Source organism: Condylostylus longicornis, unplaced genomic scaffold (genome assembly GCF_029603195.1).
Source record: "Condylostylus longicornis isolate FDR11 unplaced genomic scaffold, ASM2960319v2 ptg000031l, whole genome shotgun sequence".
Lineage (NCBI taxonomy): Eukaryota > Metazoa > Arthropoda > Insecta > Diptera > Dolichopodidae > Condylostylus > Condylostylus longicornis.
This window is the reverse complement of record NW_026578000.1, coordinates 1,723,927-2,012,284: the sequence shown is the minus strand read 5'-3', so window position 1 is coordinate 2,012,284 and position 288,358 is coordinate 1,723,927. Positions and strand designations below refer to the sequence as shown.

General features: G+C 26.8%; 14 protein-coding genes across 15 annotated transcripts; 8 read left to right on the top strand and 6 right to left on the bottom strand.

The window, feature by feature from the left end:
• Positions 1 to 46,549: 46,549 nt before the first annotated feature.
• Positions 46,550 to 175,667, top strand: LOC129608261 (ras-GEF domain-containing family member 1B). Its single transcript, XM_055519652.1, has 11 exons — positions 46,550 to 47,029; positions 120,880 to 121,008; positions 122,635 to 122,748; positions 123,288 to 123,484; positions 123,798 to 123,915; positions 124,039 to 124,173; positions 135,144 to 135,281; positions 144,179 to 144,322; positions 159,503 to 159,987; positions 161,954 to 162,117; positions 175,377 to 175,667. The coding sequence occupies exons 1-11, from the start codon at positions 46,829 to 46,831 to the stop codon at positions 175,445 to 175,447; spliced, it is 1,896 nt and encodes a 631-aa protein (XP_055375627.1). The 5' UTR covers positions 46,550 to 46,828; the 3' UTR covers positions 175,448 to 175,667.
• A 1,434-nt stretch (positions 175,668 to 177,101) lies between these two features.
• On the bottom strand, positions 177,102 to 178,933 carry LOC129608476 (protein SCO1 homolog, mitochondrial). The gene is made up of 4 exons (XM_055519978.1): positions 178,880 to 178,933; positions 178,312 to 178,823; positions 177,530 to 177,738; positions 177,102 to 177,471 (listed from the first exon to the last, which is right to left on the bottom strand). The coding sequence occupies exons 2-4, from the start codon at positions 178,763 to 178,765 to the stop codon at positions 177,319 to 177,321; spliced, it is 816 nt and encodes a 271-aa protein (XP_055375953.1). The 5' UTR covers positions 178,766 to 178,823; positions 178,880 to 178,933; the 3' UTR covers positions 177,102 to 177,318.
• Positions 178,934 to 183,799: 4,866 nt separating this feature from the next.
• On the bottom strand, positions 183,800 to 188,737 carry LOC129608255 (striatin-3). Of its 2 annotated transcripts, none has more exons than XM_055519644.1 (7): positions 188,622 to 188,737; positions 187,019 to 187,666; positions 186,520 to 186,949; positions 186,223 to 186,441; positions 185,498 to 185,551; positions 184,818 to 185,363; positions 183,800 to 184,758 (listed from the first exon to the last, which is right to left on the bottom strand). In XM_055519644.1, the coding sequence occupies exons 2-7, from the start codon at positions 187,313 to 187,315 to the stop codon at positions 184,160 to 184,162; spliced, it is 2,145 nt and encodes a 714-aa protein (XP_055375619.1). In that variant the 5' UTR covers positions 187,316 to 187,666; positions 188,622 to 188,737; the 3' UTR covers positions 183,800 to 184,159. The 2 variants fall into 2 exon arrangements, with proteins under 2 accessions (XP_055375619.1, XP_055375621.1); XM_055519646.1 differs by having other exon boundaries at positions 185,498 to 185,548.
• A 445-nt stretch (positions 188,738 to 189,182) lies between these two features.
• LOC129608508 (BOS complex subunit TMEM147) lies at positions 189,183 to 190,359 on the top strand. Its single transcript, XM_055520038.1, has 4 exons — positions 189,183 to 189,411; positions 189,470 to 189,608; positions 189,686 to 189,808; positions 189,926 to 190,359. The coding sequence occupies exons 1-4, from the start codon at positions 189,335 to 189,337 to the stop codon at positions 190,271 to 190,273; spliced, it is 687 nt and encodes a 228-aa protein (XP_055376013.1). The 5' UTR covers positions 189,183 to 189,334; the 3' UTR covers positions 190,274 to 190,359.
• A 3,201-nt stretch (positions 190,360 to 193,560) lies between these two features.
• Positions 193,561 to 194,757, top strand: LOC129608509 (DNA-directed RNA polymerases I and III subunit RPAC1). The gene is made up of 2 exons (XM_055520039.1): positions 193,561 to 193,833; positions 193,891 to 194,757. The coding sequence occupies exons 1-2, from the start codon at positions 193,706 to 193,708 to the stop codon at positions 194,744 to 194,746; spliced, it is 984 nt and encodes a 327-aa protein (XP_055376014.1). The 5' UTR covers positions 193,561 to 193,705; the 3' UTR covers positions 194,747 to 194,757.
• A 284-nt stretch (positions 194,758 to 195,041) lies between these two features.
• On the bottom strand, positions 195,042 to 197,421 carry LOC129608332 (GATA zinc finger domain-containing protein 14). The gene is made up of 2 exons (XM_055519790.1): positions 197,251 to 197,421; positions 195,042 to 197,150 (listed from the first exon to the last, which is right to left on the bottom strand). The coding sequence occupies exon 2, from the start codon at positions 197,071 to 197,073 to the stop codon at positions 195,691 to 195,693; it is 1,383 nt and encodes a 460-aa protein (XP_055375765.1). The 5' UTR covers positions 197,074 to 197,150; positions 197,251 to 197,421; the 3' UTR covers positions 195,042 to 195,690.
• A 373-nt stretch (positions 197,422 to 197,794) lies between these two features.
• Positions 197,795 to 202,854, top strand: LOC129608208 (leucine-rich PPR motif-containing protein, mitochondrial). Its single transcript, XM_055519564.1, has 7 exons — positions 197,795 to 198,010; positions 198,385 to 198,910; positions 198,975 to 199,971; positions 200,038 to 200,757; positions 200,810 to 201,394; positions 201,462 to 202,139; positions 202,201 to 202,854. Exons 1-7 carry the CDS (start codon positions 197,874 to 197,876, stop codon positions 202,731 to 202,733), a joined length of 4,176 nt encoding a protein of 1,391 aa, XP_055375539.1. The 5' UTR covers positions 197,795 to 197,873; the 3' UTR covers positions 202,734 to 202,854.
• A 117-nt stretch (positions 202,855 to 202,971) lies between these two features.
• On the bottom strand, positions 202,972 to 204,008 carry LOC129608512 (barrier-to-autointegration factor). The gene is made up of 2 exons (XM_055520045.1): positions 203,763 to 204,008; positions 202,972 to 203,441 (listed from the first exon to the last, which is right to left on the bottom strand). Exons 1-2 carry the CDS (start codon positions 203,886 to 203,888, stop codon positions 203,295 to 203,297), a joined length of 273 nt encoding a protein of 90 aa, XP_055376020.1. The 5' UTR covers positions 203,889 to 204,008; the 3' UTR covers positions 202,972 to 203,294.
• A 1,032-nt stretch (positions 204,009 to 205,040) lies between these two features.
• On the top strand, positions 205,041 to 206,325 carry LOC129608267 (probable ribosome production factor 1). Its single transcript, XM_055519661.1, has one exon. It carries the CDS (start codon positions 205,166 to 205,168, stop codon positions 206,264 to 206,266), a length of 1,101 nt encoding a protein of 366 aa, XP_055375636.1. The 5' UTR covers positions 205,041 to 205,165; the 3' UTR covers positions 206,267 to 206,325.
• Positions 206,319 to 208,109, bottom strand: LOC129608266 (cyclin-L1). The gene has a single exon (XM_055519660.1). The coding sequence runs from the start codon at positions 207,946 to 207,948 to the stop codon at positions 206,602 to 206,604; it is 1,347 nt and encodes a 448-aa protein (XP_055375635.1). The 5' UTR covers positions 207,949 to 208,109; the 3' UTR covers positions 206,319 to 206,601.
• A 457-nt stretch (positions 208,110 to 208,566) lies between these two features.
• On the top strand, positions 208,567 to 210,566 carry LOC129608358 (syntaxin-5). The gene is made up of 2 exons (XM_055519837.1): positions 208,567 to 209,483; positions 209,541 to 210,566. Exons 1-2 carry the CDS (start codon positions 208,901 to 208,903, stop codon positions 210,278 to 210,280), a joined length of 1,323 nt encoding a protein of 440 aa, XP_055375812.1. The 5' UTR covers positions 208,567 to 208,900; the 3' UTR covers positions 210,281 to 210,566.
• A 59,845-nt stretch (positions 210,567 to 270,411) lies between these two features.
• LOC129608521 (lipase 1-like) lies at positions 270,412 to 272,438 on the top strand. Its single transcript, XM_055520073.1, has 5 exons — positions 270,412 to 270,578; positions 270,912 to 271,089; positions 271,181 to 271,542; positions 271,642 to 271,800; positions 271,875 to 272,438. Exons 1-5 carry the CDS (start codon positions 270,438 to 270,440, stop codon positions 272,268 to 272,270), a joined length of 1,236 nt encoding a protein of 411 aa, XP_055376048.1. The 5' UTR covers positions 270,412 to 270,437; the 3' UTR covers positions 272,271 to 272,438.
• Positions 272,439 to 279,199: 6,761 nt separating this feature from the next.
• Positions 279,200 to 281,060, top strand: LOC129608351 (lipase 3-like). Its single transcript, XM_055519827.1, has 2 exons — positions 279,200 to 279,713; positions 279,817 to 281,060. Exons 1-2 carry the CDS (start codon positions 279,350 to 279,352, stop codon positions 280,749 to 280,751), a joined length of 1,299 nt encoding a protein of 432 aa, XP_055375802.1. The 5' UTR covers positions 279,200 to 279,349; the 3' UTR covers positions 280,752 to 281,060.
• Positions 281,061 to 285,226: 4,166 nt separating this feature from the next.
• On the bottom strand, positions 285,227 to 286,698 carry LOC129608513 (lipase 1-like). The gene is made up of 2 exons (XM_055520046.1): positions 286,335 to 286,698; positions 285,227 to 286,186 (listed from the first exon to the last, which is right to left on the bottom strand). The coding sequence occupies exons 1-2, from the start codon at positions 286,654 to 286,656 to the stop codon at positions 285,249 to 285,251; spliced, it is 1,260 nt and encodes a 419-aa protein (XP_055376021.1). The 5' UTR covers positions 286,657 to 286,698; the 3' UTR covers positions 285,227 to 285,248.
• Between the last annotated feature and the right edge of the window lie 1,660 nt (positions 286,699 to 288,358).

The window sequence follows — 288,358 nt, the reverse complement described above, 5'->3', positions numbered from 1 at the left end:
ATTTTTTTTTTCCCACTTTTTATTTAAGTGGCATCAAAAGTAAAACAAAAACAGCAGAATAAATGAAAACATCTTTGAATTTCATTTGAAAACATTACCTATGAACAAAAAATAGAAAATCTAAAAGAAAAAATTTAGTTATGTAAATGAAATTTTTATTCTTCCCTTAGAATACAACAAAATTCCACAAAAAACACAAATTTCTTGAAATTGTATAGAAGAAAGTATTGTGATCATAGAGATCAACAAAACGATATTAACAAGTCAAGTGTATCTTCTTCTTTTTAGGCTTAAAATTTATTTATAAATTAATAGACCTTGACAGCTTGTCTTTTTCGTTTTTTTTTATTCTATCATTTCTATACAGCTACTACTTACTGTTTAGTGAGATAAAAAAGAGAAAGATTTTTGTGAAATGACGATTAAGGAATAAATTTGTTTATAGGAAGTTGTTAAGGATTTTATTGAGTCACTTTAATCTGATCTTATCAAAAATTGAATGATTTATACGAAATTCTATGAATACAATGATTTTTGGGTTTATATTATTCTTAAGGATAATGTACGAGTGTTTTTTTTCTTTTTATATATTCTTAGGTAGATTTGTGTAAAATTATGTCAGGAAATATTATTAGGAATGTTGAGATTTTCACTTAAAAATAATGTTATTTTCATTCATGTATAAATGAATAAGTTAGTCATTTTTTTTTCTCTTGTGTTACTATTAAAGTCTTCAAATTCAAAAGTGTTAAAATTGAAATTCAGGAAATGGAAGAAAAAATATTCCATCATTCGGATTTGATTTTGAACTTTCCAATAGTTTAATAAAAATAGTTAATCTTTTAAAAACCTCAAATACCAAAGTTAAACCGTTTATGTGCCACTAAACACTCCAAATTATTTCAGGATGTGCCTTTTAATTTTCTCTTTCTGTTATAAAATTTTCAAGATTTTTAGTCATTAGAATCAATTTGTGCCCACATGATAGTTCAAACAAGAAAGAACGATATTTCGGTTAGCAAACTTTTCTAATTTTCAAAATGAGTCAAAAGTGCTTCAATACTTTTAGTTTTAATTACAATTTCAATGAGTCTAGAACCTCAATGTATTTTTATTCCAAATAGTAATGAAATAAATTAAATATTTTTATTTAAAACCTCATAACTATTACATTGTAAAATTGAATAATTTCATGGTTAAATACTATTTAAACACAGTAAAAGATTTAAAGTAAATATAAATTTCCATTACAACCACAAAGTATGAAAAATTTCGAATTTAAAAAAAATACTATGAATTTTCTATTTGCAATAGAAAAACCTATATACATACATGTACATTATATATTTATCGATTCTACAAAAGTAGAATGTAGAACAAAAATTTTTCAATAATATGGTGAATATGTTAAAATATATAACAATGTATGACACTTTAAAAACCTATTGTATTCGTTTTTGCCCCATATTTTATAAATATGATACCCCTTAAGTTATTTATACAATATTTCTAAATGTCTATAATTCATATACACATATAAAAGTTATATTTATATATTGCATATATATACAAACAAAGGTTCATCTTCGTTCAAAGTATTTAATTTTGAAAAAAAAAAATATCTATTATGTAAACAATAGATGAAACCGCTTTCAGTGGGCTTAAAATTAATTGCAATATTTAAGCTCAAATATAATATAGAAAGAAAATTAAAATTAATAAATTTTATGAAATTAAATTTTTGTATAAGAAAAAATTTAAAAATACGCAAAGGTATGGCAAAATTCAATATAAACTAAAGATGACCAAGCAGATCCGGCTCTGACTTTTTCGACGTCCAACACGGCTTCCAAAAAATGCGTCCTCCGTTTTTAAAGAAATGAACAGTATACAATAAACATTACACATTGCGCATAATAATTGTGCCCCTGTTTTCCTGCGCCCATTGCATACGATTACTTTGCATGTATAGTAGATCCGGCCCTGTGACCAAGTTATAAACGTACAATACAAATACAGCAACCCCTCACCCAACGATATATGTAAATTTTAGTTTTCCCACCTATTTGGTTATTCTTACCTTGGTTATCCTCACTCGTTCTATGTACAAAATCTCGCTTAAAGAAAAATTTATTTCCATTACTTTTAAGAAAACGAACGCATGAACTGTCATTAACCGCATATTTTCATTGACGGACAACAACGCTGTCGATCATTTGTAATGTTTCTTGTATGTTAATTACTATTCGACAACACTTTTGCATATTGTTGGAATTTTTAATTTGTATTTAATTTGGTTGATTGGCGCTACAACTTACTTGGATTAGTTTACTATTTCTAGTATGTCTATCAAAGTTTGGAGATATTCAAAATATTTTGCAAAACTTTAAACGCGTTTTCTGGCTAAACTAGAAGAGATAGAGCGATTTTAAGTGTTTTTTGTGATCACTGGGAGTTCACAGATTCCGCCAATATATGATAATAGGCTGTAGCAAAAATATTTTTGGAGATATTTAAAAAAATATTTTTTATTATATGATCATATTACAAATGATCTCATCAACCAACTCTTTAGCTATTTAAAAGTATACCAGATCTGTTAACTACGGTTAATTTATTATTAACTGTAAATTAAAACAATTCTCTTAAGCCTTATGAACCGTTATAATGGATATGGAGTACATACTAAGGATTTGTGTCCATACAAAAGATTTTTCCGTTTTAGTGATCTTATGATATTCAGTCAACATATTAAAAAACCTAAAAGAAATTTTCACAATTTAAAATCAATTTTCTATTCTATTTGCCTTTTTATCTATACGTATTCCAATAGAATTTAAAAAAAATGATCGAAAACGCCCCTCGCGTAGTTATTTCGAGAATTTGTACACAATTTTAAATAAAATTTCAATAAATCATCATTGTCATCAATATTATTTATCATTTCTATATAATCATTATCATCATAAACGATAATAGAAAAAGTCAATAAAAATATTCGACTAAAAATAAAAAATAGGATGAAATTGTGAATTTTAAAGAAAAAGCCACAGTTTTGAAATATTTATGGAAGGCAATCAAGCACACATTTTTATTTTTGGAGCGTGATTGAATCAATAATATCAATAAAACTACATACATTTTATTATGTATATGTATTCAAATATTTATGTATATACAATTGAAGTACAACTGTGCATGTGTTGGTATGAATGTAGGCTATTCAAATTCGGAAAATTACCTACCTACCTCATCATAAATGCGGTTTTCTATATTAAAAATATATTGATTGAATTAAAATATTCACATTTAATATTTTACAATTTTTGGATGTTTGTAAATTGAAAATAAATTTAAATATTTATAAATCACATTGAAAAATCAATATGCCTTTAATGTGTAAATATGTACGAATGTACATATCGAAAAATCATATCTCTGTCTTTTTGGCTTTAATAAGTTACGTAATATAAATTTTAATGTTAAATATTTTTTTATATAAAGTAAATATTTCCGATACTGTGTTTAAAATTTTTCGCAAATGAGAATGGTTATGTCATCTACATACCGCTGTATCTCCATTCCGGAGCACGTACCAAAAATAATTAATAACAATCGATGACGACAGAGACAAAAAGATCGCACGCTGTGCAGACATACCTCTTTAGCGTAAGAGCAATATCTAGTCGGTTAATGTCTGTTATATGTGATTAAAGTACTTTCTTCTTCTTCTATCATCTCTAACGCGAGGGTAATAAATCTAAATGATCAGACTGACTGTTTGGCTCGAAAGATTACTAATAAGAATGGTGTTATACAGTGGATAAATAACATGCTTGACCGGCGATTTATATAATTTAAAGGGTCCAATGACCGATATCACTTTGCTGCTAGTTATGACGGCAGCCATGATTCTCTACCCTTCAAAACTTGACGGAGATGGCATTGGACAGTCCATTAATATCCTTGTAAAAGGTTTTCTAAGACATCCTTCTGTCATTTTAGTGGCATTCAGTAGGTGATTTCACAAAATTTTCCCACACCTCTGATGTATTTGCCTTGCTTAAGAACTAAAGTGGCTCTCTCAACCTGGAAAGTCGCCCTTTATTCAGAACATGATCCATTGTATGGATCCTTAACAACTTTGCGCAGTTCCGTAGTGGAAAATTCTATGCCATCAATGTCGCCGGCAAATTGAACAGTTTGTACCCATCCTTCCATGAGAAGCTCCTTATATTTAATTTAGTTTGCTTTTCTTTGTGTCCTGCATTTTTCTGTTTACCGGATAAAAACTAAAGTAGTAAGCAATGATAGAAGTCCGAACAAATAAATACAAAATTAATTTTTCTATTTATATTTATAAATAAAAATTTTAATTAGCCATTTAGATTGTTCATAATTCTTTTTAATTGCTTCTGTTCAAAATTCTTCTTTTTCTTTTGTATTTTAATAACACTTATAAATATGCATTCCAAATTCGACAAAACATAAGTATAAAAATTAAAAAAGAAACATAAGTACATTTAAAAAATTAAACTAAATAATAAAAATAGTTATTCAACCACTTTAGAGTTTAAATAGTTTTAAACTTTAGTTTTTCTTTGATTTTCAAAATTCTATTATGTTAATCATTTAAATTTGAAAAAAAAAATCAAATTCCTATAAAATTTAAAATTAAAAATTCAAGAATGAAAAATTTTTTAAATTGAACAACTTTTTTAGATTTATCAACTATTTTATAAGATTGCTTCATCATTATCATCATATTGTGCTACAGCCCGCGGTGGGCGCTGACCCTTAGTACAATCATCTTCCAAAGATTTCCGTCGGCTGTACAGCTTCTTCAGTTAGTAACGTCCACTTTCCTCAAGTTCTATATTATCATTTCATCTGAGCCTAGGTTTGCCCATGCTGCGGGTGTGAATAAGTGTAGCCCTCAATATTTAATTTGGTAGTCTTTCTTCCGGCATTCTATACACATGCCCAACCCATTTGATTATTTGACTTTCGACAAAGCGTACAATATCTTAGATTGTAATCACCCCTAATTAGATTCAGTAGTCCTGTGTTTGATCTTATGTAGTAATTTACAGTATCATCCTGCTTGACTCCATAAATTTTCCTTCGAATTTTTCTTTCAAATATGCGTCACAAATTTTCATCTGTCATGGTGAATGTTCATACCACTCCACCATAGATTACGACAGGTCTAATAACGTTTTGTATATTTGGAGTTTGCAGGTTCTAGTAAGTAGCTTGGATTTAAACAATTTTTCATAAGCCTAGTAACATTTATTTACGGATAAGTAGATTACTTACTATTACAAATTTTAAAATTTTATTATTTAAAATTTACAATAATTAACAAAGAAATTGCATTGAAAGGAAGGCTCAATCTCGTACCAATAAGAATGTAACATGAATTGGATGAATCAAATATTCTAGTTCAGCTAATGAAACATGTCATAAAACACCTGCATGATACTTCCAATGATTACAGTTGACCTACTGAAACGATCTGATGGTATAGAAAAAGGGTAAGACACCACTTAATAGATTGACCACTCCAACCATGTTTACGGTTTTTTATAATGAAAAGTTATTAGAAAAAATTAGCTGTTAATATGAAGTTCCGTTTATTCAGTCATTTTCATTTTTCATATTTCAAGCTTATAATGAATCACAAATTAACCCCAGTTTGTTAGCTGGTGTTAATTTTCAATTTAATTCTCTTGATTGACAATGAATTATAATTATTACAATGATTATTATAAATTCATTGTAAAATTTTAATCACTTTTTTAATAATTTGTAACAAGGATTATTATAAATATATAAAACTTTCATTTATATTAAGGTCACCATGGGGGCAATAATATAAAAATAATTTTCGAAAGTTTTTAAATTATTATCAAAAACTCTTTAAAGAAAAACTCATTGAACTGAAAAATATTTGCTTATATTTATAATAAATAAAAAATTTATAAAACGAAAACTTTTAAATACAAACAACATTCCAGGGGAAAAAAAATAAATTGAAATAAAAAAAATTAAATCTCCTAAAGATATGCAATTGAATTAAAAAAAAATTTCATTTTAATTTTCATTCCCACAATATAATTTGCAAATTTTTTAAGGATTTAATAAAAAAAAATATTATTTGATTTAAAAATTTTCAAATTTTTTCTTAATAAACCTCAACAATAACTCAATGAGGTTATTAGTAAACCTAAAGTGATTTTATTTTTAAATTCTATCGGGAGCATAATATGTAGAACTCAATTAATTCTTGGAATTTAATTCATTCGAAGTATTTTATTGTGTGTATATGTGTGTGTTATATGTTAGAATGTGATGTTTCTGTTCTTATGTTGAAAAATAGTTGAATTGCTTAAATTTTAAAATAAGTTTTATAAATGAAATTTTACAAATTTATGATCCAATTTATGTTACATTCAAAAGTTTTTAATTTAAGAATTTCATATTTATGCTTATTGAATTAAATATTTTTAAATTTGAAGAAATATTTCAAAGAAATATGGTAAAGTTTAAGACTGCAAGTTGAGGAGCCTCTGGGTTGCCTACCTGAACATTCAATGTGGCGGAAACTTCGATTAACGTTTGAAGAGAACTCACAGGAAAAAAAAATTTTTAGGCTTTACAAGATTGCAGACGACGAGATGTAGATTTACCCAGATGTTTTTTGTTCTTCGCATGACAATCGAATTTAAATGTACAATTTCAAAATTTTATAGAATTTAAGGCCTTTCTTTCCTATTATATTAAATTATTAAATATTACATACATAAGTAATCAGAAATTAACACTAAACATCCTTTACACAGTGTTCATCCTTTTAACGTACCTTATGTCATGAAAAATTTCCCCCTTTACTTTAGCTAGCAGATCAAAATATTTTATGAATATCTTAAAAATTTAATTATATGAATTTCATTTAAAATTTTTATAAAATTTTAGCTGTTACCTAAATTGTTTTATGAGAAATTTGTTCACACATAACCTTTATTCTAATAATTTTTTTTTCTTTTGTTATCACCGTACATCAACAGAACACCATTTTTCTTGCTGCTACATACAAAATTTCTAATGTTTACCATATATAAACATTATTAAATTTTCATATTGCTCTTCATCTACATTATATATTAAGTATCTATAAACAATCCACTTAATATTCTGCTTTAACCTAAATATGTTTAGCTGTACTGGGTATCTAAATAGAAACACGTAACACTAACACATATTATGAAAAAAAAAATCAAGAATCCTTGAAAATAATTTTATATGTATAATTTACTTGTTGGAAAATTTTTGAAAAACCGCACAATATGTTAACAAAAACCTTAAGGTGAACAACATAATATAAATTTTAAAATGTTTATTACAAAATGTTAACAAAAACTGAAATATTGCATACCAACAGGCAGGCACTTGAACTGACTTTAATAACAATTTAATTTAGAGATGAAAAATCATAAATTTTCTAATATTTTCACCATTTTTAACATTTCGATTTCGAAAATAAATTTTTTTTTTCCTCGATATACCCAACATACATAGTTAGAAAGAATAATAATAATGAAGAAATAACAAAAATAAAAAAAAAATACAACCACATGTCCTTCCGCATATTTTCATTTTCAAATATTGCCTTTTATTATATTTCTCACACCCAATATCACTCATATGGATATTGTATTCTTGTATGTTTATTTGAACATATATGAATTTATACATGTGTATATATTACATGATTAATTATCTTTTATGTAATATTTTTATTGTTCTGTGGTTAATTTTCCATAAATTTTGTATTTTCTCTGATATATTCTTGATGTTTTTTTCCTCAACTTCTTCATATACAATGAAATGAATATTTGTGAGCGCGTATGTTAGAATAAGAATTCTGTGGCAATGAGAAATTAACATTGAAATTAAATTAAGAAAATTAAGAGTAACATATATAATTGATAAATCATAGAAATTTGGGTCACAATTCAATTCAAATATTAATAATACACTCCTGTATTCAGGAAACCCGATTGACGAACACGGAGTGGGCATAATTTTTATAGATAAATTGCTCAAAAGCAGCTTATTGACATGGAAGCCTGCCCCAAATAGAATGATGTCAGCAAAATTCAACTCCAAAATAAAGAAAATCGCTATAACACAGGGTTACGCTCCTACCAAAACCGCAACGACAGTTGAAGATGAGTTCTGCAAACATTTAATATCGGTACTGAGCTCCATCCTTTAAACTGATATTCTTATAACAATGGGGGACTTTAATTGCGAAGGTTGGTCACGTAAAAACAGGGCACTGGCGCACGAAATAACAATGGATAAAGACTGAGAGGCATTACCGAACAACACGACCTAATTATAACGGTTATGATATTCCAACATAAAGAAATACATAAATATACGTGGGTATCTCCGAATGGCAGAACGAAAAATCAGAGAGGTCAGACATATATATGTCTTACAGATAGATAAATTCAGTAATGGATGTATAAGCTTGGAGTAGATGTTCAGAGCGATCAGTTGTTCTAACTGCTGACATATAAGTCAAATTAACAGCCAAAACAGATAAGAACGGTAACATGAGAGTAGACATGAGTAGATGAGGCAATTTGACACCCACAAGCTAAAAAAGGGAAATTTCTATATTACATACAACGGGAGCTCAACAGATGTAAGGTTAGAAATCAAAAATAACGCAAAGTCTCTATCGTCAAGCCAATAAAAAAATCTTGGGAACCATCAACAAAAAAATCTCAAAGATTTGAAAAAGGACTAAGATTTTGAGGAAGCCGTAATTTTTGTTGTAATAAAATCGGATTATAAGTCTTAAACACTACACAATAGTCTGATAAACTGAATTAATTGATTTCGTACATTTTCCCTATTTTGTACACAACTTGTTTATAGGAAGTACAATTATATTGATTTCTTAATACTCCATAATTACCACAGAATTTCAAAAATTTGGCAATAATACAAAGAAAAAATTTTTTACCATACATAACAATTTTTGGTAAGCACACATATTTTGTTTTCTTTTTGTTATTTTATTTTTTTTTTCTAATGTATAAAATATATGGGAATTCTTTCAAGTAGGAGGAAAAATTAGAAATCTTTTATTTAATATTATTAAAAACATGAAAAGCCAAAAAAAAACCTGATTTCTTATTTCATGAAATATATAATATGTGTCTCACAGAAATAAATCCGAAAAAATGACTACATTAAGCAAAATTTCAATTTCTGTAGTAGGCAGAAACATTTTGGGCGGCTACAATTTTATAAATAATTATTATTACTACTATTATTGTTATTATTATTGTCAAGCCCATAACAACAATTTAAGTAAGTTGATAAATTTGCAAATACGAGAACACCTATTTTTTCCAAAAAAAAACAATACAAAACTCTCATCTAATATTATTGTTGGTTGTCTTTACCATGCTTATATATAATATCAACATCTTACAACAAGTTCTGCTTCTGTACATTAATTAAAACAATAAATTCGGTTTCACGAGCGCAGAAGAATGAATTGAATAAATTTTTACAAAATACTAGTATAAAATTCAGGTTGATTATTAAATTTCGGTTGCATAGGTAGTACTCGTAGATTTATGATATTATAAATCAATAAAAATTTAAAGCAATAGTTTTGTTAAATTAAACATATTCCAATATTTTTCAAGAAAACTTTTTGCCACCGGGTAAAAAGGCGGAATACACAATTAGGGGTTCTTAATATTAAAAGTTTTAAAAGAATCTATGAAAATAATTCTATTAAATGTATGCAGTATTTTAATAAATGTTGCGTATAAATTACACAGCAGAAGAAGTAATAAAGCGACTCGGTACTCAAATTCGCAATCAGATCACATATTGTTCGTGAACGGAATAAATCGGATAACTGAAATATTCTTTTCGAAGGAGATGAAAGTAAATACTGGTAAATCACACAAGTACGGTGGAAAACACAGGAGAGAAGTTCATAAAAGCATGCAGATATACAAATCAAACAAGGACTGCCTACTGAACACGGACAAAGGTAACGCCGCTACTTGGCTCTTTAAATTAATTATTTGACCAGTTTTAACAAAACAAAAAATAAAAAGAAAAAACAAATATAAATAAATAATCAAATTCCAAATTAAGCCAGGTATAATATTCCTAATTTTAATAGATTTTAATTTTTATTGTTTGTTGTCTTAATTAGAAGAAAATCAGCTTTGATAAAGTGCGTATGTAGCGCACGAAATATATTAGCAAAAAAAATAAAAAAAGTATTTAATTCCGAATAAAAGGAAGTTTTCTTTTCATACCAATAAAAAAAGAAGACGGTGGATGAGTTGAAACTCGACGGTCTCTCAGACTCACAAGTAACTAAATTACATCCAGTGGCTATAGTTTCGCTCTGCTGATATTATTTGGGTAATCTAGAGAACATTGGATGTGTATTACTATACAATTACTACTATGCTTCCAAACGAAAAATGAACAATTTTTTAACAATACCAGAAAACGATTAAGGATTCAGGATCAATTTAATATAAATTAAAAAAATACAATCTATATAAATATTATAGGCAAGATTATAAAATAATTACGTATATCAGGGTGTATCTGTGCCTTACATAACAATTTAAAAAAATTCTTTGTTAGAAAAAATTACTAATCTTTCAAAATCTAATTATAAAAGTAAAAAAAAAATAAATTAAAATTTTTTTAAGTTTTAAATTTTCAAATATCCTCAAAAGACTTTTGGAATTAAAAAAAAAACTCTCTTGAGTTTTTTTTTAAATTTTATTTGTCTGGAAAGTTTAAAAATAATTTTTTTTTTAAATAACTCTAAAAAATCAGAATTTGTGTATCATATTAAAAATAATGAAAAATTGTAGACTCAAAAATTTTGTCTTCCTTGTTTTAAAATAAATTATAGGAAAAATAAACATGTATGCCAGTGTATCTACATACATAACGTACATGGGATATTTTTTAGAACAATATTCTTAGTGTTTTAAAAATATAAACTCGTGTTTGTCTCTCATGTGACTTGAGTAGCATTTTGTATGTATGTGTATACAAAATAGGAAATGCCTCCTGAGGACTATTTAAAATATTTTTGTTTTTTAATAATTTTTCTCATGATTTCAAATTTTGTATGTATAAAATTTTATTTAAGTAAATACACACATGTACATAATTTATTCACAACACAATAAAATAAAAAAATCAGAAATGAGGAAAATTAAGACAAAGTTTATATGTTAAGTTTAAATTTAATGAGAAAAATATTTTTCTAAATTTTTTAAATTCGAAATATAAAAAATGAGTTCATATTAATCATAAAATAATGATAACAGAGTAATAATATTGTTCTATATAAGTGAGATAATAATTTTATATAAGAGTAAGAATTTAGAACCTAGCGTATAAGAGTTCAGTTTCAGTAATAATGCTCAATATTTTTATCTTAATTAAATTTTCCAAAGAGAGTTATAGAACAAAATTATATTATTTGCGTAATTGAGTTTTTTTAAAAAGTTATTATTAGTTTTATCCTGGCCGACCGTCCACCCTTGCATCTGTTTACAAAACTTCCCATTTGAAGCTAAGACCTTTGAAATAGAAAACTCAAATTTTATATACAAATACTACAAAGATGTAAAACCGATCTGTCTAAAATAGAAACCCTTCTCGCCCCTAAACTTATCTATCAATTTTGTATTGAATTCGGAAACTGCAAGCTTTTCCAAATATTTTTAAAAGTCAAAAACTAATGTTAAATATTTTTTCACCGAAAATTTAATTATTAATTTTAAGTAACGCAATTATTCATCGAATTCGACTATTTATGTTTACGCTTCTTTTAAATTTTGTTCTTTCGCCTAAAAGTATGCAATGTTTTTTTTTATTTCATATTATAGTTTATGTCATGAAGTAGGCATGTTGTTACTTAAAATAGTATTTTCCAGTTCAAAGGAAAAGTAAAAATTTATAAACCGGTATTGTGATCCAAATTTTTAATTAGAAAACTTAATTTTTGTTTTCCTTTCAAATTTTACAATTTAATATTGTAAAATAAAAAAAGAAAATCTCAATTTATATTTTCATTTTAATTTCATATTCATATATTGGTTTTTTGTGTCATACAATTAGAATACTGTTCTACATGAACGAGTTTTCAAACTCCTGACTACTTGTATATTTTTACATAAATCTGCAGAAACTCGAAAGCAATACAAATATTTTTTTTTCAGTTTGAAATTGTTAAAGAAATCAAAATTGTTTCAAATGACTTAAAGCACCAGCATATAGAAAATTTTTTTCAACACCATCACAAAAAAAAAAATATATAAACTGATCACCGTATAGTGAAATTTTTTCCTTCTTTTAATTAAATGAAAACAAAATACTAAAAAAAAAACGACCCAAGACCTGACAAAAAATAAAATTAAATTTCATATCAGTTAAAAATGATCTCGTATCAAAGAAGAATAAGAAGAAAAAAGAAAACTGTCATGATAGCAACTTCAATTTTCACAGTAAACGGGTCATTTTCTTTCCATCATAACCATTTTTGTTTTTGGTTCATACTCATATTATATGGACAGAAATTTAAGTGGCAAAGAATATTGGCTGATTCAAAAAATACAATTTAAAATAAGAGAGAAAACAAAAATATTCATCATCATATCCTTGTATCCTTCCGTCGTTTTATACAGAAAATGTATGAAAGAACATTGTGCTCATACATAAGGAAACAAATCTGGTAAAAAAATTTTTATAATATAAGCTAATCAAAAATCAAAGACGAAAAGTTTTGAAAGGACAAATTCTAAAAAATCAAGAACACAAAAATATAAAAAGGAAATAGAAATCGTTTAGTTAAAATTTTCAGTCAGCAGAAATTAAATTTTCCCTTATTCTTCTTTCTTTTTTTTTTCAATTCTCCCTTTTTCTAAGATTAAGGTTTCTGATGACAAAAATTTTAATTAGTTACATGATGGAACATTATGATGGTATATTTTTATTTAGTATACTTGATATAACGGTGGATTTCTATTATATGTATAATGAATGGATGTGAATTGTCAGAGAGACGAGAGAAAATCAAAATAGATTTTTGTATGTTTGAATCTTAAAAACAGTCTATAAAATGGAATAATCACAATTTGCACTTCCATTTTTGTTACTATGACGGTATTGCATACAATAGGGAAAGTATGGTTTTAATACTAAATTTAACACGATATGCATTTGGTTTTTAATGCTCTATTCCATATTGAAGAAGGAATTTTAAGATTAATTTCAGTGTAACTTTAATTCAGTAATGACCGAGTTTGCGGAAGCTTTGTATCTGAATATATTTGAGGATTAAAGAAATTAATAAGGTACAGTGTCGATTTCTAGCAAAAGAACCGAATTTTTTTAAAAACATAATGACAACCTTACGAATTGATAGATTTTTCAAGGAAATCAGAGGTCTTTAACATTTTGAATTTAATTGGAGCGATAAACTATACCTGTTCTAGCACTATTAATTGTATTACTCTCTAGTACTTTGAATCTACATTGAATCGGCACAAACTTACTTATTTTCTTAAAATTAAAAAAAAAATATGAACTAAAATATTTTCATAAAATATTTGTTAAATTTGTAAATATACATATGTGTATGTAGATCTTTTAAAATATACACAAAATATACGATTGTTTATGTGCTGACCACATCAGATTTCAGATTTCCGATATTTTTTGCAAAATTACATCCAATTTACTTTTATTTTTATTTCAGTAATCTAATAACGTAATTGTATAGATAGTAAAATTGTAGTGGAAATTATCTTATGATGTTGGACATTGAAAAGAAATAGAAATAATATTAAAGGAGGAAAAATTTTATATAGTTTAATAATATTTTTCCATTCCGGAATTATTTATTTGGCGTCGGAGATAAGAATGGCTATTCTGTTAGCTGTTATTATTCTAAAAAAAAATTTCGTATTCCATATATGTGGGAATGATGATAAGCAATTCATGTTTGCTTAGAAATAAGCTTAAACCTTTCGGAAATGTCTAAGAAAGCTTAACAATATATAAAGTGTTATATTGTTATACTGTTATAATTAAATTATTATATACGTAATTTTAAATGTTAAGAGCCCAAAAGTAAAAAAAAAAATTTGTAATTGATTTCAATTAAAAAACAAGAACGAACTTATTGTAATATTATAATCGAAGTATAAAGAGTTGGCATTGATTCCGCTAATGAAAGTGAATAATTTAAATGTTTTCAATGGAAATGATTTCTAACCCATAAAAACTTGAAAAATTCATTTATTTTTATATATAATATAAATTTTTTACTTAACAATTCAATTAACTTATATAATAATCAATCATCATAAAATAGACTTTTCCATATTCATGTCTTTATACACATAAATAATTATATGTATAACAGATGATGGCTTAAATGAAATCATTATACATATTAACATTAATACGATGTAATTATAATATCAATAAACAAATATAAAAAAAAAAATATATATATATATAATGCCTATATATCAATATATATATATATATATAATCATAAAATATGTATATATATCAATATAACAATTTAATAATTTTACATTTTATCAGATTCGAATTACTTTCGGATACATAAATATTGGCTTAGTGTGTGGTTTATTCCTCAATTTCATATATGGGTTTATGTATGTATGTGTCTATATTAAATTTGATATGAAAAAAAGTTTAGGATTTAATTCATTTTCTTTCTCTTTCTCTCTCAATAATAAATTTAATTTCAAAACATACAAAATTTTTCCAGTAAATGTATAATATAATATTTACATTAAAGATACCACGTGCACTATATACGTGCATATACTGGTATATACACTATAACATACATCCTTTAACTGTATATACATATATTTATAATCTATATTTGGTGTAATTTTGATTTATATCAATTGTGTCAGTGTTATTTAAATCTATATAAATCACAAGTTGCTAAAAGCCATATATTGTTGCTTTTTTTCATATATACCCACACATATACTGTTGTATTCTTTAGTTATATATCTTACATATATATGAAGAAATAATTGCCATTATTTACAAATGAACAAAAGAAAACAAGAATCAAAAAATAAAAAGAAAAACCAAAATAACTGACCAAAGCTTTTTCTATTAAAAGCAAAAAAAAAAATTTAAGGATTCATTTTTTCTAATATTATATAAAAAGAGTAACATAAAATACGTATGTTGACTATGAACACAGGGTATTGAGCCAAATAAATGAACGTAAATATTAATCAGTTGATTGGCATATTTGCAGGCGACAGAGACTTGCTTCAATTTATCTTTTTTTTCCGTTTTCACTCCTAGGAGGAGCATAGGGCTAGTGCATGATATCATGCCCCAGTTTCATAGCGTCATAGAGTTAACTAAGTAGGTGACTAGTCGCCATATTTTTATTTATACTAAATATTTAAGTTTATTAATATTTACTGTTAATTTTTCTTAGTTTTTAATATCGAATATTTTGAATATTTGTAAATTACTTGTATAATATTTATTAGTTATATAATATTGAATATAATTTTTAAAAGTGACCTGACCGGGGTTTGAACTCGAGACTCTTCGGTTAAAGGACCGGTGTCATATGCGTCACTGCATCAATGGTCAGGTTCAATTAATAATTTATACAAATTGCATTCCAAACAGACGTGTTTTCAACAATTTTACGATTCCTCGATTAAATTGCGTTCCAGACAGACGTATTTTCCTTAATTTTATGATTTCTCGAATAAATTTCTTTTTAGACAAACATATTTTACATAATTTTACGAATAATTTACGTTCCTGTCTGGTGCATGTTCACATTTTAACAATTTGCTAAAAAATTACATTTTAGACAGTTAAACACTTGTACGGCGCAATTCACTCTGTACAATACGAATTACTTAATCATTTGTTAATACTAGAGGAAAAAAATTGTAGGATACCATACATATGTACATATATAAATAAATAAAATAATATAAATGCAGACATACAACTGTTTTGAAATACCTAAACAAATAGTAAAAGGGATAAAATAAAAGGAAGAAGAATAAAGGAACATTTATTTTATAACTTACACATTGTATGCATGTAAGAAGGAGATCTACAATTACATACTATTACAGATGTGTGTATACATACATAATATAGATATTATGTCCAAATATGTTCGTAAATATATTTCATATTTATTATGGTCATAACAGCTCTTGATATGTTGTAGATTTCTATAATTTTTTTTTGTCTCTTCATCTTTCTTCATTGATTTGTAGTCTCCACAAAACATATGTTCATATAAAATAAATATCCTTTTTCTTTTCCTTCTTTTTACATTGCTTTCTTATGATATAGGATTAAAATATAAAATGGAACTCAAATTTCTCATTTAGTTAAAGCATCTAGGCCAATTGGCTATAAGTTCTTTATGATATATACAATTTTTACAATCTGAATTTTGGTAGCTTAAAAATATCTAATATTCCAAAAATTACATATGAACACAAAGTCAACAATATGAATATCTATATGTATATACAGAAATGTACTGGTAACAGACTTAGAATATATATGCAATAGAAACATAGTATGTGTAAAAGTTCAGTATATATTGGGTGTGATACATGCAAACTTTTTCTGATAACCAAGAAGTTTTTGATACCAACAAAAAAAAAAAAAATTAGATTCGTGCCGGTTACTAAGTAAAAAGGATATTAAAAAAGATAGTTTATATAAGATATGAATTGTTGGGTGTTAATTTTTTTTTGAAAAACAAGGGTCATATGTTAAACAAAAGAGCAAAAAAAATAAAAAATAGACCTGAACAGCTATAAACATTTATTTTAGGTACATAAATTATTTTAACAATTTTCATATCTATGCTTAGCACACATACCCTTAAAATATAGTTGTATATACGATAATAAATATGTATTTACGATATTGAATTCACGATCTATTATATATCGATTATAAAAAATATTTTGTTTAAACATATTGAAGAAATAAGAAATGTTTTAGAAAGTAGCAAGAAAATTTTGCACCGATTACGCAAATTCATGGAATTAACTGGTCAAAATTGGAATTTTTTCAAAATTTTTGGTGCCTATAATTTAAATGGTAAGGAAACTAGGTGTTAATTTTGTTCTAAAGAAATAATTTTCTCAGTAAAATCTTCATATTTCTTTATGAAATTTCACCATTATATTCCTAATTTTTGTAAACAGGCAAACGGTCGCGAACCGTAATTATAACAAATGGACACATTGTCAATGAAATCTCGGGAATAATAGGAAAAAATTTGAATATATGAAACGTGTCGTATGCTTATGATTCAAATATTAATCTGATTTCAAAAAACAATAATCAAATAGAAACGGAAAAGTTAATTTTAGGTAGCAAAACCACGGTGATGTCACAATAAAATTATAATAAATTACAATTGTTTTTTAATTCATTTCACATAAATAATATAACAAAATAGCTATGTAATTGTTAATAATTTATGGATCTAATCTCATTCAGTTGAATTTATAAAGTTAACCAGTCTGTTAAACATAATCTTTCACATCTTAAAGAGGAAGTCAATAATATAAATGCAACTGTTGTTATGTGGGTTAATTACTATTTAGGCAATGAATTGAATTTTATTACTTTTAAAACATCCCGTTCCACCGTCCACCCCCAAAACTTTACCTTCCTTGCTTTTGTCCAGAATCAGTGGATCCCCAGAGATCACAAAAAACACTTAGAATCGCTCTATCTCTTCTAGTTTAGTCAGAAAACGTGTTTAAAGTTTTCCAAAAGATTTTTTAAATATCTCCAAAAATATTTTTGCTACAGCCTATTATCATATATTGGCAAAATCTGGGGATCCCCAGTGATCACAAAAAACACTTAGAATCGCTCTATCTCTTCTAGTTTAGTCAGAAAACGCGTTTAAAGTTTTGCAAAAGATTTTTTAAATATCTCCAAAAATATTTTTGCTACAGCCTATTATCATATATTGGCAGAATCTGGGGATCCCCAGTGATCACAAAAAACATTTAGAATCGCTCTATCTCTTCTAGTTTAGCCAGAAAACGCGTTTAAAGTTATGCAAAAGATTTTTTAAATATCTCCAAAAATATTTTTGCTACAGCCTATTATCATATATTGGCAGAATCTGGGGATCCCCAGTGATCACAAAAAACACTTAGAATCGCTCTATCTCTTCTAGTTTAGTCAGAAAACGCGTTTAAAGTTTTGCAAAAGATTTTTTAAATATCTCCAAAAATATTTTTGCTACAGCCTATTATCCTATATTGGCAGAATCTGTGGGTCCCCAGTGATCACAAAAAACATTTAGAATCGCTCTATCTCTTCTAGTTTAGCCAGAAAACGCGTTTAAAGTTATGCAAAAGATTTTTTAAATATCTCCAAAAATATTTTTGCTACAGCTTATTATCATATATTGGCAGAATCTGTGGATCCCCAGTGATCACAAAAAACACTTAGAATCGCTCTATCTCTTCTAGTTTAGTCAGAAAACGCGTTTAAAGTTTTGCAAAAGATTTTTTAAATATCTCCAAAAATATTTTTGCTACAGCCTATTATCATATATTGGCAGAATCTGGGGATCCCCAGTGATCACAAAAAACACTTAGAATCGCTCTATCTCTTCTAGTTTAGTCAGAAAACGCGTTTAAAGTTTTGCAAAAGATTTTTTAAATATCTCCAAAAATATTTTTGCTACAGCCTATTATCATATATTGGCAGAATCTGGGGATCCCCAGTGATCACAAAAAACACTTAGAATCGCTCTATCTCTTCTAGTTTAGCCAGAAAACGCGTTTAAAGTTATGCAAAAGATTTTTTAAATATCTCCAAAAATATTTTTGCTACAGCCTATTATTATATATTGGGAGAATCTGTGGGTCCCCAGTGATCACAAAAAACATTTAGAATCGCTCTATCTCTTCTAGTTTAGTCAGAAAACGCGTTTAAAGTTTTACAAAAGATTTTTTTAATATCTCCAAAAATATTTTTGCTACAGCCTATTATCATATATTGGCAGAATCTGTGGATCCCCAGTGATCACAAAAAACACTTAGAATCGCTCTATCTCTTCTAGTTTAGCCAGAAAACACGTTTAAAGTTTTGCAAAAGATTTTTTTAAATAAGTCCAAAAATATTTTTGCTACAGCCTATTATCATATATTGGCAGAATCTGGGGATCCCCAGTGATCACAAAAAACACTTAGAATCGCTCTATCTCTTCTAGTTAAGCCAGAAAACGCGTTTAAAGTTATGCAAAAGATTTTTTAAATATCTCCAAAAATATTTTTGCTACAGCCTATTATCATATATTGGCAGAATCTGTGGATCCCCAGTGATCACAAAAAACACTTAGAATCGCTCTATCTCTTCTAGTTTAGCCAGAAAACACGTTTAAAGTTTTGCAAAAGATTTTTTTAAATAAGTCCAAAAATATTTTTGCTACAGCCTATTATCATATATTGGCAGAATCTGGGGATCCCCAGTGATCACAAAAAACACTTAGAATCGCTCTATCTCTTCTAGTTAAGCCAGAAAACGCGTTTAAAGTTATGCAAAAGATTTTTTAAATATCTCCAAAAATATTTTTGCTACAGCCTATTATCATATATTGGCAGAATCTGTGGATCCCCAGTGATCACAAAAAACACTTAGAATCGCTCTATCTCTTTATCGCTCTAGTTTAGTCAGAAAACGCGTTTAAAGTTTTGCAAAAGATTTTTTAAATATCTCCAAAAATATTTTTGCTACAGCCTATTATCATATATTGGCAGAATCTGGGGATCCCCAGTGATCACAAAAAACACTTAGAATCGCTCTATCTCTTCTAGTTTAGCCAGAAAACGCGTTTAAAGTTATGCAAAAGATTTTTTAAATATCTCCAAAAATATTTTTGCTACAGCCTATTATCATATATTGGCAGAATCTGGGGATCCCCAGTGATCACAAAAAACACTTAGAATCGCTCTATCTCTTCTAGTTTAGTCAGAAAACGCGTTTAAAATTATGCAAAAGATTTTTTAAATATCTCCAAAAATATTTTTGCTACAGCCTATTATCATATATTGGCAGAATCTGTGGATCCCCAGTGATCACAAAAAACACTTAGAATCGCTCTATCTCTTCTAGTTTAGTCAGAAAACGCGTTTAAAGTTTTGCAAAAGATTTTTTAAATATCTCCAAAAATATTTTTGCTACAGCCTATTATCATATATTGGCAGAATCTGGGGATCCCCAGTGATCACAAAAAACACTTAGAATCGCTCTATCTCTTCTAGTTTAGTCAGAAAACGCGTTTAAAGTTATGCAAAAGATTTTTTAAATATCTCCAAAAATATTTTTGCTACAGCCTATTATCATATATTGGCAGAATCTGTGGATCCCCAGTGATCACAAAAAACACTTAAAATCGCTCTATCTCTTCTAGTTTAGTCAGAAAACGCGTTTAAAGTTTTGCAAAAGATTTTTTAAATATCTCCAAAAATATTTTTGCTACAGCCTATTATCATATATTGGCAGAATCTGGGGATCCCCAGTGATCACAAAAAACACTTAGAATCGCTCTATCTCTTCTAGTTTAGTCAGAAAACGCGTTTAAAGTTATGCAAAAGATTTTTTAAATATCTCCAAAAATATTTTTGCTACAGCCTATTATCATATATTGGCAGAATCTGTGGATCCCCAGTGATCACAAAAAACACTTAGAATCGCTCTATCTCTTCTAGTTTAGTCAGAAAACGCGTTTAAAGTTTTGCAAAAGATTTTTTAAATATCTCCAAAAATATTTTTGCTACAGCCTATTATTATATATTGCGAGAATCTGTGGATTCTCAGTGATCACAAAAAACACTTAGAATCGCTCTATCTCTTCTAGTTTAGCCAGAAAACGCGTTTAAAGTTTTGCAAAAGATTTTTTTAAATATCTCCAAAAATATTTTTGCTATAGGCTTGTAATTTGCAGAATCTGTGGATTCCCAGTGATCACAAAAAACGCTTAGAATCGCTCAATCAAAAAAAAAAAAAACCTAGCAAAATTAAATATTATTAAAGATTACATGACAAAAAATTACAAGGATACAAAAAATGTTAAAGTAAATAAAGTTTTTCATATACATATATATGTATATATAATTAAACCCTAACATAGGGGACCCATAAATAAAATCGAGTGTTATGATAATCTAAAAAGTTTATTTCAATTTTTTATTTATTCGAAATATTTTTTTTCTTTTGTCTTAAGGATATTTGAAGATCAAATTTTTAGGATAACAAAACCATAATAGCCTCAGCCACCCACCATCCCTCCACCCTTTTTATTATATTATTAACATTATTATTATTGTAAGTATAAATAAACAAAATTTTTCTCTTCATTATTTTGGCAACAAGTTTACATTTCATTTTATTACAAAATTACATTAGAAAAGAAAAAGAGCACAGAGAACCAACCGAAATACTCTTTGAGAATTTTATTATTTTTTAGTTTTTGATACAAAATAAACAGTTATAAACAAAAATAATTGGTTTCTTATATTTTTTTAATTTTTTGTATTCTCATTCGTAGCCATATAAAATTTATATTTTATTAAATATTTCTTTTGCATCTCATATTAATAGAGATATGTATGAAAGATTTGAAAAAATAATCTTTTACAGTGGAGAATGCATATAAGTAACACATTTAAGAATGAATCTCGCTTTGAAGCAATTGAAAATTTTACTCCAATGTCTTTTAAATATATACGTTTCGATGAAAATTAATGTAGACGCATAAATACAAAATGTTAAATGCAATTATTTTTCGAAAAGAAAAAAAATCATTGTAAATACAATCCGTGTTCGACTGTAACTAAAATTTTTTATAATATATACATTTTGTATTTCATTGAAATAATTCAAAATTTTTAATAACCAAAAGTATTTTGCTAAAAAGAGGAAAACTTAAAATATTTTTAATTAAAACTTTGCTTTATTAATAGCTACTTGAATTTCTGAAATAATATTTATTTTAATTTAAAATAATATCATATTAAATATGTACATTTCTAATATACATACATACGAACCTACGTACATAGTATTCTAAATAATTATTTGAAAGAAATTAAACTTTTAAAAGAGTAAGAAATATGAGATGTGAAAGTAGAACTTTAACAAGGATATTGAAGTTCAAAAATTAAAAAAAAAATTTTTTGTTTATGTGTTAGAGAAATCTCTATTAAATTTATTTTCTAATTTAAACTCAGTAATAATTGTGAAATTTAATCTAATTTAAACTTAATTATAAAATACAGAATATAAGAATTGGTCAGAGACAGTCTTTTTCTTCTGAGATTTGGTCTACTTTACAATTTGCTTCCATTCCACTCTATTTTCCGCTTTTCTTTTCCATTCGCGAACTCCTAGTGTTTGCAAATCCCTTTCTAATCCGAAGACCGAGTCTGTGGTCTGCCATTATTAAGTAGAGGAAGGTACTTAACAATGGTTTATACTCAAAGATTCGCTTTTGTTTGCGGTCAAAGATAGTAAAAAATTGGAAATTGTATTTAACAGTTAGTAACAGGCAGTTGCAAAGATTGTGCACGGCAGTTTCAACAACGTCTCCACAAAAATCAGCACAAGGGAGAAATTTTTTAAATTAACATTATTTTCTCACACAAACTATACACAACCAATTTCCAGCAATTTGGTATCAATTTTTAAAAATTTATATAATATATTGTACAAGTTCTTTATTATTTTTTTAAGCAGAGCCCTATAGCATCAATTACTTTTTACTTTATTTTAATCATAAAATCACAAAATATACAAAGTTCCTGTTATACCAAAAGTTATAACACTATTACTAAAAAAAAATAACTTTTTAAAATGTGAAATTAAAAGAAAAAGCAAAAGTGATTAGTGCAATTGGGTCCAGATTTTTTTTTATTTGCATTGCACACAAAATTTATTATCGTATGTGTTATTTTAACCTAAATGTATGCAATTTTTTGTGATATTAATTTTTATAGGATGTGCGGTTTATAAGACCTTATTAGTACATAAAATATTACGTTCTACACGTTGTATAGAAATTTCAACTATGAAAACCAAAATAATAGAATTTTATTATTTTTACTTCATGCATATAATATAGAAATTCTCATTCGAATTATTTGCCACTCAGCCATACTTCTTTAAGAGACTGTATTTAATGCAAACCAAAATATTTTCTGTTTACATTTGACTATATAATTATTATATATATTTGTATATTTAATATTTTATTTATAAAGTTTCAAAAATAAATAATTTCCAAAAGATAAAATAAAAACCACAAAGCAAAAAAAATTAAAAAAGCAAAAAACGAAATGGACAAAACCTTTTTTTCTTTTTTTGAAACTCAAACAAAAATTAAATGAAGAAAAATAGAAAACAATCAACTTATGTCAAAGTTCTAAATGATTCAATGAATTTAAGTATATGATTAAAATATTTTTATATGAGAAAATTTGCAAAATCATACCAACCCGAAAAAAATAGAGAACTTCATTAAAAATCATCCTATACATTCAAATGTCTACTATAATATATTAGACGTAAAGCATATTGAATGCATACAAAAACATATTACACTCGTATTTGTACGTATGTATATAAATGTTGTAACAATATAAATGTTTTGGTTCTTAGAATTTTTGATATAAGCTCTCGAAACTTCTGCTTCATTTACCCATATTGTTTCAATTTTATAAATCGTCGTCTCAGAGTGTACGAAATATTAGAGTTCCATCAAAAGCTGTACGAAATATTAGAGTTCCATCAAAATATTTCGAAACTGGGGGAAACCTACCATTTCTGTATTCTATATCGATAAATGGTTTTATTAGCTTTACTTTAATACGAATTTTTTTAGGCTCGACTGCAGGGTATAAGATTTACTTGAAGTTTTCTCCTTGAAATTACTTGAAATCATTTTACTCTATAAACCATTTTTGTACTAAATTTTATAAACCCATACACGTACGCCATGCTGACCTTTTCAAATTTTTAAAAAATTTTTAACTAGTGTTTTTCCGACAAAAAGTGAAATATAGAGAGAAATTTTGTAGTAAACATTTGTAGGGCGAATTCAAGACAAATTTTAATGAAAATTTTATAGCCATTTTATTGAATAATTACAGGGAATTAGAGATACCGTCAAAATAATGGTAGTAACCGAATAAAAATGAATGAATAAAAGTTAAATGAATTAGAATGAATTAAGAATGTATTCCACTATAGTATGTTTGTAATTTTGTATACCAAGCGTTCTGGTCAGATTGTTGTTTCAATTTTAATTTTCTCTAAATAAATTAAAATATTCACTTATGAAAACTTCTTTTTCTAATTTTGAGGTATTAGTGGGTCCGACCCCTTGGGACAACATATTGTTAAAATGCATATCTGTTAAGTTCGCATTAAATTTTAAATCTGAATAGTTTAAATTTGAAATTTTTTGATATGTCAAATACAGTCATGGCAAATATGGTATACCCGCTATGTGATAAGATAGAATCAATTATAGCAGAGCAAATTAAAAGTGGAGTGATTTGCATAAAAATTTGCACCCCATAAATACATACTTTTTATATGTACTACATGATTAATAGTTAAACAAAAACTCAAAAGATTAAATAGGGTTCAATTCTTAAGGGAACCTTGTTTTGTAAATTATTATTCCCATAGTGAAAATTTTTACTCTAATTGGTTTAGTCCACTAAACTTTTTTTTTTTGTATTTTTTCATTATGATTCAAAAAAAAAAAAAATAGAGAAAAAAAAAATGAAAATTTTTTTATAAACCAAAGTGAAACCAGACAATTTTTTAAATTTTTTTTTTTTCTTCCATCGGTTTTGTTGTCTTGAAAATAAACTTCTTATTCCCTTGAAATTTATTATTTCAATTTTTATAATTCTCATGTTTAAATAAAGACTTGAAAGCGATGACTTTAATTGAAACTTTTTTTTCCCTCACGCTCTCTCCCTCAATAGTTTTATGTCTGAAAATTATAAAAGAAATTTTTTAACTATATTAAGTATTAAGCATAGTAAAAAAATTTTTTTTTTTTCTGTTAAAAACTCAAAAATCTGGGAAAAAAGAAGGATTTTTAATAGCCTAATAAAAGTTATTAAAACCATAGTAAAAGTATTTTTTTTTTCGTTCATTTTGTATTTTTTCATAGTTTTCCTTTTTAAAGTTTCTTTTTTAAAAAGCCAAGAAAAAAAAATTTTTTTTTCGTAAAGCAGGAAGGAAACTTTTCTTGCGGTTATAAAATATATAAAAGAGTCTATCGTGTTTATAATAAAGTCTTGTATATAAAATAAAAAAAAATCAAGATAAAAGATAAAATTTTTCTGATAAATTACAAATATATAATTATATATATACATGCAAGTAGAAATACCTAATATATACAGGGTTCTTGTATACATGCTATTGTATAGACCCTCATTAGTAAATAAAACTTTTGTATGAAGACAATGTTCACAGTTCAACAGATTCAGAGTTCCGTGGGCTTAAAATAAATCTCGACTGATTTTTTAATTTTTGAAATTTTAAGTATGACTCCGTGGCTATGTGACACAGGCGAATTATTAAATATGATTTGAAAACTGCATAATTAGAGCTTCCTCATGAATATTTACATTAGTTATAATCTGTTTAGATTTCGGGATTACATAATTTTAAAGTTCGGTAAACTTGTAACTTTAAATTTTCATTTTAAAAAAACGTTAATTTTCTTGATGACGTAACATTGTAGCTTTCTCCAAATTCAATACAGCTGCCAACCTTGTCAACAAAGCTTCAATTTAGTATAACAGTCATTATGCTACTTAATTTGTTTTAGAGCTGTGAAGAAAAATAGAGTACTGAAAATGCTATTTTATATCAAATTCTCTCCTTCCGTGACTTAGGCAAAATTTAGAACAACCATTCAAAATGATGTCTCTCTTCTGTTATGCAAATGTTTAACTTAACAACCAAAACTTCTTACATTTGGCAAAATTAATGACCCGGAAAATATTATATGGTGCCTTGCATTTATACAAAGCGTGCTGCTATATATGGTATATATATTGTATATAGCAGTGAACTTTGATACAAGACACCCACCCTGTATATATGTTTAAAGAAAAGGAAGAAATTTTAAAAATAGTTGTTTTTTTTTTTTTTTAATTTTCTTTTATTTTCACATATTTCTAACGTTAATTACTTTTATTACCTCAAAATGGAAGAAAAAATAAAGTAATTTCTTGTTAATTGGCCTTTTCATAACTATACGTACATTATGTATATAAAATTGTAGGTATACCATCGTACGTTCATATTATATGGTAAACATTAGAACATATTCTGAGTTCATATGGAATAATGAAGTAAAATGGATTTAATTTTTAAAATATATAGAAACTTATGGAATATTAAAAAATTGTGTTGTTAATCTCACCAGAACAATAAATGTAACTCTTAATTTATACAACATCTTTATTGTTATCATCATTACATTACTGCTCACACGGAAATGACGGCGTTTGATTACCTTTAATTTTGATTTCATCCGCCTTTTCAATACTCGGCTGATGCTGATGATGATAAAATGCCGCCATATTTTTCTCACTTAAATGAATGAATATTGTACTCATTTTTATAATATTTCATAGGAATCCTATGGTTCACATAATATACAATTAATATTGTTTATTGAAATTAAATTGCTTTACTTAATCAAAATCTATGTAATTCCCAGTTATTAAATGAAATATTTGATATTTATCAAAAATGTCATTACTCATTATATTTCAGATAGTTGAAGAGGAATACTGTTTTACACGTATAATTAATATAGGTTATTTTCTGTTACTAAATTATGCTTGAATTATAAAGTTAATAATAAATTTACCGAGAGAAATACTTAGACACTGTAATTCAGATATTAAAGTATTTATTCTAAAAAAGAGGATATGGTTGATCAAATCAACCATATCCTCTTTTTTAAGAGGATATGGTTGATTTGATATGGAGAGGATATGGTTGCAGAATTTTTTATAAGAAAGACCAGCGCCAGTATACTGCTTTTAAATTAAGACATTTTGAAATTAATGGAAAGGAGATGAAAAATAATTAAGGTTAATTGAAAATTAAACACTCTTTAAAAAGGGTATACTTTAAATAGAATTTATTAAAAATTTAAAATCAAGTAAAATTATTTTTAAAAAAAATTTCTACTTTAATTATTACAAATCCCAATCTTTCTTAATTTTTTCTTTTTTTCTAAATCTTTTGCATCTTTCTAATTTGTATAAGTAAAATTATGCGTAAAATATAAAATTTACACCTTTTCTTTTTATTCTTTTTATATTATTACAAAAATTTCTTTCAATTCTTTACTTTCGTCGCACTCTTCTTTGATCTTTAAAGCAAGGCTACAATGCTATTCACATTTAAAAAAAAAAAAGACAAGAACAAAAATGTGTCAAAATTTTCTTTACCTTTGTCTTGGACTTTCTTTTATTAATTTTTTATTTTTTTTTTCTTTCTCGCAATTATCCTGTTAACAATTTAAGAGCATTAAAAGCTTTTCCATTATATTATTAATATTATTTTAATTAATTTATTAAAGTAAAATGGAAATACTATAAAAAATCGACGAAAGAACAATAATAGTATAAAAAATTTCCCGCCTGAAAAACAAAGAAAATAATTATTCTGGTCAAAAAGTTCTGCTTAAGGCCAAAAATAAAGAAAGGCATATAAAAATATACTTTAATCCCAAAAAATTAATTTTATGTAAATTTTTACTTGTTTTTGTTTTTTTTTTTACTCCTTGTTCTACTCTTTATTTCTACTTCCAGATTTTCTGTTAAACAAAGAAAAATTAATCTTGAAATCTCGCAACAAGAAAAGAATAAAAAGTTTTTCCCTGTAAAATCTTAATTCTTTCCGATCATAATTTTTTTTTAAGAAACAGAGTAGAAAAATCAATGAAATTTTGTAATAATAATATTTGAAGAAGCTTAAATGCTGTTAAATTAAACAGGATAGTAAATTAAAATTAATATTGAAAAGCTGAAATTCTAGAAGTTGGAAAACTTAAATTCTCGTATTTCCACCCTTATAAGAATGAACCAAGAAATTCGTTTAAAATCCTCTACGCGTACATTCAAAGGGTTTCTCATAGCAAATAACCACAAAAAAAAGAATAATACTGTGCTTGCTAACATTTTTTTTTTTTCTCAAAATGAAGGGTGAAAAATCTCGAAAGACACTGCCAGACGAAAAGCAGTAGTGTGGAACTTTAATCACTAAAAAACACCCTCCTCAAAATAAACTATAAAACGACTAACCATTAATTTTGCTCTAACTTTTTTGATTATTTACAAGCTTTTGATCTGGCACAATAGTGTACTAAGTACTCATTGTTCCAGATAAAAAACTTTAAACTAACTCGAGAAGTCTCGTACGTTTAAGTCTCCTAACAAAGTTTTAATTGTCAACCAATCGAGCCGCCTCGATGTTGACATGATTGGATAAACGCATTTTATGATTGGCTGCTTGCTTTTTAATTTCATCTGTGACACTTAGGATCGTGAGATCCCTGTGTATATCGGCATTACGGACATACCAAGGGGCGTTTACAATGTCCCGTAATACCCTATTTTGAAATCTTTGTATAGATTGGATACGAGTCTGCGCAGCGCAGCCCCACAACTGAATACCGTAAGCCCAGACAGGCTTAAATATTTGATTATATATCAAAACTTTGTTGTATATTGTCTCCTCCCCAAAAGCCATTCAAACTTTCTGTATTCCTCCTCTAGTTGACATCTCTTTTTCTTTATGTGCTCCTTCCATCTGAGCTTCGCGTCCAACGTCGTTCCCAAATACTTCGTCGTGTTTGCGGACGGAATCAAGACGCCATTTATTTGAACCGAAAATGAATTGTCAATTTTCCTATTAGTGAAATTTACATGTACTGATTTCACCTCGTTAAGTTTTATATTCCACTTTCTAGTCCATTTTGAGATCTCATAACTGGCCCTCTGCAATTTTTGTGTAGAAACATTTTCATTTCGTCCAATTGCGATAACTGCTGTATCGTCAGCAAATGTAGCTGTTGTCACTCCTTCCGATTCAGGAATATCACACGTGTATAGCAAGTATAATATCGGGCCCAATATACTCCCCTGTGGTACCCCCGACTTGATATCCCTAAGCGAAGAGTACTCCTCTTCCTGTTTAACTCGAAATACCCTATTAATCAGGTAAGATTCGAGCAGGTCAACATACTGCCTTGGTAGTAATCGCCTAAGTTTTTTTATTAATCCACAATGCCAAACCTTATCGAAGGCCTGGACTACGTCCAAAAATATGATAGAACATACTGCTTTTGCTTCCAGTGAATTTTCTATTAGGTCAGTTATTCTATGAATCTGATCTATGGTTGAGTGGTTGCGGCGAAAACAAAAGTGATGATTCGGGATTAACCTTTTACTTTCAATTATAGGCTGGAGTTTTCTCAATACAAGTTTCTCTAGTAGTTTTGAAATCATTGGCAACAAAGAGATTGGTCTATAAGAAGTCGCCCTGTCTATATGTTTGCCAGGTTTGGGCAGCATGATCATCTCTGCAACTTTCCAAATTTCAGGCACGTAATTGAACCTTATACACGCATTTATTAGGCGCGTAAGCATCGTTATACCCCTTTTGGGTAATTCTTTCAAAATATCGGCCATTATTAGGTCAAATCCTGGGGCCTTCCTAGGTTTAAGAGCCCTAATTTCTTCTATAACATCTCTTTTCCTGACAATTGGAATAGTCGCGCTATCCCCATCAATAGCAGATTCCTCATTTTCATACACGCTCCGGCTGTCATGCGGGCAGAATATATCGGCCAAATGATCCGCAAACGCATTTGCCTTGTCCTTGTCAGTTTTTGCCCACGTTCCATCTTTGTTTTTAATAGGAGCGAGATATTTGATAGGTTGCTTAATTTTCTTTGTTAAGTGGTTTTCTCACACGCCGTCAAATTTTGAACATAATCAGCAACCAAATCCTCTTATTTTCTCTATTATTTTAAATGTATTTTCTAATACAGCGTCTTAGTTGCTGCGATTCATGATTATATCTGGTTTTATCAACAGGATCACGCGTTTGCTGCCACCTTTTTCTCTCCCGCCTACTTTTGCTAGTATATGTGGGGGATAGTTAATGCCCCCCCCTCCTAATAAAGTTAATTTTGAAACTACTCCAAGCCGCATTTTGAATAATTTTAGTAAGTTTTCGGCCTCTTCATCCATGTGCTGGGTCGTTCTTATTCTTTTCCTTAGATCTATTTGTCGTTCAATCTCTAAGCCAAATCTTGAGCAATCTGTAGTTCCATTTGTCAGCGCAGGTTTCGCTCTTTTCATAACTATATTTTTCTTAAGTACAAGAATAACCACCGAATGATCGGAGTCAAGATCGTAGTTATCATGTACCTCGATGAAATTTTTCGCAATCCGTTTCGTTACGAAGAAATCTATTAAATCTGGACACTTATTAACATCGGTAGGCCAATACGTTGGCTTCGCAGTAGAGTGGAAAAGGCACCCCGTGCCGCCAATTGCTGTCCTAAGTTCTCTTCCTCTAGTTGAAGTATGCCTTGAACCCCAATCAGTGTGCTTGGCGTTAAAGTCACCCCCCAATATAAATCTATCGCCTAGGTCTGTCAGAACGCATTGAAACATTTTTGCCGTAATTTTAAATCTAGGGTGACAATATAATGCAGCCACTCTAAATTTCTGCTTAGTCGAAGTGATCTGAACCGCTGTCATTTGCATTCCCTCGGTTTGCATCTGGTGCAGATCGCAATGCACCACATTTTCTTTTATTATTATCGCCGTTCCGCCTTTCGCTATATTTCCAGCTTGCTAACATGAGCAGAAATCTTTAATAAAACTATTCGTTTTCTTGGCTCATTTGGACAATTTCTTAGTGCTATTCATTATTTCGACATCAATATCGATCGTCATTTGTAGGTTATTGCTGTATTGCAGGGTATTGAATACTTAAAATAATGTTCAAACCAGAGTCTGAAAGAGCATTAACCAAAAGCAGCTATCAGTTTTAGAAGGTACTAAATTGAAAGTTGAGATAAATATTTTTATACAAAATGAAAATTAAAATGATGATTGAATTAATCATCATCTTAATTAAATTGAATAGATTTTATGTAATATAGCTACATAATTATTGTATAAAAGTTATTTTATTAGGTTATTATAAATAACCTTAAAATTTAAGATCAAAATTATACGTAATATAAAATAATATCCAAATTCAATAAATATATAAATTTTTTTCTAAAATTACACAAATGACCGATATCATTGCTTTAAATCTAATTTAATACACTTATATGTATATAAATAGAATAATATATTATATAAATAGAAAATATCCTTGCTAGAAATTTTATAATATTCTCATTCTCTACAGTTTTTCTTAAAATGTACTACACATTAAATTATAAAGATTCCCAGAGTATATCAATTTTAAATGATTATTTAGGAATTTTATGGAACATTAAATTCTAATGAATTTTTATGAAAAGGACTTCAAACAAAATATAAAAAGGATAATTACATTACGCATATATATATTATATATATATGTATACAATATAGAAACTTTTCTCTTTAATTTTATTTCTACATTATAATTAAAGTTTTTTTTAGATTACCTTGTTCTTTTCCCAAGAATATTTTAGTATTACCTAGTATGTTAACTTTTCATTAACAGAACAGATTTACTGAATTTGTAATTCAATATCTCAATTACTGAATCACTTTTCATTAATAAAATTCGAATACAATTAAAATTTATTACAGTTTATAGTCAAAATAATATCATTTATACAATATCTAAAAATCTATATATGAATAAATCGGATAATCTATGGAATTTCATTGAAATTTTAACTAATTTTCAAAAAAAAACAAAAAAAAATTATTTAATCCTTTATATGAATAAGAATTTATAAAATTATTATTTAATCATACACTTAATAAACTCATTCAGAATTTGTTTTTTAATATTTTTTCTCTGATTTTTGAAGTTAAATTACATTATTATTATTATTATTTCGAAATATATAAAATATGAAAATGATATAATGGTATATAGGAAATTATAAGCTTCAATTATATACAAAAAAAGCATTAAAAAACATATTTTATATTCATAATTACATAAGAACATATTAAACATTTGTTTGTATGTGTATGTATAGGAATGAATAAAATTATTATTATTAATATGTAATTTGTTATATCCCTATATTTATAATTGCTACAACATTTACTATCATGATAAGTAAAAAAGAAATTAAATTCGGATTAACTGCATGGTTTTTAAATTAGCACATTTCTTTCCTCTGACCCGATTGGTTTTTCTAAAAATTAATTTAATAAAAGAAATTTAATATGATCAGCACATAACCGAACGCAATGGTTTAGTATAGTCTGGTTTAGTGAAAGTGTTAAAGAAGATTATGACAATGAGTTTTAAACACTTTCATTACAACTTCAAGAACACTAGTAAGCTTTTAGATAACATTCGAAATCCCCTAAAAAATTCGTCAGTTAGTTTCGATAACAAATATTATATTCCAAAAATTTTCATCTATTAGTTCCATATGTACTTATTTTATGGTAATTATGGCAAAAATTGTAAAATTGGCCCTTAGTTTGGTTTCCGAACTGTAGTCTTTCACCCCAAATAACACCCCATATTTAAATATCAAGAAAGTGGTTGATAATTTCACTTTATATACGGAAACAAGTAAAATCGGCCTACAAAAAAGTTCAGACATCTATCCGACATCTATCTAAAAATAGTTTATTTACGCCTCCCATTTATGGAGAAGTGTTTATACGGTGAGACCGGTTTATACACAATGTGGTCGGTAAAAAAAAAATTGTAATATCATAATTTTTCCCCTCATTGCACATCTGTAGATGAGAACATTGGGCGTCTTAAAAATGAACACCTAGGCTTAAAGTTTTCGGCATTTTTATAGAAATGTTATGACATTCTATTTTAAAGTATGTAGAAATTTTGTAATCAGACTGACGATCAAACAAAATAAAACTAATATACACGTTTATTTCTCAATTTAATTGAAAATTTTTGACTAAAAATGAAGCCATATAATAATGACTATGTAGCCCTTTTTATAATGAATTTTATTAGAGTGCTTTATACTAATTCTTTCTTTTCTTTTTTTTTTGCTTTTAATGCTACTGAAGGATGTGGTAGTGATGATGTGCGGTTTTTTACTTTAAAAAATTATTTAAAATATTATTACTTTAACTATAAACATACATGTATATACATATACGAGTATGTAAATATATATTTGATGTTTTATAGGATTAAAGAGTGTAAATATAGAGAAAGTAGGGAAATCTTTTAAAATATAATTAATTTTAATTTCCGCATATAAAATATAGACTAAATTACATTCAACCATTGACTGTTTCATTCATATGAGTATTTTGTGATATATGAGTGTACAGGATGATTCAATTTCTTACATATATGACTACTATTTTAAAAATTTACACAATATAATTCATTAATTTTAGATTTCAATATTCAGTATGGCATTTTTGTCTCGTTTGCATTTACAATACTTTCCCGCAAGGTAGCGGTCAATTTATTTATAAACAAACAAATTGCTCCCTTATTGAACCGGGATCATCAATTACACCCAAAATAAATTCTTTCGGTATAGTCAGTTGTGATGAATTCAAATTTTGTTCTTTAAGCAAAAACCGAATTAATCCAAACTCTTCTAAAAAGAAGATTAATAAATGGATATCGCAACATTTCTCTTATTAATACTTAGCTTATAGTGTCTCCCATTGAGAAATGCAATTTCAAATTTTCTCTTGAGGAGGTTATAGCGGCATGCGAACAGTGTTGCGTCGAAAACTCGATACCTCTTTTTTTTTCTATGATTATGAAATTTAATAAAAATTCTAAATATTTTATTACACAAAAGAAAGCTATGGATGATTTGTAGCACAGCATTTGCAGACGCTAAGTCAACACTCAATTTTTTTGCATTGAGTCGTTCCCTGGACTACTTCAACCATACGTTCTGCCGTTATTTAAATAAATAACAAATTAAGAAACTTGGTAAGAAATAAATGTTGCAATGTTTATATATTCAGTATTATTTGTTGATGAAAATAAAAGGAAAGGGTATAAATCTCTTAGTTATTGAGCAGGTGTTCCATACAGCAAGTTTCTTCAGAATATAAATAGTCTTATTTCAGAATATAAAAAGTCTGTTTTAATATTCACTTAATAGCTCTTAAATAATTCAATTTTCAGACACGATTTAATTTTTATTTAATTTCGTCTTTAAAGCATCACATTTTCTCTCATCATAAAACCAATTTTATAAAACACATACCCATATTTCTACATTCAACATTCTTGTACACACATTATACAAAAATTTATAACCATTCATTAAAATAAAAATTTAGAGTTTTTATATAGCACATTTTATATTTTTTATATTAAAGCTCTTGAAAATTTTTCACATATCCTTGTTGAAATATAATTATTCCTTTTTGAAAGAACCAGAAAAAAAAAAGAATTGTTATTAAGTCATTTTAATCTATGACTAACATACATTAAAATTTATTGAAATATCATTTTATATAATGCTAAACAAATACATACATAATACATATGTTCTTGTATATAGCGAAATGTACTGTACTTGATATCTAATTTTTCTAAAAAAAGAAAAATATTTAATTTAAATTCCTGTAGGCTATTATTAAAGCATTAAATTATTTAAATGAAGGAATATTTAAAAATAAAAGGAATGTGTTAATTTAACAAAAAAAAAATTAATGATAAATAAAATTCATAGAATAAAAATTGTCCTTTAGAAAAGAATTCCACTAAAAATTTTATACGTACATTTTAAATTTGTTAAAATAAAATTAAAATTATAGAAAATTTATAATACAAGATTTTCACAATCTGTATATGTATATGTATGTCTATACTTTGTTTATATTATACTTTGTGTCGACGTCTATTTTAAATTCAATTGAATAACCCACATAAATTGCGACGGGTTAGAGCGTAATAAAAAATTGTACAGTATTAGAGCAGATGTAGTTAATATTAAAATTTGTTGGTATTAAATATTTTCTTCAAGTACAAGAAATAATTTTTAATTATACATTTTCCATTCATGAATTTTTTCTTAGTACTTCAAGAGTATTTATTATTGTTATTAACTTTTATAATATTGTAAACTGAATTTGCAGACTTGCTTCTCATCCCTACCATCAAAACTAATATTGACATTCAAAAAAAATAAACCATGAAATAATAAATGAAATTTTAATATTTACTTATCTATATAAAAATTTAGATTGAGCTCAGCTACCTCTACCCTAGACACCGCTATATATATATCATTGTAACTCTTTCCTATCCAAAATACGGTTTACTATTTCCAGTAGAACATTTCTTTTTCAAGTTTTCTTGAATTTTTTTCCGTGCACGGGGCCGTGAGCAATATTAGCTATGCGTCCGAGGGCTCCATTACAATCGTTCAGCGGCCTTTTAGGCATGCGGCAGTACTGGAAACTGACAGACATGCGGCGTAGAGAGTTGACTGTGTTTATCTTCTGCTTTCATTCGCAAAGAACTTTGGCACTTCGTTTCTATCAAGGTAAATCTGGTCGTGGTTTACCTTGATACATTGCGAAGGTGGTCGCAATGAACGAATTTGTTTTTAATGGGTGCCGAGCAATGTGATATCATGTGGGTGTATCAGCATTTTCAGGGACAGTAAGGCAATATAAGGACGTTGGAGACGAAGACATCTTCAACAGAGGAAGTGAACAGTAACACGTGGTGAACGACATGCGCTGCGACCATACCATAAAGTTTGGGGAATATGTCAAGAGGATGAAACTCACTAACAACCTCTGAAGTAGCTGCTGCGACCAGTAGGAGACGGTTGCTCATCTTCTGCGCTTTTACCTTGCTTTGGTACAGGAAGGCGAAGGTTCCATATGTCGCATCACTCGAGTTGGTTCCAGTTAGTGTGCGAATAGGGAGATCCTTCGGTATCACAACGAGCCTACTTGGCCTAAGTGTATTCATTGATAGCGGCATCAATGAATACCGTACCAAGCCAATCCGATCAGTATGTAACTAAATACAATTGTAATCCTTATAAAAAATAAATATATTAGCTTTACAATTTCGGTATAGTTACAAAAATATACAACGTCTAACAGTTAGTTTTGAAAATCAAAATACAACTTATACATATAATTTCAGTGACTTTACAAGTTGGATTTTACAAATTTTAAGTCATCATATTTCCCTAGAGCTTATAAATACATACTTATACATATTAATACCTAAAATGATTATATTTTTCTAAAGCTGTTCTAAATAATCAAATATAAAGAACACTTGTACGAATATTGTACAAATAAGAACACTACAGTTGGTCATTTCTAATGCTAATAATTTTTTATTCTATAGAAAATTTCAAGAATTCTAATAATTTAAGAAAAGAAAATTAAACATTTTGTATGCAACTTATGATTTCAAATACAAAAAACAAATAGAAAATTAAATATAAATATAAAAAGAAAAAACAATTTAAGTTTAGTAAACATTAAAAGAAAACCAATTATTCTTTAGAGAAATAACATGCACATGTCATGTATATACATACATACAAATTATATAAATTGCACACTTTCACAGTTTTCGTCCTTGAATCAATTTTATTTTGACAAAGAAAGGAAAAAAAATAATATATTTTTCTATATTAATATACAACTGACTGGTGTACGTAAAAGACTGACTGGCGTACGTAGAATAAGAAGTTTAAACAAATCGGAAAAAAGAAATATACAATATTATTAACATTTCTTAGAATTTTATTTTAACTCCTTAAGACTTGTTTATTTTAAATTCCAATCAGAAATATTTTATTCACATATACATACATATACATATAATAGTATATACAAGTACGTTATGTACGTGTGTTTACTTTAAATTAAATTGTTAGAAATTGAGATTTTCGGAAAAAAATAAAGAAAAATATATTAAAAGAAAAACAACCACATACGCACAGCTTGATACCACAATTTCTTTGTCGGAGCACTTTTTTGTAGGTACATATGTAGAAGCATTATAACCATGTTATATGTATTGGAAATGATTTTTCAAAAAAATTTAAATTGAAGATTTTAAATAAATAATTTCACGGAATAACCAACCCTACATTGATTTAAAAACAAACAAAAAATTGATGTGGTCAACCCATAACTGATCGAAATAGTTGAAATAAACTCAGAAATAAAATTTCATCAAAATAAATTCAGCGAAACTTGAGATACATGAGTGCATCCAGACCACCCAATTGAAATTCGATATTAGAAGAATATGGATGTCTTATTATCGGAGAGTGCACTGATGTGAAGTTCTAGACTGAGACAACCCGTGGTACCAGATTATACACTAGCTAACCCAAGTCTTGCAAAAGTTGATTCAAAGCTATGATAGTAACTTAACGTTTGCTAATCACTATTACTATATGATTGGTAAAATGGGTTTAATGTTGGAAATTATTAAATGCTGGGTAAGAGAGCTTAATGATCTTTAGATTTCAAAGTCCCTGAATTCATTTCTTGTTTTTCCTCATCTGGAATATGCTGCACAAGTTTGATCATCTCATTACAAAATTCAGATTGAGTCAGCGCTGCGCCATCTTCCTTCGGAGGATCCTATTATTCTCTTTTATATATGAAGAAACTGAAACTAATTAACTTATCGATATTAAGCAATAGATGTGATGACGCGGATGTAATCTTTATCTTTCAACGTATGAAAGCTGATACAGTTTCTCCCGACATTTTTAATAGAATCATCGTTGACATCTAATATCTAATATTAGATTCTAATCATGTAGTAATCTAATATTAGATTAGATCTCAGTCTCCTAAGCTTTTGTTAGAACTAATTAAGGCAAATTTAAGCCTGTCATATGTATTTAGGAACAATTTTCCACTTTTTTATTTCTTTATAGGTAGTTTAGTGTTGCCGCTTATCTTATGCTTGTAGATTGTAGATTTTTAATGGAACGAAGTGAGGCAAGAGGATTTCCCTCGGATGTTTGAAACATTTTAATTTACCCGGCTCATCATTTAATTCCATTTTCTTCTATAAACAAATTTTTTTTGTACCCCAAGAAGTATGCAATTTTTTTTTAATTTTAGTTAAATCGTTTCCATTGAACTCAAATCCAAAATAGCTACCTATTTCCAATTCTTTCAAAATTAATTATAAAGTTTTCAATGAATATTAAATACTTAAAACAATAACTGATGATATTGAAGACATTTTGTAGAAATTTAACCTAGTTATTAACCTAAAAACATTAAATACATACTCTTTTCAACATTTTACTATAATAAATTCTAATATTCCAAGTATTTTATTTTAATAACAATAGTTAAAAGTGTTATAATTGTAATAATTTAAATATTTATTATGTGTCATAACCATGGAAAATGTACGTAAAATGAAAATTACATAAAAATGTAAAACTTTTAAACTTTGAAACACCATTATCCTCAAAATATTAAAATTAACTCTCTATATAACAGAGGAAAAAAAATTATGCATTATTTTTTTATTGTGTATTTTTTTCTTTTTAACTTTTTTTTTCGAAGTTTTATTAAATACTCGAAAAAAACTTATAAAACGTGCACGTGATATGTGAAACTGTAATACGCCGTGTATAACTCTTCTAAATTAAAGCATTCTACATGCATAATGTTATACTTGATATGTTTAAACTACGTATATGAAATTTGCTGAAATGCAATATAATGGTGTAAGCAGGTTGTGGTGATATGCAACTCAACAACTCTGTATATTAAAAGAAAAAGTTTTTTCTTGTATTTTTTGTATTTGTTATTGAAGCGCTCAAAGCAGTCAAGTGAAACATGCATTTCATTTTTAATATTCTGTTTTAAATATGTTATGGTGCTATCGTGTATATGATTTGGTTTTTAATTTAAAAAGCATAATGAATCAGTTGTAATGTTTACGCGTTTTAATTTAGAAAGGAATAAGGAAATAACAAGCGTGGCACAATGACAAACTTAAGACTTTTACAAATAATTTGTTCAAAAGTTCGCAGAACAGGTCTCGGATGTCTTAATCGAAGGAGCGAGTCAAAGAAGAAAATTTAAAAAATTTTCTGCTCGAACTAGATTCGAACAAGTGATTTTCTACTTTCTTAAATTAAATCAGCTACTGAGATATAAAAAAATTTACGTTCCACAGTAATTATAATTAGATATTCTAAATTAGTTTTTAATTTCTTTTATTACAGGTATGGCTCTGAAATAAATGAAAGGAGTCCGACAAACGTGCTCTGAATAAAATTTTGTATTTAAAAATAAAATAGAACTATCATAATTTGTGTTTTCAATGAAGAGGAAGACAAGATTTTGTATAATGTGTACCTATTGTGCTATGATTTTTTAAAGCTGTGGTGAAACTTTAAAATTTATTATTATTCCTGAAAATAAGTAAATTAGCAGAGCCGGATTTTGGTTCCGAATTGGATTCAAATTCAAGAAGAAGCTAGTTTCACAATTTTCGCCATGAACACACTAAAAAAACATTAAAAGCCGCCGAGTTTGAGCCGCAAAAAAAATAATAATTTTAAAAAAAAACAAAAATTGGGATCAGAATCTGATCGAATCGAATCGATATTAGAAGATTTTTTGACTGAAATTGTTGCCTAATTTCCATTATGGCAATAATTGCTATCAACATTAATGAATCTTGTAACCTTATTTAAAGACAACAGACAAACAAATTGAGAGTTATATTTATATATAACAAACCTTGAACTAAGAGTAATATGATTCTAATGAAATTGGTCAAAAGTTTCGGTACAAATATAATAAATTTTGAGAACATAATACAAATTAGGTAATTGGATATTTTTTTCTAAAATATCAAAATGAATGGCAATAGTTTTTATTAAATCGGATCTTGTAACAAAAAAGTTAATCCCATCGATTTTTTCGATTTCTTCTAATATCCTTAAGTTGAAGGAAGTGTAATTAATAAATTTTCATTTTAGTTTTAAAGTTGGGATAAATTAAGTTATACGAGAATAATCAAAAGTTTCTTAATTCACTTTTATTTTTTTTACTTGAGTTTGGCAAGTTTTTCCCCAAGAAAATTGTTTCTATAAAACAAAACGCAAACAAGAAAAAAAAGTAATAAAAATTTTGGAATTTGGTAAGAAGTAAATGTACACAATGTTCTTGTATCATACATGTGAAGTGCATACGAGGGAGTTAAACTTTTTTTTTATATATTTAATTTACTCTGTGTTCGCTAATGTGCAAATTAAAAAACTCTGTAAGTGTTGTATGAAAAAATTTTTTGTGTGTACACAAAATATGCTTTATTAATAATTTGTTTTTTTTTGTGAAAAATTTAAATTATGTTTTTGAATGTTGCACAAAAACTACCATAATAAATAAAATTTTGTGCAAAAAAAAATTTTTGTTCTTTTAAAATTCAATTTTCAAATAAAAATTTATTTTTTTTTTTTATAATTTTACAATTTGCTGTTATATAATTAGGATAATGCAATTACAGTTACATTATAATTGGTTTTTTAAAAAAATAAGCTTTCACATAATTGCATTTTCATGTTATGTAAAATTTTTTATTACAAATTTTGAAATTTGCAAATTTTTATGAAATTTTCCCCATATAAAATTTTTTTTTTTTAAATATGAACAGTTTATCATTCGAAATATTGTTTTGAAGTGGGAGTCCAAACATTTCTAAAAGATTTTTTTATTGCCAGATAATATTTAATGTTTATTATTTCAATTTGTGCAACACCATCAATTGCTAGAATAGGGATTAGGTTCAATTCGCTCTTAGTTTTTTTTAAATTCGACCGACATAATTTTTTTATCAACATCAGCTGGAATAATAATAGAAATCGACGCTCTGGTATATAAAGTGTAATATAAATTTAATATAAAACTTACCGTAAAAGGGGCCAACAGCTGAAACTGAGTTTCGGTATTTGTTCGTCCCTTCGCTCGACTGTCTGCCATTTCTGTTTGCCATTTGCATTTTTCGTCAACTTCACCGTCTCCATACAAGTTCATTTGTTCTGCTGTTTTCTCTCTGTTCATATATTTACATTCTCTTCTAACAATTGGTCCAATTCTAGGTTTGCATATCTGCTCTTCCGTTTATCTATTCATTTACCCACCTACCCATGGAAAAACACATCATTTAATGCTTTCTGTACCTCCTTCTGTTTACGTTCTCATTTGACTATCGGTCTGATTAAATCTGTCTTTCGTACGATATCTCGTCTGTTCGACTGTTTTTTCATTTATAGTTTTCCGTTTATCCGTTTTTCTGCTTTCTGCTTTGACAACCTTTCTGCTTCTAATTTGGTGAATTTGCTCTTCCGTTTGTGTTTCCGTTTTCTCGCCTGCCGGTCTGTTTTTTCACTTAAATTCATCAGAATTATATATTAAAGGTTTTCTGTTGCCTTTCTCGAAAAATCAGTGATCAAAACGTTTGTAGTTTTCAATTTTGCTCAACATATAAAACATATGTTCTATATACAACTTTCTTTAATAAAAACGGATAATATTGAGATGAATGCTACTTCCATTTTGCCAGAACTTTTTAATATACTCAAAGTACTTTAATCTGCAAATAAACACTTTAAGATCCTGATTTATCCACACCAAAATATCAAAAACAAACAATATTTTATTAAATTACATAAGAAAAAATAAACTAATTTCATGTTGAACATATTTTTTTTTTGTTTTGCTTCCATCGAATAATAAACGCCAACACCACTTTAAATATGGTACTAAATCTACTAATTTTTATAATTTCTTACGAAAATAAACCCTCTAGTTACAACTACATCAAAAAATATTGAAAAAGAAAAAGTAACAGAATGAAAATAAGACATAAAAAAGATAAAATTACACTACAGCTTGAGGCTATAAATAAAAATTTAACATCTCATTACCATGACGTAAACTATAGAATATTTTAAAAATCTAAATATAAAAACGAATAAAAAAAATAGGGAGGAAGAAGAAATAACAAAAAAAAAATACTAAAATATCCTCGTCATTTTTTTTTTTTCAAAATTTAATTGTAAATTTTCTGTCTTCATATTTTATATTTTATCCTTCTGAAAAATACCAAAAGGATAACAAATAGAACCGAAAACTGAAAGAAGGAAAAACAAAAACACAGAAAAGCTTTTATATTTTTGCTTCCACTCAATTTTAAAATTTTGTTATTACATCACAAGTCCACAATGTTTACACTTTGGGTACTATAATTATTTTTCATGAAAATAATATTTATTACATAAAAAATTATAAGATGTTAATTAGAAACATCTTTAAAAATTACACAGAAAAAAAAAATGATTGTATAACAATTAATATAAGTCCTTAAAAGTTTTAATATTGCAATGACAATTTAGACCTTGACTCGATGCTTTTTCGAAAAAAATGCCGACAAATGCAGTCATACGAAGGATCATTTTAGAGCTCTTAGCGAAATCTAGGAGTAAAAATTTACTAGGAATAGGAGACATGTAACATGACGATGTAAGGTTTTTGCTCTCTGATTATATAAATAAGCAAAAATGTTTCAGTTTGTCTAAATCGACTAAATTATACCCTGCATCTGGAACATTTCAATATAAAAAATGAGTTCCTGTCGAGCCATTCTTGGACACACGACAAAATTGGACACACGACTACAAGGTTTCATGAATTTGACTTTATTATTTTTGCCAATATTCAACATTTAGGTTTATATGGCAGTTACCTGAACTCATTAAAATTTTCAGAATAAATGTAAAATTTAATTGGACAAACGTTTATAAACTCCATAACTTCATGCAAGTGCAGGGTGTAAAAAATATCATCAATTCAAGATATCAATTTTATTCTGAATGAACTATTCATTTTTATAGTCTAAGCCAAATAATATTCCCCCACCAACTATTCTTAAAAATAAAAGTAAGAAAAAAATGCTTTAATCAAACTGCTATTTTTGTTTCTTCTTTTGTTCTTTAGTCTTACACTAGAATCCTTATCTATCATATTCCTTTTTTTTTTATTTTGCTATTTAATATTTTTCATTTTTTTTTTATTTTCGTAACACATTTGATTTTCTCTTCATCTTACACTCTCACATACTTTTATAATATTAGTATTATACAATTCTTCGCATTTACTATATTTTTTTTTCTTTTTTTTTTATTTCAGGAAAAACAACAGGATGATAAGAATGATCGTTTCTAGACGTTACATGAATCGCAATCATCTTGAAAAATATTTAATAAAAGTAAAGATCCTTTTTCAACTAAATACTATTGTTATATGTACTTCTATTAGTAAAAACAAGGAAAGAAAGAAAGAGAAAAAAAAAATTGGAATTTTTCTTTATATTTTCGTTTCCAACTGAAATATATATATTGAGTATACAAACGCAACTATGTGCTTGTATACAGTTATATAGTGTGTTTCAGAAAGGTATGCAATACTATTATATATCGTTGGTTAGAAGATCGAAAAAGTAGCTTTTATTTTGCCGGAGAGAACACCAAATGTAAGTGATTTGAAAGACAAAGCGATTTTAAGAAAATATGGAAGAGTGTTTGCTTGCTCCCATCATCCGATCAAAGAAAGATTCAAACAAAATATTTTTAAAAGAGCTCGTGACGGGGGATGGGAGCTTTCAAAAAAGACTACTAAAATTTTGAAATTTTTTTTTATAGCTGTGCCACTCCAAGGCATCGAGATCTAACAACAACACCCAAAACAAAAGTTTTATAAATTTTCGACGTTCTAACCATTACCAACCTTTCTAAATCACCCTGTATAACATACAAGTATTATAAGTTGTTAAAATTTTGCATACAAAAGTGTTATCATCATCATTCATACCATGTTATTACTCCGAAAACAAGAAAAAAAAATATAATTGCAATAATAAAAAAAAAGCTCAACGCAATGCAAGAAGGAACCATGGCTCTTTTATCATTTAAAAAAATAAAATAAAAAATAAAAACAAAATTTAACTGAAATAGTTTTGCTATTTTCTCAATTCTCGTATATAAGGACTATAAGTACAGCACAGACACACACAATAGAAAATAAGGAAATGAAAAAGAAAATAAGAAATAATAAAGCCAATAAAAAAAAACATAATCTTAAAGTTAAAATGAAAACAAAAAACAAATTGTCTACTAAAAAAAGTAACAAAAACCACTCATCAAGGAAATGAAATACTAAACACATGAATAATAATAGTAAAAAAATACCAATAATAAACGTGGCTTGTTTTCACAAGAAATAGATCTAAAGGATCTATTCAAGTCCTTTTCGAAAGTGTGCTAGAATATTTTCTTGATTGCCCAACAATTTTTTCACAAAATAGCACATTTCTTAATGTTTAATGAAAACGATATTTTATTAAAAAAATTAATTATATTTTGGCAGCAAAATATTGCCTACTTTTAGGAGGAATTTGCAAATTTTGATTTTAAAATGAAGTTTTTCAAGGTCAGAAATATAGATGATCAAAAATTTATTTCTTGCAAAATTTAAGTTTAAAAATCTGAGAAATAAGGAAAACGAATAATTGCCCCAAAATCAAAAGAATTTATCGGACAGCTACCCCAGAATTAAAAGATCAATATAAATGATTGTAATTACATAAAAAATATTTTCTGAACAGAATACAAAATATTAAGGAAAGAGTGGAATTAACAATTGAAAAGTCAAGTTTTCCGAATTTTAAAAAATTTTTCATAATTTATTCTGAACAAGCTCTCCAAAACTTAAATTTTTCTTGATTCAACTAGAAAAACTTGAAGGAACATAAGCAATAAATACAGAACAAAATTTTTTCCTACAAAAATACAAATTGCTAATAATTTTAACAGATCACATTTTAAAAAAAAAAAAATTTTAAGGGCATTGTTTTAGAAACGTCCTAAAAACAAAAGAGGCTAAAATTTCTTAGTTAATAACACTTCCGCTTACAATAATGCTTTTATTTTCATTTCTCTTTTCTATTTCATTGCGATTCCTTGCTATATTTAAATTTCAGGAACGTCTGCTGCTCCCCGCATCATTTTAATAAATACTTGAGAGAAATGAACCTAGAATATTATAAAAAAAAAAAATTAAATATGACAAAGAATTTCTTTATAGTTAGCATAACATTTCAAATTCAATTTCAATTTTAATTTTATTTTTTATTCCAATTCTTCTTTCTTAAAAAAAAAATGTCTTGAAATTACACAAGAACACTAATATAGAATAGTATGCAAAGAAAACCTGATATAGGACCAAAGAAAAATTTCACTTTTCTATATTTTATCCGATTATTATTATTATTTTTTTCATTCTTTTTAAAATAATTTTCATGACATAGAATTGTGGTGTTTGTGGTCTATTTTTTTTTTTCCTCAAACAAAACGAAACAAAAATACCAAATATTAATGTTGTTAACAAGGCTAACAAGGATTATTATAATAAAATTATAGTTGAAGACAAAATAAGAGAAAATTATTGTAAAACATTAAAAAACAAGAATTAAGAAAAAAATTTTAATTCTCTTCATTAACAATATTATTTTTTTTTCTATATTTTTTCCTTAAGGATTCATCTAGAGGACAATAATAATAATAATAATTGTTGTGCCAGGAAGTTTAACTACATATAGAAGAGAAAGCAGTACAATAAAAATTTAATTTAGTTTTTGTTTTTTTTTACAAAATTCAAATAATTTTTATGGTTATGTAATACCAGCATATGAAGGACGAACTGAACAACAGACATATGGAATGAGCAGTGTAATAATAATGAAAAAATTACTTAAACTAACAGAAGAATTTTTAATTAATTAAAATGTCTGAAAAACTTAATAAATTTAATTGTAACATTGTAATTGAAAAATAATTGTAAATTATAAAAGAGTAAAAAAAAAATTCCATAATTTTTCAACGAAAATAAAAAAAAATTACTAATATCAGAAAACATCATTAAATTTTAATAATACTTACCAAAATTGTATAAATTAAAAAACTATTTATAAAATATAGAGATAAAGAATTCGATAAATAAATAAAAATCTAGTATTTAATAATTGAAATGTTTTCCATAATGAGCAACAATTCAAAATCAAAAATTTAGACAAAAAACAAAAAAATATTTAAAATTTAAAAAAATGTGAAAAATTATTAAAAATTTAAAATTTTCTTATAATTTTTTTCGTTCTTCAAAATAAATTCCATAAATAAATAATAATGTTAATATAGTAAAAAAATTTTAATAATAAGTATCGTAATTATTAATTAATTAATAATAATAAAATTTATAATTTAATATAATAATTATATTATAGCTATACTAATAATTAATATAGGAGAAAAATATTTTTTGAAATAATGAAAATTTGTGATAAAAAAATCTCGTGACGTATGGCGATGTATTATTACGCTAGTAAAATATCCGCGATTGCATGTGGTACAAGATGTAAACAAAGTGTATTACAAAAATCAAGAGGACAACGTGATCGTGATAAAATTCTATATGAGCAATCATCAATAATAAAAGGTTTTAGTACCAGTATGAAAGATATAAGTAGTGAAGAAAAAATTGAAATTAGTTTTACACAAGAGGTAAGTACAATAAACAATTATTTTTTTGATTTAATTTTAATTATAAAATAATTATGTATGTATTATAAAATTTTCTTATGCAATACGCAAATAGTAGTGATCATAAAAAATCACTTGGAATCACTCTATCTCTTTTAGTTTTCCCAGAGAAGTGAAGAGTGAATGCAAAAAAAAACGCACTTATTTGTTTATCGATTTCAACATGTTCGGTCTACAATGCGTTAACTGATGATAAATATTACATAAACCACTACCTTACGTTGCGTTACGTATGGGGCGAATTTAATCAGCACCTCGACCATACAGGTCTTTTGTTTATCCCCCCACCAGATCATTAGAACTCAAGGTTAAGGCTTCCGATAAATTTTAACAGATCCGTCATGCACAACGATTTATGTGAATTCTAGTCCTAGGCCTCGATAGAGAGGGCCAAGCCATCACACTCAAATAGGCCATGAGTGTAGTCCTCCGTGCCACGGTCACAGAATCTACATCGCTATGTATTTGATCTGCCAATTTTGTGTAAATATGAGTTAAAGGGCACATGCCCAATGACAGAACACGATAGAACTCTCAGTGAAGAGTAGCTTTGCCTTACAATGTCTGGAATGCCCGCGATCCGTCGACCAAAGAAGTTTTTGGATCGCGACAACCCCGCACGGGAGCGCCACAGCTCCAAAGCATGCCTTTCCACCCAGACAGACCTGGCCAGACATCTCATAGAATTAGCCATGCTCGGACCAGGCCCAATGAAGGAAGCATATGCCCCCAACTTCTCCAGATAATCGGCCTCCTCATTTCTTTTTAATCCTGTATGGCCAGGAACCCACATAAGAGTGACTTTGTTATTCACACTCAGTTTTTCCAGATTGTTGAAGCAACTCCAGACTAGCTTTGAATTAAAATTTGATGATTTCAGTACCGCCAAAACAGCCCGGGAGAATTCCTTTTGATGTCGCGAGAGAATATAGATATTATAGTGGCGCTTTTCTACGTCACACTAGCCGATTTATGAACACGCGGAAAAGATAGGACTTTCTTTTAATCCCTTATGTCGCAGATACCGGTAGTAAAGAAGAGACGCTAATTTATTACCACTGTGAATAGAGCAAGATTAATCTCGTTCTGTGAAGTGAGCATTGCTGGACTTAATATTAATTCTAGCAAAAGTATAAGTTTCTCACTCGTTCATTAAAGAGGCGAGATGACTCTAATGGCCGATTGGTATCTGAAAACATAATGACGTTCTGGTTTTTCAGAAAGAGTGATAACAAAATGGTACATTTGTGCTAACTGTAGCGTCGTGTATCCAACCAAGCAACCTACTTCCTTGAAGACAAAATCACATCAATTTACTAACTGGCAGATGATCAAAGCATTTTTCTACTTTTCTTAAATACTTATTTTCTTAAATATTTAATATGAATTTGCAAAATAGGAAAACAAGGTAACACCAACGTTAAATTAAAACGTATTATTTTCTAAACTTTAAACCGCAACGTGTATTTCATGCTTAACTTAATGCTCACCACCCAAATTAGGTTATTCTACAGAAAAAATCATACCGAAAACCAGCTTCCTCGCATAATCTAAAAAAAAAAAAATAATTTTTCCTAAAAATCAACTTCACTTGTCTTTCCTTCCGAAATCTTTGTTATTTGAATTTGAGCAAAAAATATAATATTCCAGAATGTTCTCAACACTTGAAAATTCTGATATTTCCAATGAATTTTTCCCACAAGTTTCTTCCTATATTTCCGATGAAAGCGATTTGTTGCCACAAGAACAAAAACAGAAGTCACTCCTTTTAATATTTTTACATTTCTATTTTGAACACTTCACAACCCGTCTAGCACATTTTATATTTTTCTCTTTCTTTTTTTTTCTTATTTTTTTTTTTTGGTATAAATATTTTGGTCGAAAATAACGCGCGTAATGCATTTTGCTGTTGAATTATGAGAGAAAAATAAATATTTTTTTTATACTTTTTATAAAATTTAAATTTCCTTTTTTTTTGACAATTTGTCTAAAATGTGTTTGTGTTGTTTTTTTATTTTTCAAAGTTTTAATATTAGTAATACCAGTTTAACTTTAAAAAATATTTTGATAAAATTATAAACTTTAAGACTTACTTGCTTGTAAATAACATATAGTAAATAAGTCGAAATTTTACACACCTATACACATAATTATATTGTATCAGTGACCCTATTCCAGTGACCAGATTAATGGCAATAATCAGAATTTTTTGTACTGACAAAAAATATTTTCCAATTAACACTTTTTTTATGTCACTTATAATTGATAAAAAAAAAAGCTCCCTTAAATGTCATATAACTTCTGTCACTTTATTCCTAAAGCGAAATGACTTGACTTTATAATTTGATAAGATTTAGCCTGAATTTTTATAAATTGAATATTATGCGACTCTCAAAGGTATATGTAATTAATCAATTTCAGTCGAAAAGTACGAATTTTTTTTTTTTTTTGAAATGTCAAGAAGTGGTAACATTATTTGTGATAGCTAGAATAAGACAATTGCTTTGTCATAATCACTTGATAATACAACTCTTCTAATAAGATCGAATTATTTGACTTAACGATAATTATCCATCAACAGAACATTTTCACTTTCACATCCCAATCATACACTTGCTCAGTTACTCTTTTAAAAATAATAGAGAAATAACTGAGAAATAGTTTCATTCAGTTTTCCGAGAGATAGTTTTAATATTTTTGTAATGAAATCAAACGTCAAATTCTTTTTACTCACATTTTATAAATTCCACTCCATTATGAGAAAGTAAACATTTCAAATTACAAAAAAAAATTACTCCCGATTACTTCTCTTATATTAGTTTTGAGTAAGAAGAAAAAGAGAACGTATTGAAGATGTAAAAGAATGTTTTAAAAGTATTGTTGATTTTAACGCTATTTATTAACTATTGTTTCCGTGATTGAGGTGAGAAAACAACTAGTTTACCTAAACAAAATTCCAATTTTTCTGATATTTTTGTAATTTTTAATAAAGATTAAACTTCTCTATCTATATTTTTATATTTCAATAGCTCAAATTAACAAACAATGTTTCTATAAAAGGACAACTTTGGGGTTCTTATATGTTCAATAAAAATTATCATTAAAAGTAATAATTATTTTAATAGTTACTCACAAAAGTTTGATTTATAGTGAAATTTCTCAAAAGTAAAATATGGTACTTCAATAAAGCAACATAAAATTAAATTCACAGAAAACAAAAACTTATTTCAAAAGTAAAAAATTGTGTCCTCTTTTATTGTACACAAACATAAAGTTTTTAAATAATAAAATTATAATTAAATTTTATATACCATTTTAAAATTAATATCCTTTAGACTGGTTTTGTTTTTCTGTTCGACAAATTAATATCCTTGTTTCCATATAATGTAAACCTTTTTAAAATATTTTTGTACTCTTAATACATTACGTAATTATATTGTCCTTTTATAATTTTGTATATATTATTCCTTCTTGTATTCCTCTGTGAATTTTCTGAATACTTTTTATATTCTGAAATATCTCTGGAAAAAAAAACTACATTATCAGAACATTTTAATTACAAATACGTACGATATTGGACAAAAATCCCTTTGTACAATTAGCTATAAAGAGTTGGCTATCCTCAAAATTTTGATTTTTTCTTTTTTTTCGTATTCTCATATTTGTTCAAAAAACAAAATGAATAAGAAGAATAACATTATTAAAACAACTACTGCAACAAAAAAAAAACAGCAAGAACATTGGGTGGGAAAAAAAAGGATACGAATGAAATCGGTTAAAACTAGGGAAAAAAAAAGGAAAATTTCCAAAAAAAAAAAATAAAAAAAAACACAAAAATTCTGACAGGAACAGATCTTGAAAACATATTCTGATGAAGGCAGCTGGAGCAGCAGTGGTAGCAGCATTCCACTATAAGTATATACGTATCTACAATTGTATACAAACAAAAAATTCAAAGAAATGAAATGAGATTTCATTTCAGAAATTTAAATAAGCTAAAAAGCAACCAATAAAATTCTTTTTAAATGACAAAAACAACAATAGTCGTATGGTTGGATAAAATGAAAGAGAAAAAAAAACAAAATAAAATGAAAGAGAAAACATAAATTTTTTTTATGTTTTTGTCTTCAACCCTCGCTTGTTTTTTTTTTTATGTTTTTCTTTGCTCCATTTTGGGTTTTATTTGTCAAGTTTCATGTCAAATAATAATAATAAAAAAAAAAGTGTAATAAAATTATAAGGAAAAGAGGATAACCAAAAGAAAACAATAAAAGAACGGAAAAAAAACGAAGGTTTCCGTTTCTTTTTTTTTTCTCTTCAAATATTTTACTAAGATTAAGAAGGTTTAAAGGCGCTCTAAAAGATGATCCTGATGCTGATTATGATACTGATGACGATGATGGATACTATATGACAAAATCGGTTTTATGTCTTATTTTTTATTTGTTCCTTTCTTTTTTGTGTTTTTGTATTTTGAATGCGTTTGATTCTTCTCCGTTTTTTCTTTTTAGTTTTTGATTTCAGCTTGCTCTGTTTTAAAAGATTTTGATGAGAACGTGATAAAATTTCTGAACGAAAGTTAAAATTCTGTTAAAGAAATTAAAAGATAAGAAGGGTGTTTAAGAATATATTACGGAAATTAAATCAAAATCAAATAATATGCGTCATTTAACTCTTTTTCTTGCTTTGTTTTTTTTTTCTTTGATAAAAATTTAAATAATAGAAAAAAAAGGAGGAGGAGGAAGAGGAAGAGGAGGAAGAGTAAGAGAAGAAGATAATCAAACGATATAGGGATGACATTTTTCTTTATGTTTTTAATTTGTATTAAGGATTAAGAACCCAAAATAAAATATTATTATTCATTAAAGAGTAATTTTTGTTTTTTTTTTTTTGGAGGATTATAAAGAATTTTTAATTTCTCTTGTAAATATAATGTTTTTTTTTTTGTTTTAAAACGATATAATAAATTTGATTTAACTTAGTTAAATATAATCAAAGATTATTATGTATACAATGGCATTGCATAAATTTAGGAGTACTTTTATTATTAATTTCATTAATTTTGATATTATTAATTTTTATTTACCTTTAGATTTACATAAAATTTTATGTAAAATTCACTAAAAAGATAAAGTAAACTGCTGAATATTTTAAAAATTAAGCAACAATTTTGAAATATTTAAAAAAAAAATATTATTAAATTTAGAATATATTTAGGCGCATATGTGCACGAGTATATATTCGAATTGGGTATCAATAAATTTTAACGAAAAATGATGCTGCAAAATTTATTTGAAAGAAGTGAGAATTTCATTATTACAACATTTTTATAATCTTCAATCAAAATGAATTAATTTATTAATACATTATTAATTTTCACACTAGAAATTTTGCCAATAACTACATGTGTTCCGAATAGTTTTAAAGTATGAAATGGGAAAATGAATCGGTCAAATCCATAAAGGCAATGTGAGGAAAAACCAGAAGAAATATAGAGATTCAATACCAATACTTGGAAAGTCAGAGAACTGTGCTTTCGATTGCGTGATATACCATCATTATGCAATTAATAGTTATTGAGAAATGATTAATGAATTTATTTAAATTAATGATAAAACGAGAATAAATATTGTTGATGGTATTAACTTTGTGATACATGTACGAATTAATAATTTTAAACGTTGGAGATAATTGACATACAGTTTCATACAACCTCCTTTGCTTTTATTTTATGTTCAACCTGTGCTAATTTATACATATTGTGATAGTGACCATATAAACCCATAAAATCTTAAAAAGTTTTACTAAAAATGATGACGATATCACAAAATTTTTGTTTGTTCAAAAATTCAATATTGTAGCTTTAATAGTTTCTGGACTATAAGCAAACAACTTATGAAATTGTATGGCATTTTTATGAAATTTCAATGACTTTTATCGAACATATCAACCATAACAACATATTCGCTCGTGTAAATTTTCAAAACTATGCGCTGATTAATTTTTGATATATGGCCAAATAAATTTTGAAGTTATATACCAACTACCCGAAACAGTACCTCGATCATATTCAATTTAAATAGGATTCTGGCATTTACTATAATAAATCTTTTGTGTAAATTTGGTAAACTTAACTGAATTAATTTTAAAGTTGGCATCGGGACGGACGGGCTAACATAATTAAATCGACTCGCAATTCAACGCTGATGAAAAACATATACTTGAGTCTCTATCTCAGACCATTATTTCTTAATGTTACAAACACTATACTTCTTAACGTACGGGTATCATAAATTGATAAAATATTTGAGTGACATTTCTGTAGCTAAATCAAAGAATACGACAAGATGTCGGACGGCTACCAAAATGCGCAAAACTTCCCTTATTCAGCAATGTTTCATAATTAAAAATTATTATAACAAATTCCAATTTTTTAAATCTAATAAAAAATTTAAAAATATTCATAAATTCCTTTAATACAATTACTAAAATATTTTGCTTTAAGATAATAAAAATAATTTATTTTTAGAATAAAATCAAACTATTCAAAGAGATAATCAAAGATTGTATAACATGCTAAAAAGAATTTTAAAATTATTATTCAAAATTCAATCTATTTTTTAAGAATATTGTTATATACTATAAAAGCAAACATAAGGTACACACATAAATGTATGTATGTATTTGTATAGCATCTAAACATATTAACAAATAAAATTTCAATAAGAAAATCTGAATGAAAATAGGATTCTGTGTTTCTCGTAAATTTTCGATCATTGTACTTGAAAAAAAAATAAAAAATAAAATTAAATAGAAAAATATTTTTGAAGAAAAAATTTTCTCTTCGAAAATAAACATACTTCATTTTGTATGTATGCATGTACAAAAATTCAATCTTAATATTTGAAAATTTTCCGAAAATATGTAAAGTGATTTCTTTTTTAACTTCAATTGTCATGTCAATAGATTTTCGAATAATTTTTTTTTTTAAATTTTTCATTTTATTTTATGCTTTGGATTTGTATACCTAATTTTTTTTTTCGTCTCTCTTACATTATGTGCTCTCCTATTGTGCTCTTATCTATTGTGTTCTTTGGGGTAATGTGGTATGACAGACTAAAACTCAATAATGGCACATACAATATTCACGTATGCATGCAAAAACGGAAATTTCTTAAAAAATTTTATGTTTATTTTTTTCGCTTTGCTCCCTTCTTTAATGTTATCAGTCGAATATAAGGAAGGATCACGTTCTAATATAGCCCAATTTCATTATATGATGTGAGTAATAAAAGGTGATATTTTCATTCACAAAAATATGGTGTGAAAATAAAACAAAAGCAGGAATTTCGAGGAAATATGCGGCACTTTACGTATTTATTTTTATGGAAAGTGAAAAAAAAAAAAAGAAAAACAGTTTAATATTTTTTTTTTTTATTTCGCTTCCATTCCAAAAATTTCTTTTTTAACATGTGTAATTGTATAATGTACACCGACACATACACTGACATATGTATATAAATTTTTCATATATGTATAAAAAATTGTTCTTCTAAACGGTATACGGAAGAAAACAAAGTTATGTATCAGGTGTCAAAGGTTGTATGCATGATTTTTTTTTTTTTAAAAAAGATGTTTTATACTTTTTTATACAAAAAAATTTTACTCAATTTATGTACTCTTTATATTCCCATCTAAACTTATAGATGTGGGTGTATATATATATATACATAAAAGCATTTACAAAGGTTTAATTCTATTATACTTTCTTGTCGAGAATTTGATCACGTTACTTGTAATAATCATACATGAATCATATTATTCAAGTATATATGTGAAAAACTTTTAACGTACGTTCATTTTTCATATTAAGAGATTGAAGTATATACAACGTAATATTATAAAAGAGAGTTAAAACTCTTGAATTTCTTAAATTTGTTACGATTTAAAGAAAATATATTTAGTTAGAACTATGCATATTATTTAAGTATATTTTCGGAATACTAAAGTCACTCTCAGTATTCTCTCCTATAGTATGGAACTGTTCAAAAGCTTTAATTATTTAAGTTTAGATATATAAAATCGGATATTAATGTTCAGTCACGAATGGAATGGCGTCCAATATTAGGTCAAAAAAAAATTTACGATATTAAATCACGTACGATATGATATTGGCTGAAAAAAGAGCTAAAAAATATTAAACAGGCCAATTATCGTTTTTTTTAGCAGAATTATAAGAATATTCAAAAACTATTTGTGTGGCTTATTTAACAGGATCAGAAAAAATTTCTTGAAGGTCGACATTAATTGACGATGACCCTCTTAAAGGAGGAATTATTTTTGAGTAAATAATAAGCTTTAATCCATAATCTTTGATTTCGGAAAAATAAAACTTATATTATGTTAAATAAAGTCAAATTGTCGCATGCAAATTACACTTAAGTCAAGTAGGCTTGTTCTTATCCTCTTTTACTTGTTTACATTAATTTTTAGTTATTATTTGAGCCATTTTAGAATAAATTCGCTCGTTGTCTAAAAGAAAGAATATTCTAAATTGGAACAATGAGATTGGAATTCTATTTCCATTTGTTCCAATTGGAAAACATTTGTAAGTTGAATGAAAACTTTTTTAACTTTTATTCAAATTTTGTTTTTAGTTCTTTTTAATTCACTTTCAAAAAAAAAAAAAATTCCGTGGTTCAAAGCTTTGTTATATTTTCCTTTTATACTTTTGTATATTTAAATTCTATTTATATATTGAATGAAATATACATACACACAAACATCATTCCTTAAATTGAACACTATATATAAAGTAAAAATGAAAGGAAGTGGTATTAAATTTTTCATTTCTGATTCAATACCGTTCTGGAAGTTTATTTTATTTCTTCATCTTCTTCCTCTTCAATTTTAAATTTTATTTGGTGTTGTCTTTGGTTAAAGAATATTGAAGGAAGACATCAAACTGATTTCAGCATAATAAAAAACATTGAATTTTTGTTTTTTTTTTTTTCATTTCTCTGTCTAACATTTACTATATGTAAAATACACATACACCTATACACGTAATATGTATTTACGTAAAAATAAAATAAATAATAATAAATTGAGAGTTTATAGTCACTTTTCTTCCATCAACATAAAATACAATAAAATTTACACAGAATTGACTGTTGAAAATTGAATGAAACGATATTTTAGATAGAAAAAAAAAACAAAAATACAAGAACCTTATATAATCTTTAACCATTTCTCCTTCATATACATATACATACATACAATCAATATACATAAGTACATTTTGTATATTTAATATAAAAATCAATCGTTATTCAAAAAAAAAAATAAATAAGGAATATAAAAGAAATCAATAAAACTTTTACAATAAATTGAAAAAAAAGAAAGGGTTTTTTTTTTTTTTTGTTTTGGTTCCTGATAAATTTTATGTCTTTTATAGTCAAGTAATCGATTTGATTCCGATATAAACGGTTACGGTATATACACGAAAGTGTCAAAAAGTTAATCTTTTCCCATAAAAATTATATGAAAAGAAAAAATGATAAGAAAAAAATTATTTAGCGGTATAAGGGTGAGAAAAAAACACAAAAAAAAAAAAAAAATCGACAAAATTTTTAAAGTTACACCCTATAAGATGAGAACTATAACAAAAAATTCAATTTTAAAGTTTTGTACAATTGCTCTCCATTTCAAGAAACTTTTGTTAAATTTTAAATTTTTCATAAAATTTAATTGGGAATTTGAGAGTTGTTATACTTCATTTTAAAAGGATAATTAAAAGTTCTCTTTAATTTTTTTAAAACACTTAAATTACACCATATGAATTAGAGATTAAAATTACAAAAAATAATTCGAAAATATTGAAAAAATTCTTAAATTTTTTCTAATAATAAATAAATAATTAAAATCAAATAATCTAATCTCGGATATCTTGAATAAAAGCATTTTCCCTTAAATATAAAATAAAATATTAAAGAGATGTAATTGAAACTTTTCTATCTGAAAATTAGACATTGAATAAAATTAAACAAATTATTCGTTTACAAAATCTAGATTTCATTCTTTTTTGTTAGTCAAAAAGTTTTAAAGACAACAAAACAAATGATTTCATTCTATAAATTTAATTATGAAAATTGCTTCAGGCATTCTTAAATACCCCAAAATATTATTCAGCTTTGAAAAATTCTTAATAATAAAATATTTACAAAAACAAAAATTCTATGTAATTTTTTTCTAAAAAAAATTAAAAATTACAAAGTTTTAAATTTCTTTGTATTTTGAATAAAAATTTTTTTTTTTAATTTTAAATTTATTGGAAAAGAAAAGTATACAAAATTCTTGTACCCATACCTTTTGTAAAAACAAAACAAATTTGTTTACCTTACTCTTAACAATTCCATAATTATTTTTAAAATAAACGTAAAAATAAAAGTCATTTTCGATTTTAAAGATGGCGAACATTTTTTTAAAAGAAATCTGTTAAATTATTAGTATTATTTTTTTTTTTGTTCCTAAAACCATAAATTTTATTTTTTATATTCCTATAGAATTATTACATAATTTCTTTTTTTTTTTTCTTATTCCTTTTTTTCTATTTTATTATTATTATTATCCTTTTTTCATTTCTCACCAATCATTTCAAATTTTCATTATTGCCTTTTTTCTAAAAAAAAAAAATAAAAAAGAACAAGAAGACGAAACACAGAAATAACAAAATAGAAGCATTCTACGAGTATACGAAAGAAAAAATAAAACCAAAATCATAGAAAAAAAAAAAGCAGGAAAATTGAAAATTTAATCAGGATTAAATAATTTGAAGGGAAAAAATTTTTATAAGTGAAAAACAATACAAAATTTTTTAAATTATTTTTGCTTAAAGTACCTTTTTCCGAAAAATGTCTTAAAAATTTTCTAATATTATAAAATAAAAATAGAATATTGAGGAAGAGAATAAATTTTTTTTTCCTCTCACTTTTTCAACACAAAAAATTATCATTAAATTAAAAATAAAAAAATAATAAGAAAAAATTCATAAATAAAATGCTTATTTTAGCAGAAATATAAAAGAATTGTAAAGGTGTGAAACACGAAAAACAAAAGAAAAATAAAAAAAAAAAACCAAACAAGAGAGAAAAACTTCAAAAGAATTTTGGTTTTTTTTTTTCTTCATTTTCATTTTAACACCATTATTATTGTCATCATCATTATCATTGTCATCACACCATATACTCTGTTATTTCTCTCTTATTATTGTTATTACTATTGTGAGAAAATAGACAAGGAGAAAAGTGTATTGCAACTAATGTAAGATGTAAGTGTTTGATAAAAAGAAATATTGGTTTATCACAATAATAACAATTATCATCTTCATCACTCTAATCATTATTATCATTGTAACTATTATCATTGTATTATCATTATCATTATCAATAACTTGGATTAATTTCAATGTCAAAATCATTGAAAATTATTATAAAAGAGAGAACCCTCTCAATATTTTTGTTTTGAAATTTAAAGAGAAAAAACAAAATTTTTTTTTTTCATTTATTTTTTTCTGCTTTTATAGTTTTTTTTTTCTATAAACATTTTTAGGACACCATCAATATATCGAGCATTATAAAGTAACAAGTCCTTTAAACACAAGCAATCTAGATTGGCTCTCAAATAAAATGGCACAAGAAATATGAAAAGAAAATTTTTTCATATATTTTTTTTAGTTTTTTGTAATATTTTTCTTTACTTTAAGAAAGAAAATGTTTTTCCTTTTAATTTAGAATTTTTTCTTATATAGAAAATTGACAAGCGGAATTGAAAAATTTGACATTCCATTCAGACATTTTATTTAATTTTCGTTTTTCTCACTTTTTTTTTTGTGTTGTCTAAAATTTCAGACTTTCAATTAATTTTTTTTTTTTGTCGCCTTTAGAATTTGCTAGCATTATTGATTTTCTCGGTTATTATTTTTAATTTTATTAATTAATATTTTTTATTTTTCATTATTATTTGGAAAATATGAAATTTGTCAACACAAAGAGATTTACAGGGGCTCTTTAGGTATGATATACATAGGTGAAATATTGAAAATTTTAAAATTGCAAGCAATTCAAAATAATTCTTATTATTTAATTGAAAAATTATTAAGAATTTTTAAACGTAAAAAAAAAATTTTTAAAAATAGCTCTTGAAAAGTCATTAATGTATGAAAAAATGTCTGTCTCAACTCTGTAGATCAACCTAATCTCATGTACCTATGAGTATTGTGCTATACACACATTGAACGAAACTGTAGAAAACTTATCTAACTCCTTTTAATTTATTGCCATTAATAACCTTACATTATTTTACAAAATAATCTCAAATAATTGCTCAAAAACTTATAATTTTCAACTTAAAAAATTTTGATTTTAAGACTAAGTGTATTTGAGAGTGCATTAAAGAATATTTCTCAATTTTTTCAACTATGTAATTTTTAAATATTCAAAATTTTACTCGTATATAAATTTCTCCCCCTAACAAATCTACTTGTAATGTTGCAATTTTAATATTGTCGTCAAGTAGAAAAATTTTTCATTCTTTCAAAAACAAAAGCAAAAATTCATAATTTCCTCATAATTTTTCGACAGTAAAAATAGTTTTACGAGTATATAAAAAGAAGAAAAAAACATAAAACTTTAAAAAAAATTTTTTTAACCTTTATGTTGTTGAATTTATTAACTTTACCTTAAATAATTTGTTTTCTTTTTTTTAAAAATTTTTAATTTTTAAAACCTTAACAAAAAAAAAAAATTAAATTAAATGATTTGAAGCATAAAATTCGTATATATACTTAAATACAAACTGAAATAATAATAGAGAACAGGAAAATTCTTTGCATATATAAAAAAAAAGCCTATTTTATAAACGTTCTTAATCCTTTAATTTCCTTTTTCCCTTTTTTTTCTCTTTTCACATAATATGAGTATTTATGATTGTATGAATATTATTGTGACTATAAGCCTTCAACTCCTACACAAAAAATTAAACAGCTTATAAAAATATTAAAAATATACTTGTACTAGGGAAAGAGGCAGAGAGTGAGAGAAAGAGATAGAAAGAGAAAGAGAGGAAAATAAAAAGAAGAAAGAAGTTTTTTTTCCTGCATTTTTGTTTTTTTTTTTAATAGAAAATTTCAAAAGTTTTATACCCTCTCATTCGCGTATATATGTTTAAGGAAGAATAAGAAAAAGAAGACAGAACAGAATAGCAAACAAAAAAACAATTAAGTTATGCTGCTCAGCGAATAATCTAATAAATTTATGTACCTACATAATATAATATTAGCTTATATACAACACAACACGGTAAAAATATAAGAGAATTCTTTTGTACAAATATATATTTACAACAGAACTATTTACACACATATATAATATATATATATTCTCGCACTAGAAACGTAATCAGAGCATAAAAAGTACTCTCTAAAACTTTTCAAGTACCATAATCTTACTCGTTCTCCTCAACCTGCTCAACTCTCTTTACACAACTATTTACTTTTTCAATCGTTTTTTATATATTTTTTTGTATTTCTGTTTTTTGCGTTTAACAATTGCTGTTTTACTTGCCTTTTTGTTGTTGTTTTTTTGTATTTCATTCCTATATATATTTTTACTATATATTTATTATGATTTCCTTCAATAAAAATCCCTATATTAATTTTAGCCACATCATAACAATATTAAAAAACAAAAATAAACAGAAAAGAACCCAGAGAATAAAAATGAAATGAAAACAAAAAATTCCTTTCTATGTCAAGGTCATTATAATAGAAAATTATATAGTAAAAAGGATATCCTTTAATTTGTAAAAAAAAAAAAGAGAAAAAAGTTCATGGTTACAAAATTCAAAATAAATAAATAAAAAAAAAAACCTATCGAATTAATTCAACTGTTATACGTGCGTACATAAATTTTAAAGAGATAACCTTAACATTTAATGGAATATAAAAAAAAAAACTATATATTATGTATAATATATATACATGTGTATATTGAAACTCACAATATGATAAGTACCTTATTCAACACATACATATACAAATATGGTTTTACAAATTAAAGAGGAAATGCTTAACACGCTATCTTTATTCGTATATAATATTTATACGAAGAATATCTATAATACATAGAATTAAAATACGAGAAAAGGTTGAAATATAAATTTGTTTAATTGTTTGTAATCAGGATGCTACTTATACATTCTAAATGGAATAAAATAATATCATTTTTCTTTTATAAATAATCAAATATCTAGAAAAAGTTCTTTTTTTTTTTAATAGTATAACAGTTTAATTCCATTTACCTTATTGCTTTCCTGTTTCAATTCTGCCTTCTTACCCCTGAAATCCTTTACAATTCTTTTTAATAATAAAAATTTCTAAAACTTTTCTTTTATAATTTTTTTTTTCTATTTAAATATTAAAAATATGCCATTCTGGTTTATGGAAAAGCTTTTCATTTTAACAAAATTTAATCTACGTATAATAATGTTTAAAATTCTGAAAATTTTAATGAAAAATAAAATTAAGATATTGTGCTCATTATTCCACTAAAATCAAGTATTTTATGTTAGTTTTAACGAAACAATATTCGGGTTTTTTTTATATGTTACTCCTGAAAATATGCAATTTAAAAAACAAAAATGTGCTACTATGTAAAATATAAAATATCTAGCTAGCAATAGAGATATAAGATGGAATTGACACATTTTTACAATTAAGCACGTTCTCATAATAAAGCAAAATAGTTTAAATTTCAGCCTATAAATATGCAATATTTTATAGGAAGTTTATATTAATTTAGGAAGTTAATATAGGAAGTTAATTATTAATTTAGAAATTGTGAAGAAAATTTAATAAAAAATGTTTAATAATGTGATAACTTTGTTAGGTGATCATAAGCTTTTGTTTATTTTTTTCCCCCTATAAATATGCAATATTTCATATTATGTTCATTTTCAAAATATTTTTCATAATATAGAAAAGACTTACAGAAATGTCAACAGATAACGCAATTAAACACAATTTTGAACCTGAAGCAGATCTGATACCTACTGTTGAATATCTATTATCTTAACTTATCTTAATATTTTAATATTAAACTGTTAACAGTGTTTTTAACAGAGATATACAATTAATTATGGTGAAAATTAAGCCTTATGTAAGAAAAATTTAAAGCATTTGATATACATGAGTACAACTTGTAACTAGACATGAAATTTTTTAATTATTCTTTTATAATTGAAATTTCGACACTTTAAATTACTCATTTACTAATGATAAACTCTCTTTAAAACTATTAAATATTCAATTTTAAATGGTAGCTCATTAAATGATGAGTACATTTCAACTTTTTAAGATTTTTATTTTTTCTTTCTCTCTCTTATCTATTTGAATCATTATATTTTCAGAAGAGGCAGCAAAAAAAATAACTTTTTCGTGTTACTTAACAAAAAAATATTTGTGAAACTTCTTTAATTTTTTCTTTTTTTATATATACAAGAAAACATAATTTTATATTCATCTCTCACAATTTAATTTTAATAAAATATTTATAAAAAAAAAATTCAAGGAGAATGAAAAAAAAAAATAAAAGGAAATTTTTGTAAATTCTTTCTCTTTATCCTATTTCTCATTTTTTCTGCTTGTTTTATTATTTCTGTTATTAATATCATTACTTCCCATGAGATTATAAAAATTAAGAGAGGAGGAATAAGAAAAAAAATAAATTGCAAAATAAAATATGTTTAAATTTTGTGAAAATTTTTACTAATTTATTCATACATTATTACTTACTTATTTTATATTTATGAAAATGAAATATTAAAAAACAAATAAAAACAAAATATAAGAAAAAAGGGAAAATGAAAAGAGGATAATCTAGTAATTTTCAAGTGTTTAAAGCGGTCAGCATCCTTTTTTGTTTTGGTAATTTGGGAATTTTTTTTGAGAACATTTTATGAGTAAATTGTGTAGAAAAACAGAGTGATTTTTCTTTTGATCTATTTATAGAATTTATGCAAAATTTCATTTAAATAATCCCGTATTTGATTGTAAAATAATAGGAAATTTATTACAGATATGGTAATCGCCAAATTAACTAATTTCAAGATTTTCAATTAGTCACAGCATCATGCAAATGCAATGACCTCATCTTTATATCATTTATGGCCTCATTAAAAATTTATTTATGCAAATTTTAAAATAAATACAACATTTTTAGTTTCATCTGTTATAAATGAAAAAATATTTTACATATTATCACAATTTTTAATTTAAATATCAAATGTTTTTGTTTTCTATCTGACATTCTATTTTGAATTCATAGTTATACAGCTAATAAAATTAACATCTAATTGCGATAACAATTTTTAATATTCATTAACATGTCCTTTTTAAAAACCGTAAATGTTAGCTAATTTACTCTTAACAGTAAAAAATACTATTTTATTAAAAAAGCAAGTAAAATATTTAATAGAGACATTAAACCTTTCTCAAAGTATACATCTGGTCCGACCATCTCTCCTTTTACAATCTTAATTAAATTGAAAATCACACTGTTTTCTTGTTCTTTTCTGTTTTTCTCTTTCTATCTCCTTCAAGAATTGGTGTATTCTTTTCATTTGTTTGTGATTTTTCCTTTTTTTTTTGCGAAATTGAAAGAGTCGTGTAGAAGGGAAAGAATATTTAACCCATTTTCTTTTCATTTTAATTTTTACTCTATAAAATTTGGTTGTTTTGTTTATTTTCTAAACAAGCCCTTAAAAAAAAAAGAGAAAATAAAATTGTGTGTGTGTGGAAAACATTTAAATAGAACCGGAAAAATAAAAGGATTTCATTTTTTCTTTATGTTTTTTTTTTGTTGCTCTTTTTTTTTCCTCTGTATTTTCTTATTTCTCATGTGTATTACAGAAATTATAACGCCAGATCTATGTAAATATGAATGCACTACATATGATATTAATATAGGGATAAGACGAGTAAAAAAAAAAGGCAACACGAAAAAAAACATATGTCGAAAAAAAGGGGCACAAATACAATAAATGAGAGCATAAGGGTAAAACTTACAAGTGTTCTCTGTTGTTCATTTTGATTATATTTCTTATACTTTCGTTCGAAGTTCTTTTAAACCATTTTAATACTCAATTGTGTAATATAATAAAAATATGAAAAAAAAATGTTCTAAAAATAAAATAACAAAAATGCTAACATAAAAATAAAGGAAAAATTAAACAACACCAATCAAAATATTTCGAAAAATAAAAATATTTTCGTAAAAAGAAAACAAATATAATAAAGAGAAAAAAAGAGAGAAAAAATTTAATTTTATGAATTTTTATTTTTTGTTTCATACAACAAAAATAATAGAACCACAGTAAAATTCAAAAATATTTCTTAAGAACATAACGCAGAAGACAGTGATTTGTGTCTGACAAGTGACATAATAATATTTGACATAAAGTATAACATAATTACGACGTAAGCTTTCATAAGAAAATAAAACAAAAAACAAAGAAGTGTATTTTGTGCCGCATGAAAAGAAAACAACAAAAATATAAACTTAACCCATTCCTGAGTCATACAAGTAAAATAGCTTATTAAAATAGAAAAATATCAAAAGAAAGAATAAAAAAATTTAATGATAATTAATAATGTTTGTTGTTAGTGCACTCTATGCAACGTCGACACCCTACATACGAACGCAATCGTTACAGAAATACAAGTTTTATTTATGTAATTTCATACTGTAATAATTTACTAGAATTTTACTAGTGTGAAAGAATATGTGAAACCATATTCGGACAGTATGGTTGATTGTAAATTGTTACAAGTGCTACCATGTGCGAGCCTATAGTATATATTGTACCCCTCCACATATAATTACCTTTAATATGCTCCGTTAACCCAATTTTAAAGTTGAATTAGAATACCTAGTTAGGGTCGATTTGTCACAGTTCTTTAGGTACATATTGTAGATTGATTGTAGATTGCAAAGAAAGGGACAAGGGTGCACCCCCAACTAGGTGTAATACAAGCCGCTACAACACCTTCATTTTTTGTTGTTTCCTTTCCATAAAAATTAATCCAAAACCTTTCAATCTCTCATATTAATACACTTCCACCTTTACTAATTCTTCACCATTAATTGACCATCTGATAGCCAAATTTTGTGATTCTAATCAATCGTCGTTATGCTCCCTCGTGCAATATTTGTTGACATGACAGTCCAGACAGACACAAGAGAAACTAGTACCCCCAAATTTATAATATACTTACATTCGACTTAAACATAGAAGACAGAATTTCTCCAACGTCATTTTCAAATGTGCATTGTCCATGCTGTACTCTTGCCTGCGCCGCTATTGTCTCTTTTTTCAAGAGACTTTTCTTTTCTAATTTTATTCTGTTTTTACCTAATCTTGGAATAGAAATATAGTAGCATGAAAGCTCTTCCTAGCTCATTGTATCAACGCCGAATCACTTTTTGTAATATTTTTCTACAAATGTGTTACTTCCACATGTTAAATGTAGAAAATTTTTTAGAAAATTTTTTTAATATAAAACGGAAGAAAATATTTTTTTTTCCATTCCAAATTTTACACACTAAATACAATTTTTTTTTTAATTCTTTCCCTCTTTAGTCCCTTTAAATACATATTCGATATTTAGTAAGTTAGTAGGTTATACAAGTACAATATACGAGAAGTGTTTATGTTAAAGAGTTATTATATGGCTTAAAAGAGAAAATCTAACATTTTCCAATTTAAGAAAAAATTTATTTTATTTTCTCTTATATTTTTCCTTTTTTCATAATATTTGCTTTATACTTGTATCTATGCCTATATATATATATATAATTTTGTATTGTAATATGCTTGTATGTCGATATCCTTATTTTTTCTTTTATTTATTTATTTTATTTCATTTTTAATTTTCTCCTTCCTTCTTCTTTTTATTATGTCATAATGTAGTCTCTTGTTATACTGCTGTTTTTTTTTTACTTGTAAATTGGACTGGGTGATGTTAATATTCTTAAACATCTGGTACTACTCTTCAACTACTGTGTATATATATACATATATCTATGCTTTAAAATTTGTATATATTTGCCTTTTCATTCAATGTATCGTATTCTATATATATGGAGCATGTCGTCGGATAACTTTTTTTTTGTTTTGTATTCCTATACTATTGTGTGTACAATCATGCTGCCATGTGCATGAATAATATTAAAAATAATACAATATGGTATATAGTACCTATACCTTATATTGTACAATAAACACTTGACTTCTCTTTTAAAAAATATTAACACAATATATGAACATTTAACTGCTGTTTATGTTAGTCTTAGTGGCTCTTTATCATTCAATAGTTGCAAAAAAAAAAAAAAAGGGACGTTGTACATATACGAAAATGAAAAAACAAAAAAAAAATAGAAAACTATTTGAAAGAATGTGCCATATTAAGTACTTTAAAGAAAAATGAAAAAATTAAAGAGAGAGAGAGAATCAAAAAACGAAAACCTCTATGATGGAAAGATTATAACGTTTTTGAAGAATTAAAGTGAGCAAAAAAAAATTAAATAAAGTAGGTTCATATGTGGGCAAATATACTTTTATAAGTGCATACTTTTATTTTGAAATATGATAAGCAATGCATGCACTCTGCATTTACTAGGAAAAAAAAATATTAGAAAATTAATAACAATAAATGTGACAAAAAAAATATAAAAGTCACATTTAAATAACCCGTACCGTGCCATAAAGTATTTTTATTGTTGAATATGCGGTTGAGAAACGTTCACCCATATTTTATAATATAAAAATGCAATTTATATTTTTTTTATACCATGCATGTTGTTCTTTTAAAAATAGGCACACCAGATATTTTAAATTAAATTCATTTATAATTCTACTTATAAAAGAAACAAACAACCTCTTATCTACTCCGGCGGAATAATTTGAATTTAAAATTAAATCGCTCATTTGCCAGTTGAGTTTTACTGTTATATTGCATACATTTAGGTGCAATCTTATAAAAATTAGTTATAATTATAAAAAGAAAAGAGTTCTGTAAGCACAAAAATCGAATTAAATTGCTAAATGATGTTCAAGTAAGGAATGCTTTTGGATAAAAAGTCAAATACATGAGTTGCCAAAACATTACATTTCCTTGGAGTGAGAACTGGCAATGGGTTAGCGGTAAGTATAAAAAACTTTTTCATTAAGATATCTTGTTTTCAGAATGGTCAACGATTTGACAATCATGTGTTGATGATTTTTGTCATTGGGTTAGAATCGTCAATAGTTGCAATTATTTGAATATGCAATTGATCATTATGGATCATTATGAAAATTAAAGTGACACTGTTTGACTCCACTAAAATATATTATAAAACAACACAGTTTTATTAAAAATTTTATTTATAATTAATATAATATAATTAATTAAATACCTTGATTCCGTCCCAGACATCTTAAAAACAGAAAAATTTTTAATAAAATATTTTGATATCTTGCATTAACAAAAAATAATTGCGGTGTCACATTGAGTTTTTGCAAATTTTTGCGTTAGCAACAGATTATGAAATCATGATTGACACATCAAAATTACTGTAAAAAGTTATTTTTGACAGGCGTTAAATTGATGACAACTATGAAAAGTACCATATATGATTGTAAAATGCAGTATTTTTTTGAACGAATGTACTGACAAATAAAAGATAGAGCCAGACAAAAGATAGTCTTAGTGCTAGCTAGTGATGCTTTATTGTATTTATTATGATTTTTATAAATGAAGCACAGTTTTTCTAAAATATTCTGGAACTGTTCTAAAGCTGTTAAACATATTCGTTTAATTATTTTAATTCATAAATTTTAATTAACAAGTAATGTTAAACTAATTGTCATTTCTTCATTTGATGCTTTAAAATCAAAATTGTACTAATGATCTGCCAATTTACAACAATTGTTCGAAATTCAAGGAAACAAAACGAAAATTTATTTAACAAAAAGTTTTGACATTGAATTTTCCCTTGAACTGTTTTTATCCTTGAAAACTCTTGTACATATAAAATAACTGAAATGTAATATCATTTTTGTTTTAGTTTTTCTCAATTTAAATTCCTAGAAAAAAAATATTTTCTACAGAATCCTCAATTTCTAAAAATTACATTCCATTAGATGTATTTTACAGTAAGTTTGCATTAGAAACTATTAAAATATTTTTTACATGAAATTGTGCTTAAAATCTTCATTCAAAGTGAACAAAGTTTCTTTTTAAGGTTTTCTATTAAACTGTTATTATACCCGTACGAACGTATGTTCGAAGGGTATACTAAATTTGCCTTACCGTTTGTAACGCTAAGAAATAACGGTGTCAGATATAGACTCAAGTGTATGTTTTTGATCAGCGTCAAATTCTGAGTTGATTTAGCTTTGTCTGTCCGTCCGTCCGTCCGTCCGTCCGTCCGAACGATAACTCAAAAACTAATTGAGCTAAGTTCACCAAATTTTCACAAATGATTTATTGTAGTAAGTGCCAGAACCCTATTTAAATTGGACATGATCGGGGTACTGGTTCGGGTAGCTGCCATACAACTTCAAAATTTATTTGGCTATATCTCAGAAACTATAAAAGTTATGGTATTGAAATTTCACACAAACGAATATATTAGTAGGGCCAATATGCCATATAAAAGTCGTTGAAATTACTTGGCTCCTTCTGGTACCTGCCATACAATTTCAAAAGTTATTTGACTATATCTCAAAACTATAAAAGCTGTGATATTGAGATTTCACACAAGTGAATATATTAGTAGGGTAGATGTGCTTGATAAAATTCGCTAAAATTTCTTGGCTCTTTCTGATAGCTGCCATACAACATCAATAGTAGTTTGGCACAACCAGTATTTTGAATAACACATAGTACTGAAATTTTGCATAAATTAATATGGTAATACGGCAACTTAAAGTCATAGTCTGCCCCATAGTTAGTTATGGCACATTAGTTATTCGCACATAGGATAACAAATTCGTACGGGTATCACAGAGTTGACAAGGTCAACTCTATTTTTTTTCTCGTTTTATTATAAATTTTGTAGTTTATAAATTGAATGGCTGTTCTTTCTCTAAAGAAAGTAAAACGATCAATTTTTGAATTTACTATACAAATCCATGTTGTACCAATAATTTTTCCAAGATGTACCAACTTTTCTTGTAAATTGTAGATTTATAAGAAATTTGCGGCCTAAGGGATATTGTGTATCCATCTGCTTCCTGTGCGCTCAGTGCTTTCTTAAAATCTTTAAAAACAAAACGTAATATATTAGAGTCTTTAAAATTAAGACGATTATACGCCATTTATTTCTAAAATTGAAGGAAATCTTCCACAAACTTTTAAAACGCGTTTATACGCGTATAAAATTTAATTTTATAAAACTTTAAATATTTAAAAATACAAAGAACACACGATCCTTTTTTTTTTTTTCAAAAAATAAATATTTATTCAAAATAAAATGAACCTTTAAACTTTAAAGATGAAAATCTTTAGAACATATGCGCCTTTTTCTTTTTTCTTCATTCACTATATACAGAACTTACGAATTTTCTTATAAATTATCCTTTTTGTTTATATTATGAACTATATGCAAATATATTATGTATATGAGGAAAAATATTTTTCCTATCTTCATAAAAAATTATACTAATTTAGAGTAATGTGACACGTTATTTTTCTAAAAATATATTTAGACTATTTGCTTTATCTTATTCTTCGTGATCGTAAACATACATATATGTAAATAATGTGTTTTTTTATATATCATGAAACTATGTTGTAAAAATTAATAATTTCTTTGCTAAAGAGAGAGAGAAAGAGAGAGAGAGGGAGAGAAAATTAGAAAGAAGAATTTCGTCTATGAATCTAATATAAGATAATATTTCGCATATAAATCTGCGAAAAAAAAATTTAGTTTAACAGAGTGGTACAGATTTTAAATCAAAAACTTTTTGTAATATTAGCATGGACATAACCCCTATCAGACTCATACATATAAATTAAGCTCTCATACATGTTTCTCATACATGTATGAGTACTTTGGTTTAACACTACATTCGCTCTGGCCAGAGATTTCCTAGCTGTACAAAAATTTTTACCAGTTTGTATTCTTAAAGAGTGTTGTAATTACGCTACTCTATTAAATTTATTGTTTAAATTAAAAATTTGCCATCCGGTGTAAATTTGAACTAAATGTAATACTGCTCTTTCTTTCCTCATTTATTTTTCCTTATAGCATCTCCAGTGAACAAATATAAAATATTTGCTAAAACATGTGCTCATCAGTGAACATAAAAAAATGTACGTTGAAATTTTTCTAATAAACCTAGAATTTTATGAAATAGATTAATTTTTCTTTTATCATATTGTTTAACTCTATCTTCTCAACTATACCTATACTTTACTAGATACAGTTAAATCTAAATAAAAGTGGAGATACCGAGACTTCTAGTTAAAAGTATAAAAATTCCTGTCTTATAAATTGTAGATTATACAAATACATTAACAATGCGTCGTGGCCAACCTATAAGAATCTATTGCACCCCTTTCTAAGTTATTGGTGCACATTTTCAAAATCCTTTTGAGACCCACCTCAAAGGTGAATTCGAATTTCATTAAGTATTAGCACCCAACTTTTGTAAACTTTCGGAAGCCTCTTAACTTGTCGCAATCCTAGAAGATTCCTCCAGTACTCCGATCGCACCAGATCTTTGATTACTTCCTTAAGTGTGCACAAAACATATACTGCTCGATTCCAGAAAAAGGGCCCGAGCCGGAAGAATTTTATCAGCTCTTTTCCACCCCAACATGCCCCAGTACCCAAGGTAACATCAATCGGTTGCGACTACCTAATTCGTTGACTTGCTAAAGACTGCCCAACGAGGTTTCCGAGGAAATGTGCTCAGCGCTCTGATGATAATATCGACCTGGGTATTTTTCTCTGTTATTCAAAGTCTCTTGTCGTTTTTTCTTCTCTCTTAACTAAGATCGATTTATCTAGATTGGACTATATACATATACGTATGTGCATTATATTATGTTTTATGTTTTTTTAAATCCAATATGAACTTTTTATTACTACCGGGCAAATTTTTTTGTATCTACTTTAATAAAAAATTTCCCCAAAAAATAACAAAATATAAACACAAAAATTCAATTTTTATTTAGAAACTAAAATATTTCAAAAAAACAGGAACCTTATTATATAATTTTTATAATATATACATACAAATGTGTATGTCTATAAATAAACATACCTAGCTTGTATTAACAAAAATGCAAACTACATTCACTTAAAAATTTATATCGTAAAAGGTGTACAAGGTGTACCATAAAAAATTCAATTGGCTTATCTCAATAACCTTAAGTGGTTAAGGTTATTGAGATCTAATGGTAAAAATCTTAAGTATATTTAAATTAAAAATTAATTTTCATAACAAAATTTATTTCCGTTAAGCATTAATATATACATTGAGGTTTTCAGAGTGTTCACGCATTCGGTATTGAGTATTTAAGAACCATGGTTTCCGAATGAAATTTAAATGTGCATTTTTTACCGGATGTCATGCGTATACTTGAAAATATTTTATACTAAACCACTTTTATTTTTATTTGGTTAAATACCAAATATTTTATTTGTGTTTCCGTTACAGTTATTTATTTTTGAAAAAATTTCGTAGCCATAACCGAATAAATAAAATTGTCGGGCAGCCACCTTGCAACATAAATTTTTTTTTTTTGCTTGCATAAATATGTAAATACAAAATATCCTGCATGGAATCACTTAAATAACGGCATATAAACTATATATACACACAAAAATCATGTACAAGTAATATCCCTAAAATACTCAGTATATTGCAGAGAGAGAGAGAGAGAGAGACAGATTCATTTAAAAATTCATTGAATTTACATAACCTATTTCTCAAAGGCAACAAACAAATAAAAAAAAAAAATGAAATTCTGTTTTTCTTTTTCAAATAGAGAACAAAATTTTGAAAAAAAAAAAAAATGTATAACAACAACAAAAAATCCAAATTCCTGAAAAAGAACATAAAAAGGACTAAAAACATTTTTAATTTTTTTTTTATTTCCTCTTCCTTTTTAGTTTATTTTTATTGTTTTTTTTATATAATCTCAGTTTTTCTACTTTAAAGTTCCCCGTTAACTGGTTTTGCATACATATTCGACTATAATATGAGAAGGATTAAAGAAGGATACGCAGAAAAGGTTTCATAATCTTTTCCTTCTCTTTTGACATTTTAATATTTTGCTGTCCTCATTTCTGTGTTATTTACTTCTACTGCTTTTTTTTCAAGTTCTCTGAAATTATAAATATTTTATATTATTATATATATAGTTTAATTCTTAACTATAAAAACCCTTATATACACAAGGAATAATAACGTGTACTATTATTTTCATTTATCCTGCATTCATACTATATATACATGTATTATATAGCTAAGTGTAAATAATACATTAGGATAAAAGTGGGTATTGGCAGAGTCTGAACACAGAAAGCATCGGCATCAGCACAGAGTTACTGGAACTGGGAATAAAAAAAAACTCTTCATTCCTTAGTGGTTTTTTTAATATAAGTGAAATAAGATTTTGCGATCAAGTAGGGCACAAATAGTATATACATAAATAGTATATATCATTTATCAATTAATATATTATTATTAAGGGGCTATCATTTGCGTAAAATTTCTCTAATTCTGGACCGGTTTTTATTGATTTTGTCACTGTAGAGCATTGAGACGGATTGGTTTAAATAAGAGAATTTGTGCTCATATCTCCTAACGCTGTGAGAAACAGTGCTGAATACGCTTATATAATGTCCTATACAAGAGCTTATATAATTTTATAATCTAAACTTAAAGTGATGCAATCTAATCTAGTCTAATTGTATTAAGAATCAAACATAAATTAAAATTTGTTTAACCAACAAACTGTAATTTATCTCTCCAATAATTAAATGCATTAACTTTTAATTTCTCAGCATCTTTTCAGATAACTTTCACATCTCTGCACATAAATTAATAATATTTGAAATTTGACGTCGAATCAATCTATAACGTTACCAAAAATGACTAATAAATAAAAATTATCTACGTCAAATTAGCCATGTTAACCGGATATAGTATATTGTATACTTTCTTAAATTTACGATTTAATTAAAAAAAAAATTTAATAAAACAGAAAAATTAAAGAAAACATAGACTGTTCAGTCAACCTGAAATTGAATATTAATTAATATTGATAAAAATATTTAATAATAAAATGAATTTACCATGAAAATCGAACATAATAAAAAAAAAAAAATATTATATGAAAAGTAATTAAAAGTAACTCAATTAATTTTTAATAAAATTTGTGAGTGGCGTGTAAACACAAAATCAATTCAGACACTTAATTTAGAAAAATATACTTTTTTTTTATTTTTGAAAAAAATATTGTTTTTACGATAAAATATTTTTTCTCTTAAAAAAAATTAAGTGTCTTAAAAAAAAAGTTCAAAAACAAAACAGGATGACAAAATTTTTATCCGACATGTTAATTTGTTAAAGTAAACTAAAAACTACCGTACCGGGAACAAAATTGACAATTTTAACAGTTAGAAGTTATACGCCATAAATTTTTCAAAAACGTGTGACTACAAAATTTTTAAGGATTATTGAAATGTGTGTATCAATTAGTAAATAAATACGTTAAAATCGATTTTATCGTATTTTTTTACAATTTACCCTAAAAGTATGCAAATTTTTAAATATTCTAAAAAACGAAAAATTTTAGCTAGTTTAAACTATCTCAACTTCCCTTAAAGTACACTTAGGCCACTTGAGCCGATTGTGGACTTTCTTCCTTATTAAACTCAGCCTTAATTTTTGAGAAGCCAGCCCGATAGAAGATCAGAACAGAAGACATCTCAGTTCGGCAGCTGTGCAGTTCGCCAGCACTGATTAATGTAGGAAGTTGGTCACTGTTTCTCTCCTCCCTCTTTCACAACAGCCTCCAACTTTGTTTCCGAGGCAGTTCATATTTCTGGAATGTTTTCAATAGAAAACGAGAAAAAAAATAGAGTTGACCTTGTCAACTCTGTGATACCCGTACGAATTTGTTATCCTATGTGCGAATAACTAATGTGCCATAACTAACTATGGGGCAGACTATGACTTTAAGTTGCCGTATTACCATATTAATTTATGCAAAATTTCAGTACAATGTGTTTTTCAAAATACTGGTTGTGCCAAACTACTGTTGAAATTGTATGGCAGGTACAAGAAGGAGCCAAGTAATTTCAACGACTTTTATGAGACATATTGGCCCTACTAATATATTCGTTTGTGTGAAATTTCAATATCATAACTTTAATAGTTTCTGAAATATAGTCAAATAACTTTTGAAGTTGTATGGCAGCTACCCGAACCGGTACCCCGATCATGTCCAATTTAAATAGGGTTCTGGCACTTACTACAATAAATCATTTGTGAAAATTTGGTGAACTTAGCTCAATTAGTTTTTGAGTTATCGTTCTTACGGACGGACGAACGGACGGACGGACAGACAAAGCTAAATCAACTCAGAATTTGACGCTGATCAAAAACATACACTTGAGTCTATATCTAAGACCGTTATTTCTTAGCGTTACAAACGGTAAGGCAAATTTAGTATACCCTTCGAACATACGTTCGTACGGGTATAAATATCACATCACTAGTGCGCCGTATCCTTAAGCATAATTTTTTTATTACGTTACAACTTGCTACTCCATTTGTCGATTTGACATTGTTTTGATGTATCGCACTAGTGCAAACTTTGCATAACAAAAGGTTGTACTTAACAAAATGCCAATTTCATACAGTTTTTATTTATCATCGAAAAGGATGTAATTCCCCTTAAAAATATTTTGAATTTATTACATATCGCCTCTTATCTAGCTATATCTGAAGAGAACATAATAAAAGAATTAACAGATTAATTTGTCAAATGCTAATATTAAATTTATTAAAACATTTTATTATTTAGAAATTAATAAAATAAAATTAATTAAAACAGCTCGTATTGAAAATTCATTTAATTTAGCTTAAAAATATGCAAAATTCTAGCCAGTTTCAAAAGTTGTTTTGCAAATGATTTCAATTGATAACTTTTGTTAATGAGCATAACTAATTTGATATAATTAATTTTTTACTTTCGCAACAATATTACTCTACAACAAATTCGTTCACAACTAGGGCTTAACAATCAAGGCCACTGCCTTTTTAGATAAAAATTAAAATATTGTTGTTAATAATAAAAAAAAAATTAAAAAGAAATAAATTTCAATTTAACAATGAGTTTTAACATTTTGGGAGAGGTGAAGATGTAAATGGAAAAGATCCATTAGCGCCTATAATTAGGTTAGAAAAATTAAAAAAACTTTTTCTCTGTTTTCTTTTTTTTTTTGTTCCATGACGACATTATCATAACATCATTGTCACTTAATATCTCTTTCAATGTTTTTTTTTCTCTTAACTTTATGCTCTTTGCTTTTAATCTCATTCTCATATTCTTTTGTTTTCTATGGTTTCATTGTATAGAAATATTTCCTCTATTGTGTTATGGTTACTTTAAGATTATTAATTATAATAAAAATAACAAAAACAAAAAAAAAACAAATTTTTACTTTTTGTTCCTACTGTCCTTTCGAAAAAGGAACTTTATTAGATTATAATAGAAAAAGAAAAGAAAAAATTAATAATTTATTTTTTTTTTTGTATTTTTAATCTCTAAGGAATAAAAGAAATTTTTTTTAATTTTTTCATTATTTAATATGCATTCTAAGTTAAGGAAATTTTTTATAATTTTAAATCACATTATTAAATTTTATTACAGGAAATTATTATCTTTTTTTTTATTATTTCATATAAAAGATGATTTTCATAAAAGACGATAATATGAAACAAGTAAAGAAAAGAATAGAAAAAATATTAGGCCATTATTATTCCGATTGCATATCCTTGCTTGACATAATTTATTACCAAAAAGTTTCATATAACCTAACGTTTCTATAAATTATATTGGTAGAACGGAAATGCTATTGCTTTGAAATTAAACTCCCAATAGAGTTATTTAAATTCTTTTTTTAAAAATTATTATTTGAAACTTTAAGAAAATTACCTTCATTTAAGTTCAAGGTTAGCCTTATACAAAATACTCTTTAGACAACAAAATTGAGGTCCGGTATAAATTAGGCCACTATAATTTTATCGTTAGGAAATTAATTATTCTCTTATTTTATTTCAGATCAATACTCTTTGAATACTAATTGAGAAAAAGGTAAAAAAAACTGATTTTCACAGGACACAGTGAGGAATTTTGAATCTTGCTCACCTGTTTTGGAGATCAATTTTAATGATATGTTGGCATTATAATTTTGTAAACTCTGGAAAACAATATTAAGTTTTTTTGCACGAAATGGAGTTTACTGCTTCTCGTTTATAAGTAAATCGTGTATATTAGTTTCTCTAATGCATTTATGCATTCTAACAAAAGCACTGAATTAAATTAATTATGAACTATTTTATTCATTATATAGAACAAAATACAATAAAAGCTAATACTCCGAACTTATTACATTGTGACAAAATTTAAAAAAAATGTCGAAATATGAAGTCTCAATTGTTGTCAGCTCATTTCATTTTCATTTTACATTTTTTGATAAATTAATTAAATGTTATGGCAAACACTATGTATATTCATCGTATTCGGCTACATCTTGGTGTAACCTTCTTTAACAAAAAAATCCTTTATTATAAAAATACTTCATAAAACGTCATATTTAATTTCATAAAAACTTTAAAGTTAAATTCAATTCTGTTCTTCTCCTTTTCACATAAAGAAAAAATAAAAATGAAATTTATTAAGTAAATTCTATATATGAGTACGAATATATAAGTGCATTAGATATTCTTTGATTTCTATCTATATAATATGCATATTACTTTATAGTATGCAATATTCATATTAAAACAAAAGGACTTAATAAAATTAAGTCTCTTGTTAAGGAATATTCTAAGAGAATTCCAAGTTAATTAAATAATAAATTAAATATATTAATAGTAAAATAAAATGAAGTTATATGAAAATTGTGATGGCGATGAATTTTCATGTGGCGTATATGAATGTTGATATAATAAAGGTAACAATTGTGGTGATAGTTATTTTAATACTAAAAAATTATACGAATATGTTATATATTTTTATATTATACCTGGTGTACCTATACATAAATCATATTCACTACTTTTATCTACCATATTCCTATAAGATATAAATTAAATTTCTTTGAAAATACTGTAGAGTATGTTTGTGTATAAAGAATTTATACATTTAGTAAAAGGACTATCACCATAATAATTTTCATCTTTATTATATCAACATCATATACGACACATCAAAATTCATCGCCATCACAAATTTCATATAACTTCAATTTATTTTACTATTAATATATTAAATTATGAAATTTTATTTCCTTTAAAAGAGTTGAATGAAAAAAAAAATACCAACCCGAACTATTTTTTTGCATTTTGGATTTTCTTTACCTTTATCAATATTTAAAATTATTTTTATTTATGCAGGGTGGTCTGAAACTGACACCCTGCAAAAATAAGAGCTTAGCTATTAATTCCTAATTTCTTAGTATATATTTAAGGAACAAAATTGTTGGCAAGGCTGAAGTAGGAAAATTTTTTTTAAACAAAATTAAATTATCAAATCAGTTATGACAGTGGAAGGGTGGCGAGGAATTAATTATCAAACTTTGCTCATAAGGCACCGGAGGTAGGGACCTTAGCATATGTCTGTACTTAGTTGATGACCACAATAAAGCCTATTAATGATGGATGAAGTTGCATTGTGAACATGTTCTTATGAAATTACAAAAAATTCAGAAGTTGTTAAAACTAGAGCAATTTTTTGTTCGCCACTTTTTTTTCTGAATGAATATACCTACACGATGGTAATATCATAGGCTGATGGTAAACTGATGGAGTGATGGTATCGAAGGTGGGGCGAATGGATCTGGTTCCCATGTCGTTCAGGCCAATAAGTCTCACATCGTTTCTTCTGAAGACAATGGTTAAGGTAATTGACCAGTACCTCAAGACGACCGTACCAGAAGACGCTCCACTTAGCGGCTACCAGCATGCATACCAACCCGGAAAATCAACGGACACGGTTTTGTATAAGATGACCAATGCCATAGCTGCAACACAAAGAAATAGCGCTGTGTTCTTGCCCAGACATCAAGAATGCCTTTAATAACACTTCGCAGACTGCAATTGCGCAGGTCTTGCGAGGCACGGCATATAGATAGCATTACGTCATTATGGATGTGTAGCATGCTGGCGTCTAAAAAAGCTGAAACTGCCGTTGGGTAAAACACCGTGGCCGTCCTTCCAACCAGAGGATGCAGGAAGGAGAACGGACTTACTTCTCACGAGGCTGCTTTAACGCGGCATTATGTGCCAGGCCTAGGCAGATGATATCGTCATTATCGCCAGACTGAAGTTTGAGTAGGTTCTCTGTGGTATCATACAGAAGCGGTTCCGAATAACGCAGGAATGCTGCCCTGTGTTAAACCACGGTGGTGCCTTTCACTAGAAATCAAGTACTTCAGCGTGCAATAACATTGCTTGGAGAAACCATTGGAAGGAGGAGATCAAACATTTTTTGTTTAACGTTTGACAAGGGGCTTCGGTGGATATTTCAAAAATTGTATATATTTCAGCATATTTTAGAGAAAATTTTATCAAAATTTCAATAATTGTATAAATACTTTTAAAAAATTCAGTTTTCATATCGTACGTTAAACAACAAGCCACTCATCAAAACAAAACATTAACAAACTATATACGTTCTGTCTGCCTTGACCCATTCTTCCGATTAGAGTAAGTTTTCATTATTAATAACAGCCTTTGATAAATCTCATATTTTATCAGATTAACTTTTTATTGTGCATTATGTACAAATTAATTTTCCTATTATATTGGCATGAAGCATATTTTGATTTTCGTAATCATTTTATCAAAATTATTTGGAAGAGGAGCAAAATTAAGATTCAAAACGGGATACGATTCTAGTGCTTCATCACGGCTCAAAAACAAGTGAAATAATTTACCATTTTATTAATCAAAACACGTTGCCTTTCATATTTGAAAAAAAATTAAATTTCCTATAAACTTACATAAAATATGAACAAATTTTTTAAAAATAAAATCCACCATTTTTTATAAATTTTAAATACATATAAGTATTTATTAAATTCTAAACTCGCAACTAAAAAAAAAAAACAAAAAAGTATGATGTTGATTAGAATTTTAATTGCATATGGCCATTTTTTTTTTTCACCATAAATAAAATAATAATAAAGTATTACAAAAAAAATAACAATAACAAAAAAAAATAAATAAATAAAAGAATTTAACCTAAAATGTAACCTTGATAACCTAATTTCTAACGCCATAAAATACAGAGTACAAAATACTAAATAAAAAACAGAAAACACAATAAAAATAAAATTTGCTCTGAATCACCTTTATTTTCCTTTAAAATTTTATTTTTTTTTTTTATTTTCGTCCTGTATTTTTGCTCTCTCTCTCTCTATTATTGCTATGAAAACTCTAAAGTGTATTAAAAACAAATATAAAATGAATTTTCAACAATTACAAATATCCATACATACATACATATATACTGAATAATACACACACAATATAAATATTATTTAGGTAAAAACATTGTTCAAGCTACACACCGCAATTGAACAACCTAATAACAATGTTATAAAAATGTAAAATATTTTAGAAATACTGTTATTTTCAGAAGTACATATTACATACAAATATACGCGTATTATTCAACCCAATTACAATTCATTGGTAATTTCAAATGGCTACAAAACAAAAAAGCACAAGAATAATTGTAGCAAATAAAAAAAAAATAAAAAAAATAACTCTCGATTTTCACATTATTTTTTATTTTTTTTTTTTTACTCTTTACATTATAGAATTTTTATTTTAAAATTTTTTTTTCACCCATAATTTCCACCATTTTTTGTGGTCTGAAAAAATGAATTTTTTATGTATATTTGGATGAATGTATCCGTTTAATGGCAACATCAACTGAATTTTAATAGGCATGTTATACATAACATTATAAATATCTGTGTATATTATGTATATATAAATTTGTATACATGTGAAATTGTATTTATGTAGGTTGATTGTGTGAAAACATAATATTAAAAACAACAAAATATCCTTAAATAAAATTTTCAATTCCACTTTTTTTTTTCATTTTTATTTTCATTCTTCCGTTTCCTCTCTCTCTATTTCTTGTTTTTTTCTCCTACATGAGAAAATGTTATTAGAATTTAAAAAAAAAAACTAATTTAAATATAAAATATTTCCATCTTTCTCTGTTCCTTATACATACTTACAAACATTTATATATATATATATATATATGTATATATATGTACCGTTAAAAATTAAACGAATTTTATTAGTATTCTCTTAGTAAAGATAATTTTTGTCTCTTTTCTTTTTTTTTGTTTTTTTTTTTTTTTTGTTTTATAGAATATTTACAAATGTTAAGAACATAATAAAAAATTTGACGTGATTAGCACAAAACCGACCGCAAAGTATATATTCTGGTTTGACAATGGGACTGCACAAGATTATGAGAATGTCTTTCCTATGAATCTATTAGACTTTCACTGAATAAACTTAGAAAAATGGAAATATGGTTCTTATTAATTAAACAGGTTAATTATAATTATTGGATCGGATTTTGCTAAAATGTTCGTCAGTAATTGGTTCCAACGATTATTAAACGTTTGTCAAACAAAACTCAAATATTAAATTTCAAACGTTTCATAAAATTGGTTATCAAAAATATAAAATGCATCTCCAGCGATAGTTAGTTTTCCGTATCTCTGATGTTTTCAAAAAATTAAGCAGCTCTTTGTTTTGATAACTGGTGTTTAAACACTAAATTTCAACACTATAACAGGTAATTTTCGGGCTATTTCTTTGTACATAGGCAAAAATTTCAATTTATTTTGAATAGTAAAAGGCCATTTGCTGACACTTGACACTTTCCTCGAAAAAAGTCCTTTGTGATTTATGGTAATATATATAAAATTTCAAGAAAATCTTTTCATTATTTTTTTTTTTAAATCTATATTTGATGGCATAGTAAAGGATCAATTCGTCAAACCTGATAAATTTAAAAAAGGTGATCAATTCGTGGCATTGCTAAAGTAAACTAATCTAAATTTCCAGTTGAGCCGAATTTGAATCTCTAAAAATATTTTATTTAGTTTCTTCTATCACGGAGAAATGCATTCCTTCTGAAAATCTGACATGTGAAATTTGGTACAATCACATAACCTCGTTTGCAAAAAATAAGTGAGGTCGGTAAAAATGAAGAGAAGAAAACAAAATTCTTAATAATAGTCGGATGTGACCTTTTTTTTTTTCAACTATATTATCGTCTGCGCGACTCATAAAAATAATATGAAAAAAAGAAAATCAACTTCGCCTACTTTTGAATTTTATTGAGGTTAAGCTTGTATTTTTTCTATTTTTTTCTTTTAAATTCTTATAAGAGTAATTTCGAAGGAAGTTTATTTAATTCAATTGCCTACAATAATAGCAAAGTAATTTTTAAAATGAAAGAAACCAATGGAATGTAATAGAAATGAACAAAAAGAACACTAGAAAAAAATATGTTTTTCAATATTAAATTCAATGAATAATATTTAATTCTTGATCATTTAAAAGCCACAAGAATCGTTTAAAATCGCAAGGAATCAGAAGAAAGTCAATGAAAAAAATCAAAACAACATTCTTTTTATTTGTATACATGCAAATACTGAATAAAGTGCTATTAGCACAAAAATAAAATTAAAATAAACAAAAACAGAAAAAATCAAATTGACTTGAAATTAAATGTACTTCCTTTCAATATTAGACGTACACCCAGAAATTATGTACACATGTTTCACAACCGTACAGTTGTATTGATTTCGTACTGGGATTGAGGTTGAATATTCAGATCTTGCTGGATTTTACTAAGTGGGACGACTTCCATACTGGCCATAGCCAGCCAAAAGCTGTCATTGTTTGGGCAATGCATTATTTCGTTCCCCCCTCGTTTACCCCTGTGCTGTCGAAATTGTTAAATTGGTACGTCCTGCAAATTAGTAGTTGAATTTGGCCCATCCTCTTTAGTTTTGTTGATTTTGATCTTGAGACCGACTTCGGCAGCCCTTTTGTAGGATGCTTATTTTGGTCTGCGTATCCGTATAAGTATGTGCTAAGAGCAAATATCGTCTGCATTTCAAGATCCTCCAACCTTCCTCAATATCCCTCTCGGTGTCGTCTTAATACCCCTCGGCGTCGTCTTAACTTACTTCATTACCTCATCCAAAATTACTTTGAGGAGGAATAGCGGCAGAGGACATCCGTGTCTAACACCTGAACTTATTTGAATAGAATTCGTTATTTGATAGAGACAATCGTGTAAAGCTTTGGAACTGGTATTCTAGTACATGACCTTAATGATAATAGGAATTTTTCCGGGGACGCCCTTATAGTGTAGTGCATTTGAGGTGACTTCATTTTTAATCCTGTCACTCGAAATCAGCTGAGTATCAGTAGAGGGTTCTACTTCACTCATTAGATTGTTCTATGATATTTCCATGTGTGTTAGAGAGCTTTATACAGTATTGCCTATTTTGATTCAACTCTGCTCATTACAGTCAGCGCCAGCATCTTATGAATTGCGTTGAGAAGAGTAATACTTCTTTGAATTCGTTTCAAGAATTTTTAAAGACTGCCTTTTTTCGTCAATTTTTTGAGTATGTATTCTTTTTTTCCATTTGCTATATTTTACATTCTTTCCAAATCTTCTCTATTATGGGCCCGAGAAGTGTAGCTGCCAGAGTAGCATCAGCACTTAGCAGTCAACCAGCGACCCGTCCGCACCTTCTGTCTTGTTGTCGTTCAACCTTGCGTCCTGTAGCTCTTTTTGGAATTGAGGCCTTGTGTTAAACTAGCCATTATTTCTGTAATCTTCTGGTTCTTTTTCGAGGCTTTCATGGCCTTATTTGTTTCACTGAAATGCATTTATGTGTGCGACTCATGTTGTTCGTGTTCGTTTGTGCTTCTGTGGCTATGTTATTGTGAAATCTTCTCTTATCTTTTTTCGCTAGCTTCTTAACTCCCTTTGCAAGGAAATTGTCCGGTTTCTAATTTCTGTCCACGTCGGACCTCTATTTTTTGCTACATCTTATTCGATAGCCATGACTTCTATTTCAGGGATGGTACCTATTACAACCTCACCTACCTGTCTATTTATGCTTTGTGTGTTGTTTGCATTTATATTACTGGCTTATTCTCTTATTATGGCTGCGGGTTTTATTTGTATATCTACAGTGATCAGCAGGTGATCACTGTGTATGTCGGCTCTCCTCCACATACTGCAGTTAAGAAGCGAGTGTCTCCACCTTCAATTCATACAAAAGTGGTCTGTTTGGTTTTTGGTTCTGCCGTCCGGTGAAGCCCATGTGTGTATTGCTATTAATTTGCTTATAAAGATTTATAGTGTAATAATATGAAAATCTTATCTGAAAACATAATATGCAGAGTTTCACTTGGAAAACTGTTTGGGTAACACTCAAGCTTTAAACGGTCTCGAAATCGCGTCGCCATCTCGAAAAACACCTGAACTAACACCATTTACAATAGTTAAGCATCAGCATAATATATTTTGCTTATGAGCACCATACGTTTGTTATAATAATTTTTGCTTTTGTTCAAGATAAATAAAACTAAATACCAGAGTCGTATTAAGAATTAAAATTTTTTCAAATTTGCACATGACGTAAGTATAAAAGTGACGAACAACTTTCCTTATAACAATTTTCATTATTTTCTTAAAATTTTTTATTTCATTGTTTAAATTTTTTTATTCAATTTAAAAAAAAACATTGTTATTTTTTTTCCCTCATTATTTAATCCCCTATAATATTTTTTTCTATTTTTTTCCTTTCCTCTTTTATTTATAATTTAATTGTAAAGAACTTATTGTTTAAAATAATAATTGAAATTTTATTTCAATCAAAATTGATTTAATGGGCATTTTGTGCATTTTTCATAAAAATTTTTTATAATGCATAATTTTATAATATATGTATGTATGTAGGTATTAATATTTATAATCCAGCATATCATAATATTTCATTAATGCATGCTTGAAAAAAAAAAAACAAAAACAAAAAAAAATTAATTTCCGCATATTAAATTAAATTTAATTAACAAAAATAAAAATTAAACAAAAAAAAAAGAATTATTCATGCGATGAAAATTAATTTCTGACATTAATTAGTACTATTTAATTACCGTTATTTTTATATGTCAAAATTAGCCTGAACCTTTTGTTTTGATACAATCAAAAAAAAAGTGCATAATACATACACACATATATAAAATTAAATGACAATGCCATTTCATATTAACAAAAAAAAAATGTTACAAATTATTATTTTTGCTATTTTATTTATTTTGGATGGCATTTTCAGAGAATGTTAAAGAATTAATTTTCTTATAATTTTCTATGATTGTCACAAACTGCATTTAACATTTTACCAAAAGAAAAATCTGATGCGGTCAGCAGATAACTAACTGCAATGTATATTGTAGCGTTTAGCGAAATTACGTATTACAGAAGACTATGAAAAGACCTTTTAAATATTTCTTTACAACATGAAGGAATAATAAACGTCAAAAAATGTAAATTTGGTTCTTAGTAAAATTACGCTTTGTGTCATTCGAGTTTCGTGATAAGTGAAGTGGGTTTCCATCAAAAATTCGATATGTAAAATTTGGTTCCATCACATAATCTCCCTTATTGTATGAAATGCGATCGGGAAAAAGGTAAAATATGTTTAAGAAAATTTCTAAAAATGTAAATGCAAAATTCTTACGTATATAGTTCGTCCCCATAATTTAAGTTTTCCAAAATATCCAAATAATGGAAACTTAATTATAAATCATTACAAATATGAACATGTGTTCTAAAACTTTTTCAATGTTTGGCAACTTCATTAGAAACATCATACATTTGGCCTACTGTGCGAAAATATAAAGGTTATTAATCTTGTCGCTCGATTTACATAATAATTACAAAATACCCAACTATATTTATTGTTTATCATATTTTGCAGTAAAATGCCGTGACTGACACATTCAAAATTCATTCACATATTCGAAACTAAAAATTTACTTCATATATACATTAAAATTTTATTTTTTTTTAATAATTATCTTGGGATTTTCGTCTCGTTTTTTTTGGTTTTTTTTGTAAATTTATTATTAAAAATTAAAAATTTAACAATATTTAATTGCAAAATAAACTTTTTCATTTAATTAAATATTTATATGTTTTGTGTATATGTACATACTGTTATGAAAATTGCAATCCTTTCAAATGAATTTCAATTAATTATTATATTATTAATAAGAATATCATAAAAATAATGTTGCCACACCGCACAAATATTCTCTATAATTCAAATAAATAACAATAGGGCGTCATATTTTATGTTTTCTAAAAAAAAAAATTTATAAAATATATTATAAATTCATATACAATTAATATATGTATGTATAGAAATAAAAAATTACAAATTTCTTTCATTGATCGGAAAATAAAAATTAATATTTATTTTGAAAAATAATTTTGTAAAATAATTTCGATTACATTAATCATTCCATGTTATTCGATAATATTAATGAATTGAAATTCGTTTTAAAAATCATATTTACAAACATAAATATGTACAAATAAGTATGAAGTACACATACTATATATATATACATAGAAAGCCACAATAAATATTTTTTTGTATAACACACATGGATACTCATATAATGTACATATAATAATATACCCTTGAGAATTATATTATCTTATTAAAATTATTTTTTTATATTAAATTAATTTTTTTTTTTAATTCATTATCATTTTCAATGGTATAAAAAATGAATTCAGGTGTAAATGAATAAAAACTTTAAATTATAATAAAAATAATTATAATAAACTTTAAATAATAATAATAAATAATAATTTTAATTGACAAAAAATAAATTAAAGGAAATCTAGAATATCTAATGATGATTCAATAAGAATACGAGTATACATAATGAGAAAATTTTTAGAGAAAAATTCTTGAAAATATTGCTAACTGAAATGATTTAATTTTTCACGTACACATGTATGTTGGCATGTATTATGTATGTATAACACTTAATATATAACCAAATTTATTTGGGATAATTTATTAACAACTTCGACAGTTATATCAAAATCATGTAATATAATTTATCGAAATTATTTATTAGTATACTCAAATTGAGCCTTAATAATCCACCTTCGAAGAGAATTTTTAGAAACGGAGAGTTAGATTTATTCACTTTTGTCTGGAGAAACATGAGATGATGTTTGACTGCTCAAAAGTATATCTCACTTTTGAATGAAATGTATTGGTGAATAGAGGAAGGCTTTATTACTGTTAGAATTTCGAGCAGCTCAATACAGTTTTAACACTGTAATTTTCTATTTGTGCTTTAGATATTGTATTTACATTAGATTGGAACAAAAATTAGTGAGAAATGAAAATTAGTGATTAAAGTGATAAGCGTTACAAAATTCTTTCGGGAAAAATTTTATAATTTATTCTTATGTATTTTATCACAATATTAAATTTAAAATTGCGTCTTAATTAAAATTTCTATACATTTGGTGTTACATTCTGCCCCACATTAATACTATTTTTCACATTTTAAATTATAGCAAATGAATTGCAATAATAAATTTAAAAAAATCTGAAAGGACGATCATATAAAATAAAATTTATTAAAATTCAATACAATAGTCTTTCTATTGTAATTTTTTTTCAACTTATTTCATATTAATTTAATTCAATTTTTTAAAAGCTTGTATATTTAATATTATTATCATTGTTTTCGAATTGAAAAAAATTTATCAAGTAAATAATAATAATAATTTTTTAATATTTTTCCATAATTAACGTTTAAAAACAAATTTATTGATAATTTTTTCTTTTTTTTCTTATTAATCCGATATTATTTTCCGATTTTATTGAATAAATTAAAATTTAAGTGTAAGTAAAATATTGTATATTGTATATAAAATTTTAAAATTCAATTAAATTGAATATTATACTTATTTTATAATTGCAATGCTTTCGTTAAAATTATTGACCCCATATTATATATAATTTAAGTATATATATATATAAAAAATTGTTATATACATTCAAAAAAAAAATAATAAAATTGTTTCTTTTCAAATATTTATTAATAATTAAATTTCGTATTTGGAAATATCTGAAAAAAAGATACTTATAATAATTTTAAAAAAAAAAATAATAAATTTAACAAATTGAGTAGAAATTAAATAATAAACATTATAAAAAATTATCAGCCTAAAATTATGCAAGTAATGCTAAATTAAAATTTAATTAAAATTCTCCTAAAAACAATTTTCTATAAATGATGAAACCATAAGAAAATTGGTTTGAAAGGAAAATTTTTCTGCATAACAGTATGAACTCTTAGGCTGTTAGTTACTCGATTACTAGAGAGTGCCATCTATAGGTTTATGTACTTAATGCTAAAAGTATATTGTTCGAGTATGCGAAAATTTATTAATTTTACAGTTACCATTCTAGCTTTAAATCCAACCTAACAGTCTTAATATAAAATTTTTGATATTCTACACATAATGTGTGGATACACATATTGCAAATAATTCATAAAAACTATTAAAATAAACTTATATTATGGCTCCGCTAAGACCTTTAATATTTCACCACCAAAAGTGAGCCAAGAGTGAGCGAGAAAGAGAGAGATCAACCTGTTAATTTTATTTTTTAATCTCCATGTCTTATTATTATGAGCACGTTTGTCAATTTTTTTTTTATTTCTTAAAAAAAAACAAAAAAATAAATTAATTAAAGAAATACAGCACAAGCGTCTATAATTACGTAATTAAAACCAAAATATTTTGCAATAGAAATATTTCATTTTTCTTTAGAAAATTATGAATTCGATATTTTTGTTTTTCAGGATATTTTTTATACGTATTGTATAAGATTTTCATTCAATAGGCTTAAAAGAAACAAATAAACAAACAAATTTGATTTATAATTAATTCAATTGAAATTTAATATAATTTTTTCATTATGATAAGGTGAAAATGTTCATTGCCAATACCTATTTTTATAAATTTTGCAGTGCGGTTATACCACATTGAAAATTTCCAAAAAAAAATCAATTTTATAACTATATGTACGTGTTTCGGCCTTCAAACCTTAAATATACACTCGTATAATTACAGATAATCATTATTCTGCAACTTTATTCTAATAAAACTTAATTATTAAAATTCACAAAAAATAAAACTGATATACGTTGTCATATTGGACAAAATAAATTAAGAAATTTTGTAATAGAATAATTTGTTTACGTAACTCTATATTTTCAATTATAAATAAATAAAAATATTTATGAGGTGCTTCATATATTTACTTAATAATAACTCATTATTTCTATATAACAAAAAATCATTTCCGAAAATATTGCTATTCTTACAGTGCAGTCCAAAAATGGTAAGAAGGATGAGCGATGGGGAAGCACTCTCCGAAGGGTATGAAACACCTGAGGAGGGGGGACCCCAATTGCTAACAACAATACTTACCTTCCTCAATCATCAGAAAAAGCCATTTCAAAGGAGAGATGCCCCGATGGCAGGAGAATATCCCACTCTCGGCACTCAGAAGCGATGAAGGGCAAAGTCACTAAGGTGGCCCAGGTGAACCTTCCCCATGCACACCTGTCAAGGCATGCCTAAAGAAATGGAGGTGGTACTGGCATCGGCATACTTTCCGGGAAACGGGACATTTCATCACATGCGGCAGCAGTGATACCAATAATATAATTATAGAGAATATAGAGGTATTCAATGTAGGCAATTCCCCTACTTTTCTTACTAGAGTTAAAGGGGAGGAACTTGATCTCACGTTCGGCAGTCCGAGCGTGGGATATTTAGTACGCGACTGGAGGCTATCGGAAGAGGTCTCTATGTCGAACCATAGGGTCATCCAACTTAGCTTGCGAAAGCATAGCGGAAACGCCGGCTGCTGCTAGGCTACATAGGGTGTTGACAAGGGACAACGATGTAATCCCGGCATCTCTGAGGAAGCCGGATGGTAGTTACACGAAGAATGAAGAACAAAGGGCTCTTCTTCTTCTGGAGACACATTTTCCTGGCGCTATTTGGTCAAAATCGGATGACATGGGAAAGTAGGTCTCCATGTCGTGAAGATTGGAAAAGGGCGGCAGATATTTTTACGTATCAGAGGGTGAGATAGGTTATTGGCACCTTCCAGCCTTTTAAGCCTCCAGAAGTGGATTGGATATCACCAGCACTTCTGCAGCGCGGCCTGGAGGGGTATTGTACTTCTTAATAAGAATATTCAGGAGCAGCTTGGCTCTTGGGCACATCGCCGGATTCTAGCGGGAGATGTGCCCAAGCTAGGTTGGTCTTTATCCCTAAGGTGGGAAGGCAAGTTTTTCAGGCCAATTTGGCTTACGTCCTTCTTACTGAAGACGATGGAGATAATCATATCAGGGTCACTTTGTTGGTGTGGAAGCGGCAGTCAGCATGCAAATAAGCGTGTATCGGCTGACGAGCACCCAGATGGCGCTCTGTGCGTTTCTGGACATATAGGCGGCCTTCGATAACACCTCACACGAGCAATAGAGAAGGCCTTGGAAAGCGGGGGCGTCGATACCACGACGTCGCTCTGGATGTCTAGGATGCTCACTACAAGGGTTGTAGAAATTGTAGTCGGGTGGTGCACGGTGAGCATTTACACGACTAGGGGCAGGGTGGAGTTCTTTCTCCACTGATGTGGAGTCTGGTTGTGGATGGCCTACTTAAAGAGCTTGACGGCCGCTATATAGGCGTCCAAGCATACGCTGATGATGTTATTATCACCAGATATGGGATGTTTGAGGAGGCTCCTTGTGACATAATGCAAAGAGGCCTGCGGGTGACACAGGCCTAGTCAAACTCAATCCTAGCAAGATGACCCTAGTGTCCTTCACTATAAAGTGCGGAGAGACAGTAAAACGGAAAGGAAAACGGAGGTGAAATACCTTGGTGTGGTGTTTGACAGCGGACTTCTTTGGGGAAGACACGAAGAACAGGTAAGAGCTACCCAACTCATGGTGTGCAGGGCCATTTTGAGTAAAACATGGGAACGCTCCCCGTCTATCATGTAAAGATAATTGGGCTAACCTATTTGGCAGCACCGCGTATAGAACACACTAACATTTTCTTTTATGATATATGTATTTCAAGGCAAACAATACCTTATTTCAGGATGAAAAATATTAAAATTTAAAATTGAAATACAAACATTTTCTTAAAAAAATTTTTTGGTATTAGAAATTTAATTTATAACTTCAAATGAATTTAAATTTGAATACGATTCTAATTTGCAAATATCTTGATGCAAATTTATATCAATTTTAAAATTCCTAAATTTTCAATTTAAAATTTCATTTTCATATCTTTCATTTATCATAGAATTCATTTTATTAATATAATATTTCCTTTCTTTAAAGCTTAAATTAATTATATTTCCATTCATATAATGTTATGAACTCTTTTTCATACTCTATCATATGCTTATACGAATATAACTTAAAATTTACATATGGTTTCTGTTAAAATTATATCCTTATAAATTCTTTCAAAAATTTTAATTACAAAAAATTTCCATATTTAATTTTTTTTAAAACAAGTTATTCTGAAATTAAAATTTATTTGTTTTCTCTAAAACTGTTATATACAGGAATTACTATTTAAGTAATTTAACTTAATTTCTTTTATAATAAAAATGGAAATTTGATATACAAATAGTTGCATGTAATTCAAATAAAAAAAGATGATTTTTCTATTAATGTTATTTGATAAGCAAATAATATCCTGTGGCTACTCCTAAGGTGTACCTATTAAATTACTTAATATTAAATTAATAGAAAACGTGGAAAAATTTAATTGAATCCCTGTGCATGTTTGATTAATACAAAAAATTCTTTTACATTTTAAAATGAACAGGTTTCAACAGTTCATACCTTTAGTATTTGATTTAGGCGGTGTAAATTGGAGCTTATATTTACATTTCATATATAATACATTTCCAAATATGTACACTGTGAATTAGTTTCCTATCATAATACAAATTTAACAGTTATATAGGATAATTTGAATAATTTATATATGAAATCCAAATACGAGTATAAGGATCTATATTATGAATAAATTTGAATCACATATTATATAATGTAATATAGTTTTTAATATGCAGAAAATTTTAAATTTAGCACAAATATTCAACTAAAGCTATAATAGAAATAATTTAAGTAGAATAAGTGCTGTATATTAATTGCTACACTGTTTCATACCAACTCCCGGCTTTTTTTGCCGTTTATACAAAATTTCCGAACCGTAACTTCAATAGTTTCCATAATATAAGACCAAATGATGTTGTATGGTAGGTAACACTACAAGCTAAGAAATTTCCTGAGATCTATCCAAATAACTTTTGAAGTTGTGTTGCAATTATCATAACCGCTCATGATACCTTATCAGCTGTAATCGTAAATAATGGCTATTTTACCATATTTGTTAAGCAATTTTTAAGTTATCACCAAGTGACTTTAGTAATTGTACGCGAGCTACCACTAAAATTTCAATGATATATAATAATATAGCAAAATATAAGTAAATATATAGAGTAATATATTTACTTATGCAAAATTTTAATATTTTTTCTCCAATAATATCTGAAATACAGCCAAATTATTTATCAAATTGTAGGGCAGTTATCCTCGGTCAAAATCATTACCTCGAACGTATCCAATTTAAATAGGATTTTAGAATTTACTATTATAAATAATTTGTAAAAATTTAGTGAGACTAACTTAATTTGTTTTTGAATTATTATTGGGACGGACAGACGAGCAAACATAATTAAATCCCCTCAGAAGTCAGCTCTGATCAAAAACATACACTTATGTCCATATCTCAGACCATTATTTCTAAGCATTATAAACGCATTACAAATGGTAAGGCAAATTTATAATATGCTTTGAAAATACATTCGTACGTGTATAAAAGTACAGAACAATGAAATATAATTTCGAAATTCTTAACTATAGGAGCAATTAAATTTTTAATATTTTATAACTATTTTTTATAAATTCTTTAATATTATTTTTATTGTTAAATGCAAGATGATATCTCAAAAACCATTTGTAATAATCATATTATGCTTAATTGTTAACCATATAAAGTAAGCAAAGGTTGCATACAATCGTGACATAAATTTTTTAATTATTTTTTTTGTATATTTGAAATTTTATGCAAATTTTACAATTATTAATAAAAATTTTAATTTTCATCATATTATATTATTTGAGTTTTATTAATTTCAACTATATATAGCTTAAATAGCAAAAATATAAATTATATACAAATAGAAATACTCATACATATTTGTAATCCTACATAATATTCTTATATACTACATTCTTGTATAAATAATATTAAATTTCTAATTATTATTAATACCAAATAAATAAGCAATATATAGGTATATATTTTGTATTATATTATATATTATATGTATATTGAAAAATAATATTTTAATCCATATTAAAATTTAATTTTAATTTTAATATATTATACCATCATACTCATATCAAAAAACTTTACATAAGACACAGAAACTGAGCTCCAATATTATAATATTATTAAACTATTATAATTTGAATGCTTTTTAAATGATGTTTTAGATATTCTAGAAAATTAAAAATTCTTCAAGGTTGATTTTAAAATTAAATACAGAAAATATGGTGAGAAATAAAGTTTAAAAATAAAAAATGTTATTAAAATATTTAAATAAACAAAGATCTTCAGCTTCAGACCCTTAAATTAAAAGTTGTATAACCTTGCAATCTTAAACTGGAAATAAATTCATTTAATAATTGTTGCTTTTTTGGTTAAGATACCTTTGTTTTTGGTTCATTTGTGACTTCCTAAGGCTCATGTTGAGGCTCCTGTTTCTGGGTCTATAATTTTAGCTGGAATTATATTGATTATATATTATAATATTTTTGATTAAATAATATGATATTCTTCTAAAAATTTAATTAAAGAATTTGAAAAATTTAAAATATAACTTAAAATTTTAAAAAAGGACAAAGAAATTTTTCGACATTTTGAAAAAAAAAATCATGATTTTAACGTTTCTGACTTCAAACACGTTATGTGCCTCAATAAAATTTTTTAATTTTTAATTTGCTTTCAATTCTATTCATATAACCTCCTCAGATTTCCAAACCAAAATCTTAAAATCTTTAATATTTAATTAATAAATTACTTATGTGTACATGAATTATACATTAAATTCAAATCAATTCTTGATGTTTGTTACAAATGGACCTGAAAAATTCACATACAAACAAACTTAAGAGATAAAAAAAAGAAGAAAAAATATTTGTTTTCTTCATCAAAGTTTCAAAACAAGGTCAGTTCATTCAGAGAATATTATACAATTTTTATTAAAATTTATCAGCCTTCTTCTCTTCTCCATCTTCTCCCAACCTATACTTTTGTATAATTTTAGTATGATGCTTATTCCCATAACTGAATATTTAAATCATCTACACGAAATTGATTTCACATAAATGTTATTTAAATATTTGACAAAGACAGATTACCGACGTCTCTAAAATTGGAAAAGAAGAACAAAAAAAAAATTATGATAGAAAAAGTTTTTCCTTTCGGGCTCTCTCGTTTTTTGTTTTTTTTTTGTTTTTATTTTAAAACAGTTTTTATTTACAGGTTTTTTTTATCATCATTTCATAGAAAGCATAAAAAATTTAAGTATTTCTGAAAAGACTTTTTTTTTAATGAAATTATTAATACAATCACATTTTTTTTAAAGGAACTTTTTGACATAAATTTCTAAATAATAATTAAAAATCCTTCCATTCATTAACTTTAAAACTGCTATTTTTTCTTTCAAGTAACATAGAAAGTAAATATTCGCGACGGTATGCTTACAGCCTTTATACCTTTACCTATATAGAATTTTTCATAGATTGTGAACAATATTTTTCGATATAACAGTTGAAAAATATCTAGATTATTGTATTTTAAAAAGAATTATTTTCTTAAAAATCATACTGAAGGTTTCACATAACGACAGATCGTATAAAAATGACTCCAAACAAAAATTTGAGTAATTTTGAAAAATATTCATTACTGAGCCGTGGATCTTCGTTCATGTTCCCGTTTATTACAGTAATGTAACATTGCAATGTATATTAAACAGTTGTCATGGCACTATTCTTTGACAAAAATATTTTTTGTCAAATTTGCCATTACAAAATACGAAATATCTGACGATATTCAGGACTTCAAGAAAAAAAAAAATTTCAGGATTTCGTATGTTTCATATACCATCAAGTAGCTCAAAAAAATTATAGTATCGACCCTTCCCTCCAAATATCAAATTTTCGATTAATCGAACTTCTTAGTAGAAGTTGCGTGTCCTATAATTCTGTTAAGGAAGTAGTTGAAGCAAAAAATCTTACTAAGCTATTATCTTCATTTCTTACCGATATCGTAAGAAGTAGTCCAAGAATATTCCATAACTATCGAGCCTTGTTCTCCAGCAGATAATTTTATTATGAAACCAAAAATCACTGCAAATTAATAGGATTCCGTTTGGCAAAAATGTTCAACTTACAAATGCAAATTTTTTTTTTTCAAATTTTTATTTTTTGATTAAATCTCAGTTTTCCTTGCCTAATTTTAGGGGTGCAATTTTATTTTAAATTAAAAAAACAAAAATTTAGGAAAATTTCCGTAGCTTTTCAAGAAAAAAATTTTTCATGGAAAAATATAAAATGGGTATGATCGAAAGGTTATTAAAGTCAAAGTTCAATTTGTGTTTGAAAAGTAAAAAAAAAATAAATTTTAATATTTCAACAAAATTAATTACAAGGTAAGACAAATGTAAGATTTATTCTACATTAACTTATTTTGTTCTTCATTTTTGTATTTTTATAAATTATGAATTTAAAAAAATAAAATTTCATTATTATTTTCCACTTATACTCAAAAATAATTAACTGATCTCAAAATTTAAAGTACAAATTTCAAAAATTTTATCATCAATGTTAAGAATCCTAAGAGCACAGCAAATTTAACGAACACTCTGATTAAATTTATTGTGTAAATCACAAATAAATCGAATATAATATTCTCAGAACACACTCGCAACACAATACTTAAAACACTTTCTTGTATAATAAAAAAAAAAGAATCTAATAAAATTTAATTTTCTGTCTAGCTTTCACAAAAAAAAAAAAATTACAAAATGCAATTTCTTTTTTTTTCAATCTCACCTTCAGAACCTCACCATATTCACGTCATTACAGTTTTTCTACATCAAAATTTAATTCACATTTTAGTTCAAATTCAATATTATTTCAGGACAAAAATAAGAAGAACAAAAATTAAAAAACAATTTTTTTTTTTTTGGTTACTTATTGTTGCAAAAAAAAAAAATCACCCCAAGATGATTTTTAAAAAAGTACGAAAAATTTCTATTTTCAAATTTTCCCTTTTATTTACAATACAAAAATTCAATTGAAAAGGACTCTCATTGAATTCGATAATTTTGACACTGATTGAATAAAAAGTTTAGAAAAAAAAGTTCCTTTTTTTCTCTCATATATTTGCTGAGAAGGGACTCTGTTCTTTTGTAATACAATACAGTAGATACACTTCAATTCTCAAGTGTTAGAAAATAAAAATAGAAAATATTTTTTCAACAAAAGTCGACATAAAAAAGTATCGCTTTAAATTGTTAAGATTTTAACAATGAAAAAAAAATACATCCCACACATACATGGACGCTCAAAAGGGTATATGTCTGAAAAATAAACTTTTCAGGAAGAAGAAAAAACTGTAAATTTACTAGTAAATAGTAAATTTCAACTAGTAAATTTCTCCAAATATTTAAAAATTTACGGTCACCATCACGAAAAAAAAGTCTTTTTTTAAGATGCCTTGTGGCATACTTTAAGCAATTTTACTAAGTGATGAACTGCATTTTGTCGATATTGGCAGTATAACTCAGGTACATATGATATAAGATAAATTTTTGCGGATTACATCACTTTATAAATAGTTTTAGTTTTGCCTTTTTTAACAACTTGTTTTTTAATCGGTTATAAATAGAATTTATTTTTTAATATTTTTACAGAAGAAGGCGCACAAGTTTCACTTTTTATTTCAGACCCAAAATTATTTCCGCACAATATGAATTTGTACTCCTTTGAACGCTCATCTTATATAATTGTATAAACACAAAATTTCGGTATGTGTATGAATTTTTTTTTTCTTTATTTAAACTGTTTTGAATTTTACTAACACCACCATGTTATGTTTTTAACCTACATTTTTATTTTATTTTTCGCGCCTATTTTAAAATTTTTAGCTATAGGAAGCTTTCTTGTTTTCTTTCTTATTTTGTTATTATTTTTTTTTTTGTATTATATTCATTTCAACTTTTGTTGAACAATAATATGTACATAATAATACAAAAAAGTAAATATCCTTCAAGGATAATACTTGTTTATTTACTTATTTATTTTAATTCTTTTCGATGTTTATTTGCTTCAGCAAAATGAAAGAAAGTGAAAATATAAAGTTTTTTTTTATCTCTTTCTATTCTGTTTTCTATTTAAAAATTTTTCTTTTATGTTTCTATTGTTTCCTTTTTTTTCTTATTTTTTTGTTGTTATATTTTATTTTTTGTTCTTGTTTATTGATAAAGAATAATATTTGTTAAAAAATAATTTAGATTTAAGTGAATGCAAAAAAAAAAATAATATGTTTGTACTTTAAAATATCCTGTATGTTTTATTGTTTATTTTTTTTTTACTGTTTTTTACTTATTTTCTTATAAAAACATAATTTTTTATTGTTTGCGGTGTGCGTTTCGTTATTTGCTTTTTGTTGAACGTATTAACAATGTGATAACTTCTTTGACATAATAAGTATGACCGAAATTTTTTATAAGAAAATAACTTGAATATGAAATTTATGAGAGAATGTACTAGAATACGCTGGAATACGAAAGAGAAATATTTGAAATCTAAACCCATATGTAAATATTTTCGGTAGCTAGCTCTCCGCATCTAACACAATAAATAATAAACCTGATAAAATTTTGAATGATAAATAAAATTTTAATTTTCAACGTAACGCAACGTAACACAATGTAACGCAAATAAACACAATATAACTTAATATAATGCAACATAACTCAACACAGTGTTACGTAATGCAAGGTAACAAAACACAATTCCACGTAATGGTAAGTAACGCATCGTAACACAGCCTTATGTAACGTAATGAAACACAATTCCAGGGAATGCAACGTAATGAAATATGTATATCGCAAAATACTGTTGTATTAACAATTAACAATGGAATTTATCAAGAAAACACGGTTACTTTTTATATCTAAGTAGTTAAGTACTAGATGTAATAGTAATTCCATAAACTTATCAAACTTAATAAACAATTATAAGCATACACATAAATAATAGAGCGCAAAAATTATCTATATTATATCATTCGTCATTATTTTTGAGTAAGAATATATAGGGCACATAATAATTGTGCGAAATTGTCGTAAGTTAAGAAAAATGGTATAATATTGTCGTAGAACCGTCTCTCATGATAATGTAGCCAAAATAATTCACAAAATATTTAAATCTTTTATATCATAAAAAATTCATATACGAGAGCTGTTTACACACTTATAGACAGTACCTATAAGTGGTACATACCTATAGATAGTACATAGATACAAAGATGTTTCATTTAAAATTTTGAGTAATAAGAAGAATGGAACAAATGAAAAAGTTATTTTGTAAATACAAAAGTTCAATAAATTTTTGTAAATACAAAACATAAATGGAAAATTTAAATTTTATTTTTACAAAATAATTTGTATTCTTTGTTGTTTTTTTTTTCTTTTGTTATTTATATAAAAAAGAAAAACAGAGATTAGGTATTTATTTCTTTTCTTTAATTTTAAATAAAAGAAAAACAAAAAAGAACATTGCTATATTGTTATTTTAATTCAAAATCATATTTATTTTATGTTTTTCTCTTTTTTTTTTTTTTGAATAAATTTATTGAAAATTTAAAATATTTTTTAATACTTCTAAAAGTTTGAAGTAATATTGAAAAATATTTGAAAGTTATAGAAATATCGCACAATACACATGTATATAGAACATTGTTCAATTTAAGGATTAAATTATTTATTTTATTTTACTTATTTTGTATCCGAAAATTTCCTAAAGAAAAAAAAAATATCTTATCAATACCAAAAAAAAATTAAAATTTTCCAACGAACTCTTACACACATGTTGCAAGAGGATGAATATAATTTGAGTGTCTAAAACTAAAGGATAAAAATCCAATGAACGAGTAAAATTAACGGTAAAAAATGAACCGTATGCAATTTTCATCGGCTCATTCCTAACATAATTCCTACTGTGATCAACATTGAAAAGTTCAAGTGGTTGTAATTCAATCTAAAAGACACCTGCTCCAACAAAAATGGTGAAATATCGTTCCCCGAAACGGGTTGATGAAGAAAGACCACGTTAGCGATTTTCGAGATAGTGCAACATCTGCAAGTCTAACAATAATAGTCTACTTTTACAGAGCGGTAAATTAAGCGGGTTGGATCACCCTAAATCACGCTATGCGAAATGAAGAAATTTCTTCTAAGCAAACTCGATCCTATGACCCTAACATATGATAAATAAGAATGTTGCCCAACTCAATGGTCAGCAAACTCCTAAGCCCACCTCATAACGAAACCTAAAAAGAATTCGCTCTATTTATAATAATGTTAAGGCGAGTTTTAAATGCAAGCTTCTGGTTGAGAATGAGCTCAAAATCACTTATAAAACTAAATCGCCTCAAAACCCTGCCATATATAAGCCGTAATTATATATTTAAATATAAAGCCGTAAATATATTTAATTATAAATGACTCGCTTTTACGAAAGAAACTTTATACATAACACTTTGTCAACCTTTAGTTCTTAACAATTTTTTACGATGAAAAACAATCATACTCAGAAAAAACCATCTTAGTATCATAAGTTTTATGTCATCTGTAATACTACTCAGTTTACAGTCCGCTACAGAATCTGGGGCATCATTAGTCGATATAATGAAAAACTATGGACTCAAAAGACTAGTCTAAACAAAAAAAAACACAATATCACCCTACGAAAAATTTTATCAAAAGCCTTACTAATATCAGTTAAAATGGCATCAGCTTGATCACTCTACTCCATAACATTTGTAGTATCTGAAACAAACTCCACCAAATTGGTGACCATAGAAATTTCTCAAAAACAAGCGTCTGATATTGTACTTTAAGATAAAATCAACTCACAAAAAAATTTCACAGTTTAATTTTGAGTGATTTTGTTAAAATTAAAAGATTTTACGTTTCATACTTTTTAGTTTTAGTAATCTTCCTCAAACTGTTCGCATATTTGATCTCTCATCAAATGAACTTCAAATATCCTACCACATATCCTTTGCAATTGATTAAGATACAAACGAACTCAATGTATTTATGATATCATATGTATAGTATTAAAAATAAATTAGAAAATAAAAGGATTAATATATAAAATAAATAAAGGCATTGACAATAAAATCCTTTAAAACAATATTCTCACAACAGAAGAACAAGAAAAATATAAAACAAATACGAGTAGAAGATAAAATCTTCAATTTATTATTGTTTTTCCTTATTTTCTTATACTTAAATTGTTAAATTTTAAAATGTTATCCTTTTGTGGTTAACCATTTATTGTGTTTCTCATAATTTAATAAACTTCAAATTTATATAAGGGAAATGTTAAAATTAAAGTTAAATTAGTAAATCAAAACCTCATAAGAAAAATGAAAGAAAATCAAAAACAGAAAAATAATAAAGGAAAACAATGAAAAAAAAAGGATAATAAAAAAATATTTTTTTTATTTTATTTCAATTTAAATTGCCTGAATTTAATTAGTAAGAAATTTAGACAAAAATTTTGATCTTTTTTGTATTACACTATTTTTTTTATATCATCGAATTAACCAAATTACCCTTATATAAGTGCCCCAATCCCAAACAAAAGAAATAATAGAGAAATACTTGTATTATAGGGTGAGCATATAGGAATAAAGAAAAAATTAAATTAAATTCATTTTATATCCTTAGAATTTCTTATAAATTATATAGAAGATGTTTTTTTTTATTCTCTTATTGTTCCAAGTTATAAAATATAAGTTACTATTATTCATATCCTGGTATACTTTAACACCTACATAAATCAAGTTTACAAATTTTCGTCTATCCTCATTTGTTACTTTTTTTTTGTTCTTTTATTAGCAAGATTCTTTTTTTGTGTTTCATTGGAACATTTTCAAAAACTTTTTATAACAAAAATAACATTAAATGTCCAGCTATTTGTTTATACACAAAATTTCTAAAGCATTTAAAAAAATAAATAGATAACATTGAAGAAATTATTTGTTTAGAATAGAATTTTTTGTATTTCTGCTCTCCTCTACGCTATACCTCTTCGAATTTGCGCTAGAAAACAAATTTTTAGATAAAGTACGGTGTATGTGTACGGTACAATATTATGTCATTCTAAAAATAATAATAAACAATGTTCTCTTCAAATTAACCGCTATCACAAATGGATTTTTCATAAATTTTCGAAGCAACTTTTTACTAATACGCGGCTACTCGGGTAGATCTCCAATATTAACAACTTATATGAAAATTAATAAATATTTTATTTTTAAATTTTGTGGCTATTTCTGATACTGGTTAGTTACATTTCTTTTATACTATACAAATTGTAAGTATAACATATTATAACGAAATTATATCGAATATATAAGAGTAACCGCTGTTTTATCTTAATTAAATTAATTTGCAACACAATTAATATTTTAATAATTTTTTCTAAATTTAAAATTATTGTTGTATGAGAATAAAAAAAAATATTTCAAAAGATTGTTTTTGAATTACTAAGAAATATGAGAAAAGAAAATATGCTATTTTACAAGCTTTAAGATTTGATCTAACTACATTTTTTCGTATACATGATTTAGATATAAGCACTTACATGCACGCACCATACTGTATACAAGTACATATAGTTATATAAATTTTTTATATTTGCAATGATATATATATAATATGTGTATATACAAAGATATATAAAAATCATTTCATTCCATAAAGAAACAATTGTGGCAATCCCTTGAATACATAAAAATAATATAAATTTTTTTTCTTTATATACCCTTATCACCATCAAGAAAAGGTTCTTAAGTCATTTTTTTTTTTTTTGGTTTCTTGTTTTGTGTTTTGCATGTTTTTTCGTATGTTCCAATGCTTACGAAATATATATATACATCAATAAGTATTTACTCCATTTTGAGTTTTCATATACATGTACTTTACATACGTAATACATAAAAACAAAGTTGGGTCAAACCAATGGTTTGTATTGTAGCACTTTTCCCTTCAACAAGTGAAAATTCTGCTTTTAAATACAGTCTATGTATACGTATCACACTATTAAAATTATTTTCATTCATATACAAAACTATTTCTAGGATTGCATATATTTAGGATGATGCATAAGGCAGCATAAGGCTGCCTTTGTGCAGCCGCTGCCTTTCTGTGGTCTGCCTTCTTCCGCCGTGGGGGCCAGGCTTGCCTGCCTACTCGCGGCGGAATGTGGTCGTCACTGGCGGGACACGAAAGGGTGCCGTCATGCGAAAGTGTTTATTCCGGCGTGCTCCGGCAGATTCGCCGCGGGTTTGCACTATTGCGAATTTCTTCACGGGGCACTGCCCGGTGAAGTACCACCTGCATAGGCTGGGGAAGTCGGGCTCCCCCCTGTGCAGATTTTGTGGGGGTGGCGATGAGACCGCCGTGCACATTCTCTGCGACTGTCCGGCACTGGCTGTTCGGCGCCGCAATTGTCTTGGACATGGATCCCTAAGTGTTCGGGAACTATTGTCCAACAATAAGTCAAAAATGGCTGCGGTGGATTCCCTTGGAATCTACAATCTAGGATGATGCATATATGCAGTCTTTGAAATAAAGCAAAAATTAATACAAAATGGGGTTAACATAATGCTCGATTTTAAGGATTAATTGTGTGAGTTAAGCAAAATAATTATATTTTTTAATTTCATGGAATTTACCGTTAGCTTTTTGCGTTTATAAAAATTTTAAAAAGCTTGCGGTTTCGGAAATATAAGGTGTCAAAAATTCAAATTTTACAAATTTCAAGAGGCGATAACTTGAGAGGGGGTGGAGATAGAAAAAAATTTTCTTCTAACGAAAAAGCACTTTTAGCACTTTTTTTCAAAAATTTTTTGCAAAAGTGCTAAAAATAACATTCTGCTGGAACAATATACGATTTCGTATGCAAACATTTAAATTTGTATATATACATACATTATATGGTATATAATGAGTGTAAAGTGTTTATTATCTCTTCTTGAAATCTTTGTGTTTTTACGGTTTTTATTGTGGTTTTTTATGTTATTTAATATGATCTCATTTACTCTCATTCATTCATTCGATCTCATTTATTCAGTCATTCAAAATGAAAGGAAACGAAACTGTTTTCATATCATAGTTGAAAAATTTTTCAAATGTTTATACATACATATATAAATATAAAAATATTTTTATATCATTGGTACATGAATTTATAACAAAGATATTTTGAGTTTTAATTGAAATTCATAGAGTCGTTCAAGGGTTAAAATTATTACCCATATTTTGCACATAACAAACTAAAGTAAATAATGACTACTAAAACAAAAGTGAAAAACAAAATAAATAAAAAAAAAAACAATTTATTCAATTTATGAAGCGGAAAATAAAGAAAATTTTGTATATTTTTAGTTTATTTAACTTAGAATTTTCTTACGGTTAAAAATGAAATTCCAAAGGGAAATCTGTCAAAAATAATAAAAAAAAAATTGGTATTTTCCAAACAAATATTTATTGTATAAAATATCCGTATATAATTTTTAATTATTTTTCAATTGAAATTGTTATTTAACCATTTATATTGATTAAAGGAAAATAAATAAAATTTTAAGAAAACACCCACTATAGCCATATTTAAATATAATATGAGTGGCACGAATACAAGAATAATTGAATTTTTTTTTGTTTATTTAAAAACAAAATTAAAAAAACCTGAAAAAAAAAATATTATTACACTACAATACTACAATTTAAACTACAATTATATCGTTGTGATTTGTCATCTGTGATTTTTCAACTCTTATGTGATTTATACAGCATTTTATATAATTTGTGATTAAATGCAAAATATACGCCAGAACTGAAATACCCATCTGCTCTATAAAACTTTCTTTATATGAAGAACAAGTCAGGTAGACTGATGCATAGTTCGATAGATGAACAGATAGACGAATAAATGAATAGATATAACAAATAAGCAAGCAGGCAAGCACGAAAAAAGAACAGAGGAACGGATAAGTAGAAGAGAAATGAGCAAATAGGTAAATAAATTGAGAGACAAACAAGCGGATAGGAGGAAAGATAGGTAAAGAGGAAGACGGGCAATTAGAAGAAGAGAAATATGAATGCAAGAACATGAAAAGACAGGTAGACGTGCAGAAAAGTAAAGAAGAATATAAAGTAAAGAGACGAACAGCGTGACAGCCGTACGATTCTGAGAACAATACGCACTTAATATTACTCATAATATTAAGAAGTTTTACAAACTAGACGAATCTAAAATGTCAGAAACGTAATATTATTGATCTTTCCAAAATGTTTTCATTGAAGATTCTCTGACTTATTTTTCACTTTAAATTTTCCAAACTAGATAATATTAAAATGAATGAAAAAATAATTTAGGCAAACTATATCACAAAATATGTTTAAAACTTTTAAATAAAATCGAAAAGAATCAAAAAATAAATATACTCTTATATAAGAAAAATAGTTGGTTTTCTCTCTTGCTTTCAAAACAAAAGATTTTCTTATTATTTTATAAAATTTTGATTTTCATCCAAAAAACTAAAGCCACTGCAGTAAATAATAATACAGGAAAAAAAAAACTAAAATCAAAAAAAAAAATTCAAATGAAAAATGATTTTTGCGAAAACAAATCCTTTTAGGTTAAAAGATTTGTTCTCTTCTTTTCTTCCAAACTCATTTCTGTTTCCATCCTTCCACATCCACCCCTCCCTCCTCCCCCATTCATTGCACTCCTAAATTCGTCTGTTAACTAACTAACTTGTTTGTTAGTGCTCATTTGGTTTCAATTTTATTTTTGTTTTAGCCTCATATGTACAAACTATAACAAATGGTAATCAAAACAGTAAAATAAAAACAAATGATTAAGAGCTTAGGAGCCCACAATCGTTTTTGTTTAATACCACTGAATTACAAAAAAACCCATATTTATCCCGGCTAGTTTTTCTTTAAACTGTTGAAAACCTTTTAAAAATACATAAAAGAATTCGGTCTGCATATTTCACATTTTTGAAATTTTAAAATACACAATTCGTACTTTTATTTTATAGACACTAAATTACGAGTATATGCTTTAGAAGAATAAGACAGGAAAATAATTGAATTATATTGATGAATTTTGTGTACACATCTGAGATGTAATAATGTAAATTCATTTAAATGCTAGCCACCATAATGCTAATATAAGCCTATACACATTTAAAGTACAACGGAACCGAAAGATTTAATGATATTCCGGCGGAACGATTAAAAAGTGGGAACTCCGTTGGAAGAAGGAATTAGATCGTACACAATAGCAGACTTAACAGAATGCCTAAATTGAAAGAGAAAAACAATGCTGAACAGTATATAATAAATTTTAAAATATCTTCTTTCTTGTCTTACAGCCTAAGGAGGCCAGTGCATTCTCTGCAATACGATGCCAATCGGATCTGTTGTGAGCGGCCCCGGGCCAGTTGTATTGAACTACTCCTACTTTTACTAAGTCTTCCTCCACGGAGTTTAACCATCTTTTACTTGAGCGTCCACGATTTCTGCTATTATTTGATTGGGTTATCTTTGCAGATCTTTTTCACGAAAGCCTCATCTGGCATCCTTATGATGTGACTTTTAAAACAATCTGTACATAATTTTCATGGCCAAATTTTTTTAATTTAAATTTCAATATTATTTTTATTTTTTTACTGTTTTACTTTCTTTTTGATAATTAAAATTAATATTATTTATTTTTTATATTCTCCTTAATAGACTGACTATAATATAGAAATGATCACATAGGGAATATACAAATATAAAGCTAAGCCCTTCAACAATCAACCAAAATATTATACAGTTTTTTTTAAGTGAATCTTAACATAAATCATTTTTAGGCATTCTTTATTTAAATTTCACCTCCCAGCTCTATATATACATATATATATATATATATATATACAATAATAAATTATATATATTGTAGAGCCTACTACCATAGTAGTATAGTATTAAGGACTTTTCTTTTGTTATTAATTCTATACTCCCTGTTAGATTATAATATAATGTTTTTTTTTTTTATTTTCTTATGATTATTATGTTTACATTAATACACTTGGGAATTTTATGGTTTTAAGTTCCCCACCACCCCCCCCCCCCCTTTGCAAGTTATTCTTAAAAACACTGTACGTTACTGTTTTCCTGTGCTTTTCTTTTATTTTCTCTCTTGTTGATTTTTTTTTTGTTTTGAGTTATTGTGATGAGTAAATTGTTGTCAAGTTGATCCTTTTTGTAATTTTTTAAGAGGTTTTATGGTGGAACAGAGAAAATGAACAAAAAATTTAAATAAAATGGTTTATGATATCCAATATAAAAAATGAAAAGAAAAAATAAAATAAAACAAAAAAAAAATATAGTAACTTTTATAATTTCATGGGAGTTTTATATCTATAATCGCACATATAGACACTCATATACATATACATACATCCATACATATTACAATGGCAGTTGTATAGGATAAAGATGCTTGTTAAATTCTTTAATTGTTTTTAATTTACATTTTGTATATAAGAGCTGAAAAAGAAAACAAAAAAAAAAACACATTTTTTGGGAAATAAAAATGCGGAAAAGAAAATTATTTGCACAATGAGAAAAAATTTATGGTTATTGAAGTGGTAAATGAGAAAAGGGAAAAGAAAAAAGGAAAAAAATATTGAATGTGACCAAATGGGAAAACATATTTTTAAGGATCAAATAAAAAAAAAATTTTAGTTGAAGGATCCTACTCACATTGGTGTGGTTGACACCAATAAGGAACTGAAGAATATAAATCGCTTTAAAAAATTCCTGACACAAAATTTAATTATTGAATCTTTTTTATTAAAACAAACGGATGATAGTAAGAGATCTTAATCCAATATTGCCAGCAAGAGTTCACTTTTATTATTATTTCGGTGAATATTCTATCAGTTTATAATTTAGTTAGAGCAAAAATATGCTATATTCACCTAACTGAATTCCAGCATTCCGTAATAACATACGGTACTACCATACGGTAATAAGGTCCTTTATATTAATCGTTAAGTATTTGTTAAGTATGCAAATTAAAAACTATTTGTCGCATACCCTTAAATTTAGAGAACTATTTGTCGCGTACGTTATTCATAACATTTAAAAATGTAGAATATCAAATTTATAGCATATTTCACATTACAATTGGAATACGAAATTTCTCATTAATTCGCAACGAATTCAAATAACTGCGGATCTTAAAAAATTTAATGAAAATTTGCTTTTTTATTTTGTTTCTGTTTCTATTTTTCATTGAAATTGAAAATTTTTCAATTTTTTTTTTTTTATTTTAACTTTCCATCTGTGATATGTACACATTCACTCGCACCAATATATTGACATTATCGTATTCGTGTGTTTGGATGTAGATTGGGAAAGTTTATGGGAAGAAAGCTATTTATCGCTTCGATAAACCTAATTAAAAATCAAAAGACCGTAAAATGATAAATAAACATAAAAATCAAATTGAATATATGTATAAATTTATAAATTGTACTTCAAAAAAAAAAAAAAAAGGTGAACAACGTAAGAAATTATTCGCTCCATTAACATGAAAGCATTAAAAAATAAATTATTTTATTGAAATTATCATTATCAAAATAAATAATTAAATAATAACATAAATTAAGGAATAAAAGTAATAATTGCGGTGAATTCCAAATTTATAAATTTTTTTGATGACCAAGTTAAGAAAGTAAGTTAAGCCTCGAAAGTGAAAATTATGAAAATTTTTTAAAAATTAAGTGAAAAATTTTCAATTAACCGTGATGAAATCTGAAATATCCTCTGTAAGAAGTCGAATATAACTCCGTTTTTTCTCACATAATTTTTTCAAAAAATTAACTAGTTCTATTTAAATATTTGTGTTGTTTATACGGATCTCACTCAAACAGACACACACGCACACTTCTTAACTAAAATACGCACATTTCTTAACAAATTCAGACTTTGAAATCAAAACACTGATCACTCAACACTAAACTGAACACAGAACTACTAAAACTCAACACTGAACTACTAAAATTCTACTACTACTAAAAGGAAAAAAACAGATGATGATAAAAGGATTTACAAGTTCAATTTTCCCTTAAATTTTATAAAATTTTTGTTGTTATGTAATGGCAATTACTTTTATTGTATTCCGTTTATTAGAAAGCGAACACAAATCTAGTAAAGTCTTTTTTTTATAACCTCAAAAAAATATGAGAAGACAAACGTGATTCATACTGAACTGAGCAGAACTTTTGACTTCCCGATAAATGTTGGGTAAACTTTTATTTTTCCGAAAGAAAATACAAAGTTCTCTTCCGGTTATCCTTTCTTTACGTCCATTTAGGATGCAATTCAAAAAATATTCTATTAGTAGATATTCTCCTATTTTCTCTTATACACTTACTATTCCTATAAAAAATATACTCATTGCTCGTTTTACAATCTCAATATTTGTAAACATGTCAAATTTTGTAAAACAACACTTATTTGGTTCAATTTAAAAGTAAATTTTTAAATATTCACAATAATTTTCCAATATCCGTTTTTAATTATACAAAATTGATTTTTTTTCTGCAAATTTTTTTAACAAATAAAATAATTTATAAAAAGAAAATTTTTAAAGTGAACTCTGACGACTATAGGAATTCTAATGTAAACACAATAAAATTTAATATATGCTTTTTTTAAATTTAATAGATTTTTACTCAATATTCGGCACTGGGTAAATAGTTCATTTTACTCGTGTAAATAATTCGTTTTACTCATTGTACTGCTACAATTAAACGGCTCATGTATATAATATTCAAATTACATAACAATCAGTCAAGATAAAATCAGTACCTCTTTTAATATTAATGGCAAGAGATGCCGAACCTATATATGACACTTAATACGCATTTTCTTTTAAATTTGATGTCCTTTATAAAATTAACAAAATTCAAATTTTAAAATTTCTTATTTCTTAGCATTACAAATGAATAATTGAATTTATCATACTCTGGGAATCCCTTGCACAAAAGATTTTTCAAAAGGATTTATTAACACATTTATCTCTCTCAAAGTAAATACACAACTCGTATAAAAACACTAGGATGCATTTCTCTTTTTTGTTAACCACATATTCAGCATCTAAAAATTCATTACATTTTAATTTCTTTTTGATTTTTGAAAATTTCTTTTGTACCATTGAATACTCGTATTCATCAAATATTGCATTTAACAAAATTTTCATGGTAGCAGATGCAAAATATCAATAAAAACCAAAAAAAAAAAATTTAAAAAGAAAAAGTAAAAGGAATAAAAGGAAAAAGGTTTTTCCTTTTCAATTTTTCACTTCATCAATTTTATAGTTGACATTTGACTGAAATTTATATTCATCCATTAACTATATCGTTGTCATCATCATGTGGTAGAGTGGCTCTGTCTATGATAGATTCGGTTAACAAATTTAAGACTAATACAAAAAAAATTATGGCTTTCATTACTTTCATAAATCGATTTTTCATTACAGAAAAAATATGAAAAAGGCAAATGCCTACAAACAAAAACAAAATTTGATGTGATAAGCACATAACCGAACGCATTGTCTAGCTTAGTGAAAGTATTACAACAGATTACGAAAATGCTTTAAAAACTCTTCTTTACAATTTTAAGAACACTATAGCAAGCTCTTAGTAAACATTACTCGAAAAAAGTAAATTTGTCTCTTAGTAGAATCTTATTTTTAGAACACCAGATCGAAAGACCGACAGACCGATAGACTGACAGACCGAAAGACCGACAGACCGACAGACCCACAAACCGACAGACCGACACACCGACAAACCGATAGATCGACAGACCGATGGACCGAAAAATCGGCAGACCAAAAGAAAGAAAGACCGGCAGATCGACATCTCTCTATAAGTAGTTGATTTACGCTTCCCTACTATGGAGAAGTACATTCCCACCGAAAATTCGACTTTCGAAATTAAGTGCCATCACATAACCTCCCTTATTGTATGCAATACGGTCAAGAATAATAGGAACAAATGATAAAAATAAATGCGGTCACAGGAATTTCAAATAAAAAATTGAATATGGAAAACCATAAAAATATTCATTCTTATATTTTTAAGTCGATAATATTTAAAACCAAACAGAAAATATAATGTTAGTTAATTAAAATCAGAAGTTTTATTCAATTAAGGGCCAATACACTCACGGAATATTGAAAATTTTGCGTACAAATCTCATATAGCTCTCATGATTGTAATTTAAAAATAATTATTAACAATTTTTCTCTTACTAAGATAATTGTAATTTAAAAAATATTTAAAAATTTAATAAGTAAAAATTTTAACAGTAGTTAACATTTAAAATAATTTTTTTTTATAGTTCGTAATTTTTCACTTCAAAAAAATATTTATAATATATGCCATTAATTTTAACTCCGTTATAATTCACATCAATCACAGACTTTCATACCATTCTAATGAAAATAAAGGTATATGCAACAATTACTTTTATTATTGTGTAAAATATAACTGCTTGTGTTGTTCTGTATCTTCATTAGTAAATTAAAATTTCAATAATTTTCCTATATAATGTTATAATAGTACATATCTTTGAAATCAAATTAAATATTAAAATATAACAAAATTTCCAATTGATTCAACAATTATATTACATTTCAATTGAAGTAATAAACATCAATATTTTAATTATAAAATAATTAATTATTTTATATATTTCTATTATTTAAATTTAATATTTATAATAATTTTATTGCAGACATCAAACCTTTATCTATTTTAAAATTATATTGCAAATTTTAACTTTATATATATACATTTTAATTAAATTATATAATTTATTAAGTATTAAATTTTCATTCATATATTTTGATAATATCATATTTTTCACCACATCATTTTGGAAATATTTATAGACTTTTAATAATAAGATTTACATGACATTTTACTAAAATTACATAATGTGTATGTATGTATGTATATACACAAATAATTTCGGTACATCTGTCAATATTATAATCAAAGTTAATTTTATTTACATTAATAATAATAACAATAATTAAAGTAAAACAATATTTAACACAAAATAAATAACTTGATCAAATTTAAATAATTTTTGTTGCCTAGATAATATTTGTGTTAAAATAAATTTCTGACATAAAATTTGTTGTTCTAAAATGCTTATTCAAATAACTGATTTCAATGTGATTTATATTTTATGCCCCATTAAATCGATGCACAATGTCAATTGGATTCCTTAAGCATTGTTCTACGTTAAGTTAGGTTAGGTTGACGCGGCCATCTAAGAATATACCTAGGACACATGGGCCCGCTGTGATGCTATAGGATCTCCATATCCCAACCATCACCTGAACCAGCCCTAGTCCTTTACAAAAGCATTATTCTAACATAAACAGAATATATATATGTACACACATATCTTACATAGAGCTTAAACTTATATGTCAGCCAGCTTTAAATAATTTTTGTTGCCTAGATAATATTTGTGTTAAAATAAATTTCTGACATAAAATTTGTTGTTCTAAAATGCTTATTCAAATAACTGATTTCAATGTGATTTATATTTTATGCCCCATTAAATCGATGCACAATGTCAATTGGATTCCTTAAGCATTGTTCTACGTTAAGTTAGGTTAGGTTGACGCGGCCATCTAAGAATATACCTAAGACACATGGGCCCGCTGTGATGCTATAGGATCTCCATATCCCAACCATCACCTGAACCAGCCCTAGTCCTTTATAAAAGCATTATTCTAACATAAACAGAATATATATACACACATATCTTACATAGAGCTTAAACTTATATGTCAGCCAGCTTATATAAGGTAGAAATAGAACAATGACAATTTTATCTTGAAATATACATATATATTGTGAAACGTCATCATAAACCCAAAAAATTTAAAATTTAAATTGATTAATCGCAATAGAAAATTTAGAAGCTATGAATATAATCATCAAGTAACAATGCAGATTCTAGATTTTAAGGGACAGGAGTAACACCCCAAGCCACCGCAGCCATTTCTGACTTATTGTAGCCCCTCCACTCTCCCGTCTATAATATCCCCGTCCCAATCATAAAGCCGGAGATATCCCTAAGGGAGTTGGACAACAGTTCCCGAACACTTAGGGACCCATGTCCAAGACAATTGCGGCGCCGAACAGCCAGTGCCAGAGAGTCGCAGAGAATGTGCAGCCCTGCTGTCTGAAAACACATAGATTATGCGGTTTCTATACCCCCTTTCCAAATTGATTTTCAGACAGATCTCTATTGCATGTATTTCGGCCTGGAACACCGTGCAATACGAGTCAAGGGTTGCATATACACGCGTGTCCGGGCGGACACCATATACACCCGAACCCACAACCGACTTCGTTTTGGACCCGTCCGCATACCACACTCTCGAACCCGATCTAAGTACCGGACCACCCCGATCCCACGTCCATCGATCGGGACACAGAACCCTGTACCTGTGGTCGAAGTTGTACTGCGGCAAACAGGTATCCGGCATGGTTATTCTTAGAATCGGATCGCCCTCAATGAAGTCTCTGTGAATTCTGTGGGCCAACTTTAGCCCTGCTCCGTCCTCGCTAGAGAGAAGTCGGTAAGTCACTAGCCGAGCTTCCTTCAATATAAGGAGGTGCAGTGGCGGCAATCCGATCATCACCTCCAATGCAGCGGTGGGAGCCGTCCGCATTGCCCCGGTCACTCCCAGACAGGCCAACCTCTGTAGCTTTTCCAGCTTGGCCCGCACACCCGCCCGCTGAGCCTTGTGGCACCATACAATCGACACATAGGTGACGATGGACCTAGCAAGGGCCGTATATAGCCACAGTGCTATTTTGGGACTAATTCCCCAGGTCCCTCCGATGAAGCTCCTACATGTCCACAAGGCCACCGTAGCTCTCCCGATAACTGTATCTATATGGGTATTCCAAGAGAGACGATCATCCAGGGTTACCCCCAGATACTTCACCTCCCTAGAGTAACTAATACGTTCACCAAACAGAATTGGGATCGTTAATCTATCCCTGCTTCTGCGTCTGGTAAAGACGACTAAAGTGCTCTTGCTTGGATTTATATTTAACTCAACGCCTTTGCACCACCTTTCCACAACACGTAAATTGTGCTGTAGAAGATCAGAAATAGTGCTCTCAAATTTTCCCCGCACGACGAAGGCCACATCGTCGGCGTATTCCCAGACACGCGCCCCAGAGCCCCTGAGAGCAGCGATTAGATCATCCACTACAATGGACCACAGGAGGGGCGAAAGAACCCCGCCCTGCGGACATCCTTTTGCAGCGGAGATGAAGAGTATATCGTCAGCTATGGTGGACTTAATAATCCTATCCTGTAGCATCCGATTATCCCATCTGCTAGTCGTCGCATCAATCCCTCGTTTGTGCAACGACTCACAGATGACATAATATGGGGTGTTGTCAAAAGCTCCCTCTATATCAAGGAAGCAGCCAGCTGCCACCTCCCGCACCTCCAGTGAGTTTTCGTGGACCCCACCAGACTCTGCAGAACGAGTACAGTAGATCTTCCCGACTGATAGGCGTACTGAGATTCATGCAAGGGATTGCTTCCCAGTGCATCGTCCCGTATAAATCTATCAATCACTTTTTCCATTGCTTTCAATAGAAAAGAAGTAAGGCTGATTGGACGGAAAGACCTTGGGTGGTTGCTTGGTCGCTTACCCACCTTCGGAATATACGTCACTTTAGCCACCCTCCATGCCTGAGGGATGTAACCCCACGCATAGCTGGCACGAAAAACTTCCAACAGTGCTCTGGCGATATGTTGGAAACCCCTCTGCAAAAATGCAGGATATATCCCGTCATCACCTGGAGATTTGAAGGGCCTGAAAGAGAAAACAGCCCATCTAATCCTGCCCATCGTGAAGACTAGACGGGATCGTTGCCAGTCATCCCTCCTGGGCCAGGATGCCCTCCTTTCAATGACCGCACTTGAGTGGTTCCGAAGAATCTCCGAGTAAGGAAAGTGCGTTGACGCCATAAGCTCCAACGTCTGCTTTCCGTTCTCAGTCATGGAGCCATCAAGACGTTCCATTAAGCCCAACCCGCTAGCGTACTTTTTGGAAAGCACCCTGTGAAGACGCGCACTGCTGGAGAGTTCATCAATGCCCTTGCAGAACGCCCTCCACGAAATTCTCTTCGCTTTCCTAATTTCTTTATTGTATTTTGTGAGTGAGTCTTTATACTCTTCCCACGAACCTGACGCCTTGGCCTTATTGAATAGCTTTCTGGTCTTTAGTCTAAGTGGTCTGGTCTAAGTCTAATCTGCCTATGATCGGACAAAGGATGATGTCAAGGACCTCTTCCCTAATTGCATTTATGAATGTCGGCCTATTGCCCTCATTCATAACCGTTAATTTATTGCTATATATAAATTCAAGTAGGCACTCACCTCTTTTGTTTATATTGCTGCTTCCCCAGACGGTGTGGTGGGCATTGGCATCACTTCCTATTATAAGTTGGAAGTTCCTCCTTCCACAAAACTCCACTAGATCCTTCAGTTGCTCGTCCGGGTGGGCACAGTCACCCGGGAGGTAGGATGAGCACACAATGAACTCTGTCTAGCCACCGCAGGACTTCACCTTCACCAACGCAGCTACTTGATCCTTAGAACAGTAATCTGGAATGGGAAAATACGTTAGCCTTTTACTAAACAAAATGCAAGCCCTAGGCCTGCCCCTTGGATAAGGGCAATATCGAGGTGATCCTTTATAAATCTATGAGGTAGAACATCAGTGTATGCCCTAGCATGCTGTAGATTTATTTGGATGCACCTCACAACCATATAATTTCCTCCGGCTCTTGTCTATTGGCTTTGTCCCTTTAGACAAAGGCTTTACATGAGCCTTACCTCCCATTGCCGCCTTTTTACACATCTTGGAGGGCGCCTGCCCTGCCACAGCCTCTTTTGCCGTCCCAGGTGCCACGCTAGCCCCTCCAACAGCAAATACCGAAGCAGTTCCGGGCTTCCCAATGGGCTTGAGCCCTTTTGGTTCACCCGGGACGCTTGTATTTGACGTGCTGGTCGATGGTCCTTCCGTTTCCCTTGCCGCCATTTTCGGAGCGACTTCAGACTTTCCAATGAGTTTTGGCTCTTTTGGTTGGCCTGAAGTGCTCGTCGTTGTCGCGGTGGGCATTGGTTTATTATTTTGTCCTGCCCTGCCGCCAGCACCTTGAGAGGATTTTCTTCCTTTAACCCGAACGGTAACACGGAAGAAATTCAGGAAAAGTCGGAACTCCGCTTTCCATAGATCTTCCAATCCGGAATCATCCACGGAAAAGGTGATGGAGCAGCCCCCGTCCTTTTCCTTATCCAACCTCAGCACCCTCCAGGAACTCATCTTGAGGCTGGGATTTTGCTTCCCTATCCTGCTTAGGAATTTGTCCCTGGAGAAACGTCCTTTGGCACGTAAGTGACGCAGGCAAGCTGTTTGGGCATGTCGTCTCCGTCCAGTACCACGACGTTGCAACCGTCCCAAGGCTTTATCTTCCTGCAGACACTGGTTATTCACTCCCTGGTGTATTGATTATTGCATGTTACGGATATCCATCCATCCCTTTACAACGCTGCAGCGAATTGAGGATAAGAACTCACAACTTTATCCATTTCATCCATGATGGCTACTTTGATTTCCCTCATCTGGACTTCAGATAGCCTTTCCTCTGGATGCAGTCTGTCAGTGATGGCCACCGTGACCTGTGCTACTGCATCCCGAAAAGAAATCATTTTCGGGTTTTGTTGAAGAATGTTCCCAGGGACCTATTCCTCAACATTGCCCTTCATCGACCTCTTTTTTGAGGGCCCTGCATCAGGGGTGTTGCTTTCTGACCTTTCCCTCTTCTGGGGATGGTTGGCCACAACACCCGATCCGCAAGCCCTCAGCTTTTCTAGCCTTTTCTTCTCATATCTGCGAGCTTCCTCTGGGGACATGCCATCCCTGATATAAGCCTCGATACCCCGCTTGAATGAACCAGAGAAATATTGTGTTTTTCCCCTGATGTCCAACCTTTTCAGGTCCTCCTCAGTTTGTTGGATAATAGGTCCAAGAGGATCCTGATTATCCGTCTCCATCGGAGGCGCCGCCTTTTCCTCTACTGGCGTGAGAAGGAGTTCCTCCTCTGCATCAGTCGAGAGAAGCTCTGGTTCTGCAGACTCTTGAGCACTAACTGTGTTTGTATTAATGTTGTCCTTAGTATTGTTGTTGTTGCAGTTGTTGTGTTTGTCACAGTTGTTGTTCTTGTTGTTGCTGTTTTTTCTGTTATTGTTAATGTTTTCCATTGTTTTGGTCCCACGAATAGCGGGAGAAAGTAAAGTCACCCATGGCAGAGCCCGGCATACCATGGGAAGGCTCGTTTAAACTGGAGGGCGCCTGGTATCCAGAGTCCGCATACTAACGACTAAGCTCGCAATTATGATGATCAAACTAGAATATTAAAATATAAGAATAAAAGAATTCAAAGTATTGCTTAAAATTCTTGAATTTTTGTCGTTTTTTATTTGATGAAATTTCATTCGATCTCCTCCGACATTTTAATTAAATTCTTATGACATAGTGGCAAAGGTCTGGTTTCCCTGATTTTATTATTGTTCCTTTCTGTAGGATTAATAATAGTAAACAAGACACTGTAAATAGTATTTTTGCAGTAAATATATGAACTCACTTAATTTCATAGTGATGGAAGACAGAAAAGAAGTTCTTTTTGCTTTGCTCAATTAAACATTTTCTCTTTTTTTTCTCATTAAATTAAATTTAATGAATTCAATATTTTATTTCCAATTAAATTAGATTCAATTTTTATAATATATTTTTATATTCTAAATCAAATTTTGATTTAAATATTTAATTAAATTTAAAAATATATTTGCATTCATATACAAACAGGTCTGTACCTGTTTATTGATGTCTTTCATTTATTTTTCATGTAATTAAATTCTACAACAATAATGTGATAATTTACTATTTTTTTTTGCTTTTTAATTTTATATCACATATTCCTTTGAAATTCATACATGTATATTAATTTACAGAGGTCAAAGTATAATTGTAAACCATTTGCTTGTTATTTCAACCATTTTCAGTTTTTTTTTAATAATTATGCAGTTAAAATTTCCAAGAAAAATTCGAAAAAAAAAAATTCATCTTAAATTTTTAATTATTTCTGTGTATTATCATAAGTCTCTAAGGGAATATGCACATTGCACACCTACATACTCGTATATGTGACGTGCCATTTATTACAGTTATAAAAGGAAGTGTATGCATTCTATTTACACAAGAGAAACTTATTCCGGGCGATATTTTTTTTTTCTTAAATTTTCTTGAAAAATACGAGTAATATAGAAATTATACAGAAATTTTATAAAATCAAAAAACAAAACAATTTATGAAAAACTTTGCAGAATTTGTTGTAAACTGAAAATACAATAATTGTATTTATTGTATTAGTTTTGATTGCATAATTGTAGACAAAAATATTAGTGCAGTATACGGCTGCATAGGACATGAGGTCCAACGCAGAGACAAAATGTTGTCCCTTTTTGTAAGCTTCTTGTGCGCTATCTACCAAGAATAGGTTAAGTAAATTTTTTAAAACGGTGTTTTATGTTCGTTTGATGACGGTGCAAAGTGCAAAAAATTTTTATAATTCTCCACAAAATTATTTTGGTTAAATGAGAATTTGCACCATTCGCAACATACTTTCAAGTGAAATATCACGATGAACTGCAAAAAGGGACCATCACACACTGTCATACATATTTTCTGTGAGTTGTCCACTATTTTCAATTTTTCATATAATTTTAATCACAATGCTATAGAATTCTTGAAAGTTAATTTAAAAATACATAGATTTAACCGGTTCTTAAAAATTAAAATTTTTACTGTAGAGAAATGAAAATTTCTCGTTTCCTGGTTAATATCTATTCTTTACCTTGTATCCATACATTATCTATATATATTTCATGAAGACATAAATAATTAAAAAAAAAAATAAATAATAATAAAAAAATTGTATATAAATTATTCGATTTAAAATGGAATATAGGTCTTAACATCCATTATACGAACAGGAAGTTAAGGTGAAAATAGAATCCCTGTAATAAAATCAAAGAAAGAAATATGACAATGAATCCAAAATGAAAAAGACAAAACAAAAATAAAATATAAGAATATATATGTGTATATAATTTCATTATTTATTTATTCCTCATTTCTTCCTTTAATGACTTGCTAAAAGGCATTAAATATATTCACTTTCATACAAAATATACATACATACATGTGCATAGTATTTTGTACGTACATGAAAACAATAGGAAAATAAATTTCCTATTTTTTTTTCTCTCTCTCTCTTCAATTTCATTTTTCCTCTTTATTTTTATTCAATTTACTATTTATTTTTCTTCTCCTTATGTTTTATTTTTCTCCTTTTCAATTTTATTTTTTTACATTTTTTTTTTTAATATTATTATTTTAATAAATCGACGGTAACCTTAAGCATAATTTCACCAATTCAATTAGTTTTCAAGCAAGCAATCTACTATTTGTAAAAAAAAATTGTTACCAAAACAAACTTAAGTGAACTGAAAACGGTAGGTGCTTGAGTCAAGTTAGTTTTGTACACTTAAATTCTCATACATATTCATTAGATATTTTTTCTTCTCTCTTTTTATTATTATTATTATTTTTTTTGTTCTTTATTACTCTGTGTTTTTCTCTTATTTTATTCAAATTAGTATTTGACATCCTACTGTATATATGATAATATAATTTACTGTTATAACAGTATATATAATATACAGCTATATCAATAACAATATGAAAATATTTTGTAACTATAATAAGTTCGCTTTATAATTTTTTTCATATATAGCACCCATATGTATGCAAAAATTGTTAAATTAAAAGAAAATTTACATATATGCATACAAAATGCAAAAATTATTCATCCATATATCATAAATTTTATAGTATAAAGTTTAGAAGGCTGTGACATGCGGAGAGAAAAACATAGAGAAATTTTTGTATTCTTTCTGAAGAAGAGAAGAGTTTATTACACGAGAAATACGTCTCTTACGATCTTGAATAAATTTCATTTTAATAAAAATTTGCTCTCACAAAAAAAAAAATTTAAAATTCAACAAAGCTTGATTGTATAACGATAAATGATTTTCGACTAATGTATTATTCAAAATATTGGAATGAAGTACATTTTTGTAAAAGTACCCTACCGATTCTTGTGGAATCAATATTATAGCAATAACAGATTTTGAAGACATAGAACAAAAATGGCTAAAATATGAAATTTTGATTGAATGTCATACCTTACAATTTTCTTATGCTACCAATTACATCATTGGTATGATTGTAGGTTTTAAATAAATGTTATACATATTTTGTACAGAATAAACAATTTATATTCTGTATGAAATTTATTTCAAAAAATTTAGATTATGATTTATAAAGTGCACTTACTATACATGTACATACAAATAATTTAAAGTGCTCTTATACAAATTTGACATAAAAGTTTTAAAAATAAAATCACAAAGTTTTGTTTTTTTTTTTATAATATATACATATAATATGTTCATATGGATATGCAGAAGAATTTGCGAGTGTTTTCAAAGAAAATTTTACAGTCGAAAAAAATTTTGTAGTAATAAAATTTTGGAATGAATGTTTTACTAACAACTAAGGGAATAACAAGTAAAATTTTGAAAATTGTTATTACGTGCTGCACAGAAATTTTGCATAGGATTAGGGGAATCTTAAAGCTCAATTTGTTTAGTTAACGTAATAGACTATTGCATACGTTCAGGAGGAATATTTGAAAAATAAATTAAAGTTTTATAAAATATGGAAGTTTTTGATTATGGAACAGGGCAGGAACAGTTAAAAAAAAAATTTTAAATAAACCATCTGGAATGATTTTCAGAGCAAAATAATTCTAATGTAGATCAATATTTATCTTATTGTTTTTTAAATACTCGTAATACAAAATAATTTTTGATTTGCTTTACTGTCGTTTCAATTTGTTTTACTGTGTCGTTATCATAGCACTGAATTACATTGTTGTCTAACTCTTGAAAATACTTAAAAAATAAACGTTTAACCTTACTACTAAAAAGTTGTGATGATTAATTTAGAACTTTTTATGGTTTTTTTTTTTGTTTTTCTTCTTTTTTCTTTATTGCTTTAAAACACTTTCAAAAAGTGTTCTTGTAATTTTGTTTTTGATTTCTTATGTCATAAATAATTTGAATAATTTGAATTATAATTAAACTATAAAGTAATTTATACAATTTGAACTAGTTTCGGATTACTTATCGTAGGATAAAAATTTTTAAAGTATATTTAAATAATTTTTAAACCCAATTTAATGTTTTTATTCATAAAAAATTTTTGTAAGCAATAGATTAATATGAAAATATTAATATTCATTCTTTAATTAATTCAAGGATCACAATAATTTGAAAATTAAAACAATATAATTATTTTTAGTTTTTAAATTAATTTTAATGATAACCGTACTAAAATATTTCTCGTAATGAATTAAAATTTGAGTGTTCTATATGCAATGCCCAACCTTATTCTTCCAATCTCATCTGAAAGTAATGAAATTTTAAATTTTTAAAAAATACTTTTTCAAGAGAAAATAATTGTAATATAAAATAAATTATTTATTTATATAATTATAGGTTTCATCACCATTTAAATTGAAATCATCAGATATAAGTTGCAATGGGACCACTAGCTTTGATGATTGTATGAATAGAAATAGAGTTAAATTATCAACATTTTCATCTTCTTCTAAGGATATCAATGAGGTAAAATTTATAAAGTTTTGTTTATATTTTTTTATAAAAGCAAATTTGGTAAGAGACTTCCAATAAATTCAAAAATTCTAAAGATAAAACATTTTATTATTATAATATACCAGATTACCAAGATTATTGCATATTTTATTCTGATGACCTAAATTACAAAAATTTCTCATTATATATTTTTAATTTTAATAATAAAAAATGATGATTAATTAAAAATTAATAATTATTATTTTCTTAATTTTCAATTTCTTCAATTGTATTAGAGTAGGAGTATGACTTTCAATAAATTGCATTAATTGCGTTGCAAAGCAAAAACTTTATTATTTATAATCCACCAGATATTTAAAATTATTTTCTCTTTCAAGAATAATTTAATTATTTCTTAAATATTTTAATTAATAAGATATTTTTAATAAATTGAATTGGAGAAAAAGAGATAAAAAACATTTATGTTTTAATTTTCTTCCATTTCATTGTAAATTTTTCTCCATTTACCGGGTATATTTCCATATATCATTATAATTATTCATTAAGAATTTTTAACTGAAAAGGGATACCAAATTAAAAATAATTATATGCATTTAATAAATAAAATTTTAATCAATATATCTTAATAATTTTCTTAATAATTCCATTTATAACATCATACTGAATCTTTTACATTTAATTAAAATTTAATTACTAGTTGAATTATTTATTATTATTAAATTTGGGGCCACGACATCATTCAATATAATTACATAAATTGATACAACTATTATATAATAGTTATTCAGATTTTGTGATAAAAATAGTAATTTAAACAATTGGTACCAAAGAATTTAAAAATAACTCGGAAAATTTAATAAGATTTAATTTACACAAAATTCCAATCTATTAATAATAATTATGTAAATTAAATTAATAATTAAAATATCCTGTAACATTTTCTTCGCTCATTTTTCGAATTCGTAAAATTTAGTTTTTGAAGGAGTCTCACATAATAGCCAGCATTTTGGGAAGAGGAACAAATATAAACAATATATGGCTGTCTAAAGTACTACTCTACTCCTAACATAATCAAGTATATAATATACTCTTAATGGTTTATTTAAGTACAATATAAAAATATTATTTTTTATATTGTAACTGCATATACCTATAATATTATAAATTTAATTAATTGTACTAAATTATATCGTATAATTGAATTTTTCCACAATAATAGCTTTAAATAATAACATATTTCAGTGTATATGCAATGTACACACATATATATATATACATATATATAGAGTCCATTAATGTTAATATCGATTTTTATCACATTTATATAATAATTTTTGGTTTTTCTTTTTCTTTTTAAATAAGAAAAATTAATAACTTTCCGAGAATTTTAAGAAAAGAAAAAAACCATTTATATTATAGCTACATTTAAGTAATCTTCAATAATAATTTATTATGAATTCCATTTTATATACTTAAACATTTATTCATATAAAATATAATATATAAATTGCCCTCAGTTATGAAATGTAAAAAAAGTAAATCAAAAAATCTTACAGACTTTACATAATATAAAATTAATGATATATTTTTTTTCATTTATTTATTTTACTATGGTCTGTACTTAATATATTGAAATAGTGTTCTGTACTTGGTCCTGGAGGTATAATGTACGTAAATGGAAGAATTGTTTCTGGACCGTTTGATTCATTAGTTGATATCCTTGTGCCTAAAACAGTGGAAGAATTAGATAAGGTAAAAAAAAAAAGAAAAAATATTATACGAGTATTTGATTTATATATTAATAAGCAATTTATTATACAATACAACATAAACATCAGGTGCTTAAAATCAAAGTAGTTCAACTCACAAATTATCGATTTCCAAATAATTGCATAAAACTTGGTTATATTGATAGAAACAGTGACATATAAGCAAAAATTCCATTTCAAAGGAAAAATGGTTTGATCAATTAGATTTTTAGCGCAAGATTTCGTAAATTCATTCAATACGTGATTCGGAAAAATGATCATAACCTTATTTTTTAAATACATACAATTGAAGGACTCACATTAAGAGATTTTTCAATCTACCAAAAAACACATAAAATTAAGTCCAAAATTTAAAATCAAATTTTTATGATAACTAAAAATGCAATTACTTCGAAATATCATTTTTGGAATTGATTCACTTTGCTTTCGGGCACCTCCGAATTTGTTTAACTTAAAATAGAAAAAAATAATATAATATTTTTTTTTTTTTAATAAATTAATTTTTCTTTTTTAACTTGACAGGAATTCATATTTTCATTTTTATTATCATCGCGTTTATTTATACGACCCCATGAGCTACTAGGTAAACTATTATCCTCTGTACCTGAAGATGAATCTCTAGGTCCTTTAGTTGGTTTATTAGGTATATGGACAAATAAATTTCCTTATGACTTTCGTGATGAAAGGATAATGAATCATGTTAAACATATCGTTTCTAGGTAAGACAAAAAAAAACGAAAAAATTATTAATAGTTTTGATAAAATCATGAATTTTACATTGACAATTTATGATTTTTAAATGAAAATAATAAATAATTTAGAGATTTTAAAGATTTTTCAAAAAAGAGAGCAAATTATAAAAGAAATATATCAATTCATTTTTTAAATTATTCAAGATTTTTAGGCAATTATTTTGAAAAATTGCTGTCTTTCTTGAAAATTCCTTTACAGTACTCTAAAAAAAAAATAAAAAAATAAATTTATTATTATTTTAATTAATAAAAAAATAAAAAAAAAAAATTTTTACATTAGATGTTCAAATACAGGGTTAGAGGAATTAGTTTCAGAAATGTTGAGTGCCTTGTTAAATCGTTTGACTGATTTAGAAAAACATGAAGAAGACTTAAGAGCTTGCCAAAATACTGAAAAAGTAAATTTTTTAATTATTTCATTTTAATACTAATATCTATATATAAATAAAATTATTATTAATTTGACTTTTATTATTTTATTTAATTTACATATATAAAAAAAAAAATAAAAATATATATAGATAGATAAAAAAATTCAAAGTCCAACATCATCACAATTTGCACAAATTTTATGTCGAGCTGAAAGAAAATTAGCAAAACATGTTGGTCCCGAAGAATTTTTACAATGTAGTAGTAATATTCTATTGGATAGACAGGTAATTAATATACATATACATAATAACATTTTTAATCATAGCCAATTACATATATATAAATGAAATTATTCATAGTGAAATAAAAAACTTATTTAATTGATACCGCCATATTTATAGGCGGCATTATCTTTTTATTTTTGGTTATGAACTTTAAAATTTTATGAATTCTAATAACCTGAAACGGTCTTTTATGACTTTTTAACATAAAATAAACAAGAGTCACAAGTCATTTCACCTTTTCATTGTTATTAATTTCTATATACACATCTACATATTTTTTATTGTATTTTAATGCATAAAAAATTCATAAAAACTACTTTCTAATATTCTCTTTTCGTCCTTTCATATACTCGTACATTCATTTTATACTATAATATTTATTGCACCACAATTTCAATTCTTTATTCTTTCTTTTATTGTATGTATACAATATAATACAATGTTATTTATTGTTTCTCATATATATACACAATGATTTATATAATTTATATATACGCGTACCTTGGGAGATTTTTAAATATTTAAAATGAAGAAAAGAAATAAAACAATAAACTATACAAATATCCTATAGTAATAGTTGGGGAATTCATTCTTTTCGCCATTTGTGCATATTTTTTTTTTACATATTTTATTTTAATATCTTTCGAAATTTTTCACTTGAATGCACTTTTGTTTTATTTGTTCTCTTTCTCTCTTGTGTTTTATAAGCTTTATTCTGGTTCATCTTATTAGAACATTTCGAAATAAAATTGATAAAAAAAAAAGAATTGTTTTATTGATTTCACTTTTTCTATCTGTCTGTGCCATAGGCTATTCTTGTGTTCACATCGTTTATCTGTATAAAAGAAAATTTATTTCCTATCATATCCTCCTTCGAAAAGCCCTTAAAGTTTTGTTATTAAATTTTCTAATTAACTATTATTATATAACAATTATATTAAGGAAGTCTAACAGTTTATAAAAATTAATAGACAGTTTATTTTCTCTTTGCAAGCTTTCAAATGTAACCGTCTTCAAAAACTGATAAAATTTCTCTTTTATAACTTAATTTTGTGCATACTTTTCCAAATTTTTATGTAAACGGAGCACGAAAACGGTGAATGTTTTTTAATTATGAAAAAAATATTTTTTTTTATATCAACTCACACAAGAAATCATTGACTTTTTGAACATTACCTTTTTTTTACGTTCTTATCCTAAAAATATGCAATAAAGCATAGTTTAATTTTTTTAAAAAGCCATTACTATAAAGGAAATATGCTACTATATCATTCATATGGTTTGATCCGAATTTATTCTTATATACCTATTCACAATTTATTCAAAAATTATAAAATAGAAAACGGGATAGGAAAAATATGCATTTCTAGATCTTATGCATTATAGCAACTCATATCTACGTTAATAGAATAGTATTGAAAGGGAGGAAAATGTTTAAAAGCTTGTGCATAATTAACACTGCTAATGAAATAAATCGAATAAATTAATGAATATTATTATTTATATTGTAGAAAAGTTTGTTGAACTGAGATTTAATTTATAAAAGTATATTCCGGTATTTTTTCAATCGTAAATAAAATTTGTCTTTTACCGGAAATCCTTATTTATTACAGCTTCTGATTCTGACCAATTACTTTTGTAGAAAAACCAAATCCAATTTAATTAAATAATATTTATGTGAAAATGTAAAGAATTTTTTTTTCCTTCATTATTATCGCATAGAAAAGTAAAGGCATGGAGCATAATACGATAACATTATATGTTAACGATGACAAGTCACTCGCATTTCAGAATTTCAGAAATTCAGTATAACTGCATTTCAGAAATTTAAATTCTTCATTCAAAGAAAAAGAATTCTTAAGTTAAATTAAAGAAAAGTATTTTTTATAATTACGTGCACAATATTCAAGGGTAATACAAAGTCAGACAAGAACCCATATGGCGGTCAGAACATAAAGAAGTAATTTATTCTATAATAAATCAAAAAAAAATTTTATGCATGCATTCAATTACAGTATACATCTTTTGAGCACAATCTGAGGATATTTTATGTGAATTCACATTTACATTCCTTTCTGTATATTTCCAAAGGCATATTTTAATGCATATTTCAATTCACTTGTAAAAGCCATAACCTTCATTTAAAAAAAAAATTATATACAGAAGTGCACAATGTAAATGCAAAATTTTCACTTTAATGTTATTATATAATTTTATCTACATATTTACGGCATATACAATATTATGTAAATATGCAGCATTTGTTGTATTAAAAATTCAAGAAATGCTATAGTGGGTTGGTAAGGTTTTGTGATGTATGAATGAATTTCATTTTATAATACATTCTATACGTATACTATAATTGCAATTTTAACGCTATAAATTTCACTTAACTGTTTTTAATCTTACATAATTTCTTATTTCCTACACATTTTTTTCATTTATATGTGGTTTTTTTCCAAATTACCATATTAATATACCAAGTTTATATAGTACAACAAATTATATATGAATGTCCTTGAGAAAGATTAAATAAAGAAAAAAAAATTTAAAATTATATTAAAAAAAAAATGCGCTTAAAGTTATGCAAATAATTAAATATAAATTTACTAGCTACCTAGCATAGCTATTTTATAATAAATTTTTTAAATAATAATTGCAATTTTTTAATATAGGCAAATTTGTAATAATCACAAATCTTACGATAGCATTACACAAATAACTAGTTAAAAGAAACAGGAATTTACTATAGTTTAATGAATATCATGAATTTAAAGACTAGAGATTACCCTTGATTCAAAATAAACTTTAATTTCCAATTTAGTACAAATATAAATTTTTTTAACAGTGCACATTGAAAATCCAAGCTTTTTATCTAACTCGTGGATAATCTTGCAAGACTCTTCTGCGTTATCTCATTTATTACTCCCAGGCACTTACCCGACATGAGAAAAGCCGCATTATTTGCATAAGCAGTATCCCTACAACCACTATACCCGAATGAGCTTCAGATAACTGTCAATAACTAGGACCCTCCTTGTATCAAGCATCTACCAATTGACTATATCCTCCTCATCTCCTACTTCCTCAAGAAGCCATACGATATTCTCCAATCTCAGATTATTGAAGGGGCATTCAATATCCAAGAAAGCAGCCAAAGTATATTCCTTGTACTGTAGAAATACCTACAACATCGCGTGTGACGGCGTTTTCGCAGATCTTCCCCTTATGAATGCATGTTTATTATTTGTTAGACCCGCCTCCATTTCCCCATTTCTTATATATCTCTCTAGTAACCTCTGCATTGTTGTCACTACGAAGGAGGACTAACCAGTTGGCCGGAAATCCCTCGCACCCATATGACCATACCTAGCAGGTTTCGGTACAAAAACTTTTTTCATTTCCGTCCAATTCCTGGAAATATAACTCATGTATACGTATAGCTCCGGAAAAATTATTAACAAATCGATGATAACCCACGGTGCTCTCAGCAGCATTATTTACCGCACTCTGTTTGGTAATGCAAACTTGTAAGAGCCAAAACACTTAATAGCCCACAGTATTTCTCTCTCCGTAATAATTTCCTTACCTATTTCGCGCAGGGTCTCTGTTCCTCTTCTTGCAATCCTCCTGCCTCTTGTGCTATCGGTTTCCTCACGAGTTGATCCCGAAAAGTGGGCCCTCATAATTTCCTCCAATGTTTCTAAACTTGCCCAAGTTCCATCGAGTATTTAAACATTTCCTGATACCAGCAACACTTTTAATAGCAGCTTACTTAGTCTCGCAAACTTCATTGGTTTTCTCCAATAACATGCCTCCTTGACCTCCGCTTGACCTTTCTTATTGTGTAATTGAAAACCCTTAGTTTGTTCTTATTTTCATCCCGCTTTGATGAACTATTACATCGCTTTACGAAATTATACAGTCTCCTTACCTTCACTATACTAAATAGGCGTTTTTTGTTTTTGGGTATATTCTCTTATTTCATTTACTGATAGTAAGCCTTTTTATCTGATATTATATTTAGCATCTTACTATTCATCAGTGTAGTTTATTAATTATAATTCATATGGTTGGATACGAAAAATTAAATATAAACGCGTTTAAAAGAGATCAAAGGCATCTTTATCAAAGCATAATTTTTTTTTTATAAAAAAAAATATTGCAAATTTTTTTTAAAACAAATTCACAAAATACAATTATTAAAAGTTTTAATTTAAATAACAAAACATAAAAATATATTAAATTTTTAATTTGAATAAAAATACAAAATCGAAATAATAATTGCTACTTGAATGCACCTTTAATATCTCAAAATCCTTTCAATTCACTTTCAGTCCTTTTTTTTCCCCCATATTTCCTGTTTGCATATATGAACATTATTAAACATAATATGGTAAAGTAAACTTTATTCAGAAAAATCCTTCCAGTTATAATTTTATAATTTTATTATATGTGCATCAACAGTAACGTTATTACATTAACTTCATTATTTAACTTAATAAAATCATGATAGCTTCCAGTCAATCAACAAATTTGAGAAAAAAAACAGAAAACGAAATGTAAATATTATTTTTTTTAAATAGTTTGCTATCAAGATTGAAATTGACTTTAAAAAATTGGAAATTTCATATAAAAATGTAAAACTAGAGTCATTAATTTATTTAAAAATTAAAATAGTAAAAATTATGATTTTATTTTGATTCAAGATTCTTGGAGGATTGGATAATTACTGGTATACAAATATTTTGAGTAAGATGAGCTTTTGAGAGTTGATGATTGTAAAGAGTTTATGATTCCATTTACAAATCAAATTTTCATTTTGATTCAAATTAGTTTGATGTTTAAAAAACAAGACTCAAATTGAATTGAAAGCATTCATTGTTCATAACACAATATTAATTTAAAAGTACAAATTTAAGAATAATGCTGCCTAATTAAATTTTCTTGAAATTCATTCTCAGGAATGAAACTAATTAAAACAAATTTTTTTTTTATAATTTTATTAAAATAATCTCGAAAAGTTTTAAATAGAAATCGAGAAATAAATTTTTTGTATACATATATTCCTATATATGTATGCAGATTCATAAAATATACATAGATGTACATACCTACATAACTCTGTAAATTAGAATCGAAAATTTTCAAATTTAATATTTTTTACAGTATTTCCTCATAAGTTCGTTTGTTAAGTGGAAGTATTGAAAAAAAAAGAAGCACAATTCGATTTACTTAATTAACATTTTAAAATAATATGAGAAAATCTATGAGAATAGATCTTAATGAATTTTATTGTTCTTAACGCAATATTTCGATATTTTACGTAAGTGTATGGTATCTATCGAAAAAAATTATACAATTTTAAATTAAATTTTATTGTAATTGTGATCCCATTATAAATACATTTGTGTTGACCACTATAATCTTAATAGCTTTCAAGAAATGTTATTATTTACATTGTTTTTGAAGTTATGTGGCAATAATTGCTTTAAGCCTCTATTTTTGTCGACTCCATTAAAAATGATTCACAAACACAATTGAAAAAATCAAACACTGCCGTAACCTTAGATTCCTTTTCTAGACTGGTACAAGAAGAAAAAATAAGACTGAGATAGACAGACTGGTAAAATATTTTCCTTTTCTCGAATTTATTGTATTACACCATATTTTCTATATAATTTTTAATATATACGCATAATATATTTGCATATATAACATTTTCATTAAATATTTGTGCATAAAATAAATCTATTTCCCCAAAATGGAAATGTCATCTTTTGTAACATTTTGTACGATAAAAGTTCAAAAGTTTTACTTTTAAAAATTTAAAATAGAAAATTTTGTTTTATCAAATAAAAAGCATGTCCACCCAATTCACAAAAATTTTAGCTATATATACCTATATATTACGTAGAATTATATATATATATATGCAATTTTTTTATATATATATATATGTAAACCACAAAATTAGAAAAACTCAACAGCTCTGGTATATAACAAAAATAAGAGAAAAATAAACTTATTAAATTTCTTAAAAACAATTCAGATACTTGTTTTTATTACTATGCACTTAATTCTGTAATACATAAAGTAAAATACTTTAATATACAATTGTATGTAATATAAATGAAATAGTAAAAGGTTATATAGTAATAAGAATATGAGAGGAAAAATGTATACAAAACAAAATTTAATTCAATCCTTTTTTATTTTGCCATTTTTTGTTTTAAAATTTTTTTAAGATTTTTCTTCATTTTCATAGTTTTTCTTTTATGTTTTTGTTTTTTTAATTCAAACTTTATGAATTTATTGCAAGTTGGCGCCTTTATTATTGAAAATGGCTATATAATGCAATTGAAACTTGATAAAAATTTCAAATGATTTCTTAAAATGAAAGATTTAAAGGGAAGGCAAAAGAATAAAATCCGGAAATTTTTATTTTTGTATATTTCAAAATTTATTCATGAAAAAATTTCTTATTTTTATTTATTTTTTTTTATATCGAAAAATTGGAAGACGGTGTCTTAAATTTTATTATATTTTCTGTTCTGCTAACATAATATAGTATCTCTCTATTAAGTATATAGAGAGATATTATTATATTGCAATATTTCTCTTCTGTCCTTCTATGCTTTATAAAGGCATTACAATAAATGGAATTTCCGGAATATGTAGTTTGGCGGATTATTCGTACAAAATCAAACAATTAAAAAAAGGCTTAAATTACAAAAGAAATATTTAATTTTTAATATTTTAATATTTTAAGTATTTTATATTTTTGATTGATTGATTACTTTACCATATTCTCTTAAATGTATAAGTAAGTAAATAGCTGCGGTAATATTGAGGTCGTCCGATACCAAATTGCGGGATTCTCAAAATATGTATTGAACAATTTCGTGCCGAACATATATCTAGGAATGAGTTAGTTCTAAAATTAAGAAATATCTACAGAAAGAGCAGGTGGGACTTAGAAAATAACTTTTATGCATAGACCAATAATATACTCTGTAGTTAATTGTTCATCGATCAACAGAATTGAAGTCAACGTCAGATATAGTAATTATCGACTTCGAGAGAGTAGAAGTGGTGCCTATACGAGAAGTACCCGCAAACACGAAGGATCTCTTACAAAATAACCCGGCTAATAAAGGAAAGGTAGAGAAATCGGACACCGGTATGCAAGGAAGTTAAATACGTAATAACACAATGTCTCAGTTCAAAGTAATTAATTTTGGTCATATAGGATAAGAAAATCTTAAAATTTTATTATGTTTAAATATATCATTAATTTTTTTTTTTAAATACAAACAAACACAATTTTCCGACTCATTAAGCGTACAATTTTAATCAAACAAAATCAATTAATTTAGAATCTAAAAGTAATCAATTTAATTTTAAATAAATTTTTTTCGCTTCATTGATAAAAGAACCTGATTTTTAGTATAATTAACATGAAATCAATTTATTTTCCATAAATCAATCACAAATTCTAATTTATTGTGATCAAAGGTGTCCCCTTTTTTTTACTGTTTGTAAATAATTTAAAGTGATTAATAACAATTAATTTTAAATAATATTTTATTGTTAAGGTATTCCCGAAAATGCCTCTTCTCCTCAAAAATATACTGCATTATTTTTGTTACATAAATTTTAAAGTGTATTTAAATTTCTATATAAAAATTTTAGATTGTCTTTTAAAAATCATTTATTAAAAATTATGTGCACAATAATACGCAAAGCACTTATATAACACTTTTTTTCACTAAATTTTTTAAATAGTTTACTGACATTCTTCTTCATAATTTTTTGGTATATAATTATCCTTTAAAATACTTAATAAGTGTCAACTATTATTCTATATATGTGTATGTGTAAATATATACCACTAAAACCATTCCAATAATGCATACTATAAAAATAAAATTGCATAAATATGAGATAACCCTTTGTTTTTTGTCATAAACTTAATGCTTGGATAGTAGAAGATGAAACTTTTTATTAAACTGAAAAAGAGGTTTCCAAAGTTAAGTCCTTTTAATGCTTTCTTAATTTGAAAGGAAAAATTTATGAATTCAGGATTGTAATAATACAAAGTAAACCTATATATAGCAAAAATAATTATATTTGTTCATTGTGTTATACTTTCGTGCCAAATGAAAAAAAGAAAAGAATAAAAAATTTACAAACAATAACAGAAGGTAGAAATTATGATTTTTTTTATAGTAACTGAAACTTTTTATTACTAAAAATAAAAAAATACAAAAAAAATAAAAAATAATATATTTTTTAATTTTTGCTGTATACATTCTCTGGCCTCTCTCTTATACACACCATCTCTTTTTTCTATTCTTTATTATTTTGTTATCATTGTTGCTCTTCAGTTTATAATAAAATCCTTTAGAAAAAATTCATATTAAAGAATTCATTTAATATATTATATAAGTATCTAGTATCATGGTTTACAATACTCTAGGCTACATTTTCATTTTTAATTTTTTATTTACAAAAAATTTTTTTTTTCTATTTTTTTTTTTTTATAAATTCAAATGCATCCTGCTAGGCTTAAATATAAGAGAAACCTTAAAATGACAACAGCATATTGTCACAGAGTACTTCTATAAATGTAATGAACACAAGTTTTAAACGACAATACAATGATGATAATATTATAGAAAACGTCGCGACATAAATATATCTTTTTTATTTTTCTATATATAAATATATAGAAATATTATGTACATGAACGTATATACTCGTATGTATGTATATTGAACGTTAACTACAAAATGCTAGAGGCAACAACCGATAATACAATGACAACAGCATACTATTATGATAGGGATGACAGTAAAAATTCTTATGACTTTTCTACACGTTCAAAATTTTCTTTTGCAATAATAATTGTATTCTTTCTATTACGTGTAGCTTTTTACTGTTAAACAATGACATTTTCTCCCTTTGGCGTAATTTTTTTTTTCTTTCTCTTATTTTTTTTTTCTTGTTGTTGTTGCTTTCTATATGTAGCAAACAATTTGTTGAGAAAAAATGGAGCATATATACAGGAAAAAAAAATATTATTAAAGTTGTAAAAACATTACAGAAAGGACAAAACATTGTACATACTAGTATATATATATATATATAAGTACATAGAGTGTTTTTAATATTTTATTTAATATTTTTTTTCTCTTTTAAGTTGACAATTTGTACAATAAAATAAATTGTAAACATAATTTTAACACATACAAAAAAAACAAAACAAAATGACTTCTTTGTATATAAGAATATTTTATGAAGAAAATAATATTCCGGGCTTATAAGTATTAAAAATAATTGTAAAGAAAATTAGAAACACTTATTATAAAAAATGTAAAAGAATGAATGAGGGGGAGAGAGAAAGACCAACATACGCGTGAATAAATGAAAGTGAATCAAAATTCATGAAAGAAATAAAACTATTTTTTTTTGTTTTTTGTCCTACAATTTAACAATTTAGTGTATACAATAAAAAATTTTGTTAAAATTTTTTTTTATTTCAATTAAAATCCGCTTTTTAAGTGAATGTATCATTTTTTATTGCAAGTACATTGTTGAAAATATTAGACTTAAGAAATATTTTTTTAATATTAAAATAATATTAAAGAATTTTAATATTTTTGAAATATAATTATATTTAAAATTGTAAGTGTTTAGGTTGTGTAAGTGATTTCGAAAATGAATTTGACTTCGTGTTTGGGTCATTTCATGTAAATGCAATATGCCCGTCTATTAAAAATATTAGTCAAATTCTGAAATTCATTAAATATTAATAAAATGACCCGGTTATAGCTAGGAACTTCCGTTTTTCTCTTGATCTGAATATTGTTATAATATGTAAATGAGTAAAACATTTTTTTCTTTTTAAGTTGTTGAGAAGTTCTGCTTTCCCTTTCAATTTTGATCGAATTCAAAAATTTAGACACTCTTCTCATTTTCTTTATTTTCTTTTTATAATATCTCTTGAAATTCATTCAAAAATGAAAAAATATTTTGTCTGCATTCCGCATTAAGCTATAACGCGTACAGGCTGTTTGTAAATTAAGTATTGTGAATACAAAAATAAACATATCTATCGTAATAAAGGTCTTCAAAAAAAGAGAATATATCCGACAAATTCTTTAGACCAAACATTAATTATTGTTATACAATCTAATATTACATGAAAGCATAAAAAAATCATCATTTACACGAACAAAAATCGGCTAGCAGATTGCCTACCAAAATCGACATCACTTGATGTGAAAGGATAGTAGAGAATTGATAAAAGTTAAGTTTATTATAGTAGGAGACTAAAGACTAAGTTTTACGGAAAAATAAAAACAGGAATTTAACTACAAAAAAAAAGGTTAAACGATAACACCACTGTCACATTATAACTGATAGTTAAACAAAATTTAAATTTCTAGAACGAAAACCTCAGAGCCTTTATAGTTAGAATTGACGGCATGCATTTGCTAGTTATCGGCTCATTCCTGCCATATTCCGTACTGTGATAACAAACATTGAAAAGCTCTATCAACTTCAAGTTCTTTGAACAGTCTAAAAGACACCTCCAAACAAAAATGAGGAAACAACGTTCCTCGAGACAAGTTTATGAATAGAAACCTCGTCAGCGATTAACCTAAGAGAGAACAATGTTTGCAAGTCCAATAACAGTGTCCTACCTTTATACAACTGCAAAATAAAAGTATTGCATTAACCTAAACTACGCAATGCGAAACGGAGAAATCTCCTCTTAACGAATTCGATCCTAAAAATATCTATAGAACAATAAGCCGCCTATACCTGACATGCGTACTACAAAATGGGCCTCACATATGATAAATATGGCCGGCAAATTCCTTTGCTCATAATTAATAATATAATTACAAAAATTTTTCAAAAATAAATTATTTTATTTAAAAAAATTGTTTGATATTTAGGCGAAAAACAAATGGGATCAACCATCAACATCAGGTGGACCTTTAGGTGTACAAGATCCAAAGAAAACTTGTAATTTAGAAACATATCTGGATTGGTCAGCTCGTCTACGATTATTTGTATGTAATGATATTTTAAAGGTAATTAAAATATGAATAATAATTAATTATTTAAAATGATTATACAAGAATATGTTAAAGAAGTCTACATAATTTATATAAAATATTTAAATATATATGAATTATTTTTACATTATAAAAGAATTTTTGAATTTTAATAAGTACAAGAATATTTTCAGAATTTAAATAAATTAAAAATTATGCATAATATGGTATTAAAAGTTCTATATTCATGTAAAATGTAATAAATCATAAAATTAAAATTTTATATATAAAAATTTTTTAGAATTAAATAATAATTTCTCATATATAAACTATGTACATGTACACATGTACATGAATTCAACATAATATTTAAATGATTACAACTTTTATAAAAATATTTGCTATAAATTATAATTTTTATATAAAATAAATCAAATTTTTATTTGGAACAGTAATTTACAATATAATCTGTATTGCCTATATCATAACAGGTAATAAGAGATTGAATTTTCAAGTCTGTACTTTGGTATAATTGATATTTTAATTGCTTTACTATATATTAACATAAAATATAATTTCAGAGAACTATGTTTAAATTATAAATTAATTAAATTTTTTAAAGTTCTAGAAAAATTCCTACGTCCTAAAGATAATATATTCATAGCAATTAAGATAATAGTGCCTAATTGATGGTTGTCACAATAGAAAAAAAATTATATAGTTTTAATTTAACAAGAAAAATTCATGAGTCGAAATTAGGTTCTCTTAGTTTTATATCATTAATGCAAGTTCCTTCCAATACAATTTAGTTTATATTTTTCTAAATTTGTATTTAGTTTAGCCTCTATCTCCCTTAACTTCCTGAAAATACCATTAATATTTTACTACTTTTTTGCGTTAAAAGTACAAACATATGCTTTTCTCCTCTTACCGTAATGTGATAAACTTTTCTTCTTTTTACCGTTATTTTTTTTTTGCTCTCTTAGAGAATAATACAGAAAATATATTTTATAAATCGCATACCAAAAGTAATATTATTTATTCAAAATTTAATTATTAATTATCAATTTACCTAGCAAAATATCATGTTCAAGCAGCTATTACTCGAAAACTATAAATCGAACAACAACTACGAAAATTGCAATTATGTAGGTCTTTTAATTGAGAAAAAATTTGTTAACAGTTTACTGCTCTAATTTTAATAGCTGTTATAAATTTTTGTAATATATTCTTTAACCCTTCGAGACTACCCCTAGACGACGTCCGAGTTGTTGGCAACTCTAAAAAAAACACTATAAATAATTTTGCATGACAAATAACTTTGCAATGAGTAATTAAAATTTTAACATTATAGCTTCATAAATCTCTTTTTCTTAATAAATATAAAGTATGTATTTACAAAAAAAAATAAATTTTACAAAATTCTTAATTAAAATATATATATATATAAAATAATTATCAATTAAATAGAACATATTTTTGTACATACAAATCAATGTAGTTTCTTTTTAAAAAAAAAATTACATAATATTTAAAAAATTTATTTTTAAATTATGACAGGACATGAAATTATTCATGTTTTACACAATACACTTCAATTATTATTATTAAAAAAAAATTTTATATTAATTTATAACAATTATGATAGCATCCTGTCATCTATATCTTTGTAACAATAATTTTAAATATTCATAAATTTTCTCAAAATTTAAGATTTTGAGAAAAAAGAAGCAAAAAATTAAATACAAAAATCACATAAATTTATTTAAGAAATTTGAAATATTTTGCTTATTCATCATGTATATATATATATACATATAAAAAAAGGACTTATATAGATAGAGCAATTTTACAAAATGAATTTATTTAAAATTTATGTGAAATTATGAATTTATAAATTTTAGTTCAAAGAAGAAGCAATTAAATAATATTAATAAATTAATTTAATAAGAAAAATTGCATAAGACAAAAGAATTTTTAAACAAAATTTTGAAAATTTAACTAATTGTTATTTCACTAAGTTTCCTTAATTATTATATTTCTATTCGTAATACCAATACACTTAAAAACTTATAGTTTTAAATAATCTCAAGTTAATATTAGAATATAAACTTGATTCTTATAAGTCATACATTCATTTTTACCAAACTTACCCAGATATTGGACACAGGCAATTTCGGAAAAGCTTAAATATAATTCTTACAAGAACACGAATATTTAAATCTTAATAATGTGCAGTGGAAAACGGTAGCTTATTTTATACAAATATTCTTCTACATTCGGATTTGCTTTCTTATTCATTAATTTACAAGTTATACATATTTAACAATTTACCTCTTTTGCATAAAAATCTATAGAACCTATAAACACAAACATTTTTATAACAAATATTAGCTTTTATGAATAGGTACACATTTTAAGTTCTGATATCACATACAATTTACATCTATTATATACCAAACATAAATTGTAATCCATTTTTTTACATGTAATCATTACACTCATACCGACTTGATTCATATTCTTGACAGGATACAATTTTTAATTTTTAAATATTTACTTTTATCTCTTTGTAAATCTATGATACATACGAGTACATAGACATACATATTTGACCTAAAATTTAGTATGTCTTTAAGTGTATATAGGAACTATTTTATAAGATTTTTAATTAAACTTATTTAAATAGTATTAAACTTATTTAAATAGTAGTAAAAAAAAATAAGTAGATTCTAGATTGTAGATTTTAAGGGAACCGAGTGGGACAGGAGAAACCCCCCAAGCCACCGCAGCCATCCTTGACTTATTGTAACCTCCCCACGCTGCCATCTATAGTATCCCCGTCCGAACAACAAAGCCGGAGATATCCCAAAGGGAGTTGGCCAACAGTTCCCGAACACTTAGGGACCCATGTCCAAGACAATTGCGGTGCCGAACAGCCAGTGCCGGACAGTCGTAGAGAATATGCACGACGGTTTCATCGCCACTCCCACAAAATCTGCACAGGGGGGAGCCTGACTTCCCCAGCCAATGCAGGTGGTACTTCACTAAGCAGTGCCCAGTGCAACTCTGCGGTGAATCCGCTGGAGCACGCCTCAAGAAACATCTTCGCATGACGGCACTCTTTCGTGTCCCGCCAGTGACGGCCGCATTCCGCCGCGAACAGGCAGGCAAACCTTGCCCCCATGGCGGAAGAAGGCAGACCGCAGAAAGACCGCGGCTGCAGAAAGTCAGTCCCAGATCCCCTTCGCGCCAGCCCATCGACAATTTCGTTGCTCACATGGCCACTATGGCCCGGCACCCAAATGAGCGTGACTCTGTTCTCCGATGCCAATTCCATAAGTGCAGCAAGGCAACCCCAGACCAGCTTGGATGTAACCTGAGCTAAACGAAGCGCCAGCGATGCAGCCCTGCTGTCCGAGAACACATAGATGGTGCGGTTTCTATACCCCCTTTCTAAATTGATTCTCAGACAGATCTCTATTGCATGTATTTCGGCCTGGAACAACGTGCAATATGGATCAAGGGTTGCATATACACGTGTGTCCGGGCAGACACCGTATACACCCGAACCCACACCCGACTCCGTTTTGGACCCGTCCGCATACCACACGCTCGAACCCGACTCAAGTATGGGGCCACCCCAATCCCACGTCCATCGATCGGAAAACAAACCCTGTACTTGTGATCGAAGTTGTACCGCGGCAGACAGGTATCCGACATGGTTATTCTTAGAATCGGATCGCTTTTAATGAAGTCTCTGTGAGTCCTGTGGGCCAACTTTAGCCCTGCCCTGTCCTCGCCAGAGAGAAGTCGGTAAGTCACTAGCCGAGCTTCTTTTAATATATGGAGGTGCAGTGTCGGCAAACCAATCCTCAGCTCCAATGCAGCGGTAGGAGCCGTCTGCATTGCCCCGGTCACTTCCAGGCAGGGCAGTCTCTGTAGTTTTTCCAGCTTGGCCCGCACACCCGCCTACTGAGCCTTACGTCACCATACAATCGACGCATAGGCGACGATAGGCCTAGCAAGGACCGTATATAGCCACTGTGCTATCCTGGGACTAATTCCCCGGGTCCCCCGGATGAAGCTCCTACACGTCCACAAGGCCGCCATAACTCTATCGATAACTCTATCTATATGAGTATTCCAGGAGAGACGATCATCCAGGGTTACCCCCAGATACTTCACCTCCCTAGAGTAACTAATACGTTCACCAAACAAAATTTGGCTCGTTAATCTATCCCTGCTTCTGCGTCTGGTGAAGGCGACCAAAGCGCTTTTGCTTGGATTTATATTTAACCCAACGCCTTCGTACCATCTTTCCACAACACGTAAATTTTGCTGTAGAAGATCAGAAATAGTGCTCTCAAATTTTCCCCGTGATAACTGCCCCGGAGCCCCTGAGAGCAGCGATTAGATCATCCACTACAATGGAACACAGGAGGGGCGAAAGAGCCCCGCCCTGCGGACACTCTTTTGCAGCGGCGATGAATCATCCACTTAACCCATCTGCTCGTCGTCGCATCAATACCTCGTTTGTGCAACGACTCACAGATGACATGATATGGGGTGTTGTCAAAAGCTCCCTCTTCATCAAGGAAGCATCCAACTGTCACCTCCCGCACTTCCAGTGAGTTTTCAAGGACCCCCACCAGACTCTGCAGAGCGAGTACAGTAGACCTTCCCGACTGATAGGCGTACTGAGATTCATGCAAGGGATTGCTCCCCAGTGCATCGTCCCGTATAAATCTATCAATCACTTTTCCCATTGCTTTCAATAGAAAAGAAGTAAGGCTGATTGAACGGAAAGACCTTGGGTGGTTGCTTGGTCGCTTACCCACCTTCTGAATATACGTCACTTTAGCCACCCTCCATGCCTGAGGAATGTAACCCCACGCATAGCTGGCACGAAAAATTTCCAACAGTGCTCTGATGATATGTTGGAAACCCCTCTGCAAAAATGCAGGATATATCCCGTCATCACCTGGAGATTTAAAGGGCCTGAAAAAGAAAGCAGCCCATCTAATCCTGCCCATCGTGAAGACCAGAGGGGATCGTTGCCAGTCATCCCTCCTGGGCCAGGATGCCCTCAGTTCAATGACCGCATTTGAGTGATTCCGAAGAATCTCCGAGTCAGGAAAGTGCGTTGCCGCCATAAGCTCCAACGTCTGCTTTCCGTTCTCAGTCATGGAGCCATCAGGCCGTTCCATTAGGCCCACCCCGCTAGCATACTTTTTGGAAAGCAACCTGTGAAAACGCGCACTGCTGGAGAGTTCATCAATTCCCTTTTAGAACGCCCTCCATGAAATTCTCTTCGCTTTCCTAAATTTATTGTATTTTATTGTATTTTATTTTATTGTATTTTGTGAGTCAGTTTTTATACTCTTCCCACGAGCCCGACGCCTTGGCCTTATTGAATAGCTTTCTGGTCTTTAGTCTAAGCCTTGAAAGCCCTTCATTCATTCACCACGGGCACTTCCTATTGCTCGATGTCTCATTTGAGACATGCCATCCACTAACCCTACTGCCGATAAACTCAGTGCAAAGGGTGATGTCTAGGACCTCTTCCCTAATTGCATTTATGAATATCGGCCTATTGCTATCATTCATAACGATTAATTTATTGCTATATATAAATTCAAGTAGGCACTCACCTCTTTTGTTTATATTACTGCTTCCCCAGACGGTGTGGTAGGCATTGGTATCACTTTCTATTATCAGTTGGAAGTTCCTCCTTCCACAAAAGTCCACTAAATCTTTCAGTTGTTCGTCTGGGTGGGCACAGTCTCCCGGGAGGTAGGATGAGCACACAATAAACTCTGTCCAACCCCCGGAAGACTTCACTTTCACCAACGCAGCTACCTGATCCATAGAGCAGTAATCTGGAATGGGAAAATACGTTAGCCTTTTACTAAACAAAATACAAGCCCTAGACCTGCCTACAATTGCATTATCATGCAATAGCTCACCTGTTAGGCCCTTAACCTGATCCTTCACTATGTAAGGCTCTTGGATAAGGGCGATATCGAGGTGGAATGCTGTAGATTTATTTGGATGCACTTTATAGCCAAATCATTTCCTCCGGCTCTTGTCTCTTGTCTATGCCCTGCCACAGCCTCTTTTGCCGTCCTAGGTGCTACACTAGCCCTTCCAACAGCAAATACCGAAGCAGTTCCGGGATTCCCAATTGGCTTGGGACTTTGCAATGAGTTTTGACTCTTTTGGTTGGCCTGAAGTGCTCGTCGTTGTCGCGGTGGGCGTTGGTTTTTTATTTCATCCTGTCCTGCCACCAGCACCTTGAGAGGTGCTTCCTTTAACCCGAAATGTAACACGGAAGAAGTTCAGGAAAAGTCGGAACTCCGCTTTCCGTAGATCTTCCAATCCGAAATCATCCACGGGAAACGTGATAGAGCAGCCCCCGTCCTTTTCCTTATCCAACCTCAGCAACCTCCAGGATCTCATCTTGAGGCTGGGATTTTGCTTCCCTATCCTGCTTAGGAATTTGTCCCTGGAGAGACTGACGGTTGTCTCGTCCTTTGCCACGTAGGTGACGCAGACATGCTGTTTGGGCCACGACGTTGCAACTATCCCAAGGCTTTATCTTCCTGCAGACACTTGTTATCAACTCCCTGGTGTATTGATTATTCCATGTTACGGATATCCATCCATTTTCTTTGCAACGCTGCAGTGAATTGTGGATTTTTTTTTTTTTTTTTTTTCCTTATTCATTCCAAGAAGGAGCATAGGGCTAGTGCATGATTTCTCATGCACTAGTTTCATAGCGTCATAGAGTTTAACTAGGTAGGTGACTAATCTGCCGTAGTTTTATTTATATTAATTATTTGAGGTTATTAATATTTACTGTTTATTTTTCTTAGTTTTTTTTTAATATGGAATATTACGAATATTTGAAAATTACTTGTATAATATTTATTAGTATTGTATATTAAGTTATAATAATATTGAATATAATTTTTATAGTGACCTGACCGGGGTTTGAACCCGAGACCCTTCGGTTAAAGGACCGGTGCCATAACCACTGCACCAATGGTCAGATGCAGTGAATTGTGGATAAGAATCCACAACTTTATCCATTTCATCCATGATGCCTACTTTGATTTTCCCCATCTGGACTTCGGATAGCCATTCCTCTGGATGCAGTCTATGAGTGATGGCCACCTTGACCTGTGCTACTGCATCCCGAAAAGAAGTCATTTTCGGGTTTTGTTGAAGAATGTTCTTAGGGACCTTTCTCTCAACATTGCAATTCATCGACCTCTTTTTTGAGGTCCCTGCATCAGGGGTGTTGCTTTCTGACCTTTCCCTCTTCTGGGGATGGTTGGCCACAACACCCGACCCGCAGGCCCTCACCTTTTCTAGCCTTTTCTTCTCATATCTGCGAGCTTCCTCTGGGGACATGCCATCCCCGATATAAGCTGCGATACGCCGCTTGATGCACCAGAGAAATATTGTGTTTTTCCCCTGATGTCCAACCTTTTCAGGTCCTCCTCAGTTTGTTGGATAATAGGTCAAAGAGGATCCTGATTATCCATCTCCATCGGAGGCGCCGCCTTTTCCTCTACTGGAGTGAGAAGGAGTTCCTCCTCTGCATCAGTCGAGAGAAGCTCTGGTTCCGCAGACTCTTGAGCACTAACTGTGTTTGCATTAATGTCGTCCTTAGTATTGTTGTTGTTGTTGCAGTTGTTGTGTTTGTAACAGTTATTGTTCTTGTTGTTGCTGTTGTTGTTGTTGTTATTGATTCCATTCTCCATTTTGCTCCCACGAGTAACGCGGGAAAGTATAGCCATCCATGGCAGAGCCCGGCATGCCATGGGAAGGCTTGTTTAAACTGGAGGGCGAATCGTATCCAGAGTCCGTATACTAACGACTGAGCTCCCCCTTAGCCATGCAGTTATCGGCATATGCTGTTCCACCTTGAATTGGGACGCCTGTCGTCAGCTGACGTGTAGATATAGGGCTGAAACTCACAAAGCAAGAGGTTCGCCGCCACGACACGAACGTTACTTTGATCGTTTCAATCACCTCTTTATCCTCCGCCATTACCGGGGCCTACCACTAGGAGGTGACAGTGCGGTTTTGGGCCCCAAAAAAAAAAAATAAATAAAAATTTAAATTAAATTTTTCGAAAACGTTAAAAATTTAAGATCCATAAATAAAAGCTAATTTTGCTGTTTCAAAACAGTGCAGAAAAAAGACAAGCCAACAGATGGACTCATATACCGGCAGATCAAGTAAAAATAGTTCGTTCTGCTCTATAGACTTACTTGTTGAATATCCAAAAAATTTATATAAATTTAAATTGGAAGAAGGTGAAAAAGTATATCAAGGGTCTGCGTGGTTATTAAACGAAATGCTTCTTCTATGCAAATCAATGCCATCAATGCTTTCTACTTTGCTTGCTAATTTCATATTATTGGACTTGCACAACATAGGCCATCACACCTTAGACCACAATATCTCCAGAAAGTAAAGAACTAATTTACCGACTTTTCTTTAAATGAGATATAAAAAATTTTACAAAAATTCCGTAAAAGTTTTCTTTGAATTTCATTATTTATTTAAAATAATAATTTATAAAGTTAACGAAAATTAGGCCTCGACCTAGCATGAACTTCTATAATTACATAAAAGCATTTTTTCTGACCATTTTTTACATCCTAATCCTGACATAATAATTATAAAATATTTATGAATTTAGTAACCTTCTTTCTAAAAATGGTCCCATATCTTATGTTTTGCTCCTTTATAATATTCAAATGTGTATAGCATATAGATCTTTTATTATTCATATTATGTTAAGTAGATATGTATGTGCTATACATAGTACATATGTAAATTAAAAAAAAATATCTCAATACAAAAAAAATTTTTTTTTGTGAAATTTAAAACAAAAAATTTTACTTTTATCACAGTGTAATGGTATAAGAGACCGTAGTAAAATTGTTGAATTATGGAGTGGTGTTGCACAATACTGCCTTTTAGTTGGAAATTATAACAGTGCTACTGTTATTCTAGAATCTTTAGAATCACCTCCGATTGCTCGGCTGAAAGTAACGGTAAGGATAATTATTATTATATTTCTTCTTTTTAATAATTTTTAATTTTATACTTTTTTTTATTAAAAATTAAAATATAAATTTGGGAAATATTTGTATATGAATATTTATGTCCAAGATTTTAAGTATAATGGACTTAAATATTTAGCTATGCTAAAAAATAAGCGTTTGGTAATAAAATCGGAATACATAAATTATGCTGATAATAAAAAAAATTTTATATAGCGGCAACTTGTGAAAATTTTTATTTTATTATTTTTTTAAAATAATCCACGACTCAAGTGACAAATTTCAAAAACCCATGAATAACTTTAATAAATAATAAAAATTTAAAGAAACCTGATTTTCTAAATTTCTTTCTACAATTTAAATTTTACATTAAAAATTTAATATTATTTTAATTGAAATTTAAAGTTAGGATTAAAAATATGTTCAACTTTAAGATTAATTTAACCTATACCATATAATATGTATATATATATGAGTTTATGTAAAATTGCCTATGTACTTATTAATATTTGGCATATTTATTCTAGCAATTCCAATGTTGCATTCTTCAGAACATTACATTTTATATTACATTTTTAAAAAATAAAATAACAACAAAAATAAATTTTTGCATCAAATATTTACGCACTTAACCTCTCCACACACAACATACATACAACTATGTATATACATATATAAATTATAAAATTAAAACTTTTTCAATTCGTATAAAATAATTATTTTATTTATAATAATAAATATGTATATATACAGGTAAATATGTATAATAAATATTTACCCTACTTGCATTTTAAAAAATTAATAATTAAAATTTACTATATGTAAAAATAAAATAAGAAAAATTGCAGAACAATATTTCTTCCGTGTTCCTCATTATTATTGTTAATTAAATATGCAACAATTTAAAAATTTTTGAACCATAGATTTCTACATACATATATAGATATATTATATACATATTTATATATTTTCTTCTATAACAATAATTTTCCTCTTGAGTATAATAATAATTACATTTGTTAAAGCAAAAAAAAGAGACTAAGAGCGGGGAAAAAATTTAATTTTCTAAAGTTAAAAATTAAAATATAATAAAAATAAACCATTTTCCCCACCACTGATTTTATATTATGTACACCAGACGGAGCGACAATATTTAACGCAACGATAATAATTTATTGTTTTTACATACCTATTACACACTAATGTAAATAAATGTATATCCCAAGTGATTTTTAGTTATATTGATGTACACCTACTAGAGCTTGTTATTTACATACAAATATGTATAGGTATAGGTGCTCCCATATATTTAAATGAATCCATTAATAGTTCATTCGTTCATTTAGCAATTCACTCTATCCATACAATACTCTATATACCTAGGTACATTTCGATTTCCTTAATTAAAAAAAATCTGATGTGGTCAGCACATAACCGACCGCATTGTGTATTGTCTAGTTAAATGAAAGTGTTACAGAATATTATAAAAATGTCTGTTAAATACTTCTTTCCAATTTTTAGGACTTTAGTAAGCTTATAGTTAACATACCTAGAAAAACGTAAATTTGGCTCTTAGTAGAGTTTCGCTTTGTGGTACCCGAATTCCTTGAAATGCTCACCAGTTAGTTTCGGTAGCAACCAGAACTCAAATATCAAATTTCAAGAAATTCCATTGATTCGTTCCGTAGATATGGTGAAAAATGTAAAATCGGCCCGCAAATCCGTTTTCGAGCCCTGATCTTTCCAAAAAATTTATATGTTCATTGTTTTAATACGAGGAGTTCATATATTAAATTTCAATGAAGTCGGTTGATTATTTCTCTTTATATACACAAAAATGTATATTTGGCCCGTAGTAAACGTCTAGTTGCCGATGCCTGATTTCTTCCAAAACATACGAATTTTTGCGGACGGTCGAGCTGAGCTTATATATAAAATTTCAAGTAAATCGGTTGAATATTTTCTTCAAAATGTTCAAAAATGTAAAACAGGCCCGCTAAAAAGTGCAGTTCCCGAGGCCTGATATATACCAAAAGCTGATCGATCCGTGCCATGGTGGAAACAAACTTACATATAAAATTTCATCAAAATCGGTTCAGCCGAACTTGAGATACACGCGTGCACACACAGACCGACAGACCGACAGACCGACAGACCGACAGACCGACAGACCGACAGACCGACAGGTTGCTAAAAATAGTTTATTTACACTTCCCTACTATGGAGAAGTACGTTCCCACCGAAAACTCGATATGCAAAATTTGTTGCCATCACATAACCTACCTATTGTTTACACAATACGGTCGGTAATAACAAAAAAAAAAAGAGTATGGTAGAAATTAAAAGAGAATGGTGTAAAATTAATCAAAGGTACAATAATGTACCACTAGAGAGGGTAGTAGTATATTATATAAAAATTATCCAATTTTAAATTTAAGAAAATGAAAGAAACAAAAAACCAATTCTAATTAATAATGGGTGGGTAGGATTCTGTTAAGAGACTCGATATTTTTTTTATCTCGGTACGTATAACTTATATATACTAACGTTTAAAACTAATAAAAAATTCTTTATTTCATTTTGTATTTTTTCTTATATTTTTCTATTTTTTTGTTTTTTCTTATTCTGAATTTATAATTTAAAGGAAGCAAAAACAAAATTGAAATGGCGTTTTTTGTTTGAAAAAAAAGGAAAAAAAAATTTAAATTGAAATAAAGAAAAAACAGTGTTATAACTATCGTTGTATTTTAATAAATTTAACACTATTACAAGATCTTCAATAAAATTCTGCTTCCAGGTGCGCGTATACGAGTATACATTCTTTTAAAAAATTGTAAAATAAAATAAACATTGTTATGCTTTTCAAACCGTTTGTAATGCTAAGAAATAACGGTCTTATATATAGACTCAAGTGTATGTTTTTGATCAGCGTCGAATTCTGAGTTGATTTAGCTTTGTCTGCCCGTCCGTCCCAGCAAAAATTCAAAAACTAATTGAGCTAAGTTCACCAAATGGTTTGTTATAGTAAATGCCAGAACCTTATTGAAATTGGGTATGGTCGGGGTACTTGTTCGGATAGCTACCATACAACTTCAATAGTAGTTTGGTTTTATCTTCGCAAATATTGAAAACACAGTACTGAAATTTTGCATAAATTAATATCTTAACTTAAAATTATAGTCTGTCCCATAGTCAACTATGACATATTTATTCGCACATAGGATAGCAAATTCGTACGGGTATGACAGAGTTAACAAGGTCAACTCTATTTTTTCTCGTTATGTATTATACTTAATATACAAAACAGTGCAATTACTAAAAAATCTTACAAGGTGAAAATTTAAGCTCAAGCAGTAATTTAATTCTGAAATTTTAAAGAAAGTGTTATATTTGATCAAGTATATTGGGCCATTTTTACTATATGTTTGTTCATTCAGGCTGGTATATTTGAAGTATATATATTATATAATTAGAAACAATTAATAAAATTAATAATCCTAGGAAAACTATGAAATTTCGATTTCACTGATCTTTTCCTATATTGTGTTAAAAATTAAATTTTTTTTTAAAATGTAGAAGCACGTATACACAATTATTGTCTTACATAAGTATTTGTTCCAAATACATAATAAATTTATTATAATATTCATGTTTTTATAATTTTCTACATTAAATTATTTTCATTATTGCATCGTCCTTTTTCAACAATAAAAGAACCACAAGAATAAAAAATAAATGAAACTTTATAAACACAACTTAACTCAAATCCAATTGAAATTAATTGCCTGAATCATTCCTTCACAATATACATATATAATATTTATGTAGAATTACAAACTAACTGTAATTTGTATGTACATATAGAAATGCAAACACCTGTAATACAAAGTACGTTATTTATTTTCACGTTATTATTGAATTGTGGATTGCATATATGTTTTTGCTCCATAAATTTTTACTATCGTTTTAACCACTTAATGTACCATCATAATTAAACACACTTAAAATGAAAAAAAAAAATAAATGAAAGAAAATGAGAATTTTAGATAAACCTCCCATACTTTAATTTATATTAAGATTTTTTTTTTATATTCATTAACAAAATAAAAATACAATGAAATTACATACTATATTTTTCAAGTTAAATTTATATAGGTCGGATTAGAAGAACTCAAAGGATAAAAATTGTAAAAAAAATTCTCTCTTAAAAATTTTATATAATTTAGAGAAAAAAATCTTCATACTAAATGGCTACCATTCTTCTTAAATATTGACAATAATTAATTCTTATCTGACATTAACTCTTAATATTAATTCTTAAATAGTTTAATAATAAATTATCCTATGAAATCTGAAATTTAGAGATGATATACGCACAAATTTGCGTGTAATTTGAAAGTTTTGTTGTATTCATATAGAATTTCCCAGAACACAATAAAAATTATAATTATAATTTTCCTCAATATATATATTACCGTTCAAAGTAATATAATAATTATGTATATTAATCATAAAGAAGACCTTTAATCCTTTGTCTTTACAATTTACAAATATGAAAGTACTTCCTTAATTTTCATAAATATTTAAACATAATATTACTCGTATTAAGAATAAATTGCAGTATTTTTAATAAGTAAAAAATTAAATCAAAAATTTATTTTTTACTTTTGTTTCTTGTTTTAAATAAAATAAGTATTTATTTAACATAATTTAACATAACCTTAATATAAAAATACTTATATCGTGTACCGATCAGAAGTAATTAATAAAAATACAATTTTATGTAAAAGAATCTCATATCAATAAAATTTATTACATGTATTAAAATTTTTGTTAATTTAAAATTATTTTATAATTTTACCGCAGTATAAAATCAACTGACACATTTAACTCCGTGCAAAAAACGTATTTATGTACATTTATGTATAATGTTTCAGTACATTTTATATCTTTGTACATTTCTATTTATTATTACATGTAAAAGAAGACAAACAAAATATTGACATATTGGTATAAATTATATAAGTTTCATAATAGAAAAATTTTATAAGAATTTTATTAAAATAAAATTTTTAATTTTCAAGGAGAAAGTTAAATTTACAATCGGCAACGTCTCATCAATTATAGTTAGCTGGATTTTTTAATAAACACAGTCATTAAAACATTTCAACTGCAATTACTTAAAACTCTTCTAACAGCATTTTATAGAAAACACAAGATTTTTATTTAATAGAAATCCCCATTTTATTAGAATAGCAGTTTCTCTCTTTTCAAAAATTATATACCGTCGAATTATAAAATTTGTTTTAATATTAAATGGATAAGGCGAGATAAAGATCAAAATTTTATATTTAAAAAAATACTTTCGATAATTTTTTATTGTGCCTCACGCTGCTACCTTAAAATTGCCTACTCAACTTTTATTAATTTCGGAATCTTTATGAAATTATTTACTCGCTACATAATTGTACTAGTAGGAAGTGAAGGGACCCCACCTGACCCATGTAATACAACAACCGCCCGGCGACCAGAAATAAATTGACAATCCCCCATGTAATACAAACCGCAAATAATCATTAGCCGCCCCAAAGACTCCGTTCTGCGGTCACCCATTTCCTCTTCCATATCAAAACGTACTTTTATCTCCTACCGGAAGCTTTAAATACCGCCTCTTGAAAGCTAGTCGCAGGTCAATGAACACCCAAGACCGCGCGTTAACTATAGTTAATACTTACATATTCACTGCGTTAAATTATGATGCACATTATGAATTACATTATGATGGGCATTTGTATTAAACCGCGTGGCGGGTATAAAGTTTCACATTATACACGATTGTACTGTGTTCTTAATGAAATTCTCTTTAGTCAACGATACATACACAATCATCCTTTCGGTCGTAAAACAATTAATTTATACAATATTATTAATATATTGTGTATAAAAGAGAAAAGTAATACCATAATCTTTACATAAAGTAAATACATAGGAATTTCATTTTATATTTTATTTATGAGTCTACATGCATACTTTTTATTTTTGTAATATCCTCTTGCCTTAATATATGTACATTTCATTTTAATTTAAATACGTAAAGCCATATTCTCAAAAAGAAAAATAACGTTTATAAAATTTTTATTTAACTTCTCGTTTTATTCAAAATAAAAAGAATATGTATTTTTTTTTTTTTTTGTATAACTTTTCATTTATTTGTAATGACTTTACTGGCTTTTAAAATCTTTTTTATGATCCCACGAAATACAGAAATTTTATTTCATTTTCATTTAAAAGCCGAATAAAGCTAACCAGCATAATAATCCAATAATATTGCAGCATCATTTTGAATGACAGTCTTTCATTTTTTTTTTGGTTGATACTTTCAGTTCTAATGTAAGAAAAAAAGGAAATAAGAAGAAAAATAAGACTAGCTATATAAGTATGTACTAATGTACTCAGAGATACATGTATATAATATAATATATGAATCCTTTAAAAGGCTATACATACATATGTATTATTATATGTATACATTAATTTTATTATTTTATTTTTAAGAATAACTTATTACAACAGTATGATTAAGTTCTTAACATTTTATGTTCTCTCATTTCTTAATATAATATTATCAAAACATAATAGCATATTTGTATATGTATGTATTGAAATATTCACATACATTTCAAGTATACTCGTAATAATAAAAATTACTCGTATAATCAAAAATTATAATCAAAAAACTTCAAAATTTCAAATTTGTATTGTGCAAATTGTGAAGGAAAACAAAATTATTAAACGTGTAATATATATACATACATATTTATTGCATAAAAATTATGTCAGATGATTATTAAATTAATAAAATTAAAACATTAAAATAGGATATGCCAATAAATAAAATCATGTCATAAAAATTTTTGTTTACTAAAATTGAATACTAAAAATACATAAATTAAATGTACTCGTATAATTTTACTCTATGTTGTTCAAAAAGTGCAAATATACAAATGATTACGGTTTAAATTTAAAAAATTTCGTGTTCAATACACAAAGCTTATACGTATACGTATGGTTTTACAACTTTCATATTTGACACAACAAAGAAATTTCTGGCATATCAAATAAAGCTCAGGTAAAGCTTATGCAAATTTATGAACATTATTTAGCCGTTCGTTCTCACAGTAACTTAAATCTACATATATATATATATATTTTTTTTTTTTTTTAGAGAGGAAGGGTGAAAAATCTCGAAAGACACTGCCAGACGAAAAGCAGTAGTGTGGAACTTTAATCCACTAAAAAACACCCTCCTCAAAATAAACTATAAAACTAGTCGAAAACGATTAACCATTAATTTTGCTCTAACCTTTTTGATTATTTACAAGCCTTTGATCTGGCACAATAGCGTACTAAGTACTCATTGTTCCAGATAAAAAACTCTAAACTAACTCGAGAGGTCTCGTACGTTTAAGTCTCCTAACAAAGTTTTGATTGTCAACCAATCGAGCCGCCTCGATATTGACATGACACTTAAATATATATAATAAAAAATTCCACTTGAATGCCAAATAACTTAATTCACTTTATTTGTCACTTGGTGAAATTTAGTACTGATTGACCTACACCATTGCATAAAATAAGGAAAGTTATGTGATGGTAGGAAATTTCACATGTAGAGCTTTCGACGGAAATGCGTTTATCTATGAAAACATAAATAAGCTATTTTTAGGGATATGTGTATCTGTTTGTCTGTCAGTCAGTCGGTTTTTCTTTTCCAAATCCGGATGAACCGATTTTAATGAAATTTCACATGTGAATTTACTATGAGGATGACACGGTTTTGCAACTGCTAAAATAAGAAAACTGCTATGACACTATATCACTTGGTAAGTATACCTGTGATTATAAGAACAGAAAAATAAGTTTACTCTTAAAAATTCATCAAATAAATGAGAGAAGTACCTATACCTATACATATATAATATGAATATTTTATTTCGCTTTTAAACTTTTGAAATAAATTAGTAGAAATAGTACTAAATATGGTTGAATTTAATAAATTAAAATAAATGCAGTCAATATTTTTTTTATATTAAACTAATTGCAAGAATCTTATTTGCTTTTAAATTCCGTTCCGCATTTTATTTATATGAATTCGAAACTCTAAGCATTACTGTAAATTATACTTGAATTAAATAAATCTTCTCCTAAAATATTCTGCATAGATCCACCTTTATAATTATCACTCTTCCAAATAACTAGTGAAAAAAAAAAACACATTTACGGCAAATTAAATCAATTATCACTAAATTCATAGAAAAATAAATATTTTACAAATTAAAACGCTTTTCATTTCACTTGAATCAATGAAAATCACTATAAGAAAAGGAAAACATAAAACTTATTTAAGCAAATAAGTATATGTATATAGAATCCTCGTTAATAATATTCTCGTTAAATAACATTAGTATTCTTGTCCAAACTTATTAGAAATAGAAATTAGTCAATAAAAACAATGAAAATGACAATAAAAGTTAAATAGAAAGAATAGTTAAAGAAAATTTCTAAGAATCAAAACGAATAAATTGAAAAGTATCTTTGTTAAATCGACTTGAATGACATACATACATATAAAATTATATATTTTATATTAATTAAAGAGATTTAAACAAAGGACAGTTAAAAAGAAAGATTTACAATGTATAATTACAAGATTAGAAATTTAATTTAAATAAATCAAAAATATTTCACCTTTTCAAGATTTAAACAAAAAAATATAATCAAGATTTGTTATAGCAAAAAAATTAAGAGGTATATCTATTCAGGAATATCTTTGAAATATAACTGCATCATGAATGATGACTACAGAGTTTTTATTCTTCTACAAAAAGTAAATGACATTAATAAAATTGAGTTCCTTAAAATATAAAAGACTTACTTTTTCTAAAGTTGTCATATGCTTATGCGTTCCTTGGAATCACTTTAAGTATAGTAACGAATAATAACACTTCATCAATTACCTGAGGCCTTCATTACTGCTTACATATTATATCATTCACTGTATGTAAATTTTCATGCTCCGTTTTTCGTTATCCATTCTATAAGAATGAACATTTTTATCTATGTGTTTAGATTTAAAATTTAAATATTTTACATTTTGACACGGAATTCTTTAAAAACAAATTATTTAAATATGCAAAAATATAACTATAGTGCATAATGAAAAGTTAAAAAAATCCGTAAAGTGATTAAAGTTAAACCTACGCGTAGAATTTCTTAACTTTCTTAATTTTTAATGATTTTGTACGTGACAAACATTTTTATAATAAAAGAATCATTAGTTTCGAATTTCTGTTTCATTCAATTTAAAATAAAATTATAATTGAAATTTTTAATATACATACATATATAGTAAATATTAATTAAAATTATTTTTATATACAGGGTGTTTCGAATAAAGTGATCAATTAAAAATTATATGGGTTAACTTTTAGACCTCATTGTATTCGATTCGCTACGAATCAAAAAAAAACAAAAAAAAAATAAAAATTTTCGAAAAATTTCGAGTTTTGTAAAAAAATTTTGATTTTGACGAGCTGTATCTCGAAAACTATGGTTCAAATCAAATTAATTGTAAGACCAAAAATAAATAACAGTCAATCGCCTGTAAAACAAGCTAATAATGATAACTCTATGTTATATGGTTTTGAAGTTATACGCATTTATTTATATGGAGGAAAAGTCCGTAGCTGTAGCTCGAAAACAAATATTTCTACACCCCTACCCCCCCTCTGAAATTAATTGCCACCTTATGCAAAACACCCTGTAAAAGATTTTCTAGGCAGTAGTTGCCATCGAAAGCATAAGCAATAAAAAATATTAAATATTAAGTACGTATTGTTTTTAGAAAAACTAATTTTTTAATAGTTGGCCAAATGCTGTACATGCATAAGGTTGATTTAAGGAATCATGAATTGATTTCTATAGAAAATGCAATTTCTATTTCACGGCTTTTAAAATTTCTTCATTAATATTGACCTAATCAAATCGTCTATATTAAAAGAAATCAACCGAACCAAAATTTATAATTTAGATTTCATTAAATGTGTTGAAACTTCTTGATATAAAAATGATACAATATAATTTTCATATTTCATAAATTCTTAAAACTTTACAAACTTAAAAAGTAGTTACATTGTATTAGATTAAGCGCAATTTTTTTAAATGAATTTATATCTTTTCCTTTTTATGAAAAACTTATACGTACGCATATTTAATAATTTATTAATATTCTTATTATAAGAAAAACCTTTTCATATATTGATATATATATATATATCAATTTAAACCATGCCTCATATACATGCATACAATAAACATAAATGTATCGTAAAAAAAGGTGTAAGTCCCTGAGAATTATACTTACCTATATCCATATTAATGTTTCTATATATACATATACTCTTTATACATAATTAATTTATAATAAAAATTTTCATATTAATTTATTTACCATAAATGCTTCAGTCAAAGATTATAATTACATGAATTATTTAATATTTTATAAGATATTCAGCAGGAGAATAGTATATAACACCTAGTAATCTTAAATGAATTTTGTTTTTATATTATACGTGTGAGTTAATCAGTTTTGTTAATCGAATTTTTGAAATTTTTATTAATCTAAGTTCTTTTCATATCAAAATCATTTTGTTGATTCTCATATTATCTTAAAAATCTTCAAATTCTCGTTATTTTTATTAATTTTATATATGTATGTGTGTATTTAAATATATAAGAAATTATAATCCTTAAGATTGAGGTGGTTTTTATTACTCAGTATAATATTAGTATATATGCATACATATTACGTTCAGGTTTAAATTATGCATTTCCGTTTTTAAAATCATCCCAATCGGTATTTTATCGATTTCATGATTTCAAAGGTGAGAATAATTTCATAATAACAATAAAACAGTTAGTATGGAACAGTTAGTTTGAAATAAAATTATGGTATATAGTTCCGGGAAAACAGTGGAATAAAGAGTTGTAAAGCATATAAGCTTATGGGACATAGATTAAACCTCATGATTCCTCTTGAGAGTCGGAGCATGCCTTTAAGTATACGCTGTTGCTTGTACTACATTAATACAAATAGAGCAAACCAACAAAAAGAATTTGGAATAGGTATAGAGTTTTTTTTTTAAATAACTTTCTTACATAATATATAAATAATTCCATATTTGCTTTTCGGGATTTTTGCTTTTCTCTTTTCCACAATCATTTTTAGAATATCGTCTCAACAATTTACATTCTATACATACATACATACATCAATACTACTTAGATATACGTATATATTTATTATTACTGAATTAAGCAAATATACCAATTAATTCGTATTAAATGAGAAAAAAAAAATTATATTAGCTGAGATTAAAATACAATTTTAATGATAATCCCAAATGTATAAAAATACACACTAACATAAAAAATATATTGTTGTTAATATGAAGTATATATATACTACATAAGTATTACATTCCTTAAACCGTATAAACATGTAGATATAATAAAACTGAAAGAGTAAATAAAAAAAATGTGTAAATTAAATATTCGAAACAAGTTAAATAGACTATAATCTACATGAATTCACAAGAAAATACTGCGTTTACACAATGTATTTTAAGACTTTTATTTCTTATTCTTACACTAGTCTGAAAGAAAAATTAAGATATATAATAATATGCATGAATGAAAAAGAATTAACTAGGTTTTATCTTAATTCAAGGGTTATTCAAAGAATATTTTTACTAATAAATAAAAATATTAAAACCGTATTCGTTTTAATTTAACAATATAAACAGATTTGACTTACAATATTTGAGACTATATAGTTTCTAAATGATATGCTGTTTGATCTTCTTTTCCAAGGCCAAGCCTTTTAAGGTGAGCCCTAAGGCGACAATGCCCATCAAGAAGAGTGTATTTATCTATAATGATAAAACAGACTTATTAAATTGAATAAAAAGTTCAGAAGTAATAATTATCAAAACTCTTACCATAAATATGAATCCTTCTATACGTACTTATGTACATATATATACATACGATATATAATTATTTTAGGGATCTTTTTAGAAGTCAAAAATAGAACCGTCTCTGCATTTTTATTTGAAATTCTAACAACAGTTATAACCGCTTAAGTGCGTCAAAAAAAAACTGCAATTTTTGTAAACACTTATCCGAATAGAGCTCTTAACCGAACCCGTTTAACTGCACAAATAAAAGCAACTTTGAAATTAGACGTATGCAAACCATTTTTTTTTCAAAAACTTTCGAAAAAATTTGGTTTTTTGGTTTGAGTCTGAGGCAAGAGAGCGATGAATTGCAGAACAAATTAAAATTATTTTTAGAACAATTATGTGCTTCAAAAAGGAATGCACTTAAACGATTTAAGCAGTTATAAGAAACGCAATTCACCGATTTTTTTGATGTTGAATATAATGGAGAAAGTAAAAGTTCTAAAAAACTTGATGTACCTAAGCGGGAAGCAGCTAAATGGGTATTATTGTAATTTACATATTGAATTTCTTAAATTTGTCAAAGAAATATTTCATAAAATATATTTGAAATAGAAATACATATACTCGTATTTTTATAATAATGAAAGTATTTGAATTTTTATTAAATTAAATTAAATGAGAATATTATATTATGTGTGTATATATTGTATATGTATATTATTTATGTGTCTATAATACACATTAAAAAATTTCAAAAGAAAATAATATGAAACTATATATTGAGTGTCAAATAGAACTCAATATACATATGTATGTACATAGTTTTACGAGTATATTCAAACTTCTAAGAAAAAATTAATTAAAAATTAAATGAATTATCAAATCACGTTTGAAATTCACAAAACTTAATTCAATGATTTTAATGATATTAAACAGTGTTACAGAGCACTTAAGTTCCTTTTATTAAGTTTAAGTTACAATATTATTAATTTACTCTGAACGTATACAAGAAGCTGTCTCTCTTTTTGTGTTTTTGTATATCTTTTCCTAACGACCGCATTGCATACAATAAGGAAGGTCATGTGATGGCTCCAAATTTTGCATATCGAATTTTCGGTGGAAACGCACCATGGTAAGCGTAAAAAAATTTTTTTGGGGAGATGTCGGTCCGTCTGCCTGTATGTGGCCGCGTGTGTCATAGAGTCACCTATAATTCGTTCGGATGGAGCTCAATCAAAATGTACAATTTGTATTGGAAAAAGCTCGTATCTTAAGTTCGACTTAACCGATTTTGATGAAATTTTAAGTGTAGATTTATTTTTGAGTCACGGAGTTTTACACTTGAGTTTTAATGTCACGAATTCATCAACTTTTGGAATATGTCAGGCCTTGAATCCAATTTTTGGAATTTAATATTTAAATTCGGGGTATTAAAACTATGCAATTATTTTTTTTTTGGAAAGATCCATACTCGGAAGCTGAGATAGGGGCCGATTTTACATTTTCTAGTTTTATTACTTCCAATGGTCCAAAGCGAAACTCCACTAAGAGCTTAAAATACATTTTTCCAGGTATGTTTACTAAAAGCTTACTTACTTCCACAAAATTGAAAACAAGTGTTGAAAATGCGTTTAATTTCATAATCTTTCGTAATATTTTCGCTAAACGATACAATATACATATTCCGGTCGATTATGGAGTGACCAACTTCATTGAAAAAACAAATCAAATCAAAAAGATAACACTATAAATTTAATGAAATTATACCATTAACAATTTTTAACATTAATTTTAAAATAAAGAAATAAACAAGCCAGAGCAGCGGAAATTCAGTAATCAAAATTAAATTTTCTAAAAAGAGTTGTAAACAATTTTTCTGATTTTTTAATATTTTTAACTTTAACAAGGTAATAATATATGTTTTCTTAGGTATGTACACAAGTATATTTAAATAAACACCGTATATCGCAATATGTTATAAAAACTGTGTTATATTTGTGTTCATAAACAAAAATATTGTATATCAAATTTGACAGTAAACATTGCTTATCACAGACTTATTTAATTTGTTAGCAAAATCTACACACACTTTATATCAGCCGTCGGCAAAGTGCTGCCTATGTTCAGCATGCGTCCCATTGAACTTCAAAATGCGGTTCATCATTTAAAGCTTTAATTTATTATTAAATTTTAATTTTAAATTAATTTTTTTCTTACTTCATAACTCGCTTTAGTAACTTTAATGGATTTTTTTTCCGCAAATGTTTATTGTTCAACCTTTATTCTAACTTTATTACCAGATGAAAATGAAGTATGAAAAGGAACGTAAAAAAAAAACAGTTTTGTTCACGAAGCTCTTTAAAATCTAAAACTTTTTGCATAAATTATTTTTCTAATTATGTTATTTGTTAACATTTTATAAATTAGAAAAGCTTTTATCGTAAAAAATAAATCTAAATTTAAAATATGAAAACAAAGTATTTTCCCGATTTAGTAAAGGGAAATATTGTTATCAGAGCTAAAAATTTAATGTACTAAATATTATTGCTAGCACAAGATTTTAATACGTTCATAGTAAATTATAATTTTGCGTAAAAATTAAAATATGTAATCTGTATGGGAACAGAATTTCTTCAGTAAATCTATTTTTTCCGAAACTAAATTCTTATACATATATATATCTGCATATGTACATATATATTTATCAATATGAGGGATATACCTTAGATACTCATAACTTCATGAAATAACAGCATAGTGTGATTTTTTTTTATAAATAACAAAAAAGTTTAATAATAAAAACGTCAACAATTCACTAAATGTGCAGAATTGCATAAATGTATAAATTCATACTTAAGAATTATATTTTCAAAAATACCTAACCTTTCTAATTATATATGTATGTATGTAGATGTGCACAAATCTTAATGCAGAATATTTAAAAAGTTTTACTTACTATTTATATGTGTATTATCATTCCATAGCACAAAATATAAGATTAGAACGTATTCAAATATTTTCCAAAACATACATTTGTATATGCACATTCATATATACATATATATACATATATGTATATACATATTTCTGAACTTTTATTATATGTACATGCCCATAAATTTTAATTGATTTTTTCCTTTTTTAATAGTGGAGTAAATTATCAACAACATGCCAGCAATTAGATTGTATGCAACGACACGCTGAAGGATATGGAGATTTATGGAGTAAACAAACCATAATTTTAAATGAAAAAAATAAATTTTTACAAAATAATGTTAATAATATAGTAGAAACCAAATCACATCAAATATCAAAAATTTCATTAAAAAATAAACAACAATCATCAAATATGTATGAAAATAGTAGTGGTTCAATATTAATAAATACATCCGGTTCTAATTTAACTGGAACATCAACATTATTAGGAAAATCAATAAATTCATCTGCATCTATACATTTAAATGATATAGATGGAGTAGCAAATGAAATGGAATTACAAAATGTAAATAGTAGTACAATAGAAATATCTAATTCAACAAAAAATAAAATAAAATCAAATGATTGGGTTGTTATACCAGTTTTCTCTGACATCGTCAAATTAGCACTTACAGTTCGAGAAAATTGTTTACAAAAGTAAGTTTTTTTTTTTAATATTTAATTTAATAATTAAAAGAAATATAATAGTTTTTAATTTTTAGATAATAAAAATATTTTAATAAGATTATAAAATTTTTTAATTCTAAAATATTCGTAAAATTATTAAAAGTCTTTTGTTTTTGGGACCTGACCGTTTAACCAAATACTTTTAAACAATTTTAATCATTTTGTATAATACCAAATTTAAATTTTTTTAATATGTATTGGGCTGACCTAATATGGTTATTCAGCATAATATTGAATAATGATGAAGAAAATTAAAAAAAAAATTTTTTTTTAGAGATTCTGCATTTTTAGCAGTTTTATTTTGAGATAATATTCTTACATACTTAGTATGTAAATTTATTTTTTATTGGCTCTTGTATCAGCTGTAGATTGTGCTCTTGATTTAAATCCTTGATCGGCCTGTGGATTTCTATCTGCATGTGATTGAATTCTGCTAGCTGCCTCTTTTGTCATTGGATTTTTTGGTGAATCAGACATTTTCGCTATAATTAAGTAAAATTAAAATAAAAAAAAATAATGAATTTTAAAATTATTTTAAAATATTATTAACAAAAATTTAATCTATAAATTTTCCGAAATTTTAATGATAGACTTTATGTCTATTCTTACTGATTATACATAATTATGTATGATTGTATGAATTCACAAAATGTATAAATTGAAATCCCTATATAACACCGCTATAACGAAATATAGCTGTACAACTCCATAAGAATATTATTTACATAATATGTTACATGAATTTCTGATAGTATCTAATTTAATTTGAAAATAAACTATACATAGCTGTTGAACTATTTCTGTATTGTATACTGAACTGAACAGTACTTTAAACTACATTAAACTATAAATATCATAAACATATGCATACATACATATGTATGTACTTATGTATATGTATGTATTTTCGCAAAATATTTTCTAAAACAGAAATTCTTTAAAAAAAAATCAGAGAAACACATGTATATTTAATCTTAATTTAACTTTATTTATGTATGTAATTAGTAATTACTAATTTTCAAATTTCAAATTAATATGAAATACTCATAATTTTAATATTAAAATTTTATTGCTTACCAAAAATAAAAATCTTTTATTAATTTCACAATTAAACTTTTAAAATTCTTGAAATTTTTAAATATACTCGCACAATTTATAATGCTACTTAGCTTCAAGAAATACTTTCAACTAATAAACTATCGGCGAAAAATATTTTCTATTTATGGAAAAAAAAACTGATTATATTGCAAATTTTAATTTCTATAAATAATCGACAATCTAATATACATAGTACTTTATTATGTTTATGTATATGCCTGTAAATATGTAAATATACATACATACGTATGTATAAGTCCAGATAAAATATACATTTTTTGCATGTAGGTATTTAGAAAATCGATTAAATATGACGACGGCAAGCATAAGAAATATGAAAAGCTCTCCCTAATTAACAATATAATAAAAAAATTGTATATCCATATGTATATTGTTATTTATACGAGTATATAACATAAGCATGTATGTGCAAACATTGAAGCAATTTAAATAAACAACTTAATTGTATTGAAATCGAAAATAAAAATTGGTAATTCCCCGAAAATTTTTTCAAACACATGTATGCAGATGTAAATTCACAATAAGGTTTTGAATTTGTACTAGCAGAATATTTTTGCAATATTAAAATAGCAATACAATGAATTTAAAATGAATTCACAATAGATTAAGTATGAAACCATTGAAATATTTTATCAATGTCAAAGTATTTTATAGTACTACAGTATTTTAGTTACAAAACAAAAATAGTAATTTTCAATATGAGTGAATTAAATTAAAATTAATTTTTTTTTTTTTTGACTTTTAAAAAATTAAGAATTTTTTCTTTCATTTAATAGCATTATTTATTTAATTTTTTTTTCCAAATATCTTCTTTAAGATTACCGAATGGTCATATCAATATAGATGCATTTGATAAATTAGCTGCAATAGTTGGTGCTTTTACAAAACATATGAGTGAAATAAAAATTTCTGCAGGAGAACCTGGTGAATATCAAGCATTTTGTCGTCATATGCAAATAGTATCAACCTTAAGTGATTCAGGTAAATAAAATTAAATGAAAATCATTTTAAAATTTTATTTTACTTATTATAGTACAAGTATGTAAATATAATTTAAAAACATATGTATGTATAATATGTACATAGTGTGATTTTATAATTCCTAAAAATTTTGTTTTTAAGAATTAAACACGCAACGGAAATAATTATAAACTCTTATAATATACAAAACATCCTAATATTTTTTGCATTTGTGTGTAGAGTATGAGTTTTTTTACAAATAAAAAGACTATTTAATTTCTAGAAATATAGAATATATATAGATGCCTGTGAAATAATAGATAATTGTTTTTTTTTCTCACCATTTTTACTATAGAGGAATATTAAAAAATTTATTATTTCTCTTTCCAACATCTATATATGCATACATACATACATAATATAAAATAGTTAGGAACATATGAATTTTCAACTCTTAAGTAACTATATATACGTAAATATGTATGTAAGTATGTATTTTCTCTACCTGAAATTGGAAATATTTAGCAAAAACCTACATACTTATAAATGAAAACCATGAAAGAAATGGTTCTTAATTTATTTGTATGTTTACTTCAAATTTTACTTATAATTTATTACCATGTTTACATTCTTCCTGGCTATATACTAATAAATATTTTCAATTTTTATTATTTAATCTTGATATTAGATAATATATTTTCGTTACTTTATATATACATAAATAGAAAATAAAAAAAGAGAAGAAAATATTAAATAATATCTTGAAAATTTTCTTAGAAATAAGTGTGCACTATAGGTACATTACAATTTCTATTATCATAGTTTCTATGTTATAAGAGACATTAATATATGCATGTATGTATGTTTGTAGTAGATGAAAAATAAATACATAATAAATATCGTTTATTTTCTATTATAACTTGATTTTTTTTTTTTTAAAAAAAACATTACATATTTCATTTTTAATGGTAAAGAAAAACATATTCAAGAAACAAAAATAAACGATTCTTTTTAATTTATTGCAATTTCTATTAATATTATTAGTAACGTTATGACGGTATTATATTATATTGTTAGCAAATCCTATAAATAATTTATTAATGATATATGTATATGTATAAATATTACAACGTTGTAACAAAATTTAGTCCCAGAATAGCACTGTGGCTATATACGGCCCTTGCTAGGCCCATCGTCACCTATGCGTCGATTGTATGGTGCCGTAAGGCTCAGCAGGCGGGTGTGCGGGCCAAGCTGGAAAAGCTACAGAGGCTGGCCTGCCTGGGAGTGACCGGGGCGATGCGGACGGCTCCCACCGCTGCATTGGAGGTGATGATCGGATTGCCGCCACTGCACCTCCATATATTGAAGGAAGCTCGGCTGGTGACTTACCGACTTCTCTCTGGCGAGGACGGGGCAGGGCTAAAGTTGGCCCACAGAACTCACAGAGACTTCATTGAGGGCGATCCGATTCTAAGGATAACCATGTCAGATACCTGTCTGCCGCGGTACAACTTCGACCACAAGTACAGGGTTCTGTTTCCTGATCGATGGACGTGGGATCGGGGTGGTCCGGTACTTAGGTCGGATTCGAGCGTGTGGTATGCGGACGGGTCCAAAACGGAGTCGGGGGTGGGCTCGGGCGTATACGGTGTCCGCCCGGACACGCGTGTATATGCAACCCTTGACCCGTATTGCACAGTGTTCCAGGCCGAAATACATGCAATAGAAATCTGTCTGAGAATCAATTTGGAAAGGGGGTATAGAAACCGCACCATCTATGTGTTCTCAGACAGCAGGGCTGCACTGCTGGCGCTCCGTTCAGCTCAGGTTACATCCAAGCTGGTCTGGAGCTGCCTTGCTGCACTTATGGAATTGGCATCGGAAAACAGGCATCTTCCGCCGTGGGGGCCAGGCTTGCCTGCCTACTCGCGGCGGAATGCAGTCGTCACTGGCGGGACACGAAGGGGTGCCGTCATGCGAAGGTGTTTGTTCCGGCGTGCTCCGGCGGATTCGCTGCGGAGTTGCTGGGGATGAGCAGGAGCCGGGTTCGCACTATTGCGAATTTCTTCACGGGGCACTGCCCGGTGAAATACCACCTGCACAGGCTGGGGAAGTCGGGCTCCCCCCTGTGCAGATTTTGTGGGGGTGGCGATGAGACCGCCGTGCACATTCTCTGCGACTGTCCGGCACTGGCTGTTCGGCGCCGCAATTGTCTTGGACATGGGTCCCTAAGTGTTCGGGGACTATTGTCCAACTCCCTTAGGGATATCGCCGGCTTTGTGATTGGGACGGGGATATTATAGACGGGAGAGTGGGGTGGCTACAATAAGTCAAAAATGGCTGCGGTGGCTTGGGGGGATGCTCCTGTCCCACTCGGTTCCCTTAGAATCTACGAATCTACGAATATGTATAAATATAGGCAATTATAAAATTATATGTAAGTGTAGATGTTCCTATATAATGAATTTTGGTCAACATTATGGTTATATGGTTCTCGTACAATTAATTAAAATTTTAGTTAACTGCAGAAAATAAAGCTAAAAATTCTATAATTCCATACATAATTATAATAAATTTTTTAAAGTTGTATATTACATCTTATCGGATCTAAAATTCTAATTTTTACCTATAAAATTAAGATTATTATTGATTATTGATTTTAAAAAGCAGGCTATACGCGTTAAATATGTACATAAATGAGCTAGATATATTAAAAATCACAATAGTCTTGCTTTTAACAGCAACGTTAGATTTGATTGACATGAGCAACAATGCATTGCAACACAAAAAGTGAATCTATTATGTGTCCGTCCTCTCACCTGTCACGACTAAAGCGCTCCCTCTAGACCTATTCATTTGTAAAATTTGAGTATATATTACAAAATATAAGGGCTCAAATAGACATTCAGTTTTTCATAAACATTAAAAGAATTTTGAAGTTCCACGTTTAATATTTTTGGGACCAAATTTAAATCAATTGAATTCAAGTTCTTTAAAACATATTTCATTATATAATAATAGTGTAAACTGTTTTTTCTTATTTGCATAGTTTACCAACTTTTTTTGTATTAAGAAATTTGTTAAAATTCACCTGTAGTTTCCTAAAACCAACAAAAAAAGAAAAAGAAATAGTAACTTTTTATTTAATCCCTTTAAAAATAAGATAAATTTCTAAATTTTTTATTCTAATTTTATTAAAAACGAAAAAAAATAGAGTTGACCTTGTCAACTCTGTGATACCCGTACGAATTTGTTATCCTATGTGCGAATAAATATGCCATAACTGACTATGGGGCAGACCATGACTTTAAGTTGTTGTATTACCATATTAATTTATGCAAAATTTCAGTACTGTGTTCTTTGAAATACTGTGTGTGCCAAACTACTATTGGAGTTGTATGGCAGCTACCAGAAAGAGCCAAGAAATTTTAACGAATTTTATCAAGCGCGTCGGCCCTACGAATGTATTCACTTGTGTGAAATTTCAATAACATAGCCTTTATAATTTCCGAGATATAGCCAAATAAATTTTGAAGTTGTATGGCAGCTACCCGAATCAATACTCCAATTATGTCCAATTTAAATAGGGTTCTAGAACTTACTACAATAAATTATTTGTGAAAATTTTGTGAACTTAGCTCAATTATTTTTTGAGTTATCGCTGGGACGGGCGGACGGACGGACGGACAGACAAAGCTAAATCAACTCAGAACTAGACGCTGATAAAAAACATACACTTGAGTCTATATCTAACACCGTTATTCCTTAGCGTTACAAACGGTAAGGCAAATTTAGTATACCCTTCGAACATACGTTCGTACGGGTATAAAAAATGGATATTCAGTTATATAATTCAAAGATATTAAATTCTAATAAACTTTATGTTTTTCCTTATACATATATGTATGTAAAAATAAAACCATAATAAATCAAAATTTCTCCTTCAAATTTTCTATAAATTTTTCTTCATAACGAAATTAATATGTAAAACAAAACAAAAAACTTTCAATCCATAGTTTTTAACAACTTTTTGTGTTTCTATCAAAAATTTTGTTATTTTTTATACTTTAAAAAATTTTAAGATTTTCTATTTCGTTGTTATTACTGAACATACAATATTATTGAAATATTTTATGAAAAATTTCAAAGTTTCTGTTTATTTACAATAAGTATGTTGCATATACTTACATATATGTAGTATGTATGGTCATATAAAATTTTAAAAAAAAATTAACACAATTTCCTTCTAAATTATAATTAATATGTAAATATTAGTAATATTTTAAGTAATACATTGAAAGGATCCGATTTCGAATAATATCACATTGTTACAATATCACTAGTTCAATATTTCGGCCACAATATCACTGTTTCAATATTATGAAGATCGATATATTGAAAAATCATCGACAATTTAAAAGAATTTTTTTGTAAATACTTTCTATGTTGGTGCGGAAAGTCTTTCTCTTGAAGAATTGGCAAATCGAATTAATTTTATAATTAAATATTGTTAAATTAAAAATATAATATATGAGATTTTTTCATACCAAATTTAAAACATTCAATAAATTACAAATATTTTTTAATTAATTTTTCAATGACTAATGAGCATAAAGAGTAACAATTCTTTAAAAAATATACAAATATAGTTATATTTTTAGTAAATAGATTCCAATTTTAAAAAATATTCTGTATAAACAAATAATACTTATATGTATGCGTATATGTAGACAATATAATAAAAAATTGCAAAGAAAAAAAAATATTTTAAACTTTATTCACCTTGCTAATGTAGTATAACCTACTTGTGTATTATATTATCGATTTTGGGGCCGGGTGTTTAGATGGCTATTACCAATCTGAAAAAAACTTAAAGAACTTAAGGTTTTAAACACGTTTTTGTTTAAAAAAAACAAAATGCAATGCAGAAGCGACAGCAAACAAAAGATATTTATACAAAATTAGCATAATGCCTATATACATTTTGCATATATTCATAACTTTAATAAAAGTAATTCGAAAACACAACAACTTGAGTAACACAACAAAAAAACAAAAAAAATATTAAAAACAAAAACTTTTCCATATAAAAATTTTGAAAAGTAAAATTTTTTCACTATAGAGATTTATGGTGAAAATATCCTTTCAATATATATTATATAATATATTGAATATAACTCTATATTACATAATATACACATATATTGTTATGCTCAACATTGTATTTTAGAAAAAAGTTTTAAGATACAAAAAAAAAAAACATAATTTGTATTTTAAAGTATAAGGAGAACGTGTTAAAAAACATTGCCAAAGTTTTCAATTTTAAACTTTATACTTTTCATAATAAGTATACCTACACGAATATATTATGTATATTATTAAAATTATTTGATGTATAACGAAACAATATTAAAATTGAAATAAAAATTCAGAATAAATTTCAAATATTTCTAAAAATATTGATTTATTAAAAATATACTACAAAAATACCTCGACTTACATAAATAAGATAGAAAATTATTATTTGATATACAATAATTAGAAAAAAAAACAAAATTTTATATTAATAAAATTTTAAGAAACTTCCGTAATTTTATTTAAAGTAAAGCCGTAAATGTGCAAATAATTAAAATGATGTCTATAAAAAAACTGTTATATGATCAATACATAATGGTGTCCCTTACTGTCAGACACTTCTCATGTATAAAATATCAAGTTAATTTATGTTGAATATACTCTTTAAAGTTAATATATATTGTTGAATGGTCGATATCTCGTTAGCTTATTTCAGCCTCATCATACCACAAAGAAGTGCGTTTCTACCGAAAACTCGATATTTCTTATAATGTTAAATAAAATAATATAATAAGAAACTGTCTTAAATTTATTTATCGTTAATTAAAATGAAATTTGGATAAAAGCTGATTTAAATCGCTGAAAAAAAAATATTCAAAAATCGCTGAAATGAGGATCTATAGTGTAGACTATAACAATAGAATTTGAAACAAAAAAAAAATACAAACAATATATAAAATGCGTTTTTATACCCGTACGAACATATATTCGAAGGGTATACTAAATTTGCCTTACCGTTTGAAACGCTAAGAAATAACGGTCGTAGATATAGACTCAAGTGTATGTTTTTGATCAGCGTGAAATTCTGAGTTGATTTAGCTTTGTATGTCCGTCCGTCCGTCCCAGCGATAACTCAAAAACTAATTAAGCTAAGTTCACCAGATTTTCACAAATGATTTATTGCAGTAAGTTCCAGAACCCTATTTAAATCGGACATCATCTGGGTACCGGTTCGGGTAGCTGCCATACAACTTCAAAATTTATTTGGCTATATCTTACAAACTATAAAAGCTGTGGTATTGAAATTTCACACAAACGAATATACTAGTAAGACTAATGTGTCCCATAAAAGTCGTTAAAATTACTTGGCTCCATCTGGTACCTGCCATACAACTTCAAAATTTATTTGACTATATCTCAGAAACTATAAAAGCTATAGTATTGAAATTTCACACAAGCGAATATATTAGTGGCGCCAATGTGTTTATAAAAGTCGCTGAAATTGCTTGACAGTTATGGCATATTTATTCGCACATAGGATAACAAATTCGTACGAGTACCACAGAGTTGACAAGGTCAACTTTATTTTTTTTCGTTTTTAACTAAAATGAAATACAAAGTATACCATTTTTAAATTCATAAATTGATAAAATATTATACTTACCATAATTATTATGTAAATTAAAATATGCTACCTACACATATTCATATTTTAATTAGACCACTAAAAACGAGCCGTAAAGACACGGGTATATTAATATGTACACAATGTATTAACGATTTATTCAATAGAGAATTGTAATCACTTGATTGCGATCGCAAAATTGATTTAAAAAAAAAAAATTCAAATTTTTTTTTAATAACACCATTTTGTAATGTTTGATTTTTCTGAAATAAATAAGTGTAATGGTGAGTTATAGTGATAGCTATTAAAGTAGAATTTCTATATTAAAAGTATAGTATAAAACAATTTTTTTAAAGGAAATTTAATATCGAAAATACTGTTAAGAACAAACATAAAACCAATGATTTATACAAAAATTCTTTAATAGCAAAAATATATTGTGGTTGTTTAAATAGTTTCGGCCGCTTAGAACAATTTTTAAATATCTTTTTTACAATGTTACAGTAATTATCGTGGTAAATAGTTATATAATATGTAAGTAATGGGTTCCATGTATGTAAGCTTCCATGTATGTACAACTTACAATGCAACACAATGTACAAGTGGCTTCTAATGAAAATAATTTTTGTTATAAATCTTATTCAAAAATAATTTGTTGTTTTTTCTGTAATTTTGTTTATTTTTTTTATTCCTACTATTTTTTTTTTTCGTTTCTCATGATTAGGGTAGAATTTTGATTTATTATATTTTGGAATAAATCTTATAGTTATTCATCTAGAAGAGCATATTTTGGTTTTTTTTTTTTTGATTTTCTATTTTACTTTCATTTTGATAATTTATTCTTTTTGTTTATTTAAGAAATCAAAAATTCTTAATACATTATATATCTACATAAACATGCAAACCGTCAAAACTGAATTATACAATACATTAATTATGTGAATATTATACTGAATTAAACAATACATATTTATGTAAATAAGTATGTAAATATATATATACATGCAAAAGTTTATAATATTATGTAAGCGTGCATTTGTATAATTTCAAATATCTTCAAATTTTAACCATTATGAAAAAAACGAAAACAAATATTATTTTGATATTCAAGAATATAGTATATTTGACAAAGATAAATTAATATACATACATACAAGTCATTGGATTATTCACCATTTATTCACAAAAAAAACAATTTTTGTTGTCTATTAAAAAAATAAACATTTCCTTTAAAATTAATATCAAAGCGGATTTAGATCTATTATCAATATATACTTACACAATAAAAAAAAAATACGAGATAAAAAAGAGCAATGCCTGTTGATTTGAAATACGAAATAATATTATGTAATGTATACATATGTATGTATGTATCAAAATTGTTCTTGAACGAATCGTGAATCTATGCTAAAATATTTTCATTTATAAAATACATTCAATTTTTTAATACAATTTAAAGAATATTTTCATTTTTATATGCGATTACCAATCTTTGGCAATTGATAGTTGAAATTGTTATAAATAAACCCGTTAATCACTCATTGATCACTCATACAACTCTAATTATACTAACACAATTGTAATACCATTTTTTTTAATCACAAAATATCACAAATATGTGATTAAAAAAAATTATATGCTTGTACTCGTATTCTAATTGATTCATAACAAACCCTATTAAAGGAAATTAACGATTTCTTTTCGTTTAATTATAAATATCCACATAGGTACAAATATACATATATATACATAAAATAACATTTAATTAACATATTTGCAATAAAAAGAATTATAACTATTAAATTCGCCAGCAAAATATTTTTTATAGCTGCAGATATTGTGATAATAGTAAAGCAAATTTTATACGAAACACATTTTTAAATACAGTACTATTTCGCTTAAAGTCGTTTTTGGAATCGAAAATGCACGACGACTTCAAGAAAATTCAAAACGATGTTCATACCCATAATTTTTAAATAAGAAAAATCAATTTAGAATTTTTGAGAAATTTTAATGAATTAAATTGTGTTTAAAAATTTTAGAATTTTATATATTCGGCACCGGTAGCCCGGAATTTTTTATTATATCATATATATGTACTAGCTCCTTTTTCTCCGGGAACACTCCTAGATCACAATCCTCGGCCAAAGAGCTTACCGCGGGCAGTGATGCCTTAAAAAAAAACTGCTGATCGTTTAAGGTCGAGCCCCAAAAAAAGGAAAACAAAATCGTCTACATATACAACCGCCCTGAATGTCTCAAATCAAATATCACCAGAATCTCATGCAAGATCTTAAGCTGCAACAACTAAAAGAAAAACCAGTCCTGAGGCCTAATACTGTACTGATATAAATATATATTAAAACATCTAAGAATTTTAACAATTGCATTTATTTTGTCAGAAAGTTGTTAATTTATATCAATTAAATTGATATAAATTATGTATAATAGTTTGCATATCGTAATAAGTCTTATGCATTATATTAATAAAATTATTAATTTAATTTATAAGCTGAAAAAAAAAATAAGTGTTCATTATCGTTTTATACTAATTATTGTAATTAAATTCAGTTTAAATTTAAAAATAATTTTTATTAGTTTCACACTATCTGTCCGTTCATTTCAAAATCGAAAATTGAATTTAAAATTTGAAAATTTTAGGTCAATCATTGTTCTAGAAACTACTAGAAGACTTACATATTTCCTATTTAAAAATTACTTTTAAATTTCCCCCTAATCATATATGCAATATTATAATAAAGTAAGAGAAGAATTTTGACACATACATATGTACATAGAATGATGTAAAGATTTATCATCAACTTGAAGCTATTTAGGTTTAGCATACTTATTTAAATATGAAAATATATATTCTAAAATTAAAATATTATCAGAGGAATGTGCTATTTTGAAAACTATTGGTTTGATTTTTGTGTAAAAACACCCAAAAATATTGTGTGTTTATTAATAATCAGTGCATGTTTTAAAATTTATCGCACTATATTCAAACCAACTGAGCTTTATATACATAAATGTACTATATACAATAAATGACAAGAATAATATTTATAAGAAAAACAAAAAAAAAAAGAAATAAGTATAAAATTGAAGAGTTCATTTGTTGTGTGTACCCAATAGATTTGAAACCGATGCGGGCAAAATTCTTTTTCCCTCATTCCTATATATTTATCTTCGTTTTTTTTTCTATATACGAGTATAATCAAAGGAAATGAAGTAGAAAATCAACTCATCAAAATTTTGTTTTTATTTTTATGTTTCCTCATAGTTACTTTATTATTTACTTTCACTTTTATACATTTATATTTAGAGTATTTGCAATCCTTTGAGTCCTTATACCATATATATATATACAATATATAAAATGTCATAATAATCCTGCTGTTACGGAGTATATAACGAGTGTGTATATAATTGTATAAATGAAGATACTATTACTTAAGTTATAACATATTTTTTTTGTTACTTTTGTTTGTTTTCCTTATACTCGTATTTTCTGTTGATTTTCTTATGTATTTATGATTTCTTTCTTATTTTAGTATTACAAACAGTTGTTTAATATATTCATATACTTACATACGTATTATGTTATATTCAAATAGATTATTTTTTTGGTTGATTACTTTTATATAGTATATAATATCTGCCCAAAAAAAAAAAATAGTTTAACCGGAAGAATTGTCTTAAATTACAGTTTAAGTTTATTTTGTTTTTGGGTTTTTTTTCCAGATTTTCGGATGGATAATGAATTTTTTCATTAAATATTTACATACATATATACAAATTTATAACATGTTTTTCTCATATATATATATATATATATTATATACGTAATATAACTAATATACTTACATATTCATTAATTTGCACACATATGGATAATAAAACAAATGAATATTTATTATAAAATGATAATATAATGAAGGATACAAGTATATTATTAGTTTAATATGTACTCATGTTATAACATATAATAATTCTGTATAATAATAATGTAAAAAACCTATATAAATATACATAACGTGTATATTCATATTTAATTCTTATTTAACAAAACACATAAGATTATCTCTTAGTATAAATATTAAGGAAATTGTAATTTGATTAAATTATTTTGATATTATAAACGCTAGGTATATACATATGTATGTTCATTTGCTGTTGTTTTCTGTTTCTTTTCTCATTATAATAAGAATAAAAATGAGTGTTTTAATATTCTAATGCTATAATATTAGTTATGCCATATCGCTTTTGGATTATAATAGAAAAACAAAATAATTCTTAATATTATAACATTAAGGATTACAAATTTAGAAAATATCACAGAATTTAAATTATTTAATTATGGTATTTTTATGAAACACATATACTTAATACTATTTATCAAAATTATAGTTATACTGTATAATATAATAAATGTAAGGTATAAGACACCTCACCGGTAGTATGGTAGAACATCTGAACATAATACATTGTGTATATAAATACTGAGAATTTTATTTTTGTAATAAATTGTGGTCAAACCAATGATATTTAAGTTAGTAAATTTTTTTCTATTCAGCAATTTAAAATCACTTAACGGTACATGGTGTTTTTTATTGCATTACAAATTCTCTCAGTATCGGATATTTTCCTAATTCGATTCAGAGAGAGAATATAAATTGATTCAAAAGCAAATTATTGTTTAACATTACATTACAGGCATGTAATTACGTCAGTAATACACATTACAGGCATAATAATATATTTTACTTTTCTATTTTTATATAGAAATTCTTAAATTAAACCTATAATTTCAAGGAAATTAATATAGCTCAAAATTAATATTTTATTTGGGAAGGCTTGGGAGATAATAATTTCTTCATATATATAAAACTATTAAAATTTCTACAAATTATATAAAAACATGCGACTCCTAATCAACTTATCGTCTACAGAGCAAAAATTGTACAAATATAAATATTAAAAGTTTAAAAAAAAATATTATATATGAATTCAAAATTATTTTTCTCTAACATTAATTATAGCGAATATTCATTTTTAGTGAAAACAGTTATGATTTTTATGAAATCAACAAATTTAATATAATAATATATTTATGAATGAAAATTCAAAAATCAATTATTACAAATATATCCAAAATAAATAGTGTATAATATTAATATAAAATATTCCTTTGTAAATTAAAATATTTAAATATTTTATATTGAAAATATTTCCTTATTAATATTAATATATATTTACTAAATAAATGATTTGTTCATTTAGTTTTAATTTTTGAAATTATAAAGCATACATACATACATATTATGTATAAAATATTTTCTTATAATATAAAAATTTTTTTACCTAAATTTATTCTATTATAATATGTTCAAAATATTTTAGAAAATAAGAATTTCAGCAAAATAAAAAAAAATTCTTTAGCAATTTAATATTTTATTAATTATAATTTTTTTCTTTAACATTATTTACAAATATGAATGCTTAATAAAAGTACCTATATATTTTAGTAAATAGTAATTTGTTATACACTACTATTGAAATATTTACTGACCATATCTCATTGAAAAATGAATAAATTTTTAATATTTATGTAAAAAGTTATTTTTCATTAATATACATATTTTAAAATGAATATGTTATACACATATTTGAATGAATATATATATATGTATATTTACATAAAATTTTATGAAATATGTAATTTACCTATGAATACATATTCTTCTTACATATTACAACATATAGGTAAAAACGTAAAGAAATAAACATATAAATGAAAATTACATATATATTTGAAAATTTACATATTATGTATTATAATTTTGTTTTACAAGTTCGAATAAATTCCAGTGTATTTGTAATTACCAAATAAATGGTATTTAGAATAATTTTTTTTTTTTTCAAATTTATAAATTTGAATTCAAATTGAATATTTTACATTACACTAAAATATAGTTGTAGCAAATACAATATGTTGTGACACGAAAATGCAAATAATATATATATATACCAAAATATATATCAAATAAGAACAAAAGGAGACAATTCAATATACGATTTCACTGTATTCATATAAAGTCTTATGTTTAACAGAAAAGTTAGACGTAATTTTTTCAGTTCTTTGAATTTAAAAACTACCAAATTCATATCATACTGTTCTATATTCTTAAAATTCCCTGAAAAATTAGATTCTCAATTACATTACTGTATTTATAAAATTTATGTATTTACATACATTTAAAAAAAAATCCTTTTAAATTATTAATATTTAAATTGTTAACCTTAAACTCTTTATAATAATTTTAATATCCTTATTAGTTATAAAAACAAACAAACAAAAATATAATAAACTCAAAATTAAACTTAATATGCATAGCATCTGGTCTCGAATCCGGTCAGTTAAATTAAAGAAAATGTAAAGAAAATAAATTTTATATTAATTATATAAATATATATGTATTTTTATATAATAAAATAATTTCTCAAATAATTAATTAATATTAATAAGTTTAATTTAATTTTTTTTTTCTTAATTTTTTTTTTCCTATTTCAGAGCTTATGATGGCATCTTTTGATTGTGAGGAACCAAATCAAGCCGAAAAATTAATGTACGATCTAATATAATGTGTTCAAATTATAATAAGAAAAAAAAAATCGATTTAAGTTAATTCTCTTAAATATAATGGTTATATTAAAGAAATAATGAATTAAAAAATTAAAGAAGAAATTCAAAAAATATGTATAAGTACTATAAATGAGTGAAATTTTTCTATTTCTACGAAAAATTTGATCAATTTTTATAATGCTCTTATTTCTCTCTTATTTGTTCTCATGATTTACTTTTTTACATTTTATGTTACAGATGAATGAATAAATTTTTTTATATGTACAATCTAAATACTATATTATATAAATCGTGAAGAGCCATGTAACCATATATTTAAGAGAAATAATTTAATATTTATTTAAAAATAAAAATAAATAAGAAAATGTTTAAAAATTAAATGCAAATTTGTAAATAAGAAGCTTAAATACTTAATTGTTAAGGCAAATTTTGTACATAGTAATAACAAAAAAAAAGAAATTATAATAATTAAATGGTATAAAAAATTATAATAATACCATATAAAATTAAAATTAATTTTTTATGTTACGCCTATAGTAACTATAATTTAATTTCTAATTTTTTTTCTTTTGTATATCCTTATATCAAATTTCCTTTCATATATTACTCGTATGTATATTATATTTTTACTATTGATTTTTCAATTATTTAATATTAAATTTAAATTAGTAAAGGAATTATAATAAACTCTTCTAGTAGATACTGTTAGAAAAATTTTTAGAATAAAATATTGTAACTCGAATGTAAATATAAAAATCATTATTATATAATAAATTAGGAATATTCAAAATATCGGTGTAATGTAACGAAGTACGTATAAGTTAATATGTATTTGGTAAAACCATTAAAATAAGTTACCTATGGAGTAAATTAATGTTATAAAACAAAAATAATTCAAAATGATTTGTATATTTTATTTGTAAAAAAAAACAAAAAAACAAAAAAGAAATTCCGAAAAAGAAAATAACTGAAAACTTGGAGAAAAATTTTAACAAAATAAAAGAAAAATATAAAATTTAAAAAATCTATTGTTTTAATTTAAAAAAAAAAGATTAATTTTACGTTTAAGTGTTCTCCTTAACTTAAAATAAATCTCTTTTGAATTTTAAGTCGGGCCCTAAATGTTTTTAATAATATCTTATCACTTGAGATGATTGAATATGATTAAAAAGTATTTTGCTTTTCAGAATAGAATTACAAAAATTTTACACTAATAGAATACTAGCATACTAACAGGATATAGGTAATACATATGTAATGTACGTTTAAACAAAAATTAGTAGTTTTCGAACGAAAAGCAATTTTTTTTATTTCAAATGAAATAAAAATTTTATATAATGATCTCTAAAATCGAAATTTTCAAAAGAATTTGTTTTATTAAAAACTTTGATACATACGTAAATTTCGCAAAAACAAGACTAATATCTAAACTTAATTTTTAATAAAATACTCATATATAATCCTTTTCAACTCACTTCTTTTAAAAGAGTCTTCTTCAACTTTCAACAAACTTGTAATATTACTGAATCGCATATAAAAATTGACTTTTTCATATTATCTAATTATATTATCTAGTAAATCTAATTGCACTAAACAATCTTTCAATTTAATCCAAGACAAAAGCAAACTTTTCATATTGCTGACTTATTTATTGAAATAAAAACAAATACATATTTTAATATATTTAAAATTGTAATCTTTAATTACTATTAATATAATAATTAATATAACAAAGGAATATTTTTACAGTAGAATTGAACAGTGCCATCAATTTGTCCATTCAAAGCAATCAATGCACAAATACGTTGATACAAATATTAAGTCTATTTTCTTAGCTTACGCGGAAAAAAACTGTTAGCAGAAATGAATCCTAGCTAAACCAAGATTTCTTATTTAATTTATTCCATTTGGCTACATTGACTAGAATGGAATTAACGATTTGTTCTTTATCTTTATTTTGACCATAATAATCAACAAACTCTCCATCAGGATTTACTAAGTACATTATGATTGTATGATCAACCTTAAATCAATTTGAAAAATGATTATAAGATAAAAATATATGTTTACAGGTTAATTACAATATAGTCGTTATCGACATCTCTAGGACCAGCACTGAAATAAACTCTGTAAGCTTTACACACTGATTTAATTTGATCAACTGTTCCAGTCAAGCCCAAAAGTTTTGAAGAAAACTCTTTTACGTATTTTCCCACTATTTCTTTTGTATCCCGTTCTGGATCAACAGTTATAAAAATTGGTTGAATTGTCAATTCTCCTGGTGAGTCATCTGAAAAAAAAAATTATGTTTAACAGAACACTATACTCTTTTAACACATTACGTCCCGTGTGCACACATTTGTGCTTTTCATTGAACTTCAAGAAAATCCCGTGTGCACACATTTGTGCTTTTCATTGAACTTCAAGAAAATCCCGTGTACACATATATGTGCGTTTTGTTGAATTTGAACTCAAACATCTTTATAAAATAAGAGAAAACGCCTTTATAAGATAAGGAGCGAGGTAACGGTTAATTTCAAATTGTTTTCATCTGTAAAGTTAAATAATTTCGTCTGATCTCAAATTTCTCAAGAACTCTCTCACTTGAGTTCTCATTTGTCCCGTAAGGTCACTCTCTCACATGGGGTTTCATTTGCCCTGTATGATCTTTCTTTGTCTATTCTATAGTCTCCCGTGGTATATTATAGCTTAGCACATTTTTCAAATTTGGTTTAAAAAAAACGTTATTTGCTATATAAGAACGATATATTTTTAATTTGCCCCGGTACCAGAGGAAAGTTTTTTAGAAATAACGCCGGGAGGTAATGTGTTAATAAAATATTATGAATGCACATGCACCTACCAATTGCATCAACAACTTTTGACATTTTCTCAAGTTCATCTGGGCAAATGTCAGGACAATGTGTGAAACCAAAATATATAAGACACCATTTTCCCAAAAAATCTTCAGATTTTCTAACTTTTCCATCAGAATCAGTCAATTCCCATCGACCACCAATTGCTGCCTTACCTAATTGACGCTTTCTTTCTCGCATTAGTGCTTCTTCTTTCTCATTTCTAACATAGTACATAAAAGCTAATCCTATTGCTCCTCCAATTCCTATAACTGAAAGACTTTTCCAAGATATGGGACCTTTACCTTTGGAAGCATCCTGCTTATTAGATGAAGGTGTTTGGCCAGTTGCAGATAGCAATCTAAAGTTTTGCCGCATTAATGTCTTAGACGATCCATACATTGAATCTGCAAATGAATTCCGTAGAGATGACACCATCCTAAAAGCTTGTCTGCTAAACATTTTGAGTTTTTCTCAGTAAAAAAAATATTAACAAATTACTATAACCTTATGAAGAGCACTGTAAAAATTAATAATATCTGTAGTTAAGTTAATATTTTTTATTTGCAAAATTACCGAATTTGCCCAAGAATAAAAATCAAAACAAAACTGCAAAGGTTACAATATAATGTCAAAATAAATGTCATTATTCATTTTTATTTTGTATAGAGTTACCAGAAAAATGTAGACTTAGGAGCTACCTGGTGGAAAAAATTATAACTATTCGTATAATTTTATCATACAAAATTGCTCTTGAAATTAACACACATTTCTGTTACACTATTTTTTAATAATTTTAAATACATTATAATAGTTTTGATTAATAATTGATAGTTTTGATTTCATAATATCGAAAACTATATAAATATAGATTAATATAATATGGTTTTTGATAAAAATTGCTTCAAATCAGCAAATGACAGAAAGTGTACGAAGCAGTAAAGCTATTTAGCACATAGAATTACACAAATTCCAAATCAAAATGCTCACCACCTGATTCATTACAGAATTAATTTATTTCAATGCTCATTTTCTGTTATTTTCTGGCTCTATGACAAAAGTTGATAAAAATAGTATGTAATTATATTGTATGAGTTATGAGAAAGCGTCATAGTTGATTTATTTGAAATAAGTTAAGGTTTAATTTTACCATCGTTAAAGATCCGTTAAGACTCTCTTGACTGTTCTCTGATTATAAAAAATCAAAAATAAATGGGTTATGTGAATAAGTATGTAATTACTCGAATAAATTTCTTACACTTTAAACAAGGCTAGTCTATTTAACTTTGTGCCACGCACTTATTCATGAAACAGTGCAAACACATAATAAAAAAGAAAATAATATTGTTTTACTTTACATGCAAAAGTTTCATAATGCATAAGAGTTTCAAATATTAAATTTCATAAATATAAATTTTTAAATATTTTTTTTATTTATATTCGGTTTTCATATTTCGGTCATATACATTATATAATTTTATTTATTTATTTTTTTTTTTCTTTTTAAATATTTTTGCCTTTTCAAAATATCTTATATGCTAAATAATGTTATTCATATACATACATATAATATTTATATATATATATTCATTCAGTATGTGATTTGGAATATATTATGGTATGGTACTATAAAATTTATGACTTTGATAATCTGTGATGTTCATTAATGCAAAATGATATTATAAATCTTTGTAATTGTCACTTCTAACAAAATTACAAGAAAAATTTAATTAAAATAAATGCTAAAAATTTAATTAAAAGTATATTTGTTTATATTATTTTTTATGCAATTATTATTAGCACTGAAAAGACAGACATAAATTAACTTATAAAAAATTTTTAATACATAAATTATAATTTTTCCCTTAAATTTGTGAATCAGTTTTTTGTGTGTGTTTGTTTTTAATTCTACTATTGTCTTATAGTAATCAGTTCTAAACGTTTTATATATTTTTTTTCCATTCGAAAATTCTGTTATATGTTTATGAAATTCTTTTTTTATTTTCCTATTTCACATAATGTATGTATTAATAATCATTACATAAATAATATATAAATTTTGAAAATATAATATATACTTTTATATTTTAATATATATATATATTAAGATATATATGTATATATATATATGTATATATATATAGATATATATATATATATATCTTTATTCATTACTTTAAATCCACTACTTAAGAGATAAAATTAAATTTTTCTGTGAATTTCATACTAACACAATGGGCATATAGTGACAATATAAATTAAAAATTAAAAAATGATTGCAAACATATAAAATCTTTAACATGGTCATAAAACTTCAATAATATATCCCAATACTAAATGTAATTCATATTGTAATATCAATTTATCCGCTACTAAATTTTTTTTGTTAAAACAAAAGTATTTGTAAATTTAATTTCCTTTATATTAATAGAAATATATAAGATTTCTTATTTTTGTTTTTGTGTATAAGAAGATTTAAAATGTTGCTTAAGATTTGACAAATTCAAATAATATACAAAATTAAATTTTGATATAAAAAATCTTATTTTTACCGAGCATTAAATGAAAATATTAAAATAATTAATTTCAAACAATGCAATTCAATTTTAATATATAGTAAATTACTTAAGCAACTTATTAATTTTCTAATTTTTCTTTAGAAATTTTTTTTAAAGAATTACATTTTTTACTAATAATATTTATTATTTGTATTAAAATACAAAAATACTGTATGTACAAATTAATAGCGGATACACAGAAGAATATATTATACAATAAATATAATATATATTATATAATATTATTATTTGAAAATATAAGAGTATAGAGGGGTACAAATATATCTTGAAATATATATATTAATCTTTATATGTATATATTTCTTAATGAGTAATATTTTTCAGTTAAATTTATTTGCTTTTATTTTTTTAATATAATTATAATGTTAATAGAATTGATGTTACATGTTTCCTAATTTTCTGTTATTTTTTTGTTTTTTTTTTTTTCATTTTTTAATTTTAAATGTCTATTTTATTATTTTTATAAATATTTATATTTTGTATAAGTGTATTTTTTTACTGATTTAATTATTAATTTACTTTTTTTCTTTTTGTTTTATTTCAAAGACTACTTTTTTTTTTATTTATTAATTTTTTTCTCTACAATTTTAATATGTATCTAATAAATTTAATATATGAAATCTGCAAAAATATAAAGAAAAAAATATGGTTTGAAGTATACAATTTATATTATATTTAAAATTTCCACTCAAATTCACATTTGTGAAATAATTTTCAATACAAAATTTAATATAAAAGTTCACAATTTAATTTCAATACATTTAAAAATGAAATAACATATTGAATAAATTAAATACATAATGACATGCAATATAATCAATAACAAGATCAAAAAAAAAAATACATTAATTTCGTTATTTTTAATTTGTTATGTAAACAAATCTAATAAATAAAATTTAACTTATTATAAATCAAAAAAGTTTTTGTCCAAAAAGTCTTCTTATCATCAATAATTTAACTTTTCTTACAAAACTTGTAAATTTCAGAGAAGGGGAAAATATTCTAAGACTCTTAATTAAAGGCCTTCAATTTAATTTAAAATTCTAGTAATCAATCAATTAACGCCAGATTTATATAAAATATCGTACTTTTAAAATAAAACATATTAAAACATTATTTTTTTTATAAACGTTTTGTTAAAATTTGCAGACTTCATACTATAAAAAAATAAATATTAAAAATAAAAATTTTATAAAGCGCATCTAAAGTATTTTTTTTTTTATTTTTGCATTATGTTTTTTTTTTGTTTACTTTATTGTGTTATATTAATTTTTAGTCCTAAATAATTTTATATTTTTTTCATTTTTTTTTTTATTAATGTTTCATTATTTTGTAGAAAATATATGTATATATAATGTGTAAATATATGTATAACTTATCAAATTATTTTGTTTTTTTTTTATCTGTTGTTAATAATTACAAAATTAAATAAAAATTTAATTTGAAAATGTATAAAAAAAATTCTAATATTTTAAATGAATTTGAAAAAAGCTTATAAGATTGGTGCCTGAAAATTCATTATGTTTGATTTTATTTTTTTTTATTTTTTTTTTTATTAATAATAATAACCAATTTTATTATAGGCATTTCAAAAATTGCAACATATCTTAAATTCTGGCCAGATTATTTATTTTATATTCTTTTTTTTTTTTTAAAATAAATTAATTATGATTAAAGCCAAAAAATAATACGGAATATTATCACTTTTTATAATATTTAAAAAAAATTTTTTGATTTTAGTTTTTAAATTACAGAAATGTAATTTTGAAATTGAATAAAATTGAAACGCTAAAAAGAAATATAAATAAAATTTAAATTTCATTTTGGAATTACTTGTAAAAATAGTTTTTAAATTGATTTTATTTAATTATATTAATAGAGTAAAGTTTTAATAACTTTATACTAAAAATATAACACATAATTTTCATATATACATGCCTACATACATATATAAATTAAAATTTACATATGTTTGTATATACAATATGAAAATTTAATAAAATATTGAAGTTTTTTTTTAAATCTAAATTTTATTAACTTTTAGTCTCATTATTATTCTATAACAATAAATCAGAAACGTACATATATATTTATTATATGTAAGTATTTACTAATTAAAATAACTGATTAGCAAAGAAAAGAAAAAAAAATTCTATCTCAATAATTTGGAAATTATTAAGTAATTTGAAAACATAGATTTTATTAAAGAAAAAAAAAAGAAAATTGCATTTACTTGTTTTTATTTAAGCTACAGGAACTTTTAAGAAAAAATAGATAATAAATTCCGAATTGATAATAAAGATATAAATTGCATTTTCCTCCATTTTTACTTATTTTTTTTTATTTTAAATTTAACTTCTTTCTGCTTTTAATGATTATACTTTTTTTTTGATGAAATGCATTATGTATTTGCATTAATATATAAATTATGTATACATGTATATATATACATTTCTATGTATATATAGAAATATTGTAAGTTATTTAACTTATTTTTTATTTTGTGTCTATAACTATGTTACAAAAGTTTTGTGAAACAAATTTCTTGTTTATTTTATTGTTATTATTATTATTATTATTATTTATAAAACAATTTTATATAATTCTGTATGTTTCTTTAATTTTCTTATTCTTTTTTGTTTGTTAATTTTAATAGTTCTACAAATTTTCAATTGTTAAAGTTGCTTTATTTTTTTTTTCTTTTTTTTTTATTTGCATATTAAAACAGATCTCTTATATTTTATTTTTGCTATTTAAAATATTGCATTGTGAATATGATTAAAAAATTTGTTTGAAATCTCTATTTACAAACGTATATAGAATTATATAGAATATTTTGTTTTCTAAATAAACAAAATATAACTTTTAATTTTAACCTTTATTTTTGATTTATTTCTCAGTTAAAACTGAGAAAGAAAACTAAATCGCATGCAAAACTTTTATTAACAATTTTGAATTAACTTCATTGAGTTAAATTGAATTATTAAATTAAAAATATCTAAAGTGGAAAATATTTTTTTTTAATTTTCTTACAGATTCTTGTGTCAATTCGAATGTAATTCTAATTATTTCCATGAGATTTCATCTAAACTAATTAATCATATTTTCACCACAATTATTAAATCTTATGGTCTAAAACTTTAATACAAACTCACATAAAATTTAGATTTTTTATTTTGCTTTTATATTAAACATTTAACTTATTTATTCAAAAAAAAAAGAGTAAGAGATAAAATAAAATCAATTTAAAAAAATTAAGAAAACAATGAATTTAAATTTAAACAAAAACTTTAGCTAAGCCATCAGCACCAGCTGATGCTATATAAGGTTTATTTGGATGAAATGCGATATCAAATATACTTTCATCAAATTTTTTACGATGAGCTGTTATTTCTTGTACACATGTTTTATTATCGAAATGCCATAATCGTATTGAACAATCATGTGAACCAGATAATAAATATAAACCATATTTATCTATAGCTAAACTAGTTACTGGTTCTAAATGGGCAACCATTGAATGTACTAATGAACCAGATGTGTTATCCCAAAATCTTATATGACGATCTTCATGTGCTGTTATTGTTATTGGTAATGTTGGATGGCTAACGACTTTATTAATGAACTTACCCGTATTGCCAGACATTTCTTGTGTTGGCTCTAATTTTATAATTTGTTTACCAGATTCCGTATCATATATAATACAATGGGCGCTATTATATGCCACAACAATACGGTTTAGCTCGTCGCGAACAAAATCAACTGAGGTTGGTATACCATCAGCTTCTGATGCGGTATATGTTTGTAGCAATGGCACTTTTGTTGTTGGTGACCATAGTTTAACTGTTCCATCCGCCGAACAAGAAACAATATTTCCTAAAATATATTTGTTTTATGGTAGTCAATTCTTTTTTTTTTTGCTTTCTTTAAAATACCTTTTGAATGATCAACAGATAGGCCCCAAACAGCATCAGTATGTCCCTCAAATGTTGTTTTTAATACTGAAGGATCATAACAATCATATGCATCTATATTAGAGCTTGGCAGTTTCCAGCAATGAATTTGTGCATCTAATCCACCTGAGTAACAATATTCTCCGGTTGTTGACATTGCTAAACATAAAACTGGTCCAGTATGGGCCCTAAATGTATACAATGGTTCGACATCGAGACTAGCTGATTTCTTAGCTTGTACAGTTTTCTGTAAATTCCACAATTTCAACGTATGATCTTCAGAAGCTGTAATAAGGACAGGTTCTTCTGGATGAAATGCTAAAGCACGCACACCATCAAAATGTGAACGTAGTGTATACTTAGCGTTCCATGTTTTTCGGTAGCTAGAATCTTTACCGCTGGTTGAGGGCACCTCATCAGCATCATTATTAACTGTTAGTTGAGCCAAATCACCCAAGCCTAGAGTTGCATCTACTTCTTCATCGTTATTTATTAAATTCCGGCGAGTTGCGTCTGTATTAGCAAAACCTACAAATTTAAAAAAACAATGCAATTATTTACATATTAAAAAAACGATGAAGCCAATATAATAATTTTGAATTGGAACATTCATATTATAAAAAAAAGTATATTATTTTCAAAGCAAATAGAAAGAAAAGCACCTTCTGACAATAGATTCAAATCATTTAGAAGCTCCTCAGCCTCGGCATCAACTTCTTTAAAGAAAGAAAATATAAAAATAAAAAAATTAAAATTAAAAATAAAATATATTCATAAAATTAATCAAAACCATAAAATCTACTACTCATATTAAGAATCGGTATATTAAATATTTAATTCAATTACAACAATGAAAATTTGTTGCATTTTAATTTCAAATTAATTTTTATGGTGAAAGAATAATTTATAATGTCATTTTACGCATTTGAAACTAAGTAATTAATATTTTAGAATATAATGTCAAAATATAAATAGTTAACGACCTTTTTTAACAAATACCTAATCTTTAGGGTAACAAATCTTCTATATTTTCAAGCTCTACAAAATCTTTATAAAAGTAGTTAAAACAATAAAAATGATAAATAATAACAAAAGTAATAATAATTATAATAATAAAATGGCGTAAAGTGAATGAAGGCAAGTGTTAAAATTAAAATTTTTAAAGGTAAAATTACAAAAATCGCTTGAATAATAAATAATATAGGTACTACAAATTTAAAACGTTCATATTTGAAAAATTTAAAACATATTTGAAAAAAGTACACGAACTTAAAAAGCATGATATAAAAATAACTTAAATTAGCTTATAAAAGGAAAAATTTTTATAATCAATGCGATTCAAAAATAGAAATGAAAATTTTTTAAGTAAAATTTAATGTTAATTCACCTTCCACATTTATCATATCTTTACTTTTACGTTTTGTTGTTTTCATGTCAGCATCTTCATTTACGCCTGTGACCATATCTAGATCATCTGAGATTTCATCGTCATCAGACATTTCCACGTCTTGACCCAAAAATTCAAAGTTTGCCATAACCGCTTCTTCGGTTGAATCTAATATGATCCCGTCACTCATTTGCGATTTTTTTGCTGGAGTTCGCCGTCCTTAAATATTTAACGAAATTTTAGGTTTTTTGAATAATTTCTATAATTGAATATTTCAATAAATTTAAATAAATATACCTTGCGATTCTGATGCTCTTTTATTATTTTCATTGCCATTTATATTTGGGTTCACATTTTCTTCTTGTTCTGTATTGTTATTCATTCCCAACAGTGATCTTACACGATTGGCACGGACATCAATTATGGTGTCCGTGTAACCTATTTCTTGTAAATATTGCCGCAACATTTGTCTACCTTGGCGCCAAGTTGTATTCGATACTGAGCTGTATGGTACCTCAGAATCCGGAGCTACGTCACTTCCGATACCAGCTTCTTCAGATGGTGGTTTAATATCATTTAGAGGTGGTGGATCACAACCAAATTTCAATCGGTGAACTTTAACGCGTTCTTGTTTAAGGGCATATTCCAACATTTTAATTCGTCTAATTAAATCTGATTTGACACTTTCTTGCCCTTTTCTTTCACCTAGCAACATGGCAATACGAGCCTAAAATATTGGTTGTGAATGATTACGAAGAAATTAAAATTTCGTTTTTTTTTTATAAATATTTTATACCTGTAATTCTGCTCGATCAACATCCCACTGTGCTCTTTCACTTTCAAACCTAGACCACTCGTGTTGTATGAAATGCAAAATTCCAGGTATGGTATATTGCGGAGTGGTTTGTTGAGTATTATTACCATGTGCTCCTCCGCCATTTCCATCGTCAATTCCACCGCTGTTGTTAACACCACCGAGGCCACCAACATTGGCTGAACCTACTCCAGCCATTATACCCGTACCACCAACTCCGCCAGCACCCCCAACTGGTTTATTATTTATACCAGTTGTCGCCGCCGAATTGGTACCCATTTGGTAAAATTGTTGCTGTACAGGATTCAGATTTGATATAAATTATAATAATTCGGTTGAAAAAAATGTTTTTGTCAATGTTATGACAAATATTTTGATTTTTGGATTTTAAATTTCAGAAAATTATTTTCTAGAAATTTTCAATTAACCAATAATAAACACATCCAATTGAATAGCTAATGCGGTTAAAGCTGTAGTTGCTGCAAATTGAATCAAAACAATAACAATGGCTCCAGCTGCTAACTTTTGCACTAAAACCACCGATTCAATTAGCTCCAATGCTAATATAACAGTTGTCAGTGCTGCAAGAATCGCCTCCAATATGCGAATTAAATTTATGTAACTACTTGTCTAAAAAGAATTAAAGAAAGCACAGTTGATTTTAAAGTATAAGTACATATATAGCTAAATATTGTAATTAATTTATAAATGTTTGTTGAAACTGGATAATTTAAGACACAATTTGTTCTGAGGGTGGTGGAGTGTGTAGATAGTATTTCAATTATTTGATTCATGAAATTTGTCCTAGGTATATACGTACATAAAGATATAGAATATGAAGTTTCTTACTTGATGAGTTAAGCTTATTATAAGATGTCTATATGTGATTTGGAAATCTTAACACTGTAATCTTTACATCTGCATATTATTTTAAAAATCTATAATTGAAATGAAGAGTACTTAAATTGAATTCAAGTTTCCATGTACCCCTGACCTATCAAATCAAACATGTCTGCAATATCAAATATATTCTTATCGATTTTGCACTACAATAAAATTATTTATACCTTTATATTATTTATTTCCACACTTTAATTTTAATCACTTAAATTTAACAGGATTTTTAATAACAATTTCAAACGATAATTACTAAAATACATACAAATTTGCATATACCTACTCATAGATTCTTTTTTCCAACATGGTTTGGGAAAATTTTATCTACCTAAAAATATATTGAATTTGTATACTTGAGTTGTCACTTCAGTCTGACTAATAAAATTAACTATTCAGAACTACTAAATATACTATATTTAAAAGTTGAAAGGCAGCATATTAAAACAAGAAAATTGTATTTTGTCAATTTTTAATTTTATATACTTTTAAAAAACTTGTTTTATAAAAAAAGAAAATTTGAAAGTTTTTTTTCTTCTCTGTCAAATTATAAAGGTTAATGAGCTTTTTATAGGATATCTTTATTCTATCCTTTTTTTACAAAAACACGTTTTCACTATTCAATTTTTAAAACACTAAATTTAAATAACATTTCAAGAAGAAAAAAATTACAACATTTTAAATTATTTACCAATATTTAGAGCATAAGACAAATTTTATTTTTGAACAAAAAACTTTTTACGACAAAATCCACCATTTTTTTCTACAGAAAAAACTTGACTGATAACTATCAAAATTTATGCCTGCGTCTTTATTGAAAAAAAAAACTCAATATGACGCTTCACGTCAAATTTCATTCATACCAATAGACGCTTTCTTCATAGAAAATATTCCTTGTTACGGTTGACGTTGACAAAGTTGACGGTTGGCGGCCACTTCCCACAAATATAACCATTCAGCCTAATGCTCTGTCAAACTAGTATAAACTTGTGCTAAGTTAAAGAAGTGATAGGAATACAGAAATTTCTTATATTTTCTGTTTACATTTCTGTTTTTCCCAAACTCTGATTAAATCGCAGACTTTTTCATATTTGTAAATTGTACGTTACTGGTACATATTAAGCAACGATATTCTTTTTGTACATTTGCATTACAAATTAAAAAATATCGATTAATCGATATTTTAGAATTTGTTATGCAGACTTGTCTTTCCTGGTTGATTTGTCCATTTATCTGTCATTTTAATTGGGTTATATTGGAAAGCTTGTAAGACCAGATATAAACTTGTAATTGGAGCTACTTCTAACTACGATATTGAAACAGAATATACTAGATTTTAAGTAAAATTAAATAAGATAACATCAGTTTAAATAGAATTTCAGATATATTACAATTATCAAGAAAATGACATTATATCATTTTGGAAATTGCATAGCTTTGGTCTATGTACCATATTACATGACATATAAATATTCAGGCCTGTAAGTATATAGGAACTCAATAACACCTATTTCGTTTTTAAAATTGAAACTTTCTTAGATCTGAATATGGAGCATTTTGGAAGTGTATTCAAGCCGGAGGCATTTATATTTTTACACAATTGTGTAAAATGCTTCTTTTGGCAACATTCTTTGATTCCGAAAATTTATCATTAAATGGCTCTTTCAATATTTTAGCTGTAAGTGGAAAGTTGCTTTTGATTAAAAATTTTTTGATATATCTGATCAAAATGAAATTTGAAATATTTTAATTTAGGAATTTTTCCGAAACACTGCTGATATTGCTGATTTATTTGGCCTTGCATTTATTCTATCAAGGATTCCTGGAAAAGGTCATAGTAAATTAATAACAGCTGGTTTGGGATGGGCAACAGCAGAAGTAAGTAGAATGATTTCTAGTCGAAAATTATTACAATTGTTTAATTTACTAGGGAACTTTTCTATAGAAGCTACTATTTCAAGAGAACAAAAAATTAATGCTATTTTTATTTTGTAGGTAATCTTGTCACGAGGTATAATGCTCTGGTCCGGTGCACGAGGCGCTGAATTTAATTGGATATATATACAAAAATGTTTGGAATCTAATATATCCCTTATGCAGCATATTTCAACAGCAACATTAATCTGGTTATTTACACGTCACGATCTTCACAAAAAATATGTTCCTGTCGTTTCTTTATTATTAATAGCAACGGTTTATAAAAGTTTATGGTTGGATGGAGTATTAACTGTGTTGAGTTTGCCGATTTGGTCAACTTTAGCTTTTAAAGCCTTAGTAACAATCTTTATGGGATTTGTCACACTGCATATATATACAGGTTTAGCCCAGCTAATAGGAATTTAGTTTAATACAATATTTTCATAGTTTTAAATGTACCAAATTAAAAGAGATAAATTTATAAATAAATCATGTGTGGCAATTTAAAGTTACTTACAATTTACAAAATTTAATTATACTATATAAGTAATACAGTACATATATATAAAATTAACAATTATTTCAAACATTTGATATTATATTGCATAATATAATGTGATTAGTTCCAACAGGCTGAGTAAATTCAACCATTAAAACTTCTGAAAGGAATCTTGTCACTTATTTGTATACCTGCTACAATATTTGAATTTTGTTCTTTTAGTATTTTAACATAATTTTTAGCTGATAATTCTGAAAATATTTTAATTAATTGTGGGTGATACGAAAAAAAATTGATACTGACGAATTATTGATGAAAATGCTATTGCAGCTTCTATTTTACTAACATTTTTGCACAGTACTTGCATTGAAACAGTTTTGCCGTTTGTAATTCCCAAACGAGATAGTTTCTGAAGCACTGACAGTGGGCTCCAATTTTTTCTTAAAAATAAAAAATTTAAAAAAGTGTTTTAAAAACCTATATTTAAAAAATTAGCTCACTTTAATTTCTTAAAAATTGTGGAGCACTCTTGATCTTGAGCATTAAAATTTTCATTAATCATATATGATTCGATTAAATCTGTAATAAAGGGCTGATCTTTTCTCAAATGACCAGTTGTTGATCTATGTCCATTAGTATTTTGTACATTTTCTGAATTTATTGAAGCTATCATCTCAACCTCATGTAATTGGGCGTGAAATGATGATATGTTCTTACTGGAAGTATCTCGCCTTTTTTGTCGCTTCTTAATCATTACATTAGAATCATCATGATTTTCTTTGTTCAATATACATTTCAAAATGAAAGAATCTGTATATTGTTTTTTTCTCTTCAAATTTTTTTTGAAAAGATTAGCCAATGGAGAACACAATCTTGTAATAGAATATATATGTATATATGTATGTATTTTAAGCAATTTTCATACAGAATATGTTATAAATACCGTATGCAAGGAGAATTCATGAGATAATCACTAGATTTTAATTTAAAAGACCGTTTTGGTACAACATCTTGCAGCGGATTCTAAAATTAAATGACATGAAACTAAAAAAATGAGGGAAACTAGTTGAGAAATTACAAAACATCGAAAAACTGATGTATTATAGACTTGGGACGTAATTTGGTCTATGGTAAATTCCTTCATTTTATCAATGTGTAACCCTATCTTGCGTCGTTTTATCGTTGGACGTTCATTATGTTTATTAGCTAAATTTCTTTCGAAGGCGTTGTAGCTCGGTGGGATAACGTTGTTTTTAAATAAAATGGGAGGTTCCGGAAGCTCCACCCCCAATTGATTCTGAAAAAAACTTGGTGTAATTTTTTTTCTCAAAAATTTTGTATAAATTTCTCACCTCACGATTTGTAGAATTTAAAAAATTGTCAAATTTTCCACTTAAATCTGATTCAATGTTATTATTTTTATCTAAATTGTTTACTTCAAGAAGATGCGTAAAGGGATAATTTCTGAAATAAAATACATAAAAATTAGAGATTTTGCAATATTCTTAAGCAATTAGGAGCTTACGTATTGTTGTTTGAAAATATTTCAGTTATGTTTTCATTTCTTGGTATGTCTAAATTGTAATTATCCTCCACTGAAAAATTATATAAGTAATTGCTATTGCTGCTTTTCCTTTTTCTATCTTCGTTGTAAAAAAAGAATGCTTATTTTCAAATTATGTTTTAAAGTTACAACGTAACAAATAGTTTCATACTTTTTTTTTGTAAATTTATAATACTTAAAAAATCTTCTTTTTCATTATTTGTCAACTCATCAAAATCCTGTAATTCTTCTTCAATATTGTCCGAAGTATATAAGCCACAACCATTTTCAGGAAATTCGTTCAATGTGATATCCTTTTCTTTACATGTATTTAAAATATGATAGTTTTTATTCTAAAATATATTAATATCAAATTTCATATTCAGCAATTTAGCTAATAGTACGAAATATACGAGAAAAGATTTTATGTCGTCAAATTTTTCATTTTTAGTTTCTTCAATCAAATCATCTAACGATTCCACAAATATAGAAGATTTTCTGCTTTGACCTGTAACTTTTATATTATCGTTTGTAAAACTAAAAAAAAAATAAAGAAAAGTTAGGTATGGCAAAGAATTTGAAAGAAACTAGCACCTTATTTCCAATTTATATTGTTGATTGCAAAATAAATTTTTTGTTTCATCTTGAAAATAAAATACAAAAATTATAAATAATCTTTTTTGAAAACATTCAGTGAAATTAAAAAATGTACTAACTGTATAGATAATCCACTTGAGCTTTATGCACCATACAAGTACCCTTTAAAAGATTGCTTACAGTACTCAAATGTAGACGTTTATCTTTCACAGAGTTCCATATTTCATCACTGTAAAAATTGAAATTCATTTTTTTTTTTCAAAAGCAATTATTATATACAATTTTTATTTTACCAAATTTCGGATATTTGTAGAATATTCAGCGCTTGTTCTTCTTGTTTTTGAAGATGTTGAAAGAAATTTTTGTTCATTCCCAACCATAACAAATTGATCCGTTCACTACCAATTCCATCAGGTCCAAAAATAAAATCTAACATTTTTTTTTATTGAAAAATTTCGAAATTATATGAAAATATTATTTTCTGTTTATGTCTTTCAATTTATTTGTTTTGAGTTTATTAGTTTGATTTTGATTATAAATTTATTTTGTGCTTTCATGAATTAAGGTAAATTTGTTGTGAAACTACAAAAACAATTTTCGTTATTGCATAAATAGTTCGTATAACGGTTATTTAATATATCAAAAAATGAGAAAATTGTTAATTTTTCTACCGTTGGGCGTCGACTTATACCTCAATATTTGACAATAGATCACTAATTGAAAAGAACAATATTGTAAATAATTAAGACCAAATTTATTCATCCTTGCATTATGTAATTGCAACATTATGTAATTTTTTTTTAATTTTGTTTAAATTTATTCTCAAAAACTTTGTTCATTGATAATCACCTTGGATCATATAATATAAATATATAAGTATTATAGATTACTTATACTTTTTTTTGTGATGTATAAGCATAGCAGCTCTGTTTTTACAATATACCCTTACAATGAAACAGCCGTATCTGTTTTATAAATGCATAGTAGTTATTTGACAATAAATGTCAGCAAAATCGTAATTTTGCTCCTTCAGTCTGCAATTCTGCATTGAAATTAAAGGTTATGTCGTTGATATATAATAAAGGTTATGAATTTGTTTTTGTTAAATTTTTACCAAAATGTGTTTAAATTTAAAAGCTAATTAATTTTGGTTATAATTATCAAAAATTCAACTGATTAAAATTTGATTTTAGATTAAATTGCGTTTTAATTTTTAATTATGGCCGACAAACCAAGAAATTATCTCGATGAATATAAAATCAAGCAAGATCCATATGATTGTGGTTTAGCTGATGACTTATGGGATTTTGAACAATTTAAAGAAAAATTTAAGATAATTATAATTCGGTGAGAATAAATAAAAATTTCACAATTACAAATTTTTAACTTTATTTTAATTGATAGACATGAAAATAGTGAAATAGAATTTGATATGATAGGATGTCATCCTAGCATCGCAAATGCTTTTCGTCGTATTATGCTTAGCGAAGTCCCAAGTATGGCAATCGAAAAGGTTTATATTTTCAATAATACATCAATTATTCAAGATGAAGTGTTAGCTCACCGTCTTGGTTTGATTCCGCTAAAAGCTGATCCCAGATTATTTGAATATAAAAGTGAAGATAATGAAGATGGTACCGAACATGATACTTTAGAATTTGAATTAAAAGTTAAATGCACAAAACGGAAAGATATTAAAGATTCTTCTAACTTTGATACAATATATAAAAATCATAAAATTTATTCTGGACAAATTAAGTGGTTACCTAAAGGTAAACAAGCGAGTATTTATAATGAAAATAGTGTGGGCCCAATTCATGATGATATTTTAATAAGCCAAATGAGACCTGGTCATGAATTTGATTTAAAATTACTTGCTGTAAAAGGAATTGGAAAGGATCATGCAAAATTTTCACCAGTTGCTACAGTTTATTATCGTTTATTACCAGAAATTAAATTAAACCGTGAAATATCTGGTAAAGAAGCTTTCTTGTTACAAAAATGTTTCTCTCCAGGTGTTATAGGTATTGATGATAATGATTGCGCATATGTTAAAGATGCTCGTTATGATGCATGCAGTCGAAATGTGTATAGATATCCCCAATTAGCGGATTCAGTTACAATGTCACGGATACGTGATCATTATATATTTAATATTGAATCAGTTGGTGCCATGAATCCTGAAGTAATATTTATTGAAGCTGTAAAAATTTTAAAGAAAAAATGTCGAAAATTTATTGAAGAAATACAAGCAAATTAAATTTTAATAACTATTTCACAAATTTTTTTTTTGTTTTTGAAAATTGATTAACTGTGGTAGATAGGTAAGTAACCTAGAAATATTTATCGAAATTTTTAAATAATTTAAATATTGTTTAAGTTTGATTTATGATTTGTGTTTTGTGTGAAATAAAAATTCAATTAATCCACAGTTTCTTAGGTAAGAAGGTTGATTATATTTCGAAATTAAGTAAGTAGTAATTTTAAATAAAAAACTCATATTTGAGATAATGGTATATTTAAATTTATAAATACATACGTACATTTATACAACAAAATAAATTTAACAATCACAATTTTTTCAAACATGGGATGGATAATAATAATAATAATAATAATAACACTAATAGTCGTTATAATTTTAGATTTATAAAATAGATTTTGCAAATATATTTATATATATATAGGCATAATATAGTAAAATAAAATATGTACATAATTTTATGTAGACAAATCAAAAATTAATGAAAAACTTTTTTTTTTTTTAAAATTATACCTACTTGAATTTCACAAATTGCATAAAAAGTAACTTAGTTAAAATTTTTGTAATTTTGTTTAAGTTTAATATTTTAAAAATATAATTAACATAAAATAATAATAATAAATTAAATTTCACACAATATTTTAAAAATTATGTGATATTCTCCTAACATATTTCATCCCTAGTGTCAACACATCATAATCCAATACTTTTATAAGTAGGTAGCGTCTATTTCATTTAATATTAATTATTTTTTATTTCAGAATTTTACATAAATATTTTTATTCTATTCACTTCTTTATATTGGGTGCCATTATATTAGTATAAAAAAAAATCACACGAAATCCAAAAAAAAAAGTTTTGGGGTCGATATTAGCAGTATGATAGGTAATTAATGTAAAAAAAATCAACATTTGAGATTATTTTACTAAAAATGTTTACGTTTAGTAATTATTTCTTTTTTTCTTATAATCGTCATCTTCAAAAATTCTAAATTCTTCTCTGCTATGTCCTCTTTCTACGTACCAGTTATTATCTTTTTCTTTGGATTTTTGCTTTCGAAAATTTTCCCGGCTATCCATTAATTTATCATGCCAATCATTATCATGTTTTTTTTTATCAAATTTATTATATTCTTTTGATTTATCATATTTATATTCTTTACTATTATAACCATTGTTATGCCGATCTTTTTTATTTTGATTTTTATAATAACCATCTTTTTTATCTCGTTTATTTTCCAAACTTGGATTATCAGTTTCGTGGCTGTCATTATTCTCATTAGACTCTATTGAATTATAATTTTCTTTTCCATTTGAATTTTTGTATTCATTATTTTTATAATTGTGAAATTTCTCATTTTGCTCTTTTTTATATTTTATATAAGGAGTTTCATTTTGCTGATAGTGTACTTTAGCATTACTATCAGGTTTACCTTCTTTATTGTAATTGTTCTTTGAATTTGGCACATCATATTCTTCTATTACCATGCATACACCATTAACATATTTTTCGTTGTCTTCGCAAGCACTTGTTACATCTTTCTTTGATTTATTATTGACGTGATATTTCTGTTTACCAGATTCATTTTGATCATTTGAGCGTTCATTTGCTTTTTGCTCTTGCTGATTATATTGATTCTGGTTTGAATATTTTTGATTTTTGTTAAATTGATTTGTATTCAAATTAAGTTGATTAGCTAAATATGTAACTTTTTTTTGAAGAATATCTATTTCAGCTCGTAACAAATTATTATGAAGTTCTAGATTGCCAACTCTTTCTCCAAGCATTGAAATTTCTACTGATGATGTCATATCATGAAAAACTTTAATTTTTCCAATGAAAGCTAAAATAACAACGAACAATGTTGCGTAAAAGAATCCCGAAGCAACCTTTTTTACAGTAAATAAATTTTTAAGTTCATTTGAAACTTGATTATTTGTCTCATTGCTATTAGAAGTTACAATTTTGGTTTGCGAATTGTCCTTTACGTTCAATGAAGTATCAGATTCATTCTCTGTATGTGAATCATTAGAATATAAGTTCTCATTGACTAAAGAAAATCGTTCACTATATTCATCAATCATTTCACTTTCACTAATAACACTTATGCCATCAGATAACTCTTCAATGTTAACCTCTGGTAATTTTAAGTTTTCATTATCTAAAACTTCAATTTTTTTCGGTTCACTTTCTTTATTCTTATTTTTAGAAGTCGAGGTATCTTCATCATCTTGGGGCGGATTGTTTTCTGTAACCAGGGTCCAGCTATCAAATGTTTCGACTGAAGTTGTTTGATTGGAATTTGAATTCTTATTTTCATCCATTGTTCATGTTAAATTATGCGTAATTAATTGCTAATATGAATTATATAAAATATATATAACCAACGATATTAAGCTTCCTGAAAAAGATTTATGAACTTACAATGAAGCTAATAATAGATCAGCAATTTTCTTTCGTACAGGTCATTCAAAAACAAAAAAAAACAAATAATTTCTTACCTTTCGTTTTCTTGCTTTATTCCCTTTGTTTGTTGAGCACGATTTAAAATTCAGATTCTAAATAAAAATAAAGGACTTAAAAAATATAAATAAACAAAAATTTTAAGATTCGTGAATTTGCAAATATACTCAATATAGTAAGCAAAATGAAGTCTGCAAAATCTAGACGCTTAAGCAATGACATTTATGTGTGAAATTTTGTTTTTATTTATTTTCTAGCTTCTGCAAAATTGTTTTGATTTTCAATTGTTCTGGTTTTCATGGTTTAGCTGAATACTTTTTAAATTTTCTTTAATTATTAAATGTTGTTTTGTATAAATGTATCTATGTGATTATGAAAATATTATAATTTGTTGAAATAATTTGATTTTGTAAAAATTGAACAATAACTAATCGATTGAAATAAGAAATTGTTATGTTCCTTGCGTTTAAGCAATTTCAACTCTAAAATTACAATTATTGGCAATACTGTTCTAATTTTTTTCAGAATTTGTCTCACATTTTCTGGAATGTCAAAAACACAAGTTATGATCATAATCTGAAAAGAATCAAATACTATTGAGTATTGAGTTAAGTGCCGGAAAAAAGTTTCAAAAGGAAAACCAAAACAAGAATTTCTTAAAATGGCATCAATTTTGAGGACAGGTAAATTCGTCAGATACTTTGCTGGTTTTACAAGGAATATTGTATTCAACAGCATTAGAGAAACGGAAAATAACTTAATTCAGAATACCCAATGCATTTGTGGAAATTTCACCAGGTAATCACGCATTGTTTTTTACACAGTAAATTTTAATTTAAATCTTACGCAACTTAAATTTTCAACTTACATTTTTTTGAACTAGTTAATTTTACATTTTTATTAGATTACATTTACATATACTTTAAATTAAGTAAGCACTCACATTTATCTTATTATGAAAAAGTAACCTATTAAAAATAAAGTAAAAAAATTGAATAACCATAAATTTTCGAAACACGTTTAATAATATGTATTCAAAATTTATGAAATACCAAAAGTAAATAAATATTAATTTTACTTTATTATTTTAAGTTAATTAATTTCATGTCAGTAGTTATTACCCATTGCGTAATTAAATATTTAATTTTGTATTTTAATAAATAATATTTTAGTAACTATTCGATTTCAACTTCATCTAAAGCTGATCAAACTCTTGAAAGATCATTAAAAAGATTGGATAATGATGTAAGACGTATCGGAAGAATATCCCGTAGGGATATCGAAGAGGTTTTAGAAGAGATTCGTAGTCAAAAGTCGGCAACAAGCTCACAGTCTTTATTGATAATAAGATGTTGTGGTAATTTAGTACCTGAAGAATTACCGGAAGTACGTACATCGCTTGTACAGGAAATTTGGAAAACTTTGAATATGCTGAAAGTGCCCATGGATATTTCTCATTACAATGCACTATTAAGAGTGTATTTAGAAAATGAACATCAATTTTCACCAACCGATTTCTTAGCAGATCTTGAATCAAAAGGAATAGAACCAAATAGGGTAACTTATCAACGTTTAATATCCCGTTTTTGTCAACAAGGAGATATCGAGGGCGCAACAAGAATTTTGGAGTATATGCGCGAAAAGAATTTACCTGTAAATGAAAATGTTTTTAATGCATTGATTTTGGGTCACTCACAGGTAAGTTATATTTAAATTTAAAATTGTTTCTTTTTTGTTTTTTGATTGATTTTTTTCTTTGTAGGCTAATGATATGGAATCTGCATCTGGAATTTTAACTGTAATGAAACAGGCTGGTCTTGAACCCAGTGCGGATACATATACAATTTTATTGTGTTGCTATGCAAAACGCGGGGATATTGATACGATTCTCAAAATTATGGATGACTGTGATGCAAAAGAAATGTATTTATTAGACAAAGATTATCTTGATGTAATCTATGCTTTGTCGGTGAATGGATTTGCCAGCAAAGTAGATCCTGTTTTAGAAAAAATACGGAAGTCAGCTGGATATAATCAAGATGCAATTAGCGTAATTTTAAGATTGGTCAACAAGGGTATTGAAGATGTGGCATTTAAAATTTTGAAGACTATGCCGCGTGGGACGAAGTCGAATGGGGAACTAAATGATACGGGCAACTTCTTTGTCCGTCAGTTAGTAAAAGCTGAAAGACCTATTGAAAACATTATAAAAATTTGCAAAGAAATGACTGATGCCAATCTGAATTCAAAAGCTTTATTAATAGCGGCAGAAGCTAGTCTTGAGTGTGAAAAAACGGCACTGCCATTGTTGAAAGAAATGAAAAGTAAAGGATTTCCAATTAGACAACATTATTTCTGGCCTTTAATTTGCTCAAGCGAGCCAAACGCAATATCTAAAGTTTTAAAAGACATGCAAAATGATTTCGAAATAGTTCCAAATGCTGAAACTATCCGCGAGTATGTTATACCGAATTTAAAAGAAAATAACTACGAAAGTATAGTTGCCATATTAAGAAACGCAGGAGTATCACCCGCAACAGCTGCTTCGTCAGCTGCATTTAATGCATTGCAAAAAAATAATATGAAGGACACTGTCACAATTATGCAAAACTCTAAAGCATTTTATTCACCAGCACTATTCAGAAAACCACTCATCAGTGCTTTGGGACGAACTCAAGATTTTGATTCATATGTAAAAATTGTGCGAGAGATATATGACAGTATTCAGAGATTAGAAAACTTAAATGCCGCTAGTCAATGTAATTAAATATACCGTCCTCAAAATGAATATTATTAATAATTAATATCTATTATTTCACTTTTAGATGACGAAGTAACTGAAGGAGAAGTTGTTAATGATTCTGAAGAGAAGCCAGATGCTGCCAAAACATTGCTAAGTAAGCAGATCAATACGTTAGGCAACATTGTTATGGATGCAGTAGTTTACTTTAAAACTAACCGCGTCGAACCGGTAACTAAAATTTTAGAAGGTCTTGTCGAACAAGGCCTGTCAATTAGCAATCAATACGCAGAAAAAATTCAGGAACGTTTAGGAGAACAAATGACTGCAGAAATTTCAGATTTGTTAGGGAAATTGAGTTCGGGAGACTTAGAGCCAATTGAAGTGATAAAACAAAATCGAAAAGGATCAAAGTTAGAAAATATGCCACTTGATCAATTAGAACGATTTATTGAGAATGTAGAAGCAAAAGGGGAAAATGCTAATAATTTAAAAAGGGCCTTGTTGTTAAATAGTATAAAAACAAAAGATTTATTAAAAATCGAAAAAATAGTAACAAAATTGGAAAATGAAAAATATCCTATTGGAAATGGTATTTACGCAATGATAATCGATTTGAATTGTCAAAACGGGAATCTTTCTGCTGCTTTAGAATTGTACGAAAAACTTCGTAGTAAAGAGCCTGATTTCACGTTAGATAACATAAAGGTAATCAAAATAGCAGAACTGATGGTTAAAGAAAACAAATTTGAAGAAGCTGTTGAATTTGTTAAAAAAAATAAAAAAGATAATTTACCCGAAGAACGTAAGTAAAGGTAAAGATTATAATTTCTTATTGTAACTCAATGTAATTTTAGCCTCTTTTAATTATACAACAACTTGCTGGAGATTACTAAATCATTTGGCAGAACAAGGGGAGGTTGAAAAATTGCAGAAATTTTTTGAAACTTTAGTAGAAAGCAATTACATTGTACCAAATAATGTACTTCTTGGGCCTTTAATTAAAGTCCACTTAGTTAAAAATGACGTTAAGAAGGCTATTGAAGTATTTGAAATCGTTTGTACTAAATATAAGACTACCCCATGGAAAAATGAATTGGCATGTCGTCTTATTCAAGTAGAAGATGCGCAAAATTTACAAAGATTAACAGATTTGAGCACAAGCATTCATGGAGAGGTCAACAGTTTGTATGATTTAGTATTTTCATTTGTAGAATGTGGTAGAATTCGGCAAGCGAGGAAAATTCTCGAAACTCCTGGATTGAGAAATAGACCACAGCGTATCAACTCGGCTTGTGAACGTTATCATCAAGAAGGTATGGTTCAACCGTTAGAAGGACTTGTAGAAGCAACAAAAGATTTAAATCATATTGATAGAAATAACATATTCTACAATCTATTACTAAGCTATTGCAAAGAAGATCAACCAGAAAAAGCTCTAGGTATATATACAAAAGAAATAAAATAAAAAACATTTATTATCTGTTTACGTTATAAATTTATTAATAGGATTATGGACAAAAATGCAAGAAGAAGACATCACACCTTCGGATCAGTTTTTGTTAAAGCTTGCTGACTTTTTGAAAAGCAAAAATGTAGAAATACCATTTGTTGTTCCTTCAACCAAAGCAAAAACTAACACATCTACTTCTCAAGCAACATCTGCAACCAAAACACAGGAACAAAAAAATGAAATTACTTCTACCCACCAAAAGATGCGACAAGCTCTCAAATCTAAAAATATTGATGAAGCTCTAAAATTTTCAAAAGAAGTATCAAATGATAAATTAACTATTGCCGACAAATCTTACTTAATCGAATTACTTTGCCAATCTGATCGCCTCAATGAGGCAAATAAATGTGTAGAGGAAATGCTTGAATCTAAGCAATATCCACTTGTTAGGATCTTTAAGTTTTACTTAAATAAGCTGGCAAATAGTGGGGATATTGTAATGATGGATAAAATTAGTCAATATCTCGATAATGAAGCAAAAAAAATGGTGTCGTTCGACAACAGATATTGCCATGCAAATATAAAATCTGGTAAAACTGAACAATACTTAAATAAATTGAAACAAGATTTAGAATCTGCTCAAAATGATCAAGAAATAGCTAAAGTAGCTGAAAAATTTCCACGTGGGGGAGCTTCAGGAATCTTAGAATCACATCCAGAGTTAATTGAGAAATGTAATTTAATTTTTTTAAGCATATTACACATAAAATTTTAAATCTATTTTTATAATTCTAGTTAAAGAAGTTGCGGCAGCTTATGCTAACAAAAATATTTTGGGTCCTATGAATGTTCTTTGGGTTCACTATTTTGCAAACGATAACGAAACCAAAGCGCAAGAAATTTGGGATAAATATTTAAAATCGTCTCCAAGATTAATGTTTCAAAGAATTCTCCAAATTGCTCGTGAGAAGCAAGATGAAAGTGTAATAGATAAATTAGTTTTAAAATTAAAAGAGAGTAAAGTATCAGAAGGCGCTCTTGGAAATGCTTATAGTTGTTATTTAGATATTTTAAGTACAAAAGAAAAGTATGACGAAGCTTTGGAAGTATTAAAAACTAAAATTCTGGCAGATGTATGTTTGGAGAATATAAATAAAACAGCTTTAAATAGATTAAAAACTGGTATAGAAGCAAGTGGAAAAAAATTTCCGTATGATATACCAAAGAGATCCCCTCATAATGATGATACTTCATCATCAAGTTCAAGTAGTTCTAGCTCCAGTGATGAAGAAGCAGATAAATCAAAAAAATCTACTAAATTGGGCTAGTTTTGTCAAAACCTTTTTAAATTAGTTTTTTTTTTTTTTTATAAATATGTTTAAGCATTTTGTTGTGAAAAGTATTGAAAAAGTTGTATTTAGCAAAAAAGAAATATAAAAATTAAAACAACTTGTGTTTGTTTCGTAAGTGGTTCAAATTATTATATAAGTGGTTATGATTTACCTAATACCTAATGAAACAGAAAATAAGAAACATGGACGTAATATACATATATAAAATTTTTTACTTTAGTTTTATTAGACACTTATTAAAGATAGAGGTACAAAAGTTATAATTTTACAATTAAATTTTAAAAAATTGCTACAAATTAAAGCTATTGACAATGTATGCGTTAATTTTGTCTAAAAATAAAATTTTTTGTTCTTTTTTAAAAAAATACTATTAACTAACGAGATTTGTAACATAAATGAATTAAGTGAAATTGAACTTCTTTAACATAAATTGACGAATCATTCATTAAATTTGTCTTATTTTTTTGAGTTTTACATATTAAAATTTAATATTAGTTTATAGTTAGTTACATTTATTAATATTACAATCTTTGATATTTACAAGAACTCCTCACACCAATCATTTAAACATTGATAACAATCTGATGCTTGTTTTGAACTGGCATTACAAATGTCCTTCATCCATTCTCGAAAAAGTTCTTCATCCTTTTTTAAAATTAAATATTGGCCTAAAACTGTATAAGCCTACAAAATCAAATTTTTTTTTTTTTGTTAACATTATTTTTGAAGTGAGAGGTGATTTTTGACTAGCATTTTTTTTTTAATTTAAACTTAGGCTTGGGAATTATCTAGAACGACAATCTACCATATTTAAAATAACCGTTACGTCATTAAAAAAAATGCCAATCAATTGAATCATCCTCTACGAGCTTTTTTATTTTTTATCTAAATAAACCGGCAACAATTTCACAATTTCTTTGTCTCGTTAAGTTCCTTACATAAATCTTTTCTTGACATACTTATTGTACGTAAAATGTTTTTTTTTTATGAAAAATCATATATTACCTTATCAAACCCTGCAGCTTCTAAGCGACTTCCCAAAGTTTCACCAATACCGGCCAACTCTGTAACCCTTTTATCTCCCATAGGTTCAGCTACAAAATTCTTATGTTTTTGGGAAGTTCCAGACATATTTGATTATTTTAAATATAATTTAAGATTTCAGAATACAAAAATATATTTTATATTTGTTAAAAGACGCTTTTCAAGACACTACAAACACGCGAAAAACAATTCAACTTCTGTTTCTGAATGAAGATTAACGTAAGCAACTCTTGAAAAACAATTTTGACATTTGCAAAATACGAGTAAAGCAACATTTTGAAATATTTTGAGTACAACCACAAATGTGCTGTTCACATTCTCTAAATTTTATCATTTGTTTTTCTGTTTTTTTTAGAGTTAAAAATTCTTGCTCTTTTTTTCGATCAGAATATGATGAGATTGCGCTTATTGTACTCATTTTAAAAAAAAAATTCAGATTTCTAAAAGCTCATAATATTATTTTGATACCAACACTATTTTTTTCGTTTCACAACTTTTGACTTTTCCAGATTACAAAATTTCTTCATTTGATCAGAGCATGCTCTGAAAACTATATTTGAGTTAAATTTACATCCCAGTTAATTAATTTCAGTAAATTTGAATTTTCGATTATTTACGATTCCATTCATAGCTTTAATCTAACAATGCAAACAAGAAACGTTAGGTGAAATGACATTTTGAAACTTTTAAGTTTTCAGTACATTGTTTAGTTTATTGTAGATTTGTATTCCATATAGATATAACAACGTTCCAATAACATTGTTTAAATGTAATGCAGATCAAGCGTCAAACTCTTGTAAAATAAAAACTGGCATGTTTGCGAAGAAAACTTTAGTCTAACTGAACTTTCACATAGGTAAGTTACTGGCAAAAAAATTAATATAACAGTTTTTCATCGGCAAAATGACAAAATTCAGTTTTTAACGGAAGATTAATTTGTAATAAAAAAATTAAAAATTAGTTGCGGTTTATATTAATTATTTTTTTTAATTCATCAAGTTATAAAGTTACTAGTAATCTGACAAATTGAAATATTTCCGTATATTCGGTAATTTTTGTAATCATGTAGCAATTTTCTTCTCAAGTATTTCCCTATGTAAACGCTCTGTAATATACGTACTTGTCAAGCCGAACAAAACGACATCTAAAACATAACATTGTAACTAAACCTTTATAGAGTTCAGTGTCAAAAATATAAAAACACGTGATTGTTTTGACATTACCAATAACTATCAAAAGTGAAGTACATTTAACGCTTTTAGTACAAAGTCTCTAATAAAAATTTAAAAGTTAAAATAAATGAATTATAATTATTATAATTAATTATATTAATAGATTTAAAACGATAAGCCGGTAGATACAACATGGAAAGCGAAAACGATGAACATGAACAAGACTACGAAGAGGATGATTCAAGAGATGAAGAAATTGAAGACAATGATTCAAGAGACGAAGAAATTGAAGATAACGATTCAAGAGGTGAAGAAATCGATGAGAATGATTCAAGGAATGAAGAAAATGAAGAGAATGATGAAGGTTCTTCAGAAAATAGGGTGAAGCTTCCAGTTATCAATCCTCTAGCATATATTAAAAATAAGAAAAAACGTGAAGAATTGTACAAGAAGCTTAAACAACAAAAATCAAAAGAAAAACGGCAAGCTCGTAAACGTCGTGAAAAAATAAAAACTACTAGCAATCCTGGACACACTATTGAAAGTCTGAGGGAAACTGATCAAACCAATATAACTGAACTAAATGATTTAGAAAATGAAGAACTGCAAAAGGAATTAGATTTAGATGAATTCAGTTCCTACTTCGCTGCAAGATACACGCCGAAAATATTTTTAACATTTTCTAATAACCCAACAACAAAGACAAGAAAATTTGGCATAGAGCTTGCAAGAGTAGTACCCAATTGTTTGGTCAAATTAAGAAATCGTTTTTCAGTAAAAAGAATCGTTAAAAGTGCTATTAAGGAGGAATTTACAGATGTTCTTGTAGTAAATGAAAATCGTCATAGGCCAAATGGTCTGTTAGTAATTCACTTGCCCGACGGGCCTACATTTCATTTTAAAGTTAGCAATGTAAAACTTACTAAAGATATTAAGCGTGATCATAGGGAAATCACAAAACATCGACCAGAAGTGATATTGACTAATTTTACAACAAAACTTGGTTTAACTGTTGGTAGAATGTTTGGATCTTTATTTAACCACGATCCGCAGTTTAAAGGAAGAAGGGTTGCAACTTTCCACAATCAGCGAGATTTCATATTTTTTAGGCACCATCGATATGAGTTTAGCAAAGATGGGAAAAAAGCTAAACTTCGAGAATTAGGGCCCAGGTTTACCCTTAAATTAAGATCTATCCAGGATGGAACATTTAATAGTAAAACTGGAGACTACACTTGGATCATAACAAATAAACGGCATGCTATGGAAGGTCGCAGAAGGTTTTATTTATGATATGTTCATAAAAAACTTTTAGCCCAATAAAAATAAAATTAAGCGTATTTTTTACATTATATTTTTGCTGCATTTTTATTTAATTTTAAAAAATAAATGTTTCCATCTTGTAATAGTAAAGAACACATTGTTCTTAAATAAGCATTAAGAAATTTTGTTTTTAAAAGTTGGTATGCAGGTTCTTACCTACCTACCTAACTAGTAAAATATAAATCTATATTATTGTTTTAGTTAACGCAAAACGTTATACCTACATACTTACAAACAATGCTTTTTTATAATTATTACATTTTAAAATACACTTGTGTATACTATTGTTGACATAAAGTATAAAATCAACGCTTTCTATCTCTAGACCGATCTCTATGTTTGCCGCTGTGATGACTACTTCTACTCGATGAATAACTTTCATGTTTTGAAGAGCGAAATTCTTTTCCTTTGCGTCTAAATTCCTTTTCTCTTTCTTTAGCACCACTCACTTGATCTCGTTCTCTAAAAATACGGGATCTGTTGCGTTGCTTAGAATGCGGTGATGATGATGGTGATAAAGATCTTGAATAGTGTCTTGATTTTTTCTTGTTTCGAGATTTTTTGAATGAACGTTTGTAATCATCGGAAACTGAAGCTGATTTAGATTTGGATCTTGAACGGGACCTTGACCTTGAACGACTTCCTGATCTTGATTCTGGAGTTTTTGATTTTGAATGTTTTAATTTAGTTTTAGTTTCTGTTTGTGTTGGTAATGGTAAAGCTCTTTGAATAAAACCACCCCAAGCATTGTGGGATCCATTGTTACGATCAACAGTTGTTACAGCAGGTGGTGTATTTTGTTCTTTTGTTTTGTTTCTTGATTCCATGTACTTTTTTTTTAATTTATCAACAACTTCGTTTAATTTTTCAACATTAGGCTTTTGTCTCTTATAAAGTTCTTCAACACGGTAACAAATATCAATTATGTCACTCTCACTAACTTTAAAAATTCCAAACCAAGGTGGATTGTTGGGCAATGGAATGTCAAGTCGCCTTGCTGTTAAATAAATACATGCACAAGCTATTGTTTCGGGTTGATATCTCATGAAAACATCTGTACGAAGTGAATCATTCATGTAATTCCATGCCATTTGCATAAGATCTTTATGCTTTTCATAACCAAGAACTTGTAAGTACATCACAATTAATTTATGGGGATGTTTAACATGAACGCAAAATCCTAATTCTTTTAGAATTCGTCGTTCAGCTTTAATGACCTGATTCTTCATATTAGTATATGTTTCATCAAGTATCATTGGTAAAATATCTTTTTGGGCTCGAACTTGTTTGATGTGATGAATCACATTAATAACATCCCTGATTCGACGGGGAGCCTCTTCAATTTTCGATGCCAAACAAAGAGAACTCATTGCTGCTGTTTCCATATTATGTCGTACAAAACTTTTTGAGTAATAAAAGCGTTGAAATAATATTTGACCAGTAGCCATTGCTACTTGTGGAAGTCGTAGTAAGATACCAGCTGATTGTATTAATTCGCATCCCAAAATTCTTAAATCTTTTTCTGTCTCTTTGTCCAACCCATCTAATCCAGATGGGGTTTCTTCCAATTTTTCCTCAGGTAGTAAACTATTTTCTAAAGTCAATACTATTTTATTATATATTCTTGGATATGACTGTTTCGACTCCCCCATAATAGATTTTTGAAAATTTATTCTATATGTCCTTTTTAGGTAATATCCTACTTATATGAAATATTATCATCAGTAGCTTCTTTCTGAATATTAAATTTGTAAAATTTTTTGTTTTGCACAGAGAAATATAAACAGCCAAAAATTTGATTATGCATATGCTTATTTCATTTATTTTTGACAAACGTTTGGTAATGTAAATACGTCAATTCTTACGGGTTCGTTTAGAAAAACATCGTAATCGTATGTCATATAGCAGAGAAATATCGTAAATTCTGAACTGTGCTCCTATTTTACACTTCTTATAAGAATGACTGACCTAGTCATTTCCCACAAAAATTATATTCCATTCATTAAAATTAAGAAAAGTTATGAACTCTTATTAATTTAGAAATTTAGATATTTTGAACTTTGTATGTGTGTTTCACGAGCTTTTTTACAAAAATTAACAGGGTTTAACATCTGATATTCAAATTCAAATTATCACTAAAATACAATTATGATAATCACTTACAAAGTATTATAATAACCATTGAATAGACTACGTAATTCTAAGTTGTCTGTTTGGCAGTTTAATTGCACAATTTGAACGTCAAATCTTTGTGTTATTGGTGAGCTGGAATGAAACTTTTCTTTATAATTTTTACAACATATATCTTAAATTTATACAAGAAACGAACTTAATGTTGCAACAAATTAAATCAATAATAAAATCGAATAAACAGCATTAGTAATTCTTTAAAATTAATTAATTGATTTGCAAAAATAAATAAAATTAGTTCTCATGTAAATTATAACACGTACGAAAATTGTGAACATTTATTACGATAAATATTTAATATAATTCAACTGGATATAAAATATCAAAATTATTTCTGAAAATATTGTAAAATTGAAATAAGTATACATAATAGAAAGGATAATATTGTAATTATGCTTTCTTTTGTGATATGAGATGCATAGACGTCGTCATTTTAATTCTGAGTCGGACGAAACAAATTTAACAACAGCTATTGTTGTTGATGAAATTTCGAACGATAACAATTTAAACCATAAACAAAATCCTGACCAATATATAGAAGAAGATAAATATTCGAAAACTTGGAATTTTCGTAATTTATCAAATCGTATTCAAATTACGTCTGGAAACGCATTTAGATCTTGGATCCCATCTGTTGTTAATTTTGATCCAAGCAGCGTAACAGCAGCAGTAAAAACTGCTGTAATTGGTAATCCACAAAACTCTTTTGAAAACAGTGAAAATTTAAACCACGTTAATTCGAGTAGAGATTTATATTTGGAAGAAGAAGAAGAGTTTGATAAAAGTTCCGTAGAAGTTATGGCATCGCGAGATAGAACTGGAGAATTTGGCAATGCCATCAGATTATTACAAAGCAGAAATATATCAAGAGCTGTTAATATAAAAGATCCTAAGAAAGCCAAACAAATTCAAAGTTATTCTGAGTTTATGATGGTAGCGAAATATGTTGGAAAAAATATAGCAAGTACATATGCAAAATTAGAGAAACTCACCCTCTGTAAGTATTTCATTAGTTAACTTGTATTTTTAATTAATAATTTGTTTGCAATTTTAGTGGCTAAAAAGAAAAGCCTTTTTGATGATAGACCACAAGAAATTCAAGAATTAACTTACATTATTAAAGGTGATTTAAATGCTTTAAATCAACAAATTGCAAAGTTACAAGATATTTCAAAGGATCAACGTCGATCTGTAAATGGCAAACATTTGTTATCACATTCCTCAAATATGGTTTTAGCCTTACAGTCTAAATTAGCTTCAATGAGTACAGACTTCAAACAGATTTTAGAAGTTCGCACTGAAAATTTGAAGCAACAAAAAACTCGTCGTGATCAATTTGTTCAAAATACTGCTCCTTTAAGGCAAATTGTGTCTCCCCAGGTAACAAAAAATGGTGGTAGTTTATTGTTGGCTGATGAACAGAATAATCAAGTTAGTATTGATATGTCCAATGATGAAACAAAAGCATTAATACCACAACAGAGACAGGAAATGCTACTTTATGATGAAACTGATAATTACTTACAGCAAAGAGCTGAAACAATGCAAAATATTGAAAGCACTATAGTTGAGTTAGGTGGCATTTTTCAACAATTAGCTCATATGGTAAAGGAACAAGAAGAAATTGTGGAACGTATTGATACAAATATAATTGATGCTGAATTAAATATTGAAGCAGCTCATGGAGAAATTTTAAAATATTTTCAGAATGTGTCTAAAAATCGTTGGTTAATGATTAAAATATTTGGTGTATTAATATTCTTTTTTGTATTCTTTGTTGCGTTTTTGAGTTAAAATTTATAATCAAAATATTTTAATTGTTTTTAAAATCTTTATTAAATTACATACATATATAAAGAATCTGTAGTTACAAATTTTTATTTAATCTTCACATTAAAAATTTTATTTAAAGATTAGGTTAACTAATTTTTTGTTTTGCAAAAATGTATTATATAAGTAATTTGTGCTTTCATTCATGTTTATTCAAAAATTTTTAAAATATAGTTAAAAAAAAATTTTTGTGATAAAAATATTGTAAAATTTTCAGGGTAATGAAAAATAAAGATTATTTAGGACATAATATTTTATTTGATCAGTTTTATTAGAAATTAATTTTCGTTTTGTGATTCTAAGGATTCAACACATATCCTAAATAAGACTATTAATAATAACACAAGTTTTTGTAATAATAAATAAAACCAATACTCTTAGTTATTTCTAATGAAGTAAGAATAGTGTAACTTTGCATTGCACATCAGGTTCTCCGTAGATGGACATTTGCTTGTTGATATTCTTTTATAAAATCTTATTTTATCTTTTTTATAACAATAGATTTCACCTTTGCAATAATTTCTACTCATAATTAATATTATGAGCGTAATTGTACTTGTGAACGTGAATTTGTGATATAGTTGAAAAGTATAAAATAAGGTAAAATTTTTGATATAACGCAGTTAGAGGAAAACTTTATTTTAAATACCTGTAGATATTCGATCTCTTCATACTGAATAAATACTTCAGTAAATGGAAAACTTAAAATGTCTAATGAGTGCACGATTGTATTCCCAGAATCATGGTTTGAAAGATCCAAGAATGTAAGAATATACCCCTACATGTTTGTGTTATATGTATTTATAATTGAGGAAATAATTTTTGAACGTTTAGTTTTTAAAAGTACCTACACACATTACTTATAAATGAATACGATGTAAATTTTTTATAAACAAAAATTTTCATCAGTTTATAATAGTAGAAATGTTTGTAAATCTCATACATGTCTTTTAACCTTTTCTTTATAAATTTAAATTAGAAAGACTTTATGTATATTTACCAGTCCTAAATTAAATATTTAAAATATTCAAAGCTTACTGTTTAGTCAAATATGGAATTAATAAACATAATTTCACTTTTAGAGATTTTTGTTTTTGAAAACTAAGCAAAACGAGTACATATGTATGTATTAGAAATTTTCTTTGTTTCACATATTCACACAAATGATTTCGTTTAAAATAGAATAAGAAGTTACCATACATACATACATAATTTTATCCATAATTAAATGTATAAATTATTTTTTTTATTAAATTATTTCTATATTAATTTATGTTCTATTGATTTAAGGAGAATTTTAGTTTATATTTAGTGGAATATGTATATGTATGTATATACAAAAGTTTCAAATATTTTAATATATCTAATTGCTATAATGGGGAAAAGAAAATTTTTTTTTTTTTACAAAAACACTGTATTGATCGATAAACGGTCTATTCTAAAAATAATTATAATTAATAAGTTTATTAGAATAAAAATAACATTAAATATTATTAAGCATATATACATGTTTGCTTATTCAAATATACTTTACATATAGTATACGAGTATTATCATGCATAAATTAAATGAAAAACAAGAGCTATGTATAATTAGAATTAATTTGAAAAAATTAGAGGAATATCAAATACAAATTGAAAACATCCTATATAAAATCTCGAATAAAGTGAAAGTAAATATAGTCGAGTTGAACTAACGGTTTGTAAACAAGCAAAGATTGTTAGATTGTAAAAAATAATCTGTTACATTATTTAAAATAACCTTATTCATGTACTCGCAGTACCAAAATATTTCAAATGATTACATTAAATGTTTTACATTAAATATATTTAATGGTTAATTGTATGAGTTCAATTATATAAACAACAATTATATTTTTTGTAGTTATGTTATTTACGTTAGCTTTCTATATTTATAGAAATTTGGACAAGCTTGGTGTTTCCGAAATAATAAGGACCTCAAATTTTATAAATTTTGGGAAGCGATAACGTAAGAGGAGATGGAGTTGGATAAAATGTTCTTTAAACGAAATTAACTATTTTTTAGTATTAGAAACTACTATTATTTAAGATTCCTGCAACTTATCGTTTATATAAAAAACAATAACGGTTCCGTTAAAATTAACGAAAATTTTGTCATTTCAATGATTAGCCGTTTTCATTTTGCCATTTCCATGATCAGATACTTTTCTACGTTTGTAGAATTTAAATAATGTTTGTAGTTTCGTTATAATAAATAATCAAAAAATTGCAGTTTTTAAAGTTTATAGCATTTCACGACGGTGGAGGAGTGGGGGGTGAATTTTCTTCTACGGACAGATGGACAGACACAGTACTTTTTTTAATTTTTGTTGGAAATCGTAAATGCCATGTACTTACATACATAATGCAGAAAAGTGCTGATTCTTGTGAAAAATTTTTTAAAAGTTTTTTGAAAAAAAATTTGGAATATATGTATGTAAATATAATTGCAAATTAATAACTGAATTAATTTATAATAATAATATTGTATAATGTTATGGTTATTTTAATAATCAGTATGAATAAATGTGTTCTAGTAGAGTTAAATTGTGGGGTATTGTTTAATAATTTCTAATTTTGGTTCTTATATAATAAGCTAGCCTTGGAAAATATAAGACTTCTTTACAATAGGTAAAATTAAAATTAATGGCTCATTTTATAAAAAGAAACTAAAATTTTTTTTAATCTTACAAGAATATTTTTGTTTTAATTATTTACATAAATATTCATTTACGATATTCTTGTTATTCAGTTATGAGTTTTTTCCAATATTTCATTTCATAATGTTTATTTTACTTAAATAAAATTCTTAAAATTTATATTTAATTTTATTTATGATGTATTTATGTATATTTTTTTTGCTTTTAAAAGAAAATAAAACCGTTAGTTAAATTAGGAGAAAAAAATCAAAGTTGTTGTCATCGCCACTTTAACCACTACCATTATTAGCCTTACTTTGATATATAATTAAATTGATATCTCCCTAAATTCTCACATACTGTAAATATAAACATATAATGTATGTATATTGATATGTACATATAGATGTTTTTAATTGCTCTCCCATATTATACCAGTTACTATTTATGTACATGCATTTTATATCCTTCGTGTAATACCTTCTATATAGGTGTGTACATTTGTTCGTAAGTTAATGAATAACAAATGTATATATTAATTTTATGCTTTATCACCTGGCTTGGAAAAGTTTTCAGTGTTGTTTCAATTTTTTTTTTTGTTTTTGTTTTTCTTTCTTATATTATGTTGGTTAATTTAATTACCTTGTAAAAAAGGCTCCAATTAAATTAGAACATGCTTCAATTAATTTTTGTATGTTATGATTTCTTATTTTTTTTTTTTTGTTTTTTGAAGGGAAAATGGATACAATGTTATCTACTTATATGTATGTATAAGCAAAATAAGTTTATGTAAAGAAAAAAGATGATAGACATAATGGAGTGGGAATATAGGGTCCTTAAAATTTTTATACATATAAAAAACTTTGTTGTATATTTAGGAAATATTTAAAATAATTTATTTTTTATTAAAATAATGTTCGTTTTTTTTTTCTTGTTTAATTTTAATGGTGTTCTTCTATAATTTAATTAGGTAGGAATGAGAAATAAAATTATACGTATATGTATAAAGCAAATAATAAATAAAAATGAGAAACTTAATAAATTTAATTATGTATTCATATATACATACATATAGTGAGTGAGTGAATTAACATATATGAATAATGTGATTTATATGGTATATATGCAAATTGTATTTTGTATTTATATATAACAATGGTATATATTATAACTATTAGTCGTTCGTTGAATAAACTTTCAAAAAATACTTATTAGAATGCTAAAAATTTCATTTCTGATTACGTTCATATTATGTCTAAGTGTACACTTTGAATGGGAGTCGTATATTTTTTTAATGTACAAAATTAATAAAACGGTTGTGTATAATTTTCGTTAAAAATATTTTGTTTAATCCCACCATCTTCAATAACTTTACGAAATACTCAGCAACAATTGCACTTTTATTAAATACTATAATTTCATTTAAATCGAATTTCATAAAACTAGCGAAGTAAATTCAAGTCTAAAAATATATAAATTAATTAAAGTTTTGTAAAAATTATTAGGTATAACAAATTAATACCGTAAAAAGGATATTGTTTAAAAGATTGCATAAAACTGACGAAATATTAATGACTTGGCTGGCTTTCTCAAATGCACAGTGTACAATAATACATGCAGTATTTATGAAGAAATACACAATAATTCACAATAATAACTTTTTAAATTCTGAAATGAAGCAAAAGGTGAAAACAATTAATAATTATGTATGTATGTATTTATGTATTTACATATATTTCAAAAATTTTAAGTTTTTTAAGTTCGAGTATAAAAAGTTCCTTTTGCTCTCTTTAGAATTTTGTTATACGATAATGGCTTACTGAGTATTTTCGGAAAAACGGGAAATCATTTCGAAATTTGATTTTCAATTCCTTTATAAAATACAAGATTGTTTAATCTTATAAATTATTGTGATTTTGTCTGAAAGACCGGTGTTGTTCTGACTGTTCACTATTCTTATGCTTCGTTCTTATGTATATTAACCTCTTCAATTGCTTTCTCTCATTAAAAAATCCCATAAAAAGCTATGTATATCTTAAACTATTTTAAAATCAAAGTGATCTTTTATGATAATTTAAGAATTAAATTATATAAAAATAAATTTTTATTTAAAGATTTAAATAATTTAAATATTTTTATTTTTTCCACATTACAATTATATATAGGAATTTAAGAACCAATTTGACAAAAATTTGTTCATTTTATATTTTTGCACTTGAAATATGACACCAAACCGACAAAGAAATAAAAAAAAAAAACAAAAGAAACAAGACAAGAATCTTTATTATCCTTGTTGAATAATTTGAAAAAGAAATATTTTAAACTATAATTTTCGAATTTGAATAAAATGTAATGGAGGGAGATTCAACTAAAAGCTACCCACTAGAAATCTATAACGATGGAGCAAAAAAGTCATTGAAGTGTCTCCCGTACGTAATGGTTATTTACGTACATACATACTTACATATACACTTACATATATAGTTGAATAGAAGAAATTGCATTCAAACAATTTCATTGAATAATACTCTTTTACTGTTAAAATTCAAATACAAATATGAATCATACCGACCATGAAATTTTTTAAACATAAAAAGGATATCATTATTTTCATTTAACTTAAAATTATTCAAACTTTTCCTTTTAATAGTGTTGTAGACATTGTATTGAAAATTTTTATTTGGACATTTTTTTTCGTTTTGACTTTTTTTTTTTTTGGCCTTAGTCCAAAGAATATTGTGGGCGAAATTATCTTGTCGCGTATTTTTCTTTTGGTTTTCAATTTTTTTTTGTTATAATATTATTGTCTTTTTGTTATGAGTTTTTTCGTCGGAAGACAGCTATATGATAAAAAAAAATACAAAAAAAAACGCGAAAATGTTTAGAATGCTTGGAACTTTTTTTGAGGATTTAGTTTCAAAGAGAAATATTTTTGTTTGAAATAGGATGTTTCGCTTAAAAATTCAAAAGCAAAAACTTAGGGTTGGAAAGTAATATTTTGTTAATGCAATTTTCTTTGAAATGGAAAAATGTCTCAAGGTTTTAAAACTTAATTTTCTTTAAAATTATACAAAATATCCGACTTTCGATTTTAATTCTAAAAAATCGTGAATGCCACTGTAACTTTACTTATGCATATAAAAAGTTAATTGTGAATTGTGATTAAAGAAAATAGTAACATGAACTGTATACAATCAAACTTTCTCTGACTGAGAAAACATGTAAATACGGACTTTATGAGAATAGAATTATTATTGTGAGAAAAAAATGAAATGTCATAAAATTTATATTGAAATTGACTTTGTACCTTTTATAAAATCCGAACGTATTTTATGTACGCAGTCATTACATGCAAATATAAGTATGATATGAATTATGCGCATAGTACTGTAATGTGTCTAATTCCCAAAGCGTATTGAATGCATTCTTTTAAAAATATGTAAGAAAAACTTTTTAATACAAAAAAATTTAAGAGATGTAAAAGAGAAAATTTTCTTTTTATTTGAAATTTGAAGAAAAAAGTGTATAGGCAATCCATTGAGAACAAAATTATCATATTGAAAAATTTTTATATATGTACATCATTATATTTTTTTTCCTTCTTACATACTTATGTATAAGAAAAGAACTTTTGACTGAAATAATGTGCTATGTTGCATTTCTTGAAAATATATTTTCTGTGTTATAAAGAAATGACAGCAAAAAATAAACTTTAAAATCATGTGGGAATCACTTTTTCAAAGTAAAATGACATACATACATATGCAATATTAATTTAATAATATTTAAATAAAACACTTTGTACGTAAGAAATAAAGTGCTTTCTCAAAAGAACTTACATTTTATTGCATTTTAAAAATTATTAAATTTAGTTTCATTCAAAAATTTTTTATTCAATTCATTCACACATTAAATATAATAAAATTATATATTTTAATCAATGTTTAAAATATTAAAAGACATTTTAATAATTGAATAATAATTTCAAGAATTATGATAAGTTTAAATAAAAATGCACCATAGTGGCGTAACCTACTTATATAAAAAATTTTTATTTAATTTTGCAGGTACATATGTATGTATGTCTTACAGCATCTGTGAAATTAATTTTCCAGTTTTAAAATTACATACATATATGAAAAAAATTTATTTATCAAAAAAACTTCTTTGTATTTATTAGTTAAGTGGCTTAATCTTCATTTTGACTTAATCATATTAAAGTGGTTTATGGATACAGACATCTTTATTCTCATTTTTTATTATAATTTTTTTAGTAAATTATAGGAGTCTATGTTTATGCCATTCTATATACATACATACATATTTACATCTATGATTCTCATTGTTTTTTAAATGTCATTGTTTTTCCATATTATGCATGCACACATACGTTGGGTCATGAAAACCAGAAATCATACCCAAAAATTATCTATGTATGTACATATGTATGTCATTTTTGTCTAATTATTTTTAATTAAAATAATAAAATAATGTAAAAAAATTTTGTATCAAAATATAATCATTTATTAAATAATTTAATTTCACTAAAATTCATTTGGTTCTCTTTTAAATATAATTATTTAATTCATGATGTACAAAAATATAATCCATTAATAAATTAGTTTGAATAAATTGCACAAAAAAAATTGACGAAAAAATGTATAAAAAGCATAAAAAAAATATGTATATATTAAATTTGATAATAATCGCACCTGAAATGAATTTTTTCACCTATGATGGAAATAGAAATTAAACTAGCAAAAAACTAAAACCTCACATTCAATTCAGTTCAAATGAAAAATGAAAAAAAAAAAGAAAATACACAGCATATGTCTGTATTTTTTTTGTTTGTATAAGGGTTGAAAATATGAAGCATGATAAGCATCAAATATAGCAAAATTGAAAATCATGTACATATATGATTTGAATTATAAAAAATTGAATTATAAAAAAAAACATGTCACAGCTTGTTTCGCAATAACATTCAAGCATTTATACAAATTTGTTAAGAATTTTTTTAGAATTAACGTAAGGCAATTTGCCATGACGATAAAATTTAAAGTTTTCTTCAATTTTCGGTTAGTTCGACGCTCATACGATTTTTATTATGTTTGTTTTAACTCGTAAATAATTCCCGTAAAACTCTTTATAAAAATTTTCTAAGTTAAGAGCCTGATCGTGTATCTAGCTATTTAAAATCGCCAATTGAGAAGAAAGGGACCAACTTTAATATATATTTATGAATACATACAACATTAATGTAATTGTAATAAATACAAAATCTGATTGAAAAAATGAGAAATCTAATTCAAAAAATTAAATATCCATTAGGAAAAACGTTGAATTCTGATTTGAACGTGAATATGTATAAATAAGTGTATCAACCTGACGTATCATATGTGAATATCAACTTTATTTTGTATGACGTATATAGAATAAGTATAACTTAAGATAAGTGACGCTTTGCTATATCTGTTTTTGACAATTTATATAATTATTAAAACCAAAAGCAATATAACAATCATGTTGCGGTAGAAGATTCTGAACAGTTCGAAAAATCCATTTTTTATGTTAAAAAATGACCGTCAGTAGTACTTTTACTATAATTTTCAATATTTTGTAATATATTTTTCAGTTGCAGTGTATTTTCGTAACATCGTTTATGTCAAAAATTCCGCTTACAACATTGCAAAAATAGTTCAAATGTTAAAATTTAAAGAAAGTGCTAATAACAAAAACAAATACCGGAAATTCAGTTGGCTGTGCTTTGTTTAATTTCAATATTTTGCTGTATTATTAATTATAATGTATTAAGGTACAAAAATGAAAATCAATTTAGAAAAAAATGAAGTGATAAATGGGTAGGTCTAGGTAATACAATAAACAAATCAATTTTGATTATTTTTATTATATACAAGCTTTATAAAAAAATTCTTTTTAAATTTGGATACTTCAAAGAAGTCTTCGGGACGGACTGAATAGAGATGTAAATGAGAACATTTTTTTCTTTTAGGGTATTCAAAATTTTGGAAGAAATTACCAGATTGAAAAGCAGTTGCACCCAACTTTCTGAATTCATAAAACTAGTGCTGAAATATTGAATCGCTGTAGTATGAATATGAAAGATAGATAAGACAACGTTTTTAAAATATTTTCGATGAGAAATATCGAAAAATTTTATTTGGCTTTAATATTGAAAAAATTTTAAGAGCATGAATTCTTATTGTTAAAAAAGATGTGAATTTTATCTATAATATGGTGAAGAATATATTGCAGTATCAACATTTGCGGGACTATGAAATTATGTTTGAGTTTGTCATCATATAAAAATTGTTGAAATTTTAAAATTATATACAGCTACAATTATGTTTTCGGAAACTGGCTAAAAAGCATGTGTGTTGAGTATTTTAATTTTATATATTTTACATTGTATCAAATAATTGAAATGTATAATAAAGTATGTATATATATATTTAAGCGTGAATTTATATTGCGTGAATTTAAAATCATTCATATTATAAATATTTGATTGATACACTTGGTATCCGCACATTAAATAAACCATTACACGTTGAATTTATTTCATACAATTTTCAATTTAAAATTTAATTTCTATTCTATAACTAAAATAAATTAATAAAAAATTATAGTGTTTTTGTGGGAAATTAATGGAAAATGAAAGAAATTTAAGGTGAAAATTTAATAAATCATGAATTTTTGTTTTTGTATTTGCTATTAAAGCTTTCATTAAATATTTATCGAATATATTTTTTTGTACATTTTTTATAAGCATAAAAATATAATTTGTCAAAAAATTTAATGATAAATGAAAATAATATAGGTATATATTTATTGTTTTGTATTGTAATGTTAACGAAATAACTATAAATTATAAAACTATAAATAATTAAATAATTTTTTTTTATATTTGAATTTTAAAATATAAAATTTCATTACTTAAGTGTATCATTGCCATATCCAGAACGAATTATCAAATCAAATAATATTTATATTTTGAATACATAATCCACAAGTAATATTCAGCAATTTTTTAAATTTAATTAGTTATTTTATTGAATGGTATTTGTATGTTGAGGGTTTATGGGAAAAAGCACTTACCCAACATATAGAAAATAAAGGAAAAAATTTTGGCAATTGAAAGTGAAAAATCTCATTACTTATAGGTATTCAAATTTCTAATTTTCTTAATATTATCTAGTTTTCTCCAGTTGTTTATAATACATATTAACTAATAAAGAATAAGTAGATTTATTAAGCAATTTTTTAAATATTATTTCAAAATTTTATGAATGTTTTTTAACACAAGCCCTTTATAGATTAAAAATAACATAATAAATTTTATAATGAATTAAAAAAAATTACTAAATAATTGCATGGTTATATTTTAGTGTTTGAATCTATTTTGTTTTCGGTTTATGAAATTTTCCACATATTTACTAGTTTTGTTTTAATTATTTAGTTTTTTTTTTAATTAAAAATTTCAATGCAATGTCACTAAATTTATGTTATTAATACCGAAATAGGCTTTCGCATAATTCAATTTTTTAAATTTAAACATCAACTTGGAATACGTTTATTCGTCTCCAAAATACTATAATTTTTATAAAGACACCTCAGGGTTTTTTACTTAAATTTGAAATACGAAAAAAAATTGTAAGTTACATAGCTAAACAAAATATTAGTGCTTACTGTATTAGTACTTATTAGTGCGTATTATTGTTTCAGATAATTAAAAAAAAGTACAAGTGTTGGAAAACCTAAAGAAGTGCTAAACCTATAATAAGGAAAATTAAAATTTATATGCTCTCTTACGGCAGATTTTTTTGTTAGAAAAATAATATGAAAATGTTTAGTTAAAATCATTAGAAATCATTAAAATCTATAATTTGCCTTAAACATTTCACTTACAAATTAATGAAAACTTGAATAATTGCCTAATATTTTGAAATTTTTTATAAAAAATTTATTTATGTTACCTACCAGGATTTTTGGTTTAATTATGTACTTTAAGACTTGGGTAAATAAAATTTTCGAATGAACTATCTTACAGATCAGGTACATTAAAATAATTTTGACATTTTTATAACTAATTAAAAAAAATCAATATTATATATTATGTACCTATACATACATATTAAATTTTTTTTTGTATTATTAATCATAATTATTACACGTGCCAATCATAAAAGTGTGTTGTCTGAAAATTTAACACCTTATTTAATATTCATTAGTGAAATAATTAAATTGTGAATTTTATTTTTTGATTTTTTTCTTATTTGGTCATATGCATACGTGTATATATTAATTACAATTATTAAATTAATTAATTATTCTTTGATTAATAATTGAAAAAAAAAAGCTTCAATAAAATTAGCATTCAAATACACTAATTTACGTCACTTTAATTTTAAATTTTTGAAAATAAAGTGAAAAATGACAATAGTCAAAATGAAGTCAAATTGTTTCTGTAGTTTTAATGCATTTTCTTTCTGCAATGCTTTTAGAAAAAGGTGCATGCGTATATATGTATACTCGTACATTTGAGTGTTGACTGATAATAAAGTGTTGTATTTTGCATGAACAAAGTAGAAATAACTCCTAACCAATGGTATTAAAATTGGTGGCTGACATCCCCTGAAATTAAATTTTTACAATTTTCGATAAATGATTGATAAAAATGAAATCAATTTAAGTATATAAAAAAAATTATTATTAATTAAAGCATTAAAAATGAATTGGTGAAAAAGTAAATGTTTATATAAAATACAAGGTAAACAAACATACATACTCCTATACATAAAAATTGATTGTGGGAAATTAAAAAAATATAAAAAGTTGACATTAGTTAAAAAATTAACAATAGTCAATATTTATATTCACTGTATGAATATAATAAAAAAAAAAATGTAAATTTATTGTGAATTCTGATAAATTTAAAATTTTTAAATATGTATTTCAATATTTACATATTTTTTAACTGTACTCTATAACGGTGTTCGTGTGTACATAGTACGTATAGAATAAAATGACCATTTCAAAGATTTATATGAATATGAAAATCATAAATTGGAATATATTTTACCGAATTTATGTGTCCATAGGTATGTATGTATGTATGTGTAAGTGTATGCAAAATATTTTGAAACCAAATGAAATGAATGCAAAAAAAACATTCTTTTAGTTGAAATTTTATTTACCGTAAACAAACAAACGTTAATATTTTTTTTAAAGAATATTTTAAATATGAAAATTTAATTGAATGGAAACAAAGCATTATAGCACAACATTATGTATATGCATGAATGTGTTTGGGACCGAGAATAAAAATAAAAAAAAATTTTGCTGTATTTCATGTATAAAGCAAAGAAATAAAATTTTAAGGAAAATGTTTAATATTCAATTCAATAAAATAAACTATAAAATTTTGTTGAAAAATAAATAAAATTTTGATACAATTAGAAAGGAGCTTTTGACCGTTTCAGTGACAGTTTCCAAAAAAAATTAACTCATTAAACGAAAACCATATTTTAAAAATTTACAGGAGTTTTTTTTTTTTTAATGGCGATTAAGATTGATTTATGATGTTTTTGTTTTTTCGAAATGTTTAATTGTTTATAGTCACTTGATTTAATTATTCCATCAAATTATTCACTTCAATCATATTCATTTGTTTATTTACTATAGATATCACAAAATATCAAATTTTCATTATTTGGGGTTTGCAATTACGAATGACCCAACCCTATATTTGAATTATAGGATAATAATTGAATTGAAAAATATAATACCAATAGAAATAAAATATTTTATCTAACTTTAAATTTTTTTACTCTTAATTATTTAATTTTTGTATGAAATAAAGTATTGAAATTTATTATAAGTATTTGGAAATTTAAAATTATCTCATATAAATTAAATTTTTTATACAATAATTGTAGAGTTGTAGACAATTTTTATGGTGACTCAATTTTATATAAATTATTTATTTATCCTTGTGTGTCAAATTGAAGTATAAAATTGTAGCACATTTGAAAAAATCTAAATTTAATCCAAATTCGCTTAAAGAATTATTTTAGAATTTATTTAATGTAACGCAATATAGAGACAGTGGACCCAAACTATTATTGCCTATTCAAGACCATAGCAACTTATATCTAAGATAACATCATATACTCGAGGTGGCTCTGCTTAAATGTTGAATTCCTATTATATATTATAATACTGCTAAATTGACTATATACATTTCATATACTCACTTAAATTTTTCTTATTTAGTGAAATAAATTTTCCGAAAAAATGATTTTTTAATTTATTTTTTTATATAGGTATACTTAAAAAAAATATCATTTCTGTGGTTACACTTCTCATATAAAATATGAGAGGAGTAACCACAACTTGGAAGAGTAATTACTTTTAACTTAGAAATATAAACGAAAATAAAACTTTTACATAAATAAATTTTAAAAATTATAAAATTTTCAAATTTTCCAATTTTTGTTATTTTAAATTTTAGAGAATAAATTTGATGAAAAATAAAAAAAAATTAATAGTAAAACATACGTACATACGCTTATCAAAGAAAAATTTACGTAAGGGTATAATATTGAGGTAAAGCAATAAAAGGTAAAAATATGAAAATTTATTCTTGTTTAATTAGAAATTGTTTATGCAAAAAATGGGTCATTTATTCAAACAAAATAAAAAAAAACAAATTTTTTATTTAATAAAATTTTATTATGAACTTTGTAGCTATTTTTGAAATATTTTTTTTAAATTGAAATTATAGTTGTATTTTAATTATACTTTTTAGTCAAAAGAAAATTTCTTTTAAATTTTAAAAATTTGAAAAATTTGTAAATAATTTGTATAGGGTCCAAATGATTTAAATTTTTTAATTACTTTAAGCTTTTACAGTCCCCTGACGATTTTATTCACAACAGAGATTTTTTGATAAATCTTTATTCTTGAAGTTTAATTTTATTGAGCATGAATCTCTATATTTGTTTCTCTTTAATTTATACATAAAAAAAATTGAATGCAGCAACTTTAGAAAACAATGTTAGAATTCTGAAATTTTAAAAGTTTTAAAAATGGTATTAAAAACTAGTTGAGTTTAAGATAAATTTCCTGTTACATTATATGAATGAATGTTTTCTTAATATCTTATATAAATTATGTTAATTTTAGGAAGCTTTTTTATAAAAGATAATTATTGTTAGATTTATAAATCAAAATTTTTATCCGAATAAAATCCGGTTTAATCCCTTAATACAATAAATTCTAATAAATATACTTAGATGCAATATTAATTAATGTAAATAGAAAGCTATTTGGATTTCAATACATATATGTATATACCTATATAAGTATATACTCGTATAAATGGATTTTTTTGCATCTATGTGAATGTACCTAACATGTATGTTTATATATAAAGTTAATTTATTATTTCAGTTTTGTTTTCATAAATATTAAAGGGTCATTAACACCAATCATATTTTCATACTCTTTATCTGGCTGTATATATATATATATATATATATATATATATATATATATATATATATAATTATAACTCTTTGTTTATATTCTTAAAAATTTTTTATTCAAAAACTATTCATAATTTTTTTTTCTCTCCCATTTACTCATTTATAATTTAATTTTATGTTAAATTTTTCTGATCTTTTTTTTGATTATATTTTAACTTTCATTTAAGTGCATTTTTTATTTGAATATATACAGAAACAGTTTTTACTAGTTATAATGTTAAATAAGAATGTATGAAACCGTACCAAAATTAGAATAGGTGACTTTTGAGCCAAATTTAGGTAAAATCACTGTGAGTACATTCAAAATTTACCTTAAAAAATAAAAATTCATATTTTATAGTATAGGCCGAAAATTTCCTTATTGTAGAAATTTTTACAAAATAAAATTTAACAGTTTTATTTGTACTAGAAGTGTATTTAATTCGGTATACATAAATTCGATCGAAATTTCAGGAATACTCGACTAATATAGCGAATAATATTATTATTAAGTATAAAATAGGTAATTAATTTGATTATTTTGTTATATTAAATCTTATACAAATTGTAAATAAATATTAAAATCATGAACTTTATGTTAGGAAATTTAATAAATATTGACTTGGTATATGGTAAAATACTTGTAAGATTTTAGAAGTAGTGCTTTGAGATATGTTTCACTAAATTTTAATTTTTACCCACTATTTTCCAATGACAATTTGAAATGTCGAACTTTCTTTCTTCTATATCCCAAGGTTTGTATAGTTGGTTGAAATTCTTATTAGATTTTTTTTTTTTTAATTCTTGTGAATTTAATTAGCACGCTAAAAATAATTTTGAATTGAATACTTAGAATTGCATAATTAGACATCATAAATCTTTTTTATTTTTTCTTATTTCTTTTATTTTAATTCAACAATTTCAATCCATTTAGTTTTATATATTAAAAGAGATAAAAGAAAGAAAAGCTTTTAAAAATATGTGAACTATGCAAAGTATGCAAAAGGTATATAGTTAATAATTTAGTAAGAAACTTTAATATCGGTGTAATTTTAAGCAAATATGTGAATATATTTCTTATATATGTTTGTACCCAAATGAACATTAAGCATACTTTATTTATACTATAGTGCATTTAGTAGATATAATTCATTAACTTCCTTGAGAGAACGCACATATCGTTTAGGAAAAATTATGGATATAGAATATTAATGATTTTGCTTCAGTTTTGCAACGGAATTGAAAGGAGTTTCTAATATATTTTGCAGTATTTTTAGGAATATCTTATATACAAACATATACGAGGGTATTCCTATTTGGTTATTGCTATTTGTGTAATGTAGAAAGGTTAACAGATCTTATTAAATAAGGCTAATGTGAATTATTCACTGAAAATCGAACTACGCATATAAGTATCTTCAAGGTTCTCAAGCAACAATCTTCCAATATCTAAATTAACCAAAAACTAATTTAAAATTATTAATGTTCACTTTAACTTTTTCTGATTTTATTTCTGATTTTGTGTTTAGAACTTTCATACTATCAAGCTTTTTATACGTTCTATAATATAATTATAACATAATTAAGGCATATATCTATAGCTATTGAACATCTTACATTTCCTTTTTTATACGCACTTAGATTTAGCTCGTGAGTGTTCATATCGCAGTATACATGGATATGTATATACATTACATACTTATTTCGAATAACTTTTCAATTGTATACTTGTTTTAAATTATAGAAATATGCATTAAAGGTGTTCAAAACTGTTATATAATTGTAAAAGTAAAACTTCAAAATTATTGACACATTTAAAATAAAAAAAAAATTATTGTGGTATAGCCAAAATCTAATCTATATGATGAATTTTTAAGAAAAAAAATGTCGAGGAAACATTGTCGAGGATAAAATTATTATTATTCAGTTTAATTAAAATGAGAATACGTAGAGTTGATCGTGTCAACTCTGTGATACCCGAATGAATGAACAATTTTAAGTGTTGTATGTTTATTGACACACTGTTTTACACTTAAATTCCTAAAATGCGTTTTTTATATTTATAGTGCTTTTATATGAAAAACTTTTATTGAAAATAATGGCCATATTCCTTTACGCAAAATTTCTCCACCGTAATTTTAATAATTTTCGTTATACACGACCAAGTGACTTTCGAAATTGTATGGCAGCTACCACCAGAAATCAAAAAATTTCAAGTGGTTTTATCAAGTGTAACAGTTTTGCAAAATTTCAGTAATTTAATTTCAACAATTTCTAAGTTATGAGCAAGTGGCTTCCCCAAATAAAATTTTTTTTTTTGCTTGTGCGAAATTTTTTTTTATTATAACTTTAATCTGATATATAACCAAATAATTTTCGATGTTATAGGACAGCTACCAGAACCACTGCCCCGATAATATACAATTAAATAGGGTTCTGCCATTTACTATTATAAATCATTTATGATTTCTGCTATTAAATGCCAAAAGTTGATGAGTTTAACTTAATTAGTTTCTGAGTTATCGTTGGAAAGAACGAACAAACATTCTGAGTTACGGACAGAGATGATTAAATCAACTCAGAATTCAACACTGATCAAAAACGTACAAACGACAAATATTTCTAAGCGTTACAAACGATAAGACAAATTTAAAATACCCTTCGAACATATGATCGTGCGAGTATAAAAATATTATTCTACAAGATTATATAATTAAATAGGAACGTATACAAATATTCGTATATATTTTTGATTAAAGTTAAATATCTATATATATTTGAAATGTAGGTTAAGGGAACTTTTAAGTTAAAGGATATTTTCTTTTTTATGAACTATATTATACTATATGAACTCTTAATATATCATAATTATCTGTTATATATATATATATATATATATATATATATATATATATATTTTACTATTTATTTAATATTGTCCAAGGAGATGACAAATAATATTTTCTTTTTTTGAAAGGCCTTTATATTACAAGTAAAATATGAAATTAAACTATCTACTATAAGTGGAAAAAAAGGTATTTAAATTTGCGTGCTCCGAAAAATATGCAATTTTTTCAAATTTTTTTTTTTGAAACACAAAGTTCATTGAACTTAATTTTATAATAATTATCTTAGAATCTTAAAAATATTTTACTAAAGAAAAATTTAAATTGTAAAATATTTTCAATCAGAAAGTTCGAAATTAAAATACTTTAGTTTTTTACTATGGTAAAGAATTACTCTGTTATTACTGCACCAAAGATTTATATCTTAATAAGATTGGTGTATAAATCATTTTTGTTTTTGTGCTTGTAAATTATAAGTGGAATTTCATTGTATATTTTTAGTATGTGTACAAGAACTATAATAGACATGTGTTCCTTGTAATGTAATCCATTTAAAAGCATTGAAATATACTCTTTTGTCGATATATTGAAATGAGATCCTTTTGAATATTTTATATAAAATAGTGATAAAATTTTTCTCTTATATTTCTAATATCACGTATATTTTTTTTATATAATCTATACGTATTTTACTTGAGAGTAAAAATATTGATTTGTCTTGCATGAATAAATTTATATTTGAAAAATATTAAGAGTGGAAAAATTTTGTTAATAAAAACTTTGTTAACCCAATTAATTTTATTTATTTTATATTGAATTGATTTATTTAATTGTTCTTTGAATTATTCTTGATCATATATCTACAATATGAAAAATTTTTTAAGAGATTCTCATAATAATTGCAGTTCAGTTACACTTGTAAATCGGTCACAATATTGTTTTACAGTATTTAATAGCAATATCATTTACAATTTAACTTGAAAGGTATTTGTATGATTTAATAAGGGTTGTTCAAACAACCGTTATTAAATCATACAAATTAGCTCTGACACATTAAAAATTAAAATAATTTTAAAAATAATTTTTGAGAAAAAAGATCTAATAGCCTATCGTTGACACTACATCAAAGAGTTCTATAATTTCTTGTCGATAATTTTATTAGGATTCGAAAGCTGGTTCTTTAGCCAAGTTTTGACTTATATATATTTTTAAATATTGGTAAAGTTTTTGTATATTAGTACGCGTTCGAGGCTCTAATAACAAAATTAAATAAATTTCCAAACACAATATAGATTTTTTATAAAAATCTCCAAAAAGGCTATATGGTGGATCTTCTTATTTTATATTTAATTGTTTTAATGCTTTTAATTGATTTTCGTCCTTATTGTTTGAGATAAAAAAAAATTTAAATCAAGAAAAAAAAAAACACAATAGCATTCTGTTAAATTTTGAAAGTTCTTCAAAATTTTATACTACGAAAAAAATTTTGTATAATTTAAAAATAAATTTAATTTTTATAATTTTAACCAACTATTATAATACAAGTATCATTGATTCAACGTTGTTGACAATATGCGATACGTTGAATAACCAAACAGTTTTCATTTGTGTTAAAATTAGTTAAAAAATACAAAAAAAAATTTAATTATAATATCAAAAATAAATAAGTATTGTCAACTTTTAATGAATATGCAGACGAATAATAATGCATATGACAATGTGAACATTCAAATTTATGTGGAAGGTATTATACGTATATCCAATTTTACATTGTATATATGTAAATGAAAATCTGATGAATCTTTACATATAATTTTACTTTTCAAATAAGTTGAACTTGCTAAATTTATTCTTAAAAATGAAAGTATGTAGTTATATTTGTTATAAAACTTTTCCGTTTTTTTTTTACTCAAGTTTTTCCTTAAATTTATTGCATATTTCTCATATTTAAATATATTTGTATATAGAGGAAATTTTTGTCCTTTTTCTATTGTATAATGAAAATATACTTTTGATAGTTTGGTTTTTGTAATTTTAAAAATTTGTATAAGAAGAAAATATGTTTTGCATATCATAGTGGTAGTAGTAGTACTCATCTAATGTTAAATAATCAAGTTTTAGGAGTCACGAAGCCAAAGAAGGAATTCATATACATGTATTCCAAAGAATACTGTAAGCATTCATATGCAGCGCTCGCTCAAACTTTGAGGAAAAAAACTTTTTCCTTATCTTTTTTTTTTGCTTTACGTTGTTAATTCGTATAGTGGTTTTTTTGCATGCAAATAATACGATATTTGTGTTTTTTTTTTGTTCTCTTATTCATTCTGTATGACGCGCGTGATAAAACTTCTGACAACCTTATACATACATATATAAGATTTACTTTTCTTTTGTGTATGTTACTTTTGTTATTTTATTACGATTTATTTTACTTATTGTTCATATTGTATAATAAAAATTCATACTGGAGGTTCGTGCATTTTGTCAGAAAATATTCAAAAAAAAAAAAAAAGAACAAAAAATTAAAGTTTATGAAAAATTTTGTGCAATATGACAATTTTCTTGATAACACGGTACCCTCTCTACTTTATAAGTGTATATGTTATAGAAATGCAAAAATCTACAGCAAAAAAATTTTTATTTTTTTCTTCTTCTTTTTCTTTAAACCACAAACAAATTTTTAACATTTTAACAGTGTGCAAATTAAGTACGCATAGTATATTGCATATACATACTTCATTTTCATATTGTAAGTATGATATTTATATGTATTATTGTATTTATGTTGTATAGTTCTCTGAAGCATAATTTTGTATAATTTTTGCAATATGTCATTTATATATACATATATAGTATTTTAATTACATTGAATGTGCACTTATACCTATGTGTATGTAATAAATGAATATTCACACACAGAGAAAAATTTAGGTCAATAAAAATTGTTTGTATATACATATGAATACCTATATATGAGATAGTTTGGAAATTTGAAATTTTCTTAAAAGAAATTCTAATGGAATAGCAATTAAGTAAATTGGAAATAAGAAAAATTCAATTTTACTAGTATGAAAAAATCTAATAAATTTTATCATTTATTTTTTTTTAATTTAAAGGATATTGGAATACTTTTATAAAACATAAAGGAGAAAAGTGTACTCGTATCTATATAGCACATTTAAGAAAATTTTTTGCATTTATGGTATTTTTTAATGAAAATTTTTTTTTCCCAGTTCAAATTCAGTTTTTTTTTTTAAATAATTTAATTTAATATTAAAATTTCTAACTTCAGCGTCAGATGATAACCGGTCTTACACTTTATTAACAGTAATAAAGCCTTGGAACGGCTGCAACGTCGTGGTACTAGATGGCGACGACATGCACAAACAGCATATCTGCGTCACCTACGTACCAAAGGACGTAGGGGACAAATTTCTAGAGACGTAGAACGCCTCTAAGGGACAAATTTCTAAGCAGGATAGGGAAGCAAAATCCCAGCCTCAAGATGAGTTCCTGGAAGGTGCTAAGGATGGATAAGGAAAAGGATGGGGGATGCTCCATCACCTTTTCCTTGGATGATTCCGGATTGGAAGATCTACGGAAAGCGGAGTTCCGACTTTTCCAGAACTTCTTCCGTGTTAGCACGCCAAACACAAGCGTCCCTAATGAGCCAAAATGGCTCAAACCCATTGGGAAGCCCGGAACTTCGGTATTTGTTGTTGGAGGGGCTAATGTGGCACGTAATGTAATGTTGGAGGCTGTGGAAGGGCAGGCGCCCACCAAGATGCGTAAAAAAGCGGCAATGAAAAGTAAGGCTCATGTAAAGCCTTTGTCCAAAGGGCCAAAGCCATATCAAAGAAATGATATGGCTGTGAGGTGCATCCAAATAAATCTACAGCATTCCACCTCGATATCGCCCTTATCCAAGAGCCTTATATAGTGAAGGATCAGGTTAAGGGCCTAACAGGTGAGCTATTGTATGATAATACAATTGGAGGCAGGCCTAGAGCTTGCATTTTGTTTAGTAAAAGGCTGACGTATTTTCGCATTCCAGATTACTGTTCTAAGGATCAGGTAGTTGCGTTGGTGAAGGTGAAGTCTTCCGGGGGTTGGACAGGGTTTATTGTGTGCTTATCCTACCTCCCGGGAGACTGTGTCCACCCAGACGAACAACTGAAAGATCTAGTGGACTTTTGTGGAAGGAGGAACTTCCAACTGATAATAGAAAGTGATGCCAATGCCCACCGCAATGTCTGGGGAAGTGGTGACATAAACAAAAGAGGTGAGTGCCTACTTAAATTTATATATAGCAATTAATTAATGGTTATGAATGAGGGCAATTGGCCGACATTCATAAATGCAATTAGGGAAGAGGTCTTTGACATCAACCTTTGCACTGAGTTTATCGGCAGTAGGGTTAGTGAATGTCATGTCTCAAATGAGGCATCCATGTCCGATCATAGGCAGATTAGGTTTGATATTATTGCTTCTGTCAGAACGGTGATGGATATCGAACTGGCCAGCGAGGCTCTGACGGCGGCTATTACTTGTGCCTCCCATGAGAGCTGCCACGCTAAGCCGAGGCTGAGCAATAGGAAGTGCCCTTGGTGAATGAATGAAGGGCTTTCAAGGCTTAGACTAAAGACCAGAAAGCTATTCAATAAGGCCAAGGCGTCGGGCTCGTGGGAAGAGTATAAAAACTCACTCACGAAATACAATAAAGAAATTTAGGAAAGCGAAGAGAATTTCATGGAGGGCGTTCTAAAAGGGCATTGATGAACTCTCCAGCAGTGCGCGTCTTCACAGGTTGCTTTCCAAAAAGTATGCTAGCGGGTTGGGCCTAATGGAACGGCCTGATGGCTCCATGACTGAGAACGGAAAGCAGACGTTGGAGCTTATGGCGGCAACGCACTTTCCTGACTCGGAGATTCTTCGGAATCACTCAAATGCGGTCATTGAACCGAGGGCATCCTGGCCCAGGAGGGATGACTGGCAACGATCCCTTCTGGTCTTCACGATGGGCAGGATTAGATGGGCTGTTTTCTTTTTCAGGCCCTTCAAATCTCCTGGTGATGACGGGATATATCCTGCATTTTTGCATAGGGGTTTCCAACATATTGCTAGAGCACTGTTGGAAATTTTTCGTGCCAGCAATGCGTGGGGTTATATCCCTCAGGCATGGGCGGTGGCTAAAGTGACGTATATTCCGAAGGCGGGTAAGCGACCAAGCAACCACCCAAGGTCTTTCCGTCCAATCAGCCTTACTTCTTTTCTATTAAAAGCAATGGAAAAAGTGACTGATAGATTTATATGAAGGTCTACTGTACTCGTTCTGCAGAGTCTGGTGGGGGACCTTGAAAACCCACTGGAAGTGTGGGAGGTTGCAGTTGGCTGCTTCCTTCATATAGAGGGAGCTTTTGACCTCATATCATGTCATCTGTGAGTCGTTACACAAACGAGGGATTGATGCGATGACGAGCAGTTAATCGGATGCTACAGGACAGGATTATTAAGTCCACCATAGCTAACGATACACTCTTCATCTCCGCTGCAAAAGGGTGTCCGCAGGGGCCTATTTCTGATCTTCTACAGCAAAATTTACGTGTTGTGGAAAGGGTGGTGCGAAGGCTTTGGGTTAAATATCAATCCAAGCAAGAGCACTTTGGTCGCCTTCACCAGACGCAGAAGCAGCGAAAAATTAACGAGCCCAATTCTGTTTGGTGAACGTATTAGTTACTCTAGGGAGGTGAAGTATCTGGGGGTAACCCTGGATGAGCGACTCTCCTGGAATACCCATATAGACCTGGGCTCCTACCGCTGCATTGGACGTGATGATCGGGTTGCCGCCACTGCACCTCCATATATTGAAGGAAGCTCGGCTAGTGACTTACCGACTTCTCTCTGGCGAGGACGGGACGAGGCTAAAGTTGGCCCACAGGACTCACAGAGACTTCATTGAGAGCGATCCGATTCTAAGAATAACCATGTTGGATACCTGTCTGCCGCGGTACAACTTCGACTACAAGTACAGGGTTCTGTTTCCCGATCGATGGACGTGGAATCGGGTTGGCCCAGTACTTGAGTCGACTTCGAGAGTGTGGTATTTGGGCGGGTCCAAGACGGAGTCGGATGTGGGTTCGGGTGTATACGGTGTCCGCCCGGACACGCGTATACATGTACGGTGTTCCAGGCCGAAATACATGCAATAGAGATCTGTCTGAGAATCAATTTAGAAAGGGGGTATAGAAACCGCACCTTCTATGTGTTCTCGGACAGCAGGGCTGCACTGCTGGCGCTTCGTTCAGCTCAGGTTACATCCAAGCTGGTCTGGGGCTGCTTTGCTGCACTTGTGGAATTGGCATCGGGGAACAGAGTCACGCTCATTTGCGTGCCGGGCCACAGTGGCCATGTGGGCAACGAAATTGCCGATGGGCTGCCGCGGAGGGGATCTGGGGCTGACTTTGTGCAGCCGCTTCCTTTCTGCGGTCTGCCTTCTTCCTGCCTGCTCGCGGCCGTCACTAGCGGGACACGAAAGGGTGCCGTCATGCGAAGGTGTTTCTTTCGGCGTACTCCAGAGAATTCACCGCAGAGTTGCTAGGGATGAGCAGGAGCCGGCTTCGCACTATTGCGAATTTCTTCACGGGGCACTGCCCAGTGAAGTACCACCTGCATAGGCTGGGGAAGTCGGGCTCCCCTCTGTGCAGATTTTGTTGGGGCGGCGATGAGACCGCCCTGCACATTCTCTGCGACTGTCCAGCACTGGCTGTTCGGCGCCGCAATTATCTTGGACATGGGTCCCTAAGTGTTCGGGAACCGTTTTCCAATTCCCGTAGGGAAATCTCCGGCTTTGTGGTTTGGACGGGGATATTATAGGCGGGAGCGTGGGGAGGCTACAATATGTCAAGAGTGGCTGCGGTGGCTTCGGGGGTTACTCCTGTCCCACTCGGTTCCCTTGAAATCTCCAATCTACAATCTAATTAACAGTATATTGAATGAAATATTTTTTTTTGTCTTTTGGATGATGTTGTTTGAGTATCTTTTGAGTTTTGAAGACGAAAGTTTATTCTAAAACAACTTAAAAACATATACACACTTTTAAAATTTCTTCATATTTTTTCCAATCGATATTTAACGTTATTGGTGTATTTATTTCATCCTCAAATTATCTCAATTGTTATAAAATTCAATAAATTATACATTCCGCATTTTTATATTCGCGCATATGGAAAAATTTATTTTATATAATAATTTTAGTTTCTTATACTTAATAAATTACATTTATTCGAACTTTCCGATAAGTATACCATATATTGTATGCACTTATATGAAAAGAAAAAATATTAGAAAGGAAATCTTCAATAAATTTGAATAAAATACTAGCGGGATTTTTCAAGTGATTTATTAAAAATAAGAGAACAAAAAAAAATATTTTAAAAATCATTTAAAATAAGTTTAAAATTGAAAAAAAAAATCGTAATAATAATTTAAGGGAAATAGTACGAGTACGCGAAATGATAATAATCGTAAAAATTTGGTTATATAAGGAAACACCAATGCTAATCACATGATAAAATGATTGTATGCTACATATGAGATGCACAAAAGCAAAATGGTTCTATTCCAAAATTGTCGACTTTGAAACGAAAATTGTATAAAACTATTAAAGTTGAGCTTATTTTTTAAAAGTGAATTTCTTTTTTGTGGTTGAATCACATTGGTTTTGAGAGCATTTCACATATAAACTTTTAGTTGAATATAATTGAAAAACCTATTGAAAGATTTATTAAAAATTTGTATTATTAAAAATTTTTGTTGCATACTTTTAGGGATTTTAAATAATTATTTTAAAATAAGTTTTATTAGGATATTAGCAGAGATAACTATTATAAAAAATTTTATTGCAAAAAAAAATATTCAATTGTTTTATTATAGAAATTTAAATTATTTAGACTTTAATTATCAAAAATTATTGCAAATACTAAATAAGTGAATATCAAATTTTTGACAAGTCTAAGAGCTGAGTTGTTTTCAAAACTTGGTAATTTAGTAAACTACATTTTCCCATTTAATGATTAAAAAATTTTTTATTGCAACTGCATTCCTTCATCCTTCTTATATATTATATATATGTTGCTTGTTTGATTGTAATTTTTTTTCATATTTTATTTTTATCGTCTTTGGTTATACCATGTTAGTATTCTAATTTTAAATTTATGCCCTCCTCAAATATTGTTGAATGTACCTAAAATTTAAAATACAAAAAAAAATATTTAAAAAAAAAAAAACAAGTAATAGAAGAAAAAAATTGTCTGCTACTTACATAGACACATACATAAGAACATTTTCATGTAGAACGTGATTTGAATGAAGAAAGTTGAAAAAAAATAAAATAAAAATATAGGAAAAAAACTGTTTTTAACTAGATTTTTATTTTCTTAGAGAACGAGACAAAAATAGGAAAAAAGCTTTTCTTCTTTTTTTTTTGTGTTCCTTCCTGTATCGCAATGTCACCGTTATTGCTTCCTTGTCCTTTTCTCCTTCTTCTACTTAATTCTTTTTATGTATTTGTTTTTTTAATTTTTTTTTATTTTTCGTATCCAAATAAACTTTAATTTATTTTTTCGATACAGTCGCATAAATTCTAACTTAATTTATCCTTTTTAAAATATATATGTATATATATTCACTTGGTATTCAAGCAGACATAACTAAATTGTTCCTTGTTTAAAATACAAAAATGAAAATAGAAAAAAAAACAGCAAAAAACAAAAGAGAAAAGAAATCATTCCAAGGATATTTTATTGAGCGTGCTATGAATAAAATGAAAATTTATTTACTAATTTCTATACAGCATATATGTATAAATGTGTGTACGTTTGTATTATTTGTTACTATTAAGATTAAGATACGCAATCTTAAAGACATATATCCATATCATTATTTTATTTATATAAATTGTGTGTTTATGTGAATTGTTTTATAACTGTGTGTGTGTGTGTGTATGCCTTATATAGAAATGTTAATGTGTGTAGGCATACATTATCACTTTATAGATTTATATATGCAATTTTTTCCTTTAAATTCTTTGAGAAATAAAAAAACAAAAAATAAAAATGAAAGTCTCATGAGAATTTTAGATTCTAGACACAAAAAAAGAAATGTAAGAAAAAAATGGAATATGAGAATTTTGAAATTTGTTAAGGTGAAAAGAGAAAACTTTAGATCCCCAATTGAATGCCTATATGAATGTAGAACAAAACGGGAGTATAGTAAAAAAAAAAATTCGAAATGGAGAAAAAATTTAAAAGAGAATAAATTGAGTACCTGTCAATTATTATTGAATTTTATTGTATAAAAGCGTGTAATACATAGCGCGACATCTTTTTGTTTTATTTTATTGGTACCAAAAAAAAAAAAAAAATTTTTTTTTTTTTTTTAATTTATCAATGCCATTTGGATGACATATTATTTGTATGAGTGTACGTATACGTACCGTGTGAAAGCATAATAAGCAGATATCATATACAATATGCGAATGAATAATGTAAAAATATTATGCAAAAGGCGTATTTATTATATTTTTAATGATATTATAAATAATTTAAGAGGCGACAGATAAAGTTTTTCCATTTTATAACGAAGACCAAAAAAAGAAAACGTATATTAATATTACAGAAAAAATTTTCATATAGGCTTATACATGAAAATAAAAAAACAAATGAATCACAAATGAATAGATGAAAATAAAATTTAAATTTTTTTTTAATTTAAAAAAAAAAAAAGAAAAAAAAAGAAAAGATGAAAATTTCTTGTATATTGTAAAAGATCTAAAGAAAAAATAATTGAAGTTTGCAATTTTTTAAAGGCAATTTGTGATAAATTGAAAAATAATAAAGGAAAATGATTTTAACTTTAAATTTAAAAAAAAATTTACTTCAGCATATAAAGGAAATAAGAATTTAATACGAAATCTTTAAAAATAAGGATTTGGAATAAAAGAGATTTCTTTGCAAAAACATTCTCTAAATCAAAAATATTTTTATAAAGTAACACTATTTTTCAAATAAATAAAGCAAATTTCTTCATACAGTATCAGAGCAGAGGCTGGATTCTGGATACAGTATCAGAGAGAGACTGGATATAGTATATCAGAGAGTATCAGAGCAGAGGCTGGATTCGAACCCGTTACTTATCTGAATCTGTGAAAATTTACCAAAACCCGATAAACAATTTTTTGGTCAACCTGTTTAGCGATAAAAATTAAATGCTAAAAAGTCAATCGTTGGTTTACCAGCACCTCATGAGCTAATTCAAAAAAATAAAAATATTAAAGGTTGTTGAAGCCATAATATAGATAAACCAAATTAATCAATTTTACGAAGTTGCAGAACTCGATATTTGTCTTATTGGGGTTTACAAATTTTCCTGATGTCGGGTTTTGGCTAATTTCCAAACAAATTAATTGCTTTGATAGTTAATTGATACAGTTTAAAATTCCCAACCAATTGTAAAGGTTGTATTCCAATTTTGAAATACAACCTTTATATAGCTATACATATATATTTTATTTCCCAATACAATATTGAAGTTTTGCGGAAATGTGCAATATTAGATTTTAGATCTAAGCTTATAAGATATTAAAGAGTTAGTATAATTATTTAATAACCTTAATAATTTAGAACCTGGAACGATTGCAGAGACTCGCATGCGTCTGTATCACAGGGGCTATGAGAACTTGTCCAACGGCGGCAATGGAGGTGCTTTTGGGACTAATTCCTGTGCACTTCGATGTGGAGATAGCAGCGAAGGCTGCCATTTTCAGGTTGGGGAGAAATGGAGCCAGAATAATCGGAGTGAGAGATCGAGGTCGTCTTGTCGGAGAGGTTCCGCTCCTATCGATGCCTCGCCTTCGAAGAAAAATTTCGCCTAGTTGCTGAGTAACAGAAGGGACTGGGAGCGTGACTTTTCAGGTCGCCCAGTGAGAACACACGTTATCAGATGGTACGCAAATGGGTCAAAGACCAGTATTGGGACGTACCATTGGAACCTATGGGAACTTTTCCGAGTGTGCTTCAGGCTGAGTTGCACGCCATTGAAATGTGCGTGTGGTTCAGCCTGGAAAGGGGGTATCGTGGACAGGAGATAATGATTATGGGGGAGGGTGCAAAATAGATCCTTATACGTGGTCGCGGTGCACTGTTGCCTCCGTTGTACAAATCTACAATCTACAATAATTATTTAAGATTTAAAAAATTATAAATATAGAAAATTTTTAAATCTACAATTTAATTCGAATTTGCGTGCACCAACTTCTTTTGAGAAGAGAAGTAATTCGTACTCAAAACGACTGTATGGTTTCTTTTTCTCATATTGATGATAATTTTGAACAATTAATTTTGACTTTATCTATACGTCTTTTAATCTTGTGTTGTAAATCGAATATAATTTTGTGTAAGAAAAACCAAATTCATTTAATAATTTATAATTTATTATAAAAGATATCCTCTATAATTTTACTTATACTAAAGGAACAATGGCTGCAATAAGAAAAATGTCATAATTTTCGTTAAAAAGTATATATTACTATAATTATCCGTTATGTTTAAGTTATGAATCTCAAATTTGTTATAATTACCATCGAATAAATCTTTCAATTATTCTGTAGTCCTTAAAATAAAGGGTATTCAAAAAAAAAGTATATAAAAAAAAATTAGCGTATGGAATGGTCCTGTAAAAATATTGCCGCTTAAAAGAAATTTTAACTTTATAAAATTTTTTAGGTTAGTAAAAAGTAGGTATTTGTTAAAAAATACATTTTTTGTCTCGTGGAAAAAATATTTTTTTTTTCCTTTTGAGCCCTTTTCTCATTTATCAAGCCATGAGAAACATAGTAGAAAAAAAAAACTAAAAATATAATTTATAACTTTTTATCATTCACATTATGCTGTTACATTCTACAGTTTCGTCCCCACTTTCGGAACGATGGAAGGAGAAACAGGAGAAGGAGGAGGTGTTATAACAGTATATTCGGAAAAAGAATCAAGCAAAATGTTTGTAAGAAAAATATGAAGAGAAGAAAAAAAAACGAGCTGGTAAAATCATAACGGTTGTAGAATATAAAATGAATGCATGTTGTGTGCTTGTGCCATGTCAGTATGCCATGCATCTCAAAAAATAAAACGCTAAAGAAAAAAAAAATATAATTTATTATCCTGTTGCCAGAACTTTATTTTCTTTTTTTCACTTATTTTACTCTCTTCCTTTTCATTTAATATTTACACTATACCTAATTAACTTTTTTAATACACTCTGAAAAAATTTTGCCAATGAGACAAAAAAAACCAAAAAAAACAACAACGAGACGAGAGAAAATAAAATGGAATGGAATTTGAACAAAACAAAATTTCATGCTTTATTGAATTCGAGTAGTGATATTGAACTAGATGACATTATACATTACCAACTAAAATAAGTTGACTTACGTCAAATTATATTTTGCGAGAGAATTTCTATTTAATTTAATAACAAAAAATTTTAGTTTTTCAGTACAAACGTTGTTTCTGAATAGAAGACACTCTGATCAAATTTTTTGATAGTTGAGCGCTTCCGAAGCAAAAAAACGGGAAAATACCTCTAGCTTACACGTCAAAATGTAACCAACTTGAAGAAAAAGTTGCAAGTCGGTTAGAATTTTCAAGATCCTTTGTTCGAATTCAACTTACTTTGATGAACTTTTTTTGATAAATTTTTGAAATGGAATTTGTTTTTTTTTGTTTTTGAATTAATTAATTGGCAAAAAATTTTGTTTCATAATTTTTGTGTTATGTTTATTAAAATTTTTTGAAAAAAAAATATTTCAAATTCTTGCATAATTTCCTACCCGAATCTAAGTTTTATTTTCTTTTTATACATAAGTTCTTTTGTGCAGTTCCCAAATGTATATAAAATTGAATATTATAATGCATTTCATATACTTTTTGTTTTTGTTGTATAACAATGTAGTATTTTATAAGACATATGTACATATTGTATGTGCATATACAAAATCCATGATTATAATGTATACATAAAGATAGCTTCCGCAATTTTAGATTAAAAATCCTTTAAAATTTTTGTTCCTTGAAATTTCACCTTGTTTTTTGTACTTTTGAATTCATAGAATAAATTCTGATATATAGCTGCAGAGAACAGGTATCTGAGCACAAAGAATTTTTGTTAAGTAATAAAGTGTTATACCGTTATGTTTTTTTGCACCTCCCAGTTTTTGTATGCGATTTTAAATTTTTTTTGTTTTTTAATTTTTTATATTTTTTATATTTTTTTTTATACTTTCATCTTTTCTTCGGGAATGCTTTTTACCTATATTAAGTTAGTATAAGTAAATATACTTACGAGTATGTATACTATAATGTTTTAAAAAAATTTAGGGGTAAGAAAGAAAGAAAGTGATAAAATTAAATTATACATTTAAAAAGAAAATCGGAAATTTGATGCAAAATGAGAGAGCGTTAAAAGAATTTTCTGACTGACACAGAAAAGAAGGAACAGCTCTGACTGATTTTTCCAATTTTAGCTATATAGTAAAAAATCAGGTACTATAATAAAAAAAGGAGTTCTGTGAGGGTTTTTTTATAAAATGAAGCCGGAAATACTAAGAACTTTTTGAGTGAATTTTTCAGACAATAGGTGAGCAAAACTTATTTTTATGCACCGTTATAGTTGAATTGCTGCACTTTCATCATAAATATGGTTCCAATATTATTACAATACTCTTTACAAAACAGCAGATGGCGCATACAACAATTGCACATTATTACTCATGAAGAGCAAGAGTGGGTTAATTTTTTATTGAAAACAAAAATTGTTTTTTATAATCAAAAAAACTTGATAATATGGCGGTGAGAGCAGAAATCGATAAAAAATACACGAAAAAAACAAAAAATAACTAATTATAATATGTTTGTATATTAAATCTATACCTATACTTTTATTATGAGGAGAAAATTCATTGCTATACTAAAAAAAAAAAACAAAAAGCAAATAATGAGAGAAATCGTTTTTTTAAGAAAAAAAAAATGAGCGACATATCGCAGACTTGATTATGTTCAAAATTCCAACAAAATTTATAGATTCTGGGGTAAGTAGATGTTAGTGAATATATAAATATAAAACAAGAGGACCGTAAAATCAAGAACAAAAACTATTACTGAAGTCCCAATAAATTGAGTATTGATATTGAAATTTTTAAACTTTTACATAACTAATGATGCGATAACCAATCGAACTAAAATTGGTTAAATAAAATGTACTGTACACATGCAAATTGTTTTTGAGGTTACTGACCAATTCTAGAAAATAATTTGGAGTGAAATGAAAACTTTTATTGAATTGCAAAAATTGTTACAGATATGTAGACCAAAATTTAGTAAAGAATTCAGAACTTTTCATTATATGAAGATGATAAACGTCCTGTGGCGTTTTTAAAGTCATTATACAAAAATGATTAAATAAAAATTTCCCAAAAGTTTAGTTAAGAGAAAACAAGAATTTTTTCATTAAAATTTTTAAAAAATAACTAAAACTTAAATTTTTAAAAAATATCATGGGAAAGAGTTCAAATCCTATAGATTAATTTAATAATAGAATAAGGAAAATGGGAAATCAAATTGTTCAAAAAAAAATTTGTTTTTTTTTTTTGTTTTTGTAAAAGTCAATACATTCAATTTTCAATTTGTTACTTTTGTACTAATAAATCATAAATTGAGTGCCTTTTTTTGTCGTTTAATTTTTCGCTATATACATTCGTGTGTATGTAGGTACGAGTATATTGCCAAAATTTTTAGATTTTTCTATAATATTTCATTTCCCAATCGTAACTTTACTCCTACACACACACATATATATATATATATATATATATATATAGCGATGATGTTGACGTTACCGTTTGATTAAACCATGATTATATAAAGAAGCAGAATACGATAAACAACAAAAAGACATTTGTTTGCCTGTGAATAGGAAGGAAGGAAAAGGAAAAGTATGACTCAAAGGAAAAAAAGAAGCAAAAAGGAGTAAAACTATATGTATAGAATGCATATATCTACTCTATACACATATATATATATGTATATATTATATAATATACGAGTACATATAAGAGAAGAAAGAAATTGAAAAAAAAAGTCTGAAAAATTATAACCGAAATTTTATGTTCTTTATTTTTTTTATCAAAAGTATATCAAAAAAACATCAGTCAGTCATGTTAAAAATTAAGTAACAAAATATTATATAATGGAGGACGAGACTTTGGGTGAAATACATATATATATGTATATGTAATGTACGTGTACCCAAACTATGTATAGGTATAACACAAGAACATTGAAATATTGATTAAATTTTGCATAATTGATTAAAAATTTTATCAAATATTTTCATAAAAAATTTTTCAATTTTCGAATTTTTATAGCTATTTGGTAAATTATTTTTAAAGAATTCCTAAATATGTGCATGTATGTGCATGTATGTGTGTATATAGTACCTTTGAATATAGTAAAGTGAAACAAGCCGCTTTTATCTCTTTTACTTGACTTTAAAGCTATAATTTTGCGTTTTTTTTTTCAATTGTCGTAGTAATTTGTTAGTAATATGGCGACTTTATCTTTAAATATTTGATTTTAATTCTTGTATTATATTTTTGATTTTCTTATTTCTGTGACTAGGATATTTAAATGCTACATTCATTTAAGCCCCCTAATTAATTTAATATTCAGTTTATAGTTTGATTTCTCTTCAATCATATTGTAGAAAATATAAGAAGAAATAGATTTGTGTTAAAATTTAATTTGGGAAAAATGAAATCACGATTGCAGTTAAATTTTAATCAAATTATAAAAACTGTTTTAAAAAATTAATTTTAGGTAAGAAAATGGAAAATTACCTCCATATTTTATCTGATTTTTACACATACATATCTAACGTATCTGTGTTATTTTGTGAACTTCTTTCCGGTTTATTCCTTTTTGCTTTCTTAGAATATTTTGTGAATTTCTAGTGGCTTTGCCCATATATTTTTGTTAAATTTCAAATTGCAATTTTTTTTGTTTTTCGTTCAAATTCTCATAATATGGAAAAAATTCTTCAATATCACAACAATGGTCTGGTTTATTTGTAACTGTTCCTATTATAAAATATTCTCATTTGGTTTAGCCTTTTTCAATCGGTGTAGGCACTGTTCATTGAATTAGATTGTAAGAATTAATTATAATTTATTTTATGTTTGGAGTGATTAACTTTTAAATTATTTATATAAAAAATTTAAAATTTTTATTGTTGTACAATGGCATATAACTAAATGATAATAAAATTTTTATAAAAATTTTATTTTTTAAAATTACTAATCGAGAAATTTTTTATAAAATTAAAAGTTTATTGACATAATTTTGAAAAAAATTTAAATAAAGCAAAAATATAATAAATTTAATTTTTAATTCGATACACATACATTGTATGTAGCTATTTACATAAAATATTTCTAAATTTTACTTAAAGAAAATTAATTAAAACTAGAATGACAAAAAAAAAGCAATGGAAAATCATTAACACCTGCTCAGTCAATGCCCAATGGTATACACATGTATTTGAAATTCGTTTTGATTACATTTTATAACAATATCTTTCGTTTGATTAAACTTCATGAAATTGAACCTTTTGAGGATTATATACATAGGGTTTTAATTTTCTTTTAATAAAAAGACTACATAATATTAAAGGACACAAAAAAAAACAACAACAAAAGAACAAAAGAAGAATAATAACAAGGATCTTAAAACAAGATTTTGATTTTCTTAAATAAAATAAAAATATTTGGAAAGAAGAAGTAAAAGTCTTTAATTGAAAGAGAAACAGATAATTTTCTTTATACTAACAGTAAACGGTAAATAATTTTAAAGGCAAGTTTTTCTTCAATTCTATTTTCCAGTTTTTTTTTCATGTCCTTCTTGTTCATATTTGTGTTTATTTTTTCCTTTTAACGTTCAGTTATTTTTCATCCTCTTACACCTTGTTGTTCATTTGATCATTTATTTTGTTGTTTTTTATGGAGTGTTATTTTGTGAAAGGGAAATTTAAATTGATGACCATCTATTTATTACCTTTTTGCAAAATGTAATCACAATCTGTGATTTTTCTCTTTCTTTTTTTGAACTCTTCTTTTTATAATTTTTTTTTGTTATTAGTTTTCATTTCAGAATTGGTGATCTGAATGGATTTTGAAGGATCAGAAGAAGAACGAATTTATAATTAAGCACTTAAGCAAAAAAGAAAAATATTGAAAACAAAATGAAATGAAAATAGGAAGGATATAAACGGATAAAATTAATGGCCACAAAAGAATTTTTCGCTTGTTTTTTTTTTTTCTCAAATAAAAAATGAAATCGAAAAAGATGAACAGATGAATGAAAAACATACAAAAAAAAAAAATTTCTAATAAATCGAAAATTAACGGAAGGATATTGAAAATTTTATAAGAGGAATTGAAAATTGCATTCCAAGGTATTTTATATTCGATTATTGTTGATTTATTTTTATTAAATTGGAAGATTAAAAATACCTTTATTTTAAGCTAATGGAATTTCCACAGGTTTTAATGATATTATTCGTCTGAATTATGTATATAAGGTGTTTCCGATTATGTTTATGGAATACCCTCTCTGCCTAGTATTATAGTTATGTACCGTATCTCATGTTGAAATCGATAACAATGATTTCATGTTTCTGTTTGTTATTTTGAAAACAGTTGAACATCTCGAAATATATGAGTTGCTTTATATCTAGTTCATTCGTTATTATGTACAATTCCCTAAAACCCATTCTCAGATTAAAATTTAATGTGTTTAAGCTTCTGTTTATGACAATACCTATTTGATTAACATGGAATTTAGTGCAATGACTCCAGCTGCATATATGTTGTAATGAATTTTAAATAATATGTGACCGTTGTATATTGATTTTGCTGCTTTAATTGGAACGCCACCTTCCACTGTCATAGTTATTGCATGAATTACTGTTAATATGTTTAATATGTTTATTCCATTTGAGTAGTAGTAGTAAGAGAGGGAGCCCCACCCGTATACCCACACGAAGTCTATGCACAAGGCCAACAGGAAGGCCAATTGGCAACCCTCAAAACTAACACGCCACAACCCCCATGCAATCCGAACCCTTAGACCTCTTATACAAACCAGCCAATATCTCTGGCGAAGCGCAAAAGCCGCGCGAGAGACACCCCGGACAGATCTCCGAGGCCATCATAAAAGTAAGCTCTCAAGATACGCTTTCTCTTCCACATCAAAAACGGACAGAACGAGGTTTGTTTCGTCAGTATATATTGTGTACTTTGATCAAAGTGATCAGTTGATTTTGGTGTTTTGAGTAATTTTAACATAATTTAATACATAATTTCTTATGTAGTGCATATTGTCAATATGAAGGATCATAATTTTAATACGAGCGATCCTCTTATACACTATAGGCTAAAAGGTATAATATACATTTTATGAAAATTACAATTTTCTTATTTTATTGTTGTCCTAAATATATAAAACTAATGTCGAAGATTTCCATGAAATTTCATGAAATTTTAAAGAAATGTTTTTTTGTTATTCCGCTTTCGAATTGGAAAAGTAATAATTTTATGGAAAAGGATAATTTATTTTCTTAAGAAATATCCTTTTTTTTTTGTTTCTTCAAAATATATGTGTAGATTATTTTCTCAGTAAAATTTTATTTGTGTAAAAAAAAAAAAATAATTTAAAATAATTTTTTTTTTTAAATTTATACGGATTTAATAAATGAGAGCCATGTATGTGTAAGTTTATGAAAACATCAATTTAAGGGACACGATTTCGAAGATAATATAGTAGAAAACATGTTCTTAGTTATGTATAGGTTATAATTGTGTATAATGTAAGTATGTACGATTGTAGTTACAATTTTTTTCTCTATATAATTTTAAAGTTAACCTTTGTATTTGAAACATAAAAGCTAAATATAAAAAATAAATAAATAAAAAAAATTCTTTCATTGAATGAATATTCAGAGTTTTCTGTTATTATTTTTTGATTACAAACAAGCTCATATAATGTATATTTTAAAAGGATATTTAGGAAGGATAAAAATAAAATAAAGAATTTTGTTAATATTTTTTTTTTTTTTCATTTCATATGTTACCTCGGTAAACATTGCTTAAATGTATGAATAATTTTTTTTTTTTTTGCAAAAATACATAAAAAATCCCATAACAATTTTTTTTTTATTTGAATTTCTATAAAAATTTAACAGTAAATTTACCATTTATACATTTAATGTGTGTAGGTCTAAAGAAAATCAGGATGTATAATGTACTTACATATGTATATATATATGTATATATAATTTTTTTTTGTATAAAGGATTTATTTTTTTTATGTTATCGGCTATTATGTGAATGTATATATACCGTGTAACTGGACCTTATCTTTGTTATTTTTAAATATTTTTTTTTTTCTGTGTAAAGGATATATTAAAAAAAAATAAAGCCTTTAGACAAAAGGATATTGTGTATAAAGCATAAGTCTTTTGAAAATGAATAATTAGTTAGTGTGCAATATATACTAGAGTAGACATACTTGGCGTATACCCATATATACTTAAATTATTTTGCATTTTATAATAATGAATAGGTGTAGTACGAATATTTACGAAATTTTCGCAATATTTCAAAATTTATTACATGTTGTATACCACATTGTATGATCTTACATTATGAATAGCTTTAAATAATTCAAAAATTACTTCAAATAAATAAATGTTCCCTAAAGATAATTAGGAGAATTACGTATTTTGCTTAATTTGCATAGTGTTTTTTTTTAGTGTATATAGGTACGTACATTGTTAATGCCTGTTTAATTGTTTGATGCACAAATTAAAATTTTGATATCTTGAATTATTTTGTAGGAAAATTTCTTTTTTTCATTAGTTTGAAAAGAGTGTATATAACTATTATCTTTTATTTATTGTATACTTATATGCTTGCACTTTAAATTATTTATGTTTAAAGGGTATTTGTTAATTATGTACACAGAAAAAGAAATTTATGGGAATAAATGCATCGAGTTACCCTTCAGTTAGTTATATAATATATTGCAGATGTTTACTTAATATTCTGCTATTAAATGAGGTGTTGTAAAATTAGTTTTGCTCTATTGTATTTTGGTATCTTAATTCCATCAAGTATAGAGAAGGATAAAACGAGCGGTTGTTTCAGTTTTTTTTTCCGCAATTTTTTCCCCTATCGAGAGGTCTCAATATCTACATACTGTTCATATAAATGCGTCTTATATTCCTGGCCCAATCCCTTTTTTCAACATTTACTTTGGGGATAACCAAATCTTTATGAATTTCACTAATGCGTGCATATCAAAAAGCGCTCACCATATAACGAAGTGCATATCTTCTTCCAGAAAATTTCTATTAAACAAGTTTGTATTGACATATTTTTTTCATTTGAGGCTGACATCAAAATTTGTTCTTAAATATTTTGCTGAGTTTTCGATTGATACTCTAGCACCATTCAAATTTAAGTGTTGTGGGTTTACTAAATTTTTATTTGTAAAATTTACACAATATATTTGTAGAAATGCTATGAATTTTGTTTACTTCAGAACTACTTAAGTATCAAATAATCAAATGTATTTAGTTCTGGGGCCTCTTATCTAGGGGCAACTGTGTTTCAATGAAGCTGTTTCAGTTCCGGTTTAATTTTGTTTTATCACCATTTCTGATAATATTCAAAATTTGATTGTTCATTATAAACTTACAACTAAAGGGCAATAATTTTGTGTGTTAAAACTTAAACAAAAAATTAAATTTATTAAAAATTCTTTAAAAATATGCAAAAACTCTTTTTTCAAATTTTTTTTTGTTGTGTTTTGTAAAATATTTTTTTTTATAATAATATGTATTAGCCAATTAGTGATATTTTAACTGCTTCATTTGAATATAAAGCCGACTTCATTGGCATATAAAAATTTATTTTTGCACAAGACACATTTACATATATGCATACAGATTGTATTGAAAGCAAAAAAATTCTCATATTATCCTGATGGCTATTCATTTAAATAAAAGAGAAAAGTAAAACATATTCATTCATTCATTTTTTTTTACAACGTAGAGAAAAATCACAATTTTATTTTAACTCAACGAGTATATTTTAACCCTTATATTTGTGTACAAATATTGTTATGGCAAAAAAATAAAGCAACCTAAAGCTGTTTTGCTTTATGTTTTGCCCTTCTTTTTTTATCATTTTTTATTATTTTTTTTTTTTAAGTATATAGACAAGGTGTCTTGTTTCTAAATGCATTTCTATATATAATATTGTATGGTCCCTCTTGAGTGAGTAAAACTTTTGTTTGAAAACAATATTAACAGCATAACAGGTTCGAGTAACAGAAAGAAAATCTCATCTGGTATTCCAAGTTTTTGTTAAAACTTCTCAGAGAGACGTAGTATTTAATATGATTTGGAAAGCTCAGAGTAAGGTCTTCGTATAAAATATATAGAAGTGCATTTAGAGCGCAAACACCCAATATAAAAAATGGTTGAAAATTATATAAATATAACAGCAAAAAAAAAATATTTAAAATGAAAGGATCTTTTTTTTTTGTCGCCCATTAACATAAAGATAAAGTTAAATGAAATGTTTGCACAACACATTTCATTCGAAACAACAACAAAAATTTATATGTACGTATACACGTTACATTGTACAGTATAAAAAAAGCGTAAAAGGAGCCTCATTTACTTTAATGTGAGAAATGTATACAAAAGAGAAGAAATTATTATCAACACAACATACCAAAAAAAAAAAAGTAATTGATAAAAGAAAAGAATCACGAGAAAGAGAAATGAGAAACAAAACAATTTACAGTTGACAATTCTAATATTAAGAATTAATATTATTGAGACATTTTTCTTGAAGATAGAGAGAAAAGTGACAATAATATAGTTGTTTGTGTTGTTGTAGGTATGTCTTCATTGTTTTGTTGATAGTTCATAAAATAGAGATTTTTAATAACATCAATTTCTAATTTTATCTCTTAAAATCATTAAAAAAAAGATAAAATTTTATTGTAACTACATTGTTTTTGGAACCTGGGTTATTTTACTTTAATATATTGATGTTAATAACATTATTATTTAAAACTAATATTTTTAAAATGATGGGTTTTATTGCGATGTTGATGCAATAATTTTATATTTTATAAAATTATTGCATCTTATATCAATTAATAGCATTTATAAATTCTAATAAATTTATTATTATTAGTCGGATAGATTTATACATGCTAATTTCAAATTACGATAAAATCACAAACTTTTTAATTAATATATATGTATCTCTGAAAATGTATATTTAAGTCGTAATTATGATCCAGTTACTTGATGCGTTTAGTCCTTCCGAAAATTTTATTTAATTTAGTTATATTATCGGAGGGCATACATATAGGGGAGCAATATAAAAAAAAATTTCAAGTGCTCTTGAACAAATATATCAGAATTATATGCCGCATCTTCCGGCCCAGAAGAGTAATGAATGAAAAATTATGGTTAATAACAAAGTAATAGCCGGTTTGGGTCCAGTTAAGAAGAAGAAAGTGGAGATGGATAGGCCACATTCTGAGGCGGCCAGCAATATTATTTCCGCGCCAGGTCGTTGAGTGGAATCCAAGATCAGACCAAGAACAACCTGGAGAAGAATCGAGGGGGCGGAATGTTAACGAACCAGCAAGACGTGGTGCAAACCTAAAAGAATAGCACAAAATTCAGAGAATTGGCGAGGATGTGTGGAAAGTTTATGGTTCCTTAGGGGAATGGAAAGAAAGAAGAAAAAAAAATACATGTTGAAGAGAATAATTGTTGATTTTACCAAATTAATTCGAACCTACCAGTATCTAAAATTTCCGTTTAATAAAACCATTTTCATAATAATTAACTACGGTATTATAAATGGGAAATCAATATAACAATAATTCATTCTATAAAATTAACTAATAAAATAATTAATTTGAGAATTGCCTTAGAAATAACAAAAGAAAATTAAATTTTTTCTTTATGCTTATTTTATTCATAACATTCTTGTTATTCTTGTATGTCATATATAAAAGTGTTTGTTTATAAGTAGCTTTGTAATTTTTGAAAATTTTTTTTTTTTCATTGAATTCTTCAACTTTGTGCTCTTCACGTTCCTTATTGAATTGTTTTTAAATTTTTTTACTCATACGCCGATTATAAAATATTTTTTTTTTTTTATTTTGTTCTTTAATTTTCCTTTAGAATATTATCCTTTTTGATTTGTGATATAAATTTAGGTAGAAGGAGGCAAAGGATTTTTTAAGAAATTTTTATGTTTTACAAAAGAGAAAAATTCTTTAAGAAAAATTTCTTTATTTTTCTTTTTTCTAAAAGAAATTTTTATTTTGTAAGAAAAGAGCAGTCATTTTATTTTTTTTTTTTTTGTTTTTAATACTAAATTTTTTTCAATATTTAAAACTTTATACAAGGTGTTAACGAAATAGGTGCCTTCAGGTGTACAACATATTAAGGCATTATGGCATTAATGAGTTAGAGAACTTAAAAAGGAATTTCTCAATGTTTTCATCACATAAAAAGACAAAGAGTTCAAATACTATAGCTGCATTAGAGAAAGCTAGCTAAGAGCATTATATAATGATTGTGGCATTCTAAACTATGAATAAAAATGGAAGAATTAAGATCACCTCATACAAAAGTTTTATGTCCTTACAAATGTGACCCTAACACGTGGTATACACCTTAACGAATTTTTTTTTGTTATTCCCTTGTATATTTAATTGTAAAAATTTTAATGTATGCATTGTATGTATGGGTAAATATAAATTTATAATGTGAAAGAAATACAATATACAATTTGAGGTAATAAAATTTTAATTATGTTATTTTAAGTATTTACGGTAAATAAAAAATACTCGTATTTCTAACATATACAGATGAGTATATATGTATGTATATACGTGGGTATAAATGTAAAAGAACAATTTTTAATAATAACATTATTTTAGAAAAAAATATTTTTAAAACTTTTTAAAAAAAAATTTTTTTTTTAAGTCAAATTAAATTTATTTTGTTTTTTCTATTTGTAACAACTTCTTGTGTATAAATTTTTCAGAAATTGCTTAAAGGAATCAAAAAAAGTATTGAATTTAAAAATTAAAATTGAATTAAGTATAATATTTTTACATGAGGATGCATAAATAAAAATATGTTATGTTATATATGAGCGTTATGTATATATGAGTATTTATACACATAGTATAGCACATATACCTATATATATGTATATATCTAGTTTATGTATTATCATAAATACATATATATAGATAGTATTCGGCCCAGGTTATTGAAGTTGTAATTTAAACTTTATTTCAAGGATTTTTAAGTTTCAATAATAAATGAGATTAGAGGGGCTTGCTTAACAAGGTTCTTATATTTATACATGAAAATTTATTTTATGGTGGGGTATAAACTTTAAAGTATGCCACTTATAATAATGTTAAAATTAATTATTATAAAATCAATTATTATACTATGTTAGAATAACAATACCATACTCGCACTTCACTACTAAAGAGAAAGAGGAAAAAAAAGTATATTGCTTTTATAACTAGAATTTAGAACATGTATAGGTAGGGGTATTCGTGTGGATATTCTTCTTCTTCCACTGCATTACAGTCCTCTGTGGACCAAAGCTTCCTTCACTATCCTCTTCCAATTGTCTCGATCTTGTGCAGATGTTGTGTAGTTATTTATGTTCAATATTTTTAAATCTTCGACTACTGAATCTAACCACCTCAATCTAGGCCTGCCTCTAGCTCTAGTTCCGTGATCTTTTCTCTGCAATATTGTTTTGACCTTACTGCTTTCATTCATACGGATTACATGGCCCAGCCATCTTATCCTTTGCGATTTTACATATCTTGTAATTGTTTCAAATTTCATCATTTCTTCCAGCTCATGGTTGTATCTTATTCTGAAAGTTCCGTCCTCATTTCTCGTTGGTCCAAAAATCTTTCTCAATATTTTTCTTTCGAAAGTAGCTAACAGGTTCCAATCAGACATTTTAACGGTCCAACATTCGCATCCATAAGCAAGTACAGGTCTAATTAAAGTCTTGTATATTTGTAATTTACTATTTCTCGAGAGTAACCTAGATTTCATCAGCTTCAGGTTCATGTAATAACATTTGTTAGCTGCATTTATTCTCTCTTTGATAGCATTTGTAAAATCGTTTGTACTTGAAAAAACAACACCTAAGTACTTGAATTCTTGTACATTTTCAAACTCATAGCTTCCGATTTCTAAATTTCGAGAATTTCTTGAAGATCTGGTTTTGATGAAGTACTTTGTTTTTTCTTCATTTATGTTGAGGCCGATTTCTTTGGTATTTTTAACTAGTCTTGTGAAGATCTCCTTTATTTGCCTTTCATTTCTGGCGACAATAGCTATATCATCTGCGTAAGCACAAATTTGAAACGATTTTGTAAAAATACTACCTCCATGATCGATTTCCCGGATGGCATAATGAAGCATCAGATTGAATATTAGGGAAGAGAGCGCATCCCCCTGTTTCACACCACATTCTATATTGAAAGGGGCCGTTAACTTTCCTTGGATTAAAACTTTTGCGCTATTATTTTTCAAAGTCATGCATGTCAGTCTTATTAATTTTTCGGGGATACCTAATCTCTGCATCACTCCAAAAATCCTTTCTCTATGAATGCTATCGAACGCCCGTTGGAAATCAACAAAAAGACAGTGAACCTCTTTCGAATATTCGTTGAACTTTTCAAATATTTGGCTTAAAATGAAGCATTGATTTGTGGTTGATTTATTCTTTCGAAAACCATATTGGTATTCTGTTGAAATTTCTTCGGCTTCATCGTTAATACGAACATACAGAATATTCGTAAAAATTTTATATGCTGTATTCAGTAGAGTAATTCCTCGATAATTTTTACAGTCTTTCTTGTCGCCCTTTTTATGTACAGGAAATATTATGCTATTATTCCATGTGTTTGGAAGATTTTCGTGTCTCCAAATCAATAGAATAAGCTCGTTTATTTTCTCATGCAGCCCCTGTCCGCCATATTTCAATAGCTCCGCTGTTATGGAATCTTCTCCACCTGCCTTGTTGTTTCTAAGCCTACTAATCGCGATTTTTGTCTCTTCTATTGTTGGTTCTTCAATTGTATTTTCAACGCTGCATAGTGCTTCAAAATTTTCGTTAGATTCAGTTCTATTTGTATTTTTAAACAAATCATTGAAATGTTCTTTCCATCTCTCTAAAATTTTTCCTTCGTCAACTAAAACTTTATTTTCATTATTTTTGCATACATTTAACCGTGGCTGATATGGGGTAGATTGATATTTTATATCTCTATAAAAATCCCTTATGTGGTTCCTAGAGTTTTGCTCAATTTTTTCGATTTTTGCGTTAAGTGACTCTCTCTTCTTCCTTCTTATAACTTTCTTTGCTTCTTTTCTTATGTGGATATTACGACAACGTATAATTACACAATATTTTTGTTATAATAATGGCCGCCAAAATTTTACTTTAAAGCTTTAACTCTGGGACTAATGTTATACATTATTCTAATTGCAGTAAATAAGCGTTTTTTTTTTAAATTCAAAAATAATCACATGAAATGGAGAGTAAAAAGTAATGAAAAAATTTCGTATTTTTTTCCGAAACTTTTATATTTTATCATAAAAAATATTTTTGTACTTCGTTTATTGAAATTCTTAAAAAAAAGAAATTAATATTATTTTTTTTTCTTTAGTTAAAATATGCAATTTTTATTTGAACCGTACATAAATATTTGAAAAATGAAAACTGAAGAGAAAAATGAAAATTTTATTTTTAAAACTTTTAAAAATTAAATTCTTAAAAATGATTATATAAAGCCACATCAAGGTAATCTTTCACATTTGTGAATTTGAGTGAAAAAAAAACAAGAAGGTAGAAACTGGATCGTAAAAGAGAAATTTGGAAACCAAAGCGAAAATTAAAAGGAAATTCTTCACCTCCAAAAAATTTTTTTTCGAAGTTTTTTGAAGTTTTAACAAGACATCAAGAATACATACATAGTTTGCTTATAAGGGAATAACTTAAAAAAAAGAAATAAAAAAACCGAAACTTGTTTATTGCAAAATAGCACATTTGATGTCAAACACAAAAATCTTTTATCAATTTAAATCCAGAGTTTATACATTTAAATACCCTCAATAAGGTTGAAATAATTTTCTGACAATTTTGCATATATTTAGGGGTAATGAATTAAATTTTTGAATTAATTATATTTCAAATTAATTTATTGATAGGATATAATTTTGGTAAAAGAGGATGTTTGATGTTACATTTTTGTTTTTATAAAATGTTGATAAGGTTTGTAGTGTCATAGTTAATAGTAAATAAAAAATCGACATTTTGCATACTTATAGGGATGGTAACACAGAATTTGTTCCAATAAAAATTTTTTAAAAAATTAAAATATTTAAAAAATTAGCGGATAAAAAACTGGTTTAAAATAATGCTGTCAATTTGAAGCATCTGTTCGATAACTTGGCGCTTGCAAATTACAAAAAAAAAAAGCAAAACAAAACTTACAAATTGCTTTTGGTTTGAATAAACTAGCATAGAATAATATATTTACGAAATTTACATATAAATTTCATTCTTTTTTGTATTGAGCTATTTTGTATCCAAAAGTAGGCGAACAGACAGACTGAAATTAATAGGAACAATTTTTTCAAAATTTTTTCTGAAATATGCCGAAACTAATCCTAAAAAATGGGTAAAAAAAAACTTGTTTTTGTTTTTTTCAATTTCTCCTTTTGCATTTGGTGGAATTTTAGTACATTTTTTCTTTACGCCCGGGAATGTGCAGCATAAGTTGAAATTTTTTTTCTCAATTTTTTTTCTTATTTTCTATTTGAAATTCATTCTTCCTGTTTTTGCCATGTCTACAAATTTAATTTTTTGTGTAACAGCTATTTGTCTGACTGGGTTCACTCATAAATATTAAAGGTTAGTTTTTTTTTCTTCAGCAAAAGTTTTTTTCTTTTTTTGATAGCCATTTTTGATGAAATTTTTAAAATTGAATTGAGAATATTATTAGCAGATTGTTTTGAAAGTTTTCTTAAAGAAGTTAGACATGTTAATTGTGTTATTTAAAATTTAACTATGGTAGCGTATTTCAATTTCCTTTTGAATACACATTAGAGGATCTAAAATGCTTTTTAAAGAGAAAATGGTAAATTTAACATGTTATTTAAAAGATAACTCTTTCTGGCATTTAGAAATATAATATCAATTTAAATGCATTATTTCCGGCGTTCTGAAGAGTCTGAATTGAACATAATAATAATATCATAGCCTAAATATGCATATATTATTCAAAATCTATATTTATTATATTTATAATTAAATAAGGTGTTCAAAGTAAAATTTATACTTAATTTTGAATCAACTGCTTTACAAATTAAAATTAAATATGCTTAGTAGGGGGTTCTTTTATGATATTTCGTTTGAGATTATAATTAAAGTTTTCACAATCAAGAATTCATTGTAAAAAGTTTTTAATTGCATTTTCAAAATTTTGCCTAGAAACAGACATTTTTATTATAAAATACCTTTATATTATATAAATTATATAAATGAACTTATTGTAGGAAATAAGATTATTAACACTTTAACTTTATTTAAATTCTTAATTTCGAAGCCAAACTACAAAATACCAAAATATCCTTTTTAAATTGGAATATAAACTTTTTGATTTTATATATTTTTACTATTTATATTATTTAATGCTGTATAAAAGACATGCAGTCGGTTGGAACTTTTAAAATTATTTTAAAAATAAGTAAAATGGAAAGTGAAAATATTTTTAAAAAATTTATTTAAATTTTTATTTATAAATTATAAATATAGTTTTTAAAAAGAAACCAAGACTTGGTATAAAATTACTTTGGTTAGAAAAATTTTAGTTCGAATTTTCACCAACCGCATACTAAATGGAGGGTTATGTTATGGTATCAAAATTTCGTATATCGAGTTTTCGATAGAAACACATTTCTTTGACCTATTTAAATATCCTATTTTTATCGAGACATCGAGGTGCCGCATTGACGACATTTCTTGAAATTTAATATTTGAGGAGTTCTTTTTACTACTGGGAGTAACTGACGAAAAAATCAGGGAATTCTGATAGCATAAAAGGAATTTCTAGTAAGCAAAGTTTTAAAATTTATTCTTAAAATTTAAAAGAAATTTTTAAAAATTACTTTCATATTCTTATGCAGGACTTTCACTAAATTCAATTATGTACAGAAGATTTATTTAAAAGTAAATTATGGTTAATTTTAAGTTTTTCTGTAAAAAGTTTTAATTTATGTATATAACAAGGAAATTAGTGACAACTTGAACTTAATGGAAATAAAATATTTTTTATACTCGTATTTAATTAAAATGTTCTTAATTAATGAAATGGAAGAAATTTTTATTGTGGTTTTTGATAAATATTATTAATAAATATTATTTAATAAATATTATTAATTTTGGGTAAAATTAGAAACATTTTTGAATTAATATTAGAATTTTGTTTAAAATTTTATAAAAATAAACTTTTAATATCCTTGTTTGTTACCCTTAAAATCAAATTAAATGCTTAAGCTTTTTTTTTATTATTTCGACCTTGAAAATAATGGCATATAGCTACCGAGTTTCTTGGAATTTTCTTAGATTTTTCGCATCTTAAAACGTATAAAATTTTAGTGTATTTATAATTCATATAAATTGCTCTTATGAAAATTATAAATAGAATTCCAAGAAGGTTAAACATTTTTTAAAAATATTTATAAGTTTTATGATGTGGTTTTAGAAATTTTAATGTTTTGGTATTTGTCGTAAAACAATACAATATATTTTTATTCTTTTCACCTTATTGATTTATACACGTCCGTCCACCCGTTCGATCGTCCGATAATAAGTTTTTATTTACTCGTCCAAGCGACTCAATCCGACCCCTATCCAAACCAGCCAACCTCCCTGGCGAAGTTCTAAAAAGCCGCGTAAGAAAGCGGCCAAAGTATACTCCTTGTACTGCAGAGACACCTCCACTTGCGTGACCACCGGGTGCAGCGCCGTCTCCACAAATCTCCCTTTTCTGTAGGCATGCTGGTCATTTGACAGACCCGACTCCCTTTCCTCACTCCTTATATATTTTTCCACTAGTCCCTCCATGGTCCTCAGCACAAAAGACGAGAAACTGATTGGCCAGAAATCCCTCGCGCTGACATAACCATTCCTACCAGGCTTCGGCACAAAAACCGTCCTTACCTCTCTTCATTTTCTATAGGGACATACCCCATATACAGGCAGCTACGAAAAATTACCACCAACAAATCAATGATCACTCTCGGTGTCCTCCGCAGCATAATAAGCCACACCCCATCCGTACCAGGAGACTTGTAAAGTCCAAAAGACTTGATAGATCACTGTATCCTCTCCCCCGTAAAAATTTCTTTACCCAAAACTCGTACGGTCTCCGTTCCTCTCCTCGGAACCCCCCTGGAAACTAAACCTGGAAAGTGAGCCCACAGCAGCTCCTCAAGCGTTTCTATACTAGAGCCAGCCCAAGTACCATCATCTTTTAACAAAACCAGGTACCAGAGGCTCCCCCGATAGTAGCTTCGTTAATATTGCAATGACCGTAAATTTAACCCAATTTGTTCTTCTTGGGTTCCTTTATGATAAGATATATATTGTCTCGAACTGCATCGTGAAGAGAGTCCAAGCATGGTCCGAAAAGGACTTCTTGTGGAACATTCTTTATTTTTCGATAAAACAATTGTTTGTTTTAAGTGTTATGTTTTAGACATCTTCCCAGCCAAATCATCAATCAGCTTGGACATCAAAGCTATTTGTGTTGAGAAAAGTAAAAGTGGGAGTTCTACCCTTATACTACTGTTTAAGATAAAATCATATTAAGACTCCCCTCTTTCGTTTGTCACTGAGCTCACCCAGGGTATGTTTCTACTATTTGCATCACAATCAATCATGAAGCTGACTGTGACTTTCCAACTACGTTAGCGACTTCCGGCGGTGGAGCAGTTCTATATTGGGCTATAAAGGCCGAGAGAACAGAGCAGAGTTCTGCTGTTTTCTTCCTTTCTTGGCTTTACCGCCCTGAAATCCTCTATTCTTACCTGTCTCTCATTCTACTATCTTGTAACAGAGGTTACACCTGTGCACTCAGAGCTTTCCAAACACCATCAGGTTATCCGAGGCGAGCTTCGAATTCTAGAGATTAATCTGGATTACCTTAATTTCCGACATCGGTTCTTTTTGTTCAGGCAGCTAGCTTGTCTTTACAAAAACATCCCATCTCAGAATCGCGTTGCGAGGGACTTTTAGTTAAGCATACCCCAAGGTGGTAGTGTACTAGCTCATTCATTTTTCTTTTCTAAGCCTGATGTACAATCGTTCCAACTATGGATACTTGCGGCATTGCTATCCTTGATCTCTTGGCCTCTTGAGCATGTTTTTCATCAACCTAAGACCAGTTAAGTTTCATGTTCTCCCATATTAGGAATTTGGAGGAAAATTCAGACTCATCAATTACTTTCTGGTATTTAATTATATCCTCAGTATCCATTTCGCAGAGGCTCCCCTTAGCCTAAGCTCCGCTCCTTCGAATTTTTTGCATTTGGAACTATTTTGATTCCCTCGGTTTTCAGTTTGTGTTGTCGTTTTGACAAAGATGTGGCCAAACGACAGCATCCGTCGGCATTGCTCTCGAGTTCATTAATCGTGGTCAGCTTCCTTACCACGATAAAGTGTAGCTCTCCCGAGAAAGTAAAATATATTTTTTTAAATCCAGTAATTATATATAATAAAAAAGTTTATATATACGTTAATTAAAAAGAACTATTAAATTTTAAGTTTGTAACATTTTTTCTTATTCCTGCACTTGCATCCACCTATTATATACGTACGTATTCATTTACAAACTATGTTTAACCACTAAAACCAAATATATTTAGTAAATTTTATACATTTTTCATAAAATATTTTAATTTTTTTATTGTAATTATTTAATTTATTTATCAACATTAGTTTTAAAAATAATAATATGCAATTTTTGTAAAATATTACATGTCTTTAAATATTTTTTAATTAAATATAAAAATTTACTATTTTTTTTTTAATTTTAATTAAAATAAGTAAGGTAACTAGAATTGAATGGTACATTTAACAGCAATATAAAACTTGAAAATAAAAATAATGGAAAAATATCTAGTATTTCATCAAAATATATTTTTTACATTTGAATAAAAAAGTGGGGTAGTACTCGTATCTATTATCTATTATGTGGTTATATACAAATGTTATAATGTGCATTTACGTACGTAATTTATATAATTCTTGAGTAATTGCAAATTATTTTTAATAAATAAAAAACTAAAAGTAAATAATATAATTTTTATAATAGTTTATATTTTACCACAGATTTTTTAATTTTAAACATGTGAATGAAAATATTATTTTAATAAATTTGATATTTTATGAAATATTAATAAATTTTTATTATTTTTTTTAAGAAAGTATTTTAAACACATTGTTATCATATATATAATGTATAAGAAGTTTAATTCAACTTACTATAAATTAATTTTTTGAAAATATCATATATTATTCAACTTTTCAATTTATTATCTTAAAATAATTAAGATATCGAATTTGTTCAAGGTAGTATATTGGGTCCAACGTTGTACCTGCTTTACACGAGTGATTTGTCAAAAATAGAAAATGCTACGATTTTGACGACTCGACAAAAAAATTACGGGAGGTAATTAACAAAATAAGCCAGTGGACTAGAGATTGGAAGGTGAAGGTGAAAGAAGCAAAATCGGTTCACATATACTTCACCAAAATAGTGAATACACCACAAATTAACGTAAGTGGAACGAAGGTAGCGATCCATAACTCAGCAAAATACCTAGGAATGACTTTAGATGTCAAGCTAAGGTGGAAAGAGCATATAAAGAAGAAACACATAGAATTAGAAAATAAATAAAGAGGAAATTATTGGATCCTAGGTCGTAAATCCAATTTGGCACTTGATTATAAGATATTAATTTATAACCAAATCATTAAACCAATTTGGCGATATGGCATTCAACTGTGGGGTTGTACCAAGAAGACTCACATTAACAAAATTCAAACCTTCCAGAATAAAGTTCTACGAGGCATGGTAAATGCGCCATGGTATATACGTAACAGTGATATCCACAGGGACTTAGGAATTCCTTTGGTTGTGGATGAAATTGCGAGTTGTGCTACAAAGAGCCGTCTTTCTTCGTCTTTGAGATTTTTTCACCTAGTAGAAAAAAAAAAATATCGAATTTGTTGTTGAAATTTTAATAAATAAAGTTAAAAAATAAGGAATTTTCAATATTAGATAAAAGTTACGATAATTGAAAGACTTTTTCGAATCAAATGGACGGGGAGAATTACATGTTTAAAGAAATCACAACAGATGTGTCTGACACAACAGGTGGTATTCTGATTCCTATACGAGTATACGAGTTATACATTTTTATACAAGTGATTTGTCAGGATTGGTGAATGTAACTGTGGATACATTTGCTAACGATATTATTGCAATATTTGCAGTCAACCCCTATATTATAATTTACATCTCAACAAGGGAAAAAATAATTTAGAAATCAAATATAAGGAAAATTATTGACTTTTAACAAAGTTTTGATATATAAACAAGTAATTAATCCTAAATGGATGCATGGTGTACAGTTATCAGATTGTTGTAAGCAAACACACATTAAACAAATACAGACTTTCCAAAACAATCTACTTTGTAATAAGATGACCGCTCAATAGTGATTGTCATAGAAATTTTGGTGTCCCAGAAGTAGGTAATGAAATAAAAGGCTTGTTTGGAGCAGTATGTAAACATTGAGTCTTCTGAATTTATGGAGGGAAGGGTTATGAAAGAAAGATTGAAATGAACGAGATTTCTTAATTTAGCCTAAAATTCTAGGACAAGTTATGACCACTCAAGTGCATTTTAAATTGGATTGAAATCCCCCGTTACTGATAGGTCTGACGATAAGTTCTAGTTCACCTATCTTTGTCTCTCAATGATTTTTAAATTGGATGTTTATCATAAAAATATGAGGTCGAATGTAGCAGAAAATTTATTTTACCCAACTACGTCTTTAGTTCAGCTACTCTTCCATATCGTTGATATAGTTGGGAATTTTGTATATGTTTAAAGTATGTTTACTTTAAAGGAACTCTAAAATAATTCGATAGTTTGCAAATAAGGAAGAATGTAAAATATGTAGTGTGATGCCATTAGAGTTTTGATTGAAATTTCAAACTATAGCAGGCTTTTTCATTTTATATACATATTACAAGACTACCAATTACAATTTTAATATAGTAGATATGTAGTTATATAACTACAAACTTTTTTACATTTCATGTGTTAACATACTCATATACATATAATTAATAAATATATTTTTGCATACATATGTATATTTATTAAGTACATTACATATTGATTTTACTAAGTATATACTAATTTTACAAATTAACATAAAATTATGGTTTAAAACCTCAATAGATATAGACCTTTGATTATTTACTTAAAAATTTGTAAAATTTATTTTCTTATTACATATTCTCTTACACATATACATACATATACATACATGGGCAATTTTGATAAAACCACAAATATGTACGTAAACAAATTGTGTTTTTAAAATGCAATTCAATGCAATTTAAATGCACTTTGTTATTTTTTTATCTCTGAATCCATCATTCAAGGGTTAGTTGTACATATTATATGTACGCACATATATCTATATATTTGTGAATTGTATGCAAATTGTTGAAAAGAAAGTATTGGCATACTTGAAAAGAAAAGTATATAACGATTGTTCGATTGATGTAAATAGCTATACAAAAAAAAGAATAAATGAAAAAAAAAAAAACATTCTTCATTTAAAATGTAAATATTTACAGGAATTAAAAATAATATACATAACATTGGAATAAAAGTACAAGTGTAAAAATACGAGCCTCTAAAGTAAAGTTAAAGGAGGACATTTATTGAAAATATTTTGTTGGAAATGCTATCAATAACATTTTTGTGTTCTACAATCCAATCTGATAAATGTTGTTAGCGAAATTGCAGTAGACTCTCAATGAAATACTCATAGTGTACTCAATAAAAAGAGTAGAAATTTGTACTTCCAACTATTCTTTTAATTTAAATAATTCATCATAAAATCGCTGAATAAAATTGAAGATTTTCACCCGATCAAATTTAAAATTAAACATAAATCATAGGAATTTAACGTTTAGCCATAAGAAATGCCCTAAAGAAATCCAATTGACGAACTCCTGAATGAATTGATATATCTATAAACGCCAAATATAACTTACCTTCAAAATTTTGATTTCCTTTAAACCAGAGATGGTGATCGATATGTGCGTATACTAAAAGTACTTTTTGCTTATGGATCTATATACTACTTATATTTATACAGAAAAAATCAATAATAATATTGATGTAGCGACCTCTACTGATAACCTGGCAAAACCCAGCGTATATTTTTGAAGAAACAAGATTTCGATCCATAATTTTTTTTTTTTTTATTAAAAAATTCGCTGATATTTCTTTTCAAATGGGATTGTTTTGTTTTTTAACACACCAGTTCAAGCAAATTTGAAAGTAAATTTGAAGGAGTTGGTTGTGTTATTTAAACGCTTGTCAAATTCTGATAATTTATCAGAATATACTGATAATGTATACAGAAAAGTCTAACTTTACAATTAATCTGGCAGTTATCTCAATTGCAAATTGAACCTAAGGAGAAAAACAATCAACTAAACTCTTAATATGAAATTAAAAATAACACTTAATTAATCAAATATCATTGTAGTCAGTCAATCATCTGACTCTTACTGACTATAGATATAGGGAAGTGATTTTGTTAATTAACAAATTTTCTTTGAGATGAGGATGGGTTCATTAAAGGTTAATACTACAATAAATTTATATATAACTTTTATTTCAAATAATAATATTTTTTTTAATATTTTAAAGTCTTCTTTTTATATTATACAATTTATGTAAATAAAATGATTGATAAAATATTGTGGGGAATATTGTGTACAATATATTATATTGAAATTTAACAGAGTGTAAAACTATTTAAGATAACTATAAAAAATATTTACTATTTATATATGCATGTATGTGATTGGGTTAATATATTTGTATAAAAAATATTTAAGAAAAAAAAAAAGTCAACAACACCTACAATTTAAAAAAACACACACACTATTTATTTGACTTCACGTTCTACTTTGTCGATGATGGGGCGAGGATAGTAACTAAATACACATACAATGCACTCGTATCTTTTAAGTATAAACAGGATATTGACACAGGATAAAAAAAAAAATTTATATAGGAATATGTAAATAATTTTCATTCATCTCTATTATGTACATTTGAATGGTGTGGAACAAGAGTGCATATTCTTTTTGTGGGGTTTTATTATATCGATTAGACTTTAATTAGAATACAGACATAAGTAGTTTGAGTTTTTTTCATCATGATCTCAATTCATTATGCATGTGAGTATAATGTTTACCTTTTTGTTTTGTTCATTGTGAATAGATCATGAGATTGTCAGAGAATATATAAAATTTATTTTCTGTAAAATGAATTTTTGTTAAGGAATATGTAGTATTTACATATTATATTATGTAAGTAAATGCATTCGAAAATGTATGTATAACAATACAACTATATGAATCACCATTACGATAATCTTTTTAAATATTTTGATTTTTATTGTTGATTATATGAGGGACATTTTTTTTGTAATGAACTCTTCATATAGATTGTAGATTTGTATAAAGGGGGCAACAGTGTACCGCGACCACGTATAAGGATCTATTGTATCGCCACGTGTAAGGATCGCCCCCATCCGAGATTCACCCTCCTGATGAACTCAAGCAACTTGTGAGAACCAGAAGACCGTTACTTCTCCACCGTTAGAGGAAAGCACCGCAGCACCTCCCCTCTTCTATGAGCAAGAGCACCACACTTCCCCAGGAGGTGCACCGAGGTCTCTCCATACTCCCCACAGAATCTACAAGTATCCTCATTTTCCAGACTCGGCCAACTGAGGTGTCCCCTAAGCCTCATATATAATTATAGCAAAACTCTTCATATATAACTATAGCAAAAATTTTCATATATAATGTAAACAACTCGTTTAGCAGTAGTATTTGTTTATGGTTCTGATGACTGTCTTTTTTTTAGTAAATTTCTGTATTACGTATGCAATTCGACTCTTCTGTGGTATATTTTGGTGGATGGCTTAATCGTTGCCGTCAGGATCTTTGAGGCTAGGTTTACGAGGTGACATTTGTCATCCGAATCAAATTTGAGAGCACGATTTCTTCTACAACATAATGTAAGGGCTGTGGAGGGGTGGTGCTTTTTTTTTTCTACGTCTATATAAAACATAATTCCCAGCCAAAGCACATCGAAAAGGTCTGTAACCAAGTATTGAATAACTATGCTATTTCAAATCGAATACATTTATTTCGTGAACGGATCATATTTATAGGAAACTTAACAGGAAATTCATAATAACTTTTAAGAATTTTCATTGGAATTGCTACACAATATGAAATCCTTTAAAATCTTTTACATATTTAAATTTAATTGAGCTCTGATTTTTGTTGTTTATTTTCGTTCAATTTTCATATTTCTTTTTTTTTTTTTTTTGTTTTTAACATAATTGCGCCAATCATTTAATTGAAAATTGTAATTATTTAAAATTAAGAACATTTGAGAGAAGATAATAAAAGTGAAAAAGTGATAATTTATGATAACGATGAAAATTTAAATTGACATTTACTTTTTATGTGTTTGTATGATGAGTATGATGTGCTGATAATTTTATTATAGTGAAGTGATTGAATTTATATACGATAATTATTCATATTTTTCGATTATATTATGATTTATTTGGTAATATGTACAAATTATGAAATGTGATTTTTTTTTTTCCATTTTTTTTTCATATTTGTATAACATTATACAAATTAATATACAAGTGTATTTGTATATTTTGAATCATTTATTCAGTGTATGTGTTACATAATAGGTATTCTAATATACAGGATTGAAGAGGCGATTTTTTTGTTAGTAATTTAACTATATTAGTAGTTTAGCTTTTGCGGGTCCTAGTATGAAGTATGGGATTCATGAGCCAATGACGCGTATGTTGTGCGAAATTAACTTGTATTCGTCAATTTTTTGTATTACTATAAGTGCGGACGGTACTTAATGCCTGACTCTATAAAGTGGCATTGATTCATTCAAATCAATTTGGGATGAAATTTTTACTAAGATTTTGTTAAAGCTTAAATTATTTTAAAATTTCCAATAGAATAAATGCAATATTAAATGATTCATTATTCATTTAATGCAATAAAAATTTTTTTTTATTAGAAATCAGTTTCGCAGTATATAACAATAGTTATATAATTTTAATTTACATAAATATATATATGAAGTGGTGTAACAATAACAATATTTCAATGTAGAAACTATATTTTCTTTTCAAGACGTATCAATTTAAAAGATTCCTGAATATGTTAAAAAGGATAACAAGGAATGAAGAAAACAAGTTAAAAAATAAGAAGAACTTTTTAAAAGTGTCATTTATATTAAAAGATTTTATGCTTATATACACGTATTTGGAAAGTAGAAGTTTCTTCAGTATAATTTTTTTTTTGTTTTAAATTCGATTGCGGTCATAGTCTGATGAATACTTTTAGGTTTATTATATTAAAAGAACTCACTTATTACTTATTGAAATTTTGTGGCAATTTTACAAAAAATAAAAAGAAGAAGAAAATTTAATTAATTATTTTAAGTTTTGAAGGAAAATATGTGAAAATGTTAAGTATTCTTATTGTAAGAGAATTTTAATTATTTTCTTAAAAATTTATTGGTAATTTTTAAGTTATTTAAAAAGAAAAACAATTAATTTAATAAATTTTGTTTTGAAATTCTGTATTCTATTTTTATGTGTAGTTGTGTAATTTTATATAAATTTTTTTAAATTTAAATTACTTTAAGGGCTTGAGAATTACGTATACAGAATTAGTTTTTGGGATTTCTATTAATATTAAATAATTAAAATAATTATTAATTAAATTTAATTAATTAGATATCTAACATAATTATTTTGCTAATACATATTAATCATTGTAGAAATTAATGAACGAAGGTATTTTATGCGTGGTTTGAGAAGATGTTTGTAAATTATCATTAAAATATGAACAGCATATTTCTTTGAACACTTACATGTACATTGATGTAATGTAGATGGCTATTATTCATGTCAAGAGTTCTTATATTTTACAACTTCCCGAAAATTTTGTAGAAATTACAATCAGGCAAGGATCCAAAATATAATACTAAATAAATTTACGTATAGTTTTCACAACGAAATCTAATAAGAAAATGTTTTAATAATCTTTAATATACTTTTTGGAAATATTCAAGAATTCTCTAATTAACATAGGAATATATGTATATGCATATATAAAAAATAGCAACCATTTTATTATTGTTCATGCTAAATTGGCATAAAGTTCGCCTCTACTGAAATTACTATGGGAATAGAATTTTTCTTTTTGCTTTTATTCTGTACTATTTTATTAGACCGCACATCGCAAAAATTCTAAATTGGTATACGTATATAAAACTATAATCTCTTTTAATATAATGTTTCTATATAATAATTAAATTTTAATATAAGAATTTAAAAGAAAATAATTACAACGAAAAACGATAATTATTTTCCATTTCTCCGTTTTTTTAGTCGAATTCGCAATTTTCGTATTCATTTTTTGTTATTTTGTAAAAAGTAGTGATTAAGCAAAATTATAATTTTTTTTTTTATACGAAAAATTTTTGTAAACTCTGAATGCTATAACACAGGGTGAAAAAGAGATGAAAATAAAAATTCCAGATATAAAATCAAGAAAATAATTTTTTTTTTGTTGTTTTCATGTTTTTTTTTTTTCATTAAAAATTTTCACTCATTAAATTATCTCTCTAAAAAATTCAAATGAAAAATTTTCACTTGAAATGGTAGACGCAATTAAATTCTGTCATTAACAGAATTAAGAGAGTTGAAAGTAATTACCGGCATAAAACCGCATTGCATATTTAGTTTGCATGCCTAGTGTTGTACCGTATTTTTGTTGTCATAGACACATCATCATCGTCATCGTCATCAGTATTATTATTATTATAAAAATGGTTATTACTCTAGGAAATGAAAGAGAATAGTATAGTTATATGTACATATAAGTAAGTACTTACATTCTATGCTAGAAAAAAACGTATATGAATGAAATAAAATCAAAATTAAATTTTTTTTTTATAATATTTGAATAAATGCAGTATAACTGTTTATAAAATCTATTTTATAACAGATTTACGTTGCTTTGTTATTTACTATATAGATAGTAAAATAGTAGCTTTTATTTTTCTTCGAGATTTTTATAGTTTAAAAAATTATCCTTAATGCTATTTTTTCTCAATTTCAGATATTCTGTATGATTATTTACAGACTACAATAATTAAAAATAAAAAGAAAATTTCATATTGTAATTTTTTTTTTTTACCAACATGGCAACCAATATTTATTTCCGTTTTTTAAATGAAGTAATTTAAAATATTTCCTGATGAAGATTATTAGATATAAAAGAACAACAAATTATTTCCTCATATACAACCAAATATTTCATAAATTTTCAATAAAGGACACGGTAATTAAATTAAAAGTTGAAATATGCATACGTTATGGGATAGCAAATAAGTCAAGAAAGTATTTTTGCTAAATGAAAAATGAATAAGAACTAACCGGTTTCGTACTGGCGATGATATCACAGTAAGATAAATGGCCCACGGCAGTCGTAAAGCTTTTATTGAGAAAGACCCCGTTTTCGGGATAGCCATTTTGAACGTCTACCTCCTGCGGTATGGCTTCTTCTTGGTTCAGTTTTTAAGATTGGGTGTGGACTTGGTCGTGTACGGAGTGCTGTGGGAAAGCCGTATGTTTCAAACTGAAATATATCCAATAGAGATCTGCCTGAGAGTGAACTTGGAAAAGGATAAAAAAATCGCATCACCTATACGCACCACCCCTCAGATAGCAGAGCAGTATTGTCGGCATTCCAATCAGCTTTTATCACAACCAAGCATGTTTTGGTGAAGTGCCTGAGCTGGCGTCAACAGACAGAATAAGGCTTATTTGTGTGACAGGGGTACAATAACAATGTGATTGCAGACGAGTTGACATGGAGGGAATTTGAGGTCTCTTTCGTTTGTCTTGCATAAACTGGTTAAATAGGACTCCATTTTGTCTAGATTCTGCCGGAACGATAAGAAGTCTCTGTGACTGTCCTGCTCTGGTTGTCAAGAGGCGCGTGTCACAGGTGCCAGATCAGCGCCTCTATTACAAAACCAAATACGAAATCATCACATTTTGGGCGTAACCCTTGTCTTTGATTATTGTTCTTCAGCCTATTCCGCGTGTGTTTTTTTCGTGACTCTTCACAAGATTGTTTTGGTTAAGTTCATTTGTTTGTACTCACATCATTTACGACCGGTACGAAAAAAATTCAGTTTTTTTTTTTTTTAAAATTCATAAGTATTGTACCTACAGATAATTTTATTTTAATAATTGAATGGAACACTTTCAAGTATCAAATGTATTGTAATTGAAGTTTAAGAGTGTAGTATTCTAGTGAACTGGATTATATGATAATTTCGAATAAAATTTAATAGAGTCTACTGTGCAACAAATGAATCAGAAAAAAAAATTATAATTTCGTAATTAGTAATAGGTACATACCTAAATATTCATGTCAGCCGTATCAGCCATAAAAATTTTTCTTTGCGGCACGCTCTTGATATTTTCATTAATGCTGGGAATTTCCATATATAATTATAAATTTAAAGCTTTGAACACTTTGGGTAATATAATATATAGTTAGTTTATTAATTTAGTTATAATGAAAATTTTTTCAAAATGATTTCTTATTAAATATTATTTAAAATCAATTGAAATTCGCAATAAATTTAAAATTATCTTTACAATTTTTATTACTGTCATAATCTATGTGGAATTTATGTCGTGGTTTATCTCATTTTAATAATTATCTTATCTGTAACGTTTATTGTATCGCGAGGTAGCTATATTTAGAGATACTTTAAGAACATATTCTAATTTGTTTTTTTAGTTAATGAATGTAATTTGAATAACCAGTTTCCACAAAGGTTAATATACTTTTATTTAAGGGATATATTGCTAGCAAAATATTAAAATTCCAATATTAAATTTTAATTTATAGAATTTGTAATATTTTTACATAATATAATTATTAAGTTTAACAATTTCATACAATTTTTCCATTATATTGTATTATTTTGCTTGTAAAGGTAGTTGTACTGATATAATATGTCTTAAATCATCTGATTTTTGCAAAATCAATAGAAGATAAAGAATTTTAATATAATAATATTTAATAACCTTAAAAAATAGTACATATAAACTTGAAGAGGTTTATTATACTACTGTTTTTTATGAGAAGTGATTTATGACCCTTCTATTTCTTTTGAAGATTATAATTGAGCTATTGAGCTATAATTGTCATTGTAATAAAATTATTGTTTTTATTTTTTAAAAAAGTAACTTTTATAAGCTTCTGTATCGTATTCTATAAAATTCAATGCAAAACCCTAATGAAGTTCTAGTTAAATTTCATATTTAACAAAGTAATGGTCACAATGAAATCGTTTTTAACAACGTGTGTGGTATTATTAATAATTTCAAATAATTTTGTTGATTGTATATCAAAAAGAAATATATTAGAAGATGATCAAGAGCTTGAACACGATCCAGATGCATTTTTGCTTGTGGTAAGACATAAATATTTTACTAGTCATTAATTAAAATGTTGCTGACTGTACTCTTATCACAAGCCTAATAAATAAAATATGTCTACGAATTTAATTTTATCCAATTGCGAATGTAGTAGTAAAAACCGTGAAAACCATAAATGTAGTTAAAACCATGAAAAGTGAGGAGAAATTTTATTAATTTATTTGAAGAAATTGTTTTCAAATCTGAAAATTTGTAACCGAATTTGTTATATAAACTTTGAATTTGCTCGCAATTCTTAAAAAATAGTAGTTACTAAGTCATAAATTTCATAATTGTTATTATATTTTTAAATAATGAAATTTTTTAAGCCGGAAATAATTGAAAAATATGGATATCCAGTTGAAAGGCATAATATTACTACAGAGGATGGATTTATTTTACAAGTTCATCGAATACCAAGGCCTGGAGCAATTCCTGTATTTTTACAACATGGACTTTTAGCATCTTCTGCTGAATGGATTGTTATGGGACCTGAAAAAGGTTTAGGTAAAGGCTTTTTATTTCTTAATCACATAAATTTTTGATTCTCTCATTATAAAATTTAGAAGTCTTATAATTTCCTATTGTGTATTTTTAGGTTATTATCTATATCAATTAGGATATGATGTTTGGATGGGAAATATGAGAGGAAATCGTTATTCTAGGAATCATATAAAATTTAATGCAAATGATAAAGAATTTTGGGATTTCTCATTTCATGAACTTGGTTATTATGATTTACCAGCTATGATTGATCATATAATTAAAGTGACGGAACATAAAAGAATTCATTATATTGGACATTCTCAGGGTACAACAAGTTTTTGGGCAATGTGTGCATTACGTGCAGAATATTGTGACAAAATAATTGGTATGCAAGCATTAGCACCAGTTGCATATTTAGATAACGCAAAATGTCCATTAATTGTTGCTTTGGCACCATTAACAAATAGTATAGAGGTAATTTAATAATTTGTTAACCGCGTTTTCTTGCCATATACTAATTTTAACATATTAAAATATTAAATTGATCAAATTTTTTTTTTTTGTTAAAAATAGACAATAACCAAATTATTAGGAAAATATGAATTTTTACCTAATAATGAATTAATGGCATTAGCAGGACAAGCTTTATGTAAAGATCAAGCTATAACACAAGTAATGTGCACAAATATTGTATTTTTAATTGCTGGTTATGATTCCGATCAATTAAATAAGGTACATTTAAAATTAAATTTTAATTTCGAATTAAAATAATTTTACAATAATTAAAAAAATATTAAACTTTTTAGTCATCATTACCTGTATTTTTGGGACATTTTCCAGCTGGAGCATCAAGTAAACAGCTTATACATTTTGGACAAATAAGAAAACAAGGAAAATATCAATTATATGATTATGGTTTTATTGGTAATCTATTAAAATATAAATCGATAAAGCCACCATTATATGATTTAAATAAGGTAACTGCTCCAGTTGTATTACATTATTCACAAAATGATTGGTTAGCTGATTCATTGGATGTACTTAGATTAAAAGATGAATTACCAAATGTTATTAGAACTCATATTGTAGCAAATCCAAAATTTAATCATTTAGATTTTCTAACAGCAATTGATATTAAAAAATTGCTTTATGATGATGTAGTGAATATGTTAAAAGAATTTGAACAATTACGAATGAAATAAACTGACTGATTTTAAACTATAAATGAAAAATAATTTTTAATAACCGAAAATGTTTTCTGAGTGCCAAATATTTTTTGGTTAATTTTAGTGATATATTGTAGATTATTATTAATCATAGGTGTAATGTCTATACCTATAAAATAATTTATGATAATTAAACCAGCTCAGGAGGAGTACACAATACACAAATACACAAAATACACAAATAACTCTAATAATAATGATAAAAATATATAAAATTGCCAATTATGGAAAATAAATAACTATGAGAAATAATAAAACTTTCGGAATTTTCTAAGTGCCAAACATACTTTCATTAGAAGGGCCTATATAAATATCTATATAGATTATCATTTATTATTAAAATTGTAATTGTTATGATATTGAAAAGGAAAGGCGATTAGATTTATGCCGAATTTAAACTACTTAAATTTTAAAAAGTTTTAAGTTATAGTCTGAATTTTTTTGTAAAATTAGAATTAATTATAGTCTACATATTTAATATATTTAAGTCACTTCACCTTCGCACTTTGAACATATATTATTTAAACTTTTATACTATTATTTTTATAGAGATATTAATATTGCTTATGTTTTGGTTAATTAAATTATCAAAAGTTAATTATTAAATGTCATAAAATAGACTGAGAGTATTATAAATTTCTAAGAAGTGTTAGAATAATATAATTATATGATTGACACTACATAGTAGTTGTTGAAAATTCAATAAAATAATTAAGGGTTAAATTATAGTAGAAAGAATTAATAAAATTGGACGTGCGACTGTAAAATTTAAAGTACATTTAATCATTAATTAAATTTATAGCTTTACTACGTGTAGCATTTATTTTTTTTTTGAAGAAGGTCTTGTTACATAGTCAAATTATAAAATTAATTGAATTAGAATTATAGATTTATTTTGCTATATTACAATATTCAGTATACAGGAATCTTTAGGTTTTATATTGTATTTCATATCACACGGCTGACTAAAAGCAACGGATGTCAATAAAATTGGGTGTACAATTGAAAAAGTCATGTTAAATGTTTAGTGTTGTTGTGATTTTTATATTTTTATTTATGTTTGTGTATTTTTCGTTCAATGCTCTTTATTTTTTTTTTGTTAGTTTTGAGGTAACTGCTGTTTATATTGGCATTTTGTTATTAATTTGGACGCGGTATCCATTTTTATTTTGACATTTATTATGATTAAACAGTTTGAATTATATGACTACTTTTATCCCTATTATTTAGTGCTCTTCCTCTCTTTTTTTGTGTTTATAGAAAAGAGGATGTAAAGTATATTGGTTTCGTTTAGGACATTGAACAAAACTTGTATACAATTTGTTATTCCTAAACCTATATGCAAACAAAGCCTATTCAATTTAAAAGCCATATTCAATTGTGCTATTAGGTCAATATTATATTTCGATGTCAATCGATATTATCTACGCTACTTACGTATTTTATAATGTTACACTTGATATAATTTTGAAATTTGTTAATTATTTTTCAATCAACAATGAATTAAATTATCTGTTAAAGAAATCTCTAAAAAATTTACGTTATTTCGTATTTGAAGTTCCGATTTATATCAATTTTTTTTTTTTTACCAATCAGGTAATCCTATACATTAAAATTTTTTTTGTTTTATTGTTTATATTTATTTAAAAGTAAAAGTACCCACTTGAAATGGATCGGTCATTTACGTTATACGTCGTCATAAGAATTGTTCTAGAACCAAGTAGGTTAATATACAAAATTTATTCGGTTTGATAATTAATCAATCAAATTATATTAAACTTCTTCTAAAATTATTTAGAAATTTATTATAATTATTCATATACATATGTATGTATGTAAGATTATTGAAAAAATCTTAACCACTATTTAAGCAAAATGTTTTCATTTTTCTTTTTAATTTTCTTATCTTTTATTTATTAAGATGGACGTATATAGAGATAAGCTCACGTTTTAATACGAGTGCAATCGAATATTATAGTACCGAGAGTTCCAACATTATTAATGGATTAATCAGTTAATCAACCACAAAATATAGTAGGTATACACATATGAAAAAGAAAATTTATTAAAAATTAATACTATGCTATAAATTTTTTTTTTAAATTACGCCAGGTGGTGATAATATTTGCGTGAATTTAATTGCAATAATATACGAAAATAGGTTTAATTGTACTTAAAATAGAAAAAAAAAGTTATTATAATTATTAACTTTGTGACAAAACGTTTATAACGAGAATAATAACATTTCGTTCCTTACATAGTTGGTGTGTTCATGTTAAATTTCACATTACTCCGGAATAATTGGATGTCGTTTGTAGATGTAAAATATGTAGGACTTGTTATAAAAACTAACCTATAAATTTAAATAATGAAAATTTTACATTTGCATTTTTGGGAATTTAGGATATGGGAATTACTCTTTTGAGTTTGACATTCACAGTTATTTTGTGTAAATTCTACCAGGCACAGATACTGATATTTTTATTTCGCTATTTCCAAGTTCACCCTGAGGTAGTGCCCTATTGTATATTTCGAGCCCATTAGGCTACCATATACCAGAACCAATTTGAAAAACTAGGCTACCCTGTCCCCACTTACATCGATCAGGAAACATTACTTCGAACCCACGATCGAACTATACTGCGGGATACAGACGCCCGAGTTGGCTGTACCGAAAATAGGATTGCTCTCGACGTCCTATGAGGCTCGTGGGTCAATTCTTTTCCTGCGACGTCATCACCTGTAAGAAGCCGGTATATTTTTAGTCGAGCTTCCAGAAGAATGTGGACGTGCAACGGCTTTAAATATGTCTCAAGAGCAACCGTGGAAGTTGTCCGTATTGCATATTGGTGTTACGTTCATAATTTATGTTGTTTTATTTTCTATATTAAATAAACATTTCGTTCATACATAATAATAATAATAATAATAATAATTAGTATTAAAAACAAAGTAATACTTAATTCTAAAAATTATTTAATATATTATCATAAGTATTACAAAATATGGACACATATTTTGTCAACAACAAACGACAATAAAGGTGTTATAAATGTGTTTGCTTTAATTATTTTTAATTGTAAATAATATTTAATTTCACAATATCTGTTGCAATTCTTTTGTATTTAACAGATATAAAATCATAATATTGAAAAGAGAAAAAAAATATGCAAAAGATATACAAATGGCTCAATTTCTGTAATAAAACAAAGACAGTAAATTGTGTAAACATCTGTTATTTGGTTTTTTTTTTGTAAAATTTAAATAAAATTAAATAAATTGCATTTAAGATTGATTAGAGAAACAGACTTTCCTTAATGACATTGTACTTTACTCAATCGTTAAGGTTTCCAATATCTTTCAAAAATTTAAGTTAAGTAAATGTGATTTTTACGTGGATTCTTAGCATAATATCTTTACGACTACGTTTACACAGTGGCCAACCAATAATAGATAATTTTACAAGAAATGATTTAGGTTATTGACACCGAAAGTAGTATGTAATAAAGTTGGGTCAAACCAATTTTTTGTATTGTAGCACTTTTCCCTTCAACAAGTGAAAATTCTGCTTTTGAAATACAGTCTATGTATACCTATCACTTTAAAAATTATTTTCATTCATATACGAAACTATTTCTGGGATTGCATATATTTAGGATGAACGATTTATGCAGTCTTTGAAATAAAGCAAAAATTAATAAAAAGTGGGTTTAACATAATGCTCGATTTTAAGGGTTAATTGTGTGAGTTAAGAAAAATAATTATATTTTTTAATGTCATGGAATTTACCGTTAGCTTTTTGCGTTTATAGAAATTTCAAAAAGCTTCCGGTTTCGGAAATATAAGGCGTCAAAAATTCAAATTTCACAAATTTCAAGATGCGATAACTTGACAGGGGGTGGAGATGGAAAAAAATTTTGTTCTACGTAAATAAGTTTCTAGTAAAAATCTATGTACATACAAAATTTCATGATTTCTATCTTCAAGGGTGTAGAAGTTTTGTAAACAGACACACGGACAGACGGACGGACAGACGGACGGACAGAGTGAAACTAATAAGCACTTTTTTTCAAAATTTTTTTGGGAAAGTGCTAAAAAGTATTGGTTTCCAGTTGGTTGGGAACTTTATGAAGCTGCCATACAAGGCATTAATTTTCATGTTACAACACTGTTCCAGTAAAACTGTGATAGTTTTAATTTGTGGTGAATTTTTGACATATCAACCTTCTAGACAATTGATATATCGTTTTGACTAAAAGATTTCATTTGCTTTTAAATTGAGTGTTATTTTAAATAATATTCTTAGAGTTGTAAAGTTCTTTACTTATAATATAATTATTTTTTGCGTATCATTTTATTATACGATCATAAACCAATTTGCTATATGTTTTTAAAAACAATTTTTTTCTAAATTGCGAACCAAAGTACTATTATGCCCTGAAAAATAAAATTGATTTGCTTGATAAATAAAATATTTTATTTCATAATTATTAATAATAATAATTTTGTGTTTTTCAAGCATGTACCATAATACATGCAATTTATTTCTTTTTCTATATAATAATTGCTATACAATATGAAAATTCCCCTAAGGTGTTTATTAGGGGTTTAGATTTTTTTAAAGAAATTTTATTGTTATTTTTTTTTTGGAAAATTTCATAGACGAATTTATTTTATAAGGAGTATAAAATTTTATGCTTCATTGTTGCTTCAGAGCTTTTTCTAGATTTATTATACTATTATAATTTCCAGCTACCATCTATCATTCCTATACGTCTACAATAGGGGTGAAATGTATATAAGGGGTGCTAAGTAGAAAAGCTATAGTTTGATATTTCTTAAAATTTATCAACGTTGGTGTTATATGGGTCCAATGAATGCCTTGTATAAGTATGGCTTACCTTTATAATTTTTCCATTTCTCACTTAAATTTTATAATTTTGAGCTGACCCAATGTTTTTTCGTTCAATCTTTGTGGAACGTCTGGTTTATTGAATTTATTATTTTTATTTTATTCTTTAATTATTTGTTATGCATGCTTGTTAATAAAATAATTTTTCAAATATATAAAACTCACCTTTCACCTTCGTTCTTTTATATAATGTACATATGATATTTTGTTCCTAAATATTTCTTAATTCAAATTCGAATTGAAATAAATAAGAAGGCAAACTAACAACATTTCTAAATTTAGATGTTATTGTCCAAAATGATTTTTGATTAATTGATTTCATTTAATAAACATTAACTAATTTAATCAAGGTTAATGAAAGAAGGCAAAGGTTATAAATTAGCAATATGTTCGGAAATTGTAAATTATTCAAATTTATTTCTTAGAAATTTATTAACTTAATTATTAAATCATTTATTTAAATCCTATACATATATTGATTTTTAGAAAGAAAAATAGAAATTATGTGGAAAAGTTTTAAACACACTTTGAAAAATTAAGATTAGATCTTGAAAATTTTAAGTATAGCTACACTTTATTTTTAAAACATAAGGACTTCAACTATAAAAAAATAAAGAAATGCTTCAAGTTTTAAACGATTATTTTGATTTAAAGATACATATATACAAGTGCAGATGAAATTGACGTAAGTGACATTTGGAAAACAATGTTTAACAAAATAATAAAGATTTGCGAATTTGATAATTATTTTGTTAATAGCACATTTTAATTCAATAGAAATTTTTTCACAATAAAAAACTTTTTATAATCTTTGAAAATTTTGCAACTAGATAAATTTCAAAATTTTTAATAACGTATACTGCCCTTCATAAGACTAGAGAATCAGAGAATTTCACAAAGACAAGTTGTAAAATTAAAAAAGAACTTATTGGTGATTAAAACTGTCAAATATCAGAATACTTTTTGAATATTTTTAATTCGCTTAAAATTTTTTACAAGTATGAATTTTTTCATTTAAATACCAACCCGTTCAGTGTGCCTCTTGATAATCTATTTGAAGAGGATGAGAATGTCAGGAAACTGAAAATTTGCCATCTCGGTCTAGAAGAGGACGAAAACGTAAAGCACTTGTTACGTGAGTACGTGGTGGTAGCTCGAATGCGATTGTTATGCTTCGGAATGGATTGTATGACTCCGATGGAAGTTTCGCGTTTTGAGCTAGCTACATTACTGCAATTTGTCAGAGGCTTAGATATACTTAGTACTTAAGCTCAGATTTTTTTTAAAGTATTTTGAATTTTGTATTATTAACTATGATGGCTTTCAATAGTGTGTTTATTTATTTTTGTACACTGATAATGTAACGGATATATTTTTCTTAGATAAAAATGTAAACTTCAAATTTTTATAAATGAAAAAGAAAACAAAGGCAACACTTAAGAATTTTCGAAATAATGCGTAATTTAAAAAATGCCGATTTAGTAAAGACTTATGGTATTAAAAGAATATTTATTCTACTGTTTGGAATCAGAAAATAATTAATCTTATATTTATATTAACTATCTATATTATCTAGATTTAATATTATCTTTTAATAAGGTTGTTTTAAAGCAAACTTACTAAATCTATTACTTGATTTTCGAAAATATCCGAATAATAAATTGAAAAATATTGTTTTATTCATTAAAGTTTTACGAAATTAATTCCGTATTGACATCATGTTTTTTAAAGTATATTTAGTTCCATTCATAATTTCGAAAACAAAAAAAAATTCTTATTGAAGCTCATCATATACACAACACATATATCTATATATACACAACACAGGTATATGTAAAATCTCAATTGTTTAACAATTTGAAAATATACTAATAAAAAATTTTAATAACAGTTAATCTCTAATTAGTGATAACTAATATCTCATATTGTTAAAATCTAAAGTTGATAAATTGATAATCACCTAAAGTATAAATACATACGATTATTGCGATTTTAAATTACTTACAAGTCGCGCCCCAACAAATTATAAAGTTAATTTATAAAAAAAAAAACTTATTCTAAATAATTATAATATTTCAATTTAATAAATATAATAAAAGAACATAAAATTAAAAACAGTGTTGTAGTTTAATTTGGGATTAAAATGAAATTTTTAAATTTGGCAACACTATGTGCTTTTATAGCATTTACATCAGCTTTACCAATTGATGAATATAGTTTAATGGTGGCACCTGATTTTGTAAGCCAAGAAAATGTTTCACTTGAATATATGCGTTTATTTGCACCAAGAACTGATCCAGGCATTATTATGGATGCATATTTAACTACACCGCAATTATTAAAAAAATATGGATACCCAGCAGAGACACATAAAGTTCAAACACCAGATGGATATATATTGGAAATGCATCGTATTCCTAGGCCAGGTGCCATTCCCGTATATTTACAACATGGAATTATGGATTCTTCTGGTGGTTGGGTTATTATGGGACCACATTCAGCTTTTGGTGAGTATTTTATATTACGGTTTATTATAGCCTTGACACATTTATAAATTAATATTAAACATAATAATTAATATTAAATTTTTTTATTTTAATTTTAAAATAGCTTATTTCCTCTATGAGCAAGGATATGATGTATGGATGGGAAATTGCCGTGGAAATCGTTATTCTCGTAGTCATACACATTTAAGTGTAGATAAAAAAGATTTTTGGGATTATTCATTCCATGAAATTGGAACATATGATTTACCAGCAATGATTGATCATGTTATCGAACAAACCGGTTATAAAAAAATTCAATATGTTGGTCATTCACAAGGAACAACTGCTTTTTGGGTAATGTGTGCTCAACGTCCTGGTTATTGTGATAAAGTAATAACAATGCAAGCTATGGCACCAATCGCTTATATGGAATATGTTAAAAGTCCTTTAATAAGAGCACTTGCACCATTAACAACAACAGCTGAAATTGTTGCAAAATTATTAGGGATGCATGAATTTTTACCAAATAATGATATAATGAGAATGGCTGGTGAATTTTTATGTAAAGATGAATCATTTACGCAAATTCTTTGTACAAATGTTATGTTCTTAGTAACTGGTTATAATTCAGAACAATTAAATACAACAATGTTACCAGCTATATTAGGACATGTACCAGCTGGTACATCAACAAAACAATTTATACATTATGGTCAATTAGTTAATTCTGGACGTTTTCGTATGTATGATTATGGTATGTTTAAGAATTTAGCAAAATATGGTACATTCAAACCACCATCATATGATTTATCAAAAGTAACAGCACCAGTTGCATTACATTTCTCAATGAATGATTGGTTAGCAGATACTAAAGATGTAGCAAAATTAGAAGATCAATTACCAAATATTATTAAACAATATCTAGTACCACAACCTAAATTTAATCATTTAGATTTTATATTAGCAATTGATAGCCGAAAATTGGTTCATACTGATGTATTAACAAGTATGAAAGATTATGAAAGAAAAGCTAAACTTGCTGGAATTTCATTTAAATAAGAATAACATAAATATAGTGCAGGTCTTTTCATTTGTTTTAAGATTTAACACTGTGATGATAGTTTAAAAATCAAAAATAATAAAAAAAAAATTAGAGATTTATAAAAAAGGCTAAAAGAAATTATTCTTACATATATGTATGTATGTATGTATGTATAAAACTGATTTATAATAATTCTATAATTATAAATTAACTGTGATTTATCTAAAATTATTACTAAAAACCTTTAAAAGGCAATATATAAATAGTTATAAATTAAATTAAATTTATTTTAATTGGCAATAAAAATAAAAATTTTTAAAAATTATAATGGCGTCCCTAAATTATTATAAAATTTTGATAAAATTAATTTATGTCTAATTCTACAATATTTTAACCTATTCTTAAAAATAGCTGATACGATTGTTATTAATTTTATAACACTTGTAATATGGAATGTAATGTACATACACTTGTAAAATAATCACTGATAATGTAAGGTGATGTAAGTAATTAATTTTATTTTTCCCCCACTGAATAGTATCTAATCTTGAAATAAACTTCTATATAGTTTATCAAAATATTTAAGATCAAAATTGATTAAATATTTTAATATATACACAAGTTCTAAGGTTAGTATATAATCTAAGTTTGATTGAATTAGCCTTGAAATTAGATTTCCTTTTTATGTAATTATTCTTACAAAAATGATTACAACTTAACCGAATTATTCGCCAAATATTTGAGACCTATATTAGCTTTATTGTGGTTTATTTACCCCCTATATATATTAATAATTAATGTAGAATAAAATAAAAATAGGTGTGATTTGTTTTGACTTGTTCTGTAAGTACTTTAGTGTATATCGACTATTTATGGTTAAAGTATTAAAAAAAATAAATTTTGATATTGTATTAAATCTAAAAATAATTATTTTACATCTACTCGTATGTACGTTTTGTACGCAATGTGAAATTTTTTATGTCGCAAAGTGAAACTATGGAAAATTTTTTTCCACGCATTATTGCCACAAAAAAAAAAGTCGCAAAGCGAAGTGTTATTGTATTGTTTAAAATAATATATGAGAATATATTTTTGATAAAATTATTAACAAAATCCATTGTATGACGATGAAATTAATATTATATAAAGAATAACATAACCTAATTACTTAAAATTGTCTGATTATTAAGATTTACTTCGTAACGAGCCGACTCTTTAATTTTTTGAAACTTCTCCTCTAAAGAATTGCAAATGCTCGAAGTCGTCACCACAGCCAGTACAGTACTCAACCTTTTGACATACAGCCATAATTCAACCTAGAGGATTTACTTGATTTATATACAGATTCCCTCTTAATTATTTAACTCTCATTGTTATTCGTAACAGAGTTCGAATTTAGTCTCACACTCTTTTTAGTAACGTGTTATATCAATTGTGTTAAACGTAACATCATTACTGAACTCTAAAATCAGCTAATAGAGAAATTTATATTATACTTATTAAATTATAATTGTACGGTGTTACAGTTATGGTAAAGAGAGAGAAAATAAAAATGAAAAAAAAGAGTAAAAGAATGAAAGATAAAATTAAAATATTTTCCAATTGTTTTTATGGCTCTATACACACTACAGTGATATTTTCTGGTTTGTTCATTTAAATAATTTTGCTATTTTACAGTTTTCTTTTTTTTTATTATATTTTTTTTTTATTAAAATAAAAATAAAAAAATTAATTTTTTTTTGTGAATTTTCACTTCACAACCAACTTTGTTTTTTGTATTTCATATTATTTTAATACAAGTATGGTTATACAGGAACCTTATTGCCATGTAATTATCCTTTATGAACTGAATTCCTGTTTATACAGCAAAAAATATGAAAAAAAAAATATTGTAATGGAAGTTTGTGTTGTAATGGTAAATATTTTGGTGTAAACTTTTACACAATAGAAAGAAGTATAGGAAATAACAGAAAATCAAAGTGAAAAACATAGTAGCGAGAAAAGTAGAAAGGGAAAGAGAGTTGAAGATGGTTAGCAACGGAGAAAATAGATGTACTATATTTTATTTTTCATATTGTTATGATTAACTTCATTATTTATATTCTGGTGAGTAATTGTAATATTATAGTTAGCTACTTAGTGTAAAAATAAATGGAACAGAAAAAATGAAATAAAAAAATATTTTTTTTTTTTTTAATAATAGAAAAATAAAAAAAAAAATGTGAACAATGGTGTTGACCTTTCAGTGTGTACCCCTTTATAGATGGTCGGCTTAAACTTCCTGATTTAATTCAATTTTTTTTTTCTTTTAATTTGCTGGCTACTATGCTTAGTTGAGTAGAAAAATTAAAATAAGTGGATGAATTGCCTATAAATAATGGTCAAAATTTTTATATTTAATTTTATTATTTTTAAATTATGTAAAATTTTATTTTGGATATTCATAATATGAAGGTATTTATTTTATATAAAAAAAAATTCAAAACCTTGTAACCAATAAGCAATATAAAATTTTGTTAAATTAATTATAGTTTTGGGATTTTATTCGACTAAATATTTTATGTTGTTGAGGAAATTGTGATATTAATATCTGATTTAAAATTTAAGGTGTTATCAATGTCATCGATGCAAATGAAAATTTCAATTTGCATAAATTTAGATTAGGTAAGATTTGGTTGACGCGGCTGGTTGTGCTATGGCCAGATGTCCCCTTTTCCCTTCTATTAGAACTGGCCCGAATTACTTTTTTTCTAAGTCCGTAGTTCACTAAAATAAATACGGCTCAAGAAATCTCCGTCTGGGGTTTAGCGTCGGATATAAGTACAGCAGGTGAGTTGCCGTTTTCATCCTCCAGTCATATTCGACAGTGAGAAAGTGTGCGATTAGAACCGCTATTATCGCCCCGTCTTCGGAGAGACATAAGATCTTGTTTTTGCGGTGCAAGTCTAGGTTTGACCACAACTTCTGTGTTGCGTTGCATGTTGTACGATTTGTGCATTAGCAACTTGTGAGTAATTAAAATTGTTCCCAGGTTCTCTTTGTCAGGAAGGATCACAAGGGCTCCTTCGGGAACCCATATCAAGTTTTATTCGAACTGCCACGCTATCTCGTTAGTAAACGACCTCCGGTCTAGAACTCATGTGGATGTAAAAGTCTCAGGCTCACCTCACAATCACAACTTCTTTTGCCTGAAAGACACCACAATTATCTGGCAAACGGAAGGAGTACTCAACATGAAAATGCTAAAAATAATCTCCACCACCTATCTTTTTATCAAGTTTGGTTCCATCCATGCAAAAATGGATGGATCTTTCCCCTTCCATCCATCTTCGTCCCGAAAGTTCTTCTCGAATGAGAGGACAGGATATTCTTTTCCCCCACCTTGTGCTCCTAGTTCGCAAAAATGGAAGCATGACCCAGGTGCCCCGCGATACATACAATTGTCATTCTTTCAATTTTGAGGGTCGCAGCTGTCGAGGTTCTTAGAATTTCAATCTCTTTTTTCTACACACAAATTACCAGTTCTATAATGTAGCTTTTAAAAAAAATATTTAAAGTAATCATTTTCTGGTACAAGGAGGTGAAAATATTGCATATCTTGAGGTAAACTACAAAAAATATTATACAAAAAATATTGCATACTTTAAGGTAAATTTTTTATTTCTCAAATTGTATTAAACGATTTGAATTCACATTTTCATGTTTTCATGTCTGAAATCTAATAATTTTCCTTATATGCTCTAAATTAATTAATTCGCAACTTTTGCAAATAACTTTTGTGTATTGTAAATCTTTTTCAAAATTTTCTTTTTAACTGACCAGACTTTTGTCAACTGAAATTTTCTATCAAAAAATACTGTTGAACTTATTATAATTTTCCTATTGATTAGATTTTATATGAGATCAGGATATCCTTTTTATATTCAATTAGATGCAAATTTATTTATTTTCCAATATATTCAATATATTTTTTATATATATACTTCATTCCTCATATATCAATGAGAGAGTAGTAGATAAAAAAGTTATTTGAAAAGTTGGTAACATATTGTTATCAAGATTACTTAGTGTAGTAACTGATATCTTCTTACATATTTCGTAGAATTAAGAAATTTTCAAGTTAAGTTTTCTAATAAATAATAATAAATTCATTTGAATGGAAAGAATTTTTTGAATATATGAGAGAATTACCAGTAAATGTAGAAAAGAATAACAAGTTCTTAAACATTTTTTACAGATGGTAGAAAAATTACCATTATTTTTTTTTTTTTTTGTAATTTGTAAAGTCTGAAAAGTTTTTTAAAAACTTTGAATAAAAATGTAACTTTGCAAATTTTGATTTTTTTTTTTGTCGAACCCTTAATAATCTAGAGAAGAGAAAGTTTAAACTAAATGAATTTCAATTAGATTAATTTCTAATTTAATAACGAAAAAAAAGTCAGAATAAAAATTAATTAAAGATTTTTTTTTGTTATGACTAGTTTAATTTTAATTTTTGTTTCTTTTTGCACATTTCATAATATTTTTTTTAGAATTAAATTTCCCTTGGTTTCATATTCCTTCATACTTTTTATAACACCATCATGAACTAAAGTACGACTATCAATAGCAAGTATAAAATCTAAATGATTAAATTTAGGTTGCGGTACTAAATATTCTTTTATAATATTTGGCAATTCATTTTGTAATTTTGCTACATCTTTTGTATCAGCTAACCAATCGTTCATTGAAAAATGTAATGCAACTGGTGCTGTAACTTTACTTAAATCATATGATGGTGGTTTAAATGTACCATATCTTGCTAAATTTTTAATTGTACCATAATCAAACATTCGAAAACGACCTTTTGCATTAACAATCTGTCCATAATGAATAAATTGTTTTGATGATGTTCCAGCTGGTACATGTCCTAGAATAGCTGGTAACATTGTTGTATTCAATTGTTCGGAATTGTAACCGCTTACTAAAAATATTATATTTGTACATAAAATTTGTGTAACAGCTTCATCATGACAAAGTACTTGTCCAGCTAATCTCATAATTTCTGTATTTGGTAAAAATTCATGCATTCCTAATAGTTTCATGAGAGTTTCAGCAAAATCTGTCATTGGTGCAATAGCTTTTATAAGTGGACTTTTAGTATGTTCCATATGAGCAATTGGTGCCATAGCTTGCATTGTTATAACTTTATCACAATAACCGGGTCGTAACATGCACATTACCCAAAATGCTGTTGTACCTTGTGAATGACCAACATAATGGATTTTCTTGAAACCACTGTTTTCGATAACATAATCAATCATTGTTGGTAAATCATTTGTTCCCATTTCATGGAATGTAAAATCCCAATATTCTTTACTTCTTAAACTTAAATGTGTATGATTTCTTGAATATCTTGTACCACGACAATTTCCCATCCAAACATCATATCCATGATCATACAGGTAATATGCTGCAAAAAAGGAGTGAATAATTAATATTCTTTTAGTGAAAAAAAAAAAACTTACAACTTTAATTTAAAAAAAATTTGCATAAATTTAGGATAAAAGGGAATGTTAAGTTTATTTTTAGTCAATAATAAAAACTAACATAATACTAACCAAAAGCTGAATGAGGACCCATAATAACCCAACCACCGGATGAATCCATAATACCGTGTTGCAAATAAACTGGAATAGCACCTGGTCGCGGTATACGATGCATTTCTAAAATATAACCATCAGCAGTTACCATATTATGAACTTCGGCTGGATATCCATATTTTTTTAATAATTGTGGAGTAGTTAAATATGCATCTTGTTTAATACTTGGATCAACATCATCAATTGGATCTACTGGAATCGGAATAGATAGCAATTGAACCGGTTTAAATACGGTGATTATTAATATTAAAAATATTGATATTAAAAATAAATTTCTCATTTTGAGTTTATGTTAATTTTCTTATAACTTATTAATACTGTAAACAAATTTGAACTTAATTAAAGTATTTACTTTCTTTTGATATTTATACCCCATCGAATAGCTACTGATATTTTTATAATAATAAAATGGTTTTATCACATTAATATTTTATCAATAATTCATTGCAGATTATAAATTTTATATTGGGTTTTATAAGTGCTTGTATGTACATTTTCAAAGTTCATTTGAAGTATTTATTATACTATAAATAATTTTCTATTGGAAAGCATTTAGAGTGGGCAGAGTTCCTGTTTCAATTGTTAAAGAAAAAAAAAAAATAAATTTTTATGAATTTGGCAAGCATAAGGGCAAGAAATTTTTTTTTTTGAAATTTTTGTTATCAAAAGCTATTATTGTCTTTATTATTACCACTTTTGTTATCACAATATTTTGTAACGATGATTGAACTTGAAAAAAAAAAATCATTTATTAATTTTTAATTGATGTTTAACACTTAAAACTTTCATACTTTCGGATAATTTGATTATTGTTTCCAGTTATTTCTAGTTATTTTAATTAGCAAAATAAAATATTGAAAAATTTGTTTAGCGTTTAAATTAGTACTTTTGCAGAAACTTTGCATTCTTTATGCTGTTAGAGTCACCAATATTAAAAACGAAGTGTCTCATCTTTACTTATGTACTAAACTGTTTTTGTTTTAAAGGTACCCAGACTTTTAAGTTTATTAAAATAATACTCTGAAAATTAGTTTAAATCTGGCAAGGTTATAACAATTTTTTAATTATTCTTAATACTACTAACTATACCTTAATTTTTTTAGCACTTTTCCAAAATATTTTTGAAAAAAAGTGCTTATTAGTTTCACTCTGTCCGTCCGTCCGTCCGACCGTCCGTCCGTCCGTTCGTCCGTTAATTTTTGCTCTATTTCAAATACTGCATAAATCAGTCATCCTAAATATATGCAATCCCAGAAATAGTTTTGTATATGAATGAAAATAATTTTAATAGTGTGATAGGTATACATAGACTGTATTTAAAAACAGAATTTCCACTTGTTGAAGGGAAAAGTACTACAATACAAGCCATTGGTTTGACCTAACTTTATTAATTATTGCGATCAAAATATGTAGCCACATAAAATTGTTGTTATTAATGACAATTTGATCAAAATTTAGAAATGACAAATACGGTGAACAATTCGTTCGTTTACAATTGATTACAATCGAAAAAAAAATAAATGACAATAACAAATGACAGCAATGTCATGGATTTAATTAACTGTTTTTATATCGACCATTGCACACAATAAGAAGGGAGGTTATGTGATGACACCAAATTTTACATATCGAGTGTTCGGTGGAAAAGCACATCTACATTGTAGAAAAGTGTAAAAATTATTTTTAGTGAGGTGTCTATTGGTCTGGTCTATCTGTCTGCTTGTTTTTCTGCCTTTGTGTCTATCAGTCTGTCTGTATAAATCAGTACTGATTGAAGTTCGCCTGAAGTGTTTTTCACGAAAATTTATTTCAAAAATAACTTTCAAAATGAGACGGTTTGATCAACTTTTGGAATATGTCAGATCTCTGCAACTGGATTTTTACTACGAGGCGATTTAATTTTTTTTTTAACAAATTAATAAGTGAATTTTGCTGGGATTTTATATATAAACCATACCTTGTAATGCAATAAGTCAACTTTC

Coding starts and splice junctions, on each gene's coding strand:
- LOC129608508 (XM_055520038.1), top strand. CDS start 189,335: ATGACATTATATCATTTTGGAAATTGCATAGCTTTGGTCTATGTACCA. Junction 189,609..189,685: donor GCTCTTTCAATATTTTAGCT/GTAAGTGGAAAG, acceptor ATTTTAATTTAG/GAATTTTTCCGAAACACTGC. Junction 189,809..189,925: donor TGGGATGGGCAACAGCAGAA/GTAAGTAGAATG, acceptor TTTATTTTGTAG/GTAATCTTGTCACGAGGTAT.
- LOC129608255 (XM_055519644.1), bottom strand. CDS start 187,315: ATGGGTACCAATTCGGCGGCGACAACTGGTATAAATAATAAACCAGTT. Junction 185,552..186,222: donor AGATATGATAAATGTGGAAG/GTGAATTAACAT, acceptor CTTTCTTTAAAG/AAGTTGATGCCGAGGCTGAG. Junction 185,364..185,497: donor TTTGAATCTATTGTCAGAAG/GTGCTTTTCTTT, acceptor TTAAATTTGTAG/GTTTTGCTAATACAGACGCA.
- LOC129608261 (XM_055519652.1), top strand. CDS start 46,829: ATGGCGATGTATTATTACGCTAGTAAAATATCCGCGATTGCATGTGGT. Junction 135,282..144,178: donor TATGTAATGATATTTTAAAG/GTAATTAAAATA, acceptor CTTTTATCACAG/TGTAATGGTATAAGAGACCG. Junction 159,988..161,953: donor CGAGAAAATTGTTTACAAAA/GTAAGTTTTTTT, acceptor ATCTTCTTTAAG/ATTACCGAATGGTCATATCA.
- LOC129608512 (XM_055520045.1), bottom strand. CDS start 203,888: ATGTCTGGAACTTCCCAAAAACATAAGAATTTTGTAGCTGAACCTATG. Junction 203,442..203,762: donor AAGCTGCAGGGTTTGATAAG/GTAATATATGAT, acceptor TTGATTTTGTAG/GCTTATACAGTTTTAGGCCA.
- LOC129608266 (XM_055519660.1), bottom strand. CDS start 207,948: ATGGGGGAGTCGAAACAGTCATATCCAAGAATATATAATAAAATAGTA.
- LOC129608509 (XM_055520039.1), top strand. CDS start 193,706: ATGGCCGACAAACCAAGAAATTATCTCGATGAATATAAAATCAAGCAA. Junction 193,834..193,890: donor TTTAAGATAATTATAATTCG/GTGAGAATAAAT, acceptor TTTAATTGATAG/ACATGAAAATAGTGAAATAG.
- LOC129608267 (XM_055519661.1), top strand. CDS start 205,166: ATGGAAAGCGAAAACGATGAACATGAACAAGACTACGAAGAGGATGAT.
- LOC129608351 (XM_055519827.1), top strand. CDS start 279,350: ATGAAATTTTTAAATTTGGCAACACTATGTGCTTTTATAGCATTTACA. Junction 279,714..279,816: donor GGGACCACATTCAGCTTTTG/GTGAGTATTTTA, acceptor ATTTTAAAATAG/CTTATTTCCTCTATGAGCAA.
- LOC129608513 (XM_055520046.1), bottom strand. CDS start 286,656: ATGAGAAATTTATTTTTAATATCAATATTTTTAATATTAATAATCACC. Junction 286,187..286,334: donor GGGTCCTCATTCAGCTTTTG/GTTAGTATTATG, acceptor CCTTTTTTGCAG/CATATTACCTGTATGATCAT.
- LOC129608521 (XM_055520073.1), top strand. CDS start 270,438: ATGGTCACAATGAAATCGTTTTTAACAACGTGTGTGGTATTATTAATA. Junction 271,543..271,641: donor CATTAACAAATAGTATAGAG/GTAATTTAATAA, acceptor TGTTAAAAATAG/ACAATAACCAAATTATTAGG. Junction 271,801..271,874: donor ATTCCGATCAATTAAATAAG/GTACATTTAAAA, acceptor TAAACTTTTTAG/TCATCATTACCTGTATTTTT.
- LOC129608208 (XM_055519564.1), top strand. CDS start 197,874: ATGGCATCAATTTTGAGGACAGGTAAATTCGTCAGATACTTTGCTGGT. Junction 198,011..198,384: donor ATTTGTGGAAATTTCACCAG/GTAATCACGCAT, acceptor ATAATATTTTAG/TAACTATTCGATTTCAACTT. Junction 200,758..200,809: donor AGATAATTTACCCGAAGAAC/GTAAGTAAAGGT, acceptor ATGTAATTTTAG/CCTCTTTTAATTATACAACA.
- LOC129608332 (XM_055519790.1), bottom strand. CDS start 197,073: ATGGATGAAAATAAGAATTCAAATTCCAATCAAACAACTTCAGTCGAA.
- LOC129608358 (XM_055519837.1), top strand. CDS start 208,901: ATGCATAGACGTCGTCATTTTAATTCTGAGTCGGACGAAACAAATTTA. Junction 209,484..209,540: donor ATTAGAGAAACTCACCCTCT/GTAAGTATTTCA, acceptor TTGCAATTTTAG/TGGCTAAAAAGAAAAGCCTT.
- LOC129608476 (XM_055519978.1), bottom strand. CDS start 178,765: ATGTTTAGCAGACAAGCTTTTAGGATGGTGTCATCTCTACGGAATTCA. Junction 177,739..178,311: donor AAAAGTTGTTGATGCAATTG/GTAGGTGCATGT, acceptor TTTTTTTTTCAG/ATGACTCACCAGGAGAATTG. Junction 177,472..177,529: donor ATGTCGATAACGACTATATT/GTAATTAACCTG, acceptor AATTGATTTAAG/GTTGATCATACAATCATAAT.